We start from the raw sequence: 222,258 nt of genomic DNA on the forward strand, positions 1-222,258 counted from the left end.
TAGTAATGTGAGGGAATTACAGATCCAATCTTAAACCTCCAGAACTGCTTGCAGACTCATCGGGTTCACCCCAATAATTTAAAACATGTTTGATATTTAGGATTAAAAATCTGGATGATTATGTCACACCACATATAGCCAGTGAGAGAGACAAGTCTACAAGGAGACAGAAGTGAATGAGAGGACTTTTGAAATGGCGACCATGAAGAAACAACAACAAGCTGTTGTACAAGTGCGTTGGACAGCTTAGATGGAGGGAAGGCTTGTCGATATGTGACAAAAACAGGGCTGACTATATAACATGTCTCCCAAGACATATCATAACCATATGGACAATGAGAAGAGCTAAGCAAGTTATTGCACCATGTCAGTCTCCATTTTGTTTACATCTGCTTCTCCATAAGATCACATGCAGTGGTGCATTGCTCCCTCTGGCACGATGATCTTATTAATATCCTGTAGTGTGTGATGCGCCATTATTTTCAAATCTTGTAGTGTGTACAGTGTGCATATTTGAGATTAGAGAGAAGAACATTTGTGAAGTTTCTCCTTATGTGTGTAATGCAACCCGATTTCAACATCAGTTAGGATTTTAAAACTGCTGTAGTCTGAGCTGGCTTTAGAGGGAAGGGTCACTGCAAATCACCACACAGTTGTTCTGAGTGATCATCTTTATCATATGATGAAACATTTCCATCCTGATGAGAGAGGTCTCTTCCAGGATAACAATGCCCCAATTCACAGGCCATGAGGGGCCACTCAATGGTTTGATGAGTATGAAAATTATGTGAATCATATGCTATGGCCTTCGCAGTCACCAGATCTCAACCCAATTGAACATCTATGGGAGATTTCGGACTGATTTGTTAGACAGCGCTCTCCACTACCATCATCAAAACACCAGATGAGGGAATTTCTTTTGGAAGAATGGTGTTCATCCCTCCGGTAGAGTTTAGAGACTTGTAGAATCAATGCAAAGGCGCATTGAAGCTTACTAAGACACTTTATGTTGATTTTTCCTTTAATTCGTCACCCATCTGCAGATACAAAATGTGAAAGTGGAAAATAGATAGTTGATCAAACTACATCACAGTATCGGTTGCTGCAGTGTAACATTGGTGAATTCTTGAGGCCATGTTTTCTTTATTAAATAATTAATCAAGCAATTATTGGAGACTCTGTAACAATCTTCAGTTGGAATGATTGTATGTGACCAAGATGGTGCCGTTCCTGCACCAGTTTTCATGATAACCTCTGATGATCCCTGCACCAGATTAAACAGTTCTTATTGTGTTTGCTTCTGTATATTTTATTGATGTTCCACTCTCTTAGAAATCAGTCACAGTTGGGATGGGTCCCACTCTGCAACACCCTGCCCAAGGTTTCTGACATGTCTTTGTCCATTATGACATCTTCATGGGAGCATTTCCTCGTTCTCAAGCAGGATCTCAAGTTGGGGAGCGTCCATTTAATTTACTGTCTCATAAAGTGGGGGCCCCTTGAGACTTCAACAGTGATTACAGGTTATCCAGGGAGCCAATAAGAGCTTGAGCTGGGATGGGGAGGGTACCTTCATTCTCTGCACACCTTCACTCCCTTTCAGCCAGAGCACTTAATCCTTCCGAGCATGCTCTCTGTCTTCACGGGTGAAGCTCCACTGTAAACACCAGGCACCACTTCGTCTCATCTCGGCTGCTATTGTGGTGTCCCTTGTCTTAATTTCACAAAGAGGACAGGGGCAGGTTTGTCTTTTTTCACCTGCAGAGCAGGCATCTTCTCTTTCTGTCTGCCATTTCAAGGAATCTGGATAATTGAACGCGGGTCAATCTAGTCGTTATGCATTGTGGATTTGAATAATGCCATGCTGGGGCTTCTTCCTAATTGGCTGAGGATGTGTATGGAAATTCTTTCGGTCTTAAATGGCAGGAGGAACCAATAATAAGGCTGATAGGGGGTGAATCCTGGGTGGAATATAACACAATTTAGCTGATTAATAGAAACTTTGTAGAATTCTCTTCTGGGAAAATGCACCGCTCACAGCAATATACAGTATACAGCACGCATCTGTCAAAGAAATTATTTCTTAGAAAGTGCTGGTGTCTTATCTGTCAGCCAATGTGTGTCTGTATGTTTATAAGCGAGTGAGTGGGAGACAGCGGGAGAGAGAATCTGGCAATCAGAACAAGAGCACCTAAGAACCAAACATTCACTTGTATTTTATTGTTATGAATTATTTTGTATGAAAATGCATGTCTGTTTATTTGCTACACTGAATAAGGCAAACTTTATATACACGTTACATGCAGTACCTGAGGAAGCAGTCATTTGTGCAGCAGTAATGTTTTATCTCTCACTTTCCTCACCGAGCTTAGTGACGAGGACAGTCTAAGTGCTCCAGACCTCTCAGTCTTTTATAGAATTACAGGGTACAAAATTAAATAGAGGCATGTGCAAAGGTTGGGAAGCCAGGGAGGAGTCAGACAGGGGCGAGGTAATGTCACTGTGTTTCTGATCTTTATTGGGAGCAACACAGACAGAACCTCCCTCCCTCCAAACAAGCACACACACACACACACACACACATGTGCATTTCCCTGTATTGATTAGTTGGAAAAAAGGGTTGAGGTCAGCAGGCATATGTCTGAATTTCTTTCTCTCTGTCTCTCACACTCCATTTGTCTCTGTCTGATTCAATACTCTCCTTCCCCCATCAGGGGGCTGTGCTTCATCCATATATCTGTTGCTCCCCTCCCCTGACCCGCTCTCACACTCTGCGGTTTCTTTTTGTCTGTCTCTTTGTCCTTCACTTGACATACATAAATCAATCAGTCAATCCAATTTCATTCAGAGCAAAGCTTGATGGATTTGCTTCTGAGCCACATGTCCTGATAAAGTATCAGCATCCACACTGTAATTGCATTCCAAATTAGATGATGTGGTTATGACCATGGACTTGATTTAGCTTCTTTTTCAGTTATCACACACAAATGTACAAGAGGAAGAACAAAGCAGAAAACGAATACATATGGATGCAGACGTACAAACATTTCATAGCTCAAGCTCACTGTGAAATGGAGTAAACATGTCTCTAGAGCAGTAATTCTCATCCAGGAGACCCCGGGCGCTAGATTGTTTCAGGTACTTGAGTGGTGATTTATGGAACAGGAATAAAACACTAATATATATATATATATATATTTCTAATATAAATGCGCTGTCCATTCCATTTTTTTCTTTTCAGTTTTTTCTTATCAGATTGTGACTCTATCTGGACCCAATCATGAATGATTTTTTCATTTCTTTGACACAAAAAGTTATTAAACTCATTCACAGTAAATGTATTCACTTAACAATATTTGCATTCTCTATTTTCAGATTCAAAATTGTGTTTTGTAGGTGAAACTTACCAATAGCATAAGCATAAACATGAACAGTAATAAAGTGTTGATGTTTTACATGAAATGAACTGGTGTGCATAGCTACTGTAGAGAGCAAGAAAAGTTTGGGAAACATGAAATTAGTACTGTAAAATCAAACAAATTGAACTGAAACCTCAGTATTTAACAAATCCTTTGCCACAGAGTACTGATATGTTGTTTCTAATGTGAAATAAAGATGTTATTTTTATCTATTTGATCAACACTTCTAGGACCAATGAGAAATGAAACAAATCCAGATTTTGTTCAGTGCACAGTGCATTTGTGTGTAAGACACATCCTGTATGAAGAGAATAGCAAGATTAGTGTGAAAATCATGAGCGAAGGTGCAAGACTTGTAATTAAGGTTAGATTTGCAGACATGACATGACATGATATGTGGAGAACTGTTTTCTCAAGTCCTAGAAACTATGATTGAGCCAGATATCACTCAAATGTGGTGGAGTGAAGCGTCTCTCTTATGTGACAGACCGCAATGACTCATGCACTCTCTGAAAACTAACCTAACTAAAATACAGGTTTTACTGTACCAATGTGTGATTTTGAACAGTGTTTAGATTTCTTAAAGTCGTCTCTTGGATATTGTAAAGGCATCACATCACAACATCTTTAAAATAACATGGAGTATCATACATCACCAGACTATCTGGATTTTCAGCACCCCTCTGATTTAGGGCCAGTCTCTTTACTGTAACATCAGGGAACCAATTCATTACAACAAGCCATGTCTGAATCTTAACGCTTTCCCTCACAGATAGAGCTGATAGCTGATCAATAGTTGCCAGACTCAATCAATCATTGTACCCCGCCCACCCCGACAACCTCTCCGGTCACTGTTTCAGACACCACTGCCTTGGCTCCGGGGCTGATTTGTCCTCCAGTGCCTCTGTCATTTGTCTTTAGATTTCCCTTCCATCTGATAGCTCCAGCGCTTTTCACATGCCCTCTCCACATGTCCTTACCCCCTGTCAGTGATTTATATGTGTCCCTGATCACCACATAGGACACCACAAGTTCACACTCATTTGCACAAGTCATTTAGTCTAAAATTCATTTTTTTTCTTCATGTGTCCAGAGTTGCTGTTTCACAAATTTCCTATAAACAGTCATGTAACAACAGTGGATGAATTGTTCCATTAAGACAATCTACTTCATTGTTCAATTTAACTTGATTTAAAGAATGACAGCAAGTTCATTCATTTGTAAACGAGGGAAATAATGTTACCAGACGAGCACGTTTTCACCTGCAATGCAAAATTTAAAGAGTTTAGTGCTACATTTAACATTTTTTTATTTTCAAGAGAGCATGCATCATAATTTGATTCAGTGCTTTAGACATTGTAAATGTACAGCACATCCATCCTTTGCACTTCTTGGACTGTAGGTGTTTCTTCTTTTTGCTTTTTCATTTTCCCGTTTTGCTCTCTCTACAGGCGTTTCACATGTGCAGTGAGCTGTGAAGGAAAGAATTTGCACCCTCACTCTCTAATACATAAATGGCCATTTACACACAAGCACACATGCATACTGTGAAGACAAAAAGTCATTATTATGCATGAACAGGGCAACATCGATGACATTACCATGCGTTTAAAAACTGCTTGTCAGTGCTTTATATACAGTTTATGGAGAAAAAGTTTTGATTCTTGTTGTTTGATCATCTTGTTTTGTGGATCTACATATAAAAATAAATCTATCTGTGTTATTCATAAAGTTATTAGGATGCATTAGGTTGCAAGGTGGAAGCTGTGAAGTCCCAACTTTTTAAAGCAGCGGCTCCGAATTATTGCAACACCGTTGACGTCTATCAAGGATGGCCAAGGCTTTTATGACAGTCATTTCCCACATTTACAGTCCCTTACTATCTCTTTTCTCACATTTATATTTATGACATTTGGCAGACACTCATCTCTAGAATGTCTTTAAATGTTGCTCATTAGGACAACACCATCAGATCAAATGAAGATACACATTTAGCAGCAATCAAACCATCTCAGTGATCTGCTGATCATAACTGCAAGAACACTTCTTCTTAACATTTGTTCGTCTCTGCCTTTTACTTTTAATGTCACCGCAGTAATTCACAAGCTTATGATCATGAAGACCTCTGCAATCATTGATCATCTATTTAAAAGATAAACACATAAACATAGAAAATCAATCATCTATTATCTGCAATGGCTACATGTTGAGAACTGTTTTGCTGATGAAAGGTTAATCTCCTCATTTGTGCTGAGGGTGGTGAATTTCTGAACCCAGCATTTGTACATTTGGCAATCACCAATTTTGTATTGGCAGTCAGTTTGTACGCCATCTGCTGACTAAACACACTAACTGCAATCTGACAAAAACTAGCCTGTACAAAGGGCAGGTGCTGAGCAAAACAAAAGGCTTTATTTATTTATCTATTTATTTATTTTTGCTGCTGCCTTACAAGGAAAAAATGTTGAGGTGCACTTAATGAAAAACTAAAAGGCATGACAGTTTCATCACTTTGATGGCTGTCCCAGATGCTGCAGCATGACTGCACATAAATGCAATTTGCTATCTTAGATAAACACACAATAATATGCATTTTGTTCACACTGCATATTGTATGTAGATGCTCAAAATTTCAGGTTACTTATCTATACTATACATCTGTTCTTATTTCCTTTTGGTGCTGTGGGATAAATTAATTTCATCTTATCTTGTCTTAAATTAATCTGATTAAGTGTTTTCAAAAGCTGTTACCTGTTACCTTTAAAATAAGAGGGTCTTTAGTTGACATTATTAAAGCCAGCTTTGCTTAAAAAAGGGAGGTAGACATGTCTAGAATGCAAATGAATTATAGAGTCAAATTTAAACCAAATCAGATGTCTAACCAGTTCATTTCTGTGTGGGATTACAATTTAATTACATTTATCTGTAGCCTATATCTTGTGAATTGGTTTAAAGTCTAGTAAAGGATGGGAGGACAGGATGTCTTATGAAACAATACAAATTGAAAATTTAATGTGTGAGAATCATAAAAGGTAACATCTGCATCTATTGAATCGTGTCAGAATCTAATAAGAGAGACACGTGGATAATGGAGATGTCCATGTAATAGGCTACCTATTACTCATAAATCCCTCTGTTGGTGTAAAATGTTGGAAAGATCTGACTCTAACTAAAAAGCTGAACCACAAAGTACATGAGATGGTTACATTTCATTTCAATTTATCTGTCAGTGGTATGTACAGACAATCATCTGGACATGTAAAAGTTAAGCCTCCTCCAGCACAGTATTTTTCACACCAATTTGGGGACCTGTAAAACCAAACAGCCACTTGTCTGCCTCATATGGGTAACTAAACTGAAATACAATTTATAGTTATGTAACTTCTATACATGTAAGCTACTGTGAGTTACCTAATTGAAAATATTCTTAAATCTTTAAAGAAAGCTAATAGAAAAACGCACTCCACGTCAGTAGATAGCGCCTGTTGATTTGTAAAGAAAAGACAAGAAGAAGACACAGAAGTTTTGTGACATGCAGGAAATTTATATATGAAAACAAAAATAGGGTGGGTGGAGGACAAGGTTAAAACTAGAATGTGGAGACAGTGTTGAAGGGAGAAAGTGATTACTTATTTTTTGAGGACAACTGGACTGGAAGGAAGGTTTTAAAATAAATGGACGCTGAGGGAGAATTAAACCTGAAGGTGGCAGTAATGCGACGTGATGGATGGCAAAAAAAAAAAAAAAACTCACAGAAGAAGAAGAAGAAGACACCGAAGCGGAAGAGACGTGGCACATAAACAGAGAGAGGAAGGAAGCAGCTACCTGTAAGTTTACTGATGACAGCTTCTGGAGCCTCCTTCCATGTGAATTTGACCAGCAAGCTTAAATGACAGTCATACAACAATACCAGAAGCGAACGGGACTTGATTAAAGTCTATGTGACAGGTGACGTATAATTATTAATCGTTTGCGTAAGAAGCTGCTAGCTAAGTTAGCCTGTTAGCGTTACTGATAACTTCCAGCTAAACTAGCAGCTAATGCTGCTATCAGGAGGTGTTGCCGATGACAAGACGGAGTAGATAGTGCTTAAATATAAAGTGAGAGCAGAAAACTGACCCACGACCTCCTGAAATGTGTGTGATAACTTATGTCAAGATAGTATAAACCACAACATTAGGCTCTGTAATTTACAGCTAAGGAAGTACAAATCACGTCAGCAGACAGAATGAGTAGCACCTAGAGCTATGTGTCATTGATAACAAATGATGGAATTAGTTACAGGGCATGTTAACTCAGTAACCTGTCGATATTGATAATGTGATGATGATTTGACTGGGACAATATTACACGCACTCACCGCCCACTTCACTAGGTACACCTGTGCAATCTAATGCAACAGCTCTGCCATAAATTCTCCGTTACGAAGCTTATACATTTTCAGTGTTTGTTAACATTGTCAGAAATGATATAATTCTACTTTATGTTTATTATTGAGGTTGTAGTGGGTGGTGGTGGTGTACTGGAGTGCGATGCATTGATATTGAATGGTGTTCTTAATATTTTGTCCACTGTATATACTATCGTTAGCCATTAGAGACTGTGCCATCCGCCACTTGAGACATGACATTAGGGTGTCATTAGTAAAATAGATACAGTATGCTGAACATACACGAAGAGTATAACAAGTCTGTACACCAAGGAAAAAACAAAATATACAGTATGCAAAATCATGATGACCAAATCTCTGGTCTATATGTAATTTTGTATTGCAATATGTCAAGATGTACAGAGTTATGTAAAAATCAATTGAAATTGAAATTGATAGAATTACTAAACAAGAATACCTGTATTTTCCTTAAAAAAGCAAGTTAAATAACTGACAAACCAAGGTACTTCATCACATGGATGCAAAATTATCTTAACAAATACAATATGGCCCTAAAACAGTCCTTCTCATTGATTTGCAACATTGCCCACAATGTGCAAATATAACCAGAGATATGAATGACATAGATACTTGGTGTAAATGGTATAGCATAATCTCTTAACGGTTGACTCATTTATATCATCACATGGCATGTATTGACATATCATATCCTTATACTGACATATCAACATATCCTCAAGCCATAATATGTGACCTATATGAAACATGTTCACATTGTGATTTTTATTGCTTATATAATTATTTCCCCATCCACATGGTCACTATTTATGATTATCTTTAAAATGACTGATGTGACATAAAAATTGAACACAACGAACAACACTCTGAAGTTTAAACCCTTCTCATGACTTTTTATTCAAAATATTGGGAAAGTGAGGAAGTAAATCAAAAATATGCCAACAGCCAGTGTGTCAGGGTAAATTTCAGGCTGTCAAGAAAAAGCAAAGAGATTAAGTTATGTTAATTTTCGCGTCTATTGTGTGTGCAAAAATAAACATACCTAAAGTCTGTATTAGAAAAACATTAGCCCCAGGATAAATACATTTAGTGTCAATGTCACATGCTTTTGCCATTAAATGAAGACACTCTTCTTGAGTTGACACCTTGGCAAAAATAAATTAGGATTTGTACTTTTGTTTGTTATGGCTTCTGCTCACTTTAAACACGACAGTTTGTAAGTCACAGAAGGATGAGAAATCAGAAGGATTTTTTTTGTATGTTCATCCATAACAAACCTGTATTTATTTATTTGTTTGTCCTCAACACAACACAGGTGGAAATGGGTCTCTGCAAGTGTCCGAAGAGAAAGGTGACCAATTTATTCTGCTTTGAACATCGCGTAAATGTATGCGAACATTGCCTAGTCTCCAACCACAACAAGGTCAGTAGGTGAACAAATATCACATGATTTATTAATGTACAAAACCTGTAACATATTTTGATCACATAGAAATTCTATATCTCCTCTTGCCGCCCTTTAGTGTATCGTGCAGTCATATCTGCAATGGCTCCAGGACAGCGATTACAACCCAAACTGCACTCTGTGTAATAATCCACTTAGTGCTCAAGACACTGTCAGACTCGTCTGCTATGGTAAGTTTTATTCATTAGGAACTTATTGGAAATTCATGGTCACATGTGTCAAACAAATCCACTGCTGTTTAAAGGATCCATTCAACCAATTAAAGAAAAATTCACTTACCCCTAGTCATATCTAGAGATGGATATTGTTTTGGTTTTATTTGCTGAGGAGTTAAGAGAGACCTCTGCCACCACCTGAATACAATAGAGATCAATGGATTTGTTTGTTGTGCTCACAGCATTGAAAATGACATTTCAGTAACTCAAATACATTATAAGTACATTATACAACATCCTTACTGTACTATGTGCATCCCACACCTGTTGCTGTGACGAGAAAATGTTTTCTTTCTTCTTCCACAGATGTGTTCCACTGGGCTTGTCTTAATAACTTGGCATCTCGGCTGCCCCTTCATACGGCTCCAGCAGGATACCAGTGTCCCAGCTGTCAGGGTCCAGTGTTCCCCCCTTCCAACCTGGCCAGCCCAATTGCTGATGTGCTGAAAGAACAGCTATCGTCTGTTAACTGGGCTAGAGCTGGTTTAGGACTGCCACTGGTAAGGGCCTGTTATTGTTGTACCTTGTTTGGTGATCTCACAACTATTAGACAGTATTCCTGAAAGCAAATCAAGTGAGAAGAAAATGCACATTCATGGCAGTGCTTTTTCTGGTTGTATTTATGCACAGATGTAATGTGCTCAGATATTTATAAAATGGGATTTCTGACTGACAGATTGAAGAGCCAATCGGAGTTCTTGAGGAGACCACAGCTAATGATGTCACTGACTATACTGACTGGTCAACATTTGATGGTGAGCCTATATGTTTAGTTCTCAGTAGATTACAATATGTGCATAATTATTAGAGATAGTTCTGCAGCCTTTTAAACAGTATTATTTAAGTAGTTTGATTTGTAGTGAAAGTCAACATATTATCTGCCATGATAGGCTCAAACCCTCTTTTTTTCTGTCCATGTTACAGCACAAGAACAAAGTAATGTTTACCCCAGCCACTCTTACAACACCAGCCTCGGCCCACCACCAAATGCTGTTTCACCCCCAGCACAGGAAGAGCTCGGAGGTCCTCGTAAAAATGGGGATCCAAATGCTCAGGAGCACTCTGTGATCAACTTTACTACTGCCACTACCTGTGACACAATTACAATACACACAGGTAAATTAGTGGAAAGCCCTCTGAACTGCTCTCTCTACCTGCTTTTAAAGAACAGCTTTGCCTTCCCTCAAACATTCAAAACAAAATTTAGGATCAGTTTTGTGCACATACTAAATATACTGTTTTACCTTCTTTGTTGGAAGACTAATTGGAGTGTTTGTTGTTATTCTCTAGCATCATCACCGAGAAAGATCTACGACACACGGGACACTGGTCACAGCTCTGTCACACAGATCGACTTTGACGACGACAAGTACCGGCGACGACCAGCGTTAAGTTGGTTTGCTCAAATTCTCAAGTTAGTATTCTGATCTCCTGAGGAATTTGAGCTTTCTTTGATTGCATTGTCACTAGTAATCAGTCACTATGGAAATGTTATTGTGATCTCTTATTCATTTATTTATTTATTTATTTCAGGAACCGCACAGGTGGAAAGCGGACATCTCTCTCCTGGAAGCAGCGGGTCTTTGTGCTTCTTCTTGTCGGAGTTCTGGGATTCTTCACGTTGATAATCGTTATGGCTAAACTTGGACGTGCCTCAGCTGGCTCAGACCCAAATTTAGATCCTCTCCTTAACCCCAACATCCGTGTGGGGAAAAACTGAAAACAAGTATTGATTCATTCCTTCTTTTCCTTTCTGTATTACACAACATAAGCCTGTGTAGAAAGAGCTGGAATGGGACTTTCCTATACACGGTTAGCCCAACAGAGGGAGCCGTTTACCCAACTTCAATGGAAAAGACAATAAGACACTACGCCTTTATTAGAGTGGAAGCAGCTCCTGGTTCCATTCGTTTCCATCAGGCAGTAGGAACATGCCAGGGCCCCTCAGACTATGAAAAAAAATCTCAACATTCAGGAGCTGTGATCCCAGCAAAGCAGCTTCCAAACTCCAAAGGTGTCCAAGGCTCGGTGCATATAGATGAAGAGTCCACTAATTGTTGCTTTGAATAGCTTTTGATGAAGCGGGGCAGTATTTATATTTACGTTCTGGCTAACATTGTCAGTGATCTTTGTAGGTTGTTTTTTTTTTTTTTTTTTTTTTACAAATTCAGTAGAAACTAAAGAAACACTGTTTCATCTTTTGCTGACATATGTGTAATGAGAAGCGTAACGTTCAGTAACGTTTGCACAATTCTAAACTGATTCTACTAAGGAGCAGTGACTGCTTCAGTCAGTTATGGAGTGGCCTTGTGCATTTCCACTTCAGAGAAGAGGTGGCCCTCAGAACTGGAGTCAGAAATACCCCACACATAATTAATACACAACTATTTATGGGTGTCTGCATTACTTCTAAAATTGAGTGCATTGCTTTTAGATTTGCCATACATACTGTATGTACATTTTCCTGCTGTTTTTTGACTGTCCATTAAATGGGAATACTACAGAGTTTCAGCATTTTAATGTTTTTTAAAGTCCATGATCCATTATCGATTGCTGTGCATTGCCAAAATCAAGAGTGAAGAATTTATGGGATGTCAGTTGTGTCTGCAGCTTCAGTGAGAATCAATTTTCTTTCTGAATAATGTTGTTATAAAACAAAATATGTATTTCTATTGCACATTTGAGTGCAATAAATATTTTGTTATTCCATTGCCCAGTTCTCCTAAAGCAGCTGATGGCCCTAAGCAGCTATCACAGACAGGTAGTTTTAGCTCTGTAGGGAGAAGAAAAATGATGCTCCAACACTCATCGTAATAATATACATGAATCGTTAAAGTGTTATACAATTGATTGAGATCTCACACAATATAGGCAGTGCTAAGCAATCTTTAAAGCAAAATTTGCACTAAAATGATGTATGAATACATAACTAGAACTGGAAGGGTGACAGCAAGTAACTTTATCTATTTACAGCATCTCACTGTGGAAAGACACTACATACATGCCTGTCTTCATAATAAAAGTTCACTTTCAAAGACAATGCTGTTCCTTATTTCAACATGTGGCAGAAAGAAATGACTGTTCCAGCAGGATGCATCAAACCCAGAGAACTGCTTTATTAAACATTTATTTTGTGCTTAATTTCTGTCATATCCCAGATGTAAAACAGTTCTTGCACACAGGATGAAGAATGGACTCTAAATACAGTTAATGTCACATGTCCAATTCTGCTCTGGAGACAAAGTTGGATATTAGATACTTGCGCTGAACATCATGTACTTTCACTCAGACTGAAAAAGAGGAGACAGACCTGCCTCATAGATAAAAACCTGATGAATGAACTCACTGTGGTGCTCAACCATGAAACCACTCTACAAATATTTTTCACACTACTCCCCCTGGTGGTGTATCCAGAGCTCAGGACCTCCTCAGTAATGTCCTATGGTCCTCGGTGAGGTCAATGTTAGTACAGAGACCAGAGTAAGGCTGTTTTTAAAACATCTTTCTATGTCTGCTTAAAAAAACAAACAGAATTAGGTCATTTTACTATTCATTCATTAAAATTAATCTTATCTTGTAATGTTCATGGAAATATAAATATTGTCTTGTGGGCATCATACTCGCATGAATTTGAGTTAGAACCCCAGAAAAGCATCTTTCTTATGGACATGGTTTAGATTTTCATACTGTATTTGTTTGTATTCATATTTCAAACCTCACTCATTGCCCATTAGTTTTTTTCTCTCTTTTGCTTTGTGTTTTCTGCCTTCTTATTGAATATTGTAATGTTTTTGTGGCGCATGGACATCCAAAATGAAAAACCTCGTCAGTCAAAGAATTAATAGCATTATCTTGCCTTAAACCCATTGTAGTCAACTTACAATTTAAATTCAAAGTCATTGTGGAAAGTTTGTTTTTCCAATATGGAAGATTCTCAGTGCGTTTAGTGCTGTATGGGTCTGTGCTGCTGTACTGCATGTATGATGCACTTCAGCAGAGGGTGGGTACATGTTGACCTATCCAAAACTTTCACCATATCACCACAACAACATTCCTAAATACTTTGGCAAGTGGCTGGAGAGCAACTAAATCACCAACTAAACCTTCTGAGAGTGAAATGGTGAGCTTCATCACCTGAGACAGAGATGTTGTTGACAAACCTTATAAAGTTATATTTTCTCCTCACATATTTTAAATTGTTTTACTGAAAGCTCTGTGGGGGAAAAAAAAGGCTTTAGTAAATAATTCTATATGACAGGGTGTCAGCATTTCAGTATGCAATCACTATACTGCATTCATTATTGGGCCCATGACTGTGAATGATAGATGACATACTGCATTATACGATGTAACTTTGTCACATGCTGTCCTTGAGAATCCTTGTAATAACCCCCTTCAAGTGTAGATCCTGCTGTTATAAATATTCACCAATATATCACGTGTTTGCATGTGAGTGTGTGTGTTAGCTGCATCATCTAACTTTCCATTGTGTTTGCCAAACAGTCACAGCAGTGGAGGTTTGCCATTGACTGTCAGTGGATCTGAGCCATATTCCATTGATGCAGGGAAAGCTGCCGGCGGTGGTGATGATTATGCACGCTGCAAAATTACAACGGGGACGACAGATCTGGCACTTGTACAGAGCACAGAGCTGTAGTTTGTCTTGTCTTATATTTCTCTTGATGTGTGAAAATAGTTCAAGTTATGAGTGGTTTAATATAACAGCATGATGTCTTATGGTGTAATTACTTTTGTCACTCTATTGGAATTCAATGTGTTTCTCAGTAACTTTGAGTTATTAGATTTCCCATTGCACTGACATAATAGGGACATCCTAATCAATAACTTCCCACTTTGTAGTTAACATGCATACCGCAGCATAGTTTGTCTGCACCTCTGTTCAATACTCATGACGACAATCATAAGTGGAAAAATGTTGAATCATCTTTGTGATGAGCTGTTGATATTTGGAGTGATTCATTTTATTTAATTTATTTAATTTGTGCTTAGAGTTCACCTCTCAGCTGTTTCTGCATTTGCTGGGGGCCAGTGTTTTATGGCTGATGCGGTGATCCTACAGTGGCTATTATGACATCAATATATCACTATTTATTCAAGGCATTTTCAAATAAAATATCATTAAAATATGCTGAGACTCTTATTCACTGGGTTTGATGAAATATTCGACATAACTATCATTCTGATTTCTTTAATCTTGCTACTGTTGTCTGAAGAGCAATGACAAGAAAGAAAAATGTTTTGTTTTTTTAAATAATAATCTCATATGATGAGAGTAATTAATAGAAATCGAAATGGAAATAAAATGAAATAAATATAAACACAAATAGTATATATAAATAAATAAATGACAGAATTTGGTTTGTATACAGTATATTGCTTTATAACATATGTAAAGTATGTATTGATCTGTTTGGTGTATTTGAATTTATGTATGTTCAGCACAATATGTTACTCATTAAAACTGGTGTTTTTAAAATACAAGCATACGCCATCATATACAGTATACAATACAGTTTAATACAGGTCAAAGTATCTGCATGCAATAACTGGCCCTTCTGTCATTGGATGGCATGGGAGTATAGATTGATGTGTGTGTGTGTATGTGTGTGTGTGTGTGTGTGTGTGTTTGTGTTTTCACACGTGCTTCCCTGTTCATTTAGAAGGCGCATCACACGGAGAGAGTCATTGCGTTTCTGGTACAAAGCATCAATGAACACCTCTGTCTGTGTCATTCCTGTGGCTTCTTTCAGAACGTAAGTACAGATATTTTCTCTATGGTAGATGTGTTAGTTACAGACAAATATCTGAGTCAATTCCTCTGTAGCTGTTCTCTCAACTAAAATAAACTTTCATTGGAACATTAGAACTTGTTTTGTAATGAAATGTTGGATAGTGTTACTTGTAACTTAACAAAGCTGCATTTGGGCAAAGAAATCTGCATGGGACTATTTTTTACAGTTGCCTTTTCATGGTATGCAGTGCTGCATTCACTCTTTTTTCACAAAAAATCTAATCTTTATTCATACTTTAGAGCAATTCAGAAATAATGTACATGAAACTGATCAGTAATCATGTTACTGGTGTAGTGAACCAGTATTATTATTATTATTGTCTATATTTAAACCCGAAAAATCATTAAGGGCTGGCCCTCATTTACAATGATGTCAAGCAACAATGACTTAAAAAAAAACCAAAATAATAAAAGATACACGATAAAAGAAAACAATCGATTAAAACAAGTATAAAAGTACAGTTAATAAAAGATACAAAAAACCAAATCAATTAAAACAGGTACAAACAGAAACAGAATGGTTTGTTATCATAGATTTAAATTGACCAAGCGTTACCAAAGTATTAATTTTTATGGTGCTTTGTAAAGGGTTCTGGGTGGTTGGGGCATAGAAACCAAAAGCAGATCTTCCAAGCTCGGTACAAACTCAAGGGACTTGGAGTGAAAGTCAGTCATTAGACTGAGTTTAATCAATCTAGCAAAGATGTGATGTAAGATGGCAGCTTCCCAATAAGGGCTTTGTAGATAAACAAATACATATGCCTATCACGTCTCTGAGACAGAGAAGACCATCCAACTTTTTCATACAGGATACAATGATGAGTGCTATAAACATCACAAGTAATAAACCTAAGAGCAAAATGATAAAAGCATCCAAAGACTTAAGAGTAGAGGCAGAGGCATGCCTATAAATCACATCATTATGATCCAAAACAGAGAGAAAAATAGCGTCAACAATCCTTTTCCTACAAAGAAGAGGAAAGTTGGTTCTATTTCTGTGCAAAAAAAACAAAACAAAACAATTATTTGTCATAATTTGTTGACAAGATTGTTTATATGAAATTTGTATCTGAATTTGTCATCTATCCAAATCCCAAGGTCTTTATATTCTATAACTCTCTCAATAATGAATCCTGTGACAGTGGAAATATGAAAGTTTTTGCTACCATTACTTCTAGCTCTGTATAATGACATACACTTAGTTTTATATGCATTAAATACAAATTTAAGATCATAAGTGTAGCTTGGAAAACGTCAAAGGAACTTTGTAGGTTCTCCACAGTTAGCCGAGCAGAGTTGGCAATACGATACAATATTGTATCATACGCACTTAAATGTGAATGACAGTTAGTTAAAGATGAAAAAATATTATTTATGTAAATTGTAAAAATTGTAAAAAGTTTAGTTTAATAAGTAATTTAATGTGTAATGACATTTTCATTATCATGTTTTTTCCTAATATATTGCAATTATTGTATGAATGAAAATGTGAGTATCGCTTTGTTTCCATTTTTCTCACATTAATTTTGTAGATGGATAAAAAAAAATAGTACACCAGCAGAAGACTGAATTATGTGACATGATTTTAAAGAAGGAAAATAATTTCCTCAGGGATCAATACTGTGCCAGTTTCTGTGGACGTCACTCAGCCGATGGAGAAATACTTCAGACCTTTACATCCTGATCAGGACAACAGAGGCGTCAAAGGTCAGAAGTCTGACATGTGTGACCATCAGGAGAAAGACCTCAAGCACAGAAAGACTGCAAAATCTCAACAAATGAAGCACCACCACCAAAATCAAGGCCATCGCCATCACCATTACCAGCACAAGTTACATCAGTCAGACGACAATGATAGCCCTGAGTAAGTTATGAAATTATTTCTCTATTATAACTATGTCTGTTCTCTCTTTCGTGTACGGAATATGTTGCTAATTTAAAATAGACCAAGATATTTAAACATTCTGTATTTATTTTGGTTTGATTTTACACATTAGTAGGATTAATTTAGCGGAGTATGTCCTTCTGAGTTCATTCATTTAATTTTGATTCATAAACTGCTGTTGTCATTGTCATGCCTTGTCTTGGTGTCCTGACTTTAAACACCCATGTTTTCTTTTTGAAATAGCACCCATTCAACAGCAGAGGAGAGCATTTTCAACGACCATCACACTGACCATCGACATCGGTTTGATAATGACAAGACTCGTGATTCTCATTCTCACCATAACCATCGCAAGCAAAACCATCGCCATGTTTCTCTGTCAGCAACGTCTTTTAGTTCCTCAGCTGGTTCCTCTTCATCCTCCTCTTCTTCTTCCTCTTCATCAACATCTTCCTCCCCCTCTTCTTCCTCCTCCTCTTCTTCCTCCTCCACTTCCTTCTCTTCCTCCACTTCAACATCTTCCTCTAGCCTGTCATCTGAGACCAGCAGTGAGTGTTCAGACAGAAATCCACTTAAGAAGCCTCAGCATTCACAGTCCTGTACTGACATTTCCGGGAAACACAAGTACTTTGAAGACGGAGATGATGCAGTCCCTTTGATAGATAAAAGAGGTCATCAACACAGGCTCCCTGCCAAACAGAAAAGAGAGAAAGGCAGGTCCTCTCACGGTGGCACTACTCATGGTACACAGAGGATTACAAGAGGCTCTGGAAAAGATGGAAGTTTCCGCAAAGCCAAATCAATGGAGGCTCTCAGCAGTCCCAGAGATAGAGAGGGGCATGGAAATGAGGATGAAGAAGAACAGGAGATGAGAAAAAATGAAGCCAAGAAGAATTTGATGAAGGAAAAAATGAAGTTTTCTGCCTTCCTTAATGAAATAACCCGGCAGGTGCTCAGCCCAATGAGACTCACCACTCTTGGGGTTACAGACGCTCAAACACCCGGCAGCCCAGGGCAGGCCACTGTTAGATCCAGTAAGGTCGACAGCAGCACTGAGAAATGCAGACAGCAGAGGAGTCGGCCTACCAGTGCAGACTCAGTTAGCTCCAGCAAGTACTCCCATACCAGCAAGCAGTCCCATACAAGCAAGCAGTCCGACTCTTCTCGACTATCTCACTCTAAATCTTTACACCACCATCATCACCGTTCAGCAGTCTCACCCCATGACATGTATCCTAGGCCTAAAAGCTGCACTGATATTAGCTGTTTGAAAGGACGTCACTCACGGTCTGAAAGTCCTCAGCATCATTCCCATTCACCCTCTTATAAGCACCACCACCGTCACCAAGGAGACCATCATACTCGTAGACATCATCATCACCATGATGACTGCAACAGCCCAAGTTATCACCATCACCACAGAGATCACCACAACACAAGTCGTCACCATCACCACGGACACCACCACAGTCCTGTCTATCATCATGAAGATCACCATTCCCCCACTTATCACCATGGTGAGCACTACAACACTTCTCATCCACACAGAGACCACCACAATACATCTCGTCACCATCACTATGGAGACCATCATCATGGAGACTGCTACAGCCCAACTCACGACCACGGAGAGCACCATAGTGCAACTCATCATCATCACCATGGGGACCATCATAGCCCTGCTCGTCACCATCACCATGGTGACCACCATGGCCATGCTCATCATCATCACCATGGAGACCACCATGGCCACGTTCCTCACCATGGAGATCATCACAACCCAGCTCATCATCATCATGGTCACCACAGCCCAACACATCACCATGGAGACCATCACAGTTCAGGACACCACCATCATAGCAAACGCCCAAACACTGAACACCCTACTACACCACATCACCATGGACACCACAGCCCAAGCAATGACCATGGAGATCACCACAACCCAACACATCACCATCACCATGGAGATCATGATGGCCTTGTGCAGCATCACAACTCTGGCCATCAGCATCACCATGGTGACCACCACAGTGAATCTCATCATTGTCACCATGGAGACCACCACAGTCCAGGCCATCAGCATCACCATGGAGACCACCATATTGAAGCTCATCAGCATCATCATGGAGACCACCATAGTGAAGCTCATCAGCATCATCATGGAGACCACCACAATCCAGGCCATCAGCATCAGCATGGAGATGACCAGAGTGAAGCTCATCAGCATCACCATGGAGACCACCACCATGAAGCTCATCATCATCACCATGGCGACCACCACAGTCCAGGCCATCAGCATCACCATGGAGACCACCACAATGAAGGTGATCAGCATCACCATGGAGACCATCACAGTCCACGCCATCAGTATCACCATGGAGAACACCATAGTGAAGTTCATCAGCATCACCATGGAGAACACCACAGTCCAGACCATCAGCATTACCATGGAGACCACCACCATGAAGCTCATCAGCATCATCATGGAGACCACCATAGTGACACTCATCAGCATCACCATGGAGAACACCACAGTCCAGGCGATCAGCATCACCATGGAGACCACCACCATGAAGCTCATCAGCATCATCATGGAGAACACCATAGTGAAGCTCATCAGCATCACCATGGAGACCACCACCATGAAGCTCATCAGCATCACCATGGAGAACACCACCATAGTGAAGCTCATCAGCATCACCATGGAGAACACCACCATAGTGAAGCTCATCAGCATCACCATGGAGACCACCACCATGAAGCTCATCAGCATCACCATGGAGACCACCACAGTCCAGGCCATCAGCATCACCATGGAGACCACCACCATGAAGCTCCTCAGCATCACCATGGAGATCACCACAGTCCAGGCCATCAGCATCACCATGGAGACCACCACAGTCCAGGCCATCAGCATCACCATGGAGATTACTATAGTACAAGTCATCACCAAATACATCACTCTGAATCACACCTGGACCAGCCCCACTCCAAAAACGATGATCTTGACCATGATGACCACCACACTCATTTAAGGAGGCACTCTGCTGACAGTCCGCCTCCATGCAGGAAGCTTGAGTCTCTTTCTAGCAACTCAGATTCACCCAGGAATACAAGCAGCACCTCCAGTCAAGAGAAGGAACAGACAAGCTTCACTGGCTCATCATTACATAAAGTATGGCTTTATGGGGTTAACACTACATCCATACTCATTAAAATCCCCTATTACAGTCTGTTCATTAACACATTATTGACAATTCAATAGTTCCCTGTGTTCTACATGCTTATTTAACAGGTTATGCAATAATGTTCCACTAATTTACTTTCCTATTGATTTGGGCACCAGTGTGCATGTCACAGTGAACACTAGCTTAGCTATTACAGAACAGTAGGTTAGTTATCACACCCAGATAGTAATCAAATTGACATGTTCTTTGTTCTTCTTTCTGTTGGCTTTCTATTTCACTTTGTTATTGTGACATCATGGATAATATTTCTGAATGTCATTTTTCTTGTCCAAGTAATTTTGTTTTTTTTATACAGGAAAAGGCACATGAGCTGGGTAAAATGATGTAAGTGTTATGTAATTCTTTTGGTTTGTTTACTAGTAAAAGTCATTGTCCAAGTGACAACCATGACAGAGCTAGTGTACTTAGATTGATTGATTACATGGGAGTATCATAGAAACACTGACCTGCATATTTTTACACCCACAGTAATGAGAGTAATGAAAAAATGTCTCATTAAATGAAATATACATCAAAAACTCATGTGCATTGTCTAAATTGATTTATTTTTCTCTTGTCTTGTTTAGGATATTCCAGGGGCAGAATGAGGGTCTGCACCATAGTTTGCTGCAGACAGCAGTGAGGATGGAGTGTTTAGGAGAGGAATTCATGAGCAGCCAAAAGCTTTTGGAGGCAGAGCTTCAGAGGACACGTGTGGAGCTTAGTAACCTCACAGAGAGGTTTAAAAGGTGAAGAATGCAGTTTTGGACTGAATATGATGATGATCTGTATAGCTATATTACTTCATCTCATACTACTGCATGTACAGTATACTGCAATGAATTGTGCTATCGTTTAAGTAAGTGATTTCTCTCTGTCTTATTTTAGACTACATGACAACTGCTCCTCCGCACAACAGACTAATAATCTTCTAGAGCAAAAGCTTCACTCAGTGGTGAGATTGCAAGTATTTCCCTTGTTACGTAGAAGCAAGTTTTGACACATGTAGAGGCCTTTTTCTAATTAGTTGACTGAAAGTTATCAAAAATCTCTGGAGGGGATAGCGTGACATAAGCCCCCCCCCCCCTACTGAAGGTTTACTGTGCTTCCTGTACTTTCTGTGTCAGGCTCAGAGTATGGAAGGAGAACGTGAGAGGTTGAACCGTCGAATTTCAGCATTGACAGAGCAGCTCGCCGATGCAAAATTTGCCAACTGTGTGGAAACATACAATGTAAGAGCCTTACTTTCATCTAATTTGTAGGCAGGCAGTAGCTGCTTAAACACTTTCAGAGGCAGGGGAGGAAAAACGAAAAAGGACACCTCCATGGTTGTCTCTAGCATAAACTATCATGTCAGAAATGACGAAATACAAAATGTTCTGCTACTATGAGCAAGAATAGACAGACGAAGAAATTAGATATTGATAAGCCTCTGTGAAATTGTTTAGTGCACATATGGCATTAGTATGTTCTTCCATACAAAATATCCTCTTTATTCTTTGACTTTGAAATATATTAATCAATAATCTGACCAGTTTGCACACTTAACTTCTACTTACTGCAGGTAACATCAGTGCTGCACAAAACAGACCATCATTTTCGGTCAGATGATGCCATTAATCAGGTGATTCTCCCCATCGCTCCCCCTCCGGCTCAGTTCATGGACAGCCTTAACTATGGAAAGGCCAAAGCTGCTGGGCAGGAGCAACCTCTGGGTCCAGTTCCAGAGGAGGAGGAATCTGACTGGTCAGAGATGGGAGAGGAGACCCCACGATTTATACTGACAGGATCAAACAGAGGTCAAGCATGGAGACACCGGGAAGGAGACTTGGACAAAGACAGTGAGTCAGGTGGTGAGGAAATTGTCAGACGCCCCTCTCCATTCCCACTGCAGATACCTCATTTGCAGTTTACCATTCACAATGAGATCTTACCTGTCCCCAAGACCAGTGCTTGCCCTTCTGGCTTTAAGAATCTGCCTGAATGCATGACAGGTGAGAGCACATACAGGATCGCGACAAGTCCAAACCATGGCTCTGCCATGCTGATCCGGTCAGCTAGCCTGGAGGAAATCCCTCTGGCACGCCATCACATGCAGAAGGAGCTAAGAGGCACAGAGGCCATGATGGACCTCCACCACCCAGGTGATGAAGCTATCGAGGATTTAGATAATGAGATCATTCATCACTGGAGAACAAGCAATGATAGGGACACAGTTATTGGGAGGCCGATAGAAAGCAGGGTGTCAGAGGCAGATAGCAGTCTGGCTGGCCTGCAGTCAGCTGAGCGGATGCTTAACCATTTCATATGTGAACCGCAGCCCAGTGAGGGGAAAGGGCAGGGCAGGGCTGAGGTGCATGGCTGGACAGGAGGGATTCCAGACGAGGTGTTGAAAGGAGAGCGAACACAGCTGTAACAATAACACATGTGCACTGTTCACTCTGTCTGAAAACATGATCTACTTTGGTCTTTTACGAGGGAAAGTTTGATCCTTTGAATTGAAACAGTAAGACCTACTGGATTTTGTATTTGTTTGTCTCTCACTATCACTTTTCAGACAGCACCTTGTGCTCCCTCATTAGTTTCTCAATTAAAATGTACACTCAAATAAACTTCATATTACACATATTCAACACACACTCGCAGTTTTAACTATAACTATAAAAATTAGATCAATACAGACATTTACTAAGTGACAGTGGAGACAGATGGATAATGTAATATATGTATTATGTATTTAAACATACACTATATTTTTCTGTACCTTGAAACCTTTTCTGCAGCTTAGATTTAGTCATTACATGATAAAATGCAAATGTTTATTTCTGTTTTATAGATACACATATAGATATTTCCTTTCCTGTTCAATCTCTGCAGAATAGAAACAAATCTACTTATAAATTTGCTTATTTATTTTGCATTGATGCATGAAACATTATTTATTCATATAAGTTGTATTTCTTGTGTGGTTAGCCACAGTTATGCATTGTTGAATATTTAAAGGTATATACTGCAAGTGTTAAGCACATCACTTTTCCTGTTGTAAAAAGTAGATTTAGGCATAATAATGTATACTTACAGATACAGTTCTGTAATAGCTCTAAATATGTGATATATATGATATATATTCAAATATATATCCAAAGGTATTTTCCTGTCTGTGTGCAAAACTGTTTCCTCTGTTTATAATGATGAACCTGCCAAAAGAAATGCTTGCAATTGAATAAATTTCACAAGTTAGTGTAAATGTCATCCATGTAATTCTGTCAATATAACATCTAATGAGATCTAATAAAACAAATGAAGATACAATTATACTTTCTGATCTATATCTTATAATCATTCCTTGTAAAACTCCATCTACCTATCTATCCAGGTATATATATTTAGGGAGGAGTTGCTCTAAGTTTAATTACAGATGAGAAGCTCTGAAAAGTTAAGGTAAATGACAGAAGACATGTTGATCAGGGACATTGTTAGAAAGTGAAGGAGAGACTTTGGTGATTTTCTAAACTTACCAAGTGTCCTAGATGAGACATGGTTTTCTGATGATAGTTCAGCAGGCAGAACAGACTGGTAAGTCAGTCTCCTAAAAGGTCACTGAGATTGTAGCTGGGTGGGATGCCTCAGGAGGACTGTGGAGTTTGTGCAGGTTTCAGTAGTGAACCACCTCTGCACTGTCACACAATTAACTGAAGGGTCATGAGGGTTGTGTTTTATGAAATTGGACAAGGAACATGTTTCCTAGGCTTTTTGACATTTTCTATACTCCAGGGACAGTTGGGATTTATTATTTACTAGTTTTTAGCATATTAACTGTATTAAAAATGTTTCAGTTTAATTCTACCCATACAGCAGAATATATGTAATGTATTTTACTTATGGCACTGGCTACAGCTACAGAACCAGTGCAATAATTTTCCAACTATTGACATGGAATGGAATTCTGTGCCAGTGGTCCCCAGGCTGTTGGTTCAGACTGGTTTTCCGTGCTGATATTTAGTTTGTTATATTGGTACAAAATGGGTTTTCCAGAATTTATTGCTGGACCTCTTGTAGACCACTAACCAGGCATTCTTTACCATCACATTGGACATTTTAGTGCTGTTAAATGAGACGTCTTTACCGCATATTCATGTTTTAACCTAAACCATGATCTTTCCCTAAAACTAACCAAGTGGTTTTTGTTAGTAAACCTAACCATGTTAACCCAAACCATGGGAAGGATTGGCGTTACACCGACAAGCAAAAATGTTCCTCAAATTTGAAACAATTTGAATTTGATTTCATGATCTTGTGCAATCAACACTGATGTGCATGCGTAATGATTCTGTACCAAAAATAAACAGACTATTGACACAGAGGAATCTGTACTAATAGCCACTTCCTTTACTTATTCAGAACTTGCTGTGAGGTGTATTCCGTAATATAGACTATACGCTCTCCTGCTTAGATGGTTAGAAGCTCTGTTTAGCAACAGTCAGTGATTTAGAAAGACCTCCTTGCTGTATGGCTGGAGCTCCTTCACAGTAAGGGGCAGTGACTCTGGATCAGATTCAGGACATAGACTACTCCCACCTGGCCTCAGAGTGCCTTGAGGGACAGAGGAAGCTGCCCTGTTGCCACTGTGACGCTGACCTTGATATACTTGTTTGGGCTTCTATAAAAAGACGACATAGACCCTCCTGTGGTTGCTGTCTTGATTTTGCCCGACTTCCTTAACTTTTGCAGAATTCCAACCTTATGATCAGCACATGGGCCCCAAAGAGAGAGTTATATTTATCCCTATGAGCTCCTCATAGGTATTATAAGATAATCAACACATACTCTCTCTGGAGCTACATAGTCCTTTCTCGCTTTGCTGAAGAGGAACAAATCATCAATGTGAATTTATTTCAATGTCCTTACACATTAGTGTTTTCTTTGGCTGACATGGAAAATAAATAAAGTGTTTGATAATAAAGTCTCCTGAATACATATCTCATGCTTTTTATCTCATGTCTCATTTTGTTTTCATCTCAAATGTATTCCAGTCTATGTGTGCATGTTTTAAGTTGTGTCCTGAGGATCTGTGTTACACTGTTAATGCCTTATAATATCCATCTCTGTGTCAGGTTCAATTTGGTTTGTCATCCACGCCCCTCTGCATAAGTGATGGGTGCTGAGCAGACAATGGCCTGGATTCACAGAGCAGTTTAATAGGATAGGTAGGCATTAGTGGTAAGACGCTCCCAGCATCCAGGTTTACCAAATCCAGTGTGCCAAATCCACTGTGTGGCACACTGGACGATACACAGTGGATGCTGGAGATATCTGGACTTTTTTCACCACTTTTTGGGGAGACAAATAAGGTGAACTTTGATGTACTTACATCTGTTGAACTGAAGACGCATTAGTTGAGATGTGAAGCTTTAAAACTTTATTCTCAAAGGATTTTGCACTAACTTCTTAACCTTTTCATTTTTGGATAAAAGTTCGTTCTCACATTGCTATTATCATTTTTTATTTTGCGTGTTCTGTTGCTACCATTTAATTTTTCAAATGCAGTGTTGAATTTCAATTTTGTCATCTTCATCTTTGAGAGTCCTGCTTCTGACCTCTCCTCCTTTCTCTCAGACAAAGCACAGCATCGTCCCTCGTTGCCACGTCGCTCTCCTTCCCCTATTCCCCTGGTAAGACTCAGAGCCCCTCGCTGCAACCATGGTGGTGATGAAGATGAAGTTCCCCTTTGAGAAAAGGGTGAAGCTAGCCCAGGGACTGTGGCTCCTCTCCTGGACTGCCACAATCGCCGGGGCCGTCACCTTTACCCTGGGGTGCATCCTCAAGACGGAGCTCCGCAGGAGGGCAGAGGTACTGTCTTATGTCTTACATGCTACAACTTGGAAGCTGAGTACACTCCAAAGCATTGCTGTTTTTGACCTTTTTATTTTTACATTTAAATGACCAGCATAATCACAATGGTCAATATTATAGTTACTTATAGTTTACTTGCAAAAGTGAGTGAAATGTAATGATACTTTCAGTGTAACAGAAGCTATATATGAGTAGGTCCAACTGTTGACAGGATATGTTGGAGTTGTAAGATGGTTGTGAATGACTTGATTACACACTGTAGTACTGATTTACACTTGTAACACCAAGTACGCTTGAAAAATGCCATTTGTGCCAGTTGTACTTTCCTTGGCACAGTGTTTTTAGGGGAAAACAAGAAAATGTGAAAACCAGAAAATGCGTCTTGCAAAGAGAAATTAAATTTCTTGTCGTTAAACAAACGTCCTTGTTATATGTAGCCCAACAGCTAAACACACCTGTGACCCAATTTGGATCCTGACTCATCATTTGATAAACCAGGCTCTATATCCAGTCTTAATCTCACCGTAATCCCCACTTTTAAAGGTTGTCATCACAACTTTGCATTATTAACAAACCTATTACATAGGCTGTAACTAATTTGGATGTATTTTATTTCCAATTTACATAGTTTGTACATTTTAATCATTTGCAACCTCAAAAACATAATCTTTGTACAACTATCACTGCATTTTTCAGTATTTCTAGTATTTTTTTAAAAAATCCCAAAATATTTATTTTTAGCAATTATAATTGTGATTAGAAGAGCCCTTTTCCCTTCAATATGAAGATTTCATCCTGTGATAGCTGGATGACAGTATTCTGTTTCTGTGCTTTATTGACTGCAAAAAAGTGTAAATAGCCTTATTCACACATACATTACAAACAGGCAAAGAAAAAAGAAAAATACATATAACAAGAAATAAATAAATTACAGAAACAGTAACACCTATAAATCTTATAAATGTTACCCTGTCATACTACTATCTATACTGCATTGTAGTTTTCCCACAGATTTTAATCCAATAATTTCACACTGGAATGTTTCAATGTAATTTAATGTAATAGATCTACAACAGCTCATCACATTCTGTAAAAGTCTGTGGATGTCCTCCTCACACCAAAATTTACTTTTTTTCGAGAGTTTTAATATACAGAGATCATTTAATCACTGTCTTCTTCAAAGTGCTTTTAAATTTAAATGCACTCCTTGATAGCAGCCTTATTTATATAGCGTTATATATAGCACCTTTAACAAAAAACAGTGAAATATTTCTTAAGTTCTTTTGCACTGTCCAACAACACAGTCTGAGGGTCAGCATCAGCAAATTCATCAAGTACTTCAGGTTTCATTTTGTCTGGAGGTCACCTACTCTGCTGAGCGTATATTCATCAATCCATGTTATATTTTAAGGTGTGCAATCATTCAAACCAAGGAACCAGGACATTTGTATACAACATAATGTCTCACACATTTACAGGGTCACATCCTGATTTGGCAATATCACATTTGGCAGCTTACACATGTTGACTTTTAAAAACTGAAAGATGGGAATAAATCCTGATGGGGAAATTTGGACACAGTGCACTGTGTCCAAATTTCCCCATCACTCATGAGTGAATAAGATGAAACTGCAGTTATAGTAGATGTCCTTGACCAACATAGCTGAGGCTTAACTGCTCCTGCTGAGCCGCTCATTGCTCAAGATCTGATTGAATTGAGGCAGGCATAATAATGCATATTTGTTACTGCATTTGATGCTACTGAAGAAAGTTATTATACATGCATGCAGGGAATCTTCCCCGTATAAAAGTTTGACCAGTTCATTGTGTTGAATCTTCCAGGGTTCATTAATACACATGTTGTGTGGCCGATCATTATTCAAACCCACAGAGCTCTAACTTAAAATTCGTCATTGTAAAGTCAAGCTGAATCATTTGGGGTTGAATAGAAAATGGTGCACACTAAAATTACTCATCATCAGTGGCAAAAATTTAAGTTAAACAACTGGTAGAACTGATGTTCAACATATATTTCCAGATGAATTTTTTAAAAATCTGGTAATTTCAGGCAAATACATTACTTCTGTCTACATAGTTTTATATGTTTGTTGAAGGATTATGCATCATTTTTAACATGATACATTTAGATGTATTTTTGCTATTTCAAACAAATTGAATTCATATTCATTATATTATTGTGTGACTTACTTACAGGTAATGGATAACTCAAACGTACATATTGTGCCCAATACCCTCATGATTGTTGGTCTGGCCTCCATGGGTATCAACTACTTTGCGTCAAAGATCTGTCAGGATGCCCTGGATGCCGGGCGATTTCCTCGCTGGAAGACCTTCTTGAAGCCCTATTTTGCTGTCTCTTGTTTCTTCACTGTCCTCATGCTGCTAGCTGTCATCATGAGCTATGTAATGAGGGGCAGTCTGGAGGGTTCTCTGAAGGTTGGCCTGAGGAACGGCATCCGCTTCTACAAGGACACAGACACCCCGGGCCGCTGCTTCCAGAAGCAGAATATCGATCGCCTGCAAATGGAGTTTCAGTGCTGTGGAAACAACGACCACAGGGACTGGTTTGAGGTCCAGTGGATCAGCAACCGCTACCTTGATTTCAGCTCTAAGGAAGTGAAAGAGTAAGTTGTGGGCAATGATACAGGATGTAGTAGAGTGGGTTTCACATCTGTGAATATTTACGCAAAAACAAGGAGATCTGACTACAGTACTGTATTACAGATAAACAACCTCAACAATGTTAGTTGTCTGACACACATCTTTCATTTGTTTCTTTAGCCGTATCAAGAGCAACGTGGATGGCCGTTACTTGGTAGATGGAGTCCCATTCAGTTGCTGCAACCCCAGTTCTCCACGACCATGCATCCAGTATCAGCTTACCAACAACTCAGCTCACTATAACTACCAATACCAGACCGAGGAGCTCAACATCCACCTCCGAGGCTGCAGAGAGGCCCTGGTCAACTACTACATGGGCCTGATGAACACCATTGGGACTGGAGTACTGTCAGTCTTCCTCTTACAGGTATACTATGAAAGATTTATGGTGCTTCTACAATGTTTTACAGGCAGAGTTGATGATGCAAAGGTAAGCTTTAAATTTGGAAGCTGGTCAAGGCATGACATGGGCTTTTTGGGAAGTTAGATACAAAGGTAAAAATGCATTCTTGCAGTTGAAAATGAGAATCCTGACTAAACTGAGAGTGAATATTGACTGATCTCTCTTTCTTTGTAGTATCTGATGTGCACAATTTGAGCAATATCCATCAATAACCACTTCCTTTTGGTAGTCCTTGTGAATCCTTCATGATGCACTGTGATGAAATGTGCTCTACATTTAACACCCCCCTACTCCACCTCCTTCTTCCCAGTGCTCTGTGCTGGTGAGCTTGCGGTTCCTGCAGACCTCCATGGAGGCAGTGGCAGGGAACGAAAATACAGAGATCGAGACAGAGGGGTACTTGCTGGAAAAAGGAGTGAAAGAGACCATCATGGAGTATATAGACCCTGTGCTGAAGTTCCTCCTGCTTACAAACCAAGTGGAAGAGGGCACTCCGGCAGGTGCTGACCCAGCATAAACCAGCGATGACGTACGCACATGTAAATAATTTCTACGCAGAGAGGGCAACTAATGAACGATCATTTAAAATTAAAAACAGAACATTAATCACAATTTTCTATGAGTTTCGTGGATTTAGGGATAGTATTTTTTATCGTCCGAAGACCATCACAAGTAAAATAAATGTATTTCATTCAAATTCCAAATGCTGAACTGATACCCTCTCTGTAAACCACCTGAAAAGATGCCCACAGATGTTATTGAAAATGATGATGATTTCTGCTGTTTTTCAGATTCTTGTCACTCCTTAAAATGCTCCAAATACCTGAGCACATCTTTATTTTTTATTTTTCTCCATTTCATTTTTCCAATTATGTACATGGATGATAAACCCTTTATTATTATATTTGATTACAATTCCACAAACACACAAAATCATTGCTTTTGAATGTAATGTGCATCGCTAATTGTATTCCCACAATTCTTGTCTGTATCAAAAGCAATAAAACAATCACCAATCAATGGGTAAACAGTAATTCGTGAGGCAATGTACAAAATTTCTTTTGGGTCTTATACAAAAACAAGGATGTAAAGCTGACTGTAGAGAGACATGAGGCACAATGCTGTGCTGTGCAACAGGACTATGACAGAATTTAACAGATGATTTATTAAAGTTTGAAGTAAGTAATTGCCTTATGGAGTGGTGTCACTTATTCCTTCTTTTTTTCTAATGTAATCACAGCAATTGCAGATATTACACATAATACATCATATGTCACCCTCCATAATAGGTGCCCCAAGATGCTACTTTCAATCCCTGCCTCTCTTCTCCCCCGTCAGTGAAAGGAATAGGATTAAGAGGATTGATTAATCGATGTCAGTAATGCAGTGAAAGCCATCAAGTGTGTCCTCTGTTGTGTCACCTTTGCTAAAGCTGTTAATCCCATTTGTTAATACTCAACCTGCTGCCCTTGCAGTTAGACACCTGCGTCAGGTGGATATAAGATCCAGCATGAACTATGTGAAGGCTTGGTCTGCTTATAAGAATATAATGATACTGGGAAAAAATTTTGAGATTGATCAAACAGAGATATAACTATAACATTCAAATAGAGACACACGGTGGAGAGTCTATGTTCTGGTGGCTCATTGGGCCTTTGATGAAATGATTTTCTGATTTAGTGAAACAAATGAAAAATAAGTGGGAAAACTATTGTATTTTCCCTTTAAATTTCAGCAGATGATTCATCCTTGGAATCTATTTGTAATATCAACCCATATGTTTAGCTTCATTAAAGGTCCTTTTAAAACATGTGTCTTGAATTATTTTTAGGGGCTAGGAAGACCTCCTCTGACATAAAACAGGTAGTGTTCAGCTGTTTAATGTAACATTTGGGTGAAGAATCACAATGAAGATGTCAGAGGCCATGTATTGTTACTGCAAAAAGTTCAGGCTGTAGATCTGAATAGTTGTGCTTCTCTAGTTTGTATGTTGTCTTGTTTTGAAGGTGTAATATTTTTGCACACCAGTAGATGTTCAATATTTCCATCATATCATATGGTCATATTGTAAAGTGTAAGTCATTCATTATTGTTTCAGTAAATCAGATGTTTCAGCACAGCCAATATGTAATATTGTTGTCAGATTATAAATATTCCTGTCAAACACTATATAGAATAGTATAATAACACAAATTGAGTACTGTCAAACATACTATGGGTAAAACCTACGCAAAGCTTTATCACAAAAGAAGCAATGACATGAACCCCATTAAAATTCTAACTGCATCCAGTACATCAGCAGCCATCCAATAAATATTACTTTTGTGAGGTTTAGCATTGAGGCTCTGACAGAGAGGTGTTAATTCATGGTCATTTTAAGTCTGCAACACAGCAACCTCAGCATTGTGTTGTAATTGATTGCAAAAGTTGTATGGTATATTTGTCCAACTGGAGGACCAGACCACATCTAGTCCACTGGCTTTGAACATCACCATACTGGTGACTCAATAACTGAATGGAATTAAGTTTACAGTATAATAAGGATTACTGGTAGGCAGCCTATACATTGTGGAGAGGCAGGAAGGAGTCTGTTTATTAACAATTTTCATTAGAATTCTAATAAAAAACACTTTAACTTTGGCTGCAAACTAGGCTGCTTTTTAATTTTTACATTAATCTTTTATTAATCTTTTTAATTTAAAAAAAAATTAACAGCTTTATTGAAACAAGTATACAAAAAGTTTACAGCACCTTGTGTAGACAACCTAAGTCTACAATCACAAACACGCCAGAGGGACTAAAGCTTTTAATATGAATAAAAAAATAAATCTTGTAAAGCTTACAGTGGCTATACGTTTTATACATTTTAACAGCTTTTTTATTTGTACATTGAAGACATTGAAAAATGTATTGTTTGATACGGACAGTCAGCTCTGAAAAGTTTGATCATGTGGCGGGAGGACAACGGGCTTGCTAACATTCCAACCATTTTTTCGACTCATTCTGGAGATCAAACCTTTTTGAACATGTACCGTGTAAAACCGTTAAAACTGCATACAGTCTGTCCTTTCAAATGATCACCTGATTGACTCCTTGGAATATCTGCTCTTAGCTGTTTTAACGACTTCTTCATATTCATTAATACTTCAGTTACTTGTGTTTCAGGTCTCCCAGAGTGGCTGTCATGCCCAGTAAAGAGTGGTTCAGAATAAGCAAATCATCCACCAGTCACACAAAGTCTGTAACTGTTTCAACGACAATTTCACTGTTATTTCTGGTCAGTTTGAGGAAAGGTGAGAGATCAACAATAATTTTGCATTTAAAAGAAATTAGAGGAGTGAGTAAAGAAGATTTACTCTGTAAAGGTAAAAACAACTTTTCTATGTATGCTACAATAGGCAAACTCTTTCTCAGCAAAGATCTCCAACAAATGTGCAGCAATATGATACGGCAGAAGGTGATGAGCTTATGATGTCTTGTTGAAAAAGTTAACAGATTGCCTTATTTTTGTTCATAGTTTGCCATGAAAAACAAGTTTTCCTAACCGCTGTTTCAGTTGCATCTAACAGCAATTAAACAACAATTAATGCGCGGTGGCGTCATTACAGCTGCGGTGACGTTTTGATCACATGGCGGGACGACGACGCGCTCGCTAACATTCGAACCAGTTTTTCGACTTATTCTCGAGATCGAACCTTTTCGAACGTGTACCGTGTAAAACCGTTCAAACAGTATACAGACTGTCCTTTCAAATGATCTTCCAACCGACTCTTTGGAATATCAGCTCTTAGCTGTTTTAACGGCTTCTTCGTATTCATAAATACTTCAGTTACCTGTGTTTCAGATCTCCCAGAGTGGCTGTCACGCCCAGTAAAGAGTGGTTCAGAATGAGCGAATCATCCACCAATCACACACAGTCTGTAACTGTTGCCGCTGCCCGGAAAGCTAGTTTTAGACACCTGGCTAGCCGTAGCCTGCTGGAATATAACGGCGAACCGTCGATTAGCTACAGTATTTACAAAATCTGCAGGTTCCCATCCAGACAGCTTATAAGCAGCGAGTGGAGGGACATTTATCAGAATTGGCAGGTAGGTGGACAACAGACATTTTGTCCCTTCACCCGCAGTATTATGAAACTGTTGGACAAACACCAAAACTATCTAAAGCTAGCCAGTGAACGCCAAGTGACCACATCGTTGTCAACTGATGATGAAATGTATAAAGTCTAACAGTTGACGCTTAAAATATAGCAGTAACATTTATTATGGCTATGGCTAGCTAGCGCTTCCTGTGCCTTTTAGCTACTGGAATTAAATGAGTGTTGTTGAATAGTTCACTGGGATATTTCATCCGTTGTTTGGGTTTGTTTGGGCATGTTCAGGACAATCAGTTACACTTGGGGAGCTAGCTAGCCTCTGTCCCACGGGCCTCTGGACGTTGCCGTCATACCTCTGTATTTATTAATACTACCCCTCTGTAGTTACGCTATTATGTCAATGCTCGAAGCCCTATTAGACTCCATATAAATGGGGCTGAATAACAGTGACAAGCTGAGACCAAACGATGATTTCCAGTTGAACAGGGTGAGGTCCACAGCAGTCGACTGGGATGTTCTGATTTTACAGGGAAAATGAAAAAAGGGCGACTTGACTGATATTTCTGGTCAGTTTGAGGAAAGGTTAGAGATCAACAATCATTTTGTATTTAAAAGAAAAATTAGAGGAGTGAGTAAAGAAAATGTACCCCATAAAAATATTTTGTGATTGTATTTCAAAAGGTAAAAATAACTTTTCTACCTTTTTTTTTGAAGTGAAAAAGAGGAGCTCTAACGTTACATGGCTATAACCAATGAAAAGGAGAGACGTGGAATCGTGATGTGAATTTCTAGCTCACTTCTTTATTTAAACATGACTAAACATGACTTGTTTATTAAAATAGGTGGATAACGTGGCTTATTTCAGAGAAGACCCACTTACTAATGTTGCTATCATATGTCTAGTCATCTCTGAAGCAGTTACAGGGTCTTAATTTGAAGGCAAATGAGACCAATGCAAATGTAACTATATTAGTATGAGCACCACACACACAGTCAAATCACCTGGTTGTACATAGATAACTTGGATTGTAAGGAATGGTGAAGTTCTATGTTGACCAATTATCACATTTCTGTATGTTTCTAACCATGCTTGTAGATTAAAGCAATCTATCCAGGCTCTGTGTCCCACACCAGCCTGTGAAGGTTAGGAGGCATTGGTAATGCGTGCTGCATGGCTAGAAAGGAGGGAGCTGCAGACGTGCTGTCCATCTTAGCATTTGTGGATCTGATGCTTTAAGCGACGGCTGCACACCTGAAAAATCTGCATTTGTGAAGTATATCAGCTTTGATGGTGACTGACATGACTGGAGTGTTTTGGTCATTGTGTTTCAGATTAGAGATGGAAGGAGATGAGTGCAGTTTTCCTCCAGATTCGTCAGATGATCACTCCCAAAGAGGAAGTGTTGCTTCCTCCGCAACGCTTTCCCGTGGTATGATGCAGTAACTCTCTATATAATTGTTTGTGTCATGTTTAAATTTCTATATGATGCTGTTTCACTGCGGCTTATTTATATTTGTAATTTTGTCTGTTTTTGTTAATCACACAGCTCAAGATGTGCTGATATACCTGTTTGGTGAGACTGCAGTACACTTGTCTGTAGAAGGGCTTGGCAGTGTCACTGTGCAGGAGTTGGGCCGCATTGTTCGTGATGCTCTCCATATTCCTGAGACTGCACAGGATGTTTTTGCCTTCTGGTTGTCTTCTCCACTCCTCGGTAAAACCTTTTTCCCTCACATGTTTTACACTCATCAATGCATCAATACTCTTTATCTGATTCAGTTCTAGGTGGTTAATAGGATAGCTAATTTGATTGTTAAAGTTCATAAGTGTAGAATTTCTATGTGAGCATCTTCCAAATAATTCCTCACCGGCAAATGGCACATAATCAGAGCTGGAAAAAGGGAAACATCTCACTGTATTACATTTGCCTCCTGCTTATTCCTCAGAACTGCAGTTAAAGGCAAGACATCAACCATACAAGCTGTGTCGGCAGTGGCAGGACTTGCTGTATCGCTTCACTGAGGCTTCGGAGGAAGACATTTCACAAGGTAAGAGTTTTGTCTGTAAATCCAAAGGCAGAGTACAAGTGAAACTGAAATGAAGAAGTCTATAAATGTTGTTTTCTTGTAAATATTGCTCACAGTAAGATAAAATTAGGTTCTACAGCGCCTGTCCTCTCACCTTGCTGCCAGTCTAAAAACTTCAACCAAAAAGAAAAAATAGAATCACAAAAATCATATATCCACTAATAAATGTATGATATGCCAGCTTTGTGTAGGGGAGAAATGTGATTACTGACCAGCTACATGTAAATGTGAATATTTATAGGAACAAGGTTATTGCGGTGCATGTTAATCTATTCTCTGATTTCCTGCCTCAAGTTGTTTTCTCTTAGTTCCTCATGTCCAAACACAGTGAGTGTCTTTGTATGACGAGCACAGCCTGTTTGTTTTTCTGCAGCTATTCCCTCCTGAATTGTGGCTTACATATAATGTATTTGGGGCTTAGTAGCTTAGCTGCGGTAAACAAAGGATAAAGATGCTGTCAGGTTTGCTTGGAATAAATAAAAGAGTGATGTAGTTTGTATAACATACGCAATAAACAACTGTGGCTAAACAGGAAAAGAAAAGGCTTGAACATGTAGAAAATCAGACCGCAGAGAGTAACAGTGATTGCAACAATATGTTGACAAATCCTGTCTAAATATAAAAACCTGAATGTTAATAAAACATTATGTATAATGGTTATGTACTGGCCTATCAGACAGAGGTGGCCATCTACAGTATGTATGTTGCCAAACCATTAGTAATTTTTCTAAAGTTTTAAAGTTACGTGCTACAAACCATAACCAACAATAGCATGTTATATAACAGTCAAAGCATTAAAACTATGATCAAATTTTGTGATTATGAGATGCTGTATATGTATTATTATATGTATCATATTTACAATTCTTTTGACATCAGAATGGAGGCTTACAGCAACCCACCCTGACACAGTGTGTTTTAATGTGTTGCAGAGTACACTCCAACATGTATCTGATGAATGCAGTCAAGGATACAACTTTCTGTTTAGTTATCAGGGAGAAGAAAGAACTGAGACGACACAAAAGTTTGATTTTTACAAAGTTCAGCCGTTGGTTATCGCTCTGTCAAAACTGTCACGCATAATGGACTTGTGGTAAAGTGTAACACAGTTTTAATAGGTTATAAATAAGGTGTCAGGCACAGACTCGAATTCTGGTGTCATTTGTCATTACTTTGCCAAAGTAGAACAGCCTACACTTGTTTGTCAGTGGTGTGATGGGTGCTTTTAAGTTCAGTGATGTCAAAGAACTGGTGACACTGTTGCAAAGTGTGCTGCAAAAAAAAAAACAACACACAGCAGTGACAGCTTAACATTGATGAAACGAAAAAATATGACAAATGGATTGCATAATCACTTACATGCTGTTATGTGTTTTTCTGGAGTCAGCAGGGCTTCCACCCACAGAACAGGACTATGAGCTGCAGCAGAGTGGGTTGGAGGGGGGCTTGAGTGGTAGATTTGACATTAGTCCCACATCTACCCTCACTCCTCCACTCTGTCTGATCTCACCTAGAGACGACTGGATAAGCTGAAAATACAGACGGTCAACTAATGTTAACACACTCGTTGTGTTTTCCCTCAGATGAACCATGTCTCCAGTACCGTCGGAATGTGTTTTATCCCAAATCTAAAGAGCTGCAGGTACTTTGACCCTTATTCTCTGCATAAACATTAATTAACCTTACATATGAGTGAATCACGAAGACAATGGATGCAGTCATTCTTGTCATCGTCTCACTCCTGAGCAGATAGAGGATGAAGGAGTGCTGAGACTTCTGTACGAGGAGGCCAGGAACAACATCCTGACAGGTCGTTACCCCTGCGATCCCGAGCACTGGACGGGTCTCGGAGCCTTGTCTCTTGCTCTCGATGAGGGAACTGGTCTTGACAGCCAAAAATTGACCGCTACTATAAAGTAAGTTGGAGAAACTGGTTAAAAGACTCCACTCTGTTCTTTCTGCCTTAAATTAACATTTTGTGGAGCTCACATTTGACTCTGTTAAAATCTGCCTTTTAGAAGATGTCATGGCCCTGCTGATGATGATTTTGTCAAATGGTGAGAGGACGCCTCGCTGCAGTTTAATGTGCTACATAAAAATGTAACACAACCAAGCTCAAGTCCCTCAACCCACATACACTAAAGGGCAGATGGTAGATTAAGCAGCTTCAAGTGCTTCGGCACAATCGGCGACAACAAGTTGCAATTTGATGAAAGTCCACAGTCATTGTGGAAAAAGGTCAACAGCGCTTCTTTTGTTTGAGGAGGTTTTGATTGTTTTAGTGTTTTTATTGTGCCACGGCAGTGTTCTTCAGTTTACTGGCTTGTAAGTGCAAGAATGCACCAAATGGCGTTTTTGATTGGAGTGTGTTTCTTTTTTCTCTGTAAAGCCTTTTGAGACTTGATTGTGATTAAAGATAGTTAAAGATACTTAAGTTAATTAAACTTGGTACAGATTGCCTACAGTTAATAGTAACATGCAGCTTCTTTTATTGTGTTTGATCATTATTAAACTGAAATAGACATTTCAAGGTCTGTATGGCTTTAAAAACAAAGATTAGGAGTCAAACTCAAAAGTTCAAAAATCACTTCTTGTTTTCTTTATTTTTTCCATGTGGGCGTTATGTTCCAAACTGTAAAGGAAATGAGATGAGAGCATACTAAATTCATCCTCTACCCACAAATTGCATGATGTTCACTCTAATCTAAATACAGCCAAATCAAATCCTGTGCTCCAAGATATGAGGTGATTGGACCATAGAGGAGAAAATCACAACTGAAAGCTTGATAATCTTGACGTCCACCGATGGGATGCAGATTATATTTTAGACCCAGAGGCTCTCTTGGTAATCATGAGTTAAAGTTTTTATGAAGCTGAAGAACAGAAGCTGTCCCGCTTCTGGAGATTTTTTTTTATTTTACGATGTGACTGATTAAAGAGAAAAAAAATATGTTGGGACACGTACAATGCCGGTCAGAAGTTTGGGCACACTGTATATCAGTGTAGTTTTAGACTTCTTTTGTTTTTTAACTTTTAAGATTTTCCAAACCACACAGTTGCACAAGAAAACATGGTGCATTAATGCAAAAGGTCATTTCAGCATCAGTGGAAAAGGAAAATATATTTAACTTTTAACAAATGAACTGAATATAATCTCACCCGGATTTGCACAGATAACTGACCGTGTCTGTATTAGATTCTTGATATCTTCTCGGTCGTTTGTGACGTGCTGTTATTTCATGTACTTTTTTAATTTGAATACAAACTTGTCTCATCTGCTTTCCACAGAGAGAAGAAGCTGTCTTCTTTTCTGCCTGCACACGTTGCCATGGGGAGTGGAGGATTGTTCTCCACTCTGAGAGGGAAGTCGAGTCGTCAGGCAGGGTTAGAGCAGAACCTCCTGGAGGAGTACAGAAAGATCAGCACATCCGCTGGAAACCTTCCCGAGCCCACACAGCTCCTACACCAGTACCTCAACACATGTCACACTCTGCCTTATTATGGGTATGATTTTGTGTAATTAGCCATTCATACTCAGCCACAAAAGTATGTTTTCAAATAATTATTAAATATTCAAATAATTCACATACCTGAAATCACTTTATTTATGTTTTTCAATCTACATTAACTGTACAAACAGGTGCGGTTTCTTCTTTGGGGAGATTGACAAACCAGTGCAAGGGCTCCTCCAAAGGGTAAAACGCAAACCTGTCAATGTTGGCATCTGCCTGGAGGGAGTTTATGTGATGGATGTCAAAGAGAAGGTGAGCACTGGATCCTCTTTGATTGACAGCTTTGTGAAACAGCTGCACAACAACATGTTTTTCACTTTAATGCAGAAACGTTGAAACCAGTTTTTATCTCTCTTTATGAAGACTCCTGATTTCTTTTATTGAACACTTTTTCTTGCAGCACGTGCTGCTTGGCCTGCGTTTCAGCGAGCTTTCCTGGGACCACAGCTACCCTGAGGAGGAGGGTGACTCTCACATTCTGTGGCTAGAGTTTGACGGAGAGGAGGATGGCACTCCTGTCAACAAGTTGCTAAAAATCTACTCAAAACAAGTGAGGAAATGTTTGTTAAATTTAAATTAAATTCACAAATTATCTAATATGAAGCTATGAAATCCTAAGAACTATGTTTTTAAGATGTTATGTGAGATGTTTTTGTTTTATTAATGTGTTGGACTTTAAAAAACAGAAATGTTGTTTACTTTTTTTTTTGGATCTCACCTTCCCTGGTTGACAACTGCACCATCTCTGCTGAACATCAATTTACAAATGTCGTACACTGGAGCTGGTGACAGATTTAGTCGTCTTATGTGTGTCTCACTTCAAATGTTTTCAACAAGTAGAGAGGTGACGCAGCCATTTCTAGAGAACTCACATGATGTTTTTGACAGCTTCAGTATTGGGTGCAGCTGCTGCACCGATTTCTACCTGGAGGAACATAACACTTGAGATAGATTTCAAATAATTGAATGCACTCATATCTTTGTCATCCTTGCTGAGTGTTTGTTGTATTGAAAAAGACTGTCTCAGCCACCAGATGGTGAAGAGGTATTACATAACGGTAGTAATACATAATCACACTAGGCCTTAATCCAAGGTTGGCAGTGTGACCTTTATATGCCTGTGGTTCATTAACGGACCAGCGAAAAAGTAAACTACATCTGTTTATTATGTATAAATAAGCTTGTTAGACACCGTCCTATTTTTCTGTCCACCAGGCAGAGCTAATGAGTGGCTTCATTGAGTTCTGTGTGGAGCTGAAGTCTACGTCTGAGGGAGGGGCTTCAGCTGAAACGGACAGAGAGGTGAGTCCATCTCAACAACCTGACGGCCAAGATGGCAGCAACAAGAACGGACGCGGAGGACGGCGCGGGATGCTGCGCAGGCAAAGCAGTGTCGTGTGCAGTCGGGTCCATTCACTTAACACTATCAGCTACGTGGACAACGGTGAGTCTATTAGTCACCAGGCCCTCATATATTTAGTATAGTTGATTGTAAAGTGAGCTACATCTATGCAAAGACAATCACCTAGTAATAAATTTTGTCCATTTTTGTCTTTCAGGAAAAGAAATCAAACGCTTGAAGCCGAAAAGGGCCGCATCCTTCTTCACCCGACAGGCATCTGCACCCACGTACTCTGCCGTGCAGGTGACAGAGAGTCTGGAGCAGGGTTAAAACTCACCGATCCACTCTGCCCCATGCTTCTCAAAGACCAAACCTGAACATTTTACACTGAGATTTAAAAGAAAAGACTTGACACGAGCTTGAGACATTTAACTGATAATATATGAACATGCAAAGGACCAAGCGAGGGATCTAAGTGTGAGTGGCAATATTTATCTTTTGAAGTTGTGTATATTGAGAGAATACAGTAATGTGAAAAACAGAGTGATCTATTAACAGTTAAGCTTCCAAGGTTGAACTGAAGTGGCTATTTGTTAAATGGCCGTACATGAACATGAATATAAATGGGAAAAAATAGCATTCTCTGAGCACCATATGATGGACCTCCTTCAGGCAAATGTTTACAAAAGCCTGTATAAGTCTGAGACAAGCCTTAGAGAAATCCTCAGATGTTGACTTCAATCGATGACTGTGTATCTCATGACCTTTTTGACCTTTCTGCAGCGTTCTCGAGCAACGTTTAATGCCATTATCATTCAAAATCACTGCATTACCTCTTTTTACCTTATTCTTAACTCTATCCGGGGAAGGAACATCAAGAACATTGCAATACATCCCCCTACAGTACAGCAACTATACTAACTATAACACCTTCTCCTCTTGACTGTTAAGAGTTACCACAAAGACAGTCAGCATGACAAACACTTTCAGGGGACGATCTAAAGGCGTGTTCCCACAATTCTGCTTTTTTCTAAACTGCCAGTGCCTTGTTCTCATGAAAGTCAACGGGCCACTTTAGCAAAGCATTGGCAGAAACATTTAATGGTTTGGTGTTAGTGATCGGGAAGAGTCCGTATGGGAGCACACTGGCTGTGTTGTGGGAGTTTCTTGTAAGTACATGTATTTAAGATTTGCCTATATTTGCAGTTGATTATGGGAGGAAATTGTGCAATGATTTTATTTGTAAAAGCTGAACAACAAATAGTCTAAACATGTAAAATAACTGGATAAACCGGACATTGTACAGCATCCTGTTGTAGAAGAGAGAGTCACTCATTCACAATGTCACGTCCTCACTGGGGAGCATAAAAGGAATTGACTCCAATGAAAGAATCAAATTAGAGGCAAAAATGACCTAAACGTATAACAAGTTAGTAAAAATGAATCTATCTGTTAAAATAGCTCATCCTAAACAACTAAAAGAACAATACCGTGCTGTTATTCCTGCCACCATATGTTCTACGGTTGTTGCCCAACCAGTTGTGTACAAGTTAACTTCAAGTCAGCACCATCAGTACCAGTGACATCCATGTACATGCCTTGACTTGACTATCGCTTGTTTGATCAGGCTTTATTAACAAAAACTAATACAATAATGCAACTTCTGAGACAGAAGACATGTGAGAGACTTCCTGTTCCTGTTATCAGCTCTACTTAAACCTGCTGAGTCACAAACAAATGCACACTACAACCTGCATGTTTAATGGTATTAAGAAGCCATTTAAAATGATTGTTTTCCTTGCAACACACAATTATTTGAAACTAGACAGGGAACACTATCTTTATATAAAAATGAATGAAAACCAACTGACCAACTTTTCACTATGCTGTTGAAATCTCAGTCTGCACACCAAAGCAAGCCTATCTAACATGCTGCAACACAGTATGCTACCTTAACTACACATTTCAGTCTCCTCCAGGTGTCTCTCTGAACTGCAGCCTCATGCTGATACAGGCAGTTTCTGTCTTTGCTGTACATTTAACAAACAAGCTCACCTCACTAATGACCATCCATGAAGGTATACATCTGTATAACACTGCCTTCCACTTGAACGTATGTCCTCATTAAGATGTGGAGGCATCAAGTATTCTTCCAGATTATCCTGAGCATGCAACCTGCAGAACGTTTTTACTTTTCTACGCTTTGATTTGTATGTATGTATGTCAGCGACTGTATGTAACTTTTACTATGCATGTCACATTGTAGAATTAGGCATTCCGACACATCATGTGATACTGCACTATTAATACTAATACACTGTTTATAAATCCTTTACATCTGCAGATTTTTTGTATTGTTTGTTAGCTTTTATGAGAGAATATTTTTATTTCCATTTTCATATACTTGTGTGTGAGTGTTTATACACAAGAATGAAGTAATAGGTCATTTAAAGCATTATCTTCTCAAGCAGTCACTTTGCAGAAGCATAAAGTGCCTTTTTGTTTGTACTAAGTTGGCATATGAATGGCTGTTTTGGAGCTTGGAAACCTTGAATGGACAATTTTTGGTATTGCTATGGTTTAAAAAGTGGTGTTTTGTAATGTGTTTCCCACATTTACAACTAGATGGTGCATTTCACCTTTCTTAGCTGATGTGAGTATATTAACATACTGGATAATGACACTTGGCTGCTGTTGAACAGTGTGATATCTCAGTGCAGTGGTCAGCCAGTTCTGCCTTCATCAAATATGTCTGGCATGTTTTGTTTTTTTTGTAAATAAACGGATACATTGTGGGCCTGTTTCTCAGAGAATATCTGTTAAAAAAGTGTTATTACGACTGCACTTCCTACAGCCCAAGTGTACTGAAGCCGTGCTCATTTTTAACTAACATGCGTGTGATTTTATTGAGACAATACATTTTTATTTGGCAATTCATGTTTTGTATCTCTTTATACATTTTGACCTGTTCTGTAGTAGATGGAGGGAAAGTTGCTGATTATGTTTGAAGCACTGAGGAAAGTTTGACCTTTTCATTCATTTATATACAATTTCAGATTACTTAAAAACAGATTGTTTCAAATCATTTTCTTCATTAATCATAAATACTCATAGGAAGAGTTTTTGCTTAATGTTCACAAAAAGAAAACCTTATTGTTCATAATCTTCTCTATTTAAAAATGACTGATAAATATGCTATTACGACTAATATTGCCAGTAAGTGAAGGAAGACAATGCCTCACCCACTTTAACTAATCTCTTTTTCCTGCAACCTATTATTTTATCATGTGTTTTGCTCAGATACCGACAACTGTAGATCTGTTTTACAATGAAAGCATCAACTCGATGGTTAGATCCCCTGTATCATTTCAACTGGATGCAAATGTTCTATTATTACATTTTTATATATGGTGTGCAGGGATGTAAAAGTGACACTGTTAATGCCTATTTACACACTTTCTGCATAATTCCTCCTGTGAAATGGTTTTAAATGCACCTAAAAACTTAAAGCTCAGTGGCTACTGGCTGTACCAAACTCTACTGCAATTGGCTTTTTATTCTCTATTCATAATTACTAATAATTTTCAACCAAATCGCAGGATATTATTCCACTGTCCATGATGCAATATGTTGACTTTGTCAGATTTTGAATCTTTGACCAATAAACTGTTTTTTTTTTCCCTCTCTGAAGTTGAAGCCTGTTTCCCTTTAGCTTTCTTTCTGGGATTTGTTGTTTTGTCTTCATGTTTGTTATTCTCTTGGTTCCTCTTCAGCATTTGAGCTTGGTCTTGTTTTATAAAATACAGCCACGATTGGAACACAATTAAGATTTTATTTGTATTTTTATTATATTTTATCATTTTAATTTTGTTGCACATCATGCACACACTAGAGACTAAGTTTAATAAATACTATGACATGCGCAGTAGTGCACTTCCGGTAATTCCGACCAGAACTACAACATCCAGAAGCCACTGTTGGTTCTCTGGACTACACTTCGCTGACGACGCAACACCGGATAGGTTACAAATCCGGAAACTTAACGTCCTCAAACTGTCTGCCTGTGTTTGAGGAAAAATATGACATTTTCCAATGCATTATTCTAAAAAGACTTGTTATTTAGAGCAGACAGCTGAGCTTCGTGGACACTGGGCTGTTACTGTGCAGCAAGAGGTTAACTTTGAAGTTTTCAGGCGGTGGTTGTGAGTTGGGACACCCGTCATCTTTTTGTTTACCGTCATTTTATTCGTACATTTGTCAGCTGGCCGCAGTTCAATATGGACAGTGAGACGGACGGCGGGCCCGAGAGGAGGCGCAGGGTGCACGGCATGTTGAAGCTTTACTACGGGCTAAACGAAGAAGGAAAGGCCCCGGAGCAGCCGGAGTCCCTGGATCCCTGCGACATCAACGGGCCGCATTTTGAACCGGAGCTCTACCTCAACAAGGTGAGGGACCCCTGCTGTCATGTCATGTTTACACTGTCATACAACTCACTTCATCTAATGGTGTCTGCTTTCAGTGTTATTAAAGCTGCTGGGTCATCTGACAGTCACCACCAGTTAGTTGAAAGTGATGACACACTGAATCCCAAAAACTAACTGGAGATATAGCCTAATTCAATTTTCATCACAAAGTAATGCACAACTGAACCACTGCTCGTTCAGCTGATATTACATGTCAAAGAAATGGCAAAGAATTCAGTGAAATGGTAATTCATCATATTATACAAATCACCTGTAAACATACAGTAACTGAAAATTTTAAACACATACTGCCCTCTGAAAAGTGTATTTGCTGAGAATGATGGTGATTGAATGTACACACATTTACTGGTGTTGGATAATTAGATAATAATAATGATAGTAGATCATAAGTGGTTCATTTAACACTAGTTTGGCTAAAGCGGTTTCTATTATTTGTATTTTGGACATATGCTATATAACAGTTAAATAACTATATACTTGCTCATGGTTTCCACACTCGTGGGAACTGTATGTTTATGAATAAGGAAGATATACTTAATAAAATATGTCATTAAACTGTATATTTTACATCCCCTGTTTTAAGTGTCTCTGACCATTTTGTGTTTTGTGTCCAAACGCAGCTTAGAAGAGAGTGCTCTCTTGCAGAGTTGATGGATCAGGAGACCTGCATGGTCAAGCAGATCCGTTCTTTGGACAGTGACATGCAGACGCTGGTGTATGAAAACTACAACAAGTTCATATCTGCTACAGGTGAGGGAACATCTGACTCACTGTTGAAATCTCAGATTTTGTTGAATCATGCGTACCTGGATAGTTAAGCCATCCTTCCATCTTTTGCCAGACACCATAAGAAAGATGAAGAACGATTTCAAAAAGATGGAGGATGAAATGGATTGCCTGTCTGCTAACATGGCGGCAATCACTGAGTTCAGTGCTAGTATCAGCGGTACTCTTCAAGACCAGCACACACAGATTACAAAACTCTCAGGTGAGACCTAAACCTGTCAGTTTTTTTTGTTAAGCCAGTTGTGGGGCGCATCATGATGCTTATTTTCACATTTTTGTCTGGCCATGTTTCACTCCAGGGGTTCACACACTGTTAAGGAAGCTGCAGTTTCTGTTTGAGCTGCCTGCAAGATTGAATAAGTGTCTGGAGCTGCAGGCCTATGCTCAGGCGGTGAGCTCCCACCGCCGTGCCCGCTGTGTGCTGCAGCAGTACAGTCACCTGCCCTCCTTCAAGGGAATTCAGGATGACTGTCACGCCATCATGGACAAGCTGGCGCAGGAGCTTCGACAGAAGTTCAGGTGGGAATTCCTCAACCTAGATTCAGACTAGAGACGCCACTGTGAGTGACACAAGAGTCTCATTTACTGCAACAAAGAAATGTGACTGACAGGAGTGCACCCAGAATCACAGCAATAAAGATTCATTTAAATAATTACAAAATGACAAGTACATTTTGTTCTTTCAGGCTGTTGCCATTATTTTACCCTGATTTTACTATTCTGCCATAATAAGGTTTATTTGATGTTTTCACTGAATTTTGGACATAAAAACATATATTTTTTTATTGTATAATGTACATATTCATGTCACTAAGCTAGAAAGTTGACTGAGAAATAATTGGCGTTGGTTTTGTCATCATTGAATGTTGGACAATGTTGCAAATGAAAGAGAGCTCTATGTTTTATTTTTCTTCCTGTTTTCTCCTACTTGTAGGGATGGTGGGTCAAGCTCCAAAGATTTATCAGAGTGTGTAGAGCTGCTGCTACAGCTGGATGAGCCAGCGGAAGAGCTCTGTGATAAGTTCCTGAGCCATGCGCGATCTCGGCTTGAGTTAGACCTCCAGGGCCTGGAAGCAGAGATAAGACCGTACCCGTCTGCTCCAGCCGTGAAAGATGCTTCTGCACACAGGCCGTCATCTACTGCAGCTGCTGGAACTCCGACTGATAATTCTCCTAAAACAAGCACTCTACTGTCTCCCACCTCAAACACTGACATCCTGGAATTCATTGACAGAGGCTGCAATGAATTTGTCAGCAGCTTATGTTTAGTCATTGCATCTTACCAAGAGCTTTTTATCAACCATGCTCAGACAGGCGAGCTAGCATCCAAAAACATTCCTCAGATGGCAACTGGCAAGCTGCATGCCTTCGTGGATGATCTGGCTGCTCGGTATTTCTCGCTCGTGGAGCGGAGGATACAAGAGGAGAAAGGGGTCGGTGATAACTCCCTCTTGGTCCGCGCCCTGGACCGCTTCCACCGCAGGCTTCAGGCCGTGGCCAAACTTCTGCCAGGCTCTGCTGTGCCAAACCAGGGGACTGAGATTGTGGTGCGTGCAGCAACAGAGCGAGTCAAGCAGTACCTCTCCGCTCTGCAGAGCTTCTACATGGACAGCTTGACAGACGTGAGGCAGGCCTTGGCCACACCTCGGCTCTCTGTGGCTGGTGCTTCTGTGGCTGGAAGCGGAGCCCTTTTAGGGGGGGCGACCAGCGGCAGAGATGCTCCCACCAGCCTCCCAGAGCTGCTCTCCTCCCTGTCTGCCTCTATTCTCAATCAGATTAAGTCAGTGTTGGCATCAGTGCATCTCTTCACAGCTAAGGACATTACATTCTCCAACAAACCATACTTCAAGGTGAATAGTTCTACTGTATATTTGCCCTATTTAATGTAATTTTCTACTCTGCTCCATGTAAGCTAAGTCTCCATTTGAGTCTTTTCTTAGTGTCTTAGTGTTGCAATGTGTTTGGAGAAATTAGATGGAGATGTGATGCTATGTTTTTCTAACATTTGGGAGAAGGATAAGGTGTGTTTGGTGATCCAGAGTTTTCATATTGGGATGAAATATTCCTTTAATTTGAGACATCCTAATAGTAATTGTAAGCTTCTATTTTGTGTATGCACAGTGAGAGTGACAGGTCTTCTCTGTCTTCTCCTTGCAGGGTGAATTCTGCAGCCAGGGCGTACGTGAGAGCCTGGTGGTGAGCTTCATAAAGTTTGTGTGCCAGTCTTCTCGCCAGTTTTGCGAGAGTGCGGGAGACAAGGGAGGTTCCACTCCTCCGGCCCTGCTGTTGCTGCTGTCTCGCCTCTGCTTGGACTATGAAACCTCTACTATCTCCTACATACTCACTCTCACAGACGAACAGTTCCTTGTGCAGGTAAATTGCTTGTCCCCCTAAACTCCTTAAAGTTAACATATTTTATTCCCTAATGTAACCTGATTCACTTGCTCCTTCTTTTTGTTCTTTCTCAGCACCACAACCCTGTAACACCCGTCACAACTTTATGTGCAGAAGCCAGGGAGGCGGCACAGAAACTACTGAACCATTACGTCAAGGTAGATTTCACATGGTTACCACTTCTCCTGAGGAGTAACAGGGCCATCAGTGCTGTAAAACACTCCATTCCTCACTAATCAGTTTATTTTGTTGTTTGTTTTTTGCAGGTTCAGGGCTTGATTATCTCCCAGATGCTGAGAAAAAGTGTAGAAACACGAGACTGGGTCAACACCATTGAACCACGAAATGTCCGTGCTGTGATGAAGAGAGTAGTAGAGGACACCACCTCCATTGATGTGCAGGTGACACTATATAAAACCACAATATTGTCATCAGCATTATGTCCTCATGTCCAGTCATTATGCTTGCCTGCAGGCTCTCTGATGAACCCTCTGTGCTCTGCTGTAGGTGGGTCTTTTGTATGAAGAAGGTGTGAGGAAAGCACACAGCAGTGACTCCAGTAAAAGGACTTTCTCTGTCTACAGCAGCTCGAGGCAGCAGGCCCGCTACGCTGCCAGCTACACACCAAGGTACTGTAGCTGCTAACAGACACAGTGCAGTCCTTTAGCAGTTTTAGTTTAGTTTATTGACAATATTGAAATATATTTGCAAAATATCAGAAACTGTGAAGAATTGAATGATGAAGTCCTGTGTTTATTACCCGTTGTCGCCGGGGTGTTTTATGTTTGCATGTGTCTGACTTTGACTCAATTTAGTGAGTCTCCGTCATTTCTCTGATGCATAATTTAAGATGGAAAATATGTAAATCTAAACCATGTCACAAGAAGTATATCACTACACTCAACACTCCCACCAGTTACACACACATAGCACACATTTATTTAACTTAAACTTACCAACATGTAGAAGCTCAAACATTTGTTGCTATGAGGTCTCCAATGCATTATTGTCTTACAGCTGAAAGTTTTCAAAGAAAAGGTAGCCACTTCGGTTTCATACTAAAACAAAACAGTGTGTTGTTTTTGCAATACAGGTGATTTAGTGATTGTTGCACATTTTGATCAGCAGTTTTATAGTCCATGTAGCTGCAAATGTAGGCTGTTTGTTGAAATCACAGATTAGATAATGCAGAGTTTTAGTGAACAGTTTTAGTTGCCGTTCCTCAGCATTTATGATAACAAAATATTTTGGTTCTTATAACAATGTAGTATATGATGTACAGAAATGTGATATAAAGGAACTCCATTTTATCCCATTATTCATATATCTTGAATGCCAGAGTAAAGCAATGACGTACAGTCCAATCAGTGCTTATATGTATTCCCTCCTTCACTTTCACTGGCGGGGGGGGTAATTGTTACTGAGCTGTCTTTAATCATAAGAATAAGGTCATTTTATAATTGTAGATGTACTTCAGTGATCTCTCTTGTCTGTCTGCAGTGCTCCCATGGATACTAATCTACTGAGCAACATACACAAGCTGTTTTCTGAGAGGATTGACATCTTCAGCTCAGTGGAGTTCAACAAGGTGAGTGTAGATCTTCATTGTGCTGTTAACTCTGTGCAGTCTTCAGTAAAAAACATCTCTAACACTCATGCCACTCCACTGTCCCAGGTGTCCGTCATGACAGGAATCATCAAAATCAGCTTAAAGACGTTCCTGGAGTGTGTCCGACTGCGCACTTTTGGCCGTTACGGGCTGCAGCAGATCCAGGTTGACTGTCACTACCTGCAGATGTACCTGTGGCGGTTCGTCTCCGATGAGAACCTTGTACACTTCCTGCTGGATGAGATAGTGGGGAGCTCTGCCCACCGCTGCCTGGATCCTGCCCCGATGGAGCAGAGTGTGATCGAAGTAATCTGTGAACGAGGTTGAAGGTTCAAAGTGCAGCAGGGCAGATAGTCCGCTCAAAACACTGTGTCACAAAGAAGACAGAATTACAGGATATAATGGTTTATCAAACACTGGAATTGTTCTGTTACTCATTTACTATTAATTGTTAAATTTATTGATTCTTTATCGATCTATCTACATGGTCTAAAATAATACTGTAAAAACACTGTTGGAGATCTCAATACTTCCATCACAAGTCAGCTGAACCCCAATCATTAAAGTGTGAGGCATAGTGATAGCACTTTTACTATTGTAAAAATACAAATGACTGTTCTGACACTAAAAACAACAGAATCACTCGACTGTTTTGTTGTCAAGAAGAATGTCAGACATTGACTGACAGTGAATTAAAGTGAACATCAACATTACATTCCAGGTACTTTCTGCACAAACTCCACATGAGCTTCTACTACTTGGGTTTGATATTATAGTTGTCATTTACAAACCATGAAATATTTATCCTCTGAGCTCATTGTGGATAATCTCACAGACCCTTAAGAAGGCAACAGAAGGTGTCAAAAGCAAGAAGAAACTCATCTATCTACTAAGATACATGTACTTAACTTTTTTAGTTCATGTTCCCCTCAAAGGAAAGGTGTTCAGTGTGAGTACTAAATATAATAGAATATGAATTACTGGTGAGTGTCCTGGAAATCTCGTGTATTAATAAATCCATTTGCTGAATCTGCTATCTGAATGTCATCTGATTCTGTAATCTATTTCTAACACTACAGCAGACTTACTGCATATAATGTAGTTGCCTTCAATCTTAATTGATTCTCTGTCTTCTGCTTTGTCTTGCACAGATAAACTGTATGTTTAGGAATGGTTTAAATGTATATGTCTGCAATAAAAGTGTATGAATGCAAGAATCCAAAAGTGTGTGTCCCTTCCTTTACAAAACCAAGAGTCTCATGTTGGCAAAAAAACCCAAAAAACAATAAATAAGTATTAATGATGTAATTTCACACGTTTATGCACTTGCAGTTTCAATAAACTAAATGCAACAAGGCCATTCAGGTGTATTTCACAACATCTGGCAGACATTGCCCATTGTAGGTCACAGCTGACTGTCGCCACCTGATGAGCACATCTGATTGGCTAAAGCCTCTTCTCTCCACCCTCTTCTGATGACCGCGGAGGGATTTCATTGGATGAGGTGCTGGAAAACGTGGTTCGGGGGGCGTTTCTAGCTGCAGGCTGCTGGATGGAGGCGCTAGCCCACAGTCTCGTCATTACCTCCATGCTTCACAGAGGTAAGACATTATACTTCACATAATGCAAACTGATTTTTACTTTTAACATTCACTGTATTTACTGCAAAGATCTGAGTTTGTCTCGCGTTCAGATAGTTTTTAGCATCACCAGGTGAAGTGTCTGTAATATCAAACGGCCTTTGTTACTGCATGGACTGCAGTGTCTAGGTGACATATGACAGTAAACGCAATAATACAACAATAGTAAACAAAATAACTGCCTAATTTCCTAATTAAATATAATTTCAACATTATTCGGTTCGTCCATTTCTAATCAAATGTATTTACTGTAGAGTAGCTGTAGGTTCCTCAAGCACTTGAAAGCATCTTCATTATAACTCTCCTAATATGAAAGTTACCTTCGCACGTAATGTTATGTACAGACAGAAGGCTGTGAGAGAGTAAAAGTCTCTATTGACCAGTGGTGGAAGAAGTGCTCAGGTCATTTACTTGAGTAAAAGCAGAAAAGTCATAATTTAGAATACTGTTACAAGTAAACATCTGTTCAAAAGTGTACTGAAGTACAAGTTATTGCTGGGCAATATGGACAAAATCAAATGTCATGATATTTTTCACCAAATATCTTGATATCGATATTGCAACAATATTGTAGGGATAACTATTGGTGCTTTCACAAAATATTTACACTAAGTGGGTAAAGGCAACTGGAACAGGCCGGTAAGTTCAGAAAATTACATAACTTAATTGTTATGCAGCCTTTAAAACCAGGCAAAGACAACACTTATGCCATATCACAATATTACAGTATCCAAAATCTAAGACAATATCTTGTCTCATATTACGATATCGATATAATATTGATATATTGTATGACATTAGTGGATTATTATTATTATTGATAAAAGGTTCGGCAGGTCCAGCCCTACATTTGTTGGCAGTTTACACACTTGGTTTGATTGCCATCCTCTTAGTTTTGTTGTGGTGCAACATGAAACTTTATCATTTCTTATCATTACATTGAGTTTGGCGACGTCATGCAAATCCAGGTATAACTTTGTACAACTCTAGTCTAATCAGGCACAGTAATTGAAAACACCTGTATGAATATGCAGGGCCTTTAATCAATAATAAAGCATCACATTATATAAACTGATCACATGTTTTGTATGTGAAATTGAAGTGACTGGTAACTATTGCTATAAAATAAATGTAGTGGAGTAAAAAATACAATATTTCCCTTTTAGTAGTAGTATAAAGTAGAAAACATTGCAAGTCAAGTAAAGTACAAGTACTTCAAAGTTGTACTTACAGTCTGTACAGTACCATTATGCCACTGTGCTGAGGTCAAATGTTACATTCACAACATTTTTGGCCTGTTTAAAGAGGAATACTGGGTGTTAATATAGATTCAGAGATTGATTGACTTAAACTTTACTGCGGATTATTCTGAACATTATTGTAGCATCTTCAGAGAAACAGCTGTGTGTAATATTTGCTGTAGGTCTCAAGAATCAACATCACCAGAAGGCTTCCTCTCTGTTACTATATTACTCCTGTCATGAACTACTAATTGGCATTGCAATCGGATTATTGCTCTTTATTTGTTCCTCAATCGTCTTATATTAACTGAAATGTATCTGTGTTAATGTTTTCACAGGAGACCAATAATGAAGCCAAACAGCCAAGCTCTCAAACACAGATCCTCACATGACACAGAGAGGGAATTCGGAGGAACCCTGGGTGAGTCACAGCAGAGCGTCAGGTGCCAACACCACGATTAGCTGCTTCTGTCAGCATCATCACGCTTCCTCTGTCTTTTCATTGAAGACATTTTGCCGTTTTACAAAACCACAAATCACATTATACACATACACTAATTAATGCAGCTGAGAACAAAATTAGCTAAATCTTCTCTGTCATTCTATTCATGCACTATTGTGATGTAACACTTGTTCCTAGTTTTTATTTACAATTTTTAAAAGCAGAATTAATTGATTTTTATTATCCTGTGTTGCTACAGATAAAAGCTGCTTTTCTGTTTCATCCACATCCAAGATGAACTTCAAGGGAAACATGTGGAATAGTTGCATATTTTAATAAAAGCTAATTTTATGAAAGAAACAAATGTAGTGAAATTTTCAGCCAACATACAAAATTTTAAACATTAACATCAAAACATTAATACTAATTTACTGTTTGTAATATATAGACACTTTTAGATATGTGTTGTTTTATGAAATTGCTCAAATCTGGTACTTGTCTTTCGCAGGCTCTGTGGTAGATCATAAAACAGCTGCTACAATAAACATAATAGGATAATAAAAAAAACTCACTGCAGTGAAGATCAGTAGCTTCACAGCATGAACTCCAGCAGCAGATGATTGTTCGTTACAGCTCTATTTGAGAATCGTCACAAGCTCACAAGTTGGATTTGTCATTGTAGACATGACATGAAATGAAATGAAAGCACAAACTCGTCACAGCCTCTGCATAAGTGTCTGTGTGTGTGTGTGTGTGTGTGTGTGTGTGTGTGTGTGTGTGTGTGTGTGTGTGTGTGAGAGAGAGAGAGAGCACTCAGTATCAAATCCAGTTGGCTTTCCAGCTGTTATTAAAGTAAAATCATGCCTTGAACGTGACAGTTAAGCTCTCCACAAATTGCAGATCTGACAACACTGAAATGAACCACGAGTTTTGTCGCACCCCTGCTGACAGCTGATCTAATTGTTTTGCTGTCATGCAGTTATTTGAGTTGCTTGAATTATTCACAGTTAACATACATTTGCAGTGTCAACCTGTTACATCAGATACTGGTAGTCTCACTGGTCAAATGTGCTCCATCCTGAAGTTTTCCCTGCAATGCTGCCTCACTTCTTTTTATATCTTCAGTGCTTCGGGCTACTGCTCTGCCCGGTCAGCCAGGTTGTCTAAACACACACTCAGTCTATTGTCTCACTTTTGTCTGTATTTGTTTCTCAGGTGCAATATGCATTCCCATCTTTCTTCCGTTAACGGTACTTTTCCTGATCTCTGTGAGTCGATCTCCTGAGGCCAGTGTGCTCCAGTGGCCCCCTCCCCTCCCCTCCACTGACCGGCTGTGGGACCCTCTGGCCCCCGTGCTCCTGCTGGGCTGGATGGGTCTGCACGCCTGCCTCTATCTGCTGCCATTAGGAAAGGTATGACACGTTCATTAGCCCGGTTCAAGGTTAATTAAAAACAACTGTGGTGGCACCAATCAAATAAACTTTGATGATACTACAAACCATAGCATCATCTGTGGTGATTATAAGATATTGACACATTCTCTTGAGTCAGCTGCTTTAAAGACTCATCATTGTGTTTATCTATGACATGCTAAAATTTAGTCTAGCAAGAGCAACAGAAATTCAGCAATCTAATCATTAATGTCAGTTAGATGGCATCTATTTAAAGTTTGCTAACATTAGCCACCATAAGCTACCGCTCATACCTGGACTCTCAAGTCAATCTGTAAACGTTTCGCTCATAGAGACTGAGGACTATCTCCCAGCTTTCGTTGTTAAAACTGGGTGGAAACAATCAGGGAATTAAAAAAGAAAAAAACAGCATTGCAGAATCAATCTAAACTCTTAAGGGCAGTGCTTCATATTGCGGTGGTGGCATGCAGGTAACGAGGGAGGAGAATGGGGGGAGAGTATCATTTCTGGTAAGGCGTGTCCTTGACAAAATGTAAGGGGTGTAGGTTTGTTACTGGCCGTTCTCGCCGTCGTTCGAGCAACTACCGTGCATTTAGAAATACCCAGACGATCAGTAGGCGGAGATCTCCAACTGTCTGGCATTGCGAGACTAGTTCATACCAGACCAAGTAAGACTGTAGTGGTTAAAATCCTGAGTTTAAGGAATTGAGCAAAGGTGCGTCTAATTGCTTATGAATTCAACTTTTCACCTGTAAGACAAGGAATGTTTTATTTCTTCTCTCAAAAGTTACATAGTATTGCTTTAAAGTTTTTGTTTTTACACGTAATGGATAATGTAATGCCCAATGGTTCATTAAATTGAGCATCAGTTTGATCATTTTATATGTGATTTTGCTTATATATTTGCTATATCATGATACATATTTATAATGGGGAATAAGATCTTATTAATATAGTGATATTCATTTCAGCCATATCACCCAGCTATAGCATGAAGGTATACTGTATGCATGTAAACACAAAGCTGTGCATGAATTGCACAATTTTGATTTAATGATTTCAACCCAAATGTCCATCTTCTAGCTGAGTTACAGGCTTTTGACTCTCTTGCAATTGTTAATATATACACAGGACATGATGCATGTACTCTGTTCAGATTCATAATGTATTTACCTGCAGGTGTCTGAAGGATTAGTGCTGAGGGATGGAAAGCGCCTCAAGTATCCCATTAATGGTATTGTTGGATTTGCTTTTATGACATTGATCAGTAATAAAAACACTAGAGTTACAAAACTTTTTAAGATTTTTAAGACGATTTATTTTCATTATTTAATCTGCATGTGTTTATACTGGGAGCAATGGAGGATATTTGTGCTCTGGAACAGTATTTTCTATAATACTGTTGAACTATAAATTCACAGCCGCAGTATGCTTTAGTTTTAAGTTTTTTGTGTTTTAAGTGCAAATGTTCACATTTGTAAGTCGTCACTGTAGAAAAAATCACCTGCTGTGACATTTTAAAGTCATGTTTCTCTGTGTATGTTTTAGTTTAACCTCTACACTCTCAGCCTGGTCTGACCTTAAGCTAAAGTTTACTTATGTTACACAATCAAAAGCACTTCCTTCTCTTCCAACTTTTACCTTTTTGTAATACTAGCCAGTCTGCTTATCTCTCTCCCTCTGGCTACAACATTGAGTTTTGTTTGTTTCTCTCCCTCAGGTTTTCATGGCCTGTGCATCAGCAGTGTGTTGCTGATGTTGTTACTGGGGCTCGGGGCTCCTCTGGGGTATCTGTTTGAGCTGCTGGTGCCTCTGGCAGTGTGTGCAATAGGAGTCTCATTCCTATTCTCCGTCTACCTCTACATCCGCTCCTTTTGGGCTCCATCTCATGCTCTCGCTTTGGGGGGCAACACAGGTGAGAGTGGAGTTTCATCAATAAGGAAAGAAACCATCCAACAGCCACTAGTGATGTACTGTGTGTTTGAAGGTTGGTTTTGTTGTTTGGTGGAGGATTGTGGTATTCCTGTGAGTAACTGGCAAAACTGAGGTGAGAAGCTACATTTTCTAATGATCTAACAGCCAAGCTGTACAGAAGCCTGTAGGCATCAGGCATAGAGCGAACACACTCTTTCAAGTAAGCTGACCTCGCTACACCAGCTCTGCTGTGCTCTGCTGCTTCTGGAGGCAGAGACCTGAGAGCATCCAGCATTATGATTCAGCTTCTGCTGGCTGATGATCACGAACAGGAAAAATGAGCAAGCTGACAGCAACATGTTGTTTCCAGTGCCATGTTATAAAATCAAACAAAAAAACCTTTTCCTGGCAATTCAGTTACCATAAAATCAATTCTGTTAACAACAAGAAGAGACAAGAAGGGGGATGTGAGCACCCAGAAAACACTTAACCCCAGTAGCACCCAGTAACTCAAATCGATATAGACCTTTTTCACAGCAGACATTTTCACTTGTCATAGCAGGAAAAAGACAGTTGGAGGTAATACTGTTAGCAATGGCTCTGTTCCATTTAAGTATCCCAGTAAGACAGGCCACTGAGAGAACATTCACCAGTTAATTACAGCTGTGCTTTTCCTCTTATGACATGACAAAATGTCTGCTGTGAAAAGGGTCTATTGTACCAATGTGATTTTATCAGACTGGATTTAATTAAACTACTCCCCGTAAACAGCATTAGGCTACAAATAGGTTTCAGCTAATTGCTAATTACCTCATTGCTAGTTAATTATAACTAATTGTTGATAAAGTAAATGTCATGACAAAGTTAGACCACCTGTAAAGATCTGATATTAATAAACCTTTTATTTACTATATGTTCCTGCAGACACTGAAAGGACAGAATTATACATGTCAAATCTTCCTGTGGGTTTGTTTTTGTTTGTTCAGGAAATCCTCTGTATGACTTCTTCATCGGACGGGAGCTGAACCCTCGGATCGGAAACTTTGACCTTAAATATTTCTGTGAGCTCAGACCGGGTCTGATTGGCTGGGTGAGTTGACCTGCAGGCTCTGATGATTGTTTCTGTTAAATGGTTTACACACTGTACCCTATTTTGAAATCAAAAACTGACAAGTTGTCATTTATCAACTGCCAAGAGCAGTTTTATATTCAATTTTAAGTACAAACAAGTTTCATTAAATGTCCTCCAACTCAGTAACAAATATTCTTTTGAGAAAATGTATTGAGTCCTAGCTGACATTTTGTCATACAAAGAAGAAATAATGCAGCGAAATAATAAAATTTAATTTAAATGCATATCCTCAAAAGACCAAAGATGTGACTTAATTAAATCAAGATGTAATTTCCATTTTCCATATTTGCAATTATATCTGAAGCCACTATGTTTAAAGTGTTTATTTAAACACAAAGCTGATACATCTAAATAGCATTTGGAGTGCATCTTTTAAGATAAGTACATACGTACTGAATGCATTGATAAACAGTGATTTCTGGATGAGAACCAGACAAGGCCAGCAGGTGGTGATGTTGTTTAACTCAGTTTGACACAGTCAGAATCAGAAACTTCTCTCCCTGATGACCTGACACAGTGAGGGATTTGCTGGAGAACAGGGCTGCACATCATCATCTGTGTCTGAGTCATCAAACCAAATCAATAATATAACATTTCCAGTGAGATTACAAATGAGAATCCCTAAAATTACAACAAGGTTCTCTGTATGTGCACTTCACAAGTAAACAACATAAACCAGTGAAAAGGTTGATGAGTCATATCGGAAAACATTGATGTAATGAGTCCTTTATTACAAGTATATGTATTCTTTTCTCTGCATTTACAGTATAAACAGTAAAACCTTTGCACATCTGAATGTTTTAAAGCAAAGGTGCGTAGGAGAGGACAGAAAAAGCTCCCACTAACTGGCTACAGACAGTGTGTGGGAGATTTTTTCCTGTTGAATGTTGAAAGTATTTATTTGACAACATCTTACAATTGGTAATAATGTCCTAAATATCTAACATTTGAATGACTAAGTCTTCTGGATTATTTAATGCATTGCTTGAAAATTGTGATTAAAAACTCCAAATGGAGTTTGTTGGATATAAATCAAGTTCATTGTATTCAAGAGTCCACTTAGAGTAACGAGCCTGATTATTAACATGAAATAATTAGCTTTCATGCATTTACAGTTATCATCTATTCAGATGTAAATCCATGTGTTTTATAAGACTTTATCAACAGCATCATGTCACCCTGCAGACTATATAAAAAAATCAAAATTGACAAAAAAAGTTGTCTTTAAAATGTAATAAAAAAACAATATTTCAGCAGAGAAAACATGATTTGTTTTTGATTAATACATTGAACAAACCAACTTAACTCATCATATTTGTGATGCTGTAAACTGCCCAACAAGTAACACTGAGATGTCATTTCATGATACATACTGTGTCACGTTATTCTCTGTCGGCCTCAGGCCACAGAGGTGCTTTTCAGTATTTATTTTACAGTGATTGAAACCATCCACTAGTGTATCACCTGGCAGGTACAATAACACACAACAGATTTATTGCTACTGTGTTTCTTACTATCAGTGAGCAAACAATGAAACATCGACCTCTTATTGACGCTGGCATTTTCTCTCATCATCTGTGAACGTTACTAAATGAGTCAGTGACAAGAATCATAGAACAGATGTGCCGCTGCAAGTTATGGATACATTAGAAAGTGATCTCTATAAAATAACTTTGGCCTGGGAAAGGTAATACAGTTTTGTTTTAATAGAAAATGTTAAATTTAATGTAAAATGAAAGGTGATTGTTTGTGGAACTTATGTAATCACTGCGGAGTCTGTTTTTGTCTCTGCTGATTTCACTTGTTACTGTTAATCAATCTTGGGTTTTGATCTTGCACACATCACTTTGCAAGAAAAAAAGCTGACAAAATCCCAGCACAGTGCAGCTGTGACAGTTCAATTTTTCGGGTGTTTGCTGTTTCACCTGACAGTGATGTTTGGTGAGGATTGTGGGTTTAAACAGTTCACACCTGCGGTTCTGCACAAATCAACCATAGGATGAGTTTGCGCAGTGCAGTGGAAAAACGCTGCCTTACCAGTGATGTTAATCAGTATTTTCTTCATCCGTTTCTCTCTCAGGTGGTCATAAACCTCGGTATGCTGATGAAAGAGGTGGAGCTTCGAGGTTCCCCTTCCCTCGCCATGATACTGGTCAACAGTTTCCAGCTGCTGTACGTGGCAGACGCTCTGTGGAATGAGGTGAGGGCTCAACAGAGTCAGATATAAAGATAAGAATATAATTAATTAGAAGTATTTTTTACATTTGTTTTGAAAGTGCTCAACAAATAAAGTTTATTATTGTACAGACACATGTTATTAGTGTATTTTTATTATTTCATTTTAACTTCTTCTCATTAATCGTTCTGCGATAACAGGAGGCTGTTTTGACGACTATGGACATTGTGCATGATGGTTTTGGCTTCATGCTGGTCTTTGGAGACCTGGCCTGGGTTCCCTTCACATATGGCCTGCAGGCAGCTTTTCTGGTCGTGCACCCACAGGCCCTAAGTTTACTCGGAGCCGCAGCTATAATAGCACTGAACGGTAATCACGTGTCAGCTCTTTTTCATTAGACTGTTTTATGTTTTGTTTGATGCATAAAGATGTTAATTTTCTTCTCTTTGCCATCAGGTATTGGATATTACATTTTCAGAAAATCCAACTCACAGAAGAACCAGTTCAGACGAGACCCGACACATCAAAGTGTTGCAAGTCAGTCATTTTTTCCTCAATCTTTTCAATTTTTCTTCTAAATCAAGACAAATACACTCAATTCTTACACATCATATTTCTAATAATGTATCTCAGCGACACTGACAGTAACTGTTAAGACCAGGAAAATGAATTTTCTCTCTGTCTCAGAATGGATTGTAGAATAATATCATGTCGCGCAGACTCCTGTCCCTGTAGAGGGAGACAGGGAGTTGAATGATAATTAGCTGATCTCTGTAGTGATATGCAAATTTTACTCTACGTTCTTCGTGACCCCTTGCAGGACTGGAGACCATCGCCACAGCAACAGGGAAGCGTTTGCTTGTGTCCGGCTGGTGGGGTCTTGTTCGTCATCCTAATTACCTCGGTGACCTCCTCATGGCCCTGGCATGGTCCCTGCCATGTGGTGAGACAGCTTAAAACACACACGTCTTGCATGCAGACCACACTAATGTAACACAGTCACAGTTAGTCTTCATTAGTGAATGTGGATGAAGTCAGAGAATCTATTATAATAGATATGTTGGTGTTTTTAATTATATGCCCATTTTTACCTGAAACATACAGTATTATCATTAATTCTGACGTGTGCCTGCAGTCCAACTTGACGTCAGCACAAAGCAAGAAGTGAATATTCTCATTTATGTGGATTCTACTGTCACTACTCCCCATCTGTATAGTGGGTGGACAAAATAACAGAAACAATTTATTATACAGTACTGTAGACCCGCAGTAAATACCAATGAAGCATGTTCAGACCGTCAGATGTGTTGATTAATCTAAATAGTAAATTTAAAGGTTTTAAATTGGTAGTATTTTGTAAATAAGTGGATAAAGGCTCCTCAATGTGCACTAGTTGTCACTCGCTAGCTTTCTTAGCTGCTGTTTGGTGCTGGGCCAAACAGCACCAAGAGGCTTTCAATAATTGGCAGTTTTTGACACTCTGTTATAGTTGGTACCAAAAAAAGTTTGAGACCAAGCACCAGACATTGTGATTTTTATCAGATTTCCTTCCTGTCCTGATAATTATATGTTTGCGACTGATGCAAAGGCAGCGACAATCTGGTCTCTTTGTTAGTCTGTAAGCTGCCTTATGTTCCCTTGAAAACTCACTGTCTAAAATGGAGACTGTCAGACCTTTGTTGCCACTGACACATACTGCTCATTAGTATTCAGACTTTATGTGACTCACTTATGTAGCTGCTTTTGTAATTGAGAAGTACAGTAGTTGCTGCCTGGCATAACTTGTTCCAGACAGATAAAAGCTATGAGGAACAGCGGTCACATGTAGACCCTGACCCATGAAACAACTGCCTGAAAGAGAAAGAGTTTTTTTTTCTCAAAAACACGACAAAGTAAAGTCTCGAAAAATAACCATCGAGATGACTCAACACTGAGCATGATGAGCTTCATCAACTGGTATTCACTTCAGGGCTTTTGTATAATAATTTGCTGAATCCGCCCCCTATACAGATAGAGAACAAAATGGAGGATGTACACTTGATTACAGCTTGTTTGAAATGTAATTTACATCAGCAACATTGATGTCTGTCTGAAGTAAAAATGGAAAAGGTGTTAGTTTGTCTCTGTTTTGATCTAGTTTAAAATTCATGTAATCTATGAATGTTGTTTTGTATCTAATAATGTATCCTTGTTCCCTTATCCTTACAGTCTGTTTATGCTTCTCTTTCCTGTAGGATTCTCTCATCTTCTGCCTTATTTCTATGTCATATATTTCACCGTCTTGCTGATTCACCGAGAGGCCCGTGATGAGAGACAGTGTAGGGCCAAATACCGACTAGCGTGGGACACCTACTGTCGACGTGTCCCCTATAGGATCTTTCCTTATATATACTGAAAAGGAGAAAAAATAGATGGAACCCTCGTGTCTCCTCGAGTTTACACAAACGTAGCAATAACTTGAAATCCATGAATCCATTTTGAGTTACATGGACGGTGCTGCTGCTGGGAATCTGCAGGGAGCTCACAGTTTTAACCAGCTTGATTCGTAAGGCTGCTGTTCGGTTACAAAACGATGTTTGATGAATCACTACTCAAATTTAGGCAAATTTATTGCATTTTGAATTTGAAACCTCACAGGAATCTAAGTCAGTCTGCATTACATGTCTCTTCTAAAACATCCCAACATAAAAGGCTAAGGTAAAGCATTTTGCTGATGGTTAGGCACAGAGTGGATCTTTTTCTTACTTTACCAACATGTTGTACAAATTTTGTTATAACAACTTACTAACATATCATGTTATAATGAGAAAAGTTTGTTTTAATGTTCATTCTTGTGAAATAATGAGAAAGTTTTGTGATATAACAAGATAAAGGGGTATGAAAAGAATCTTGTTAAAACACAATAATTTAGTATCTAGTTGTAATAACGAGAAAAGTATGTCATTATAGCATCAAACTATCTTATTTTAATGTGAAAAGGATCTCCTAGTAACATGAAAATGGACGTGTTACAATGAGAAAAGTCCCTTATTATAACAAGAAACTGAGCCAAATTGTCTTTGTCATGGTGGCAGCAGTACACTGCTAAAACTGTATACCAGAAAAAATGTTTCCTCTCGTAAAAATGAGAGAAGTTCTTGGAAAAAAACAAGATTAATGAAATATTTTGTCTGAAAAACACATAATTTTATAAAGTTCTCAACAAACACAATGCAATCCCATGTAAACATCAGTGCCTTTAATCAAAAGACTGGGTCACATAATTTTTATCATGTTTTTTTACAATGTCTTTATTGTCAAGTGTATATTACCTGTGGAATACAGTTGAAATAAAATACAAAACAGCAAACAACACTCGATCATGTATCTTAATCACTTTTATTAGACAGTGATTTGAACCACTCTGAACATTGTGAGGAATAGAAAAACAATATTGTTAATATGGGTGATCTCTGATATCATTACCTTGCATTATATATGTACAGAAAATGCATTTTTTTTGTATGAACATTTGAGACAACTGAAAGACCAACTATAAGATAGCACGAGCCTTCACAAGCCTGTGAAGATGGCAGCTAATATCTGTGTCAGTTTTTAATAACCTTTTCCAACCTGTTATCATCATCCTGTTTAAATGGATTTTCTTGCTAGTGTACAGGCCTTAATAGCAGACGTTCCCCAAGCCTCTGGGCTTTTTGCACGTCTATCAGGCTTCAGCTTTGAATACACTCTGCTCTAAATTACTCTGAAGGAACAAAAAGTACATGGGACTCTATTTGTACCAGTAAATGCAGGCAGAAGCAAATGGCCTCAATCAGCATTAAAGCAGCAGATCCTTCTTGACGCTTTGCATCAGAGCAGGCTGATTCACTGACCACTTTGGGGGAAGTTTTTTTGAATAGCTGCTGTAGTCTGCAGTTAATCTTCCCTGATGGTCTGTTATTATGACCAGCGACTTCATATTTAGACCCCTATTCTATTAACAGGCATTGCAATTTTGTCTAAAAATGGTCAAATTTTCCATTTTCCATTATAAATCCCCCTGCATATATGCTGCAAATAATATTTCTCTCAGATAGAAATGACAGAGCTCTCTGCTGATGCACTCCTTCATTTTTCACCTTTTAAGCCCATTTACAGTACAGTTGGCCTCTGGCTTCGCCTACGCAGCACTCAAGCTATTTTGTGTTGTTTTTCATACGCTAAGTGCTAATTAGAAACATGCTTGGATGTGAAGCCATGAGTTTCTGCATGGTGACTGGATTTATACATAATACATAAGCTTCTTAAGTTTTATAAGTATACTGTAGATATATATGTGTGTACATGTCTATGTGCAGATATGTATCAAAGACATGACACTGCATGCTGATAGTAATAACAGATGACTCCAATATTTCAAAACACACAGTGCTGAACTGCTGCTTCTCATCTATCTACAGGGGAGATCATGAAAAGTTTAGACAAAAATAACCAAAAACTCAAAATTTCTGACTATACAGCTCAGACTCACACTGATCTTTATTGTCTATAAAGTGACAAAATCTTTTCAGAATCAGCTGAATGTGTCTCAGTTTGACAATCAGGTTGTGATGCTACAGAAATCAGAAAAAAAGTTTCTGTTGCTATGCATATTCATAGAAAGTTATACAGATGGTTCAGTGGCCTCACCAGCATTATGATGTGTATATTACAGCAGCCTATCATCAGGAGTAAAATTAGACACCATCATGATCATTACTCTGAGCAAAAGGAGCAGAGCAGAAACCCCAGATATAAAAGCCTCGGGGTCTCATTCATAAAAAATATACTTTGATTTGATCTTAAAAAATTCATTTTGAAATCCATTGTGGGTTGACCTCTCTGACTGAAAAGACCATTACAGCTGCATGATACTCCTTCTATAAATGAAACTTAAATGTACCTCAGGAATTTGACCGTATATCAACCACAGCAGTCATGGAAAACAGCAGCAAGACGAATAACAACACTGATTTGGTTTTCATTTGAGCAAAACCAACTGTATAGGAAACTGAGACTTGCACATGACTGATAAATGAAATGTCATTATTTTTATTAAAAAGGCCGTTATTTGAAAATGAACTTAGTATTTAATTAGAGATGAAAGCGATGGATATTTTTAGAAATGAGACAGCAGCTGACAGTCAGAGTTAGTCACGCTCAAGTCTCTGTCTGGACAGATGAGCCGCAGTCCAAATAAAAGCATAAGTGTGAACAAGTTTGACACATTCCTAGACACAAACAGCTACTGTTAAGAAAAAAACTCCCTTTCCTGCTCCTTTTTCATTCTCCTTTTTCATTCTTTTTCAAGGCACAGTACAACATCATAATCTGGGAATGACAAAATGGTCTGTCTATAAAGCGAACAAAATTGATTTAAGAGTTGATTTGTGAATAATGTGGTTCATTTTTATTTATTTATTTATTCATTTTTGTGACGTGGGAAGTCTATTTATAGAATAATCAAACCAAATTCACCCAGTGTTTGGCAGGAATGTGAATGTGCAGAACAAACAGGTCAAACAACAACTATTTTCTTTTTCCCTTTTCTCCTTTTTCCTTTTTTGAATTTAAATCAATTTTGACTTTTTGTTGTGCTTTTCCTTCTCTGTCACTCTAGTCTCTATTCTGCCAATAAAACTCAACTTGAAACTTTGATTAAATGTATCAAGTTCATGGCTTTAATATATGCTCTTATGGTTTCTCTATGCATGTCTGTACAGCCAGAATAATTATGCAACATCCTAGAGTGCTTTGCATAATAATGAATTAGCAAAATGTGTGTCCTTGTGTATGTGTGTGTGCGTGTGCATGAATGTGTGTGCATGCACCTATGCGTGTGCGTGCGCTCGCCAATTGTGTATGCCAATCTTGACGTTTCAAGCCCATCAGTTGTAGCCAGTTTCCATGGTAACATCTCTCTGAGAGCACAGACGTAGGAGAGAGGGGAAAGAAGTTGAGACAATTATCACGGTGGAGGGTGCTGAAAAAGGAAGAGCCCGGGATGATGAGTGTGAAACAGCGTGAACCGTGGGATGAGACAGAATGAGAAACAGATGTATGTGTTGCGACTGAGCGAGCATTTGTGTGTGTGGTGTGTGTGTGTGTGTGTGTCCATATCCTGGGATAAGCAGGTGTCATGCATAGAGGCACCAGGGTTGTGATTGTCATGACTGCATACATGAAACTGTTATATTTGTGCTGGCTTTAATATTAATAAAAAAATAATGTATTGTGCAAAAAAAAAAAAAAGCAGCACTGCCAGGCATGTAAACTGTGGATTCAACTTGAAATGGATTTTTCTGTGTTTTGAGTGAGAGCCTCAGAGTGAGTCAACAGGAATCTCTAATACAATTTTGTTTCCATGGTGACAGCGGGGAATAATATGTCCTTTTCAAACAGAGGGAAAACGCCAGCTTGAGGCCTCGTTGTTGCTCTGATATCTGTCTGAAACATTATTTAAACAAGGAATAACCTGGCAAACCTTACAGACCCTACAAACCGGTCCCTGAGCCAGTTTAGAGACACACTCAGCATCCTCTACTGTCTTTCTTCTTTTTTTTTCCTGTTGAAATCAGGGAGAAAAAATGTTCCTGGCATACACTTGGTACAGAATTTTAAATGTAATACAGCCGCAGTGATATTTCCATCAGTGATCTCTTGCTGTGGAGATGAGCTCTTTCAACTTAGTTTTGTTATGCAATCTAATAGGCATCCAGCGCACTATAATTTGATATATTAGTATTCTGAAGGTACAGACGTTAATGAAAAGCTATCATCCTTGCCGTGCTGCCTCTCTAGGAGAAGCTCTTTTAACATCAGCGAGGCATTTTCATAGAATTCAGTTATTTTCATGCCTTTTAAGAGGTTGTGTGAATGTCTCTGAAACCACTTCTAAATGCAGCTGTTTTGTTTTTTTTTAACAGCTTTCAATGTGGCGGTTTGTCTCCTATTCGTCTAATGCACCACTTAGTATCCTCGCTTATAAATTCCTCTCATCATCCTCAAAGTCATAATTTCCTCCTCTAGTGCATCTCTGTTGCTGGATGAGCATCAGGTCTGCAAAACTACACACAGATGGACGAAATACTGACCTTCAAAAGACAGGAAATAAGAAACTGGGAGATAATCATTTTGGCATTACTGTTTTATTAGAATACATGTGAACTGCTGTTTATGAACTGTACATCATAGTGTAACCTAATAAATATAAAGTAATCCACCAAATTTACTATAGCGTACATTGATGATAAATGTATAAAAGACAGATACAAATAGATATACTTAAATACAATTTTCTAAAATGCTTTGTTCAGAGCAACTACATAATGACATTCAACCGAGCTGTAAGTCTCCTCCTTTTCTCGTGTTCCTGTGCTTTAGCAGTGATTGTCCAGACTCATCACACTCATATTGTTGCTAGAGTTTTGAGGTCTCAGTGTCCTGTGATTACTTTCATGGGGACTACTTTCATTTGGCACAGCATGTACTGTCTCCTGTTCTGTATGTCTTGGTATCAACGCCCACTTAAAGAACACTGACAGACTATTAAAGTTGCTTTAGTCGAGTAAATGTTGTAAAATGTTTGAAATTCAAATCACACAAGCAGTTGGAGTTGCTCCCGCTGACATAAAACAGATTGTGATTGACACAAGAGGTGTGTGTGTGTATGTGTGTGTGTGTTCATGAGTGCGTACTGAAGCTCTATCACGAGCTTTTCATAATTGATTGTATTTAAGCAGCGATCAAGAGGGTTTTGTCACATGCAGATGTGGTTCGGCACATTGATACAGAATGATTATTGTAGCAGCTACAATTTAACAATAAAATGCTTTTTAAACTTGAAGATGCTCTGCAATTATGCTATTACGTGACATTTTAATTTATAAGAAAAAAGAAGATTCCTTAAACGTGTAGCATGTCAATACAGATGAAAGAACAAGAATTCTATCTTTTGAAAACATCTTTTTTAAAGTGATGTATGCATCACTTTTTTAAACAGTTTTGGACTGCCAATGAAACAGTTTTTTTAAAGGATAAGTCTGGCGATATTCCATATTTTTCTTATTGTCAACAAATCCCATGAAAAGACCAAAACCAATGTGAATGTGTCCTACTAACAAGTATTGTCTATGTAGCAAAAGCCTGGTAGAGCTCCATTGTTGTTCAAAATCTATTGAAAACATGTCAGTGAGCCACATCGTTGCACATGACATGTTCCTTCACTATGATGAACATGAGCAGTGTAGTTTATTTTGAGTCAATCCCACATACCACATGCTGCTGCTGTAAATACTCACTAGCGTATTGTGTATTGTAAATGTGTATTAATCCACTGCTGAAAGTAGTCCTCAAGACTACTTTACTCTTGTTTACTATATTTTTAAAGGCATCTGCTTAAAACTACATCCCAACTGTTTTATGAACCTACTGAGCCTTTTGTAAAAATGAAACTATGAACTGTTTTTAAAGATTCATGCTTTCAGTAACAGCAAACACGCTTGTGGCCAAGCACCACATACAGGGTAGGGAAGTTGGAAAGTATTGAGAAACAGATCAACATATTATTGGATTTAGTCTTTTCAAGGGATCCGCTGACAATAAGAAAATTATAGAATTAGACCAGTCTTATTCTTTAATCCTGGTATTGGTATTTAATTCAAATCAATATCCATAGTATGGGCTTCCATTTTAAATGTAAGTTTCATATTATGCTAACTTACACAAAACGCATTGCAAAATGATTTAAACAGTACAATAATAAAGACTAAATCTGTGCTCCATATGAAAGTGTCCAGAAGTGATTTTTCCCATTTAAGAATGAGAATGTCAGTATCAGTTCAATATCAGTTCAATATCAGTACTGTTGAATCTTCATGTAAACTCATATTAAGCTGTGAATTTTCATTGTAATTCATTTGACATAATTATAAACTACTTCAGTAGGCTGCAGTATTCAGGACTTACTTAGTAAATATACCAGACATATCATCACCACCATTTTCTACAAGTGGAGCCAGTGACAAACATCACAGTTTGTTTTCAGGCCCCAGAGTTTCTGCTTTCCTCCTGATGTTAAAATCACACATTTGAACCATCACTTATCTACAAATAGATCAAACTCATGAACACATAAAGGCAGCACCAGATGAGCAAAAGGCTGTGCTGTTTACAAGTCTTGGTCATCATAGCAACATTAATGTCTCGTGTCTGTCCCATCTGATACTGTGTGATTGAAGACGTATTGAGATGACTTCACTGTCTTTACACTTCTGAAATAACTGAAACATTGTCATAGAGTCACTATTGTCTCATCTGCCACTCGTGTCCCACTCACTGTTATTACATACACTGAATAACACTGCATCGATATGTCTCATGAATCGTATTACATTGCTAGTTTGCTTGTTTTTAATTGCTTTTTGTACATAAGATTTCTATATTCTACCTCGGATCAGAGAAATGTTGCTGTGCTAAAATGACTATAGTATAGATGCAGATGAGTAAGAGTAAACTTCACTGGAAATAGGAATAAGGCGCTCCCTGCACACTAAAAATTACAACAGAACAAAGTTTTTTTTTTTCTATTTTTTTCAAGAAAAAACATTGTGCCAAAATCAAAAGTGAGACTAAAGACACGGCCTGGCAGCACCTTAGCATGTAGATGAAGACACTGCAGATACTCTCTAACCTCATCACTTTTTTTCACTCCTAATTGACTTTTTGATTTGGCACAATGTTTTTCAGATGTAAACTTTTGGCATTTTATGTCTGAGCATGAAGCTCTTTGGAAAGCATGAACCTAGCATGTAGCATAAAATGCGTCCTTACAGCTATGGACATACTAATTTTGAATGCTCACACATGACAAGCATTGACCCTTGAAGTCAAACTTATGATTAATTCCTTGTTGTTTTTCTTACAGTGTGACTTTGACTTTTGGCAGAGACTGGCGTTGAGGAAATGACGTGTTGGTCTATGCTTCATCTCCATCCCAGTTAAAAGTGTCTGTGCACACACCAGTCTGTTATTTCCCTGCCATACAGTGCTTTTAAGTTCTCCTGTAAAATTTAACCTGCTTCTTACAGTTTTATGTACCTGTAACACAATCAAAAAAGTGGTTTGATATTAGAGGTCTATCATCTTAAATACAATGCCAAAACAATCCTGCTTTTAGTACATTTCCAAAGTCATAGAATACAGACGTACTGTTTTGTTTTCCAGCCACTAAGTGTTCGGAGAATCACAGTGAGATGAGCGACTGGATCAGTAAGAGCAGCATGGGATAACTCCAGCCCTTCAGAAATATTGTTAAATCATATAATGGGTCAAAGGCAACACAAACACCAGCTGCGTCCTCTTTCTGTTTCATTTCAATCCTTCAAAACTTTGTCCAGCTGTCCGACAGCCATATCTGGGATAAAGCGATATAATTGAGTGGAGGCAACACCTTTACATTCACATTATCACTCAGATTGGTCTTCTTGTTTTGTCCCAAAGTTAGACAGTTGAAAACCCAAGCCAGTGATGGGAAGGATACATGGAGAGAGGAAGAGTTGATGTCTCCATTTATTCCTCTGTGTCTTTTTATATATTTCCCTTTTTCCCCCTCTCCAGATCTCCTGTCTGTTAGAAGCTCACCAAGGCATAGACCATACTTCAGCAGGAAATAGACCGTGGCAACAGATGAAAAAACAGAGAAAGAACAGTAAATGTGCTTCTTTTTTTTCATACAACACTGAAAGTACTGTGACTTTATACTCACCTGTAGAGATAATAGAAGAAAGAGAGCAGATAAAAGCCCAGCTTACACCAGGACTCCTTCTGACAATAGTTGAGAATGTCAGCGTTCATTACACTGACAGGATCGTACATGACCTCTGACCCGTCGGCTGGCCGGTGGAAAAACCTGAAAAAGCAGAGAAGTTTGGCTCACACACCCAACAGAGGCTTGTCAGACATCTGTTATGGGACCCTGCACACTGTACCTCCACAGATGGTAGAAGAGCAGCGGGATATTTAGGCCAAGTGTGACCCACTCTCCAGCACACATGAACATCAGGCAGAAGAGCCCATGGATAGAGTACTCCGGTACCACCAACTAACCAGAACAGACACAAGGAATCAGGTTATACAGTAGGTCTGCACATTATTAAGACACAGCAACTGCAACTATTAAGTAATCACACTGCAACAAGTCTTCGGAAAACACTGAAACACTCATGGGTCGCATTTTGTGACATATCTACAACCTACAAAACCAAAATCACACGGCAAGACAAACACTTTCACACAGAGGGTGTTAATGTTGCTCATGGCTCACTGATGTTACAAGTGCAAATATAGTTTCATATCAACTGGTTCTGAGATGGTCATAGAAGTTGATGTAGTTTGACGTAGCTTGTTAAGGTTGTTGATTGATCAAAGCTTGCTTCCAGACTTCTGAATCGCTCCCCACACCTCAGATTTTTTGTGATTCAGTAACACTTTACTGTAAGTCCCCCTGTGTAGCATTTATAAGTGGCTAATAGACAGTTAATATATGGTTTATAACATACTATAATGTATTTGTTTGCAGAGGGCACCCATAACTGATTGCTGGTGAATAAACAGATCATGAATGACAATATAGTAAAAATCTGCTTCAATAATATAAAATATGTCTTTATAGGAGATGTATAACTGCTAAAAATACTGTACATTATTAAACATAAATGTCCTTATATCTGCTCATAATTACATTATTATGTGTTATAAACCATTTATTATTATGTTTGTATATTTATAGTAAAGTATTACTGGTGATTGTACCAGGTGTTGTTGTAGTGCAATAAACCTACAATAACTGTTTTTTTGGATACTTGGGGGAAGTGGTAACAAGCTGTGAACACAACACTGACATCATCTTTAAAATTGATATGTTGAACTTGTTAGCAAAAAGTTATATATTTACACATCCAGCAGATAGAGAACAATGTTATCATTCATTCAGAGTCATGTTTGTATCCCCCTGACAAACGGAAGTCCAATATTCACTCTCTTTTAGCTCTGTTTTGGTCTCCACCAACTCCTGCGGGAAATATCTGGCTCTTAAGCAGCTAAATGCTCCACTATGTTTACCGGCTAGTTGCTAACTTTGTCTTTCATCTGTTTGGTGTTGGGCAGGTAGTGTACAGTGGGTTTCAGAACTTTTTTGCCAAAATCAGCAGCCGACTGCAGCTGAACACTATGCCATGAGAGCACTGAGAGTGAATCAAAACACTAGTTGCAGGCCGACACAATAAGTGGAAAGTTGCTATAAAGCTCCATATAACTGAGGGGAACTAAGAGTCCAGCAATAATTCTCTGATAATTCTCCTTTCGCATACAATTTAGTTATGTGAGTCGTTATTAATGTAATAGTTATGATCAGAGTCACTTTAAAGAGGTCAATTTATGCCCCTTTTCATTTTCGTGGTCTATTTACAAACATTTGCATGTTCTTATGGTCAAAAAGCACCTAGTTACAGCTGTACAAGCCAATGATGCAGCCCCTCTCACTCAGTCTGCTCAATGCCCCTCTCTTCTGATTGGCTGACTGTTTTCTGAGTGACGACAGGTAATTGTGAAACACAGAGAACGGAGGAGAGGAAAGTGTGACCATAAATGACAACAAAACATAGTAGAGACTCTCACACTGAGAGTGCACATAAATTAGAAAATTAGCATAAATAAACATATTTTGTCTTTTTCAAGAGGGACGGGGGGTCCTGTGGAGGGGCAGACCACCCCTCCAAGGCAGTGGTAGGGGAAACGCTGAGCGTATATTTGTGACATCACAGCCGTACGGAAAACCAAACAACGTTTAAAGACACAGTTTCTGAATATGGGCTGTGTGCATTTCTACGTGGACTGAGTGTTTTGATACTTTCACAGTATTTTTATAGTACCTACACCTGCTTTATAATCAAAAAAGAAATGTGAATCTCCTTTTTTACAATATGTCCTCTTTAAAGAAATAGCAACCGGCATATTTCTTTGTTTAACATGACAACCTGCCAACCAACCAACTGCTCCAAGCAACTGTGTTACCACAGCTTCTGTGTTGACTGACAATATTGTTGATTGGACAGATATGTCACCACTGATTGGTCAGAGCAAAATAACCCTCTTGGCTGCACTGGCATGAACATGATCTCTGAATGAATGCCGAAATGAAAATAAAATTATAGTTAAGTCTGATTGTCAGGCTATATTGATCACCTTTCTATTAAAGAAATTGATTCGAAAACAGATTTTTTTTCATGCTCCACATTTGTGAGCATAGTCGCACATCTCTACATGTTGTTTCCTTCTGCAGCAGCTAAATGTGACATGATATTCGCACTACAGCAAAGATATTGAACAAATGCGTATCATCTGATTTCTTCTTCAATGCTATTGTGATAGAGAGGGTATGTATCAGTGGCACTTAAGTTCCTTGCAGTACACCACTGTGGAAAATAATTAATCAATAAATCAAATTACAAATCAATAACAAACATCAGCAAATCAGTACCTATAAACAGGTAAAACCACAGTGAGCGTTTTTGCACATAATCAAAATGTCCTCCACAGCATGTCAGATTTCAGGGACACTGAGCTTTCTTGCTGAAAGCCTTTGAATGTGAAATAGAAACACGTATAAAACCTACTTGACAGTGTCAGTGTGCTCCATCGCTGTGTGCCTGCAGAGCAGTGATGGAGGTTTGTGGTGATGGGCTACATGTGAAATGAATCAGTGTGCGTCATGGTCCTCACAATGGTTAGACAGACAAATAGTCATGGTTGTTTGAAGCCCCTCTGCTTTAGTCATCCACCAGCAGCAGGTGAAAAACAACTATTACTCACTCTGCGAAGCAGGTTGCAGATTCTTTCGATATTGAGAATCCTTTCCCTCTGTGAAGTGGACACAAAGAAAGTCTGATTGTCATTTATTCATATTTCCTAATCCTTTTTACTTGCTATGCCTATAAGTAAAAAATAAATCTGAAGGCAGAGGAAATACATGCTTTTAGATTTTAGGCAGTGATATTTGGAGATTTTAAAAATGCACAAAACTAATACTTTCAGATACAGATATTCCTGCTTAAATACATGTTATGGATACTGTAAATGATGCATTTTTAAAACATATTTGATTCTTCCTATCTAACATGTTACACACCTCCATCTCAACCAGTATTATACAGTATTAGCCCGGAAAAATAGACTTAACAAGTAATAGCAATGAATGACTGACTAACAAATTTCAGAAGCAGATTTTCTTTGTGTTGTTTAAAATACCAACAGGACACATTTAACCATAACCTGAGTGAGACTGTACATTAGTATAAAGCAGCAGACACATTTGAAGTAAAAAAAACCTCACGTTTGGTATGGCTTTGTCTTCTATACCTAACTGTTTGAGTCTCCTGTGAGCCATTAGAGAAGGCTCAGTAATCAGTTTTAGAAATGAAAGCCATCCATCTATTCTTGCATCCACTATCCAACAGCTAGTGGCCTCTTATGTTGCTGCTTTATTTGGGTGTCCATTGATTAACTAGCAGGGCAAATTCTGCTGTTTTGCTGCAGTTCATTCACAAAGATCAATTTGTTTCTGTCACCAGGCTAAGAGCAAGAGAGCAAGTAAACAGTACCAATAGTCAGGTAATTAATAGACAGGTTGTTCATTTGTTCATATGCATGTGTTTCCTCTGTATATAAAGAACCCTTACACTCATTTTATGACATACTGAGGGACAAGAGCTTCCAGTATTGAGGCCCCTGGTAGCCTGAACATGGACTTTGCTCTGAATATACAGGGCCCAGCCTCCAAACTAGATGCTGGCTCTCTCCAATCTCACTGTTTTTTTGCAGCTGTTGGTTTGGTCTATGTCATTTTCTCCTTTTTGCTTGCTTTGTGCACCGCATCCTGCTTTAAAATGTAAACGGCACAGTGCTTGAACTGCCTGCCGAGCTACATTACACGGTTTGTAATTGCACATATAAATTGTTTTCCTGCAGTAAATCTGCTTGGATTTTATAGCCTTCAGCCACCCCGAGGTGCCCTAATTTGTGTCAGGTCATCCAATTCACTCTGAATTTTTAACTATTCCAACAAGGGAAACGTGATTGAGAAGACATAAAGGCAGCAGAGACATTTCACAATATATAAAACAGATAAAAAAGAAAAAAATGCAGGGAACAGTTGTCTAGTATGTAGTTCAATTAAAAAAAACAAGAGACCTAATCAAGCAATCATTGTAAAAATGAAGTAGCGGGAAAGAATAAAGTAGTTGATTTCACTGACAGACAGCCTTATGATTACTTATAGCCACTGAAATTAAAGCAGGCTTGAAGTGAAATGAACGTCGAGAGCATGATTTTTATCATTTGTTATTTCAGAGGGAGAGGGCTACAGCTGCCACTTGAGATATTTCTCTTTATGTGGTGATTCACCTTTTAAAAAGCTTTCAAGACAAAATACTCCTACATTTCAGTCACTTTTTGTCAACCAGTCAATCACAGTGTTTCATGCAGCGGCTGTGTGTCTCCCTTGGAGACTTACCTGTGATTAATCTCTTAAACCTGATTTGGAAACACATGTTTATTCTCTTCCATTTTATCCCTCTGTAATTGCTCTCTCATTGACAAATATTTACTGCTTTAGTCTTTTTTTGCAGACAGTGGCGGCTGAATGAATACACATTGCTCTCTGCTAACAGCAGAAATAATTGTTGTTTATTTTCTGGGGCTGTTGCCATGTTAAGTCTTTTTCTGTTTGTGCAGTTTGTTGATTTTGTCTGAGACTGGCAGCATCACATCCAGGCAGAACATGTTATTTCTGAGCACATCTGATGTGTTTGACATCAGTTCAGAATTTAGTTCTGAACATAGTGTAGCTTGTCATTTATAGATTAAAAAAACAGCTGCACAGTGTAATGCAGTCCAATAGTCTTGATACAAATACTGCTGCTATGAAGCTTGTAATGTTCAAAATCTGTCAGAGAAATGTTAAACCAACTCTCCATCTTTGTCTGAGAGGAAAGAGATAACACTTGAATGTTGAGCATTCACAGAAGTGTTTATCCCAGAGCTACTGTATTCAAATTAATTATATTTTACAGGTGTTGCAGTTATTGTGTCCGCCCCCCTGTAACTGGCGCGCCTCCACACTCCCACACTGTTCTCACAGTTTCCTCTCCCACTCCTCATCACTCTCACTTTGCAGTTTAGATGCAGGTCCACATGATCTCTAGAACATCAGCTAACTTGTGAGAAAAAGACACTCACAGCTGCTGTTAACTTGCTAAATGAATAATAGCACACTCTTTAACTCATGACAATGTTATTGTATTTTTATATTTATATATATTTATTTTATATTTTCAAAAGACTCATAGAAAATATACATATATACACAACAGCGCAGGAGAAAGGAGAAAGGAAAAAAATGTGCACTTAATTACTCAATTACTGTTTTCTCTTTTTCTGTTGATGTAAGTGAACAAGTTTATTCTTCTTCTTTCATTGAGGTGACAGTGCAGTATCTCATTGTATAAACAGCAGCTCCATTTGCATCAATCTCTTTAATTGAATGAGCCAACAACGTCTTTGTAGAAGGCTGATTACTTCATTCTGCATACAAATGAGTGTTCAAAGCAAATGCTGCCTGGGCGTTACAGCTGCAATCACCTGGACGCTTAGATTAGTAGGAATTGTTTTCAAAGAAATACAAATATTTGATGTTGGGAATTTAATGGATTGACTAAATATGGTTGAATAAAATATTTAAAAGGTTACATTGCAAAATCATTTACATAAAATGATGCTTGCCTTTTTGATTATTACATGCATTAAATGACACTGTGATTCATTTTAATTTTAAGAAGATGAGAACTTTATAAACAATTTTGGCATTGTGTTATACTGACTGATAAATTTAGGGTCACATGTAACATATTTTGGAGTGAAACCCTTAATTTGTCCTCAGTCTTGTTTTTGTGGGTAGATCATTGAATGTTCTTTTTGAAGCTGAAAAGAAGGGATTTCTCTGTGTTCATGTGAGGGTTTGATCATTCTTGAAAGAAATGAAACAGCAGCGTTCTTACCGCTCTGGTGGGATTGCTCTGATCAATGGGGTTTTTGAAGTCTGTGCGAAGCTCATCAAATGCAATGATCTGAAAAATAACAGACATGTGAGTTTGTTTTTATTTAGGTAGCTTGAGAATACCAATGAATGCACATATTGTATATGTAATGTATATAAATTATGTATGTATGTATGTGTGTGTATATATATATATATATAAATATATACATCTTGTCACAAGTCTCAGCCTGTTGTACAATACTCATGCTGTAATTTATTTCATGCATCTAATTCTGCTCATTACCTCAATGGGGTGGCAACTCAAAACAGTTTACTGGACACTTGCTACATCCTGTACAGCTGCAGCCACATTGTTCACTTTGCCTGAATGCACATGGTGATTACTATAAATGGTGAAAGTGTACATGTATAATTACTTACAGCATCCCTATATACTGTATGCGAGTTCCTGTTGTGTTCATGCCATGTGACATCATGTGGTTTCTCACTATTTAAGAAGCTAAAATGTATCCTAAAGAAATTCTGATTTGAGTTCATCATCATCAAATCTCATCCTCTCTAAAATTATTAAGCCTGATCATAAAGATTACATCAGAAACTGAAACAGAGACACAAAAAGCTGTCAATGAACACATTTTTGGACAATCAGAACTTTTTCAGGCAGCATAAATAAGTGCACATCCAAATTTATGTCTGGGAAAACATGCACGTTTAATAAATCGATGCTTGGTTGAGTTTGTGTTTGAGAGGATATACTGGGGGTGCAATCCATTATTCTGTTCTTGTAAAATCTCATAATTCAGTTTCTTTGGACTTTTTTTTAGAAAAACATAAAAAAATAGATTCAATTAAGAAAACAATGTCATTGTTCAGATGAAGTATACTGATAGCACTCTAACTGTTCCCTGTGAGGCAAGTGTGAGTGATAATTTTCTCTCAACAGCTCACTGATTGATAGCTCTATAGATACTAATAATTTGTGGTGTAAAGGCCACCTGCTGTGCTTATCATCAGCTTTTAAATAGCAAAGCCTCACTTTGGAGGCTCGTTGAAAATCAATAAAAAGCAGACGTTATTTGCAGATAAGTGAGCATCAGTATGTGATGATAACATGAAAACAGAATGTGTTGGAAATAGAAACAGCCCTGGTGGTAATTTCCCCACACGAGTCTACACGGCTCTCCTCGTCTTCTTTCACACTTCATCTCTGTTGTAAACAGATGCAGTTTCCATGGCGACATGGTGAGCCCCTCAGTGGGCTCCATGGTTACTAAAGCAGTGAACAAACGATCTGATTGGTGGAGAGCCACATAGAATTGGGGTGCTCTGCCCGTGGGTAGGCAGACTGGGGGAAGGGGTGAGCAAAATCATAGTTTAATAAGCGTTTCAATCACACGGTGACGGAGTGCTGAGCCAGACACCTGCTTCTCCCCGTCTCTTTCACACACAGACACGCTAACTGACTCATATGCAGTCTCACCCACTTAGTCAATTGGTACGTTAGTCATTTCAAGTCTTATATTCATAATGATGTGTTGTGTATTCCACATTATTCCTGCCTCCATGTATCGAATGTTAAAGGTGAGAGATAAAAGCTTTGGTGTTTGTTGAGTCTCCACTTGTGTAACCAGCAAACCGAGTGCACCGGTCTCCAGCGATATCTGTGCAAATTCCACCCAAAATGCCGCAGGCAGACAGATTCACAACAGTCTGGCGGTGAGATTTATGATCATTGTGTTTTGCCGCCTCCCTGTACTCATTACAGTACATGCAGTTTGCTGAGGCCTGAACACTTTGGTTGAGGAACTGTTTATTGTCAGTACTCTTTCATGTGGAGGGATGGAGCCAGCTGCTTTTTTGTTGAATGTGTGGTCAGAAGAGCTTCAGTTAATTATACCAGTGATAAACCACCTGGTCACTTATAGTCACTGTGTGGAAATAAATGAAAAAACACATAAATTTAGACTCAACACCCTGTGTGTTAAGGTTTATGCATCTCCTCCAACACTCATTACGTCTTCACAGCTAGGTGTTTGAAATGAAAGTAATAAATAAAAAGTGTCATTTGGTGGCTTTTAAGAGGAAACTTGAAGTGTCAGACAGTCACATATATGTTCTTTAGCTAAGATATACAGTGAGATTCAACTGACACATTTACATGTGTGAACGCCTCTAGAGGACCTGAACCAGGTGTGTGTGCTGTGTTCCTGTCAGTGTTGTGTAGGTGGACGTGTTTGTCTGCCCGTGTGGGACGTTTGCAGGCCCTACGTGTGCCCATTTTAGTTTCAGTGTGTGCCATGGCTCCAGTGTGCACAGTGCGACTCACCTGCCATATGACGAAGAAGATGAGAGCGGCGCACAGCACCAAGGTGAGCATGTAGCAGAAGGCCGCAAAGGTGAACGCCATGGCTGTGCCAGCCAGCCTGACGACGATATGGGTCGAGAGAGAGAAAGGGAACTTTCCCCTGCTCTCTACCTCTCTCTGGCTATTGCTCCTTCTCCCTCCTTCTTGGAGGTTATCGTCTTTTTTCTCTCAGGTCCCCCACCCCCCCCCTCCCCTCGATGACAGCTGAGTCTGTATCGTCCAGGTAGGCAAAGCACTCAGTAGCAACAATCAATAATAATCAGCTTGAGCTGTGCTTCCACTCATGCTCGTCTTTGTCTCTTTTTGTACGCCTGACAGCAAGACGACCTGACGACCCCTCCTTCGCTGTGATTTAGGAAGCACTTATACTGTATATCTGTTCACAGCCACAGTTGGCCTGATGCTCCTCTTTTCAGTCTCTGATAGGCAAAATGTCTGTCTCCTCCTCCTCCCTGTAGTTTAGACGGAGCCTACACATTATTTTTTTCTCCTCACAGCAGCGCAAACCACAAAGTGTCTGACTGACACGCTGACAGCAGAAGCACAGGATTCCTGTCGATACTAAGCACAGCTTAAAACTGCCTTTTTTTTAAAAAACAGTGAGGATTATTGTCAAAAGTGGTTATGGCTTTTTGATAGTTCAGGAGTTTGTCGTATGGCTTTCACTTCATCTGTTGCTCTAAATCAAGAACACCAAGCATGACGCATATTTCTAAATCATATTTAACCCATCTGTAAACAACCACAGTTGGCAGATTAGCTGTGAGTTATTGTTTACACAGGCAGTCTCTTGGTATATTACTTTATTTTATTACTAGAGCCACATAAATCTGATCATTGGAAAGGTATTGCTCTGCACGAGACAGTTATATTCTGACAATGCAAATTACTGGATGTCACTGTTAATTTTGCAATAAAATAAGACAAGTATAAATCAGAGAGGAAGCAAATATTGGAATAAGCTTGCAAATCAAATCACTATTTAACATTACAATGCCAATGCCACACATCCAAGTAGAAGAGGACTTACAGAGAGAGGAGATAGTACAATATTGATGACAGTTTTCAGTTAGCATGGATCAATATCTTGACTGATCTTAATATCGAGTAGAGAATACCTGTGTCTGGTTGGAGACGTGTCTGCCACTGAACAGTCCACTCTTTCCTCGTCTTTGTCAATTTGGGTCGGCACCATGTCAGAAATCTCTGCTCTGCATCTTTCTCTCAGACGCATCCCTCAGATTTCTCAAAAAACAACAACAACCAAAAAACATTTAGATTTGTCTTAAGCTGACGTGCAGGGTAAATGATTCAATTCTGGGGGGGAAAAAAGAAGCATTGAGGAAATTCGAACCAGAAACCTGCAGAATATCTACATGTTGAGACGCGTTTATTCTTATTTTGAAATCACTCTTGTTCTCAAGCAAAAATTTCCACATCCCTCAGGAGTCATAAGTTAATTAGTCCACCTTTCTATTGTCTCACCCTTCGTCATTTGTCTTTTCTCTTTCTTTCTAAAGTCCCCTTTCTTTCTTATCTCTTCCAGATATGTTGAAAACAGACCTGAATGTATTTCCTGAGTCTACTGTCTCTGTCTGTCGCTTCCTCTATTTCTTAGACTGCGAGAGAAATATTTCTATCACGCTTGATGTTATAACGGTCAGCCAATAGCGTTGCTCTGTCTCCCTCCCTCTCTTATTTGCTCTCTCCTCTCTCTCTCTGCCTCTCTCTCTCTCTCTCTCTCTCTCTCTATCTGTCAGTCTCCCCCTCTCTTGCATTTATACATTTCCATAATCCCTTGTTCCCCAGAGACTGATGTGGGGGGGCAGGGCAGGCTGCAAATGTTTTTCCTTTTGTCTGGATCTCTCTCTCTCTTTCTCTCTTTCTTTCTATCATTCCCTTTCACCAAAGCCTTCAGTCAGACATCATTTCATGAAATATAAGTCTGTTTCTTAGAGGCTGTTGCTCTTAATCACCCGTCATTTCTTTTAATTCTCCGTTCTATTCACTTTTCACTCAACATCTATTCATTTGCCAAAATTTCTCATTTTGTTCTTTTTTTTCTAACACCAGGATATCATTGAACATTTTTTAGAAACTGGTGCCATCTAATGCACAGTGCTGATCTTTTGTTGAAAGCGTCTAGTATTATCACTGTTGATTCTCTGTTTATCTCTTTTGACGCTTCCCATTGATTCCTTAAGCTTTTTTTTTTTTTTCAAACAATTGCCCAAATCTGTAAGGATCAACTGTATCACAACAACACACAAAAATACAAACAGTATTTATGAAAGTGATGTCACCTACTCACTATCTCACTATGGTCGTAATTCTCTGCTGCTCTGTACTGTATGTCTGTGTCAGGACTGGGGTGATGTGATGATGTAATGGATCCAGATGGGGAGATGCATTGATCAGTGCTTTGTGGGAGACAGGAAACAGACCAGCTCTAGATCTTGTCAGCCCCTGCATATTTCAGCCTTCTCTGGAACAATATAACAATTTGTCAGCCGATTAGCTGCCGACACTTGGAGCAACATTTTATCTGTGAGGGTCTCATTTTACTGTACTTTATAAAGTGCAAATTTTGTCCATTAATACAATAAGTTTTTGACCAGCTTTAATAACCTTTATTATTGAAACCATTATTTTCACCAGCTAGGCACAAACTTCTGCCATTTGGTGCTGCTGAGCAGGTAGCGTACAGTCAGTTTAACAGAGTCAAAAATGCTATTATGAGAGCGGTGAGAGTGATTTAAATTAGTAACGTTAACCAGAAAACCAAAACTATGAGCTGAAAGAATATAAAGCTCCTCAATGCTGTAACTGCAGAGTCAGGAGATAATTGTCTGTGGGTTCATCACTATGAGTGAGCTCTTTCACATACAAGTAGTCGTGATCAATTGTTAATATAAAAATATTGATTATTGCTGCTTCAATGAATCATTTGAGGATTTTTTTTTACTATTTTTTCCTTCTTTTCCTGACTTTCTCTCTTTGTCGTGATTGACAGGGTGTCAGCAGCCACTGCATCAAATGATTTATTAGTTTAGTCATTTGAACAAGAACTAAAAAGTTATTATATATCAACTCCCTTAGACCTTTGTGAATTTTAAATGTTTAGGTATCTGCTGTATCTAGGGTGTTGCCTAACCATTTGTCTTGGCTCTTATCAAAAATTCATAGACTCATCATGTCTGATGCTTTAGATAGCTCCTGTAAGATTTAAGAAAAATCTCAAAGCAAAAACAAAATCTCTACAAGTTGATTTAAATAGATGAAATAAAGACTGTTATGCTGCATTTGTTCTGCTTACATGCATCAATCTGAACTCAACATAGAATTTCTTATCTCCACAGTTACATACATACATATATATACATATAGGCTGGTTCCACATCTCTGAATCACCGAAAAGAAATTCAGACTGATTATCAGGTTTGTACATAACAGTACAAATAGTATGTCTGATGGCTTGTGATTGAAATATGGGGTGAAAAATGCAATCTGGGTTACAGCTCAGAGAAGTGAATGGGTGGTTTTCAGCAATCTGGGTTAGTGTGTTAGCCATCTAATGGTTAAGCAGAGGTTGCTGGTCTATTTTGGTTTACTGTGTTGTAAGTGTTTGGGAGATTCCCTGCAGTTTGGTCAAACTGTGGCAAGATGTTATTTTTTAACATTAATTACTTTTCCACTTGTATCATTCCTAAAGCGATTTGGGTTGTTAAACCAAAAAACCAGTAACAGTTCATAAGAAACACACTGTTTGGTTGGAGTAATCCGCAGTGATATACATGGCGTGATGTGCCAATCAGTTTCTTGGTTTATTGGACATAATCAATCCCTCTTCTGTGTATTGGTGTGGAGCACTTGAGAAAGGGCCCTCAGTCTTCTTATGAATTCTAGTTATATTCCACAGGGGCAGAGGGCTGTCAGCCCTGGGATGAGAGATTCTGGCCCCATCTTGAGCTAGTTGCTCAGAAATCATAAACACCACATGATGGTGTCTGGACCAAAACTACCAGGAGTCCAAGAAGGTTAATCTTCCAGCCCTCAAAGTGAACACTTAAGTTTGCTCACTTGAAACACTCACTTGATCTTCTGCCATGTTACATTTCTATATTTATGCAGTTAATGTATAACTACAGTAAAGCTTATGAATGTATTCTGCATTGAAATTCACAGCTTTCTTATGAGAGTTTGGCAAGTTATTGTCAAAAATGACCCTGACCTTGACAATATTTTGCCTGAGCCATCGTTAGAGGGAGACCAAAGGGTCGTCTACAGTCTGTGGTCTCATGATGGCTGCTTTGATCACTATGAGACATGTTTTTGGATGAAAAACTGTACGACTGTAAAAAAAAAAAAAAAAAAAAAAAAGTATGTAGCCTCACTTGTTTTAGTATTTGAATCTCAGCAGATTATATTCAGAATCATATTGAGAAATGAACAAGCAAAAACAACAATAATCAAACCTCTTGTTGAAACCCAGGAAGATGTTATATCAGTTGTAGCCTAACATCACAGAGTGTGCAGGCTTGCTGTTGTCTCATTGCCTGCTTTAGGCTTCCCACTAGTGGTGATAATAAGTGACTGCAGTTCCTGATGTATTTCCACACTGCGCAGTGACCTAACATGAAAACTCAGGTGTCAACACCCGAAATACTAAATAGGTAGATGCCACAGATGTTGCAATGTGGGCTGATGTCAGTATATTACTAGTACTAATCAATTTAAAGTAGAAGTACACATTCTAATTATGTTTTCATATTTCAGTGGCAGTGAATACTCAATGATGGCTTAGACTTCAAAATTGTACCATTTCTGTGATTTATTTATTGTTTTTTTTATGTATCTAAAGCAGCTAGTAACTACAGGTGACAGAAAATATAACTGAATAATGGAAATATAGTGATGTAGTGTGACATGATTCCTGTAAACACCACTGAACACAGCTTCACAGCCTTTCAGCCAATTATGCAGTTCCAATCTCAAAGTCATAATACATTAGTCTGGATCTGCATCATTGAAAAACGTCTGGTAAAACAAAACACATCAAAAAGCTCATATGCACAATCATAATTACTGCAGGATGTGCTGCAAGTATTATTAAAACAATCATTTTAGCTGCAACCTTTCATATCTTCAAGGACAATAATTACATCAGTCTCCTGGATGGTGGATTGCTACAGCAATGAAGACTGACACTGCAATTCATTTAGATCTGGTCCAAATCTGTACGTGCCATCACAAGAATTTTCTAATTGGTGTAATAGTGCAAATGAAGACAGACAGATTTTAAATTGTCCACAAGATGGCAACATACTGACGGCAGGGGCAGCAACAGATGGTCATATTAGGTATCTAATGCAGCATTGATGTACAAATGACTCATTTCCAAAAGCAGAATTTGAAATTCTTCCTGTGGTTTTATTTGTTATTCATGTAGGCCTTTGAGGCATCCATGATAACTAATTTGATGAAGAGAAAGTATTTTCAGCGTTAATCCAGTGGATAAACTGTCAGAAAACTACTGTTCAAGTCATTCAATCTGCACCTAGTTTTGAAGGTCAACAGCAGTGGCATTATGGTTGCAAGCCAGTCATGTCGCCTCAGTGGGAATTAAAGCACAGTCTGGTCACAGCTGAGCCAGTGCAGTGAACAGCTAAGGGCAGTTTTTGGAGGGATACTGCAGCAATGACTAGATATCAAGACCATCCCAAGCGCACAGAAAGGTGTGGAAGTCATCAGCTACACAATGCTACCCATACACAAAGAAACAAGATGGGATCAATTTGATGTCTCCTGATCTGCTGCCCGTTGGACCTACATGAAATGTTTTCCTCACAGGTTTATTGATTATTTTAACAATGATTAAAAAAAAAATCTAAGTAAACTAACAAGAGTACCCACAGGGCGCAGCGTGGTATGGCGGCATTAACACCTAATGCATAAATTTCCATTTATAGCACCTTACTGACAAGTTTACAATACCAAACAGCTTTATACTGTGGTTAAGAAGCTGTTGGATATCGGAGTTAATAGTGAAGAGATGCTGACAGTCAATAACCTCCTGGAGCTTCCAGTCTAACAGGATACACTCTGTCCTGACAGCCCCGTGATGTGATACAACAGGATTATGATGCACTTTCTAACTGCTCTTCATTCAGTACGAACACCTGTAAAAATGATAAACAGCTCATTTATCAGGTATGCAAATGATGCCCTTTTGCTTTGTTGTGAAGAAGTAGCAAGAATGCCACAGTTAGTGGTGTGTTTATTACCACAGAACCTTTTATTGACCGTGATGCTGATAGATAACAGGCACTGAATGTGACAGAATGATGTTACGTACTCATTGACAGGACAAATAAAATAAATGGAATGAAATATGAAACAAAACAGCAATGGTTCACTGAACATGATCCCATTTTTTGTTAATTTATCACAAGCCAAAATAAATGTAAGTGTCTGCCAAAAAAAATAGCTCAACAGGACCACAACCATAAAAACGTCCTTAACATCCACGGACACACTGCAGAATAGTTGCCGTAGCAACAAAAACAAATTTAGTAAGGTTGCTTTTCAGCCTCTAACCAGAAAACAAATGTTTTGTTGCCTTTAAATACAGTTCAAATGGTCTTCAACATAGTTTCCATGTTTTCATAAATGTTAGCTGTCATTTGGCAGAAGGTATCACTAGTTACTGATATAAATATGTGTATGTATATATGTATGTTTTTAGAACACATTTCAGCACCTGTCTAAGAAAGACCACCACAGTGAACATCATTTAAAGCACAATCTCTTTTCAGATAATGTACTTAAGCTTTCATCACACCATGAGAAAACCATAAACCAACTAAAAAGAAAAATGAAATAATCAAGAAATGAATAACTGGAACAGTTTCTGATGTCATCAGGGAGAAAAAAAATCAGATTTACTTTTTTTAAGTTATCTGAAGAATTTGGACATTTTCTTTCTGTCTTAGGGTTAAGAACAATACATTATACCCTTCAGAAATATGTACAAGAAGGTGCCCTAATGTCCTGGTTTGTCAAACACCTGTTGTACAGTTACAGACGGGTGACAAATTAGATGTTTCCACATAGGTGCACTGCATGGTACAATTAAGCAATTTACATTCCATCATGCTCTGTGGCATGTATAAAGATACTGAGCAGACCCAGTTTTGGACAACTGAACACTTATGGGAGATTTTGGACCGACGTGTTAGACAGCGCTCTACATCAACATCATCAAAACACTGAATGAGGGAATATCTTTTGGAAGAATGGTGTTCATCCCTCAAGTAGAGTTCAGGGACTTGTACAATCAATGCCAAGGTGCACTGAAGTTGCTCTGGTGGCACGTGGTGGCCCAACACCTTACTAAGACACTTTATGCTGGCTTTACCTTTAATTTGTCACCCATCTATATATTTTTAGTTTCTTTCTCTAAAATTCTGCAATGCAGGCTTTAACTCCTCTTAAATCCTCTTTTCTTTGTCTCCTTGACCAGAGGTCAAAGGTCAAGTTCAACATAACACTACCTAAGCTGGCAGGACTTCAATATCTTACCCAAGCAGGTAAAAGCGGGAAAAGCTTTGAATCCAGGTAAAGTAGCTGAAAGACAGAAAATCACATGTATGCAAAGACACACTCACACAAAATCTGGCATTTCAAAAAAGTGACGTCTACTAGGACTACGACTTAAAATTCGAAACTTGAGAAAACTGACAGATACACAATACAAAGAGAGGTTGTGGAGACACATTTGATGTGGGATTTTTGCATGTTAACGTCTTACACATAAGTTTTGCAAAAGTCCAAACAAAAGGTTTGGCTTCTTGTTGCAACAACACAAGTTTCTCACTGATTGATATATATACATATATATAGCAGCAGATCCTTTAAGTCCTGTAAGGTGTGAGGTGGGGCCTCCATGGATTGGACTTGTTTTTCCAGCACAACACACAGATGCGCAATTGGACCATTCCTGAACGATTTTCGTGGTGTGGCAGGCTGCATTATCCTGCTGAAAGAGGCAACTGCCATCAGGGAATACTGTTGCCATCAAGGGGTGTACTTGGTCTGCAACAATGTTTAGGTAGGTGGTACATGTTAAAGTAATGTCCACATCAGTGGCGGCTGGTGACTCAAAAAATTGAGAAGGAAAACCAACATGGAATCTTACAACAAACCGCATCATACTATATCATTGTCCCCCACCTGATGAAATCGGAGGGGTGGTTTTTAAAACAATTTCAAAAACAAAAACCCCTGAGTGGTGAAAAGGCTGCTTCTTTAAAGACATTTAGCACATACATATTGTTTCTAAACAAAGAAGTGCTCATTTTAGCAGTGGAGTGGTTCAGATGTGTCATTTTACCAACAAAGTGAAATTCAAATTCATAGTATTGTTCTATTGTGACAACAGATTTATGTTCTCATCAAAAAACAGACAACACATCAGATGATTTACATGTGTTTCCTGTGTTTCTTAGTGTACAGAAATATGTAAAGTACCACAAAGCTTATAATCTGATACAGGAACAGATCGGTGCTGAATACTAGAAAGACTGAAAACTAAAAACATTCACAGATCTAAAAGTGTAGGTTCACAAAAAGTATTAATGTATGTATCAAATACATGACTTACACACTCTTATCTCTATGCACCACATACAAAATATAGTCTACAAAGATGACATGTTAACACTTGTTATTCTAGTTACTTTAAACTTATTACTCAATATATGACTCAGCTTAAAAACCAACTGGAGAAATTGTCACAAGCAAGCAGCCAGACCTCCTGCACACTCATTCACTAATCACACAACATCAACAGGTGACTGAACAACCACTCAACTAAAAACTGGATCAATTCCAAATGAGTGAATGAGTCCAGACAGCTCAATGTAACTTCAACAAGCAAACTAACCATAGCTCATTATATCATCTCTGCTGCATCTTTGTTAAGGACATAAATTCACACAACAGCCACACAGAGACATTTAACCATCAGAGATGAAATTAGCGACCAAAGAGACAGAGAGAGAGAAGCTGTATCTGACTCACGTTTATCTGACCTCTTTCTTTCATGGAGGTGAAGTATTCATGTCATAATGTCCATTTGTGGCTGTTCGTCATCTTGTTTGTTAGTTAACAGAACTTTGTGGCTACTGCTTAACCAGTCTGATATCATTAGCAACAATGACAAACAAGCTAACTCTCCTGGTTGTTTCTCCAGTTGCTTCTCTCTCCAGCCTCCCCAGCAGCTTCCTGCCGCTACTGCACTGCACAGTCCAGATAATTTCTCCCGTTAGCTTAACATCAGTCCTTAACAGTCCTTCAATGGATGTACAATGAGTCCTTCAGGCTGCTATAACAAACAACTGTTGCATTGGCTAACGCAAGCAGCTATCTACTGCTCGTTATCTGCTGCTGCTACTCTGCCTTACAGTGGAGAGAATTGAAGATGAAATCTGGAAACTATCATTGGACCAACACGATGTCAATATTGCATTCTGGTTGTTGATTGGTTAGGGAGGATGTCCTCCCTTGGACCATAATTTTACGTGTCATGGCCAATCATAGATCAGCATGAAAAAAAATACATTAAATCAATGTGAGAGATCCCGCCCTGAGGAGGACAGCAGGCACCCGTCCTCCTCTGTCCCCCACTCCTTCCCACTCTCCTCCACTGCCCTTCCACCACCACTTCACACAGACTGCCCTTTCTCTTCCTGCCCTGCAGGTGTCCTTGTTTAAGCATTTTAACCAGAATTTCAATAATGGATTTTTTCCAAAGAAAAGAGAAAAAATATTTTATAAATAATACTGAGATTTTGTAATGGTTTATTTCAACCAAATATTCTTTTTTATATTTTGATCTCCCTCTTGCCTCTTAAAAAATAGAGGAGGAGCAACCTCCTCTGCCTCTATGGACCAGCCTCCACTGGTCCACATGAATGCCAGGACCCAAGGTTTCCCAGCAGAACATTGCTCAGAGCATCACACTGCCTCCGCTGGCTTGCCTTCTTCCCATAGTGCATCCTGGTGCCATCTCTTCCCCAGGTAAATCATGCACATGCACCCAGCCATCCACGTGATGTAAAAGAAAATGTGATTCATCAGACCAGGCCACCTTCTTCCATCTTGTTATGCTTGCCCATTTTTCCTGCTTCCAACACATCACCTTCAAGAATGATGATCAAACTTGAAGAAACCTAGTTCTCACTACTAATGTCATGGGGAATTTTTATATGTGAAAGGCTAATTGGTCATGTGATGACACCTGAGCCAGCTCCCTTTGCTGATAAAGATGGTGAAATGGGGTTGAAGGTTCTGAAAACACTAGTAAGTGGACCGTCAGTAGAGATTTTATGTTGCATAATCTGAAACCAACTCTTTTCACACAGGTTTGGGTTTATCACTTCTAACGTTTTAGAACAGTCACACACATGCACAACACACAACAAACCACACAAAATGGCAAAGATTTATAGACTTTAAATATTTGAATCCCTTCTCTACAGTATATTATAAATGTGGTTTCCAACAATGATTCTGTTTATGGACATTTATAAATCATGCTTTGCATTTTGTCTGCCTTTACTCAGTGTTAAATAAGGTCTGAGGAGCTGTCCTTGGTGCTGAATGACACAATGAAATTCGTTGGATTGATAGTGACATTATTCAAGTTGACTGGCCTGTGACAGACATATCTGCTAATTTGAGCACATTGGAGAATGTGGTAGTGTGTATATGTGAGCATGTGTGGAAGGACTCGATAAAGAAACATTTGCATCAGTATCATGGGTTACACTGAGCAGCACTTCCTTTTCTCTTACATAAGATAGGAAGATATATCACCATCTGACTCTCCTTTACAATGAATTAATAAACTAGCTACAGTAGTGCTATTTAGTATTTCACAAGGTACATTCTGCTAAGATGAAAAAAGAAAGGGTAAGTGGTTTTCAGTAAGTCAATTAAAGGATCATATTTATATATTCATATTCATACATATATTTAATCTGATTAAATGTGTTTGAATATGCCTCTCTATGTTTATTTAAATGTGTGAAATTCCTGTAGTCTTTTAACCTTTTTATAAATTTACATCACATATGGGAGATTAGACTTTCTCTAACGAAGTCAACAGTGACCTTATTATCTATTTTATAAACCAGAGGCTGCAGAGCACAGAACTGTTGGATTGAATGCTTCCCCACAGGTAATGGTGCAATCCTTTTCCACAGATTTCAGCATTTTTAACCGAGTCTTCTCCACAGGAACAGAAGCTTCCATGTGCTGCTCCTCCTCATGGTGTTTGGGGTGTTTCCCCCCCACGGTGCTTTCTGTCCTCCAGATCTCAGTCTAATCTCTTTTATTTCTCCCTGAGATCTGCTGTAATCAACCCTCCATGTGGGCAATCTGCAGCCTCTATTCCATAATTATTACAGGCAATCATCCACCAATAAAAACAAAATGAATTTTATCCAAATTAAAGCTATATTTTCAGCTCTGCTAGCAGAGGGGCTCTAGGGGAGGTGTGGAGATGTTCTGCCAGTCAGTGATCCAACACTTCAAGAGTCAACAGCTATTGGATGCTTTTGGATACAGACACTCGTGGGCCCCAGAGGATGAACTGTAATTATATTGGTGATTACCTGACAGGTCAAAATTTCCACTTGTCCAACACTTAAGTTAATGACTGAATACCTTTAATACCAAAATCCCCATCACCTTCAGCTGTTCTCTGAGATTATTGTAAACAGAGTGTTAGCATATTAAAGCTAACATGCTAAATGTCAGCATGTTTATACTGAATACACTAGATGTAAACATACAACCTGTAGGCATGTTAATTATTGATATTGATTGGTTGATATTGATGAATTAAAGGTGTACCCCAGCAATTTAGTATTTTACTACCATAAAGCTGAATAACTCACAAGAGACAGATTAAAAGAAGTGTGGTCAAAATCTTTGCAGCAGGAGCCAAGATATACTGATTTTTAGTCCAAGCTAGAAAAAAACACTGGATCCTACAATTCCCATAATGCAACTCGAGTGCATCTTTCATTAGACCATACATGCCTATTGAATACCGTCATCTTTCAAATTCGCAGTTTATAACACCAGTTTTCTGTCAAATATATGACAGAGCTGACTCAAGATAACCCTGATGACATTATCAGGGTATTTCCCCCCTCCTCTAGAGCCACAGAGGACATTATACAAATGTTTTCACAGGCTGAGTACTAACCTCCATGACGAGTAAACTGACCACTTGGTGTAAAATCTGTGGTTTTTGCTCTGGCACCACTCTAAAGCCAAACTTTACATCTCTTTTTTACCCCACTAGTGGCTGAATGACAAAGTTGTTTCTCCATTTTTCACCAGTCTAGTATTGTTTGTTGGTGTGTAATGAGTAACATGGATGGGGCTACTATGATTACTCCATAGATTTTTATTTATTTTTCTTTTCTTCTTTTTCTTGGTTTAGTTTAGTTTGTTTTATTTTGTTTTTTCTCTCCAATAATAGCTTATGTTCTTGACTTCTACCAGTTTTTTAGTATCATGGATTTACATCGCAAATGTATTTCTCTTTAAGATGTGTTTTTCTCTACTTTATCTCTGCCTGTAACGATCCAGACTACACCAAAATCAAACCACCAACCCACAGCAGACCTACAGGCAACAACATCTGGGTGTCTCAAAACGAATCTCAGATCTTTATCTTACGGCCGGTTATCTGATCTGACGAGGGATAAAGATAATGAGCAAATTATGAGGAGGATAATTATTATGGAGTGAAATGGTCATTCCTCCTGGACTCCTGATGCGCAGTCAGGAGGACCAGCCGTGCGTGTAGCGCTGTTTCTGAACGTCTCCTCCCCTGTTTCTGCAGTGTTACTGCTTTTCCTTCTCGCTCATCGTTTCTTGTGCCAATGCTGCCCACCGCAAGAGTAAGACGAGACTTCCATTTGCATAGCACCACACTCCTCTTTCTTGTCTGCCACCATCCCTCTGCTTGATATCCATCTTGTCCTGATCCGTGTAATGTGTGGTTTCTCTTAATCCTTCACCATTCATTCACGCCTACTCTCATGTGCAGTCCTGTTTGGTTCTTTGCGTTATCCAGCTCAGACAGAAAAGAAAGGAATTTTTTTTCACTCAGTATATTTTTTCGGATAAAAAACACCCTTAAAGCCTTTTATAAATTGACAGTTTTGAAGAATTTCTGAGTGATACAAGCGGGACGAAGGAGGACAGAGTCAGTAATTTAATTTATTATTTTACGCATCAACAATCGCACGTAGCCTGGAGAGGATAAAGCTGAAAACGCATTCCGGTTTCTGAAACATTATTTAGCTTTGCAGAAGGTGTCACCGCGGTGGAACAAGGGGATTTTAATGAGAGGAACTAATATATTAAGTTTGCTGAGGTAGGGTACCTGTCACAAAGAAAAAAAAATAGCGAAGAAGCACCGTGGAAAGCTACGCGTCATTTCCAAGGCACCAGCGCAACAAGCCAACACCATTACACCAGCCTGCTGTGTGAATGGCACACGGGGTGTCTTCCTCTGGTGAACTGGTGCAGGGTGGGCACGCTGGGACCAGAGTCCAGCTGAGATTCAGGGCTTTCTGTGAGTATCTGTGGGACTGCTCTGCGCACCAAATGGACCAGTCTATTTGTCCCTCATGCACAGCCTACTGAGGAGATAATCGGCTTTTTCCCTGCATCTGTAATGTTCAATAATCTAGTTGTCTCAGAACACATTTATAACTTAACATTTTAAATTGTGTTTAGCCTGGAACAGTGATGTTTTAGGTTTATTTTTACTCCAGTTGCTAAATGTGCTGGTCCACATTTCTCTGGCTTTTAATAAGCTTTTTAAAACTCTAATGTGTGCTAGTTTTCATGGTGATTATAAAACTCTCTTTACAGTTAATTGAAGATGACCTTTCTCTCTACAGAGTGATATGAAAGATAAGTTTATCTCCTGAGGCCACAAGTTCCACACTGAGCTGACTCACTGACAGCTGCAGCCAGGTGAGTAATGCAGTTTCTTAGAATATTAAAAGTAGAAAATATATTCTAACATGAGCATCTTGGTTTTTCTACATCACACTGCATGCAAACCAATATTACTTGTCATCTTTGCTAAGGTTTCCTGTCTATTGATTGTGGCTTTTGTCCAACACAAGGGATCAAAGAAATGATGTTTTCTGCTAACAGTCTTTTTCCTTTTTTTGTTCACACTTCTTTTTCTTTCTGTTTGTTAATTTTATAACTTCTCATTCCCAAGATAGTAGAAAAGTCATTTATGAGGAGGCTCATTACAAATTGAGACTGCCACCATTTGGGAAAAAAACGCCTCCTTCACAAAGTGGGTGCTGGCATCAAAGTGTGACTCATTATGTACAAGTGTTTACTTGCCAACCTGAGACCTCTGCTAACTAAACTGGTGCACGTTTGACAATTAAATCATCATAGTTTTATTTGGGTCATAGGTGTTATTATTATCTTTTTTAGATTTGGATAATATTTGAATTACTGAAGGTTGTATGAGAAGTGTATGAAATGTAAAAGTGGCATCTAGCTGGGCTTGTAAATAGTTGATGAATAAGTGTTGCTGAAGTTATAATATCAGAAATAAATAAATCTCAGCAGAGTTTTGATGGCAGCGGATTGTATTTACAGTATGTACTGGAACCAATTGAATATCTTTGACAAGATTTGAAAATGATCAAAGTAAGATAAAAACCTTTCAGCCTTGGTAGCTGCGTTGACTTAAAAAAACTTGTATTCTTAACAAGTGAGCGCCTCTAATAGTAAGTTACTGTATCTTGTAAGCTCGTTGCTATCTGGTGATTTCAGTGAGGAATGCTTGTCACTGAACAATTTGTGACACCACAAGAAAAGGTGTAGACACCTTTTGTCTCTATAGTATTGTCAAAAAAACATGTTTTATTCCTGAATTCCCACCAGTTGGTGAGCTCGCTTTTACCATAGAAACATCACCCACTCAAAATTTGTGCAGAGTCGTTTGCCAGAAGAAAACTATATTATATTATATTATATTATATTATATTATATTATATTATATTATATTATATTATATTATATTATATTATATTATATTATTATTGAAAATGAGGGAATCAATAACACAAATGGTAGTGCTGTGGAGTATTTAATTCCCTCTACATTACATGAAGTACACAGCTTTGGACTCTTGGCTCTTATAGTATGGGCTGATGATTCATCTCAAAGCTTTTAAAGCTCCAAACTCTCTTTATCAGGAATTTCTAAGAGTGGAGAACATGGATGAAACATTCTTTGAAGGGTCACATGTTTCCTTTATCTCTGGTCCCTCTTGCTTGGTGCTGGAGTCGCTGTCCGTGGTGCTGATCTTGCTGATGTTTCACTCAACCTGATGGGCAGGCTGTGTTGCATTGTTGCATAAATCTGTTGCTGTTGCACAAGTACATTCTTTTAGTCATTTGTTTGTGAGGTAATAACTTAATATCTGCATCTGTGCTGCGCTGCTTCACCCTGAAATGTAGCACTGATGGAAAACATGGACTCCTGTTATGCAGGTCAGAGTGGAGATTGCAGGTTTTCTCTGCTGCATGTCAATGAGAGCATGCGCCATACATAAAGCATTGTCAAATCTCTTGTGCTGTAGGTAGGCAACCTATTTTTTGAGATGGGTCTTAAAAAATTAATTAAGAAGCATCAGATGACACATTTCTTGATGTTTCTATCTCCTCTCTCTCTGTTCACATTGATGCAGATGTTAATCCTCTGGATAGCATTGGTGCTGTACTCTGAATTGTTCACTCAAGATGTTGAGATGACCACGTTTATGCCAGGAAAATCTCGGTGAAATTATTTTAAGCTGTCCCCTTACTTAGTTTAAATGGCTTATTTAAAATGTAAAAAGTGTATGTATCATTGAGACCAGCGTTAAGAAGCACCTCCATGAGAGACCAGGATTATTTCTCCTGTAAATAATCTTAAGTCTTTATCAATAGTTCTGCAACCCATTTCCCAAAAGCACCTAAAGGCTAGGATGATACATCATAGACTTAAAGTGGGACTACAATAATCTTAGCCTAAAATGCTTTAGGGAAAAAGGGCCCTGGGCTGTTTAAGAACAACTGCTCCCTTCTTGTCAGACTCATTGTTAGTGAAGATTATTTTTGGAATCCCTTCTAACTTGACAGTACATGGTGGACTGAGTCAGTTTTTCCCTCAGTACTACAGGTGCACAGGGTAACATTTTTACAGCTGCTAAGCACAAAATGACCACATTGCATGTGTGGGAGTTTGACAGGGGAGTTCAATACCAGTGACTCAAAGATTAGTAGGTGCCAATATTTTTGGTTTTCAAAACTCAGACCAACCAAACTGTTGGATCCCACATCATTTGCATACAAAAGAGCATGACTGTGAGCACTTCTGTGATGTCAAGCCTTTCCTTATAGAGGTTATTTCAGGAATAGCTCTCTGAATGATGAACATCTGACTGAAGCAGTGAGTGTGAATATCTCATCCTCCACACACATTTCTTTTTCTTCTTTTCTTTCAGAGGTTTGTATAAACCTCCGCATGCAACGTGGATTGAACATCAGAGGACTCCGAGCGTCATCGCGCCACCATGTTACTGCACAAGCGTATTCTGAGCTGCACTCCATCTTTTACCCCTTGTATGTTCATCTCTATCCTGCTGGTTCTGCTCCCGGGAGTCACTCATCTCTCCCAGGGCAGCACCAGCCATGAAGATACTGGCAGCACACCAGGCAACTGCTCCAGTGAAGATAACTGCTCTGACGGAGTGGTGCTGCCCATGTGGAATCCACAAAACCCTGCGGTGGGTGACAAGGTGGCACGCGCCATTGTTTACTTTGCAGCTCTCATATACATGTTCCTGGGCATGTCCATCATCGCAGACCGCTTCATGTCTTCTATCGAGGTTATCACCTCTCAGGAAAAGGAGATCACCATCAAGAAGCCCAACGGTGAGACCACGACGACTACTGTGCGCATCTGGAATGAAACAGTGTCGAACCTCACCCTGATGGCGCTTGGATCATCAGCACCAGAGATCCTGCTGTCTGTCATCGAAGTCGTTGGCCATAATTTCGAGGCTGGATCTCTGGGTCCCAGCACCATTGTGGGCAGTGCTGCATTCAATATGTTCATTATCATCGCTATCTGTGTCTATGTGGTGCCAGAGAATGAAACTCGCAAGATAAAGCACCTGCGGGTGTTTTTTGTCACTGCTGCCTGGAGCATTTTCGCCTACATCTGGCTATATCTCATCCTGTCTGTGTTCTCCCCCGGAGAGGTGGAGGTTTGGGAGGCAGTCCTCACCTTCCTCTTCTTCCCTCTTTGTGTGCTGCAAGCCTGGATTGCAGACCGTCGCCTGCTCTTCTACAAGTACGTCCATAAGCGTTATCGCGCTGACAAGACCCGCGGCATTATCATTGAGTCAGAGGGAGATGCAATGTTCACCAAGATGGACCTGGAGATGGATGGCCAGGGTGTAAACTCCCACACTCACCCCAAAGAGGCACTGGATGGGATGCTGGAGGGGGTGGAGGAAGGTGGAGGGATGAGTGCCGAGCAAGACCAAGAGGAAGAGGCCCGACGGGAGATGGCTCGCACTCTGAAAGATTTAAAACAGAGGTACCCAGAGAAAGACATGGAGCAGCTGATTGAGATGGCCAATTACCAAGTGCTGGTCCAGCAACAGAAGAGCCGGGCGTTCTACCGCATTCAAGCCACACGCATGATGATCGGAGCGGGGAACATCCTGAAAAAGCACGCCGCTGACCAGGCCAGAAAGGTGGTGAGCTGTCATGAGGCCAGTGGGCAAGAGGAGGATCCCAACACCATCTACCTGCAGTTTGACCCCTCTCACTACCAGTGCTTTGAGAACTGTGGCTCCTTAAAGCTGTCAGTGAGCCGGCATGGAGGAGAAAGTGGCTGCACTGTTAAGGTAAGAGGCAAAGTAATGATAGAAATATTGTAAATTCTCAAGGTCAATTTAAAATCAACTTTAACAGCTTGAGGCATAAGAAGTATAAATAATTCAATATTTTATTATAACTCCAGTCACTAAATATTTAATAAAGTTTCTTTCTTTCTCTATGCCACACAGGTGGATTACCGTACAGAGGATGGGACTGCTAATGCTGGCTCAGATTATGAGTTTGCTGAGGGTACTTTGGTCTTCAAGCCTGGTGAGACAACAAAAGAATTCACCGTCGGTGTTATTGATGATGACATTTTTGAAGAGGATGAGCATTTCTACGTGCGCCTTAGTAACCCACGTATAGTGCACCGAGCTGAGGTCTCCATCCTGGAGCCAAGCTCTATCACCTCCAGCAACAGCACAGTGGGCATCTCCTCCCACATCCCCCCAAAGGCGGCCCTGGGTAGCGCTCACACCGCCACAGTTACCATCTATGACGACGACCATGCTGGCATTTTCACCTTTGAGAGTAACTCCATGAGAGTCAGCGAGAGCGTCGGAAATATGCAGGTGAAGGTTCACCGGACGTCCGGGGCAAGGGGGAAAGTGGCGGTGCCTTACCACACCGCCGAGGGCACCGCCAAGGCCGGGGAGGACTACGAGGAGGTGTCAGGCAAGCTGGAGTTTCAGAACGATGAGACCATGTGAGTGACAAATCAGCTTTGATGTGACATCTTGTTGTTTCTTCTTATGACTTGAACAAACATTACGGCCTACACATTGGTATGTCAAACAGTCCTGCTAGATTATTGTAGGTTGCCTATTCTGGTAAAGGACTATTTTTATGAGTCATAGATACATTCACTCTGAGAAGTTTAGGGTTTTCAAAGGGTTGACGTGGGAGGATAAAAGGATATAATTGTGAGGCAGATAATGAAACATTGTGGCTGATGTAAAGGAGGAGAAGAAGAAGAAGCAGCTTTCTATGAATGAATGCAAAATTTACATTCAGTCCTTTGGGAATTCTGTGGAGATAATATGAGAGATCATTGTAATGTAGAGGAATGAAAACTCCACTGGAGAAAACAAAGAAAACAGGGAAGAAAATCAGACAGGTGACTTACACAGCAGCAAGAAAGGGATGAGGGTTAAGCAGCTACTGAAACAGGTGCATGTGATGAAGCCTGTGTGATAATTTTAACAAAAGGATTCATGGATGTACCAGCAGAGAGGCAGATAAAAAGAGCAGGGAGGAAGGGTGAAAGTGGGATGTTTTTCCAGCTTTTTCTTCGACACTGTGTGGAAGGTTTAGCTGAACAATGAGTATACTTTGATAGTTGTGAGCATTTTCTAGTCTTTGTTTTTTATGATGTGATGAGCAAAGCACCTGGCAATTATCCACAGTGGTGGTTTTTATTTTTTTCAACTGAAAAAGAAAAATGGCCTCAATTGCTTCAAGCTCATCACAAAATGATTTACAGCACACCAAAGCACAACACAAATACAATTAAAACAAAGGTGCTGAATAAAATGTGTCAGATGAAAACGTCTGTGAGAGGATTTCAGGGCCCGTGTGTAGGTGTATTGTGTAGGTTGGCAGAGTGGGAGGAGAGGCAGGTGAATACATGGTGTCAAAGAGAATACAGATCTCCCTGTTTGTCTTTTTTGCCTCGTAGTGCAGGTGAGATTTGAATATATTTGTCCGTTTTCTGGTGCACATATCTGCATGTTTGCTTTGCCTTTTGCGCCTTTGTATGTGTGTATTCTTTAAGGGTGTAAGCATGTGTGTCTGTGCATTGAATCCACTTTACACCCACATCAAACAAAATGTCCCTCCAAAGGGGAACTAAAAAGAGCTTCTTGAGCATCCAAAGCAATTACAGAGAGTGAAGAGGGGTTAAAGGAGTCCCAAAAGTTCTCAACAAAGCACAGACAGCTACAGAAGCTGCGGTTAATGAGACAATAGTGTGTAACAGTGTGAGATGGGAGGCAGGCAGCTTGTATCTGCATTGAAATGGAGACTGAACATTAGATAAAACCCTCACCCACTGAGCCAAGACTCTGTTCATCAGATTGTTTCAAGCTGACAGTGACACAAGCATCTGCACACTTTAAATTATCAGGAGTCATGCCTTCCTCGACAGTCGCCATGCAGCCCCGGCAGACTCCAGCAGAGCAGGGCGGTTTGTTACCAGAAAAAAAACGATAAAAAAGAAAACCCAAACAGTAAATGGCAAAGCTTTGCTCAGCTGCAAAGGGGAATGCAGGATTTCTCTGATTAGAGGAAAAAAAAGGTTTGACTCAGTTCTTGAGTCAGAATTGCAAAGTCCAGTTGGGTCAAGTCACAGTAGCTTACTTTTATGTTTAGTCAGCTGAAGACGGCTAGAGAAAAAATTTTTATTGTTGGAAAGGAACATTCCTTTGCCACACTGCTTTGTGTGTACATGAAGATTAAATATATTCATCAAAGCTCACTTCAAAGTTCTCCAGCTGAACAGATTTTTAAGGGCCTGAGACTTTCTACAAGCTCGCATTTTGTTCCTGCTTTAGATGCTGGAGTCAGACTGAAATTTTTATGAGGCTGTTTAATTTGGAGTGTTCGGTCAGGCCTGTTAAATGATGCAGGTGATATCCAATCACTGTGTGTTTGCGTTGTAATCTTAAAGAGTTTCCGCTTGTTTATGTACTGTATATATGTAAGTATGTATGTATGTATGAATGTATGTATGTGTGAGTGTATTTGTGTCTCTGAGCAGACAAGCTTTTACATGCTCTGTGTTAAATGTATATCTGTGCTCCTGACTGCTGAGCCAGCTGCCAAAGTTCATCCCTCAAACAGGGCTGGCTTTTCTTACCCGAGTGTTTCCCTGGGCGTTCAGGACAAAGAGCTGACACTAGGCAGGCGGCCGCCAAGCAGCGCTATGTGTATGTGTGTTTGTTAGTGTCTCTGGTTTTGTGTGTCTTTGTGTCTGTGTACATCTGTCTGTCCCGGTCGATGTTTGAGCATGCAGAGGAGCAAAAGAGGAACAAGCCAAGTTTTAAGCTTTTGACATGGAGCCAGAAGGAACGGTTTAAAATCCAGGCGTGCAGTTAAATAATAATTTACCATCTAAATTCTGCACTGCAGTAAATAGATTATGATGTACAGACACAAACCTCTGAGCCAAAATAAACAGGCTGACATACAGAACCATTTTACATTATGTGTATGGATTAGAGGAAGATCTACACAGACCCTTTGATGCTTGTGTGTAGCTTCCTCTTGTATCTGTTTTTGTTAGCACCTCAAAATGTGTGGCACTATACACTAGTTGAGGCTCAAGTGGATAACGGGGGCAGTTACATAAGCTAAGATGAAAGCGATGTGAGGATCACTTCTGAAAAGGGAAATCAATACCCTGGTATTCTTTATTTCTCACGCTTAATGTAGTCAGGATCAATAACATCTTGAACTTCCTGACAAACATGGGTAAAAGCACAGCAGCAGAATCAGGGATGGGTAACATTAACACATTCAGAACCATCAAAACCTTCTCTCAAATTGCACGCTTCCTCTGAAGACTCATCAAGGTAGAAGTAAAGGTGCTCCATTTTAACAGCACTGATGTGACAACATTCATTCTCATACGTAGTCTATGCTCACAGCAATTCATCAAATCTAATTGTAATTCCTGATATTATTCCTAAACACTCTTTAGCCATGCTAGCAGCATAGGGATAGCAATGTCAGTCCACCATTTTGGTGAAATATTTCAACAACTATTGGTTGGATTGCCATGAAATGGGGTACAGACATTCATGTCCCCCTGAAAATGAATTGTAATAACTTTGGTGATCTTCTAATTTTTCTTCTAGTGCCATCATCAGGTCCAAATTGTCCTTTGGTTTATGACTAAATACCTTTAAAAATATATGTTCCCATCAGCCTTTCCCATTAGCACTAATATATTTTATGTTGATGCTAACTAGCTAATTTTAGCATGCTAACACACTAAACTAAGATGGTGAACATGGTAAACATTATTATTAATTAACAGGCATGTTGGCATTGGCATTGTGATCAGCAGCGCTGTGGCTATTGGGGTATTCATGTCATATCATTATGACTTACTGTAAATACGAATTTCTGATTTGTAAATAGCGTTCATGGCAACCTACAAGTTGTAAATATAACAGGGAAACTGGGATTTTTATGAAAGCTCTGATATATCCGACTTGGAAGTGCCTGAAAACCAAACAAACATGGATGCCTCACATCAGCCAAAGTCTTTCATTCAATGTAATTAAACCCAAATTTAATGGATATAATGAAAATTTGTCAATGTAGAGTATTTTAAACCCTCATATGACCAACTCAGTTATTATACAACGTTTCTGAGTTGTCAGATGACATGAACATTCATAAGTCCTTAATATGGGAATCTCTCCGACACTTCCCATCCATTGAGCAGCCATGCCCAGAGCCGCTACTGTAGCTGTAGATTCTTGGTGTTAATGTGTTATAAGGTGTTATATGATGTTCCTCATCTCCCTCGCTTCCTCCTGTACTAATTAGCTCAGTTGTCATTAGGTAGCCCTCTCTGTTATGTTGCCATGCAATCTTTGCCAGTATAAGTCATCAGAGGTAGGGTCATATATCATTATTACTGTCAAAAACTTATTGGTTCCACATAAATATCCTGTGCACAATAACCCGACACCCCATTAGAGTGGAGACAAAATAATGTTCATATTTTGTCTGCTGTAGATATGAGAAACACATTTCTTCACAGTGCTGCTGCTTCATGCCCATATTCTGCTACAATGGAGCTGGGAGAGATTCAGTACCTTGCTCAAGGACACCTGGCAGATACATGCTGACAAACTGGTTTGATCTATGGCTCTTAAACCAAATGTTAGTGCTCCGCTCAGTCGTGGGCATTTGACATACTGTCAGATATTTATGAAATCACTCATTTTCCCTACTCACTTCATTTTTGTCAGGGTCTCAGGGGAGCTGGAGCCTCTCTCAGCATGCAGAGGCTAGAAAGCAGAGAGGCACTCCCAGGATGAACATAGAGTAGAGGCATAAAATCTCTCACACTCATACCTGTAGGCAGTTTGGAGACTCCAATCCTCATGGTTTATTGTAAATGTATTTTGACTGTGGGAGGAAACTGGAGCATCCTTACCAAACCAATGCAGAATGTGGAGGAGAGGGAAACTCCAAATAAAATAAAAAAAGGTCCCTAAGTGCTGTAAATATCACAGCTGCCTGGTTGTTCTTTCTAGAGGTGACAGTGTCAACCACTGAGCCAGCATACCACCCGGGGCCACAGCTTTCTTTTTACTCAGCCTTAATTTAAATAGGTTAATACAGGTTAATCCTGCTATTTCATTTACAAATGAAGAAACATACCCTTCTTTTTACAGTAAAATGGAACAAAAGTCAAGTATGAAGGGAATAAAGCACCTTTGGTGGTTTTATTGGAACTTGTAAAGAGAAAATCCTCTGCAGTATGCAGTGAATTAAACACATGCTGTGGAGACTGTGTTTGCTTCAATCTTTAGAGCTCTGACAATACCAATCCTGTCTTCCACATTTGTGTGTGACAGATACAATAACAGGGTAGGTTGACCACTATGGCCTCTCAGAAACTATCCCAGGGAGCTGACAGACGAACAGAGACAGCCGCTATACAGTGAAATGTGATATTCAGTAAGTGAGGGCTTTACAGTCTTGATAGAATCCAACTGTTCCTGTTGTAAAGAGTTTATACCGACCTGCAGAGATACAGAGTTCAGGATGCAGAAGCGGGTGGTGCTATCAGAGAGCCTGATTCAAACTCACATGCAGGGAGACGTGAACAATAAATACACACACCTTTTGAATTTATCACCAATTTTAAAGGAATAGCTTGACATTTTGTGAAATTGTTCCAGGACATAACACTCTGAAAACCACAATTTGTCATTTTTACATATCTGTTTGTGTATGAATAAAACAAACAAGTTAAAACTTGTTAATTATTGAGCTTAAGACAGAGCCAGCTCCCCTGCTTCCAGTATTTATGCTACGCTAAGCTAACTGACTGCTGGCTGTAGATTCATATTTAGCATACAGACAATCTTCTCATTTAACGCTTGGCAAATAAGTGAATAGGCATATTTCCCAAGATGTGAAACCATTCCTTTAACTAGTTTATGAGCTAATTGGCTACTAGAGATAAGTTTTAGATTGGTTTCTGGTAGTCTTGCAAAGTCAGACCTCAAGACAAATGAGTTATGAAATCAGAGAAGCCACATGGAAATATTAAGAAGTACTAAGTCAACTCAGAAACATGGAAGTCACATAGATAATTTATAAATAGGACGACAATAGTATATTGTCTCAGTGAGCTTCACTGGGTGTTGTTGTAAGGTCAGATTTCTGGTATAGCCTATTGTATTATAACTTATACAAAATCCAAACTGAATTGATTATTGATTCTATCCAGTTCTACAATGTTGAGTTTACTTCACCCTACCATTAGCTGTTATTATTAGCATTATTGTTATTATTAGCTCAAGTAGGCCTACTTTTGTACTTTTTTACATTTTTGATACTATTGCACAATGGTTGTTCCTTTAGAAAATCGGGGTGACCTTTAAGTGTTGGAAATACTTCAAAATGTAACATTTAAAATAAAAAACAACTATTTACTTTGTAAGACTATTTGATAAAACTAACCTCACCTCAGCCTTTTTGTCAGTTTACTATAGAATCACGAGTTTGTTTCTCTTTGTGTTATTACCCACCTTTCGTCTGACATAAGTGTAAATGAGCATGAGGTTGAGAATGAAGCTAATCAGTCCTAATGCGTATCTGAATCTGCTTCCCTGCTGCTTTTTGACAACCTAATTTCTAGTGTGTATTTTAGTGGAGAGTTAAATGTTTGTCTGATCCTCAATAGTTATATCATGTTCATCTTGATGCACTATAGCAAGACAAACTGTATCTTCCCCAAGTGTGATGTAACACCAAAATGGCTGCTGCATGAATATGGTCCAAAGCAACTGAACTATCACATTTTAAAAGGTCTTTCCATGATGCCTCAATGTGAACTTACCTTGTTCTTGCACATATAGCACTTGAAATAACAACCTGTTTAAAAAATAAACTCTTTTGTTTCCATTGCAATGACTCCAGGCTATACTACAACTGCCTTTGCTCCCACTGGCATGATTTTCCCTGACATTAGACAGCCGATGACATATCATTCATGTTTAAAATAAACATCTTTTCTTCTGCGAGCAAAAGCTCTTCCTGCGTGTTGTCGAATCCTGAGTGTATATGTGTAGACAGAAATAGACAGCCACCCACATATCATTAGGGAGATGGAGGGAGAGAAAGACCCACTGTGACAGTGTAGGAGAATGAAGCGGGCTGAGGAAAATATGTCGGTCACAGTTTGACACCACGGCTTCACATGTTTCTGTAGCACTCACATTTAACAGTACAAACTGTGTTTTTCAAAAGGTCTTAAGAGTATGTTTTAACCTGCACAGACTCTTCAATAGACCGTTTTTAATTTCCACAGAGAACAAGATAATAATTTCCCATTACATGTAACTTAGTGTGTGGGAGGGGTGTGGGCTATCTCACTATATTACAGTTATATCTCATGTGCGCTAATGGAATATACTGGTGTTGAAGGAGTCCGCCCTCTTGTGGGGTGATGGGAAAAAAGTGATTTACGGTTGAAATACGGTTTGTATAATTTTACATAATTGTACATAATGTTCTGAACTACAGAAAGATATTTTTTCATTTGTTAAAATCTTGTGCTGCCATCTTCTTATCTAACAGCTCTGTTTCATGAATCACTGTGTAGGCAGTCTACCTCTTGGCTACACTGTTTTTATTCAAATGTGTACAAAAGCTGGCTTAGCATTAGAAAATGCTTTTAGTGGTTGCTATTTTTTGATGGGATTTATTTCACTAGTGCACATTGCACCGAGTCAAAAGAACTGCAGCTCATATTGACAGAGTTAGTAAAAAAAATGTTAGTTGTTGTTATTTCCTAAATGATTCAAATTAATGTATTCATCCATCTCTCAATGATCCTTAACCCTTGTGCTTTTAGGAAGCTGTTGAACGTGAAGATTATCGATGATGAGGAGTACGAGAAGAACAAGACTTTCACGATTGTGTTGGAGGAGCCGGTTCTGCTGGAGGTGGGACAGAGACATGGTGAGTACAGCTGTGTGCTACAGCAGTCCTACTCAACAACAGAGGGATTTTCCTCATTAATTTAAAGCTTAAAATACATTTTACTTCATATTTGATTTAATTTCTCAGACTAAAGCAGTTCATTTCCACTGACACATATTCCTCTGAACTCTTTGTTGTGATCTCTTTAGTCCCTGTGGTGCATTTCATGGCCAGGCTTTATGCTGGAGGATTAAAAGTTTAATTGTTGCACTTTAAAATAACTTGCACTAGAGTACTTAGGTCAGGGTTAGAGCTAAAAGGGACAAAGGCTAAAGTAGTTATATATAATTTGTATATTTCTACACATACCTCATACAGTTGCACAAAAACAGTAATTTAATTGATTTCAAAATTGGCATTTTGTTCATTCTTTATTGTATTTATGTCATGAAGGGTTGCTGAATTTAGTTTGCCAGTTGTTTTTTTAATTATATTTAATTTCATAATTTTTTAAATAATTAATTCAACATTGTCACAACATTGACGGTTTTATGAAAAACGTCCTGAATGAATCAGACAGTACTTGGAAATATAGTTCATGTGTCGTGTTATCAGCAAATGTTTTTACACGACTCCTAATGTCACTGGTGAATATACCTTATTCTCATGCCAGCAGTAGACATGGAAAACTGGGCTTCATTAATCTTTAATACTGTATCTTATTTCATAACAAACCTTCCTAAGCTCATGTAAGAAACACTGGCTGACAGGTTACACGCCTTTCCCTTTGCTGCAGGAGACACCAATGATAACAAGACAGCGGTGGGACCCGATGACGTGTCAAAGATGGGCTGTCCCTGTCTGGGAGAGCATACTAAGCTAGAGGTGGTCATTGAGGAGTCTTATGAATTCAAGGTAATTCATAATAAGCAGCTTTTTACCTCAGAACCACCCTCACTCATCACACTTCTCACAAGCTTTCGAGAAGTGATGAATGGCAGAATTTTGTTTGTTCTCACAAGATTTACCTGCCGTCTTCCTACTGAATATCCATCACAGAGGTCCTTTGAAATTGTCCATCCTGATCCCCGAAGTAGCTTTCCCCTCATTCAATTGTTTGTTCAATTGCATAATAATAACAATAATATAATAACTTTATTTATATAGCACCGTTAAAAACAGAGTTTACAAAGTGCTTTGACAGACAAAGTAAAAGCAGGATACTCAGAACACAACATAACAACAGAAAGCCAAACAGTAAGTTCAAACAACAGCAAGACAAAATTAAAGTAAAGTTAAGATAAAGTTAAAACAAGAAGACAAAAGAAGAAAGAACACAGTAGAGAGCAGACAAAAGGATGAAGATGAAGATAGTAAAAGAGATTTAAAAAAGACTAAAAGACATAAAAAATGTAAATATAAATAAATAAAAATAAAAATAAAAAGGGTAAAAGCAATAAAAAGATGACATCACATAAAAGCAAGTCTATGAAAATGGGTTTTAAGAAGTGATTTAAAAGAAGTCTCTGATCTGATTCTGTGAGCCTTATCTCCTCAGGCAAGTCTTTCCAGGTGCTCTTATGGCAAAAGCACCTAGATTTAAGCCTGCACTTTGGAACGGCCAGAGGGGCCCCACCTGAGGATGTAAAGCTGCAAACTGGCTCATATGGGGGTCAACCTTTCTGTTATGTAGCTTGGGACCAGACCAAGATGTGATCAGTAAAATAATAAAATCATTTCTAAATCAAACAGGGAGCCAATGGAGAGAAGCCAGGATTGGGGTGATGTGATGCCATCTGTTAAAAGCAGTAAGAAGCTACTGAATTAGTTGGAGGTGAGAAAGTGACTTTTGGTTTACGCCAGAGAGGAGGGAGTTACATTAATCATGTCTTGAGAAGATTAGAGCGTGAATGACTTTTTCCAGGTCAGAGTGAGAAAGCATTGGTTTAATTCTGGAGAATTATTTGAAGGAAGCAGGACTAGACAGCTTTTTTTTACCTGTGGTTCAAAGTTTAAATCTGAACCAAATAGCACTCCCAAATTTCTGGCCACAGGCTTCACATTTGCAGACAAGGGACCAAGGTTGCTCTCAATGAGACCGACTGGGTTTGGGGGACTGAACAATATAATTAGATAGAGTTTTTGAGTTGAAGAAAATTTTGTGCCCTCCAACAGTTGACATCACTGAGACAATCTTTAACAGTAGGTAGGCTTTTTGGATAACCAGGTCTCAGGGGAAGATATATCTGTGTGTGATCTGCGTAGCAATGAAGAGACGTTGTGATGTTGGATGATTTGGCCAAGTGGAAGTATATAGATAGAAAATAAAATTGTGCTCTCCCCCTATCGGCTGCTAAAAGGAGGTCATTGGTTACCTTTAGGAGGGCAGTTTCTGTGCAAAGCTCTAAAACCTGACTGAAAGATGTTATTATGACACATAAAAGATAAAAGTTGGGTTGAAACAGCTTTTTCTAAAACTTTTGATAAAAAAAGCTTAAAATTGTTGAGAACAGAAGGATCAAGGTTAGATTTCTTTAAAAGAGGTTGGACCACAACATGTTTAAAAATAGATGGAAAACTGTCTTTTGCTAAGGAGTTATTAATAATCAATAAAATACTGGGCCCAACTGTGTCAATAACCTCTTTAAGAAATGTAGTGAGGACAATATCAAGGCTGTATGTGGTTGATTTCATATGGGATATGATTTCAGATAAAAAGGACAGAGATACAGGTTCAAAATTATTAAAATAAATATGAACATTTTTTTTACTGGCATGTAAAACACGGTCAGTGGGATAATTTGTTGCCTTATATTCTTGACTCTATTCATTAAAAAAAAATGTAAAACTTCTCACACATCTCTTGTAAGGCATCGGTAAAATGACAGGAGGAGGGCTGATGACCAAGCCTACAACCTTGAATAAAATTCTGGGGTTAGAGTGATTTGCTAAAATTATGTTAGAGAAGAAGGATGCTCTTACTTCTTAAACTGCCTTTTGATAATTCATCATTGTGTCTTTCCAGATTTCATGAAATACAAATAAACCCAATTTATTCCATTTGCATTATTTTCTCCTACAATCTCTCTTTAATTCCTGGGTGGATTCATTTAGCCAGGGCTGCAGCCTTCTTTTTGACTTTTTGTCTTTGTAGGGGGCAACATAGTCCAGGACAGTCTGGCAGGTATGCTTAAAGGGAAGATCAGCTCCTCTGTGTTTAAATATGGATTAAAGGTAGTTAAAGAAGCAGCAGTAAAAAGCTCAGAAAATTTGCTAGCAGACATCGTTAAAAACACAGCAGCGGACAGATGTGCTGTGATTAATAGGTTGTTGGGATAAAACCACACTGAATAAAACTGATTTGTGATCAGACACAGATATTATTAGTCTCAAAGTCATCAGGGCTGAGACCGCTGTGGGGTGGCCCTTTGAGTGTGTGGGTTCTTGTATTGCCTGAGTGAGGTTAAAAGATTCAAAAGTATCAACAAAATCGATGACAAAAGTCTGAGAAGGGTAGCAGACATGTATGTTAACATCACCTAAAATAAGAATTTTGGCATACTTTGATATAAAATGTGATAATAACTCAGCAAACCCTTGGTCTGCATTATCAAAACTGTCACTGGATCTTCAGAATTTACCATAAAACCAAAATGTTCAAATGATGTAAAACTACTATGTAAATTGGGAGTGCATTTAAAATCTTTTCCGTAAATAACAGTAACCCCAAATTGTATGACTGCAACTTAAATAGAACTCGGTGACAAAATAAAACATTGATTTTTTTCCTCTTTACATCAGTTATGTCACAATATTTTGGATATGATGGCTGGAGATTAATGTTTAATGTAACTAGAAATAGGTAATAAATTATTAGTGATGTGCATGCAACTAATGGCCCTGCTGGTATAGACATACACTCATCATTTCACTCAGCTGGAGTAGTGAAATAAGTTGAGCAAATTGTGTCATTTAACCTTTATGTAGCCTTTAAGGGCACTTAATTGATTTATTATTGCTCTTCCATAAAGCTGGAAGACTTGAGAGAGATTTAAGGATAATTAAAAATTAAATGCTTAAAATTTATGCAGCAGAGGACACGATATCCTGACTCTAAACTCCAAAAACGCTGTATCCTACACTTCCCATAATGCAACTGGAGGGTTAAATGTTAATGGCCTATTAAACGTCCATGTCTATCAAACTAAACACACCCTGTTTGTAATCCCTACTTGCTGCATTTCTGTTAAAATGTGTCATCCCCAAGCCCAAGCTGAGATAACCCTGATGACATCACTGTGACATCATCAGAGCTCCCTCCAGAGCCACAGTAGACAGTTTGTGCATTTTAAGCCGCATCATGATATGACACTGACACTTAAGGCTCCAGTTTCATGTGCTGATACTTAAGAGCTCTAATTCCTGTTCTGGTGTAAAGCCGCTTAATGCTGGCAAAGTGCCTGAGGGACAGTAAGGCTTTCTGCTCCCCTGCATCTGTTTTGGTGACTCACTGTGCACCAGAGTGGGAGGAGAGTCACACGTAATGGTACCTTAATCCATCAGTGTCCCTCATCTGATATGACAGTGTTGTATCGGTAAGCGTAAATACAGCCAGAAACCACTTGTCCTTTTATTTTTGCGTTCTTTGTGTTTGTGTCTGTCTGCAGAGCACCGTGGACAAACTGATCAAAAAGACAAACCTGGCTCTGGTGGTTGGGAGCAGCAGCTGGAGAGAGCAATTTGTTAATGCTGTCACTGTCAGCGCAGGTGAGTCGCAGCGTCCTGAGATGTGTCATCTGTTCATCCCTCTGAGACCGGACCTGTGGAAGATAGAGCCTGCAGGCTGGATCTAGCCCACCAGCTGCTTTCCACCAGCCTCAATGCAGATATTTTTTAAAAACAAAATCCCAAATGTTCCAGCTTGCCATTGTGCGATTAAAAAAAATCCCAAATTAACAGATAATGAATAAAAGACCTTACAAAAACAGCTTGTTTTATATATTTTGGCAATTCTGTGCTTATTTGCTGCATCATTTTAATCCAGACAGTTTATTAAAAATGCATGACGGTGAATTCCTCCTGTGGCCCAACATGAAAACTAAACCGTCCAGCTCTGCCTGAACAATTAAAGGCTCTGAAGAATTCATGTTAATGTATGTGGTATGTTGAACCCTTTTTATTTTTGCCCTTTCAGAAAGCCATTCATTTGGCTTTCTGAACCTTTTAGATTTGCTCACGTACACAAAGCATTTGGGCTAAAAGCTGGCTCACACACCAGAGACGTGTCATTTTGTTAATGTGCTCTTTTCTCTAATTTTCTCTCTTTCTCCCTCTGGTTGAGGTCACCTAAGTTTGCATGCTGAGTGTGTATATAAATAGAACGTACGCTTACTGGCTGTTTATATATATACCGTATATGTCTCAATCACTGAGTCATAGCTACATTTACAGATTTAGCGCAATGATTTGAAAGGCTTAGCTCCTACATATTCATCAAATAGATTAAAGGTGTTGAGGGGAATTGTGGAGAACCAGATCAGTCTAGTTTTGGCTGGATTTTGCTGTCAGAGCTGTAATCTAAGTTCTATTAAAGCATGAAGCTGGAACTATTTACTGTTTCACCAACTTTTTTATAATATAGTACCATTCGAACAAGCACTTCTGAGCTCAGATGAAATGTCACAGCTGGATGAAATAATATTTAGTATCTAACTCACCCAAACAAAAGTCTAAATCAGGCCTTCATGCAACTCTTCTGTGTCTTTGCCAGGTGATGATGATGAGGAAGAGAGCGGGGAGGAACGCTTGCCGTCCTGCTTTGATTACATCATGCACTTCCTGACAGTTTTCTGGAAAGTCCTCTTCGCTTTTGTCCCACCCACTGAGTACTGGAATGGCTGGGCCTGCTTCTTTGTGTCCATTTCCCTCATTGGCGTTCTGACAGCTGTGACCGGAGACTTGGCCTCTCATTTCGGCTGCACCATCGGTCTCAAAGACTCGGTCACCGCAGTGGTGTTCGTGGCCCTCGGCACCTCTGTTCCAGGTGGGCGTCTGGCATCAGCTCTGAACAGTGGACTTGTCCTGGGTTTCCTCTGAGGTTTGCAAGCAGCAGCTTTGGGAGACTTGTGTAACCTCTTTGCTGTCAGTGTAATTCTCTCCAGGTTCTTGTATTGAGCATTAACAAGCTGTAAACAAAAGAAAAACAGTTTCAGTTGTTATTCTCTCTGTGCTGCCTAATTGTATTCCCATCTTACTAAGTCCCAAACACTGCCACACAGAAGCACAAATGAGACTTTACATAGAGCATGAAAATTTGTTTTTTACAGGTTTAAGCGAGGTAAGCCACCACACACTCTCCTTCAAATTGGCAGACTGGTTATGTTGGGAATTGCCCTGCATAAATTAGTCAGAAAGCAATTATCAGTGACAATGACAGTGTCCTTATCATGTAGTGGCAGTATTAGCCGAGGCTAAGAGTTCATTTTTATTGGGTAGAACCATTCTGAGACATTGTTTTCTTTTTACGAGGGCTGCAACTAACCATAAGTTTCATTATAAATGAATCTGCCAATGACTTTCTCGATTCATTGATTATCAAAAAGTCAAAACTCTCCAAATAATGCCCTTCATAATTTCCCAGAGCCCAAACTGATGTGTTCAAATTGCTTGTTCTGCCTGATCAACAGCCCAAAAACCCCTAAAATGTTAATTTTACAATGATCTAAAACAGAAGAAAGCAGAAAATGACAAACAGCAAATGTTTAGCAATTTGCTTGAAAAGTGACTCAAACAATTAATTATCAAAATAGTTACCAATTATTTTTTTTGTTCCAGCTCTACTTTCTACATTTGTTGGAGAACTCCACCCATTTACACAAAGTTTACAGGTGTTGGGAAGTGTGACTTCAAATGTGAAAAAAGTTGTATAAAGCCTTTTGTGTCTCCAGAGGGAGCTGTGTGAAATCTGATAAATTGTCTCATGTGATGTCACGAGTTTGAAAATGAAAAAAATCTGGGTGAATGAAAACACCTCTTAATCATCAGCAACTTTTAAACACCATATCACATGCGTTATTTTAAATGTATGGCAAGAGTTACATTTTAAAATTGTTTAATGTTCATACATGCAACTAAATATCTATTCTTTGTTTTGAAGTGTCTGGTAGCGTTGGGGGTCTTTTGGAGAAATCTGCCCTGTCAGAGTCCATGCACCCCTATCAGACCACCATCAGTAGCTTATTTCAACAAAGCCTGTGTCCTTGATCCATATTTCTGTTTCTTTTATTTCAGACACATTTGCGAGCAAAGTGGCCGCCATCCAGGACCAATACGCTGACGCCTCCATCGGGAACGTGACAGGTAGCAACGCGGTGAACGTGTTCCTGGGCATCGGGGTGGCGTGGACCATCGCAGCTGTTTACTGGAAGAGCAAGAATAAGGTGTTCAAGGTGCAGCCGGGCTCCCTGGCCTTCTCCGTCACCCTCTTCACCATCATGGCGCTGGTGTGCGTGCTGGTGCTGCTCTACCGCCGGCGTCCGAGCGTATCGGGCGGAGAGCTCGGGGGCCCACGGACAGCCAAGCTCCTCACCTTCTTCCTCTTCCTCTCCATCTGGTTCATCTACATCCTGTTGTCCTCTTTGGAGACCTACTGCCACGTGCCTGGTTTCTGAGACAGAGTGAAACACACAGACACAGCTCCTCTCCTTGTTTTTACAGTCTACTGAACGTGTTTTCTCTCAGTTTTTGTCTATTTTCACAAAGGTTTATAACTATTTGTATCATTAGTTATTACTGATACGGCACAATATCTGATTGACTTTGAATCTTTGGACTTTGGAACTTTGCTACCAGACACTATGCTGTGAAGGATAGCTTTAGCCACTGAAATTGACTCAACTTTTCTTCCTTTTTGAAATGTTATATAACATAGGACATTTATCCAATCGCTGCTTTTAGCATAAATCACATCAGACACGTACAAATTCTTGCTTCATGTCTCTCTTTGTGTGGACGATTATTTGCGTTTTTACATTTTAAAAAATTGAAAAGGTGTTATAAAATGGAAAATGAAAGATAGCACATGGGACGACATCATACTATTATATGAAAAGAAAGTAATTACTGAGACAAAAGTGAGCGGTAAAACATATTTGTGTGTTGATATTTATTATTCAATCTATACATTAATTATTCATTGTATATCATATAAAAGATGAACATTGTGCGTGGGAGTTTTGTGACAGAGTAGGTGTGTTTATTTTTGCACGTAGCAGATTAAGAGTTTCTTGGTAATCTATTTTAAAGTACTGTTTGTAATATTTTTGACATGGCTGTTGACGTGTTGATGTGTTCGTGTACATGTGAATCACAGCTGTATCATAATCTCTCACTGCCTGGCGCCCTCTTCCCCAAAGTTTTCTCAATCAGTATCATGTTTGACATAACCACGGTTAAATGCCTTTTTTATTACAACATAAGTCATCCTGGAGAAGAGTGCCCACTTTAAATTCTATTATGAAGCACAAATTATTTGAGCACATTGCTGGTTTTTTGCGTGTGTGGTGTGTGTGTGTGTGATGTGTATGTGTGTGTGTGTGTGTGTGCGTGCGCCTCTGCTCTCCAGAACAAATTGGCCAAAGGCATGGCACTATCTTATCATTTACTCTTTTCTCCACAAATGGTACGGGTGTTCATGACACACACACAAAAAAGGTCTGAGACCGGATACAAGAGGGACATCGGTTTTCTTATCTGTCACACTGACACTGTGAACATTTCTCAACAACATCACTTTTTAGAAAAAGCACAGCCGAAAGCTAAGGGGCCACTTTTCAGATGACTGTGAGAACAGTTACGTCCTTATCATAGCACAATCACTAAATGGGTCCATCATTTGAGATCACAACACGTGCTAAAAGAGAAGACATGTACAGAATTACACAGAGTGTCTCCTTGTGTCGCACAGCAGTTGATATTGAAGTTTGTTTTTTATTTAACCTAGAATCTGTAGAGCCATATTTATTGTAACAGTATTACAGTAGAGGTATTTATATGATCAATTTTAGTTTTATTGATATGCACGTTTAATGTATAAAAAGTGGAAATAAATGTTGCTGATTTATGATGTTGTAAGATGCCTTGATTTCTTAATTATGCTTTTAATGAAAAAAAAAACACTGAATATTCTCACAGAAAAATGTTATTATTGAAGGGGTTTATTCAAAATGATGTCTATACAAACACCAAAGCACATGGTTAAAATATCTAGCAAATGCAGAATATTATCTCTTCAAATATGAAGTAGTACAATGTCAGCTGGATGGTTGTCTGACAATTTATTGAAACCCAGTGCAACAACTAAAATGCAGCCCTAAAACCACCATACTCGGTCAAAACAACATGCAGATACAGTTTTAACAGAAATCAAATATTAAATGAATATTCTAAGCTTCAGTAGTGTTGCAGATCAATTACATTGGATTGCATTATAATCATAATCATCTTTTTGTAATGTGATGTAAGTGTGCCACTGAGTGAGTTAATGCATAGTTGCACCAACGTCACTGAGACAGATTTGCTGTTTTTAGCAAATCAAGTAAATGTGATTAAGTAAGCAAGAAACACGATAAACATCCAACATGGACAGACGTCTGTGGATGTGGGGCAGCTGGACTCCAGCTCTCAATCACATAATTATGTTACTACATTATTTACAATAATATAAATACTATTATTCCACTTTAATCTGTCTTTCCTGTAACTCATGACGGATGTGGCTGACACTGATTGAGGGCATGATGATGTCTCTCAGCCATGTGAGATTACATCATAAAAAACTCACAGTCAAACTGCTCAAATGATGAGGTCTGTCTTTGATGAGAAGGACCTCAGAGCTCTACTTGTGTGATTTTAAAAGTGTTAGGATAATGTCATCACATTGGTGATTGATCTTTTCCCGCCCTTGATAATTAGGCCTTTTTTATTGCAAACATAAAGATGTTCTAACTGCAAACTCATTAGCTGGGAAATGAACACCGACTGTGGCAAAAGATTATTATTATTTCTTGTAGGCACACATTTTTGTGAGTTTTTGGACCTTGTGCTTTGCTCAGTAACTCAAAAAAGTGATTTTTTTGTGTTATGGATTCTTTGACAACTAAAATAGGAGTTCCACACACTGTCAATTCTCCAGCGGGGTTTGTATTAAAGGTCACTTCTTCTATATATCATGAAGGTCAGAAGAACTGAACATTGTTTTGAATAGAGATGCTGGGAGCAGACAGAGCTGCAGAACTACGTGTCGTAACCCTGTAGACTTCCTTTCTTTTGCATCAGTCTTGAGAAGCGACTGGTCTGCCAGTCTGACACAATAAGAAAAGAAAAAAACACAAGAGTTCATAACTGTATATTGCAGTGCTGCACAGCCATTTAGCCAGAACCAGAAATAACATTTCATTATAAATTTTCCACATAATAAATAAATAAAATAAAAATGCCTAATAATCTCCCATGAAATACGTGTTTGCACTGGCTTGTTCAAATCTAATGGCATTTATTAAAGCATAGCTAGTCTGAATTATTGTTCTGTTTACAAAGTTCGCTTTCTAAAAACCATTTCATCAACATGAGATTATTATTTGTCATCCATATTTCCCAGCTCTACTATTTTGCTGTATTTAATAGTATTGTACATGCTGGGGCTGGATGCAAAGCATACTGGGATATGCTCCAGCTCTCTGAGAAGGAATGAGCAGGTAAAGAGAATGGCTGATTAAAAAAAAAAAAAAAAAGATACTTTACTGATCCTTTCAGGTCTTTTAGATTTTCAGAGTCTGTGTGACTACTTCAAATAATTCAGCACTGCCCTTCTGTTCCCGCTGCTCTGAAATGAAAGAGAACTACACAAGTGTGAACCACTCACAATGAACATGTATTATCTCTGTTGTACAAGACAGAGCAGCAAAAGAAAACTTTTTGAGGTGATGAAAGGTCATTGCAGCAATATATAATTGGTTGGAAAGACATTTTACATATTAATAGTGGGGACACAAGGATTCGGCTGACAGTCGTTAATAGAAGGTTGAATTTTGACACATTAAGAGGTTTACAGATGTTTTCAGTGAATATACTGAAAACATTTACACCTTAAGAATATGCAGTATATGCAGGATGTGAAATGTGCCTCACTGCCTTTTCACACATTTACACTGCAGGTGTTGAATGTGCTGTGTTAATTATTCACATTATCACATTTACACATCATTATATTTCCAAGTGCAGGAGGTGCAGGCGTCTCTATAACTTATCCACTGAACTGTTGCCTGAACTGAGCTGTTTATATGGGAGACTTTTCTCCACACGTTACAGGTCACAGGTGAAAAGGAGCCTGAACTGAGACATGTTGGGTGAAGTATCTCCAGTGTTGTGCAGCAAGAGAAAAATGAACCAGTAATGCAAGAAGGGTGAGCTGTGATTTTTCCTGTGTGTGGAAGCTGTGAGACACACATTTCCAAAGTTATAAATGCACAGAGGAAACTGGGTGATGTTTTACCACTAGTCAGTTATAATTCCTCTAATCACGATATGTGTGGTGGGCCAGCTCAATATATCCACAGCCAGGATTTTTCTCCAAGGTTGCAAGTGGGCACAATTTACCCACAAAAACAACCTGGTGGAGAACTGTGACCTCGGAACTGAAAACAGCTAATCTAACTTGGGGCGAAGAACAACATGCTGCACAGGATGGGACCAGATGGAAGCAGATAGTCGCAGCCTTATGTTCCACAGGGAACGAAGGGGATTAAATACGTAAGTGAGCACAGGCGGTCATAGTGCCGGCTGGTTAGCATACAGTTTGTGCCAAATTGCTGTTTGGCTACAGTTGGTGATATCATTGTTAAACTACAACAGCATCTATGTGAATCTTTCACAGAGCTTTGAAATAAGGATGCAAATTTTATTTGGTAAATTTGAAACTGGAACAGAATGCAGATTGCAGGAGAAGAGGCTTCATAGTTGTGGCTCAAAAAGCAGCTGATAAAAGCAACTAAAGGTGTTTATGAAGGACCGCAGAGATATATGCACTCCCAGCTGGACACAAATATGCAAAACACTAACCCCTGATTGGGTGCAAATGAGCTGACAACAAAGGACCACTTTCCAGGGGCTCTTGCTGACTACACACTTAATGCCCCTCTGCCTTAGATCTAAAAGGCATGTGTCAGGTCTGTAAGCCTGATACCGTACAATGCAGCTGATGAGGCAAAACCCTGAGTGATGTGTAAACTGTGTCATGGCCTAGTCAGTGTGGTGAGAGCAAAGACAGTGAGATGCTGGTGCCACTCTTGCCTCTGCTGGGGAAGCACGAGCAAAGCAGGACAGGAGGCCGCCTCGAGCCAGGGAGGGCAGCATAACGGGAGGAACGGCTATCCAGAGGACCCGTGGGTGTCAAGTAGATCCTGCAGGTCATCAACATTCTCACTGTAGATAAAGGAGGGCAGAAATGTCTCAAAGGTGAACTGTGTGAAAAGGGGAGCCGACGGAAGAGCTAGCTGCTCATCTCCAGAGCATGCTACCACCTGACTGCGCGGTGAGTGTCTTCATCGGTCTCCAGGTGCTGAGGTGTGAAGCAATAGTGCTGCCTGTTAGAGTGCAGAGCACGTATGGAACAGATCTGAGTCCTTCAGCTCGATTTATTCCATTATATCTGGATGTGTAAGTCCTGGGATAGCTGAATGTCTCTGCTTGCCTCTCTCAGCAGCCGTGACAGTTAAAATTGCTCTAACAGCTAAAATTAGTCTGGAACTGGAGGCTCTATTCTCCTTTCTGATTTCACACGATGAGAAGATCATTTCCTGATCAGCATGACATCCGCGTCAATCATCTCCTCTACTTGTGAAGCAAGAAATGTGGATTTTTTTTCTGTTCAAGCGAAGACAGCTTTGCCAGAAATAACACACAGATACAGCTAATGGTGTGTGTGTGTGTGCACTTTTCAGAATACTCTTAATGGAAACCGAACTAAAGACAAGCGTGACAAAACTGATCATTTGGTAAAAAATGACATGCAATGTTTAAAAAATAATGTAGGAAAAATAATGTAGGCATCTATATCATGAATATATTATAATAACATCATCTTTATCATCTTTAACAACAAAAAAAGTTCATGCGGCTTTTTTTTGAAAATGCACCACTTAACTACTAACTGGAATATAACTATGCACATTTACTCAAGTACTGTACTTAAGTACAGTTTTCAGGTACTTGAACTTTACTTTCTGCTTGTTTACACATGTACTTCACTATATTTTAAGTTACTATGAAAAGTACATATTTCTTTAATGTTTCTACAGTGTGTTATATACACATATTATTATAGTGCTTAACAGTGTTGGAGGAAGTATTCTCTACTGGTATATATATAATATATATAGCTATTACATGAATTATGGTGTAAGTATTTTTACTGTAGTAGTTTGTCGAGGTGGAGCTAACTTATATTATTTCATATTGTTGTGTAGTTTAATCTATAACTGTGCATCACATTTTATGAGGTCATCATAAATTTTATACATAAAATCTTAAACTGTAAAGTAACCCAACTAACTAAAGCTGTCAAATAAATTCAGTGCAGTAAAAAAGTACTATATTTCTCTCTGAAATATAGTGGAGTAAAAAGTTCAGCATGAATCTGAAAATCTCAAGTACAAGTACATCAAATCTAAGTACAGTACTTGAGTGAATGTATTTATATTCCACCTCTGGTGCTCAATAGTGAGCTGATCTTTCATGCACTTTAAGATATTTTTATTCAATGACATCTCACGCAAACTAAGTACGAGTTGTTATCTGGCAGGTTTCATCATCATCATCAACATCATCATCACCATCATCATCATCATCATATTCCCCCTCCTCGTCCTCCTCTTCCTCCTCCTTCTCCTCCTCCTTCAGCCCGCACGTGCTGCGTGCTCGCCCCTGAGCCCTTCATCTCGTGTGTTTCGCCATTGGTCTGGGATGATGTCATCCACAGTAGAGACAATAGAGCCCACCCCCCCTCCTCCTCCCCCTCCCCCTCCTCCTCCTCCCCCCCCCCCCAGTCAGTGTCTGCTCACACACGCATCGCAGCGCAGAGTGACACACGCTCAGACGTGACGCCAGCTGAGTTGGCCAAGCACTTCTGATGACATTTATTTATTTATCTTCTATCATTAGAAATCCGGCAGAGCTCTGCCTCTTCCAGTCAGACCACGTCTATTTTTTTAATCGTGTTTTTGAAGTACATGAACAAACGAGCAGGCAGGGAAGGTGTTACACATCTGGATCATACCAACACAGCGGGTCGTGCTACTCGGGCCACTACAGAACATGAGGATTCATCATTACGCTTCGCATAAATGATGAATACACTCCGGGACTGCCACAGCTGATGTAAGTGATGTTTCTTTTTTAGTATGGTAGCGGTTTGTCCGGTCGGCCTGCAGGCTATGAGTCCCCCATCAGCAGCCTGTGTCCAGTGTCGCGGCTGTCACAGCTCTACGTGTTGGTCAGGTTTAGCTTACAGCACAGAAAAAATCTCTTTCTGGATGTCTTGATGCTTCTCGTGTATTTGAATTTGCAGTTAAATTGATGCCACATATTAAAAGCAAGCAATGCATCCTCGTGTTATTCACCGCTGCCCGGAGGATGTCAGCAGTTATGAGTGTTTGCCATAATAAGCTGCATGCGTGTTTTATTCATTTAGACACATAACTGCAGCCATGTGAATGCGCCAAGTACTATAATAATAATAAATAAACCTTAATTATAGTATCTGCACTAGGATCAGTGAGTGCAGGCCTGCTGGCTCGGGCCCTGTCGCCCACATCAGCTTTATTCTCTCATCATGATAAAGGTTCAAAGACTGTGCAGCGAAAACGCGATTAAAAATACAGAGAAATTAGGCAGCGCGCCATCTAGCGACCGTATAAACAGGAACTAATAGATTTTCCATTGCGAGCCTGCAGAATAGCACCATGAACAACAATGCAGAGGACTGTAAATATTAATAGCTGCTTTGTTTTCTGCTTGTGCTGCTGCAACAAAGAGCTGCTGAGAGGGACAAATATGAGAATATTGCAAAGATTTTGAATAGCAGCTATGATTTATTGAATTGAATGTTAAGCATCCAGTCAGTCACGCTGTGAGTTGTGCAAAAATCCAGCTGAAAGTCAAGTCTTCCTGCCCTGGATGTAGATTCTCCAGAGACGAAGGAGCACACACATCTGTAACTGACTGATGAGAGCTGAAATGTTCTTACACATTCAGACTCATTTGGAAATCAGACATATACATGGTTAAAGCTTGTGAATTCATTTTCTTAACTATAGTGAGCTCAGATATCTTGTGTGTGACAGGTAGGGTGTTCATATGAAGACAAACAACAGTACAGAATCACTGCAGTGCATTTGCAGGAATATGCTTTTTTTTTCAAGCAATGCAGGGACAGATACAAACCAATTTAAAACTTAAACCTGTATTAATATCAGTCTGTAATATTTCAGGATCAGTCATAGAAACCAGTCCACTGAGAATAAAGATCCAGCTCTGCAGCTCACAGTTTTAAGTTGCTTTTTATGTTTTATTTCATAGTTTTGGTTTCTTGAGTTGCTCTCATTGCTTTCATAAACCTCCTCATATAAAACCACGAGCAGCCATTTGTCATACCGCTCTAATGTTTCAATCTAACAATAACTGAATTGACTTTGGTTATTTCAGGAAAGATATTGTGTATCATCAGATCTTACGCTCTACATGATTCGATTTGACCGATGATTGATTATTCCTAAAAGTACAGGAGCACTGCAAAGGTAATTAAATTTGATTTCATTTATCCATTTAACATTATTTAGTGGCAGAAAGCTATTTGTCATCCATTCATTAATATCCTTTTTTTTTTTTTTTTTTACAAATGTGTCATCTGCATAGGTGAATGAATGCAAATTAATGAATATAGGAGATCAGTGCCATTTATAAGCACTTTATTTTTTACTTAATATCACTTTATCACATCTTATAATTGTACCAGCCAAAAGAATTTAAATGAAAATGAAAGGTCATAAGTTGTTGGCTGTCAATGTTAAAAAAAAAAAGTTTGTAACACATCTAATCAAAAGATAAACAGGCTTAACACAGGCTAAGATGCTGCTTTAAATGAGTAGTACAGTTCAGGCCAGAAAATATGAAATGAGACATTAAAACATATGTGATCAGGGTTTATTGTCACTACATGGCAGAGCTTTTGGTGTCTCCAGACAAGACTGAATACACCAAACATAATCTTATATTACTCCCACCATCAATAATAATCATCTTATTAAGTTTCCCTTCCTCCAATTGTTGACGCTGCAGGCCGGCTGTGACGCTGAGGGAGATGCTGTGACAGCCTCAAGGTGTCCTGTGTTGTTGTTTTCATGCATGCTCATACTTTCACTGAGGTTTTCTTTTAGGATATCAAGATGATCTTACATAAAATTCCAGAGGGGAAATAGAAACAGACTGTTGTTACCACACTGCAACTGGGCAGATGTTGTTGATATTTTTTGTTCAAGTTGAGCAAGCCCCTGTCAAAAAGAATAGCGTCAGGTATTTTTTGGTTTTGTTTTTCTGCAGTGAAAAAATTAAAAACCCTGAAGGAGAATAAATGTTTTGGGGAGACAGTGGATCCGCGGACCTGCGCTTGCTTGATTCAACAAGTTCCTGCAGGGTTCCTGTGTATCCGAATCCGAGCAGTAACACCTTCGCTGGTTCAGATCAAAATACAGAAACAAAATCGATCGAATACTGCAACAGGACACACTCACACAGACTGTGTCAGGTGGTAATATTATACCACGTTTGTTCAGTTGTTGCCTCTAACAATTCATTTGAAGGATCGTGTTTTCACGCCTGTCTATCTTTTTCAACATGATCCAGTATATGAGAAAGTTACAGTTTGGGGTGATTTTTAGTGGACGTAAATGTCTTGGCGCAAGCATCAAAGTACATTTTGATGGTGATTAGTGGTCAGCTGATTATTTCATAGATATCTCTAACCATGACAGTGTGTTTTTTTCAAACCAATCCTACTGACATCACTCTGTAAAGATTTTAAAATATACTCAAAGCATATTGTTGTTCTTCTTATCTTTATCTGACAGAGGGCTCAAATCCCAACCAACCAAAAACCCATTCTCTAAGCTGCTTTTGTCTGTTTCTATTTTTAGTTTTCTATTTTAGGATAGTGTCTTTTGGGGGGCTTTCTTATTAAACTGCACTGAGGTCAAACTCCTCCTGAATCATTATAATAACATTGCAGCTGCAGGCGAAGCTCTCCTCATGGTCTTGAATAGAGACTATTGTGCTGACAGAGGTGCTATGTGTAACTGATTAGCATTGATTTGCTTTGTGAATAAAATATGTTATTTTGCATTATATCTAAAATAGCCAGGAAAATATTGCTCTGCAACCAAAGTGCCATCAAATACATTGTTCACATATAAAATAATCCTACTAAAATGTACTTTTGTGGTGTTATGGTGCTGTTATGAAAGTGATGTGCTCAAGGTCAACACACACTCTGGATTACAGTTACAGTGAGTTTAGAGAAAGTATATCAAAAGTAGAGATGATGTAGATTATTTATAACCTTGGCTGTGTGGGGATTATGTGAGCGTATGTCCTGAGAGTCAGGTATTTGTCTAAGTGTTAAATCAGTCTGACTGGACAGTAGTGGATGGGAGAAGGAGCGGCTGAATGTTTCCTATCACGCCGCCCACTGATTGGCCAGTTTGTGCTGTTGATTCCATCACTTTCTGTCCGCTGACTGTGGAGATTAGGTGATGTAATTATTTTGACTTGCCCTCAGTAGCCTGTAGTGTTGAGACAGTAAAACAAAGAAAAACAAAACACAGAATGGTCGTGAACATGGAGATGAATTTGTCTTTTCCAGTAATTTAGGATTAATGCAACGTTAGGACGACCAGTGTTTTAGACATGTCGTAAAGTCAAATTAATGTTTATGAGGCTCATCCTCATGTGTCATTATTGTACTATTATCATGCCATTGTTGACATAACACTCTCATTTGGGCATCTGAATCACAAGCACGTCATCTCACGCAGAAGGAGCTCAAGTTGCAAGTCTTCTTCCTTTGTCCCCAGTAAATCTTACATCATTAGACGTGTGACTTAAGCCTGATTAGAGTGTGAGTCATAATGACTTTATGCCCACACCGCTGTGCATTTCTGAGGCCAGCAATTCTCTTTTACAACTCAGACTTATTCTTTTTTTCAATCTGTAACTACATGTGGTCTTTTGTTTTTCTGTTGTTTGAGATGCTCCTCAGTTATTTCATTATTTCACACAAACACCTGACATGTAAACATACTGTAACATATTGCATAATTTGTACTATGTTTAGAATACTTCAGGGTAGCATGGATATAACTGATTAATTATTCAGTCTTTGTATCAGAAACACTTGACATTCACTTGCATGCCACGCTTATTACATCTCGCTGTTAGTACATAAATGTCTCGAGTTCAAGAAGTCTGGGGTTGAATATCTCAATTTAAGGTGCTTTTCACCTTGTTTGGCAAGCAGCCGTTTTTGCAGGTGCTTCAGTAGTCGTTATCATTCATACCATGTTTGTGATGGGCAGGAGGCACATCACTAGCTGCTGCCTTTTCACATCTACAACCCATTCTGCTGCAGTTACAATTAACATTTCCACCCTGCTGGATGTTAAAGGGGAGACTCTACATGCTGCTGTGACACCAGTGTCAAGACAAACCTTTATCCCACTACAGTGCTGTGCAAATTATCAGTATTTCTCAGAACTGGACTTTAACTTGGTTTGTGAATTTGGTACTTGGTCTGTGAATTGAATGTTACTACCTATAAAGCTTTGGTTGTTAGCCAAATGTATTTTCAGGGTTTAGCAATCCAAAAGAGTCTGTTTTCTGCTGTTTGGCTTGTTAAAAATTTATGACAAATCCTGCTTGAGTGTTTAATTCTTGATAAGCCTGATAATTGGTGCATTAGCTCGTTCTCTGGTATCAACATCGGCGCAAGTCAAGGAAAGTCTTTTTTTAAATTCATGAGGCAAACATTTGCTTTTAGCAGAAGGCTCTTTTGCTCCTCCTAAAATAGCATGTATAGTAAATTTTTAAATTTGTCCTAATGTCTCAGCATTCAAGTTGGAAGTCTGATGGTAGACACATGTGCAACTCCTGATGTTCCTGAAGATTATAAAAGCTGCCATCATATGAAATTACACAGGGAGCAACTTTGATTTATTTTCCTTTTAGTTCCTCATTGACAATCAAGTGGTCAGGTTGCTATTGAGTTTAAAATTGACTCAAGGCAGCTCACACAGGCTATTTACAATCAGGCCAGCTGGTGTGCAGTGGAGCAGCACTGTCACACAATGAACAGAGACAAAGCAGAGACCATCTAGAATTATACTTTACCATTGTATTGCCAAATTATACTTAGGGTCTGAATATAGGAGATGATTTGCTTAGCTTAGCATGAAGACTGGACACACAGCCTAACAGCTAACCTGACTCAGTCCAAAAATTTAAAAAATCTGCCTACTAGCACCTCTAATATCTCGTTTGTTTAATCTATACAAAAACTGAGGTGTAAAAATGACAAGTCTTGGTTTTACAGGAGGTTATGTTCTGGACGATTTCTTGGCCAGGACTAGAGACTTCCTGGAGTCTTGTCGTCAAGCTGAGGTTGCCAGGTAACCAACGGCCCCCTGCTCCAGGCCAATAAAATAGTCCCACAGCTAACTGCCTGTAAAACTGAGAGTGGTAATGATGCTCTCATCTAACTCTCAGCAAGAAAGCAGATAAGCGTATGTCCCAAAATGTCAAACTATTCCTTTAATATAACAACTAGTCCTTTTTTTGTGGCACCATGTATTGGCATTAGAAGAACTGGATTTTTATGACATTGTGTAACTGCAAGAATTACTAATTGTGTTATTAATGTACTAATTCTGCATGAGACACAGTTAACAGTGTCCAGCTCCCGTTACGTTCCTATCTTAGCTGTGTCATAGATCCGGTCAGTAACCTCTGTCAGTTTGCTGACAGTGTAAATCAGTCAAGACATTTTCTTACAGTTAAAACACATTGACACCACTGTCCTCACCGCCGGAATCTGTTCATTGATTTTCATTCACATCAGCAGCTCTGCAGCAAACCTCCCCAGTCTGTGTTTGGATGTAGGAATCTCTCCACATGCTGTTATGTGTATGACTGTGAACATCTTACTGCTTTTTTCCTTTGTGACCAGCGCCCACAGCTCTTGCTATCCATCTGTCAGTTTGGTTATGCGTGTGGACGACCATAAAAAGAAAGAAGTGGACCGCCTCCTGTCATTTCGTGCCAACTCAGAGCTAAACACGAGCAAAAATGTAGAGATGTGGATTGTCCTCTGACAGGAAACAGCCTGACCATCAGCCTCTGGAAAAAGAGTGACTCAGATGACTAATTTCCTGCTTTCCACTATCTCGAGAAGCTTGCCACTGTGATCTGTGAACATCTTTTTCATGCAGCAGAGAAATAGATTCTATAACTCAAGCAATTTTCCAAGCCAGCAATTGAGCACATCCTCATATTACTGCTTGTTTTTTTTTCCTCTGGCTTGTCCTATTTCAAGCCCCATTGTGTTGTCCACTCTGCTGTGTGGGTGTTTGGCTGTCAGGTGCCTCTGATGGAGGAGCCGCATACTGTTAAGCCGGAACGGAGAGAAGGAACGGAAAGATCGCCATCAATCTCGCACAGCCAGACAGCCATCTGTTCCCAAAAACACCAGCCCCCTCAACAGAAAAACATTCACTGCACTACCTCTGCAGCTGGAGACGTACTGTACACCACACTGCCTAAATCTACACTGTGACTTATTACTGTGGTGCACAGTGACATATTATTCTTTATAGTCTACCCTCTACTATAAGTCTTGTACTGTCCTCCTGCTCTGTTTGTGAGGCCTCATCATTTCATGCATGTCAGTACACATTATGTCATGTTCTTGTTCTCTTTTCAAAACAAAATGAATGAATCTTTATACCTGCCACTTAAAGTTTTTCCAACTCTGATTGAATTTTGACTGACAAACAGTTATATCACGTCATTCAGAGGTATTAGGCAGAGGAAAAGGAATGATTGAAAGTATTTAAATAAATCACAATTATGTATAATATTGCAGGTTTTACTCAGGTGTTTGGGAAAGAGTTAAATCATCTGGAAAGACATTAGCATGTGTACCGTTCTACTCTCTCTGGCTCATGCTTGTGACTGTTAAGCTGTTATCTTCATTCTGCTGGTGGGGAGCAGCAGCAGTGAGCCGACGGAGGGCGTCATGATCTCCCCCGTAGGCTTGGCTCTCGCTAACTTGAACTGAGTGGCACTCTTCTTCTTCTTCTTTTTTTTTTTTTTTTTAATTTCTTTTCATCTGTGTAAGTTTGCATTTCATCTCGCTACACTTTCATGTGCTTGAAATTCTGAAGCGGCTAACGTGATTGCAATGCTTAGCAAACCTTAGCCTTTATCCTCAAATATTAAGATGCACCTAATCATACGCATACACTTGCATCTGCCTTTACGTTGGCTGACCCAACCTGCAACATTTGTTTATTTAGCCTAATATAAGTGGTTCACTCTGTCAAATATTCATATAGGCTGTTATGCCTCGGTTCCTCTGTAAGTTGCTCATGACTTCTGAAGTCATATATGCCTGGTAGACATATTATGCAATCTTGCACACTAATATGAATTGTCTGATATATATTATGCTGCAATTATGCACTTGGTACTAAGCTGTGATTCTTACAAAGGGAGGAGCTACCTCACGTATTCAGGAATCTATACACATTTACACAGTAAACAGTGCAGATTGTCTGACGTCTTCGGGTCAGTAAGACATTGATTTGGGCCTTCAAATTGATCGAAGAGTTCCTTTTTTTTTTAAACTATTTCTCAGTCAGTAATGAGCCACTTAACGTTTGTCTCTCCGCTCTGCCACTCTACAGTAGCACTCTACGCTCTGTTGTGCTTTTTATGAGCTGTCAGATTGGCTGCCACCTCAGAGGCTTGGATCTGCCAATTGAAGCTATTAACAAGGCGGCACTAAAAACTGTCAAATCACAAACTGATAACAAGTCTGTGTCTTTAATTGTGTGATCAACAGTTTCCTTATTTGACAAGTATCAAATATGTCTATACACGCTTCGTACTGTATGGCTGTAACTTCTAAGTGAAGCAGATTGAGGCGGCTCATTTTTGAAAAGAAACACAACAGCAACATTTAGCATGCACTGCACGATGGCACCGCAGGTAGTTTACACACCTTTTATCAGATTCCATTAATGTGCTAGAAAGACAGATTAATTAGGAATAACCAATTGGAGTAATTTCATACAAACATAGTTAATTAAACACAATTCAATTAACCTCATAATCAACAGTGTTCACACTCTTTTACAGTTTTATTCTTGTAGCTGTTTACTGTCACTAACCACTTTTGGCAGCAGTCTGCCTTCAGGTCCAGAGAACAAGATGATGACAGGATATTTAAATTCTTAATTGTCTTCAACCAAAACCAAAACACCATGACAGACCACAGAGGTTCAGGATGTAAACACATAATAACTCTTAGTTTTCTTCTAAATGTACCTTGTTATTGCAGTAATCTACTGTGCAGATGAGAAGGCTCTACACAGGCAAGCACTTGCATTACACTTGTTCTGTCTTAAACAATTAAAAATATGAACATGACATAGAATGCAAAGTAAAAAAAAATATTTGTGATAAACAGCTACACTGACAGATACCTGACTGCTCTTTGGTGCGCCCACAGACCCATCACATCTGACATTATTCTCAATTATTATGCACTTAATCCATGACTGTAATGTGTTTCACTGCAGTCGCTGCTCTCATTTCTGTTCAAGTCAAGTCAACTTGTATTAGTATAGCCCAATGTCACAATTCACAAATTTGCCTCCGGGGGCTTTACAGTCTTTACAGCAATGCAACATCCTCTGTCCTTAGACCCTCAATTTGAATAAGGAGAAACTCCCTAAAAAAACCCTTTAACAGGGAAAAAATGGAGGAAACCTCAGGAAGAGCAATAGAGGAGTGATCCCTCTCCCAGGACGGACAGATGTGCAATAGATGTTGTGTGAACAAGAAAGCAAAATTGTTCAACCACTTCGTACTATTTGCATTCATTTGTTGTATTTCATGTACTTTGTGAGCCTTGTATATTGCTTGATGCACTAAATTTACCATTACACATGAGATTAATTATGAAGATTTGGCAGAACATTTGACTGAAACCTCATCAAATAATCCAAGATAAAACGACAAAGCAGATCATTTCAATGCTCGTTTTATTATTTCCTTTTAAAGATTTGAGAAATTTCCAACACAGAAACGTTTATTGTCACTTAACCAGTCCATCAGATGGTTTAATGTTTCCAGAATAATGCTTCACCATAGTCAGTACTGCATTATCTGTTATCTGTTATGCTGTGAAATATCATATTAACGTGTACCGGTGACAATTCAAGAAGTATCACTGCATTACTATGTCTGAGTATTTTCCATGTCTCTCTCTCTGGCTCTTACTGTCTGCTGAAGCTATGACTATGAGTGAGTGAAAAGGCCACTAGCCTGGCTGCAGTTTACAGTGTGTGAGAGAAAAGTTATCAGAGTGATAGTGACTTCCACCATGATAAAACTGGGTCAATGTAACCCCCACCCCCTCCACCACAGGCAAGGCTGAAAAAGGAAAAAAAAAAAAAAGATGAGGATACCATCACCAGACAGAGGATATAAGCATGGCGACACTGGAGCGTGGTTCTCTGTGGGTCGGTATCTGTGTTGTGTTGGGACTGAAGGCATCCCCAGATTATTTTGACGTGTTGCTTCCTCCTCTGTAGTCTGTGGTTTATAGTGTCATGTTATAATCTGTCTCCCTGTATTTTCTCTCTACCCACTCTGTGTCTGTCAGCCAGTGTTGTCCACAGTTATCTACTCCTCCTGGTTCCCTGTTTGACTCCCTGAGAGATTCTTTATAAATATGGCTCAAAGGGTTTAAGATTAAGATGAAAATCCACCCTAACAAACACTGTTTCAAACAACTATATGCAATGTTTCAATTACGTCCTGTTGGTTGTGCATCTTAAGCAGTTTAAAGGGTTTCTTCACCTACGTTACAAAAAACATATTTTCCTACCTAACCCTAGTGGCCATGCACATAGTTTGGGTTTTACTTGTCCAGGTTTTGAGATATCTGTCTCTGAGAATTCTGCCTCCACCTCAGTACAATAGAGGTTAAGAAAGACAATGGGGAATACACAGCCACCCATTTTAAGTGGGACTATTTCTTCAGTAGAAAGCAGTTCCTATATAAATTGTTGACGCTGAGGTCTTTGGATTATCCAGAGTAACCAGGCCATTGTTTCTGAGTAGAGATGTGGATGTTGAGCTTGAATTTTTAATTGCTCTGAGCACCACAATGAAAATTCCATTCACTGCTATTTTGGGGTGGCAGCAGAAACCTCAGAAAATATCTGCATATCTAGACAGACATCTGTAGAAGCACATGGAAAAATCTGCTTTTTTGTGAACTGTGAAAAGACCCTTTGAATATAGTCATATTTTTAATGATCTAAAACATCAAAAGTAAACCTCAGGTTTTGGCATCAGCCCACTGCAATCAATAAGCAAGTGCTTCTGTGTCTCTCCAGTGTACGCCAACTTACAAACACAAGAGGAGAATCCATCATACACGAGGCAGAGATACAAGAAGCGTCCACAAACAGAATGCCAAGCAGACTGCATACTTGTCATGTCTACAGTAAAGAGCATTATTTCTCTTGCTCTCCTTCAAACAGAACTCTGCACTTTGTTAACATCAGCTGTTGTTTGAGCTTAATACTAACATTAGCGTGCTAACATGCTCCCACCCGACCTGCATAGCCTCGCCACTAGTGTGGCTAAAAAGTAAATTAAAGCACTTCATCAACTGAACAACTCCTGGGTGCACTAAACAACACAGATTGATCATATTTAACAGTGTGTGTATAAGAGGGTGGATTTTCACCTTAACAATGATAATATTTCATCTGAACATTTGAGAGCATCCTTATAATGAATGTACCGTATGAATATAAGAATGTAAAGTCCTGGAGTAACTGTACCAACATGTTAATAGTAACATTAATCATAAAGGTGATTTAATGATACAAAAACCTTCTCCTATGTGTATTTTATTACAAAGTGCATATTTATAAGCTACAGTCCATTAATCTCTTTTTGCTGTGTCATGGTGAGAAAGCTTTCTCTCCAGCTGAATTGTATTGTTGTGTATGTGGTGACCTTCTGTTTATACCATGGCCTAGACAAATGCTCATTTTTAATTGGCCCAAAGGATCCAGTTAATTTGGTTTATTCCAGAGGTAGGATGAACAGGCCAAATGGCTGGTGGCTGGAAGTGTTTCATTTCAGATAATCACATGGCTCTTCAGCATTAAACAGTCTTTAATGTGACTGTGCTCCAAGAATCCACTGAGCCATTGGCTAACTTTGAGAGTCGCTGTGTTGTTTTTCTGTGACAAAGCGGTGCAAAGATAGCAATGAAAGCTTGGACATCATTATATAGTGCTCCTCTTAAAGAGCAGTGCACATCCAGTTTTATATTTAGTTATTTTTATCATCAGTCATGACTTGGCTTGGTTTATTATTTCACATCAGTGAATGTGTCTTGTTAAGAATGATGAGTCCTCAGAGGGAGTTGCAGTTCATTTTATGCAGCCTTTGCGACTGAGCTTCTAAGAAGCCTCGCTGACATCAGGATTAACTGCGATTATTTGCCGCTAACAGCAAACAGGTACATACTCTTAAATCTTCGTGTACTGAATTTTATATCCTAATGGTAATTTGTATTACAGGGAAATAGTTTAAATTTGAATGTCAAACTATTGTAAATATAAATGAGCATTCAATTCCTGACAAGCAGCCCTGGTATAAGCAGGTAGCAGAGTGTGACATGCATGTTTAAATGGATTCGGTAAAGGTAATCACTGAGTGGTTCTTGGCTACGATGTTATCCATTCAAATTAAACATGCACCTCAGTGGGTATATTCTCCTTTATTTTCTCCTTTCATTTGCAGCAAATGTGAAAGGAATTATGTGTGTTCATGGCCAAAACTGAGATGCAACATTGTTGTTTTTGTATTTGTTCTTGGTATGTTTTGGTATGTGGTGGTGGATTTGGGGTTTTACTTTACATTTCACAGATAATTGACCATCATCCTTTTTGAATTCACTAACACAATATTGTACCACAACATCAAAAGAACAAACAATTGTGCTCAGAACTATGTGTATGCATTGTGCTATTTAAATATTTTATAGCTGCAAGGCAATGTTCCTAGTTTTGCATCAGTATGTGCTGTTTACATCTGAACTGATGGAATGTAAAGTGTGCCCCACATTTTCAGCATTTGTGAAATTACAGTAATTTGCTGACTACTCTCTTTTTGTCTCTCTCTCCCTCTTCTTTGGACAGCTTTGCATAAACCCAGATGCCTCCCCTCCCTCTTGACGAGCGCATAGTGGTCATTCAGCGCCCTAAAAACATAGCCCTGTGTGAGGCTTCTCCACAAACCATCCCACAGCATTCCTCTCAAATATCAGCCTCCTCCAATGGACAAGTCGCCCATCCTCCTCATCTCCACCCTTCTCAGTCCCATTTCTATTCACCCTCCTGTAAATCTCTGACTCTGGAATGCAAGCGCAGATCCTCCCGCGCACAGAAATTCAAGGGCGACCAGCCTGTTATCCCAGCAGGTGTCAGACACATCCCTAGCCACTGCCACAGCAATGGCACAGTAACTCTTGGCCCACGGCTGCCGTCCCACACACATACTATTGATATCAGGGTGACAGTAGACAAAGGAGGACGGGGAGGAGGATTCAGCAACTCATTAGGGCGCAGCGGAAGTGTAAAGGGTGGCAGAGGAAAATGCAACTCTTCACAGTTTGATCAAGGACAATGTGAGAGAAAAACTGGAACTGCAGGGAGGCCAGGTGGAGCCGAACACAAGTCACAACGAAGTCGCCATAATCAGCTTTCATCTTCCCCTGGAGGGGTCCTACAATTTGTCCCCGCCCAGGCGCAGCAGCATAAGTTCAGGGGAGAAAAGGAGAAGGAAAACAGTAGTTTTCTTAACAGAAGTGACCAGGAATTTCCCTCTCTCAGTCACAAGAAAAATTCCAAACTGGGAACTGTCCATCAAAGCCATAATAATCACAGTTTGTCCTACCACCACAACTCTGTCCCTGTACCCCATGCTGCCATCCTAAACTCCAACTATCCCTCATCCCCTCCCCCCCAACCTACCCATGTCCCAATCTCATTTCAGCAACTCAACCAGCCTCGCCCGTCCCGTACCAGGGATCACCGTCCTCACATTCTTCATGGTCTACCCCTTTCCCCCTGCTCCTCCCACGCCGGAGGGTTCCCCAGCCCTGACCATACCTGCACCATCGACTGCACCCATCCGTTCAGTTGCGGCTGCTGGAGGCTGGTAAGATGCAGAGGGTATAAGGGGCACTCAGCTGGCTGCCAAGGAGGTGGAGGAAGCTCTTCCACCTCATTTTCCTGTGTTCACAATGTCGGAGCTATGAAGAGAGGAGGCAAAGAAATGGGCCTGAGAGATCTGGGTGGGTGTCTCTCCAACGCCTCCACCTCCAACACCTCCTCCTCCAACAGCACTGTGTCTGACTGCCGAGCAAGCCTGTTCAAACCCCTCCGCTGTGCCTCCTGCTCCGGTGAGGCTGGAAACTTTGAGAGTCCTGCTATCCTTCGTAAAAAACTGGTAGGAGGATGCCTGCCCTGTACCCCGCTGTGCTCTACGGCCCCCCTCCGGGCAATACAGAGCTGCGTCACAGGCTGCAACCCTAAAGCCTCTCAGACTGGCAGTTCCACCTGCAGCTACTGCAGCAGCGACCCCATAGTGGTGACATTCAACCCTCGCCGAGGCAAACCTCCAGGAAGGGGCATGGGAACAACTCATTCAATGGGTATGTTCCAACCCGATGATGATGACTACAGTGTGCGTACTATCTGGCCTGAAGAATTGGCGAAGAAGATGACCCATTCTAAAGCCCAAAAGAATCACTGTGCCGGGATGGGAGTAGGAGTCGGGAAGACTGGTGCAAGCCAGGTCCAAAATGGTAGCAATGGAACAGGCCTTGTCCTCCTGGACTGTCAAAATCTCCAGGAATATACGCAGCCTCAGCTAACAGACCACGCTGGCCGAAGACGGCTACAGCAGGGCAAAATGGCCGCCCTTGATTTTATGGGCTACAGGTCAGGATCTGGGTATGATGAAGGCAGGAATTCACTGAAGAGGCTCCTGAATAAAGCCGAAGATGCAGGAATGGGGGACTCTCCTGAGCATGACAGAGATGCAGCATATCCTCGTTCCCCCTCTCCCCGCTCTGCCTCTCCGCCATCACCTGTGTCCTTTTCGCCTCCACCCTCCGCCCCTAGCACACTCATCAAACCCAAACCGTGGCAGAGAGACAGGGAGGGAGGGCATTCTCTGCCGTCAGCTCAGTCACTTCATCTGGCCCTGAACTCGCTGAACAGAGAGCAAGATGAGGAGAACAGCAGAAGTAAGAATCTCTTGACACTTCACCTTTGCAAGTGGTAAAATGTATAAGCAAAAATACAGCGAGCACAGCACATTGAAGGACATTATCTGTGAAGTAACTCAATTTGTGCTGCATTCAGTAACATAAAGCTTAGTCATATTGGGCTGAATGCCTTTTAGCAGTATTTTTCAACCACTTATATTCTGCAGTTATCCATCAAATCCCTGTTGATTACTTTGAACTTGTGACCGCAGTTCCACTTTGTTAGTGCAACCTCTCTGTGTTTGGTGTATGCTGTCATGATTCTGAGCTTGTTCCCCTTGACGAGTTAAATGGTCTTGCAGTATTTTTGACTGCTGCGCCTGCATTTCAAAACATTTAGCCTCTTTGGATCTCAGCAAGTTCTTTCATTTACATTAGTGCTCATTGCCAGACCTCATTTATAGACGACAAATACTGCTAAATAGCTTTCAGACCAATGTGACCCACTTGTGTTTTCACTGGTGATTTACTTCAGGTTTTTGTTTATTTCGTCACCATGTATGTGTACCTCTCTTGTTCTGTGGCAGTTTTAACTCTAACATAACTGTCTTCACATAATGCACAAGATATCTTGCAACACTTTCTGTCTGTCTCGTCTTCTCCCAGTGCACCTTTCACTGCCGCTCTCCTCGTCATTGCCGGCCTCTTTGTCCGATGAGACTGTGATGACTCCTGATGCAGAGAACGCCGTGGTCAGTCCCATCCTGCCCTTCCTGTTTCTGGGGAACGAGAGAGACGCCCAGGACCTGGACCTGCTGCTACACCTCAACATCGGCTACGTGGTCAACGTGACAACACATCTGCCCCTCTACCATGTCAACTCTGGACTGCGCTACAAAAGGCTGCCAGCCACCGATAACAGCAAGCAAAACCTTCGACAATACTTTGAAGAGGTTTTTGAGTTCATTGGTGAGACTTCCACCTCTGATATTATGTTGAGTTTGTGAGTGTATATACAGTATATGTTGTAGTTGCACTGTTGGCTAGTAAAACAGTGCGTAGTAACTTGCATTCATAAAGTAACTGATCTAAAGTAGCTGATGATTAGTGCAAAGGTAATAAATGATAATATGATTGTTCTGGCCAATATGACAGACATCTACAGGCACTGAAGTCAGTAAACTGTAACCGTTTCCTGATAACCAGATTTTTTTCTCTCCGATTATTTCTACTCAAAAAAGAGAACGAATGCATTGACTTGCAATGTGATCATCACTTAGTTTATTTCCTTTCAAAGCTGCAGCACTGACTATTGTGACTGTCATCATGAAGTGAATTCCCAACCCTGCTCATGCCACCCACACTGTGGTAGAAGAGATTCACCTTCAGACAAGTTTCTTTAGTGTTTTGTGTTTATCAAAAAGTTAGTAAATGTAATGAAATGTTGAGAAGGTTTATTGGTTAAATGTAAATGTATAGTTTAAAACAAACTCCCTGAAGTTTTATGGAACCTTGAATGATATTATGAACATGCATATTAACATTTTGGTGGTAAATGAGCTTAATTCTGCATATTTTTCATAGGCCTTGCTAGGTACTTGTTAATTGTTATAGTGATAGTGGTAACCAAGTTTCAGTAACAACATTTATGATGAGCATATAATCTCACAGCTGGCCAGCAGGCAGCATTAAGCCAATTTTTACTTATTTAATTCAGAAAATTGAGATCATGTGTTTTGTTGTTCCTATCCACAGAGGAGGCATATCAGAGTGGACAGGGAGTGTTGGTGCACTGCCAGGCAGGCGTGTCCCGTTCGGCAACTATTGTCATCGCCTACCTTATGAAGCACACCCTCATGACAATGACAGATGCCTACAAATACGTGCGAAGCCGCCGTCCTGTGGTGTCCCCGAATCTAAACTTCATGGGCCAGCTTCTGGAGTTTGAGAGGGACCTCAACTCTGGGGTGACTCCTCGTATCCTGATGCCTAAACTTAATGGTGTGGAGACGCAGGTGTGAGAAGGGTCTGGTGGTCAGGAGTGCATAGAGTCACCGCAGGTTAAGAGGAGACAAAGTGAGATTTAAGTGGCTTTAATGAGCGTGAAAGATCGAGTGCAGCACATTTTAAAAGAAATGTTACAACTGAAAAACAGTGGTATGTTTGGCAATTAGTGCACTTTTAATACTGTGAAACATGAGACAAATGACTGGATGGCTCATTTGTTTAAGTAGTAACTCTTAGACAACTTGATCATCATCCAGTATACTGTTTATAAGATAATGTGCCAATATTTTGTATAGATCTAACATCACTCTCAGATATCTAACTTCTTCTTTTTCTGATGCCTCTTCCTTTTTGTTCCCGACATTTACATTTACAGCCTCACACACAGAAATACAGCGACTTTGTTGCTATTAATCATAAACGCATGCAGAACGTGAACGCAAACATGGAAGGGATTCACTGTTCATGTCGTACTACGACCACTCTGATGTTTCCGCCACATGTAGCAACACACAGGTTATTGCAATGCACTTTACTTCCCATGCATTTCTAAAATTTCTTTTATTATCAACAACTTAATTGTCACAAGGATAAGAATTTGTCACAAAGTCTGTGTTTTTGGTTTATATTATCATGTCTTTGGGTTACTTCGTATTTAGGATCTGTGCAGCAGAGCAGCACAGACCTAGTGGAGAAGTGAGTAGCATAAACCTGGGAAACTTATCTCTAAAGGGACAAACAGCTCATCAAAATGTCTTAGGATGGTTTTATTTCAATGAAGCAACCTGTATATAAGCAAAGAAAAAAAGTACAATAGTCTAAAAGTCTAAAATAATGCTGTGCACTGAAAACCTCTCTCGGATGAAGTGTTCACAGTAGCAATATAATGCAAGTACAGCTGTCATTAACACAGAGTTAATGCATATGAATTAAAATCACTTAAATATGCAGGTTAAAGCACTGAAATAAAGTCATTATAAACACATTTACTACAGAGTTGAAACCACAACTCAACAGAACTTTCAGATATATTTTTTATGCACATCATGATTTACGGTACATTTGAGTGGACGTGTGAGTTGGCAGGTATTTTACTGCTGTTATAATGTGCTTTAAACAACAGACCTTCTCCAACTGTGCACTGTTTATTTTGTGGTTAATTCATAAGGGAAATGCATTTTTTAAATTTATTTTTTATGATGTAAAAAAAACTTCTTGTTTGGTGTTAAGCATGAAACAGTCCTTTCATGATGCATGGACTGATATTTCTTAAAATTCAAAGAGCACATGGAAGATTTATTGGAGACGACACAGTAAAAGTAACAAGGCATTTAACATCCTGCTTAACCTCTCTGGTCGAGATAATTTGTCAGACCATGGAGCAAAAATATTCATTATGATGTGTTATGGTGAAGAAACTGTGAGAAAATGGAAACTAAATGCTTTTGATTTCTGATCTTGATTGACTTGTTTTAACATCCGATGGCAGGTTACTTATTTTGTTATTTCCCAAATGGAATCACAGAACCAGAAAATGGGGAAAATGTAGCATTTCTCACATTACACCTTAAGTTATGAATTCTCTTCAAGCCAAATCTACTTTATATTTTGTTATTTTACTACCTTTATGAAGTACGGTAGAGGATTAGGGCCACATGTTAAAAATTTATGAGCTCTGAATTAAAAGTCAGAACTCAAATAATCTTCTTCTGTAGTGAAGGACTCAAAAAACATGACTGTTTTGCCAGAGATGGTAATGTTTTAGCTGATGCCCGTTGTTACTCCCTCACTATGTTCTTTTGCCTTACTGTCCCTACTGAACTTCTTGACTGTGCCCCTCATGACTATGCATGATCTTATGATGAAGGCTTTGGTTTGATTAGAGAAGGTTACTTGATTCACTGTGAACTCTTCCTGAGTCCTATTCAGTACGCATTGAATTACAGTTACAGCCCCTTTATAGCCAATCTGCACAGACTGGACACAGGAAGATATGAAACAATGGAACTTGCCTTTAAGAAAAAGGTTTTTTCAAAGTATCTTCATATTACAAAACACTTGGAAAAACTTCTTTCTCCAGCTGTGGCTCATAAGTCAGTGCAGATTGCCTTCTGTGTTGTGTGGTACTTTATCAATCTCTTAAATTTGGGGCTACAAAAAAGTGTGAAAATGTGATACAAATAGCAGTTTATTCAGTTTTGATTTGCAGGATTTTGAAAGCATCATAGCTTCCTGTTAATACTCCATATGATATCAGTTTGTTGGTTTTATGGGAAGAATTAGTGATTAGTGGAGAACTGATGTTTTCTAATCTGTTCGCTAAGAATGAGAATTATTTTGCACATTTTCTAAACTGATGCCATACACTGTTTTTGATAACATGCTGTTAATGTATTCAGTAATTTCAGATTTAAACATTTGAGAAAATAGTATTTTTTGCTAGCATCAATTGTAAAAGTGTCAAGTATGACATACCTGTGAAGAAAGATTCAGTTTCTTAATGCAAGGCTGTGGGCAGAGGGGTCATTTTTGCTCTTATTATTATTATTTTAAACGTGTTCTCTTCTCTTAGTCCTTTAAAAACAGAGGAAATGAAACATTTGTGCAGTCTGACAGGGACACTTGGGCACTCTGAAAGTCCAGGGATTTGACACACAGCTCTTATTGATTATAGATCATTTAACAAAGTTAAGAGAGGGAGGCAAGGTAATAGCTAGTGTATGTGACTGATTATAAAGTGAGCTCAGAGTTCACATGATCCAAGCGCAACAAAGCACTATTGGAATTTTTTAAATAATAATATTTAGCCAAATTCCAGTCGCCCCTTTTCCAGATTTTAACTTGTGATTAAAAATGCCCTGCAACATGTTCCTAAAACCAAAATGCCTTCAGTTTATGTAATTTGGTCCGCCAGTGTCATTATAAATATGACTTTGTAAAATGATAGTTTCTGAATTTTGCTTGTTGGATTTATTTTCTGGCTAAGTGACTTTGATATAGGCTATATATTTTTCTACAGTCAGATTTCTTCATCACATTGGGTATACACATAAATCTGTGTATTTACAGTTTTTTACATGAATCTTTGTTTTGTATGAAAAGGCTGTTTGGACAGAATGACATCTTCCAACTCTGCAGTGACAATATGGACCTTCAGCCATGCTTTGCGTTGCAGTAGTACACTCTCACTGTTATCAGACCTCAGTAAATGTGGGTCAACATACCGTACTCCTGTTTTTACCTCTCGCCTTTATTTCAGCCGGAGAGACTTCAACCAAACATGCTGTTCACACCTCCGGTCTCTCCAGCTCAGCTCACAGTAGGTGTCGTGTTAATCTTTGAGGAGGGCCTGATGCTATCGCTCCTTGATTTCTTTTTTATACGGACTTGATATGCAAAATGGCTGTCGAAGCAGTTTCGTTGATTCCATGCTGTATGGACTTACTGTGCAGTTGCGTCAATGCTGACCTCAGACATTTGTACTTGAGAGACACATCGAAAGGAAACTGAACATTTTCTCTTAATTCATATGAAGTGAAGGGCCAGTGTCTCTGTAAGTGTCAGTGTGTGTAAAAAAAATCTTCTGTTCGTGTTTTGCACTTGAAAAGAGGAAGTTGTTACTGTATGTATGATAACTTTTTGAAAACATTGTATATCCGTGCATTGCTTATTTGTGGGAACTGAATTATTCCTGTTTGTATTTTACTGCTTATTTTTAAACAGTGTGTTATTTCCTTGTACCAAATACTGAATTTAAGGATATTGATCAATAGGAATGATGATGAGATGATTTAAGAAAAAAAAGCAGATCACCTCCTTCCTTCCTAATGGTGGTAAGAACTCTTCAGGTATGATGATCATAGTAATGCTGTGCTGTTTCACCCCCCCATGTTATCTCACCTGTGATGCTCTTCTGATGCCCTCTTCCTTTTCATAATGGATTGTTTCTCTTAAACAAATGTAATATTTTCATATTGTAATAACTGGTCCCTGTATTTAGACGATGTTTTTACCTTCATGTACCGACTATACTCTTCATAATTCTTTGAGGTGCACTGTGACTAATACAATGCTGCTATATCACAAAGACTTTTATTCGTACGTCACATTTATCGCTAAAGGTGACGGATACAAAGTGGGCTTGAAACTGGAAGCCCGTCGCTTACATTGTTCCAATTTAATCCAGGCTTCATTGTGCTGCCTTGGTGCAGTGTATTAACCTCAGAGTGACTGCGTGCACAACTGTAGGATTTGTAGCTGTTCCTGCTGGTCTTCCTTTACGAGCATGATAGAGAGAAAAAGAAAGAGTCAAATGTAGCGATAAAGTATTTTTTAAAAGCCCATTTTATTGCTCACTGTGGTTATATAAAACTGTGATGTTGCTTTTTCTGCAACAGTGTTGATTTCAGCAGAAATTTTTGTTGTTCGGTCATTTAGTTGATTGAGAAAAATGTGCTAGCAGGAATATTTGACACTCTGTCCTGAAAAATACAAGAATCAGGTGATTTTAAAAAGTCAAAACACATAAATCCTGTGACTGAAATTTTGAAAAGATGCATATTTGTATCATATCTTGCAACATGTAACAAAGTACATGTGTGAATTCTGCAGTGTTGTCATGTGAAGTATATCAAAATTTGCAAATGCAGAAGTTTTAATTCATAATTTGAAACAAACAAATCCACGAAAAGGACATAAACACAGGATTAAACCCAGATTCAAATGCTTACAAGAATTGTAATTATATCTATAGAAATACACACATTACAAAAATGTACAGAACCTGCATTACATAGATGTGTTGCTATCAAGTAGGTTACAGCTTGTAAATTTTACTGTGCATGTTAACATAGGTGTGATACAAATCTGCAAATTTCAACACACATACGCAAACTGCATATACAGTAGCAGTCAAAAGTTTGGACACACCTTCCCATTGCCTTGAATGAGAAAGTGTGTCCAAACTTTTGACTGGTTCTGTATTTCAGATGCAAGATTTAATTAGATTATCTTGATTGTTTGTTGACTAGCTGAGCAAAACTGCCAGGAGACTGGTTTTGCAGCAGTGATACCAAAAATATTCAGTCTAAATTGAATTACATCTATTTATATGTAGTTGATCTCATGTCATGATGTGATGTCAAGTACTTTTAAAATAGAATTGGTTGATAAAATTAATACAGAATGACAATAATGCCCATAACAATGTCAAAAATACAGACACAGTTATAGCCTCACATTTATTTATGGGCCTTTTGCATATTATGTTTGCTTGTGAGGTAAACTGTCTGAAGTCAAAGCTTGTGAAAAATAGCATTTACAATATGTTAAACCTGGTTTAATTTGCCTTCTTATACAACAAAATATATACTTAGTATATGTGGGATAAACTTTGAGAAACCTTGAGTAGATCTCAGATATAAAATTCCAAAAAAATGCATCTATAAATCATCTTGTAGCACAAAATAATATGCAAAAAATTCAAGTGGAGTTATACTGAAATACTCTGCAGAGCATCTGTAGCTTGCAAATCAGCCAGTGTCAAGATTATTATCTCAAATATACACAGGCCTTCCCAGAGAGGAATGAAGGTGTGTTGAATTGTGTTTGTTAGCATTACCGTGCTGTTAGCAGCTGGTGTGATTTGTTTGTTTCTACACTGTGGAGTTACAATGATGTAGATGACAAGAAAAGCGATGTGTGTGGAAATTGATCATCGGTTTAGATGTGACTACAGTTTGTGAGCATGACGTCAAACTCCCATCCAGGCAGAACAGTTGTGCAACACATACTGTAGGCACACCGGATGCACAAAGAGGTTTGGGAAACGAGGCTTTGCAGCGTAGAAAGATGAATCACATTTTGTTGGAAGTGCTCTCTGGACAGTGGCTGCTCTACGTGAGTGACAACACATGTACTTTCTCTTCCGTTTCTTACGTGTTTGATTAGCAGCAGACCTGATTAATCTGATACTTGTGTTGGTGACTTGACTGAAGATTTCCCATCAAGTGATTTAATTGCGGTCTTGTCTTCTCTTTTGTTGGTTATAGCTGAATATGATAATGTTACCATAATAGCATCCTAAAGTGCAGTACAAAACCTGATGGCTGGATTGTGAAGTTGTTCTCCATGTTAATTTCTAGTAAACACACTGGAACTGGCTCTTTTAATAAAAGAAAAAAACTGAGAAATAATCATTTGTAGTGATTTTCTGTTACCCTTCCCTGCACAGATGTATAAGTGCAGCACACGCTGTAAATGATGAAAGATGCTTGTTGAAGGAATTTGCTGAGATTCAAATGCGTTGAAAGCTTTGAGCTCAAATATCCAATAAAACGTCGCACTGTTATAGGCTGAAGTTCACTCTGCTGACTGATCACCCACACTCGCTGAAAATCAAGAGTGTCTATTTGGAAAGTATTGACCAGTTACATTACCGTCGATACAAACAGCCAATTGCAATTGATGATTCAGATGATCACCCCCCACCCACATCTGCTTTGCTCATCATTGCATAAGAGCTGGTTTGAGATTCACAGCTGTGTGATCGAGCACCCGGGGGCGGATCAATCAGTGAGAGAGGCTAAAGCAAACTCAATGTCTGTCTGGCAATAACTACTGAAAATAAGAGGTATTAGCAGAACGGTCCTGACAATATTTAACTGTGAGGATCAGGTTTGTATGTCATATTGAGTCTCTAACCTGAAAACCTGAGTACAACTGGAAATTTCCCTGTTTAAACCTATTTTCACTTTTATATAGATGGCAATGTGGGTTGGTCCACCAATTTGGTCCAAACTGAAATATTTCAACATCTACTGGAGGGTTTTCATGAAGATATTCATGGCAACCAGAGGATGAATCCTACTGACTTTGGCGATCAACTGACTTTTCCTCTAGCGCCACCGTGAGGTTAACATTTGTGATTTTGAGTGAAATGTCTCAACAACTATTAGATGGATTGCCATGAAATTTGGCACAGATATTCATGTACCCCTCTGGATAAATTGTAATAACTTTGGTGATCTGCTGTCTATTTATCTAACGCCATTGTCATATCAAATTTGTCCAATAATTTACAGCCAAATACCTGCAAAGCTGGTTAAAAATAAATAAAACATTAACTTCAGCCTCAGCTGTACTTCGTGTTTAGTGCTTATTAGCAAATGTCTGCATGTTAATACGTAAAACTAACGTGTACAGATTCACAGAGCCGCTAGCTTAGCTGTAGATTCTTAGCTTGTGTTGTAACATCCACATTTAAAAATAAATTTATATACAGTCAATATATTAGTTATATAAATATGAGAAATACTAAAAGAGGACTTTTAAATAATGCTGCATACAACAGCACAGGTGGTGCAGTGTTAATGGAATACAAGCTTCTTAATTCACCTAATTAAAACTGACATCACAATTACTGATATATTACTCATCATGCTAAATGTTTCCATAGTAACATTTTGTTGGCACACACCTGCATCTCAACTGTTAACAAATGTGTTGTAAACTCCACCATTGTGTGTGGTGCACTGGTGTGAAATATTTATAGACTACATTGTATTTATGAATAAGAATTACAAACTGCCATCATCAGTCTACTGGACAATCAGGCACTCTACACAAAAAGGCATGATTGCCTGTAGCTTATCACCCGCTGGTTATTATAGTGGAAGTCTTGCGGTGGTTAAATGGCTGCAAGGGCCACATGAGAATATTTAGATGCAGCAGCTCTGTTAAAAAGCCTCCAGTCATCGTGCATTTTGTTCTTCGATATCAACACCACTGTTGCTGCTGAGCTTGAAACACATCCAGCATTTCAGTTTCTACCAGCCATCAGGGAATCAATGGCCCAAATGGGCTGAAATGAAAATCTCTTAGCATTATTGTTTCAATCTTTATTGACATCAACCTCGAGGCAGAGAACTGCACTATCTCCTGCATGGATTCAAATCAAAATGTCAACAATGCATTGACCAGGTCACGCAAGTTTTATTTGAAACAGCCGATTGTCTGAGAGGATAATCTGACAGCGTTACACACAAGAAGATAACAAGACAGCTTTTAGGTTTTATTCTAATGTCCATTGATTTTATGAGACAAATCAAACTTTCACGTGACTAAAATCTGTCAGATTTACATAAATGTGAATTTGTATAAGCATCACAGGCTAAAATCTCTTTTTTGAATTAAGTGCGTTTACTAAAACATCAGTGAGTAACGGCTGTCTCTCAGCTCTGAGGTCTCCAGTCTTAAAGGCCCCAGTGTGCCACTGCAGTAATTAACTTCTACTTAATTAAGCATTATTAATTAAGTAGGCTTAATAAGAGTTAATTAATTGTAATATTTGTGGCATTAGGGATAATTATACACACAACAGAGTTAATAATTGAATTTTAATCTATGCTATTTCCTCAAAAACTTTTTGAAAGGACATTTAAAGTTTTCTTTTATTTACATACTAAATCATTTTAATACGTAACTCCTTTATCACCATTTACATTTTTAACTTTGACATTATTATGGTAGCATGTAATTTAAAGACTTGTTTGTTGGATGGCTTGCACCCACACTAATTACAACGGAGCATGACCTGCAGAGATGAAACAGGAACTCTCGTGGACCATCTGGTGAGCGTTTTAGACACGGTCCTTGCAGTCATGCACTGGTTTGTACCTGCTGTCACTGTTTTTCAGAGTTTGTGCCAAGACAAAAAAAATGGTTAATGAGGATTAAAAACTGGTCCGCAAATTACAAGCAATGGTGCCAATTCCCGGCTGATTAAAAATGTGGGTTTAAACTTTCGATATGTTGCCTGAAACATATCTAACAGTTAAGAAATTACTGCAGCAGATCAGCCTGAAAAATGCATGATGGGAAGTTGGCTTAGTAGTTATTTGTTATGAGTTATTTTTTATCTGAGACATTATTATTCCATGTGCTCTCACCTCATTTAAAATCTGAGTTATTGGGGTATATATTGTACATTATATGTATACAGAATGGAGAGTATTTACCTTTTGTAAGTCATATCAATGTAACATAAACATGAGGGTAGATATGTAATATCATTAATGTTACTGTGGTGTTGTAATACAGCTTAAATCTTATTGTTTTCCTGTAATAAAATTAAGTTTTCTGATCTTATTATATTCGACTATTCTTACAAAATGAAACAAACAGTGAAGTGTGTTTCTCAGAGACCCTAACACACCCATGTTTTAAATTATGTATTGTGTGAAGGAATATTGAGGCACTACATTTTTGATTTTATCAATACAGCAGCTGCACTGAAGTGAACCAAACACCAGGAGGTTTAACAACACTGTGTTAAAGCCTCAATCTTACCAGGGTTGATGTGAGAGGTTGACTGAGGTGCTGTGAGTGTCGTGGTGGTGCTGCCATGTCCTTGGGATCAGCTGGTGGTCTCAAAATCTGCACAACAAAACAAACAGCACACATGTGAATGCCAAGACTGCTCTGTATGAAAAGCCTGTGTCAAACCCAAGGTGGTTCTAGCTGTGGTGTTTCTGTCTCCTGTGGTTTCTCTGTAATTCTGCCTCCTGTTCACTTGTTTTGAACAGCAGACATTTGACATATCACAGCATGAAAAGCACAGGTGTGATTAATAACATAATTATTGGCTACACACCTAAATGGAGGTCGACAATTAATAATGTCATTGATTGCTCTTGTGCAGTTCCAGGCAGTTCACTGGGCCACATTATTTGGGACACAGAGGAGCGTTTTTACAGCAAACATTTTTAATTGTAGAAGGAAAAGCACAGGTGGAACTGATAATATTAACGATGGCTCACAGGCTGCACAGTAGCAAGGACCTGGAACTGGATCATCTAAAAGTAATGTAGCTCCTATTAAAGTTATTGATTACACCTGTGTTTTTCCTGCTGTGAAAAAGATCTATTGGAACAGTCATCATTAACGTTAATTGTTACACCGCTGGTTTTCCTGCCCTGACAAATAAAAAATACCTAATTATGTAAGAAACCTTCTAAAGTGTTTGTTATAAATGTCACACATGGGAGTAATACAGTGAGTTTGAGTAACCTTTTAAATTCATATTAGCTCAGTGTAACTAAATTTGGGTATTTATACTTATTTATTTAATTCATTACTGTAAAAGTCAATAGTCTCTTATAGCTGGGAATACATGGTGAGCTTCCTGCAACCAAAAAGATGCAGTTCGGGTGGAACTTTCTCCTCAACATGGACATGCATCTGGTTTGCAAAAACACAAAAAATGACACTATGAAATGGTTTAGTGGGACACTTAAATGAAATGATGCAGTTGTTAATGTAATTAGTAACACCTGGGTTTTTCCTACTACGACAGATCAAACATCTGCTGTGAAAAAGGTCTATTATTAAAAATTATATCATTAATTTTCTTATTCATTTTCCCTGGAAAGCTTGCTTTCTGCTCCAACCCCTTATTGACATTTCACTCTCAGGACAGTGAGTGAGATATTTCATCTCTGAATGTGTGTTGAGATTTGTTCCCAAAAAAGTTGAGGTCCACTTAATTCACATGGATTTTATCCTTGATTTCCTTCCTTACATTTCTGTAAATTGTGCTGTCACTGACTACTGGCTACTGTTTCTGTAAACCAGGTTCCTGTTAGAATTTGATTAGTGTTTACCTCAAAAGAAGCTGGGGGTTCACATGTCTCCTCATCATCCAGCAGATGGAGTCCTCAAACTGCAGCCGGAGCTTATGAATCCAAATCCACTGCTGTCCTCTCACAAGGTGCATCTGCAGTCCCTGACAGGGTATCAACACTAACATCAATTATTTATATACAATAAAAAGCAAAACATTGAGTTCAAATAAAGAGTATAGATACAGTGTGTGTGCAACTCTTTTCTCTTTGATGTTTACAGCACAGTGGAAAAGTACATTTTCATAACCATCTTACATTGACTTAAATATATTCACCACCATTTCCCAGATGACAGTGTTTTCATCTGAACTTCTAATATGCACAAATATTGTTTTTTAATGACATCTTCTAGAGAAATTCACAAGAACAACAACAACCATTTCCAGGCACAAATGAGTAATTACTAGATATCAATAAGAACTGATAAGCTGTGGCAAAATCAATTTATCCAGTATTGTAGAATTGTGAAAAGACAATATTTATAGTTTACATTTGTTCAGTGCAGTCATCAATGGTGGAAAGTACCTAAATACATTTACTCAAGTACTGTACTTAAGTACAATTTTGAGGTACTTGTACTTTACTTGAGTGTTTCCATTTGATCCTACTTTCTACTTCCACTCCATTATATTTCAGAGGGAAAGATTTGGATAATATGACAAGCTCTTAAAATACAACACATTGTTAAAGATGAAACCAGTGGTTTCCAACCTTTTTGTCGTCTTACATAAAGCAGTGTGTAGTCGGGGTCACATTTCAGATGTCTATGAGTTGTTAACAGCTCCACCAAATAGTGATTTTTCCCTCTAAAATTCTCACATAGTCCCATTTCCATAAATGTTCAAATGATCCAATATTTCACCAAAAATCAATGATTAGAGAAAATGTCCAAAAACTGAGAACAGATTTGTGTATCAGAACTTTGTTTTTTCTTCTTTCCTCTCCCATTAATCATCTCACGACCCCTCAGATTCATCTGGTGACCCTTTGGGGGAGCCTGACCCTTAACTTGGGAACCACTGGACTAAACTAGCTAACTCTATATAAAGTAGTTGAAACTAACTCCAGCTCCAGCTGCTACAACAGTAACATGTTGCTTACACACCGATGCTTCAGTAGTAATGATCTAATAATGTCATATATAATAATATATCAGTCAGATGACCCAAACCACTACTTTTAATGCAATAAAACTACCCACGCAGGTATTTTACTTGTCATGGAGTATTCTTACATTACTGTATTTGTACTTTTACTGAAGTAGAGAATATGAGAACTTCTTCCACAACTGGTAACCACCAAACATCTCGTCGTTTTTCTCCCAATAAAGGGAAATATTTTGCTTTGAGAGTTAATCATTTCTCATCTAAATTGAGTACCTAACAAGCAGATCTCGCCACAGTGAGCATGAAGCCTCCTCCTTGCTGCCAGAGATAATAAAACTAAAAGATGAGTCGCCGCCGACGAGGAGAAGTGAGGGAGCTGAACAGCGCCATTAAAGCCGAGGAAACACTAGCTTAGCAAAGATGGCGGCAGTGTTATGGAGGAAGTTTTAGACACTAGCCTGCCTGCTCGAGCTCCCACGATTCCCTACGATGTAAACGATTTAATGTGTTGTAATGTTTGTAAAACAACCTTTATTGAACCGTAAAATACATTCATAGGAGTGCTGTTCGTGCACATAACGCTACGGCTGCGTCTGTGGTCGTAGCGCTAATGGAGCTCTTCCCCCCACAGGGTCTTTGGTCTGAGCTGAGGAGGACATCATCAGAGTCAGGCTACAGTGACAAAATATATTCTCATTTTCCTTCCTAATCTCTGCTTTTCCCACTCCCTATTATTCGTATATTCAACATGAAAATCAGACATTCCTTTCATCTGTATCTCCATCTACAGTCACATTTAAATGCCAGCAGAAAATTCCCAATTTAAAATGTGATGTAAACCACTAAACCAGACTGCAGCAGTCCCCATAGCAACAGAGGAGAGAGGGTGGGCATCACAAAAAGGCACAGAAACACATAATGGTTCAGGCCTCTGGAGCTCACATCCCAGGGTGTATATTGTCTTTTTAAGCACTAAAAACCAAAACCATACACCAAACAGACAATTCTGTCCCATGTCAGAGATTAAAACCTGAGAGATTCTAGTTGGCCCCAATTTCCTACAGCCAGATATGGTACGATCCACCCTCATAAGAAAACCTTCACCAATGGTTTCCCCCCTCCCTCCGTCTGGCAGGTACCACTCACTGCAGAGGGGGTGGGGTTGGGGGGGGGGGGGGGGGGTCCTATCCATCCACCACAGATCTAGTGCTCATTGTGGCAGAATTGCAGTGCACTGGGCTGTTGAGAGCAGGGTACCATCCAGGCTGTTGTCTGTGAGGGGTGGGGTCCGGCTACACTGATACCACCAAACATAAGCTTACAGAGGGACACAGAAAGACAGCAAAAGAGAGGAAAAAAGAGAGAGAAGAGGGGGGAAGATTGCACCTGAAGAGGAATATAATACGGGTAAGGAGAAAAGGAGGTGGATGGAGGGAGAAGGAAAAAAAGACAATGGGGAAAGGTCCAGAATGGTTCATATAGATTCGCTCCTTTGCTGCTTTTTCCCCCCTGTTGACAATCTATTTGACTTCATTCCTTTTCCATCTGACACATTTTTTTAGTGATGTGCATATTTATTCATTTCTTAAACGACTGTATGGCTGCAGTGCTTATTTCATTCATTTGATTTTGTCTGTTGTTATTCTTGCTCGTAGTGGGAGAGTCTGTGGGCCATGGTGAATAAATCTAACCATTTGGCCCAGATAACATGTCTCCTTTCCATTTGAAAATGTGTACATGCTTTTTTCCCACCATGTAAGATGACCTAATGAAGCAGCTGTGCCAATTCTATTACACCATACTGACTGATATTTATACTCCGTTATTGGAGACTGACTGCTTTCATGCTTGCTGAAACTGGCAAAATCTGGATGAAAATCTTGTAAATGAGCAAAAAATAATATAATTTTTGAGCATAGCTTTTATTATATATTACATAAGAGTGCTATATAATGTGTTTGTCTTTAAACTCTTAATTGACACACTGTGTAATGCATTTTATCAACCCTCTAATGGTGTATTAAAAGCTAATATTGCTACAAAAGAAACCAGCACTGTGAATAGGAAATAAACATTCAAATCACATTGCAACCTATTAACATTATTTATGTATTGTAACAAATACATTTTGACAAAGGAAAGTATTGTATTTCTAGGGCAAAGAGCAGTCGATCAGGCATTCCTGCAGAAGCAGGGCTACAAGAAAACTGATTCCTTTAAAGATGTAAATATATATATATATATATATATATATATATATATTGCACAAAAAAAAAATACTGAATATGTGTTTCTATCCAGTTTAAACGCATGAAGCTTGAATGTTGCTGTGTTTGTGGTTAGGATGAAAGGAGACACCCCAGTGAACAGCACCATGAGTGTCGGCCAAGCCAGGAAGCTGGTGGAGCAACTGAAGATAGAGGCTAGTTTCTGCAGGATAAAGGTGAGACTCAGATTCAGATATAAATCACGAGACACATATGAGGGCAAAACAGAAGCAACTGATGACTAAAAAAAAATACAGTGAAACACTTTCAATAGTAAGCTGACACTGACAGTTTTTGCAACATATAGCAGCAGGTAAAGTATGTGATCATACAGATCACAAGTCATAATTATAATACCATATTGTAATTAAAGGATTAACAGTGTAACACACTAAACTTTTAAAAAAAGACGTTTTTATTGTGGAGTTACTCCTGTCTTGTACATGTCAAATCAAAGTTGAAAGGATGGCAATGAAGAATTTTATCCATACTGGATTACAGATGTAGAAAAGCATCAGTGACCTTCTCTGTTGCACTTGAAGTCAATGCTTCCCATTGGACGGTTTCCAAATGGTATTGGCTTCCATCATGTTCCTAATGGCATCAAAATCAACTTACAGAGGCACCTTGTCCCTTTAATAAGAACAACCCATCTGTGTAAAAATTAAGCAGGGGGACAAACTTAGAGAAAACTTTCAGCTGCTGTCACCTTGAGTGAAAAATAACTTCATGGTAAGATTGAGGTAAAAGTTTTGCTCTGAGAGAAAAAAGACAGAAGACAAAAGAAGTTAAGTTGTGTTCAGAACCATGTTTCTTTTTGCAGAGGCTCAACAGAGGAAGAGCTGCTTCCTGTTAACTCAGACTCATGACTGCTCCGATTTTACTATCAGCCATTCAAAACTGACTGTCCATTAGTGAGATGAAAACATATGTAGTTATACATATTTAGCAATTTCCTGTGACCCTTTAAATAATTTTATATAAACTGTTAAAAAATAAAACTTCAATAAGCAAAATGAAATGTGTTCCAAGACTAAATGAGAATTCAGTTTATCTTTCAGTCACTGAAGGCAGTGATATTTCATTGCGATTAAGCAGCTTGCTGCATACATGTAAATATTCTTTATTTTTATATATTCACTTTCATACTTAAATCCACATTTAATTAAGCAATAAAAACTGCAAAAATTGTTGCATATCCAAATACTAGTATCTAATTCCTATGCATTCCATTCAGTCAGTTTTCTATTTTTATCGATTTCTATTTCTGCCCTCGTGTTCTGTTACTATTACATGTTGTATACCTCTGCAGCTGCTTTCATCTCAAACTGATCAATATATTTCATCCACTCATCCTGGTGGTATTATTTGTAGTAGTATATCAATTTACATATTCTATTTCCAAATACATTGAAAAAATGTTTTTTTTTCAGCTTTGCTTGATACAGTTTGGGTTTTAGGTGATATATATCATTTGGTTTTGAGCAAACTTCCCAGATTTACATTTAATTCTTGCATCTTCTTTTTGTTTTAAAGTCTCCATTGTCAAGGATTAAGTGAGACAATTTGAGCCATGTCACTGAAAGAAAGCTTCAAACTCAAGAAAAAAAAGACTGTGTGTTAAATCATACCTATAGGACGTCAGTGTCTAATCTTCAGGCACATGACCAGTGAGGGATCTTTCATTATTATGAGCTTGAGTGACTACAGACTGTATACAACAACATGCAAGGACCTCAGACAGAATCAAAAGAATGAATGCGTTTGCTCTTTTGGTGACAAAACATGCTAGGAAAAAACTATTCTATAAAAAAACCCAATGGAAATCTGTCCCAAATGGGATATAAAAGCCATATTAATAAAAATCACCAATACGATGACCTAATGCTCTTAATGAGGGTCATACAGATATGTGAGTCTGATCCTGTGAACACTATCAGTGTCTAGAGTCAGCATTTAAACTATTTTACCTACAGAACATCAGAAGTGACATGAACTGCTCTAAATCTGATCATCCTCATCTTCAGGTATCAAAGGCAGCGGCCGACCTGATGGCGTACTGTGACGCACACGCCTGTGACGACCCCCTGATCACCCCCGTACCCACCTCAGAGAACCCCTTCAGGGAGAAGAAGTTCTTCTGCGCTCTGCTTTGAGACCAATCAGGGATTGTTGTGATAAAAGTACAACTGTACAGTATGTACATGTATGTACAGTGTGTACATGTACTTCCAATCTAAATAAGACATCAATGTACTATAGTAACCTTGCATAAAAGCTGCCGATGTACAGTACATAAACAACAAAATGTCTTGAACTAAATTCTTTAACTGCTAACGTCTGTCTCAATGTTAAGAGGGGAATTTGAGACAAAACCTAAACATTCAATCAATAATAATGAGTCAAGAGTTATCGCTATCAAGACCCAAAATACAAAAGTTTAAAGGAGAATTATAAAACAACTGTCATCTGGTTGAAAACATGGACATCTCATGCACAAATATATCACAGGTAACTGCCAAAAAGGAAACATGCTGAGCATCAAGTGTCTTAATAGGCTACACCAACTACAGGAACAGATTCATTTGGATTCTGCAGCATTTGAAACTTTTAACTGGGATGCTAAATTCCTACATTAGGTCTTTGGATTGTGGTGGTGCTACATGTCTCAGATGCTGCTCCGATAGGTCCAGGTTGTCAGTTCTCCACTTATAAATTGCGCATACATTTGAGACCAGGAAACTGAGAGAAAGAATAGCCTGTGATAGATAATTAAGTATGACGTTTCCCATAATTGTCATTGTTTCCACGCTAACGTTTGGTGACTACCTGTAGATGGAGGTAATAACATCCTTTCTTCCATCAGAAAAGCAATGCTTCACTTAAAGGTTCTTCATTTTCCAATTAACATGTACATCGTCCTTTACAGCTGAATCCCATCTGTTGTTGCCATGTTTTGTATCCACTGAAGTGTTTCCTGTGTTTTGGCAGTTACTTGTTACAACAGCTATTTATGAGTGGGCTACAATCATGTCGGTCAAAGTTTTATTAAGCATTTTGCTCATTTCTATACTGTTGCTGTAGTGTGGATGTGGACGTGTGTGTGTATGCATTAGGTGCTACTGTGAAACTTCAGTAACAATTCTGAGCATCTGGTCACTGTTAAATCAAGATTTTATAGTTCAATAGCACACAAACCCAAAAATAACATTCCAGGGGTTATGGATATGTATAATCTAAGCCATTAAAGCAAAATGAGATATTTGATTATTATGAGTGTCGCATTAACAGTTTTCTATTTCTTTAAGTCAAATAATAAATACAGCAGTTATAATGTACTTTTACAGACAGGTGTGCATTGTCACTTTGATTAATCAGGTTCTCCAGAGCAGAGGGGTCCTTGACGGTTTCCAGAGGATCATGGATAATATGTCTACTCTGATCATTATAAGAGAGGACTGATGAGAATGAATTGAGAGTTCTCATTTTAATTAAAGCTTTCACTTTTTCCATGGTTATTTCTCCATCTACAGTACAGGCAATTGCTCAGTTTTGCTCTAAATTATATCCACAAAACAAGGAAACTGCTCTCCTGACGTGATCCCATCACGAGCTCTGTAGCATCTTTGGCATGCTTCATTTTTTGGGGGGGACCCCTGCTCTGGACCTTTTCAAAAATTGACCAATGTATTTTCAATAACTTGCAAATCAAATTTGAAGCTTTGGCGAAAGAACAACCGTGGAATATCAAGCATTGAAATAAAACCTCCTGTCATCAAAGGTTTTCTTTCATTTGTGACTTTATTGATAAAAATGCAAACTTTAATGAAGATGTTAAAAAAAAAAAGTGTCCAAATCTGATACCTGCCTTATTTTTCAATAATAAGAGAAATACAGAAACTCAAAGGTTTCACAGTCAGAGGCAAACACATCAGCCAGCGTTTTAACAAGGAGCGGCTACAAAACAGTTCGGCTACGTTCAGACTGCAGGCAAAAGTGGCCCAAATCTGATTTTTTTAACGTCACTCTAAATCGACATTCGTCACAATTCTGAATACAAACATGGAAGACAGCTGCACACACCTCCGTACAGAAGAAGCAGCCATTGCTCCACAAAAAGCCATAATTAAAAATGTGTCACTCTTTCTCCTCGTCGTCATTATCATCTGCTCATACAATTTATAAATGACACCTAAAACCCCGACTTCAATGGCCTCCATGTTTACTTTGTGTGACAGCGTGCTGCGTGTGACGTCTTTGTTATTGTTCTTTTGCACATCCGGGTCAATTCAGGACCATGACCAAAAAAAAAAAAAAAAAAACCCGATGTGAAAAGCCAAACAAAATCAGATTGAGGAATAAATCTGAGTTGAGCACTACGGCTTTCAGTGTGAACGTAGCCTTACATCTTCATACAGCAGGTGACTGCTGGGTGCAAGCATTACTCAATGTGAGGTTATCTGATAACTGAGTAACCAGCTTGGACATGCACTACTGCAGATTTTATAGGTTATCTGACTAGATAATATGCTAAAACTATCATGCATTAAGGCATTTCATGTTTAGAAAGACAGTCAAAGATAATATTACACTCTTTTATGAAGTCCTAACTAAATCTGTCTTGTTGATGTTACAAAATACACACACAAGTGGTATCCATCTTCATTTAAAGCCATTGGAAACTTAGATCAGTCATGTACTCTTTCATGTTTAGAGGCAAATTAGAGACTTCTTATTTTTAAGTCAAGAAAAAGATTGGACGTTTTTTTCTCAATCTTGTTGAGCTTTTTATTTGCAGAATGAGAAACAAAGTCGACTTCTATTAAGGCTTCAAACACATTCAATCAGATTACTTCAGCATCTCAGCTACTTCAGTCACTTAACTGTTAATGGACAAATAGTGCTGTCTGGTGTATCATGGCTGTTTGTTATGATTAAGATGGCTGCCATATGATTGTGACAATGTTGTCGTAGGAATGGTTTTATGTGTGAATAGTGTGAGAACCTTGCAATGCATTTGGTGCTGTGTCACCACAATGTGCAATGAAAATTCACATTTTCCTAACATCATGGCAGTCATTTAACACACCAACCAGCCACATCGATCGCACAATTTGTTTTGACCTCTAGAACTTCAGGCAAGTACTAAATGCTTTTTGATAAAAAAGTATTATCTAGCTAATCTAGTAAACACACTCTTGTAATTTAATTCTTTAATGGAAAGATCGCAGTCCGCTCGTCAGCAATAGACACATTTTTGGGTGTTTGAGTTTGTAGCATCGGCATCTTTATTTGTATACATTTCCATCTTCAGGTTCAAACAAGCTTTGAGCGGACCAGATGTGTGGGGGGGTTTCAACAAGTTAAAACCGCAAATTCTTCATAATTACAAAAAATATATAAAATTCTCTGCAAAGACCAGTGTCACATTAGTTTTTGAGGTTTAGTTTTCATGTGTCTCACATATATCATTTACATCATCTGCAAACCAGACTAACCAAATTGTTGATGGAATTACAGTACGTTACTTAACTGTGGTATGATGTACCATTTAAAAAAAAAAGAAGAAGAAGAAAAAAACAGCTTACATCAACTTTCCAATGGCTTTAAAAACAGGCAAAGAAGCCCAGAAGTTGAAGTTGAGTACAAATATTAGTCTGGATTGTACTGGTAAATCACATTTCAAGAAAGAACAATGCGTGAACTAAAATAATATCAAAATGGTAAAATAGTTAAACAATGAACAAACTGCCGATGTTGAGCTTGGAAAGGCAAATTCTCTGTGAATGGTGAACAATGGATGAACAATAAATTTAAAATTCAACCTTAAACAGACAGCACATGCAGGATTCCAATGATCTTGGACAAACTAAACTTTATGAACAGGACAAGCTTTTCAGTTTCAATCTGAAACTCCTCTATAGATCATTCCCGTGGCAGACATTTTGACTTGTTAGACACAGATGTAGTCAAATTAATAATGGTTGCATTACATTTAGGTGAACCAATGTCACAGCATTAATAATGTGCATGCTAGCTCAGTAGCATGACTTACGGGCAAAATGAAATGGAGCCATCATTAAAGGCATACTATGTAGGATTTGTCGGTTGCTGTTTGTAAACACAAAAGTTGGCCCCTCCTCCCCGGCTCAACGACACCAGAGTGAGCTGAGAGCACGAGTGAGAGAGAGAGCAGCGGTGGTTGAGCGAGCTAGAGTGTGAAAGTAGAGAGGGACTGGCGGTAGCGAGAACAAAGCAGTGAATCAGAGCAATAAAATGTTATTTTCTGATTGTTTGCCGTTACGTTCTAAAGCAAATAAACACACCCACACCTCAAGCCGGCAATGTGGCACCTCCCAGCATTGCCGGAGCTGGTGTGAATGCAGCTGACGCGCACATTCTCTGCTCTGCCCGTGTAGCTCAGCCCTCGGTCAAACAGACAGAGAGCAGAGAAGAGAGACAAAGAAACAAACGTCCCATTCTCTCCCCACTAGCACCCGTAAGCTGCTTGAAACAGACAGTTGCTTGTGGTTTGTATTCATTGTGATTATTATGTAGCTACAATGTAAAATTTCAGCAGTGGCGTTCATCATTTAGCAGCTGCGCTGCACTGCTGTTGACAGCATTTAGGGGAAACACTGAGGTACGTTTAAAAAAAAAAAAACACAATGTAGCAATGTAATGTGGTCACTACAGTTTTTACAGAGTCCTGACCTCACACCCTGCACGCTGTTATTGGCTGGGGGCTACACACCCACTGCCCAAGAAATATCCAGAACACAGCAAAATAATAAGACATACAGAGGGCAGAGTCTCTGCAGATAAATGCACCACCACACACTTCTAGTGGGTCATAAGTGATGATTGAGAGGTAATATTTTTGTATAGTATTCAATGATTTTAGGAAAATCCTACATAGTATGCCTTTAATGTTTTTAGTTACATCTGTTCTTTTACTACCATGAATGTCAAAGTGGTCAAAATTTTAAGAGGGTTAGCGACTATAAATTGTCAAAGACCATGAGAAGAGCATGTGTGACTTCTATTTTAGAAGGATTTTCAGGCTGAAGGATTTCATGAACACACCAACAGCTTTACGCATCATTTAAAAACACGTTGACTTCAGTAAACCTCATTACTTTGTACAGTGTCAGTTGATATATATGGTGTAGCTGAAGATCACTGAAGAGGTAATGTACAGTTTGGACTTCAAAAGTAGAAAACAGCGGATGAATGGTTTATAAGAAGGCGTCACACCATTCTTTAAGACAGCCATAGCAGTCACCTTGTTGTTTGGCATTTGCCCCACAAGTGTCCTTCAGCCAGTCCCGGAAAAGCTCCTCCTCTTTCTTTAGCACTAGAAACTGCCCGAGGACGACATACGCCTGTGGAGGTGAGATGAACACACAATGGAAAAGCAAATTAAAAGGATGACCTGTTGTTAGGCAGCCAAAGTTTTAAGCAGAACTTGAAAAACAGCACAGATTTGTATTTCTTAATAGGCTTGACAGCTTACAGTACAACAACAATAGATCAAGCTTAATGAAATTTCACACAAACAAATGTCAGAAATGCCAAAATGACACCCAGACAAGTGTGGCAGCCAACAGGATAGTAGTTAAAAGAAAAAAGTGGCAACTTGTTTTACCCACATTATAGAATTGAATCCAAGTTCTATAATAACCTGAGTTTGCTGTAAGTTGAAGCCAGTTTAACTGCTGAATGCCCTTTTGCTGAATCATTTAAATGAGTGATGAATAACCCGTTAATCTGGTCATGCTTAATTTTCAATCATCTGTCACCTTATCAAAACCTTTATCCTCCAGTCTTTTGCCAAGAACCTCTCCGATGCCTGCAAGAGCCATCACAGACTTCTCGCCCATGGGCTCGGCCACAAAGTCTTTATGTTTTTGGGATGTCGACGACATGGCTGCTTTGTAGACGGTCACAGATCACCAACTGCTGAGCTGTAATGCAAAGATCACAATGGAAAATAAATACAGTAAAATTCATTCCACAGAGGGATTGAATCCCCATCAATTGCTTTAATCTTTTTGTTTTTCTCTTTATTGTTTTTGTGATGCCTTTTTCTGAATGGGTGATGGGGAATTGACTGCTGAGCCTCAGCTTTAAGTTCATGTATTTTCATCCATATCAGATGAGCAGTGTAGCAATTGTAGCCGTTTACAGTAATTGGACAAGATACCATACTTCAATTAAGTCATGTTATTTCATGTTTGCTTGCAAATCCTTTCCAGTCAATAAATGGCACCAGTCATCTGTCGTGCAAAGAAGTGATCATCTACCAGAAACTGATTGCCGTTGGCAGGAGTGTGCAGATTGTTAAAGCTGTATCACCCTGTTTATATCAGGGATTAAAGCAAGGAAAGATTTGTGAGCCTGAAAAGTTGTCCAGGAGGAAACGTGTACAATATATTGAATTAGGTATTATATGAATTTAAAACTGCTCTATGCCTGATAACTTTGACCCCAGTTATATACGTCTACAGTGGCTTTTATCTGGACCAAACTGTCATGGTGCAAAATATAGACATGGCTTTACCCTCGTGGTAATAGCGAAGGTATGTCTTTATGAAGCTTTAACCTCTGTTCTAATTGAATAATCGCACACTCTATGTTACTAGTTGTATTAGCCCTTTAGAGATTTTAAAACTAGTGAAAAGGACGGGACACCTGGAATTGCGCTACGAATACGTTGGCAGAGGCACTTCAATAATTACATTAATGAAATAGCGACATATAACTATTCTAAAGTTATATTAATACCAGTTTTTAACACTAATAGTGTGTTTTGGCCCCATTGCTTTGACAAGGAACTAGGAAACAACCGCAGACGAACGGGCGCTGCACAAAACTTTCATGATAAGGCCATGATTTGAATAATAAAAGCAATCAGGTTTGCCCAGTATTCAAACAGAGCCACACACACACACACACAAAAACACAAACACTACAATGAATAATGGTTGAGGCCTGTGTTTACACTCTTTCGTTCTGACCTGCATTGAATCGCGCGCGCAATACCTTTTTGTTGCTAACAGCTTTAGCACAACGTGCTAATGTTCACTAACTCCACACCGATTGGCGTTAACGTCTATTTGACTACGAGTCACCACTAGGTGTTGGCAGCGGTTGTTCGCTATTTAAAAACATTATGCGATCTGTAAGTGATCCTCGTCGTAGTCTATGAAGTTAGCTCTGTGAGACCAGAGAGGAGCTAATAGCTCATCAGCATTTAGGCGCCTTCAAATTTACTTAATGCTAATGTAGCATCAACGTTAGCCAGACTAGCTAACTACTGCCTATTATCTTCAAACTATAGGCTACCATTTAGTTTATAGGATATTTAGGATAATTACAGCCACGTCACATTATGGCTGAGTGTCGACTTACCTTCCAATGTGTCTGAGTCTGTCTGTGTCTGTCTGCCGTGTAACGTTAGTTTCTGTTTCTGTACAAATCACACACACCCCGGTGACCACAATGCAACGCGCTCTCTTCTTGTTCCTCTACGTCACTCGGTGACGTCACGCAACAGCGGATGTTTATCCTGGTAGTTGGCTGAGCCTTATACTTTTACTTTATATGATGTTATATTTTACCAGCACAAAAACAGCTCCTTTCAGCACATTGTCGTTTTCTATATGTTGATGGTTGAATTTTATATCCACAAGAGCAAATTTTCTACATCTTCACCTAGTTTGCAGCCTTTTCTTGCAGAAATTCAATGTGGTCTCATATCCCAATTTCGTATATCTGAGTGAAAATTCACACAGCATTCATGGGCATAATCTTCATGTACCTTTCATAGTCATGTAGATCAGTGGCCTTCAGATTAATACAATTATCAAGTAATGTTGAAAATTATAACAAACTGACCAAAGATTGGTTCATACTTTCTAAACTTAAACACTGTAAATTTCAAATAACTGAGGCAATGCACATTTCTGCTCATACATGTTGCCAAACCTCAAAAGCCCACATATAGTGACACTGACAGTATTACATGATTAATGAAATGTGTTTCTGAAACTTCTAATTTGCATAAATTCTGCATGAGTGTGTAAGGTGGATTAAACTCAGCTATTTTTAATACAATGTGCTTGTCTGCCCTGTTATCCAAATCCACTTTCAGATGGCCAATGTGGATTACTTTAGTTCTTTTACTTTGAGGCAAAGTGCCTTGTTTGTATTGTACTTCATGACATAAAACATCATGACACTGGGCGTTTATCTTCTTGCATCTTTTATTATAAAAAAGGTCACAGCTGCAGGATTTTTTAATTAATATTCACTAAATAACACTTAAATTACACTAAAAGCAATACAGGAAAACAGTGATTATTGCTTTCGGGGTGACTTTTATTTACTATCAAGGAACAGAATACAGAGGATGATGTACAGTCCTTTGGAGTGTCATTCATCACATAGTTGTGCGCATTAAGTACCTTCCAGCTCTGTTTTTAATACTAGTATGCATGTGGCATTTGCATCCATCTTTGAGAAGAGGAGGAAACTTTAACGGGTTTGTATTGGGGTTTGTTAGTGCAGCTTTTACAGTAACTGAAGGTTTGTAGTTTGGTTCAATAAGCTCTGAAAAAGCCTACAGCTCAGACAGAATACTGGAAGCAAGGCTGCAGGTCAGCCCAGTGCCATCAGGCTCCACGTTGATCTTCTTCACGACTCCATCTTCCACCAACATGGAATATCTGAAACGCAGGATGAAGTACACACTGGTTCATAGCTATGAACTTCAAATGTGACTGTAAAAGCCAGACACTTACTCAGTCTGATGCATCTGATGTGAAAAAGGGATTTGATTTTAGATGAAAATATGCCTTGATAACTGATGTTGTCATTGATCTTTGCACCAGAGGAGAGTCTAATGGCAGACGTTCAAGGACTCTTATATGCCTACATGTACCTGTATCTGTGTGTGTCTGCAAACAAAAAGAGGTTGCACGTCTGAGGCTGTGTCCGAAATCGCTCCCTTGTTCAACCATTCACCATTTCCTCACATGATGACACAAATCATTATCATCATGCGTCACTGACAGGTGCAGAGTCACATGACGATAATTTTAGCATTTATAAAAATGCAACGTATTGCATAGTGGGATTGTTAGCAGAAAGTATTGTACACACCATGACTACTACTTCTTTCCTTTGGTTGCAGGAATATTTGACTTGGCACAATATAGTTTGTACATTTCACATTCTAAATTCATACACTCAAATCAAATGGTGGACAGTTAAATGCACTATTGTAGTAAATAGGGAGTATTTTTGGACACGGTCTGAGTTTACATTGGATTTAATAGATTAAAAAAGTCCAGCTTAAACACATATGCTATATTAATGTTTTGCTAAAAAACTGAAACAGGAAGAAATATCCGTACCTCTTGGATCGCTTGTTCCCAAGTACCTGCACAATCTGATCATTGTCAAGTAACAAGTCAACGGCCTAAGAAGCAGAGAGAAAAAGACCGATCAGTGCACACAGACCTGAAACTTCAAATGGAGAGTACATATAGTATACCAGAGGATTTATTTTACCTTTGTAAATGCACCGGTAGGATCAGCCAGCATTCGAACCTGGAGAAGAAAGTAGCAGCAAGCTCAATAATCTAAGTATAACTGCTGTGTCGACAGACTCAAGGATAATGTCAGTGCTTAGAATATATTACGAGTGTGATACTTCACCTTTCCTTTATGGTCAACTGTGAGAATGTTGCTGTCAGAGAGACCAAACAGCCTAGTGCACTGTGATAATGTGTGGCAGATTGCTGGACTACTCACTGGTCAAATCCACCACAAACGGGTGCCAAATCGAAATTCCATATTTACTTTCAGCATACAAAATGTTGGACAGGAATTGTCCATGGCTCTCTAACATCTAGGATGTGTGAATAATCATATTATTATCCTCTGAATGATTATAATAAGTGGTCAGCTTTTATCTCACAGTTTGACTTTGTAGACTTGGTGCAGGTTGTGGCAGAAATTGCATGTCACACAAAAACTCTAGTCTATACCTTGCCATCTGCTCCATGCTCCTTTCCCCAGGCAGCCATGACAAATGCATCATTGACAGAAATGCAGGCAACCTCTTGGATACCTTTACCCCTCAAGTCCTCGGCCTGCTGCACAAAACCTGGGAGGTGAGTCTGAAAGCAACAAGAGAAATGTTGTCAACTGATGCAAAGATCATTGTGCCCAAGACATGACAAGTAAAGTGAACAGTGTGGACTCACCTTGGAACAACCAGGGGTGAAAGCTCCCGGTACAGCAAAGAGGACTCCCTTTTTCCCCTTGAAGAGCTGATCCATAGACACCTTGTTTCCTGGCTCCCCCTCCTGGACCTCCACTGCTGGAAGATGTTCACCTACCTAATGGGGATTGAGATGATAATATACAACAAAAGTATTATTTTTTTTAAAAATTCCCACATCAAAATAATTCCATTACTTATTTTTATCTCCCCCCACAGGCCATTGTAAGCATTGCTTTCCTCACTGTTAGAATCTGTTTAATAGGTCAGAAAGTGTCAGCATAGTTGCACAACATACACATCACCTGCGTACAGTATAGCCTAGTAATGCTATTGTCTTACTCAATTTAATAACGGATTATTAAAATAAACCTCCAATTAGACCTCTCGTTAAAGCTTAGATTAAGGCCTCGTGGTTTAGTAAAGAGTTGATCACCTTGTAATGGGCGCACAATTTGGCTGCTGGCCACTGGAGGGCGACAAACCCCCACATACAGATGCGTGTCTGCACTATTGACTATATATAAATACCATTGACTGCATGGTCTACACGATAACCCTCGAGTTGTGAAAACTCTCGCGGGATTTGCAAGGCAGTCTTAACTTTAATCCACAACACGTTTCAAGTTTTCATTTTGACCCAAACCAAGTAGATTTTGTGCCTAAATTTAAACATACCTTAACCACAGTGTTGTCACTTCTGAAAACAGCGACACAAGGATATTTTGAAGCGGCTCAAGAGAGTTTCGCAAAAGTAGGGTTACCATGTAGACACGACCCAGATCCAAGTGCGTGTTTAAAAATGGCTGAACGGCTTCTTTCAAATTATCTAAGACTGACATTGACGGACGGATTTAGTGTCACATTTAACGCAAATCACACTGAGTGCTTAAAAGCTGCTTCAAAAAGCCCTAATAAATATTTGAACACTTTAACTGTCAGCGTGAAATTCTTAAGGATATTAAATACATTCATATGTGTGCGCAGATCAGCTGTGAAGTGCAAGCGCACTTTGAGTAAGTTAACTGACGTGTAACATGTGAAGTTATGCTTAAACTAACGCTACATTAAAGACAGAAACTGAAGCAGGGCAACGCAAGATTAATTTGAACTACACAGGCCTTTAATAAGGCGTGAAAGCCCGAGTGGCGACGCAGCAGTGTAATCATTGACAGTTTGCTTTATGTGACGTTCAAATCAAGTCAGAGAGGTGTGAAGGAAGTAGCTGGTAAAGTGCAGAGGGGGCCGTTGTAGTTGTGATAAAGAAATAAACAAATCGTCTCATTCCTAGCTAACGGTTGACATCATGGCGACCAGTGCCAGAGAGGGAGTGAGCACTGTGAGCTACTCAAAGAGAGACGAATAACGGTGCAGTTTGTCTAATTCACAGGCAGGAAAATACAACGACATCTGTGAGTCTTTGAATACACCATGCAGCACACTCAGCTAACGTTAGATAAAACGCACGCAAGTCTTACCTGAATTGGCATTTTGGCGAGAGGAGAAGTGTGGATCAGCCTTGTTGAGCACTGGACGACACGGCTGCTTCTGATGAGAGAGGATGTGATTGAAAGCATCGTAGCTTGTTATTTAACCGGCTAGCTGTTAGCGTTTCACAGTATCTGTCGATGAGGTTGCAGGACGTATGGCTCCTGCGCTCCGTTTAAAGCCGGGACACACCTCGACCTGACTTTGCTTCTCCGTACTGTTACTTACAGTCTCGCATTGAGTTTGGCTGCTGGGATTTAACCTCGCTTCCAGATTTGGGCCTACTAAATCTTTATTTCCTGCGCCATCTGCTAGCAAGAAGCCATACGTCTAATGTAGTAGATGAGTGGTGCTTTGTGAACAGTAGTTTTAATCGTTTGACATCAATTGAAAGCTGCAGGTAGAGACATGACAAGATTGATCAAATTCATCAAGGCTTCTATCTATCTGTTAAATATCAGGCAAGGCAAACCCTGCATTATATTGTAGGGAAAAAAAAGATTATTTTATTTTATTATTAGCTGAAATAATGTTGGAGCCAGTTGAAAACTCTCACCGGGTTATTCTGAGCATATTTAATACTAGCTCAAGCACACTTATGGCTATCCCAAACAAACTAGATAGAAAACCTTTATTTATTCAGGGAATACCAACTGAGAGTAAAGCTCTCACTCACAATGGTGCCCTGCAAATACAAAACCTAAACAAGCCATGTAACAAAAAGTCTGAAATAAACAATCTTATACAGAAATACAGCAAAAATATACGATAAATGACTTATAAAATACAAAAGAACACAAAGAAAAGACAGTGATATATTATAGCGTGATAATAGTAGTAGTAGCAATAATAGTGATAATAGGTGAATGCAGTTTTTCCCATTTCCGTATTCATATATGGGATATCCAAGGTAATGCAATCTTGTGAACAAGTACGCTCACTACAGTTTCTTAAAGTCTTAAAAGTGATAATAAGTAAAATTGTAGCTTATTTAGGATGGCTTTATAAATAAAAACGAGACAGTGTTGTTCCCTTCTAGTTGTAAGTGATGTCCACCCGACCATCTCATAAAGGATCCAATGATGGGCTCTAAAACTGTCACCTGTAATAGATAGACAGCATCAAGGGAGTTTGAGCGTATGAGCATCTGCATAGTCAAGCACTGCTGCAAAATGCTGCGTACAATCTGCAGTCTACTGCTGAAAGAGAAGCACTGCTTGTTTCTAATACAGAAATGTAAATTGAATTTCTTAGGCAGTTCTTCAACATGAGTCTTAAAAGATAATTTTTCATCTGAGCAGATACCCAGCTACTTATAATAGGGGACTAAGCAGAATAACAAAACCACTGAGGGCACAGCTTCCAATGCTGTCTCACATATTTGACACCTACATCCTACCATCCTAGGATTATTTTACTCTTTTAAGTATTCATTTCACAGGGCCAGTTCCGCAACTGCATGAGAAGTCTCATCATCATCAGTTAAGGGTGTAACATGCACTGCATGGTCAAAAATATTAATTATGAAGTTGAAAGTTTCAACAGTAGTCCCATCTAACACACACACACACACACACACACACACATACATACACATACATAAACATACGCAGGTAGAGATGAGACCAATGATATGTGGTGGTGGTGGTGTGTCCATTTATTACACAACACAAAGCACCTACAATAATCCACTCCCTGTTGCTTTAGACAGTGGATGATCTCACTTTTTTCACAGTGATTTTTTATGTGGACATGTTTAGACAAGGACATCAAACTGTTTTATCTAAATGAAAAAAAAAAAGCCTACACACAGAAATTCACAGCCAATATCACACACAAAAATAAAGCAGTGTCAACAAACAACAGTAAATTGAGTAAAAAATAGAATTTAATCATTTAAATAGTCTTTCAAAATACAAACATTGATTTGAACTTCTAAATAATATAACGTTTAGTAGCTATTCTTCATTATAACTGGCAATGTTAAATGTACAGTGTGGCTATACAAGGAAATGTGTGAGGTTTGGTAATTTATTGTATTGCTCATTTATATTAATGCGCACGTATTTAGTAGAAACTACAAATGACTGTATAATTTAAACAGTGACTGCAAATGACCCACCCTCCACCCTAACCCACCGTACCTAAATATACATATTTTAGGCTAAAGAAAATACTACCTGTGTGTAAATGACCAAGTTTATACTGTATTGAGAAACTTGTAACAGCTCTTAGTGGACCCATGCATCTATATTTGTTTGTTTCAGAATTCTGATTGCTACTTGAGAAATTAGGTTCAGTAAGCAAATCAGACACCAAAAGCATGTTTTAGATGACAGGAAGCTGAAACCTATTAAATGCTGTATTACTTCACATGTTTGAGGCCCATGAAGAACTGAACAAGATGAGTGAAAACACATCCAAACAGGTGAATCAGACAGTATCAGCCCCTGCTCCACAGTGCTAGCTGTTGTTAATATAATACCTGTGTGTTTCAGTTTGAACTGCCATAAATGAGCTGTGTTTCTGAGGTGCACCGTTAATCCTGTGGAACCACACCAACTATTTGCTTGCCCTCCCATGTGAGATACTTTGTACCACGGGGAATCTTGTAAAGCGTGATTAATGAGCCATATACACCTTAAAGTTATGAAAACAAAGAAAAAATGATCTCAGGCGTTTGCGCAACTGCAAGACATTCAATATACCCAATATCCAAATTTAACCAGACAAATCAAAAGATCAAGAATTACATTTGTCTCCACAGTTACTTGGCCATCTGGCTTACTCTGCCTCCTGAGGTAGCCCTCTGTAGCCTCACCATGTCGCAGGATGTATAGAGCCATGTAAATTGATCCCTAAAATGACAATCAGCTTCAGAAAACACACACTGCTTATATGAAAAAAACAAAAACAAAAAAAAAAAAAAAACAAGTAGCATTCCTAATATCCAGAATGGACAGCTTCATTTCAATACCAAACCCACAAGTGTGTCACAATGTAATTAAAATACCCTTAAATCCTAGAAAGGAAAAGCAAGTTTCAAGTTTTTACAAATTTCAGTACACTATAAGCTGCACAAATACAGCATAATCGTAATGGGGAATCTGTATCACATTTGCTGGCTTTATTATCTTTCATTATAAATTGCATGTTTCTCTTTATTTAAATGGAACTGTACATGGCTAAAAGATTAATGGCCCTTTGGCCACTAAATTTTTTTTTTTTTTTAGGGATCTGATTTTTACATCAGATACATTAGCTGTGCATTGCATGTGAAGCTTACTATAATGATCATTTATATTGTAAGTATACAAACCTGCTGAACAATGAGTAGGACTTTGAGGATGTTGTCAGACAAGGTTTCAACATCCTAAAGGAAGATGTTGCATATGTTGCATTTCTTGTTGCCCTGAGCCCACTACGGGCACTTACAAGTTAAACAGACATACGTACACAAAGGAGGGATCTCGCATTGAATCAACTGAGATCTTTTATGCAACTTTCTTCACTACTGCAGAAAATGCAGCTAAATCTTATCATACACCTTGCAAATATGGGTTACACCAATCGTGTGGGTTAGTGTTACACATTAAAGCCCCAAAAATGAAACAGGTTACATAGGTCGGACCATTACTTTTGAACAGCACAGCTGCTGGAGTCAAAAATAGCGGTTCGATCTATTGGAGGGCGATGGTATAAAAAAGCAGATGAGGCATATGCATTTCTTGTCTAACCACTGTTGTTGCCACACTGGCTTTAATGTCAAAGAGTGTTCTTCCCTGATCTCAGTGTAGCTCACTGGTTTTGACTGCACACGTACGTACGCACACGCTTTGCTTGTATGGATGCCAGTCTTTTGTGTGTCAATAGGATTTACAAACAACACTGAATATATTACCTTCCAAGTAGAGCATTTTATGCGTACACAGTCTTCATATGCACCTCTCCTGGACAACAAATCCATTGCACAACCTTTTATAAAGAATCCTGCACCTATGTAGACCAGTGGTTCCCAAGTCCAGTCTTCAACATCCCAAGTGCTGATGTTTTTCTCTCCTAGCGGGTTTTAAGTCTATTCATGGCATCATTCGTGGCATCCCCGACCCAAACCAGTCTATACTAGACGCTTTAATTTAAATAAAATCAGTACTTGGGGTCCTGAGAGTGGAGAACTACTGACATACACACAACTAGATGTCTCACCATTTTATCCACATTTTAAATGTGACAGACAATAATCGAGTCATTATATTGCTTTTAACATATTGCAAGTAATTCCTATGAATTTGCCTACAACGGCACACTAAACTATAGTAAATACAAGCACTCCATGTGCATGTCAATCTGACCCAACACTGGACCCTCAAGTCTTTCGCCCGATATGTTATTATGGCTTTCATGAGTAGATGCATTATTTAAAAAAAAAAAAAAAAAGTTCAAAACCCACATGTTTGCAGTCTGTTCTTGAGTACCTACATGTTGCTTGTCAGTGGTTATGTTACTGCAGACCGATGCTGTGATGGAACACACCACATGAAAATAGTTGAAAAGTACAAGTGTCTTGGTATTCATGTTAAATGTTTTCTCAGTTTTTTTTCCACATTTGGACTAATGTGGATCTCGGAGCCTTTTACTGAAGTTTGGCAGTTACAACTTACTGTAAATAACCAATTCCCCCTTATTAACATGAATACATGAGGGTTTTCTTTTCTCATATTCTTTTCCTTTCTTTATGTAGCCTAAAGGGGAAAAAGACCATTTTCCTCCGTTAATTATCAAATAAAATCTTTCCTTTTCTCACAAACCACTCATCCACTCATGAAGACTAGATCTCTGTTGGGTCTTTCTCTTCATCATCATCACTTCTGCTGCCTTTTCCCTCCTAGGGAGAGTCCATCATGGCTTCCAGCATCTCCAGGAATAGTTTGTGCATGGGTATACCACCACGGGTCTTGATGCTGTAGAAGGTGGTGAGAGCTCGTCCAGCAGTCTGTCGGAGGAGAGGCAATGTTAAAAGGAGGCGTCCTGCCCGCTGAGGGTCGTCTGGGCGCCGCTGACTTTCCAGCTCCAGCAGGGCCTGGTGGAGGAGGTCCCGCAGCTTCTGCACAGCGTCCATATCCTCGATGTAAACAGAGTCTGACAGAACAACAGGGAGGATACGGTAAGGCAGTGTGTAGAGTGTTTACCTTTTCTCAGCTTTTGCCACAGAAACAAAGCCAGTGTTGCCCAGTCACTTAACACAAAGACAAACTAACAGCAGCCTTTATTTAAGCTTTATGTGGTTCTGACAAATGATTGTATATGCAACCTTTTTGTGCCTTGAGTCTGTCTTTTTATATAAACTGTTTATGTATATATTTTTAAATACATATTTTTTCAAAAAATAATAAATATAAATATATATATTACATTTTATGTCTTTTTATATATATTTATTTAGTGTTTTTCTGTAAAGCAGCCTCCCAGATATAGTATTTCACATGATTGTACTTGTATAAACAGAGTGACAATAAACATCTTGAAGCTTGAATTTACAAAACAAACAGTGCATCTGTAGTGCAAGCAGGGCACGCTACACAACCTGCTGTTGACAGTAATCTTGAGTGGATCTCTTAGAGAAGTCTACATAAAGGTTACAACTTATTAGACTAATTTCTACCATTTATGTATGCATGTTTCTGCCACAGTACATCTGCCAGCCAAAGACGTGAAGACCATTAGAAATATATTTTTGTTTGTAATTTTGCAGTAGTTGTCGTCTAAAAACTGAAAACATTCGCTGCCTTTAACACTGGCAGTATAAGATCTTTCTCGTGGGTCATGGGCCTTCGGCTGCTGACATGCGCATAATCCCATCAAGCTTCAAAGCTTGACAACAGACATTGTCTGCACCCATCGCAGCTAATCTACTGCTTTTTGTTGCCACCAACGCCATACTGAGCAGTTAGATGACGACTGACAACATTAATTAACTAGCTACTTACATGTGGCAGAACATACACTCCCACGACTGTAAACCAAACTAATACGAGAAATTGTTTGCACAAAAAAAAAAATAGTAGATTTAAAGCCCACTATGATTAAGGCAGAAAAACATACACTTAGTTTCCAGTTTATTGGGTACAAGAAGCTAAAATCATGCAATCTAATACAACAACCTTGCAATAAATCCAACTTTTATAAAGGTTATAATGTTCAGTTTCGGTCAAAAAAAGCTTCTGTCATTTTGGTGGCTGTAGTTTGTGGTGCTGTTGAAATACATTGTGTTATGCAGAGATTATATCACTGAGTGTAGACTAAATATTAGGACCATCTCTTAGTATAACACATTACAGTTCAACAGCAATATAAACTAAAACCTCCAAAATGACCATACAGTTGAATCAACACCTCTCTAAAGCAGTTTTTAGAGAAAGTGGACATTATAACATTCATAAAAGGTAGGATTTATCACAGGCCTGTCGTATTATTAGTTTTAACCAGGTCTACGTAATAACCTGGGAACTGAGTGTGGTTTTTGTAAAACAGTTTATTATATTCCACTAAGTTATGTGCAGGATCCTCCCCTAAAGGAAGTGGTGAGTGCTGCCCCTTTATAAGCCTAATATTATGTCTCATTAAAATGTAATGATTTCCTCTGATGTTAGCAGAGACTGTGGGAAACTGGAATTGTTCAGTAATACCACCAGAGCACACTTTTAAGCAGATGGAGTTTAGTCTACTGACTGCAGGTGATATGAAAACCTCCAATTTGCACTATATCACTAATAATAGTTCTTTAAGCTGTAAGTAAATGTTGGTTCGCCAAAATACTAAGTATGATAACTGTCCAATCACAGAAGTATAAATACCTGAGTTAGTGAGTGCGATGGCTTTTAGCATGACAAACTCCTCCCGGTCCACGTTTAGTGCACGGAAACGGCGGGCGAGTTGACTAATTGCTGCATTTAGCTCTGTCAGTCCAGCAACACGTGACATCTCCTCATCAAGGACAAAATCCTCTGCGAACACTACCTCGTCTTCACAGCCAAGCGAGCGGTACGCTACGCCCAGCACCAGCACCTCCAGCCAAACTGACTGCAGCACGGACATCTGGTCTGCTAGAGACAGCGACAGGAAGCCTGCAGGGGAATAAAACCGATGGAGAGAGAAGACTGAATGCAGAGGAGGCCGACTGGTTATAGGTAAAAACTTGGGAAGGTCAAATGAAACAGCAAGCACTGGTCCTATGTCTTTATAGTACCAAGTAGTGGTTTCATAGACAGCTGGTGACCTTACTCTGGCTTGTAATACAGATAACCTTTGCACTATTGAACCATTAGCACAGATTCAGCAAAGAAGTAAAATGCCAATCTCCTCTCCTGACACACACCCAATAATCAATATAATATATTTTGACTATATATTTTGTCACAAACATTTTCATTTTGAGCAATGTGCATAAAGATTATTTAGACAAAACCTGGTTAAGATTTAAAACTTGGTATATATTTTAAGCACCAATAATAATATTACCATTTGATAATGCTGAGAAGTTCTTGTTGTACCCAACAATTACACTGTTCAGCCATCATCACCACCATCATCATCATCATCATCATCATCATCATCATGATCATCATGTTCACACAGGTCATTTTATAATAGTCAGTCCTCTGCTTCTGAGGGAATAAATCCAGAAGTCATGGTCTGGGTGAAACATGACACAATATGTTTCTTCCCGGTCAGTGAGATTGGTTCAATACTTCTCTTTCATTGCTGCCATGTTATCACTGCCTCTCTTCCCCAGTATGATCTTCGCTGCATCTCTTACCAGGAATGTGTTTGGCCCAGCCAATGATGACGACCAGCTCACGGTCAGCAAGGTCACAAAGGGTGGTGAGTGTGCGCTGGGCTGTGTCGGGCTGCAGAGGGTCGGGCATAGCAAATAACTTTTCTGGCTCAGCCACTAGAAGGTGGGACACGATGATGTTGGAGGAGCCTGTTTCACAAAATACACAGAGAGGAATTGGTTAATATGATGGAATAAAACTTGCCGTGTACATTCATAGCTGGACTGATACCCAAAATATCTACTCTGTTATTGTCTAAACTAACATGCTGCTTTATACAATATGCTGATTTGTGCTGGTGTTCACTGGAATCACCTGTGTATTCTTATTTCGATAGTAGTGTAAAGTAGTTTCTGCACAGTCAGGTTTATGCAAAAAAGTTGCACGATAGATCATCATGTAAATTTACTCAAATTAGCACAGTTATAATATTTCACTCTTGTGTTGATGGCAGGAAAAAGCAGGAAGAGGGCGCTGTTTTCTTATCAATTCCAATAGGTTTGAAGAGTTTTATGTATTGCTTGTGTTCTCTGGTCAATGGATGTATCAAGTTGAGTTCTAAGCACCTTGAGTTTTAACTCCCCAGCACATCTCACATTTTTGAAGGAGCATTCTGATCGCCTCAAGTTTAAAAAGAAAAAAAGAGGTTTAACTCTGAGCAGATTAACTATATCTCTAACTAGAGTGAGGACCTCCCAACTGAACTGTGACTGACCCCCCAGAACTTAGATTTGTCTGTTATTGCTGTTTTTAGTTGCCTGAAGATAGTTGCTGTTGGTTGTTACATGTAGCTTGCCAGCACACAATTGATCGACAGCCGATTATGCGTGCCTAGCAACAGCAAGATGCCCCTCAAGATAAAAAAAACTCATCCTGAAACATGTAGTTGGAATTCAATATCAAATATAGTGAATGTGTAAGCTGATGCTGTCTTTACTGACTGATAGTTAGCAATTGATAGTTTCACAAAAAGTCTTTTATTGAGCCGTTTTTCCTCAGTTTGATTAACCTAATAGTATTAAACTATGCTGTGTGTTATAGAAGAAAACACAAATGACAAAACAAGAATATAATCCCACCTTTTTCACTCTCCTTTGTCAGTGGTAGAGGGGCACTCTGGTATGTTGCATTCTCCACTTCTGGGCGCCTTTTGTACTTCTGTCTTCCACCTCGGACCCTGTCAAGACGAACTCCTACATCATGAAACATAAAATAATTATGATTTATGGCTGAAAAAACATACTACATTTAAAAGATTAGCACAATGACACTGAACATATAATATCAAATGCGGCTACACAGCTTCTGCTATTGTCAAAGGAACTTCACTGCACAACACAAACACTCACCCTCTTTCAGCATGCCTACTTTGAGGCACTTGGTGAAGCGGCATGCCTGGCAAGCCTTTCTGCGCCTTTTGGTGATCTCACACTCATTTGATGCTGGACAGCTGTATTCAATGTTACCTTTATAGAAGAAGAGACAATGTTTAATTTTAAACATACAATCTATCCAGAGCTGAAAACACATCAGGCAATTTACCCACCATGTTTCCCAACGTACAAACAGTATGACAACTTCTAAGTTTTCATGGTTATTGTCTAACAGACCAGTATAAACCAGATGGGCCAGTTGTAGTGACCTTGTATTGAAGCATGTTAAAGAATAACACCGTTAGTATGTGATGTGGGTCCGTAGTCATTCCTGCATTCTTCAGCCTTACTACCGCTATGAAGACTGGGGATGCCTCGGGCTGTTGCAGATCTGTGCTGGAGCTGATGAGGGCATATTTCCATTGATCGGTACCAGCTATATTATACTATTTCGCTACCCTGCCCTCCAGCTATACCAGCTCTCAGGCAAGTGTAATAAACATCCAGTTATTCTCCATTAAAATATAAAGAATGTATGTAGTGAGTTCACAGGTCACTGAGTAACACTACAAGATATTTTGAGAATATGAGAGAAATTTCCTATTGACTACGACAAATATAATAATATATCTTTAACTGACTGTGCTCTTGAAAGGCTTCAGTGGAATAATAGAATACAGGCAGGGTTCAGCTATATGTAGAAAAATAGAAACATCTGTAATTAGTTTCTCAAAAGCATGGAAAGAATTTTACACTTTTGTGTTTCTCGGATGAAAAAGCTGACAGTGTCACACAGAAGGCCGTGGTCAGTAGTGGTCAGTGTCAGACACAAGGCTCCATGTTTAACATGATTCACATACTTCAAATGTAAAACCTGTCCTCTTGTTACTTTACATCAGGTATCAGAGTATCATCAACTGTACGCTGCAATGCAAATGCTTAAACTTCACCACAACACACACCTTGGATGGTTCTCTTGAAGAATGCTTTGCAGGCCTCACATGAAGCTACGCCGTAGTGATAACCTGAAGCCACATCCCCACATACTAAACACAGCCTCTTGGGTAACGTGCTCAGGGCGTACTTGCATCGCCCTGCTCCATTTCCAGTGGAGCCTTCCTCTGCCCCATCACCACCCTCGTCTTTAAAGTGGCAACGCAGAGCTGGTGTATAGAGTGGCGGGGAATAACGTTTAGCGCTGTCTCCTCTGGTTCCTCCACCTCCGCTTTGAGAAGAGTCTGAGGAGGCCCCGCCAGGGCTGGTCCGACCTCCCCCGCCTCCCTCTGGACTGCTTGGTTCTGCTTTTATGTAGACATCGGACCGACGCTCCCTGGAAGACATGACGTCTAAAGGGGAAAAAATAAACAACAAAGAAAGGTCAAAGTAAATAAAGGCATTCAACTTTTACCTCAAATGTTTGTCTTTTAAACTATGTTCACACCAACTGATAAAAACACATGGTGCAGGTCAGATATATAATATAAACATCTAAACAGGTAAAAAGTATATGTATTACATTCATTTCAGATTTTTTTCTGATTTTGGATTTTCTTTCAGTAAGTTGAAATAAATCTTTAAGGAGCCAGATATCTTCTAATAAAATTTTATCTAAGCAAAGATTGGCATTTTCATAATCACAATGACTAATTCACTTGATTTGTTTTTCTCTTTGGCATTTTCCAAATAAAAGAGAGAGGGAGAAAGCACAAGTACTGTCCAACACGGGCTGCCAGACCTTTTTACTACCCCAGCCCACCCTGCAGCCTCAGACCTGATCTTCATGCCAACTGATCAGTAATGAATTATTATTGTCTTATTTGCCCTTTTGCCTACAGATTTCACAGAAATCAGAAGTGAACACGTGGCAAAAAGCAAAACAAATGCAGGCATTCAGACCAACTTTTAACCTTGGTTAAAGCCCAATTCACAATTACTAAGCTACACCCAGTGACTATTATTATTATTAAATTATTATTAAATTTTTATTATTAAAATCTTGGTCATTTTTCTTTGCTGGAAGTATGGACTGTGGAAGCACCTGGATTTTGTATTATCAGCATGCTAATACGCTAATATCACAAAAGCTTTAGCAGCATTGAGTCTCCATGTTGTTTTGTTTGTACTATTTTTTCTCAGCTAGGTTGTTTAAACCATCAACAACAAAAAGAAAACAACACCTTGGATTCACTAAAACCTTTTCACACCTAATAAAAAACTATACAGTCCCCAGTGCACCCCCACAGTGTGAAGTCTTTGTCTCTGACATTTCCAGACATTAAAATAGCCAAGGTGACTGGATGAAGGTCGCCATGCTCATAAACAGTGACCGCTCCTCACTATACAGACACATAAGTTATGTTCACGCAAGTAATAGTGCTGCAGCAACCTGCTTCCCTGCCAAAGACTGTCTGTACTTCTCAATTTAATTACAGAAACTATAGCCTCTCCTACCATAGATGAATAAGCACCAAGAAAGAAATTACAGTAAATACCTCATGCAAGCCATGAAATTACAAATATGTTCATGATTCCAAATACAAGTACACAGGAAGCTCATGACTTCAAAATTATAGCTAGTATGTATTGCACCTGTAACTTCTTCAATGAGAAAAAAAAAAAAAACTATGGCACAATTTCAGCTCTGCAGGGGGCAGAAGAAGTTTGCAGCAGCCGCTTTCCCGACACCGACATTTATAATCTATTTGTAAGCCATTACAACAACGACATAAAACAAACGAGCATTCCTTAAAATAATTCCTTAAGACAAAAAAACATTATGACAATCGAAAGAGAAGATTTAATGTCTTAAGTGAGTGTACAGTTCTGACTCCCAACAGCAAGTGCAAACCCAGTGGAGAGCAATGTGAATAGCCATGAGTAATTTGATTTATGCTTTTAAGCAGCGATTCAGCTTCCAGTAACTTCGTCCTGATGCCAAATGTCTGAACCCTCAATGCCAATCATACATTGCACCCATTATTTATGACACAATTAGCCTAAAACAGCCTGATCTCTTTGACACGGGATGTAATAATATCAAATGGGCATAAGTGTGAGGAACAGGCAGATGGGTGAATATCTGAGCCAGGTTATTAGCTGAGTAAAATGACCACTACTCTGACTACTTTAGGGTAATTAATCAAGAGCATAGGTGTACTACTCCTGTAATTACACCCATAAGGAGGTCTGGTCAGTATACTGTAAAGCCACACAAAGACAAATTATTCAAGTTTCATTATACTGTCTGGAAGTGACTTTGTACTTTCACGATTCTTAGCAAATGATAGATTTACTTTAATCAACTGCACTTCAGGGATCAGAGAAATTGGTTACAAGGAGGGGAAAAGGAATAAACGGGGCATGAGTTGTAGTCTGTGCCACATCTGTCTTTGGGCTCCAACTCATCAGTGGATATATTAATGCAGGGCCTTACTTGAACGATTGTACTGTTGTTCCAACTTAATAGATCACTGTGTGAGGACGATGAGATGGGATCTCTGCAGCCTAAATAGCCTCAATCCAGTTAAGACTTGAAAGTGACTTGTGATTTTCTCATGCACATACTGGCAATCCAGTGCAATTACCAACCAACCATGTTTTCTTCTTGTTTATCAGCTGGGCTGATAATCCAGTAGCAGACGGCATGTTTACAAAGTGTTGCAATGTTGAAAATACAGTGCTTATGGTCGGTTCAATGCTCCAATATCTCACCCTGCCCACAATGACAACATTACATGCAGTAGTATGTTCTGTACACACTGGTATGGTTGATTCTGGAGGGGATTCATTGAGCAATGTGACCACGTAAATCATATTCTGATTGATTCACATTTTTGAAACTAAATTTCTGAGTTACATGAAGTTAAACACTGATATGCCTTATCTAAAGACATTAACTGTCAACCTTGAACACAAAACTATCAGTCAACAATATGTGAGTTTATGGCATAGCCTATAACTAGTCAGTCCTGACCTGTACTGTATACTGTCTGTCAGGCTGCAGAATTATGAATAAATGTTATATACTTTTCATTTATTTATAAGACATCTATAATGAACAGCCTCTATTGACAACTTTACATCTAGATACACTTTACATCACAGAGTGATTAGACATTATCCTTAGAAAAACATGATTTTCTCTGCTTCATTAGATAAACATACCACTTAAAAGACACCGTCTTTTAACTTATCAGTTAAATACTCTTGCCTCTGTCCTTCAGTCTAGAGCTGCAACGATTAGTCAATTAATTGATTAGTTGTCAACTATTGAATTAATCATCAACTATTTTGATAACTGATTAATCATTTGGAGTCATTTTTCTAAGGAAATAAAATGTCCAAATGATCTGATTCCAGTTTCTCAAATGTGAATATTTTCTGGTTTCTTTAGTCCTCTATGACAGTAAACTGAATATATTTGGGTTGTGAACAAAACAAGACATTTGAGGATGTCATATTGGGCTTTGGGAAACAGTGATCAACATTTTTTTCACAATTTTCTGACATTTTATAGACCAAACAACTAATTGATTAATCAAGAAAAAAAAACTGACAGATTAATTGCTAATGAAAATAATCATTAGTTGCAGCCCTACTTCAGTCAGTTCATGTACTTGAAAATATGATTTCAAGGTTGACCAAAGCTGGACAATATCAGGGTTAAAGACCAACCGAGGGGAAAAAAACAAAGGGAAAAAGGAAGATAGCTCACATTATGTTGATGTTATGAGGAAAACTAAGTCAGCGAAATTGCCACAACAATCTCACATAACACAGTCTATGTGTTATTTACATATATGCAGTATGTGTACAGTATGTACAGTTTATAGATAAAGACTCTTTACCTGACACCTTGAGCTCAACACACTAAGATACTGAATCTTTACTTACTCTAGATATCACTGAATGCAAACCAAGTATGCTTTTATCATATTTACTGCTACAGCAATAAATGCCATCCAATAGTGGTTGGCAGTCAAACACTTTATTTGGAGTTTGCCCCCTCTGTACTTTAAAGTAGCACTGTTTGGCAAGCTCAGCAAGGGGGTCACAGCAAACCCAGCCTGTTTAAAGTTTAGCTTGCTTGGACTGAGTTTACAAGCTCAGTGAATGAATCAGCCAACAGTATATGAGCCCAGAAAATCAACCATATCATTCTGTTTTGCTCAGACTTTCTGACCAGACCAGTGAGCACCATGTGCACCGCTGGCCACATAAGAGGAACATCAGTTTCAGTCACGAAAATGTTAAAGGAGCAAGCGATAATAGCTAAATATTTACTTATTCGTTTAACCAAAGCAGATTAAACTGTGTTTAAAACCAGTCGGGGTTGGCTACGTTGCTTTGTTTTCTATTTAACATGCCAGAGAAACGTGTCGTGTGTACTGTAAACTAATGTACAGGCATGTTTGGGTTAGCATTAGCTTTAAAATCACCGAATACATTATAAGTGCAGGTTAGCTTCTCTTAGCTAACTAGCTAGCAGAAGCTAGGCGTTAATCTTGACTGAGCTCTATTTCTGTCACTCTGACCCGGACTATGCTGCATCTTACCTTGATAACGGTGACTAGTACAGCACTGAAGTGTCTCCACGGTGTGATAACATGGCACAGGTTTGACAGAAAATCAGAGTCCAGCAGCTGCTAGCTCGTTGTAGGCTGAGTGCTGCGATGGGCCGGGCTACAATCTGCCTTTACTACCAGCTGCTAGACAGTAAAGGATGGAGGCACTGCAGCTATAACACGTTGGTTCAAGAGGCTCTCTGGACACAAATGCAGTTTTCAGCATTATTTAACTGCCAATTCAACTCGCTGTTAATATACTTTTTCTGCACAGGCTTCAATGTTCTTCACAAACTACTCTCAGTAATTTAGAGTTCAGAAAACAAAACTCATGTGCTCTCATATGACAGGGGAACATCACAAAAACGTGGTTGTTGTGACACTGGAGAAATATGTTCAACCCTAATTGTGTGCCTGACTGGCATGGTCAGGAATTAACTTACATGAACCATAACTCCACACTCTCAACTTATTTTACCTGACAGAATACCAAAAGAGAGTCCTTATGATGAATGTCTGTCTGCCAGGTTTGACTCACACGTTTAACTGGTGAGTGTTAATAATTTAATTGGTGTTAATTTGTTTTGCACACCGTGAAATTCCACCTTCATTGTATTGTGGCACATATGTTGACTCTGCTAAATGGAAAATACTGCAGAAAGCTTTCATTTTCCCCCAGTCTGCATCCAGCACCCAAAAAACAAAGGACTCTAAAGTTATGGCGTCATCAAGCCGTTTACACTGATAACTTGATTGCTCCTTTCTCCTCACACAGGATTTTGGACATTCTCACATTGATTTCATGCTACTTAAGCAGAGGGCAATCCTCTCTCCCCTCTATCCACTACATGTCCCTTGTTTATCCTTTTTGGGTTTGCAGGGCAATCACAACCCACCCCTTCAGGCTTCCAATGAGTTCATGCACTATAATTTCAGAGCAACAGACCCAAAGATATGACTAAGTTGCAGCTGCTGACCCTGCTTTTCTCAAAAAGGAACTTGTCCTGTGAGCTGTTTGATTGCAACAGAATGAGGCATGCTGTATGCTATCACTAACCACTCGTAATATTCTGGGTGTGAAATGAGAGGTCAGCACCTTCAAAAATTGTACTCTGGTGTTTTAGCTGCATTTCTCCTTCCACGTCCCTCTTTTGTCTGTGAGTATTTTCTTAAGAAGACCCGAACATTGCCCAGCTACGGCCTTACAAGAATGAAATGTGAGGTAGGTGAGGCACTTGACCGCACAGCACAAATAACAGACATAATCCCAGATGGAGCACAGCACAATAGCGTAATATTTCATCAGCATAAAAGGTGATGTGAGAAGAGATTACCTGTTTGCTGAACTGGTGTTTGAAGCCTATGTATCCGTGATTCCCAGTGGTGGTTCAATGAAGTGCTATTGCTTTGAGCTGAAGTCTGCAGTTATCAGGACACCTGCAAAGTAAGCAAAGGTTTTGAGTGCCACAGATACTTTTCATGTTAACCTGCCATTTGTGGTTTTTTAACAGTCAAATACCCCAAAGTACATTGTGTCCTGTCCCACAATGACAACCATGATTTGTGAGAGCAAGCTGTACATATTAGTTTATTAAAGGGCTCTTAACATTAACAGCAGTGCCAATCTCCATGAGTGCAAGAGAGAACCTACTGTATATATTGGCAGTAGTTTTGTTTCCTCTATTATAAGGCCTGTGTATACTCGTAACACTGGCTTTTCCTTCCTAAAATACATAACCCACTGTATCTGTCCAGATTTCTGTACGCTACTCGAGTTCCCTCCCCCCTTACACTGCGTGACACACTCCAAAGGTCACAGTCACAGGAATGCTTGAAGGACAGACAGAGTAAAGCCAACACCTTGTCTCTCTCACTCCTACAAAGTCATAAGCTGAAGTTTGGTGATAACTCTGTATAAACACTTCAAGAGACTAGTTTTAATTTAAAAAAACATTACAGCAAACATTATTATAGTTACTTTTTACAGTGTAGATGTGACTCTGGCTTTGGATATTTTAAAAAGTAGTCAACATTAAATTCAAAATTTTAACCAAGAGGAACCTCCTGCTTTTTTTTCCCCTTGTTTCTTGTTTTCAACTTATTTGAGGAACAAGTCTGTAATAATTTGTGGAAACAAACTGTGATGTATATCTATATTCTTTCTATCTATATATTCTTTCTATCCATTCTTTGGCCACAGAAACCTGACAATTGATTAAATTAAAGCTGTAGATTTTGATTTTTGCATTGTAACAGGCTGTTAAACAAACTACAGTAGTGAATGACATTCACTCAAATGATCCTCTGTGCAAAATGTTACCTCTGAACACACTTTTAAATGAAAAAACAAACGTCAAAGCACATAAACCAGTCCTCCCTTTGTCTAACATGGTTTAAAAGCTTTCTCAATTGTTTGGGGGTGGGGGGACCGGTGGTCTTTGTCACTGATAATGCATCACACTGACTATACATAAAACTCTTTTTAAGGTTTTCACATGCGGCGCACTGTGGAGACGACGAGAACAGCACCCAGGGGTGACCTTGCTTACTGATCTTGGACCGGTGAAAGGTTAATTGCCAAAGTGGATTATGCCTTAAGATCAGTGATCTCAATCCTGGTCCAGCAGGCTTGGTGACTTGCACAGGTCAGTGTGTTGAGGCAGAAGGAGGATCAACTCAGGGAGGGGGTTCAAATACATATTTCAAAAAAAAAAAAAAGCTGAACTGTGTATAGAGTTGAAGAAGTGCGGGGTGTCACTTACCCTTTTAAATGAGGACATGCAGTGAGCCATAGGAGCACTATTATCGGCTGTAATCTTATTCAAACATGGGCCGGCATTCTTCATTTACTCTCTAAGTGACAATGCATCCAATTTAATAAGACATTTTGTGTGTGTATGTGTGTGTGTGTATGCGTGTGCGTTTGTGTGTGTATGCGTGTGTGTGTGTAGGAGGGGGGTTCATCAGCGAGGAGAGGATTAACCTTTTCATAGAGTGTTGTAGCATTTATTAACGCGTGAATTAGTCAGGAGGTAAATTATGAGAGGAGTGTCAGCTCGACAAGAGGCTCCTACTGCAAATTATTACACAAATATTTATTCAGCGGCTCGTGCCCCCTACCCCCAATAACGTGGCCACGCGAACTTAGCTCTGTGCATGCACACCAGACTACCGATAAGACAGCAGAAAAGATTAATAATAGCCTAAACCCACTGTGAGCTCAATCTCTGCAGTGTAGGCTAAGTGAGGATACTTACTGGGAAATGCAAAAAAAACATCGCAGGGTTGCTTTTTATCTGAAGTCAGCCAAGTCTTCTGCGGCTGGGGTGTCCACAGTCGGTTTACCCGGTTTAACGGCGCTGTCCGAGCCTCGCAGGATTTCTCACATCCCGTCACAACATCAACAACACGCAGCGACACGTACCGTCTGATTATCCGCCTGTTCGGTTCCGTACACCGCTGTTATAAATTCTCGCCTTCGGCTGCCACAGCTGAGGTTGTAGCTGGACATTTAGCGTCAATACGTTAAAGAAGGAAACCTGAACGTCCGGTGACGACGTTTCACAATGAAACACTGTCGACGCACATAACCGTTGTAACGTTTCTCGAGCTGGACGAAGCCTCGAAGCGAAATTGTATTTAACACAAGAGAGTCGTCTTATACTACGTGAATATACCACTCACTCACCAGAATGACACTAAGCCTAATATTACTACATTAACATAACTCGTTGTTTTGTTTTAAAACGCTTAAACAGTGTGATTTCCGGTTCCTGCTAGTTCCCTCGCGGTAGCTTGACGCAGCTCGGTGACGTAGTCTCTATCCCGCGCCTTTCCTCCTCCCTCTGGCCAACTTGCGTCCGTTGTGTCTCCGTTACGTCCGCACGCTCCATCCACCAGCGTCATCAGCATTATAATAAGGGCCTGCAACTCCTGTGGAAAAAAAAGACCCAGTCTATGTTAATCCTAATGTAGTCCAGGTCTATTCATTTAGATTATAGAGTGCTGATTTCTGATCAGTTCTCTGCAAATCGATGGTGTCGTGCAACTAATCAATCAGTGCATGTTCTCGCAGCAGAAAAAGTGCCTCCCCACTGTAAATGAAAAATTGTCATATTCCCAGACACACTTAAAAATGCCTAAAATACTACTTTAAGTTTAAATGTAAGTTTCTATTGGTTGTATTGTACGTTTTGTCCACTAATAGTAGTTTTATTCTAATATTTTTAACTTAAAATACCATATAATTCAATATCCGATGAAGATATCTTTGTATTAAAATTGTCACAAGCTTTTAAGGACTGCTGCAGAGAGAGCAGTAGGCTGCATGTCCCTTGCAGCACACCTCTATGGAAAATCATGCTGTCGGTCTTGTGACACTGACCGGCTCTCTCCACCACTACACTGTTTGGACCGGAGCCAAGGAAGAGGAGATCAGGAGATCACCGCAATGGGATGGGGAAGGGGAATAATGAAGGGATTGTAGTTTGAGGGGGGGGGGGGACGCAACACATAATTTACCAAATGCGTTATAAAATAGTCTCAAACATGTCTCAGATATCTTTTACGTATGGTTCAAGGTAAAGAAATGATTGTTCCGTCTAACTTTGTAGCCTGCGCTCTTCAACATGCCTGACAACAGCTGGCACAGAGAGAACTTGTCACAGCGGAGTTGACAACCTTGTCCTCTGGTTTTTAAAAAGGAATTTAAAAAAAACAGGGTGTTGTATGTAAAAAAAAAAAAAAAATAGTATAATAGGTAATTTCTAAAGACCCCAGCATTATCCATCTCTCATTATGGACTATTACACATTAGTCTAGTCTGTTTAAACCAATAAGCACTAACACACTTGCGTTCCCCTGTCTGTGCCAAAAGTGCAGGACAACAGGGTGTCTGCGTCTTGGTGTGGTCACATGTAAGCAGCGGGCTCCGGGCTCTGGACAGGATTTTCTTGGTGCGCGCATGAGAGGAAAAACTGACGGCAGTGTCATTGCGACCTTGAAGCAAGGTCATTCCGTCTCTGCTGCAGACACTGCAATTCTGCGGGGCTGCATCATACTGGTGCAGAGTCTGCATTATCATCATTCTGTCAGAGAGGCGAAGCCCGTCATGCTATATTCATGAGATTTACTCAGAAACCAGAAAATTGGATTCATTAGAAACGGTTCATGTTTTGAGGAGATTTACTGCGTCTTAAATAATAAGTGCAAGTGTCTCACACGTGACTGTGTGTAGTTGTGGAGGATATGTGTTTAAACTATGAAGCACGGAGGAGTAGAAATGCCAGCTGGAGTCCCTGGGGTGCTCCTTACAGCAGGCTGTGACCTCAGACAGGTGTCAGCTGATAGTCTACATAAATACCAAGACGCCATTGTGCCTGTGGGACACAAAAAACATTGGACATTGCATCAGTGAGTCACAGATAACACAACTGATAGAGAACAGTCTCCACCTATACTAGAAACACCTTGATCTGTATATAATCATAATTACTGGGCTATAGTAAACTGAATATTTATGGGTTCAACTACAAACACCATGGTGGCCTTCAGTTTGTCTCACATCCAGAAGACTTGACAGATGGATGGACAGCTGACAGAAGTAAACCATGTCAGGAAATAAAGCACAAGGGATGCTGACATTTCTAAAAAAGCTTAATGTCTGTGTTAATTGCTACATTTATATCCATGCTCTCATTACTTAATGCTAAATGCTACTGCTGCACAATTTGTATCAGGTTTACAGGGGAAATCCACCCTAAAACAAGATCTACATTATATGATATTTAAATGATTATCAAATATGGACTTGTTTCCCCAAGCTGGAGACTTGGCAATGTCATAAATGTCAGTCCAATTAAATTTGAGGGTTTTTTAAAAATATGTCAGTAATCAGTTTGATTTGAATGTGAAACACTCAAATTAGAAAACAGCCACATTATGGAGAAGCTCCAGGATTTGTCTCTAAATGACCCAGTCTGTTGTTCAACTGAAGGAGAAACTTGTTCAAAGCTGGTATGTGCGATACTGTAGACATGACATATTTGGCTTCTAATTTGGGGTGGATTTTCCCTTTAACTCTAGGTCAGGAGTGTAGCCTACATCAGCACTACTATCACGACCCACTGTCCGCCCTCTAGTGGCAGCACACGGGAAACTGCAGCAGCGGTGCTGATGACGTTATAGCAGCTGAGCGTCTGTGTCCTCCAGTAAAAGGTCACCCACACTGCCACTGCACATCATCACTGCCTGCTGACTTCCTGATTGCAATGCCAGAACGCTGCTTTTTTTTTCTTTTTACATATCCTGCAGGAAAGTGTCAGATTTCCAAAGGGCAGATGAATATTCACATGGTTTCTGCTCCTCTAAAACGTTTTGCTTCACTCACCATACAAACACAACGACTGCAATTTGTCTCATTTAAAATCATTCAAATGTTCGGTAATGAACAAAGTGAAGTCAAAGGATTCAGATCTTGGATGTATTGAATTATACTGTTAAGTCTTGGACTGTTGTAGAGGGGGAAATGTGTCAGTGTGTGCCATCTGCTGGTTGTTTTAAAAAATAAATCAGCGGTCATTCACTTATAGTGGGAGGGGGGGGGCATTACAAGTTAATGATTGCTGCTTTGATACATAAGATATTTTGTGACATTTGGCCACATCAGCTTTTCTTTCAAAGGAATTAAAATACAGACAACAAAAGAACTACAATCGCAGTTTACGTCTGCACCATGTTTGTCCTTGGTGCCATTTTCAGATTGAAACATTTTCAGATAGAGTTTCCAGGCAGAGTATCACTTACATGGATCAACTGAGGAGCTTCTGTGTATGCTCAAAGGGTCATATTAAAAACTTGAAGGGCATTTTTACTGTGCCTTCACAATACAGTATGTATGCTATTCAAATCTTGCAGCATATGCCTGACCTGTCTCCACCAAACTAGATTGATCTACAGAGAGCATAAAACCACATGAGTGACACTTTCCTCCCTCTCTGTGCATAAAACAAGGCCTTTATTTGAACTCTGATAAATTGCATGTAGAAACAACTAATATTTCCTTGAATCAGTTTTAAAGCTAAGCTTACATACAGTATGTTGCAGCAGAATGTTCAAGGGATGCCAAAGTCTGTCCAGACTTAAATATCTCAACAACTATTTGATAGATTGCTATGAAATTGTGTACAGACCTTGATAATACCCAGAGGATAAATCTCTGGTGATCCCTGACTTTTCCTCTTGCACCATTATGAGGGTGACATTGTGTCTTTGAGTGAAATGTCTCAACGATTCTTGGATGTATTGCCCTGAAATTTGGTTCAGACATTCTTGATGAATTGTATCAACTCTGGTGATCCCTTAACTTTTCATCTAGCAGCTTGTCCAACTTTGGTTTATGACCAAACACCTGCAATGGCACTCCTATCAGCCTCAGCTGTACTTTGTGTTTAGTGCTAATTAGCAAATGTTAGTACGCTAAAATGCTAAACTAAGATGGTGAACATGCTAAACATTATACTCTTGTTACTTCTAAATATGTGAAAATGTGTAAATATGTGAATTATTCAGACCAAAAGCATTTTCAAAACAGCTCAAATTAGAAAGCAATTCTCATAATTCCTCTTCACCTGTAGCTGTTTCAGATATTTTTTTATTTGGATATCTTGTAGGTGTTTAGACACTGAATTATTAGACATCAATAAACAGTGGTGACATTCTATTTAAAGATCCCCTCCAAAGATGTTGCAAGATATAAAAATACTCTGCTTTGAATAATAATTTTCACCAAATGTGGTTTTTCCACAAAATAAGTTCAACTACCCTTCTAAAATCCTTAAAATTATATCTCCTCCTTCTCCCCCATTGAATGAGGGAATATGAATATGCAATATTTTTCATTTCAAAAGTTTTAAATACTGGACACAAGATGTCTCCTACTTCACTGTTAAGTCCATTCTCATGTTTGTTTGTGCACTAAAGGCTTCAAGTTTCCACATCACACTTGTGTAAGTCTCATACAGAATCACAATTAGCCCCAAACTAGTTGTGATGTCATAAAATACTGCTCGTAGGTATATGCCTTAAACTCAGATTTTCAGTTAACATTCTGAAAACATTCTTTTAGTGCCAAACTCTGCCCAGTATAGGTCAAACATCCAAGTGAAGTAACAATAAGCAAAAATGTTTCTGGAGTGGAGCGGGATTTAAAGAAGTACTGCACACTTAAACATGTTTTTTGAGCTGTAAACTAAATTATATGACTTTACTGTGATGAAACACATCAGTGCTGGTGTTAATATCGACAAATCCTGGTTTCATCCTAGAGGAAGCTCACACTGCCACCATGAGGTGTAGGTGGGACATAATTTTCTCAGCCCAGTAGTGTGACTAGTTCTGTGAGCTACATTTTCTGCAGGACAGACCCTAAAACCTCCAGAAAAAAGGTTATTTGACATGAATAACTGAATCTAGTATGACAGTCTGTAGATGATTCATAAGAAGTGGCACTGAATGCTGAGTTCTGTTGACATTGCTTCAGCACTGCAACCAAATCTCAATAGGTTTGACACACATATTGTCACGGACAAACATTTAAAACTGAAAGTGTAGTTCAGCCCTGCCTTATTGTGCTTGACCCCAGCTTTGTTAGAAATATTGACCTACGTTTTCGTATAAGAAAGTAGAGGGTGTGTCACTATTAGTGCACTTGGATTCTGTTTGTTCAACAACCATGTTTCCCAGAGGAGCCCCTTTATTAAAATGCTAAACATGTTCGAAGGACACACAGTGCTCCTGTCATTTAAAAAAAAACAACTTTATTACATATATGTAGTACACCAGGATTAATGCCATCAAAATGCAAATATTATGATTGTACACAGTATTTAAAAAAGTTTTTTTACATACCAAAAATGTACAAGAGCCTGTTAAGTACCCGTTTAGTTGTTGGCAGGATTCAAGAGTAACTGCCTCAGACCAAACCATCCTCTCTTCAGTATGAGCACCACACAGCTGTGGCACATTTCTGAACAAATGGTTTTTGATTTATCTTTCTGGTTTCTTGCAGTATGTATTTGGTTTAGTAAAGGGTGAGAACCCTCATGTTGAGAGAGTGGTAGTGCATTTCTATCTTGGCCCAGTAGAGAGCAGCAACTCCTCAGAAAGTAATGGCAACATTGGCATAAAAATCACTTCATCATCTTTGATTGAGGCATACACACTCGCATGCTAAGAGCATCAAATGCAGACCACAAGAGGCTAAGGCTTCTGCAACATGTTTTCATTGTAAGTGTCTGTAAGTAAGCAATGCATATACACAAATAAATCGTTACATGGAGAACTCCTCTGTCAGATTACACCTCATATTTCTTGTGTCGATACTTGTGTTAGCAGTGGAGCTCCTCTAATCAGCTTCGATCTGAAGGCTTCAGTGGTAGATCTGGAACTGGTTTTGGATTTCCATTGGGCTCCCTCCTGTCAGGGTTGGGGCGGTTGATTTTGGGGCTTCTCTGTTGAACAGGCTTTCTGTGGCGTCTCCTCTTGGGGTGACGAGAGCGTACAGAGTTGGGTTGTGTTTGATCCAGGAGAGGATCTAAATGTAGTTTACCACTCTGAGCATCTGAAGACTCATCAATAAACGCTAGGTTCTCCCCAAAGTAGTCGAGAGGCTGTGAAAGGTGGGGCTCTGGAACAATGTCCTCTTTTTCAGTTTTGTCTTCAGGAACTCGCTCTGTCTGAGTGGTCTGAGAGTCTGTCTCCGATCCAGACTCTGATTCGTTAGAAGTCGAGAAGGAGGAAGAGGAGTAAGATCCAGACTCTGTTTGACTCTCATCTTGCTCGTCTTTCCTCTCAGGGGCCCCGGGAGTTGGCGCACTACGACTATGGCTGCGAGGGCCATGGCGCCGCCTTCGCCGACGCTTTCTGAAGGGGTCATCAATCTTTCCTGGAATGCGAAAATCCACTGACATATTCTGGATGTTTTGAGTCCAGTCAGTGGCATGGGCTCGCAGCTCCTCCATCTAAGAGAGGAGGACAAAATGATCATGATGGAAGGAAAGTGGTAAAGGGAAAGGCTGATAAAAGAGACAGCAGAGGAGAAGAAATACCTCAGCTCTGGTCTTCTTGGACAGAACTCGAAGCCAGTTGGCAATCATCGACAGGATAGATGCAAAGTAGGCAAGACCCAGCAAGATCCAGAACCACACCAAAGGCTTATACCAGTGGTCGCTCCCCGCATTTCCAGAATCCCCTTTGGGAAGACACAAAGACACAGTAGCAGTGGGTTAAGTCCATACATGCACACATCCATGTCTTTCCTGCCGAGTAAATGAAAATTTAAGATAGGAGATAGTATGTAGCAGATGACATAATCAATAATTCATCTCTTACAAGAAACTAATGCTGAATAATTTAAAAGGTAAATGAAAATGATCTGTGCTAAGTGAACTTAATGCATTACAGTTGACATTTAAATTAACGGAGGACTAATTAAGTCATGCCAGCAGACTATGTTCAGATCAATAAATTCAACAAAAAATGCAAAAATATGCAAAAGCAAGCACAAGTCAGGCAATTCTACAGCTGCCTTATCAGCAGTTAACATAGTGTTGTATTGCTCCCTTAAAAAAAAAGACCCGTAGGTTGTTTAATGGGGATTTATTGATGCACTGATTAGACATTTCTCCGTGTTTTGTTTTCCCTAGCTCAGCTCTGGTGTGACTTCAGGTCATAAATAAACACCTCTCTCATGTCTGTGTGCAGAAAGGGTTAGGGTTAGGGTTATGGTGGCTGATTAACACATGTATACCTGCAACATAGTCGCCAAACCCCACTGTTGTCAGGGTGATAACTACAAAGTAGGCCGACTCCAGCAGAGTCCACTTCTCCACCTCTTGGAAAACCAGGATCGGCACTGCAACGAACAGCAGGCATCCCAGCAGGATGGATAGGACGGCTGAGATCACACGCACAATGGTGGGACTAACACGCCATTTCTGTCAGCAAGGTGAAACAACACCATGGGATGAGACAAATGAAGGGACGAACATGCACAGTGCAAGTGAAGAAGATGTCAAAAGCTCTGTTTAGGGTCTGACCAGGAAGAGTGTCTCTATTCTGGCAATAGTTTTCCTCAGCCCAGTTCCCAGGTGGTCTCCAACTCCAGCGAGCAGGATACCAAACATCGGGATTCCCACCAGGGCATAGAAAATGCAGAACAGCTGACCCCCTTCTGTCTTGGGGGAGATGTTTCCAAAACCTGGACATGCAAGGTCAGAGGTGGTGGTGGAAGAGCAGTGGATTTGAAGACACGAAATGTAAAGGTCAGAAAAAACAGACTCCAGCCACGAATATGTCATCAGAATTTAGTTTAATGGTCTTGATGGTTCTGCTGGACACCCACCGATGGTTGTGATGATTGTCCCTGAGAAAAAAAAGGCACTGGCCAGATCCCATTGGCTGACAAAAGAGGAGTTGCTGTTGGGATCCACACCTGCACCAATGGCCTCCACCACCTCCTGGGATGGGATGGTGGAGAGGAGTTAAGAGTTTAGTGGTTACTTTATAAATCAGTTAAGTAAATGATATTTAATTTGACTAAATAAATATAAAGATGAATTAGCAAAAGACTTCACAATTTAGTAAAATAACCCATCAATTAATTTAAATTGTACATGATTCATTTCTGATATTGTAAAATTTCAAAGACAAACACATGAGCATGAGTGTCTTTTTATTGTCCAATTAAACATAACTCAATTTATTACTTTACAGCCAGGTGCAGGGATTTATGTCCACCACAGTAATGTTGGAAATGCCCTAAAAAATGACTTTTCTCTAAACATGATCAACAGCAAGCAGTCAGTGACAAAGAACTGTGACGGCTCCACTCTGTCCAACCACTGCCCGCAGAAATAATCTAATTCCCCGATCTAATTATCTGTTTTGTGTCAGTTGGTGCTTGAAGACATTTGTTAGCTCTAAATTTAAAGCTGAATATGATAAAGCTGTGATTGAACATGGACTCTGCAGACATCATTACTTCTAATAAATAAGAAGTTTCTGATTACAGAGATAGGGCTGTGTCTGGTTGGTCCTGTCTGTTGGGCTGATGCCACCGCGTATAAGGTCAGTCCCAACTGGTTTGGGAAAATGGACGATTTCTATTGTTTTACAAGTGTAGTTAACTAAATTGAACTAAGTTATAATTAGCTAAACTACAACTCTGTGGAAGTTTGTTAGGCTCAAAAAAAATCCTCAGATTGCACAGCGTGTTTTCAGAACCACACCTTTTGAGGTGGTTTCCTTCTAGGGAGTTAGGGGTACAAGAGTCCTGCTTGGCATTTGGCCTGTTTAGGTTGGCATTTGAAAAAGATAACTGACAATTAAATGACAATAAATGACAATTTTGTAATGCTTTTTTAAAAACATGCTCCAGTAATGGTAAAGGTAATATTGCCAATAAGTTCTTACAAAAGCTAAATATTGCCATGGAATAAAATGTTTTCTGATTACAAACTGTAGTCAGTATGATAAATTTAATGTTATTTCATTGAATATTTGTTGAAATTATTGTATCAGTAATATTTTCCAATATTTTTTTTTTAGGTAAATGCAGTTTGTTACTGCTGATACTGGTAATAATGATTCAACCAAGCCAAATCTCAGCACAATACATTTGTAATAGTTGTGGACATTGACCACATCACACGGGGGCGGTGCAACTTCTGCCCAAAGGGTGTGTCAAGATTGAGGTTTACAGGAAATACAATTTTTAGAAATAATACAAGCCACTAATAGTTTGTAGAATATTAGAAGCAGATGATCTAGCGGCTAAAAAGGAGTTGATTTAGTTCAACAAAGACTTAAAGACCAGTGGTAGGGTTTAGTGACACCTAGTGGTGAGGTTGCAGATTGCTACCAACTAAATACCCCTCCCCCTTCCCTTCCAAGCGTGTAGGAGAACCAAAGGTTGCCACGAAACTCGCAAAAAACACGCAAAAGGCCCTCTCTAGAGCCAGTGTTTGCTTTGTCCGTTCTGGGCTACTGTAGAAACATGGCGGTGCAACATGGCGGTGCAAAATGGCGGGCTCCATGGAAATTTATCTGAATTATTTGGAGCCAGAAAAACAATATTACTGTCTGACTATTTAGCAACATTTCAGTGCTATAATATTAAGCTGCAACCAGTTAAGTTGCAGTTTAAATCCATTTCTGTCCAGACTCATATAATTTTAGTGGTGAAGACTTTGAAGGAATTTAACAAAAGGTATTAAGTGTATTTCCCTTGTATGTGTTCACATGCTTGGCCAATAAAGCTGTTGAAAGTTGTAGCCATGACAGTAGACAAAGCTTCAGATATGGATGTTGCTGCAAAGAAGCGACAAATTCTAAAACGTGGATGCTTCACACACATCTTCAACTTGGCAGCACAGAAGACCTAAACAATCACCACAGTTTCACGGTGGGCACCAAGATTGGTGTCACCAATTTAGTATCCAAATGTGAAATATGGTCAAAATCTCCCCTTCTGTTCCTGAGTTATGGCATTGAATAATGCCAGGAAAAGTGTTTTTGCAGAACATTATGATGTCACAGTGAAGGTGACCTTTGACCTTTTGGATATAAAATGTCATCACTTGATTTTATCCAATTAGAAACTTTGCCATAATTAACATATGAATTCTTGAGTTATAGCCAAAAATGAATTTTGTAAGGTTACAATGATCTTGACATTTGACCACCAAAATCTAATCAGTTCATCCTTGAGTCCAAGTGGACGTTTGTGTCAAATTTGAAGAAATTTCCTCAAGTCGTTCCTGAGATATTGCATGCATGAAAATGGGATGGATGGATGGATGGACAACCTGAAAACATAATGCTTGCAGCCACAGCTGTCGCCGGTGCCGAGGCATAACAACACAAGAAGTGTGGTTGTAAAGGGAAATACTGGCCACAAGCGAGAGCAGTAAACTTCAGCTTTCTATGGTCATGACATACATCAGTCTCACCACATGTAACTATAGATTTATGTATTTCAATGTGTAGATTTGTGAGCACACCACTGAGGAACAAGACAAGACTGACACTGTGATCTTCCTTATGTTACAGATTGATGATTGGACCTGAATTTATGGCTATAACTAATGATTATTTTCAATATTGATTAATCTGTTGATTATTCTCTCTGATTTTTTTTGTCAGAAAATACTGAAAAAATTCCCATCACAATTCTAAGGTGACATCTTCAAATGACTTGTTTTGCCCAACAGTCCAAAACTCAAATGTATTCGATTTACAGTGACCAACACCTCACACTGGAGAAACTGGAACCAGCTATGTTTGACTTCTTGCTTAATAAATGTCTTAAACAAGGAAATGTTAAACAAAATTGTTGATGCTTAATTAACTAATCATTTCAGCTCTAATAAATTCTTCATTTTCATCTGATTCAAATACAGTTTTCTAAGTTGATCAGTTTTCTAAGTTGGGTTTGAGTTAGGACAGCATTGATATCTAGACCTCATAGTCACACCCGTGTGCCAGCTGACATCGCGCACCATCAGCACACACATGATCCTCCACGTTAAAAGCCAGCGGTGGAAAATGAACAACTGCAAAACGCATTGCCACATCTTGCATCACTCACGTGGGCAACAGACTGTAGTTGGATCACTTTGAATTTATTGAAGACCTGTTGAAACATCAGCTGACACTGGTTTGTTTGAAACCTGACCCACAATGCGGGTTTGTCATGCAGAACAACGTGAGAGGAATTACTTTGTAACAGCTGCCTGGCTCACTCATGAATAAGAGGACTTTAGTTTTTATGTAATCTGTCATTAAGCACACGTGTTCATGTTTTTATAGGTGTGCTATTGTGCAAACTCACCCAAACTATCTTAACGATTCTCCAGTTTGAATTTTTTTCTGACAGCACCTAACAATAGAAACCATCAAATCATTGGGTGCTCATTCTGTGAGTATATTATTATAAAGGAGTGAAATATTATACTGGAAGCTTTTTTTAATTAAAGATGAATGAGTGTGTAGCTGAAGGAATGTACTTATCATCTTCTTTTAAATGATCAAAAACAAAGTGCGGCCTTGTTGACTTGAGGACTGCACTCTTTTCTTCTGTAGTGACCTTTAACCTTTGTAAATGTCAGCTGCTGCATCTATAGATCACTTTACAGGCTAAAATGGTGATGTACAACTTTCATTCTGGAGTGGGGACAAACATCTCTGGATCACAGAAACGGTTGTCGAGCCAGCTTGTAACACTCAACCTGTGCATGGATCAGCTTTCATGCACTCACACACATGCACACTAGGGAGTTGACCCATCCTCACATAGCCGCACTGACCACACATGTTATCCGCTCAATACTCAACACAAGTCTAATGGGTCACCCTGAGGACCCACAAAACAGATACAGAATATTTTAAATTGTATTGTCAGAGTCAAACAAGCTGAGCCATTTATCTGTCAGACGCCAAGCCAAAATGTATTTTTAGCTGAGAGGTGGTCAAGCTTCTATGCTTCAGATCCTCTGTGGTGTTTGTTGGATGGGGAAGGTAGGAGAGGGGAAAATAGCCACAATCTGTGACTTTGTACAGTGGCAGAATCACTTTTACATGTACAGTTTGCAGGTTCAATAACTGACACAGAGAAAGAACACAAAATTTCACCTTACTATAATAAAAAATGTTGTGTAAAATTATCTGTACCAATTTAATTTTTATAGATTAATTTTATAGCTTTTCAGCTTTATTGAGCATACACTCGTATATTTTTTAGCCTTCAAAGTCATTTACAAACCCAATAGCTGAATTTTGCATGACACTTAAAGAAGGAAATACAACATTGTGGTTGGTCACAAGTTGTGTTTAGATTACTTTTCAGTGGTTCATCAGGGTCAGGACGAGAAATTTTAGCTTTTTTTGTGGAATGCTGAATATGTTTACCTTTTCAAGCCTGTAAAATCCCTCCGTCTTTCAAGTCTTTCTTTAAACAATAGTGAGGTGACCAAATGAACATCAAAAGAGGTTTTGCACATTGTTCATACTGACCGTTAAAAGATCCCCTGCATATCACCTACGATGTAAGTGATGTAGGACCTAATCACCTGTCCTCGTTTTGTGCAAAAACGTATTTAATTGTTTATCTGAAGCTAATATAAGGCTTGAGCTTTTTCCAAATTTTTCAAATCAAGTGTATTCGCATCTTTCAAATGCAGTCAAAGTCATTTTAGTACCAAATTCTAAGGAAACACAAAGGGGGAATTTAAATTTCCTCAAACTAAAAAGACTAACTTTGGAAGATATTTATTTGACTAACTCAGACTGCTGCTCATATTAGCGTCAGATAAACTTTTAAATATATTTTTGTACAAAACAACACTGTAGAATTTGTTCCCCATCACTTACATTGTAAGTATATGAAGGGGATCTTTTAATAGCCAGTATGAATAGGAGGAATGATTACTGCAAGCAAAAACTCTCCCAATGTTTATATGGACACCTGACTGTTATTTTAAGAAAGATTTAAAAATTATTAAATGTATCCTTTAACCTGTGATGAGGCATAACAAATAGATGCTGCATTTTACGAGATCACAAGCCAAAACGGTTGAGAAACACAAAATTGACACAAAAGTGGTCGTGGTATGTCACAGATATGTTCAAACCCATTTAAAGACTAAAACAAGAGACACTTGAGCATACCTACCCACCATGATGCCCTGCCCCCTAGAAATTGAGAGAACAGAGAAGAGTACCTTAGCTGTCCTAGAGAGATTACACATCCCAAAATGAAAGCCAGAGCCAGTGTGGCTCTTGTCATGAGAAGATGTGCCCTACCTTTATAAAGGCATGTAGACTGTCTGGGTCAATGCAGCTGAAGTTCAGCAGGAAATCCTGGCGTTTGTCCTGCAGCTGGATGTGCTTCTTCTCCCCTCGTGGAGTCTCCAAGGCGTTGAACACCACGGCGCCCAGCACCAAGTAGAGAAGCACCCCTGTGAAGATGCCGAGCAGGGTGGAGCAGCGCATGGCTGCACCTCCACTCAGTTCAAACGCAGGCTGCTGTTTCCCTCTGCCAGCGTCAGTGCTGGTGTGGCCCAGATCCAAGCTGCTGCAGCTGAAACATCAGCAACCACAGGAACACAAGGGTTTCACACTGACCACAGTGCCTGACAGCAACCACAGCTGTATATACGTCTGCAGCAGCCAGCCTATTAGCTGCACACCAGGCATTAAATGGACTCGGGCCTCACCACACTGCTGACACACAGTAAATGCAACATCCTCGATAAAAAGCCATCCGATCTGCCTGACACTTCTGACAGATGTGATTGCCTATAAAATATAAATGATCTGTGTCATGAATACACAGACAGGTGCACTCATAATAGTTGAGCTAACCTTTCGTGCCTTAGTTGCCCACGCCTTCGTCTTTTCCAGTCCCTCTTTGCTCCAGGCCTGAGGATAGAGTCCCTGGATCCGTAACCACTGGGGAGTCCGTCCACCTCGCACTCTGAAGGAGGGGACACTAGACAGAACCAAAGAAACATGTCTGCATATGCACCTAAGCAGCATTTATGTCAAAGATTTTAAATGAGTAAAGAACATGTTCACTTTCTCAAAAACACGAAAGCTGTCAGCAGTGAGGATAGTCCCTGATGACGGACAACAATCAACAACAAGTTGAAGCTCTCAGGCGTGGCAATGTCACACAAACAGCTGTTGTAGATCCTCAGCCATATGCTGTTGTGTTTTCATTATCATTGTCTGTACCCATCTTCTAATGACATGCACCATGTAAGCCTTTAGTTTCTGATGAGAGACAGCTCAGCTTTGTTATTCCACCCACACCTATGTAAACTTTGGATGAAATAAAGGGAAATTTCCAGCTCCAGATAAAAACGATGCCTCATTGTAGATTTCCTTTCAGTAGTTAAAGAAGAAATATGGTAAAGCTCATGTGCCTTCAAATATAGCAGATATCATCTTCAGAGACATATGCATATATGTTGTAAAGGTTGGAGAAGCAGAAGCCTTAGAGGTGCAGTGTCTAGCTGTGGAAGCATTTGTTGTGATTATGTTTGTCATTGTTGGCTCAAACCAAGAAGGCATTTTCATTCAAAACTGAAACGGGAGCCAAGGCTTTGCACTCTGACGCATATTTACCTTGTTAAAGCAATGGAGTTAAGAAACTGATAGATGTGCCAGACACTCCCTTTGTCCAGGAAAAGTATTTAAGAGAGAGAAGGATTTTATCTTTTGGACCAGTAGGCCTGCCACTTGCAATTCACTCTGCATCACTGGACGGCAAGCTAGAATAAAACAAGCCTGGTCCTCTAAAGTACAACTTCAGCGACAGCAGCTCTTTCGTCAGCAGATCTGCTGGTCTTGATCCAAAATTAGAGCAAGAAACTGTTACATGGTGACAGAAAAGTATACACTTTCTCTCTAAACAGCGGCTGGGAATGAACAAAGGGAGCGCCCACTTACTAAATGAATCACATAGCAGCCAAACGTTAGCAGTTTATGTAAAACTCATACCTACATTATAATAGTTTAAGTGGCACAAGATTATTTTAAATGCCTTCTTCATACATACATTTCATGCATAAAGCAGCCATGAAAAATGGGATGAATATACGTTTGTCACATGTAACTTACAATGCACATATAATTAAAGACATTATTGCATTTTGACAGAACTACACATCTAAAAGAAAATCCATCAAACAAAATGCATTCAAATAAAGCAGCTAATATGCAGTTTATGTAATTTATACCTACCTCAGACAGTAACACAGAATGCCAGACAGATTATGCACAACTCAACAAAGGAAATTGTAATATGGCTTGCATTAAGTGCCAACAGTGCGGCTGCAATAGAGCCACAGCCATAGTAATCCTGTTTTATTACCACTTAGAGTCCCTACGGGTCTGTAAGATGTACGATACTGACAAATGCGCCAGACAGTCCAGTCTGTGTCTGCTCACCTTAAAAAGAAGGACCATAAGAATCCAGAGTAGCAGTCACCTCATGCAGAGTGGTTCATGAGTTCAGGCAGCCGTATTCAGCAAGCATGTGTGAGTGTGTATGGGTGTATGGGGGGAGAGGGGGGCGAGGAGGGAGGCTGTTGCTGAGCTCACAAGAAAGAAAAAGATACTCAAACAAACTGACTTTATATAGAGAGTGAGAGAGCGAATTAAAGAGAAAGAGAGAGAGAGCAGCACAGATTAAAGGGGAGATGATGATAAAAGCTCCAGTTTGCAGTTTGTTTCTCAGATAGGAGGTTAAGACTTTAGACAGACCTATTCAGGACACAACAGGGTTTTTTTGGGGGGGGGGCACATGCATTAGTGTGTAATTTAATCAGTCCATAGTTTAAATGTGTATAGAGCAGTAATGTCTGTGGTCATATCTTTGCATAGCTATGTGTATCTCTACATGGGATCAATTTTTGAGATTCATTTAGGTCTGATTAGTGCTTCACTGCCAACTCAGCCACCCTTCACCCTGCTCTCAATATCCCATCTTCCTCACATGCTGCTTGACAGAACTGCTGCTGCTCTCTTTCTGTGTGTGTGTGTGTGTGTGTGTGTGTGTGTTTACCGGGGTGGGATTATGTTTCTCAGACGTATCTAGGAGACTGAAGTGAAGTCTCAATATTCATCTCACAAATCATAAGTAGCAGCCGGGTCAGGACATTTCTGCTGCAGATTTCAGATGTCAAAGTTTGATATTATTATTAGATTAATTACATCACTCCAAATCAGGTTAGTGTGTAATGTAACAGTTAGCTCTAACATTCAGTAGTATAGTTTTTCTCTTTGAACACTTTCACTACATCCTGTCTGCTCAGCTTATGTATTTCTCTGCAAAAGTTTTAGTATCATTTACAAAAATGTTTTGTTGCTAATGTTGCTAAATTACTAACAGATGACCACAAAAAAAGATGTTCTTCAACAAGCAAATACTACTTTTATATAAACTAAAGTATTTTGCAGTAACTATATAATTGAAAATATAGTGACATCAATGCTGCATCATAATTATTGAGAATATTTTGTATTTTTTACTGTTATTTAACTCTTAGTGTATAACATTATAAGCAATAGCTTCACTACACTGATATAAATGGAGCACTTAAGTGACGTTTTATCAGATTTATTTATACATAAAAAAAGAAATGTGGAAAATACATCATGTTTTTTGAAAGAGAGACATACGGGCGACACAGACAGACAACTAAGATTATAAAGCCTAGTTGGCGAGTACCCAAGATGCTCCAGTGTTGCTCAGTCAGAGCCGACCATCACTGTCTGTGGAGATCAAATATATTAGTCTGTTACTCAGCTAAACAAGGAAAACACAAACCGGAACTTGATGCTGAGCAGCCGCTGCATTTTGTAAACTCATATAATCACCTAATGCATCGATCAGTCTGATGAATCATAAAAATAACTCTTAGAATTTTTTTTTGCTTGCATTTAAGCTTCAAAAGTTCAAATTTAAATCCCTTCTTTTATGGAGGAGGCTTTTGTATGTGTTACTCAGAGTTTCATGCTTGGAGAAGTCCTGCGTTGCCTCCTGACAGAATCAATGATGTTGCTTCTGACCACACAGAGGATATGAGGAGCCTCCACCCAGCTGTTGGGTGGGGAGATGGGATGATGGTAAACAATCAATTTTCAGTCAAACACATCTAATCATATACATTGTCATTCAGTAAAGTTCATTCAAACCAAATCAGCAGTTATTAGTACTCATAGATTTTGGAAGCAGCTGATTGCTTTGGCATATATTATATAAATGGTTACAATCTGGATGCCGATTTAATCCTTTTTACTGTGACCTTTTACTGTTTTTTTACCTCCAATTCCAAGTTTCTCTCTTCCAACAATAACTCAGTTTATCCTGCTCAGCCTGATATACTACCCTGGCACTCTTTGCCATTTTCACCCTGGAAACTTTGCTGGTGCTCTGCTGAAGTCCCACAACTATGAGTAACTGAACATAAATGTATGCTTTAGCTGTGAGAAGCAAGAAACCTGCGCATCAAACTAGATTTCTTCGTGTCATTGTGCAGGCAGGCACATTTTAGAAAAGTCCAACCTAATATATATCATCTGAAGCCTGTTGTGCAGGTATAGATGTTGAGAGAAAGAGGGGTTTTGCACATTTAATCATGCTTTTCCTACCCATGCACTGAGAGGTGGTGTTTGTGGGAGGAGTGGAGACACGTCATGACAGAAGAGCAGGTTGTTGGGATCAAGCAAACTCAGGGTTCCCATAAGTTCACTGCTGCAGTGGTCGATGGTGAGGGCGGACGTTACTGAGTCTTTTGAAGCTGTCAAAAACACATCTGTGGTGGCAGGAGGCTCCTTGAATGTTGGGAAAGACTTAACTACTGAGATACACATTTCACAGCTTATCAGTTTATGTTTTTAAGAACAGATAATGTATTCTGTGCCTGACATATAGTGTAGTAGAAACTAATCAAAAGCCAATGTTAACAGATGTATTCTGACATGGTTATTCTTCTCTAGTACGATTCAAGGAGCAAACTCAACCAAAATGAATGTTTTCTTTAATTAAAGACATACAAATGTTCTAGTTTTCTTCTGATGATTGTATTTTTGCTGTATTGATCAGCACATCTGCAGATCTATCTATTACATCTGATTGGATGACATTTTTTGTATGACACACCCCTTAATTGCAAGATGAGTTTTTTGGGGTTTTTTTCACTTTTTACAGGAACAAAGGGGTGGGATTTCAACATATAAATATGCATTGTTGCAGAGTGAAACTGTATGATCTGGTACAGAAAATGAATTTTTAATTTCAGGGACCCAAACAAGAAAAACATAAATATACTATACAGCATTGAGCTTATATTACAAATACACATTTTAGTGCAAACTGATATGTTCTTGAGTTTACTAAGAAGTACAAATGCAGACTTTGATCTCGATCTCTTATCGCTAATAATTAATTGAGTAAATAACTGTAGCTAGGTTATGAATTTAAGTAACAAATGAAAGCAGACACAGGCCTAAATAACAATATTATAGAAATATATCAGACAGTTACATTATGTTGTAATTTCTTTAGATGCATTTTGTCAAATGATTATGTGCTATTTGTGATGAGATAGAACTTAGCACATCTTTCTCCATCTTTTCCTGCAAACACTTTGTACTTGATCTGTTCTTGCTGAACAGCAGAATTTGATTTATTTTATGCACTCACGAAATAAACTGTTAAGTACATTTAGCTCCTTCAATTCAATCTGTGTGAGAGCTGTCTGTCGGTTCTTATGAAAACTGAACACAGTCCAACTGCAACGAAACTGACATCTTATCGCTCTGGTTATATAAACCACGACACAATGCAGTATGAGGAACATTTGCGGAAATGGAAAAAAAATGAGTGATTATTTATTCTGAGGAAATATAAATGCAGTAATCAATGTTAAACAGAAAGCTCTATGGAATACACAGCTAAAAATAGTGCAGGGAAAGCACTTTTTAAATACATGCAGTTAACACAAAATGTTTCCTTCCTTCTGCATAAATCAGTCAGAAAAACATCTCTGAATTTCTTTCTCATCATAAATTGTTTAATTATGGAAAAACCCTCAGAAATACAGACATTACTCCATGGCTTCCTTAAAAGATTACACAAAAATTTTTGCTAGATCTCCAAAATATGTCTACAAATAACAAAGGACATTTTTTCAAGGGTTATATTCATGGGTAGATTTTCTTTTCTTGCAGCATCTGTATGAGTGGATTCTTATTACATCAAAGCACACTAAACAAAATCAGCCTTGAAATCCATCAAGCTCGTGGTCACACAAACAGTCATTCATGCAAACAAGTTAGAAAATGTAAAGATCCTTACTTTTTGTCGATTGATGGCTTTAGTCCCAGGTGTCCTTTTAATTCTGTGTGTGGTTTTGTTGGTAATATGAGGACAAATTAATTAAGGTCCATCCAGTGGAGAAAAACAAGAGACCGATTTTGGAAAGAGATCTGATCAGTGAAGAACATCTGAGAAGCTACACTGGAATAAAATGGTCAAATTGATTGACCTGATGATAACTATGCTCACAATTACAAGTAAAGGAAGGTGGCAGTAAATAAAAGAGAGGGAGGGGGATGGACAGAAAGTGAGGAGGAAGATGACTACACTGCTATTATGAGCACTTTATTTTCAATTAAGCCTTCTTGCATTCTGTAAGCTTACTTTCTTACTTTCTTTTTTGATGATGCATGGACTTCTTGGACCGGAAATTGATTGGTTTGCAAACGTCTGCAACTTTGCTCATTTAAGGGAAGATGCACTTTGCATGTACATTAGTAGAGAAAACATTGGAAAATAACAATTTTTAAAATTTTGTAGGGCAGCAGCACAAAAATGAAAGTAAAGTCTTTGTTATGAATGACATGAAAATGTTTATTTATCTGCAGGTTCCTATGTTTAAAAAGAAGCGGGGCATTTTGATTTACACACTGTGAAGTGCATGCTATTCATATTTTTAACTTCAGTAATTCTATTAAAATGTGTAGTAATTTCCTGTTAACATTGGCGCTGTGTATTGTGATTATCAGTCAGACTGTAAGCTAAATGTAGGACGCAGCTATGGACTACACTTTGAAACAAACCTTCCTGTACCTAATACTTGCGTCAGTTTATCGATTAGAATACAGTAACAACAATAAGATAGTACCAGTAACTTACAACTTGACATAAAAAGTGTCTGTAATTTAAATTGAGTCACTATAAAAACAAGACTAAGAGTTATACTCATGCTAGCAGCTTTCTGAGGCTGTACCTTTATGCTTTGAGCTAATGTTGACCATCTATCATAGTTTAGTGTGTTAGCATGCTAACATTTGCTAACATGTTTTCTTATATTCTGGGCCAAAGTGGTGTACCGACAGACTGACATTATGCCATCCATTGAGGCACATTAGCCAACTAGCCTGGCTAAAACATGTATATCACACATTATATTCATTGCAAAAACACAAGCAGGGAAAATTTTTGATCGAGTAGTTTAAGTCAAATGACCCGAAAGGCTTGAACAGCAACAAAACTTAAGTATATTTTCACTTATTTTGCCTGACAAGCCCTCTTGGACTGTGTGGACGTGTATAGACTATGGTTGATTGACCTCTACCTGGCTTTACTGGTAGTTTTGGCACATGCTAAACAACATAATTTTCTACCTTTATTACTTTTATTAGTACACAGACTTCAATGACATCATGTAACACCCCAGCAAAGTTCTACCCAACATTCACCTGAGCAAAGGTCCAATCAGCCGGACTAACGGAAAACACCTGTGTGGGTGTGCATTGCCTTTAACAAAGTCCCCAGGAACAGCGCTGGGCTTTGAAGCCAATTTGACATATTGGCCAAACTGTGGAATTACAACCTCTGGGTCTGACAGGGGCCCAAAAAGCATTTTTCCCACACACAATCATCGGAAAAGGGGTGGCTGTTAAACAGTTGATACATTTATTTGAGTGTCACAACCCCTACAAAATGATTCATTTAACTATCAGAATTTGATCCATTCAGTACGATAACATTAAGAAAGTCTAGAAGAGCTGCACAATTTAATTATTTCATCCCCATTCAAGTTAGCCAGAGGCCGACGGAAGTCTCTGGTACGCATGCTCTATGGGTGCATTGAGCCCATAGAGTGTGTGCAGTATGCATTCATCCAGGTAATTTATTTACAGCAGGAAGTTGCTTTTTTGGCTTCATGCACCACTGAGCAACTTTCATAGGAATGAACAGGGCCTTGCCTCTGATATTGTATCCAGTTCTCTTTACATATCCATGCCTTTAACTCATTAGAAGGACTCTGGAATATCTAAGAAGCTGCAGTACACTGTTACACCTCCAATCAATATGCCAAGGAATACACTTTACACTTTAATCTAATCCCTCCAGATCCTGAAAAGCTTTTTAAACCAGGAGGGGAAGTCAACATAACTAAGGAAGGTGTAAAGTAAGGAAGAAGGAACGAGAGAAAAATATTACTGGCTGAAAGGCGTGTGAGGGTTACTGAAAAAATCATTCAAGTCTAGTTCAGGGGTTTGCTGTAGAGTTGTGAGTTTCTTGAAGCATGCCGGCACACTGGTGAACTGATCAACACAGAGAGGATCTGAGCCGGTGAGCTGATGAAGAGCAATGACAGAGAAGCACTTTTATACAGTTACAACAGCAGTGATCAGACAGTATGTAAATAGGTAGTATTCAAAGGGTAAGGGAGGGCAGTGATCAGGAAGGAAGGAAGGAAGAGGGGCATTTGTATTCAGACCTGCAAGAGGCAGGAAGGACACACAGTTGACGAACTAGCAAGGGGGCTGGAAAGGGCTCCCAGACTCAATCAATGAGTGAGTCTAAAGGGGCTCAAATGTTGTTGTTGGGTTTTTTATGCTACGGGTTATATCCATAGCCTACTTAGTCATAAACAAGTTCAATTTCAAACAACAAATCTGAACTTTCATCTAATGGTGGAACAAGTTGAGTTGCTGTGGAATACATGATTCTAGTGGCTGTTCTAGTGATAAATTATTTGCAAATGGATTTGAGACAGGTGATCAGGAGACTAATAATAGTCAGGATTCCAAAACCAAACAAGACAAATCCAAAAATTAAATAATCCAATGCCCCTAACTTTTCCTTACACCAATCAAACAAACTAGTGGTGACAGGGTTATGTAATGTCACTGAATTACTTGGTATAGTCATTGGTCCACCTGTAATAATCTCATGAGGTATAAATTTGTTCTTCCTAATGGGTGTGGACCTCATTAGGCCTGTTTCAGCATACAGTTTGGCTAGTTTGTTTTTCAGGATACCCTTTTGTCTGTCAACTAGCCCTGCAGACTGTGGTTGGTATGGACAATGTTGTCTTTGTTTAATCTTGCATGATTTACAGAGTTCAGTCTTTATTTGAGCAGTGAAATGACTACCTCTGTTTGAATTGATGCTCTGTAGAGGCAGAGTCAGCCTTCTTGCAAGCTCATGCTTTTAAGCAGTTTGAGAACATATCTACACATCACATTTTGGCATATGAATAAAGTCCATTTTCTGCGTTAAAGTGTAGCAAGTGACAAGTGTCACAGGAAGTAATAGGCAAAGCCATTATTGGGAGTCCTTCTCTTGTACTATGTGAGATGAATGCACTCACATAACAGTTCATAGGGCTTGAGCTATTATCAAGCTATCATTTCTGCCAATTGTATGTATGTGCTTGTTGAGGGCTGTGGTTCATATTCACTTGGTGTTTTTCTCACGTGGTATACAAAAAGGTCTCATTTGTGTTATATGTAGATTTCCCTGTTTGTCATGTATAATCTACTCAGGCTTTTTGTTGGTCCATTGTTCTCTCTGGTGTTACTTCTCCGTGCTTTAAGCGTTGGACGTGCAGTGGCTTCATCTGGGCCTCTGACGGCTGTGGATGTCCTATGTCTTCTTCTGGGACTCCGCTGCCCATGTTGCCTTCAGGGGAGGAGGTCCTTCCCAAGGATGCAGCCAACATTCTATGGCTCCGTAGACAAGGAAGAAGAGGATTCACAGGATGAGGAGGGGTCCTGATGATTTCTAGTGCATGGTGGAGGAGGCCTCTGCTTACAGTGCGTTGACCCAAGTGGGATGACCTTCACACTTGACTGTTGTGGTGGTGGTAAACAGGACGTGTTGTGGTTAGGACCAGCAGGGTTTCCAGGGTGTTTGTTAGTGGAGCTCTCTGATGCGGACCCAGTCTGCTGGTTGGATGTTGTGGCACAGTTTGTCCCTTGGAGGAAACTGGATGGTCTGTGCCTAAGAATGGGTTGGCTGAACAGCTGAGATTAGGTCACAGTAGAATGAGATTGTTTTCTCATTTGTTGAATGGAGGGACAGAGTTTTACATGGACAGGAATGCTAATTTTGGCGGCTGCATGGTCAGCCAAAGCATTGCATCATGAAACAGGATCACCAGCAATAGATGGGAACTTGTCAAATGCTACATATTGCATTGGGGTAGAACCACTTGGAAATTAAAGATTTTTGAGATGGGGGATCATCACTTCATTGATAACTCTTAGGTCTCATACAATTCTGTATTCTGGTTTCCCTGGCTTTTAAGTACAGGAAGTTTAGCAAAAATTGAATTACAGGTCGAATATCTTCTCTCTTTTCTTGAGAAAGAGGATACTGTGAAATCATTGGCAGGGAGGCATTATTATTTAGTACTATCTGTACTGGCTCAGCAGTTCTAATCAAATCAACGTCATTGGAGAAGGAGACTGGACACTATTCTATCATGCACTTCCCCTTTTTCTCCACTCATGGGTCGATTTTGATCTACCAGGGCTGCAAGTACAGCTGTTGTGTCATCCTGGTTAGTCTCTAAAGGATGCTGTCTGGTGTGCAATAGATGGTGCAGTTAAGTTTGCTTAACAAATCTCACCCTCATAGATTCACAGGTGTGGTGTCTGATAGGAGAAAAGTTTAAAGTCATAAAACACGACATGCTTTCAGTAAAAGGCCTACGGGGTCTGCAGTAGGCTCAGATACAGGTAGACGCATAGGAATGCTTCCAACCCATTTAAATCTAACATTAAATGAGGTTCTTCATTTGTTTTACCAATTTAATTGGTGGAGCTTGGGTCATATTTGTTGGCCTTTCTGCTAAAGAAAAAAAAAGAGCAAACGAGCAATTTCTCACCCAATGGTTTGTTTAACCAAAATGGATGGAATTCCTTTGGCTTTGTCCAAGGTGTGAATGACCTCTAGTCCCAAAGCTTTGTCTTAACTTTACCCTTCTGAGGGTTCCCCTGTCACTTTTCTCCTTCCGGCTTCACCTGTGTAGTGAGATTTTACATTTTGATCCATAAACATTTTGTGCTTTTTTGCTGTAGTCTCAGATCACTGTATCATTCTTCATTAAAATAACTCTAAGATTTGAAAGGGAAAAGGATAACATAAGACTTATCCAGTGATTCAAATACCAACAATACATTTGAGGTAGTTCAGAAACTGTTTCCATTACATAGTTTGTCCACCTGAGAGCGCTTTAAGTTAAAAGTAAAAATAAGTAAAAATGTACTACTCCATACATATTGTGGTGACAATTACAAAAATAGAAACCTTATCAAAAATGTGTGCTTATGTGAAAAAAAATGGTCAATGTAACCAATTTTCTCAAAGTCTCAAATATTGACATCAGTCCTTGAAAATCCAGTTTGCTGAGCTTTGATTGCAATTTAACCAGTTGAGTAGGTCAGTAAATGATGAGAAGTCATTCATGTTACTTGTATGATTCCATTGATCAAAAAGGCATGAATTAAAACAGCTATTTTAGTGACATTTAAGTACTTTCCTAGAAGCTCTACTGATGATTTCTTTTTAAAAACCCAGAACTATCAGATTTTTGAGCCCCTACAAGGAATGTAAACAACATAGTATGTATACAGCTAAACATTTTTCTAGAGCTAGATAAAAACAAAAAACCAAACACTACACTTTTACAGTTTCCTTTTATTGATAATAGCAAGCTGAGTCTTTTACATTATTGACAAAATGAATGAAATGTTGTAGGAAACATATTGAGATGTAGTCTGGAACTGTGCTTTCTTTACATTTACACAAACTTTTCAAATACCAGCCAATGTCTGTGTGTGGACGTGACTTTTCCTCAAACATCATGAAGAAAACATTTCAACTCAAGGTTCTTAGTGTTGATTTATGTCTTGAGGATGATTTAAAAAGTATTCCAACAATCATCATGAAAATATTGTTAACAAACTCAACGACTGAGATGCTTTCACGTTTTTAAAATTGTTCAATAGAAAAGTTCACAATCGTACTGATCGCAAGATGGCTTTCAATTATTTTTCCATCTCATACAAAGCCTGGAAATAATTTTACTTTATTGTGACTCCCTTTAATACAAAGGCTTCTACATCTGTTCATCAATGGCTCTTCAAATCTTTGTAAAAAAATAACTACATGGTGAACAGATGTCAGTAAAGGTCGATAAGTTTTAAATGCTAAAAAAATAAACCAAGTGTGCTTTTCTGTGGAATAGAATTAGGAATGACTTATCCATTTGCACCAGGTTTTAAAAATCAACACCCTAATAAATATAGAAAACATTATGTGGAATGCATAAATTATATCTATGAGGGATTATTGTAAATGTGATGCACAAGCAGCAACTAAAAGTTTCACAAATAGCCTTGCTGGTGAAGTATTTCCTATAGGATAGAGTTTGCATTTTAAAACGCATCTGGTGATCTTATCAAAACCTGAAGTTAACATCTAAGCCGTCGTTAAGGGCGACTGCAGGTCTGCAGACGGATCAAAACAGTTTGATCATGCTCTCTCTGGACTTGCCGACTCCGACCCACTTCACTAAAATGAGAGATTAAAAAAAAGAAGAAGAAGAAAAAAAGATATAACATGATTGGCAGGTTTGGCAAAGCGGAGAATATTTTGTCTGCAGTCTCTTTATTAATGTAAAGTGTCTCTTTACAAACCTGGCACTTGGAGAAAGTCCTCGATGAAGCGGATGTAATCTTGTGCCTGTAACGGCAGCTCCTCAAAGCTCCGAGCTGCCTCAGTGCTGCGGCACCAGCCGGGAAACGTCTTGTAATCCACAGACACCTGCGTCAAAACGTCCATGTTTGCTACAACAGAAGATCATTAATCTTGAGTGAAAAATGACATTTTTAACCGATTCATCAGGAGACCACCATCAAAACAACATGCTGGACAACTGTACGTAACATATTTATGGTCCATATGCAGGAATGACAGGTTTAATGATCTGATAAACTGTGATTAGAGTGCTTCTCTAATTGTTTAAAGAACCAGAAAACACTTGTAGAAACAAATCTGAATCAGGAATAAAGCCACTTCATCAAACCTCTGGTACACTGTCCACAAAAATGATAAATGTGTAAGAGAAATTAGTGTCAACATGCTGGTCAGGTGCAGCTGCAGAGTCATATGATGCAGAAAGAAGGAAGTTGTTTTATCATCCTCTGGGTTCATTAGCTTAACAATTCAATTTTGCTCCATTTGGCACTACAAGCAAAGACATACAGGAGATAAATGCAGCTTTAAACCTGCTGCGAAATAGATTTTCAAAAACTAAAGATGTTGCATTTCCTGCTAGTACAAGCTGACCTGTTTAAATTAAGACATCAGGAAGCATTAAAGCTGTTCATTCACCTATAACTAAATTCTAAACCGTAGCTCTGAAATTAATAATCCCTTTGAACAGATGTTGAACTGCTCCTGTTTTTTAATAGAAAATAATTTGTCTGGAATTCAAACTTTTGTGAACACACAGCCTTAAACATCAGTGTTTTAAATAAACAGTGAATTAAGTAACAAGGTAAAATGTGACAAAGCTTATATGAGGAATTGCAGTCATCAAACTCTGCCCCACTTCAATCCAATTACAAATGTGTGTTTTAACGAATGATTTTTTTTTTTAAAGCAGCAGTGATATATTGGTCAGTCTTACTATGTCTGAACTGTTGACTGTTAAAGCCCATATTATTTTCCAGTAATAGGAAGACAACAAGCAGATCTATTAAACATCAGAGGGGAGAATGACCTACCGGGAAAACTTGACAGAGGTTTATCGTTAACCTTATAGGCCACGCCCACTTTAATCTCTGGCAATGTGTCTAAAATATCCAGCTTCGTCAGGGCGATTCTGCAAAAAGAGGACGTTGCTCTGTTCAACTCTGATGGCAGTGGACAGTCAGAACGCATGATGAATCTTATTGTTAAACTGTAACAGCAAGAACTCCAGTAATTACATCAACAGGGGATGATAATATTGTGAAATAATGTGACGGTTCCTTACGCAGAGAAGCCATTGACCATGTGAGCGTATCTGACCAAAATCAGGTCCAGCCAACCACACCGCCTCCTCCTGCCTGTCGTCACACCGACCTCTCTCCCTCTGGACTGTAACAGATCCCCGATATCCTAAAACACAAAGAGCACTGTCAGCTGCGAAAGGAAAACAACTGCTTTCAAAAATAAAAACTACGTGGGGACACATTTACTTCACCTGGTCTGCTAGTTTTTCCAACTTTACCTACACAAGAAAAGTCAGCTGAGAATGTGTGCCGTTTTCCGTTGACTCCTTGCTTCAGTTTTACAAACTTGCATGTGGGAGCTGCCCAGTACAACCACACTCCTCTGCTGTCAACCACTGAGAAGCTCGACCAGAGTAGATGGGCATAAAGTGCCTTACTTAAAGAGGCAGACTTTTGTCCACCTTTCCCACAAAGGTTTTCCAAGCAATCTGACAGATCTGTTCAATACCGGAATGACTGGGGATGTTACCACAGGCAGTAAAATACTCATCTGAAAGACTTTTAAGTCTTTGTAACTTTGTTGACAGATGTTTCTGAAAGAGTGGAGAGCACTGATGCTTTGCTCACGGAAGAATCTGTATTACTGGGACTTCAGCAGCCTAAACATGGATATCACTGCTACTCTGTTCTCATGACTAATGGAGCCACTAAAATACTCATTTCACAGACACATTAATGGTAATGACTGGTTGCTCACTGAAAACCTATTTTCTGTTGTCACATTATCTTGTATTGAAGTTTATTATGTTCAATTTGAAGGACGTTTTTTTTTTTTTTTTTTTTTTTAAATAAGTGAGATTACCTAAATTTTGGGTTTGGTTTCAGGTTCACATGTGTAATGTAAGAATTAGGAGAAACCTAACTGTGTATGCAAACAAGTTCAGATTTCAACAAATCAAACTAAAATTGTTCATCATCAGTGAAATGATGCCATAATAAAATAATCACTGAGTTTTCTGTAATATTTTTGTCAGTTTTTTGCCTGAATGGTTTTTATTTCCATTAACACAGTCTTAAAAGTAAACATGTTTGACTGTTATATCTGATCTGACAACACACATCACATTAAACTCAACACTATGTTGGCTATTTTACAAAAAGCTGCTACTGAGCGCCTGAGAAGACAGTGTGATGAATTTGATGCTTTAATCACAACATTGACGAAACTTCACCTTGACATAATTTATCTCCAATTAGTGGGATCTTGCTCATCCACACACTTCCTGAAACTGATTTTTTTTTTTTTTACAAATGTGTCTCTATACTCACATTGTTCTGCTCTGTTGGGAAAGCACCAACACCCACGCGGGTGGTGTAAGCTTTGACGACACCGTATACTCGGCCGACGTGTGATGGAGGCACGCCAAGACCGGTGCACACGCCTCCCACGGTGCAGTTAGAAGACGTCACGAAAGGATATGTCCCTGAGCAGAGAAACATCTGTTAACCTGAAGAGGTAAAAACATCCATCCGTCTTTATAATTCATTCAACAAATCCCTTGTTGCTCACCAAAGTCAATATCCAGGAGAGCAGCATTGGCTCCCTCCACCAGGATTTTCTTACTGGGTCCAGTAAGAGCTTTGTGCATGAAGTACACACCATCAGTCACCAGAGGACGCAGTCTCCCTGCGTATTCCTGAGAAAACAGTGACACCAACAGATTGTGTAATAATGTAAAATAGTGAGAATGTTATAATGTTCAGTAATAAATACTGAGTACAACTCTTTCAAACTCATTCATTGTTAACTGCACATGAAAGGGGCAACAGACACCTCTATCACTCAAAGGATGTACAGTATATCTTTATATCAGGTATAAAACTAGTAAATGTAAAAAAAAAAACCTTGATTACAGTAGTGATACATTCTATAACTATTATCAACATTACAAATGATATTCCTCCAAGAGAGTACATTAATCATCCCAAATGTGGATTGAAAAAATTGTGACAACATTTCGAGTGTCACAACAAACAAAATACTGTGATGAGTGATTTTGTCAGCACTTGTCAGTTCTCACCTTCAACTGCTTCAGTTCTCCCTCGATGTCCAACTTAAGGTCTGGATACATCGCCACAAAATGACCTGCCAACATACGAAACCTGAAAAACACAAGGAGAGCAGAGTTTAATAGTCTGTATACATGTATTCATGCATGTCTCTGTGCAACACTCTCTATGCAAATATTCCTCCACACATCCATTTCACAACATGATACACAGGACAGACTTTACATATTATAATGCTTTCATGAAAGCAGGGTGGCAGCAGTTTTCCATTGTGCACTACAGTCTGGTGTGGCCACCTGCTGGCAGGAGTGTTATTACACTTAAAAATAAATCTGCTGATTGTGATTAAAAAAAGACATTACACCCTAATGTCTACAGGGTCAAACCTCAATTTACAACAGAAGATCTTTAACTAAACTTGTATCTTACAAATTAAATGATCACATTTAGGGAAGGACAAAAGAAGGATGGAAACTCAACTGCACTTTAAAGTTGAGCAAATTAGGACATTGAGTTCACAGTGGCCTATGTGGCTAAGATGAGCATCACGTAAACCTGCTCAAACCTGGCCGTGGACCCTTGTGTTACGTGTCATTCCCTTCGTTCTCTCCGCATTTCCCATCTGCCTCTTGACTGTACAGTATCAAAGGCAAAAATCCCCGGAACAATAATAGTGACCCTTCAAATGCTAATCTCCGAGTCATATCACTTCTCCTTATCACTTGATGTGATTCATGGTCATGGATGAACATGTGAAGACAATATGAAAATTATAGTACAAAGATTAAAACAAACAAAACACTTACTTGTCCTCAAAAACCTTGAAATCCGAGACAAGGTCACAGACTCGCAAACCGTTCCGAGCAGCTTTGGAGGAGTAGGCAGGTCCGATACCCTTTTTAGTTGTTCCCAAACTGAAACGCAAACAAAAACACAACGTTAATCACCAGAGCGATCTATTGATTTAATAGAAAACACTACAGCTTGAGAGTTGTTGTACATATTATAACATATATTCCACCTACGTACAGACTCATAATACATTTAAATGAATCAGAGAACACTTACTTTTGCCCTTTTTGTTGTTGCCGCTGCTGCTCCTGCATGTCATCAACAGCTTGATGGAAGTTGAACACTGGAGATGGACAAAGGGGGTCTGTCAGTAAGAGGACATTTTCTCATTGAAAGAACTGTGAGAGAAAATTCTTACTCACCAATGTGGGCACGATCAGAAATCTTCAGTCTGTCTTCCCATCCTTGTAATCCTGCGTGAAACACAACAAATCCCACATCACATGTTCGCACTGCAACAAAAATCTATTCTGCTGAATTTATTTAGCAGGTGTTACTACATCCTACACCTCTCCTGCAGGTTTCCTCTCTATTAGGGAAACATCTATATGTTTTTGAAGCCAAGGTTAGAGGTTAGTGTAGAAAAAAGAAAAAAAAAACCCATACACCATGAATTTGATCATTTTTCTAGTCTGACCATTGAACTAAATGACATACATTTTTTCTGATGCCTACTGTGACATGTGAAAATGTCTTTTGGCCCACTGGACTAATGCTGACACTTCCAGACAGCCTGCAGATAGCTCTGCATCTCTACTTCTTAGGAAACATTACCTTTGCCTTTCTGCAGGTTCTTCTCAGCCTCCTCAAACAGACCTGGTAGATGTATCACTACTCCGTTGCCTGTAATGTAAAAATCAAGCTTCTTCAATCTTCATGACAAAATTGCTTCATTCATGACTACATAACATATTTCTTATGGAGTAACAAACAACTGATGTTTTATTTATACAACGGAAATCATCACTGTGACATGTTTTTTTTAAAAATGGTTTCCACTTCCCTAGTTTCCTGTATTCATAATAGCGGAAAAAATAGCAACCAAAAAGAGGAAATACTTCCGATTTAAATGGCGATTATGATACCAGAGCAATGTAGTAAGACTGAAATATTTAGACAGTGGATGTATTTACATTGACAGTTTACCTTTATTTACCTTTGGTTTAGTTTAACCTTTAGTCACCCTTTATGTAACAACATACACTAACTGTCTGTATTACTCCCTGTATGTATTCTGTGCGTTATGTACTGACTGCTCCTATGTGTACATGTGAGAACTCTCATATACATCCAGTTAAAACTGATGCAGTCTAATGCAACAGTCCTGTGATAGGTAACTCCTACCATCATGCAGGTCATAAGGTTCAGTTTTTGATGGAACTGTTTTCAGAGATGTGTTGATTCAACTTTATGGTCATTTTTGAAGGCTTAAGTTTGTGATGTTGTTGAACTGTATGCCAAGAGGTGCCTCTTACACTTAATCTACACTCATTGATATTTATGGGGTAAACAAAATATTTGAAACAAAATAACCATAAAGATGAACCACTCAAGAACTCTGGTTCAATACAGACTGAACATAATAACCTTCACAAATGTAGGATTTATTGCTGCTATATTTAATAAACTTGGAACAGAGTATATCGATCCTTTGTGTATAGTCATATATCTAACAATTACTACATAAACAGTCACTTCCTCAACTACTGACACACAGCTGCTGATAAGATTATCAGCAGTGCTCTTTGATGTTTACACTGATTATGGTCATATACACCGGTGTTTTATTCTTTATCTTCCCACCAATTTCAAAGTCTTTCTAAACAAAAACACAGAGACTGTTTTGTACCAATGAAGGAGGTGGCGTTCTTGTTGAGCACTCCACTGGGCAGCAGGTGGAAGTCATACTCCACTGTGTCCACAACCACCGTGTGACCAGCATTGTTGCCTCCCTGCAAAACATTTCAAAACATTCAACTTGCTGTGAGGCAGTTTTTCCTCATGAGACACAACACTGTGGGCAAGTAAATACCAACACTACTGAGGACAGTCACAGTGTCATGCTCTTTGATAACATCTCAGCCTGGGTTTCACTGTGTACACACAGAAGGGTCATGTGATTCAGCTGATGCAGAAGCTGTGTGTCCACCCTACAGGATTTTCATGTTTTCCAATAGAATCCTTAAGGATTTCCAAAAATTTCTAAAAATCCTATAGGACTTCTAGAGGAAACATTTGGGGTTTTAGGATTTTCTCAGTCCTATTGGAAATCTGTTTTTCTTCTAGGCTCTCAGGCGGCTGTGGCTCTGGAGGTAGAGTGCGTTGCCCACTCATCAGAGGGTCGGTTAGATCCCCAGCTCCTCCTGTCTGCATGTCTAAGTGTCCTTGAGTATGAGTATAGAAACATTGTGGAGCGCTTTGAATAGGAAGCGCTGTATCACTGCTGATGAACAGGTTGGCACCTTGCGTGGCAGCCTCTGCCATCAGTGTATGAATGTGTGTGAGAATGGGTGAATGTTGACATGTGTTATAGAGCGCTTTAAGTGGTCAATAAGACTAGAAAGGCGCTATATTTATGCAATGCATTTACCATTGTATTGGTTCTGACAAAATCCCTTAGGATTCCTGTAAATTTCTAAAAATCTTTTTCAAAAATAAAAATACTTTATTCCCTTTATAAAGTAAAAATGTTTGGATCTTGTAGGATTTTCAGTCCTACTGGCAATCTGTATTTTCCCTATTGGATCTTACATATTATACCACATACATATTATAAATACATGTTTTGCACGTCTTGCAAGACTTTTATTGATTTTTACAAGAATTATCAGAATTCATACAGCTGTTTTCCGCAACAAGATACAATTAAAAATATATATCACATGTGTTAAATGTCAGTGGAAGAGGAAGAGGAACAGCTGTGTGGTCTGCGCCTTACATAACGGAACATTCACTGGATACGGTTATCAGTACCGTGTGTGGAGGTCATGTGCTGGATTCAGTACACATTCCTCTTCCACGGCGACATTTAACAATCGAAGAGACATTTTTTTAAGCAAACATAGCTGATACCAACTTCACCTAGCCCCCCTACATCCGGGAGGTCAGGCAAGGTTGTTGACGTCGCAGCCAGATTGTGAATATTTAACGGAAGCTAGCTAAACGGTAACGACGAACAGACTCGGTTTGTTTAATAACAACGACATTGTGTGACGCAGTCGGTTTGAATGTAAAAAGTGAAGTTGAATGAACAGTGTAGTTTGGTACCTGGCACCTGCATACAATATCCGCATCCATTGCAAGCAAGTCCACAACTTTCCCCTTGCCCTCGTCACCCCACTGCGCTCCGAGCACCACGGTCACTTTATTCTTGGGCTCCTTCGGCACGCGGACAGGCCACGGTAGCGGGCCGCTCTCCCGCGCTCGCTTAACGACCGGTTCCCCGTTCAGGGACATGGTCTCGCGTCCGTTAATGTTAGCCACGGTGCTGTCGGATGCCATGCTGCCTGCTTCCCTCTTGCTACGACCCGGAATCACGTTATCGTTTTACCGCGTTTCTGTGCGTCACGGGAAGTGCTCATTCTCCGTCCGCCATTGAGTAATAGCGCAAACCTAGCGGTCAAACCGTGTAATTACAACGTGACGAGACGCTACTGCCCCCCCAAAACCGTTTTCCCATGGACTTACATTGTGAAGGAGACGTCTGTAAATCAGCGGATAATTTTTTGAGTGTCACAACCCCCGCGAAATGACTCATTTCACTATCAGAATTTGATGGAGTCGGTCTGATCACATTTCGAAATTCTAGAAGAGCCGAAAGATTTGTTAGCCGTGTCAGCCGGCGGAAGTCGACAGTATGTTTTCATCCATGGTAATTTCTTTACAGCGGGACGTGACTTTTTTGGCTTCATGCGCCACTGAGCATCTTTCATAGGAAGGGTCTGATTTCCACAAACAAGCCTTTTATAGGAGTGAACGGGACACTGCCTCCAACCAGTTGGAGGCAGTGTCTCTACATGTATGTCTACCGCTAGATGGCAGCGTTTCGTCTTTGGGTCTTTGGAAAATCGCAGTTTTTCTTGTTCTTTAGAATTTAATGGCAGCTTGCATCCTTGGTGTTGCATTATTGCCATCCTCCGGTGTCAGTCAACTCCTACAGCGTCTGGTTTGTCAGATTTTTCCTATCAGTCCTGTTCACCAAAGCTGACCGGACACTTCCTGCTCTGTCCACTCTCACCACACTCCAATATACCCTTCAGACCTGCCCCTGTCAGCCCTGACCTCCTCATCCCCTCCACCATGTCCTTTCTTCTGAGGTATATTTCCTGCAGTTAACAAGTACATGCTCCACTGTTTCTGGTACCTGACAATGCTCACAAAGTCCAGTTGGATGTCTTCCTGGTTTCTCCTGATCCCAGTGCTGCTGCCACTCTTTATTGATTTTTTTCCATGCGATACCCTTTCCCTTTGATTTTGAAAGTGTAATTGGGGTGTCTGTTTTCTTTTTTAACAGCTCATTTGGCTAGTTGTCCACTCTCTCAATACCCAAATGAATGAATGAACGTGACCACAGTGTTTTGTTTTGTTACTCATTTCAAATAGTAACTCTTGGCGATAACTTGATGTACCTAGCTTTAGGCTGTACAGAACAGATGCTGAGTCACTACAGATCAGAGCTCTGTTGGGTTTGGCATGTTCAACCCACTCTAAAGCCATCCAAATGGCGTACAACCCAACTGTATATACTTAAGAAGTTTGATGCTCGTTTGCATATTGCAACTCTGTGGCTAGGAACTTCAACTGCAGAACCAGTGTTGTCTGTAACTGGATCTTTTGATCCGTTCGTAAACACCTGCACACACTCTGTGTATTTATTTTCTGTATAACTATAGAATTTATTTAGTAAATTTGCACTTTTCTTCCTTGTGTTAACTTGAAGAAACCCACATCTATTGCTGCTGCATCTCCTGTTCAACCAAAACTTGATTTTTCTGTTCCCTCCCTTTCCCAGCAGGCTTGTAGCACTTTTTTAGTTGGGTGATTATCTCCGTGCCCTCTCAAATTCATCCAATAGTTGACTCTGAGCTGTTTCCTGGGGCATTTCTCCTGCCTCAACTTGTAGAGCACACACAGGTGATGTTCTTGCTGCTCCTATGCACAATCTGAGGGCCAGGGCCTGGATCACATCTAATCCTCCAAGTACAGTTTTTGCTGCAGATCCATATACTACACTCCCATAATCTAACCTTGATCTAATTAGTGCTACATATATATTAGGATATTTCAAGGATGTTACATCAGCTCTCCAGTCCAACCCTACAAGGCATCTCATCACATTTATAACTTTTTTGCATTTATCCACAATACTTTTAATGTGTTCCTTCCATGTTAATTTGGAGTCAAAACAAACTCCAAAGAATCTACTGTCTCTAAATTATCTCCATATAGTTTCAAATTAGTATTTCCTCTAATCCTCTTTCTTGTGAAGAACATTACTTTAGTCTTTTCAACTGACTACTTAAAACCCCATTTCTTCCCTCACATCTCAATTTGATTTATTCCTTCTTGCAATTTTTTAACTATATGACTCAATTTTCTCCTTCTTTTCCACAGAGCCCCATCATCCGCAAATAATGATCTTCCCATATCTAACGATACACTTCTAAAGATGTCATTTATCATAATAGAGAATAATATAGGACTTATCACTCTCCCCTGCAGTGTCCCATTTTCGACCTCATACTTATTGGACACTTCAGATCCTGCCTTTACCTGGATGGTTCTTTTATTCAAAAAGTCCATTATCCAGTTAAAAACTTTACCTCCAATTCCCACTGCATGTAACCTTATCAGAAGCCCCTCCTTCCTTAGCATATCATGTGCTTTTTCTACATCAAAGAAAACTGCCGTTTCTTTATTTGTTTGCACTTTCCTTACTTCATCATTGTTGGTATGCTTGCATCTTTCCCTGGCTTCCTTATGAGAACAATGACCGCCTCCTTCCAACTCACAGGTATTCTACCTTCCTCCCACGCTTTATTATATATGGTATAATAATTTGTTCAGACCCTCTGCACTAAGCTTTTTATCATCACATAGCATATTTCATCCTTCCCTGGTGCAGTCATACTGCTACAGCTTTAGCCAGCACCCTTTTACCTCTCCCAAAGTAAATGGAACACTCTGCTCCAGTATTTTCCTTTTTTTCCTCCATGTTTTCACTTTTTATTTTCTCCCTGCCACTTCTTCCCTCATCGGACAAATTATTAGAACTGTGTACCTTAATAAAAGTGTTAGCCATTCAACTCAGCTTTTTCTTTATTAGTTACCGCTATTTCATTTCCATCTGTTAGCACCAGAATACTCCTCTCCCTCCTGTTCCCTCACATCTTTTTGATCATCCCCCACACCTCTCCTACTGGGGTTGTGTTCCCATTCCAGTCACAAAACTTTCTCCAGTATGACCTTTTTTCCTGTTTAACTGTCCTTCTTACCTCCACCTGAGCTTTTTTGTGCTTTACCATATGTTGAGAATTATGAATTCTTTTCAATAGTTTAAATACTTTATCTCTGTGTAAATGCCAGCTTGTTTGTATTTATCATCCCACCATGGGATGAGCATTTTTTTGCCTTTACTCTTAAGAATGGATCTCAGTGCAACTGTTACCTTTGGATACCTTTTCTTATTTCCTTATCCAGATTTTCTGTGGTCATATTACCATTAATCTGGTTCAGGTGTTCATCACTCTCTTCCTTAAACTTCTCCCAGTTAGCTTTCCCAAACACCCATTTTCCACCCCTGTCCACTTCAGTCACTGATGCATTAATGTTTATAATGCACAAGACTGGATAATGGTCACTATGGTCCCTCTTGGTACACTTTCCAATCACGTATGGGAGCAATATTATTTGAGACCAATGTAAGATCCGGGGTCGAATTCTTGCCTGTGTTGACATCTATTCTAATTTTACTTCCATCATTTAAGCAGACTAAATTCATCTCATCCAGCAAGTCTTCTATTACCTGGCCGTTAACATCAGTTTACTCACTCTCTCACAGTGCTTGCTCTACTTTGACCTTCTATTTCTTCAAGCTTGTTCAATTCTATTTTCTTGCAAGGGTTATAATAATTCAAAACCACTAATTCCTTCTTTCCCACCCATACTTCCACCACCACATACTCTGGTTCTTTTTCGATATCCAGTACTGTATAAGGAGTCCTTTGTTTAATAAATGTGTCACAGCCCCCTCCTCCCCCAGCTTTCCTAACTCTAAGACCAACTAAGCCTAATTGCCTCATATCCATACATAACAAAATCTAAATTTGGTTTCCGCCATGATTCCTTAACACACAAAATGTCCAGTACCTCCCTCCGACTGTCTATAAATTGTTAAATTGGCTATTAAACTCCTCTTATTCCATTGGAGTATTAAAATTGCCTTTATTATCAACCAACACATGGTGACTCTTGACTTGCCTATACACTAAGATTGTTTATCACTTCCTCCCATTTCAAACCCATCATATCAAGATGATGCACTGCTGCTTTGACAATTATTTGAATCCTTTCAGTTTTAGATTTAACCTCGTCTGTTGCATTTATCACTCCTGCTATAAAGGTCACCAACTTCTTCTCTTCCTTTTATCGTGTTGCTCTATATTCACATTTCATTTGTGAATCATTTGTCCTTTATGATGGCCATGCTCCTTAGCCTATTTTTCCTGTCCAGCCATCTTAACTGCCTCTGCATAAGAGACTTTTTCTTTCCCTTTAATCTGTTGCAACTCCACCTCTCTTCTCATCACTTCACAGCCCCAATAAGCAACACTGTGATTCCCTCCACAGTTACAACACTTTGGTCTCACACTTCTCATATTCATATTCCCCAACACATCTTCTCATCCCTTTGCACACCTGAGCGACATACCCAAACCTCCTGGCAGTTAGAACACATTAGAACAACGTTGGCTTTGGTATGAACACCCTAACTCTGTATTTCATGAATACAAAGTATAATTCTTTTGGGAGAACCTTTGTTTCAAACTCTATCAAAATGGTCTCGGTCTCTTTTTTCTTGGCTCCTCTTGTCATTCTTTTACTACTTTTGACTGAACTGAACTTGAGTAGAGCCCTGCTTGTGTTGTGTCAGCTCTCAGATGTACGTCGCTTTGGATAAAAGCATCTGCTAAATGAAATTGTAAGATTGTAATTGTAAACTGTTCCACACCCAGCAACCCCTGCTCCTCTACTCTTAATACTGCTACCTTGGATACTTTGACTTTTCCAACACTACCTATTTTCTTTGCCTTCTCCATCTGCACTTCAATGTTGGACCCTATAAGCAAGTTTCCATCTCCCAAAACTCTCGTATACTTCACTTCTCCAACTTGTACTCTGATGATTTTTGTCAGCTTCAGCAGATCGACTTACTTTACTCCCCCCTCTCCCTCAAATCTCACCACTACGTTTAGCGATCCCGCCTTCGGGTCCTTCCCCTCATCCTCCGTTCCACCGGAGCTAGCGCCCTCCTTTTTCTTTCTCTTACGGTCTTTTGTCTTCATGGCTCTACTCCCTCTCACTGCCTTTTCCCACTCACTCTCCCTCCTCTCATCTCCCTTACTAAACTCAATGCTGTTGCTGTCACCATCCGTCTCCCTCCCTGCCATCCTGTCAGAGTTTGTAAGGAACAGTGTAACAATACCATTCCAGACCTATATAGGCTACAAAATGTTCCCCTCAATACCTAATTCTATCGCTAACAAGTCCCGACGTCCGCAAAACTAAAGTTGATGTCGTTCAGTTAAACAGAAATAAAGTCCAACCAAGTCATAAACCAGTGTAGCAACATACAAGAATTCAAACCTTCCACAACCTTCTGTCTGCTGATCAGCTGAGAAATCACAGTAAGCTACAACATCAAGACATCAGAGATAAATAACACATTGTATAGAACTTGGGCTGTTTGTTTTATTTAAGTAATTACTAAATTAAAAGATCCCCTCCTGATATGTTTTAAGATGTTTAGACAGGTGACAAATTGTTCCTCGGCCTTGGCATTGACTCTACAGTCTCTGGACTCTTCTGGAGGAATGAACACCATTCTTCAAAAAGATATTCCCTTATTTGGTGTTTTGATGATGGTGGTCCCATCAGGATAGAAATATTTCATCAGAGGATAAAGGTGATCACTCAGAATGACTTTGTATTGATTTGCAGTGACCCTTCCCTCTAAAGGGACAAGTGGACCCAAACCATGCCAGCAACATGTCCCCCACACCATAACAGACCCACTGGATCCCCTCACTGTAGGGGTCAAGCATTCAGGCCTGTACCAGTTTTTCCTTTAATTTGTCACCCGTCTGTATATAAAATACTCTGCTTTGAATAATAATTTGTGTCTGATATGTTTTTTTCGCAAAAAAAGTTCAATTATCTTGTTAAAATCCTTAAATTGATATCTACTCCTTCTCCCTCATGAAAATCCAGAATCTATCAATATGCAAACATTTTTCATTTCAGAAGTTTAACTGCTGGGCACAAGATGTCTCCCACTTCACTGTAAAGTCCATTCTCAGTGTTTGTGCACTGGAGGCTTCAAGTTTATACATCACACTTGTGTAAGTTGAATATTGGACCATGATTGGCTTCCAAACTAGTTGTGATGTCACTAATTCTGCTCATAAACCCGCCCCTTAAAATCAGATTTTCAATGAGCTCAGAAAAACTTTCCACTTTCAGTAGATGAATGTGAAACAGCCTCCTAGTGTCAAACTCTGCACATACATCAATTTGCACAGTGAAACTCAAACATCCAACTGTAGGAACAAGAAGAAAAACACATTTTTG

The 222,258-nt window shown here is 39.2% G+C and overlaps 15 protein-coding genes and 1 long non-coding RNA gene across 20 annotated transcripts; 9 read left to right on the plus strand and 7 right to left on the minus strand.

Moving 5' to 3' along the window:
* Positions 1 to 7,190: 7,190 nt before the first annotated feature.
* Positions 7,191 to 12,012, plus strand: zfpl1 (zinc finger protein-like 1). Its single transcript, XM_067607583.1, has 8 exons — positions 7,191 to 7,367; positions 9,143 to 9,250; positions 9,351 to 9,462; positions 9,814 to 10,007; positions 10,184 to 10,262; positions 10,432 to 10,623; positions 10,798 to 10,921; positions 11,041 to 12,012. Exons 2-8 carry the CDS (start codon positions 9,149 to 9,151, stop codon positions 11,225 to 11,227), a joined length of 990 nt encoding a protein of 329 aa, XP_067463684.1. The 5' UTR covers positions 7,191 to 7,367; positions 9,143 to 9,148; the 3' UTR covers positions 11,228 to 12,012.
* Positions 12,013 to 16,971: 4,959 nt separating this feature from the next.
* Positions 16,972 to 20,242, plus strand: LOC137196272 (uncharacterized). The gene is made up of 3 exons (XM_067609142.1): positions 16,972 to 17,183; positions 17,448 to 18,434; positions 18,535 to 20,242. The coding sequence occupies exons 1-3, from the start codon at positions 16,972 to 16,974 to the stop codon at positions 20,240 to 20,242; spliced, it is 2,907 nt and encodes a 968-aa protein (XP_067465243.1).
* A 303-nt stretch (positions 20,243 to 20,545) lies between these two features.
* On the plus strand, positions 20,546 to 23,751 carry si:dkey-273o13.3 (tight junction-associated protein 1). Its single transcript, XM_067607584.1, has 5 exons — positions 20,546 to 20,779; positions 21,022 to 21,183; positions 21,323 to 21,389; positions 21,562 to 21,666; positions 21,999 to 23,751. The coding sequence occupies exons 1-5, from the start codon at positions 20,691 to 20,693 to the stop codon at positions 22,848 to 22,850; spliced, it is 1,275 nt and encodes a 424-aa protein (XP_067463685.1). The 5' UTR covers positions 20,546 to 20,690; the 3' UTR covers positions 22,851 to 23,751.
* A 1,869-nt stretch (positions 23,752 to 25,620) lies between these two features.
* rom1a (retinal outer segment membrane protein 1a) lies at positions 25,621 to 31,182 on the plus strand. Its single transcript, XM_067607585.1, has 5 exons — positions 25,621 to 25,785; positions 26,051 to 26,284; positions 28,502 to 28,932; positions 29,090 to 29,336; positions 29,683 to 31,182. The coding sequence occupies exons 2-5, from the start codon at positions 26,135 to 26,137 to the stop codon at positions 29,887 to 29,889; spliced, it is 1,035 nt and encodes a 344-aa protein (XP_067463686.1). The 5' UTR covers positions 25,621 to 25,785; positions 26,051 to 26,134; the 3' UTR covers positions 29,890 to 31,182.
* A 2,108-nt stretch (positions 31,183 to 33,290) lies between these two features.
* frmd8 (FERM domain containing 8) lies at positions 33,291 to 43,205 on the plus strand. Its single transcript, XM_067607588.1, has 11 exons — positions 33,291 to 33,460; positions 34,801 to 34,898; positions 35,016 to 35,183; positions 35,416 to 35,517; positions 37,140 to 37,198; positions 37,306 to 37,472; positions 38,845 to 39,060; positions 39,197 to 39,320; positions 39,469 to 39,618; positions 40,284 to 40,512; positions 40,628 to 43,205. Exons 2-11 carry the CDS (start codon positions 34,808 to 34,810, stop codon positions 40,738 to 40,740), a joined length of 1,419 nt encoding a protein of 472 aa, XP_067463689.1. The 5' UTR covers positions 33,291 to 33,460; positions 34,801 to 34,807; the 3' UTR covers positions 40,741 to 43,205.
* A 1,214-nt stretch (positions 43,206 to 44,419) lies between these two features.
* On the plus strand, positions 44,420 to 50,900 carry vps51 (VPS51 subunit of GARP complex). The gene is made up of 11 exons (XM_067607586.1): positions 44,420 to 44,855; positions 45,515 to 45,644; positions 45,736 to 45,882; positions 45,980 to 46,199; positions 46,615 to 47,530; positions 47,838 to 48,053; positions 48,149 to 48,232; positions 48,341 to 48,475; positions 48,582 to 48,703; positions 49,575 to 49,662; positions 49,750 to 50,900. The coding sequence occupies exons 1-11, from the start codon at positions 44,688 to 44,690 to the stop codon at positions 50,008 to 50,010; spliced, it is 2,487 nt and encodes an 828-aa protein (XP_067463687.1). The 5' UTR covers positions 44,420 to 44,687; the 3' UTR covers positions 50,011 to 50,900.
* A 304-nt stretch (positions 50,901 to 51,204) lies between these two features.
* tm7sf2 (transmembrane 7 superfamily member 2) lies at positions 51,205 to 62,994 on the plus strand. The gene is made up of 11 exons (XM_067607589.1): positions 51,205 to 51,284; positions 52,903 to 52,985; positions 54,222 to 54,418; positions 55,598 to 55,652; positions 56,139 to 56,333; positions 57,319 to 57,422; positions 59,545 to 59,664; positions 59,841 to 60,009; positions 60,097 to 60,177; positions 60,461 to 60,583; positions 61,875 to 62,994. Exons 2-11 carry the CDS (start codon positions 52,913 to 52,915, stop codon positions 62,033 to 62,035), a joined length of 1,278 nt encoding a protein of 425 aa, XP_067463690.1. The 5' UTR covers positions 51,205 to 51,284; positions 52,903 to 52,912; the 3' UTR covers positions 62,036 to 62,994.
* Positions 62,995 to 66,814: 3,820 nt separating this feature from the next.
* cnih2 (cornichon family AMPA receptor auxiliary protein 2) lies at positions 66,815 to 79,354 on the minus strand. Its single transcript, XM_067607590.1, has 6 exons — positions 79,101 to 79,354; positions 76,773 to 76,841; positions 73,531 to 73,578; positions 70,650 to 70,762; positions 70,427 to 70,570; positions 66,815 to 70,318 (listed from the first exon to the last, which is right to left on the minus strand). Exons 1-6 carry the CDS (start codon positions 79,179 to 79,181, stop codon positions 70,291 to 70,293), a joined length of 483 nt encoding a protein of 160 aa, XP_067463691.1. The 5' UTR covers positions 79,182 to 79,354; the 3' UTR covers positions 66,815 to 70,290.
* A 12,260-nt stretch (positions 79,355 to 91,614) lies between these two features.
* Positions 91,615 to 114,417, plus strand: LOC137195326 (sodium/calcium exchanger 1-like). Its single transcript, XM_067607591.1, has 9 exons — positions 91,615 to 92,799; positions 93,131 to 93,206; positions 95,752 to 97,164; positions 97,327 to 97,844; positions 105,246 to 105,352; positions 106,110 to 106,228; positions 109,981 to 110,080; positions 111,084 to 111,356; positions 112,604 to 114,417. The coding sequence occupies exons 3-9, from the start codon at positions 95,821 to 95,823 to the stop codon at positions 112,981 to 112,983; spliced, it is 2,841 nt and encodes a 946-aa protein (XP_067463692.1). The 5' UTR covers positions 91,615 to 92,799; positions 93,131 to 93,206; positions 95,752 to 95,820; the 3' UTR covers positions 112,984 to 114,417.
* Positions 114,418 to 119,461: 5,044 nt separating this feature from the next.
* si:dkey-175m17.7 (uncharacterized) lies at positions 119,462 to 153,845 on the plus strand. The gene is made up of 6 exons (XM_067609143.1): positions 119,462 to 119,746; positions 131,929 to 134,042; positions 134,670 to 134,972; positions 135,759 to 136,020; positions 150,142 to 150,241; positions 152,093 to 153,845. The coding sequence occupies exons 2-6, from the start codon at positions 131,945 to 131,947 to the stop codon at positions 152,219 to 152,221; spliced, it is 2,892 nt and encodes a 963-aa protein (XP_067465244.1). The 5' UTR covers positions 119,462 to 119,746; positions 131,929 to 131,944; the 3' UTR covers positions 152,222 to 153,845.
* Positions 144,607 to 148,851, minus strand: LOC137195331 (uncharacterized). The gene is made up of 4 exons (XR_010931107.1): positions 148,072 to 148,851; positions 146,672 to 146,793; positions 145,359 to 145,445; positions 144,607 to 144,695 (listed from the first exon to the last, which is right to left on the minus strand). It is a non-coding gene; the product is annotated as an uncharacterized lncRNA (long non-coding RNA).
* A 1,484-nt stretch (positions 153,846 to 155,329) lies between the features above and the next one.
* On the minus strand, positions 155,330 to 159,616 carry banf1 (BAF nuclear assembly factor 1). The gene is made up of 3 exons (XM_067607595.1): positions 159,480 to 159,616; positions 157,868 to 158,032; positions 155,330 to 157,450 (listed from the first exon to the last, which is right to left on the minus strand). The coding sequence occupies exons 2-3, from the start codon at positions 157,991 to 157,993 to the stop codon at positions 157,304 to 157,306; spliced, it is 273 nt and encodes a 90-aa protein (XP_067463696.1). The 5' UTR covers positions 157,994 to 158,032; positions 159,480 to 159,616; the 3' UTR covers positions 155,330 to 157,303.
* An 811-nt stretch (positions 159,617 to 160,427) lies between these two features.
* Positions 160,428 to 164,156, minus strand: prdx5 (peroxiredoxin 5). Its single transcript, XM_067607594.1, has 6 exons — positions 163,836 to 164,156; positions 162,341 to 162,475; positions 162,122 to 162,253; positions 161,643 to 161,681; positions 161,486 to 161,550; positions 160,428 to 160,795 (listed from the first exon to the last, which is right to left on the minus strand). The coding sequence occupies exons 1-6, from the start codon at positions 163,932 to 163,934 to the stop codon at positions 160,690 to 160,692; spliced, it is 576 nt and encodes a 191-aa protein (XP_067463695.1). The 5' UTR covers positions 163,935 to 164,156; the 3' UTR covers positions 160,428 to 160,689.
* A 1,323-nt stretch (positions 164,157 to 165,479) lies between these two features.
* On the minus strand, positions 165,480 to 182,356 carry esrra (estrogen-related receptor alpha). Of its 2 annotated transcripts, XM_067607592.1 has the most exons (8): positions 181,875 to 182,356; positions 179,952 to 180,054; positions 174,016 to 174,399; positions 173,030 to 173,146; positions 172,760 to 172,873; positions 171,662 to 171,829; positions 170,700 to 170,969; positions 165,480 to 168,984 (listed from the first exon to the last, which is right to left on the minus strand). In XM_067607592.1, the coding sequence occupies exons 3-8, from the start codon at positions 174,392 to 174,394 to the stop codon at positions 168,731 to 168,733; spliced, it is 1,302 nt and encodes a 433-aa protein (XP_067463693.1). In that variant the 5' UTR covers positions 174,395 to 174,399; positions 179,952 to 180,054; positions 181,875 to 182,356; the 3' UTR covers positions 165,480 to 168,730. The 2 variants fall into 2 exon arrangements, with proteins under 2 accessions (XP_067463693.1, XP_067463694.1); XM_067607593.1 differs by lacking the exons at positions 179,952 to 180,054; positions 181,875 to 182,356 and adding an exon at positions 178,609 to 178,828.
* Positions 182,357 to 187,413: 5,057 nt separating this feature from the next.
* LOC137195332 (potassium channel subfamily K member 4) lies at positions 187,414 to 197,786 on the minus strand. Of its 4 annotated transcripts, none has more exons than XM_067607596.1 (8): positions 197,629 to 197,786; positions 196,039 to 196,165; positions 195,478 to 195,754; positions 190,019 to 190,133; positions 189,714 to 189,874; positions 189,425 to 189,611; positions 188,724 to 188,866; positions 187,414 to 188,636 (listed from the first exon to the last, which is right to left on the minus strand). In XM_067607596.1, the coding sequence occupies exons 3-8, from the start codon at positions 195,664 to 195,666 to the stop codon at positions 188,025 to 188,027; spliced, it is 1,407 nt and encodes a 468-aa protein (XP_067463697.1). In that variant the 5' UTR covers positions 195,667 to 195,754; positions 196,039 to 196,165; positions 197,629 to 197,786; the 3' UTR covers positions 187,414 to 188,024. The 4 variants fall into 4 exon arrangements, with proteins under 4 accessions (XP_067463697.1, XP_067463698.1, XP_067463699.1 ...); XM_067607597.1 differs by lacking the exon at positions 197,629 to 197,786 and adding an exon at positions 197,422 to 197,622; XM_067607598.1 differs by lacking the exon at positions 197,629 to 197,786 and adding an exon at positions 196,804 to 197,387.
* A 9,383-nt stretch (positions 197,787 to 207,169) lies between these two features.
* Positions 207,170 to 216,011, minus strand: adssl (adenylosuccinate synthase, like). Its single transcript, XM_067607600.1, has 13 exons — positions 215,677 to 216,011; positions 214,259 to 214,361; positions 213,184 to 213,252; positions 212,772 to 212,822; positions 212,626 to 212,692; positions 212,364 to 212,471; positions 211,569 to 211,650; positions 211,058 to 211,184; positions 210,817 to 210,971; positions 209,529 to 209,653; positions 209,278 to 209,375; positions 208,186 to 208,335; positions 207,170 to 208,060 (listed from the first exon to the last, which is right to left on the minus strand). Exons 1-13 carry the CDS (start codon positions 215,908 to 215,910, stop codon positions 208,008 to 208,010), a joined length of 1,422 nt encoding a protein of 473 aa, XP_067463701.1. The 5' UTR covers positions 215,911 to 216,011; the 3' UTR covers positions 207,170 to 208,007.
* Between the last annotated feature and the right edge of the window lie 6,247 nt (positions 216,012 to 222,258).

Source organism: Thunnus thynnus, chromosome 13 (genome assembly GCF_963924715.1).
Source record: "Thunnus thynnus chromosome 13, fThuThy2.1, whole genome shotgun sequence".
Lineage (NCBI taxonomy): Eukaryota > Metazoa > Chordata > Actinopteri > Scombriformes > Scombridae > Thunnus > Thunnus thynnus.

What these genes read in the sequence shown, in the direction of transcription:
- prdx5 (XM_067607594.1), bottom strand. Translation starts at nt 163,934, where the DNA reads ATGCTTTCAATCACATCCTCTCTCATCAGAAGCAGCCGTGTCGTCCAG. An exon ending in TCACCCCTGGTTGTTCCAAG is followed by an intron (nt 162,254 to 162,340) that starts GTGAGTCCACAC and finishes TGTTGCTTTCAG; the next exon opens with ACTCACCTCCCAGGTTTTGT. An exon ending in GGGAACAAGCGATCCAAGAG is followed by an intron (nt 160,796 to 161,485) that starts GTACGGATATTT and finishes CCTGCGTTTCAG; the next exon opens with ATATTCCATGTTGGTGGAAG.
- si:dkey-175m17.7 (XM_067609143.1), top strand. Translation starts at nt 131,945, where the DNA reads ATGCCTCCCCTCCCTCTTGACGAGCGCATAGTGGTCATTCAGCGCCCT. An exon ending in AGATGAGGAGAACAGCAGAA is followed by an intron (nt 134,043 to 134,669) that starts GTAAGAATCTCT and finishes GTCTTCTCCCAG; the next exon opens with TGCACCTTTCACTGCCGCTC. An exon ending in AATGGTGTGGAGACGCAGGT is followed by an intron (nt 136,021 to 150,141) that starts GTGAGAAGGGTC and finishes GTTTGTGGTTAG; the next exon opens with GATGAAAGGAGACACCCCAG.
- esrra (XM_067607592.1), bottom strand. Translation starts at nt 174,394, where the DNA reads ATGTCTTCCAGGGAGCGTCGGTCCGATGTCTACATAAAAGCAGAACCA. An exon ending in CTTCAAGAGAACCATCCAAG is followed by an intron (nt 173,147 to 174,015) that starts GTGTGTGTTGTG and finishes TCTTCTATAAAG; the next exon opens with GTAACATTGAATACAGCTGT. An exon ending in CTGGGCCAAACACATTCCTG is followed by an intron (nt 170,970 to 171,661) that starts GTAAGAGATGCA and finishes ATTCCCCTGCAG; the next exon opens with GCTTCCTGTCGCTGTCTCTA.
- zfpl1 (XM_067607583.1), top strand. Translation starts at nt 9,149, where the DNA reads ATGGGTCTCTGCAAGTGTCCGAAGAGAAAGGTGACCAATTTATTCTGC. An exon ending in TAGTCTCCAACCACAACAAG is followed by an intron (nt 9,251 to 9,350) that starts GTCAGTAGGTGA and finishes GCCGCCCTTTAG; the next exon opens with TGTATCGTGCAGTCATATCT. An exon ending in TGACTGGTCAACATTTGATG is followed by an intron (nt 10,263 to 10,431) that starts GTGAGCCTATAT and finishes TCCATGTTACAG; the next exon opens with CACAAGAACAAAGTAATGTT.
- vps51 (XM_067607586.1), top strand. Translation starts at nt 44,688, where the DNA reads ATGGACAGTGAGACGGACGGCGGGCCCGAGAGGAGGCGCAGGGTGCAC. An exon ending in TACTGAACCATTACGTCAAG is followed by an intron (nt 48,233 to 48,340) that starts GTAGATTTCACA and finishes TGTTTTTTGCAG; the next exon opens with GTTCAGGGCTTGATTATCTC. An exon ending in GCTCAGTGGAGTTCAACAAG is followed by an intron (nt 49,663 to 49,749) that starts GTGAGTGTAGAT and finishes CCACTGTCCCAG; the next exon opens with GTGTCCGTCATGACAGGAAT.
- adssl (XM_067607600.1), bottom strand. Translation starts at nt 215,910, where the DNA reads ATGGCATCCGACAGCACCGTGGCTAACATTAACGGACGCGAGACCATG. An exon ending in TTCTGATCGTGCCCACATTG is followed by an intron (nt 212,693 to 212,771) that starts GTGAGTAAGAAT and finishes GTCCATCTCCAG; the next exon opens with TGTTCAACTTCCATCAAGCT. An exon ending in TCTCCTGGATATTGACTTTG is followed by an intron (nt 210,972 to 211,057) that starts GTGAGCAACAAG and finishes TTCTCTGCTCAG; the next exon opens with GGACATATCCTTTCGTGACG.
- rom1a (XM_067607585.1), top strand. Translation starts at nt 26,135, where the DNA reads ATGGTGGTGATGAAGATGAAGTTCCCCTTTGAGAAAAGGGTGAAGCTA. An exon ending in AGCTCCGCAGGAGGGCAGAG is followed by an intron (nt 26,285 to 28,501) that starts GTACTGTCTTAT and finishes ACTTACTTACAG; the next exon opens with GTAATGGATAACTCAAACGT. An exon ending in TGTCAGTCTTCCTCTTACAG is followed by an intron (nt 29,337 to 29,682) that starts GTATACTATGAA and finishes CCTTCTTCCCAG; the next exon opens with TGCTCTGTGCTGGTGAGCTT.
- frmd8 (XM_067607588.1), top strand. Translation starts at nt 34,808, where the DNA reads ATGGAAGGAGATGAGTGCAGTTTTCCTCCAGATTCGTCAGATGATCAC. An exon ending in GGAGGAAGACATTTCACAAG is followed by an intron (nt 35,518 to 37,139) that starts GTAAGAGTTTTG and finishes GTTTTCCCTCAG; the next exon opens with ATGAACCATGTCTCCAGTAC. An exon ending in TAAAAATCTACTCAAAACAA is followed by an intron (nt 39,619 to 40,283) that starts GTGAGGAAATGT and finishes TCTGTCCACCAG; the next exon opens with GCAGAGCTAATGAGTGGCTT.
- LOC137196272 (XM_067609142.1), top strand. Translation starts at nt 16,972, where the DNA reads ATGGAGAAATACTTCAGACCTTTACATCCTGATCAGGACAACAGAGGC. An exon ending in GACGACAATGATAGCCCTGA is followed by an intron (nt 17,184 to 17,447) that starts GTAAGTTATGAA and finishes TTTTTGAAATAG; the next exon opens with CACCCATTCAACAGCAGAGG. An exon ending in GCAGTCTCACCCCATGACAT is followed by an intron (nt 18,435 to 18,534) that starts GTATCCTAGGCC and finishes CCCTCTTATAAG; the next exon opens with CACCACCACCGTCACCAAGG.
- LOC137195326 (XM_067607591.1), top strand. Translation starts at nt 95,821, where the DNA reads ATGTTACTGCACAAGCGTATTCTGAGCTGCACTCCATCTTTTACCCCT. An exon ending in AAAGTGGCTGCACTGTTAAG is followed by an intron (nt 97,165 to 97,326) that starts GTAAGAGGCAAA and finishes TATGCCACACAG; the next exon opens with GTGGATTACCGTACAGAGGA. An exon ending in GGAGGTGGGACAGAGACATG is followed by an intron (nt 105,353 to 106,109) that starts GTGAGTACAGCT and finishes CCTTTGCTGCAG; the next exon opens with GAGACACCAATGATAACAAG.
- banf1 (XM_067607595.1), bottom strand. Translation starts at nt 157,993, where the DNA reads ATGTCGTCGACATCCCAAAAACATAAAGACTTTGTGGCCGAGCCCATG. An exon ending in AGGATAAAGGTTTTGATAAG is followed by an intron (nt 157,451 to 157,867) that starts GTGACAGATGAT and finishes TCACCTCCACAG; the next exon opens with GCGTATGTCGTCCTCGGGCA.
- tm7sf2 (XM_067607589.1), top strand. Translation starts at nt 52,913, where the DNA reads ATGAAGCCAAACAGCCAAGCTCTCAAACACAGATCCTCACATGACACA. An exon ending in CAGACGCTCTGTGGAATGAG is followed by an intron (nt 59,665 to 59,840) that starts GTGAGGGCTCAA and finishes CTGCGATAACAG; the next exon opens with GAGGCTGTTTTGACGACTAT. An exon ending in AGCTATAATAGCACTGAACG is followed by an intron (nt 60,010 to 60,096) that starts GTAATCACGTGT and finishes CTTTGCCATCAG; the next exon opens with GTATTGGATATTACATTTTC.
- cnih2 (XM_067607590.1), bottom strand. Translation starts at nt 79,181, where the DNA reads ATGGCGTTCACCTTTGCGGCCTTCTGCTACATGCTCACCTTGGTGCTG. An exon ending in TCTTCTTCGTCATATGGCAG is followed by an intron (nt 76,842 to 79,100) that starts GTGAGTCGCACT and finishes GTTATTTTTCAG; the next exon opens with ATCATTGCATTTGATGAGCT. An exon ending in CTCTTCTACCATCTGTGGAG is followed by an intron (nt 70,571 to 70,649) that starts GTACAGTGTGCA and finishes CTGCTTTTTCAG; the next exon opens with GTTTTTCCACCGGCCAGCCG.
- LOC137195332 (XM_067607596.1), bottom strand. Translation starts at nt 195,666, where the DNA reads ATGCGCTGCTCCACCCTGCTCGGCATCTTCACAGGGGTGCTTCTCTAC. An exon ending in GAATAGAGACACTCTTCCTG is followed by an intron (nt 189,612 to 189,713) that starts GTCAGACCCTAA and finishes CCTTGCTGACAG; the next exon opens with AAATGGCGTGTTAGTCCCAC. An exon ending in CCAAGAAGACCAGAGCTGAG is followed by an intron (nt 188,637 to 188,723) that starts GTATTTCTTCTC and finishes CTCCTCTCTTAG; the next exon opens with ATGGAGGAGCTGCGAGCCCA.
- si:dkey-273o13.3 (XM_067607584.1), top strand. Translation starts at nt 20,691, where the DNA reads ATGGATAATATTTCTGAATGTCATTTTTCTTGTCCAAGTAATTTTGTT. An exon ending in CATGAGCTGGGTAAAATGAT is followed by an intron (nt 20,780 to 21,021) that starts GTAAGTGTTATG and finishes TGTCTTGTTTAG; the next exon opens with GATATTCCAGGGGCAGAATG. An exon ending in CTCACAGAGAGGTTTAAAAG is followed by an intron (nt 21,184 to 21,322) that starts GTGAAGAATGCA and finishes GTCTTATTTTAG; the next exon opens with ACTACATGACAACTGCTCCT.